Raw genomic sequence first — 211019 nt, 5'->3', positions numbered from 1 at the left:
GATGGTGAATTCCGGCACTTCTTTTCTAGAAAAATAGCACTGATCTTACTTACGTTTTTTGACATCTTTTCACTATTTTAATCTCGCCTTGCAAAACACCGCTCCTTCAATCCTCACAAGATGTACTCACTGTTCACTTAATGTTATGGTAAAAACAGGTTCATCTCTATAAAAGTTCATGCCACAATATATGTGCTAGTCTTTAAGGTACCACGAAATCTAAGAATCTTGGAGAACGGGTGAGTTGTTGCCTAGCTGAGACTCATGATTTCCTCCTCATTTTCCAAATGACCCTATTATGCAAAATTAAAATGCTCGTACATGTATTCTGATTGTAACGTAAAGGTAAAGGTAAAGGGACCCCTGACCATTAGGTCCAGTCGTGACCGACTCTGGGATTGCGGTACTCATATCGCATTATTGGCCGAGGGAGCCGGCATATAGCTTCCAGGTCATGTGGCCAGCACGACAAAGCCGCTTCTGGAAAACCAGAGCAGCACATGGAAACGCCGCTTACCTTCCTGCTGTAGCGGTTCCTATTTATCTACTTGCATTTTGACATGCTTTCGAACTGCTAGGTTGGCAGGAGCTGGGACCAAGCAACGGGAGCTCACCCCGTCACAGGGATTCGAACCGCCGACCTTCTGATCAGCAAGCCCTAGGCTCAGTGGTTTAACCCACAGCGCCACCCACAGGAGCTCACCCCGTCACAGGTATTCGAACCGCCGACCTTCTGATCAGCAAGCCCTAGGCTCAGTGGTTTAACCCTGATTGTAGCATAATTCTAATCTAAAAATTAAAATAAATAAAAGGACCACTGTTTCCAGGGAAGGGAGCTGGACCAACAAGTTCAGAAGCTTAGAGTGCCCTTAGCAACCTTTAAAAAAAAATCCCCACAATAATCCTGTGAGATAGGTTAAGCTAAGACGCAGCGACAGGCCCAAGGTCAACCAGCCAGCATCATGTCTGAGTGGGGATTTGAACCTGGGTCTGACACTCTAACCACCATACAACACTGACTCTCAACAACCTCTCTTAAGAACAAGGAGGAAGGAGGGAGCAATGAGACCTGGGAGCCTAGAGCGGACAAAGAAATGAGAAAGAGGGTTTCAGGGCAAAAATAAAATGTGCACAAGTATGGACCCACTAAACAATGAAAGCTGGGGTTTTGCTAGAAAGTATGGGTTGGCCCTCAAAGAACCCACACCTTTGCATTTGCCCTATATCAGATGTTCAGTTATTTTTTCTTTCTGAATGGAGACAAGTTGTGGTTGTTTTCTTCCTTGTCAAGGTTATGGAAAGAATCAACACTGAAATTCTATTAGTGTCCTTATTGCTCCATGCCTCAGTTATTTAAACCAGGCTGCTTGATACTGCCCCAACTGTTCAACTTTTGCGTCTTCAAAATTACACTCAAAGACAAGTGGGTGGCATTTAATCCAAAGAGACTTCAATCAACTTCTGCTATATTTGAATTTTAAAGGCAATGACAGCCCCTATTAACTATAAATAAAGCTGTTATTGCTATCATAAGTGCTGGAGAATGTATTTGCATTCAGAGTCTATCATCAGTAATACAGAAACTATTTTATACTGACAAATGATCATGGGGAAACATGATACATGAATGGCTGATAGTTTGAATGGATATGATGGTAAAATATTATCAATTTATGGAGTCTTTGGTTTTTGTCTCCAAATAATTGGAGTTATAAAATGACTTCTTTAGATGAACAAATTTATAAATCCATTCACTCAGTTATATTTTATACAAATTTCAGTAATGATCACAATAATTGCTTGCAAAAATAAAACATGATTATCAGTTTACAGACGCAGATCAGATTAAGATATTTTTCAGCAATGATTTTGTCCTAATTGACCTAATAATGTTTTATATCTATGAAGGTAGCTAGTATGTCAGCTGAATAGAATTTATGGCTTAGTAAGTGGAAATGCACGTGATTGATGGGAGAGGAATTCGTTTGATCTGCTTCACACAGCAAACCGATCTGATTTCACACTCCCAAACTTGAATTTGGATTGTAACACAATATCCAGTTGGATGACACACTTCTCCAGAGTTTGCAATGCATTTTTGGTTGTGTAAAAAAGCGCACACAAAAATATACTTTTGTACTTAAAAGATGTGTGCAAAATGCATGTTATAGGTGAACAAATGGGAAAGCACTGGAAACTGCATGCTTTACATTAAAAGTGTGCACAAAATGGCCGGGTCCATTGCTTGGTGCCCAGCAAGATGTGCAGTCAAATTAATTGACCTTTCAACTGATTATGTCCTTTCCCCAAAAGAGGTCATGCTGGAGTCTAGGATTCAAATTGTTTAAATCTTAGGATGGCCTGGATTCTGTTACAAAAAGCAAAAGTCTGATAACATTCTGTGTACCTTCCCTTTTACTCTCTCTGCTACCCAATTCCTACTTCGGATAAACAATAACATGAGAGAGAGAGAGGAACAGCATAAAGTGTGATGGCGTCAAGTACAGTGGAACCTCAGTTTTCGAATGTAATCCATTCCATAAGACCGTTTGACTTCCGGAATGTTCTAAAACCGAGGAGCAATGGGTGGTTGGCAAAATCCATTGAGGAGAAAGAAAAACACGCAGCGGAAGCCGTTCGACTTCTGAGGCACCTTCGAAAACGGAAGCAATTACTTCCGGGTTTTCGGCGTCCGGCTTCCGAAACGTCCGGCTTCCAAGACGCTCAAAAAACAAGGTTCCACTGTACTGTGCTAGACTGAAAAAAGAAGGAAAATGAGCACCAGTGAGTGAAAAAGTAGTTTCATGTCTCTCACGGTAGCTTCTTCTACCCTTACGGTGGAGAGGTTTACAGGAAGACCCATCGTATGCACTATCAAACAGGTTTTTGTAATACCGTTCTTGTTACCATCTTCTTTCTTATCTATATCAGCTGAAACTACTAAGCGCTCTACAAAAAACGTGCTTGAGATTAAGACCTTTTTTTAGAGCTGAAATTGGCTAAAGAATGGCTTCCTTTTGAGAGCATGGATCTTTTGTTTCAGAATATCTGTAATTTAAACATGACCAGTGTCATCATTTCTAGACCTTTTCAGCAGGGGGCTGGTCCACTGTTCCTCAGAACTTGTGGGGGGCCTATTTTTTTGGGGGGGGGGGAATTGAACAAATTCTTATGCCCCACAAATAACCCAGAGATGCATTTTAAATAATTTAAAAGGACACATTCTACTCATGTAAAAACACCCTGATTCCCGGACCGTCTGCAGGCCGGATTTAGAAAGCCATTGGGCCAGATCTGGACCACGGGCCTTAGTTTGCCTACCCATGTTCTAGAGTCTAGACCAGGCATCCCCAAACTTCGGCCCTCCAGATGTTTTGGACTACAATTCCCATCATCCCAGACCACTGGTCCTGTTAGCTAGGGATCATAGGAGTTGTAGGCCAAAACATCTGGAGGGCCGCAGTTTGGGGATGCCTGGTCTAGACCTTTCATTTAGCAACAAGCAGAGGGGCAGGGGGCCCATCCTTGCTATCTGGCACCCCCCTCCTCTGCTTCCTCATCTGACAGAAACCGTCACCTCAGGATTGCAGGGGCACAACATACTGCCCATGTTTTGTTGTATATTGAATCAAATACAGCAGGCATGTTCAACTTGAAGTAGGCTTTGATCTATGATCCAATATAAAAACTGGCAGGGGATCTACCACCCAGGGATGGGTCCAGGGTGGGAGGGTGGGTGCTGCCTGCTTCCCCTGAGGGGGCAGGGATGGGTGCAAGGTGGGTGAGTGCATGCCACCTGCTTCCCCTGATGCCGGCTGCTTCACCGACAGGGCAGGTGTGCGCAGTGGCAAAACGTTCCCTCTTGTGAGAGGAGCTTGCTGACTGCTTCCCCAAGTGGGTAGGTGGGTGCTATAGCTGTCAACTCTCCCGTCTTCCCATTGTCCCCAGCCGAAAAATGGATTTTTTTGTTTTCCCCTGGTTTATTCTGGTGCGGCGGCCATTTTGGAACTGGGCAGCGCATGCTCAGAAGCGACTTTTGATGCTGCTCTGCCCAGTTCCAAAATGGCTGCAGCGCGACTTCTGGTGCGGTGGCCATTTTGGAACTGGGCACAGCAGCATCAAAAGTCACTTCTGAGCATGCTCCGCCCAGTTCCAAAATGGCCGCCGCGCTACTTCCGGTATGCTACTTCCGGTCCGGTCCCTTATTTTTCAGAGAGGAACTTGGCAGGTATGGTGGGTGCACGATGTCAAACCAGTCCCACGGTTGACCAACATTCATCCCGCAGTCTCCTGATCAATCGCATACTTCAAAATGGAACTTTGAATTCAGCTCTCCAGGGCCTTGATAAACTGCATCCAAGGAACTAAAGGAACTTTCAGAGGTTCTAAAACAGAGATTGGTTGATCAACTGTTAGGGATCCTTCAGCTGTGATTCCTGCATTGTAGGGCGTTGGCCTAGATGACTCTCAGGATCCCACCCAACTCTACAATTCTAGGATCCTGCTGTTTTGTTGTTTAGTCGTTTAGTCGCGTCCGACTCTTCGTGACCCCATGGACCAGAGCACGCCAGGCACTCCTGTCTTCCACTGCCTCCCGCAGTTTGGTCAAGCTTATGAGGGTGAAAGAGGAGAGCGCAAAATATGGTCTGAAGGTCAACATAAAAAAAAACTAAGATCATGGCCACTGGTCCCATCACCTCCTGGCAAATGGAAGGGGAAGAAATGGAGGCAGTGAGAGATTTTACTTTCTTGGGCTCCTTGATCACTGCAGATGGTGACAGCAGCCACGAAATTAAAAGACGCCTGCTTCTTGGGAGAAAAGCGATGACAAACCTAGACAGCATCTTAAAAACCAGAGACATCACCTTGCTGACAAAGGTCCGTATAGTTAAAGCTGTGGTTTCCCCATGGATGGAAGTGAGAGCTGGACCATAAAGAAGGCTGATCGCCAAAGAATTGATGCTTTTGGATTATGGTGTTGGAGGAGACTCTTGAGAGTCCCATGGACTGCAAGAAGATCAAACCTATCCATTCTTAAGGAAACCAGCCCTGAGTGCTCACTGGAATTACAGATCCTGAAGCTGGATTGTTTAAATCCTATAGTGATTCCTCATGTGGTGCAGCCAGAAGATCTAGCGGTCTACAGAGATACTATGGAAAATAGCAGGGAGTTGATTTAGCCACACATTTTGTGAGGCATGTTTCTCATTGATCTGGCTCCAATCTACAAAATGTAAATAATATGTCCAATGTTCCTCCTTTATTCAGAAGACTTAATGCATACAGGGTTTCAAAAAGCAGAACTATTTCTTAGTTGGGCTGTTTAGCTATTGCTGTAATATAAATAACAGTTGGAACCATGTCTTTGTATCCAGTATGGCAAATAGCTAAATTTATCATTGATGTAACACATTGGGTTGCAAGAAGACACCCAGGAGACATGGTTGAGCCAAAGGTTCTTGAAAAATGGATTTGAAAATGAATGTACACTTTCCAATTAAGTACAACATCCAAAGATCTTGTCACAAGGTTAGTAGTTACCCATTCATGACTTACTGTTCTTGTGAGCCAAAATGTTGTGGTTATTGACAAGCCTTGGACAGCTCACAGTTAGCAATTTTGAAAAGGCCACAAACCAGTTTGAGCTGGCTCCTGAGTAAAGCTAAGTCCACTCCTCCGAAACTCTCTGAGGAGGAAGCCAGGTGCATTCCTTTCCATAGTTGACAACTCTTGAAGAGCTCAGGAGAGAAGGAAATGAGTCAAGGGCCTATTTATGGCCATAGACTTATGCCAGAAAATACGTTGGTTAAGTAAAATCTCATTTTTGCATTGCCCGCTTTCAATGCTGACATTAAGGTGAATAAAAATCAACATCAATGTACATTAGCTCAGCAATTTCAAAACACCACCTTTACATATTTAGAGTATTGATGACAAAACAGACATATTGGCACCAAAATGCTGAATCCATTTTCTAAGAAGGGTGCCTTGCCCATTTCACAGTGCATCATGGTGATTTCAGTGGTACTTGGGGCCAAACTAAACACTATATGCATTATCTACCATTATCCTCGTGGCCATTTTGTAAACAGAAAATGTTGCTTCTACAGTAGTGTAGTGATCAGAATGAGAAAAGGATGGTACTTAATCATTTCCCCATTTATCTTCTTGCTCCTAATCGTAGGACTGTGCATGGACCTCCTTCCATGTGGCCCCAAGCTGTGGCCCCCAGATCAGGACAATTCACCCTATGCCACTCCCTTTTTATTTTTTTATAATAAATCATCTTTATTAAAGCGTAATGGTTTTGTACAATTATTTCCACACCTTTAGTATCCATGATCATTATACATTATTGATTTGACATTTTCTGTTCACCATGGTTCGTTATTAATTTAACAAAATTACAAAAGAGAAAAGGAAAGAAAAAAGGAAAGAAAAAAAGAAATGCCACTCCCTGTACCTCAGGTGCACCCCCAAAATAATTTGGGGGCAAGGCTAAGAGCAGGCATAGGCAAACTCGGCCCTCCAGATGTTTTGAGGCTACAATTCCCATCATCCCTGACCACTGGTCCTGTTACGTAGCTAGGGATGATGGGAGTTGTAGTCCCAAAACATTTGGAGGGCCGAGTTTGCCTATGCCTGGCTAAGAGGTTGGTACCGCATAGGATCAGATCCTCCTGTTTTAACAGCTGTGCTACTGCTCGAGTGGCTTCCCTGCAGGAAACAAAACCTGCACCCCACATAATCGATGCACTGATTTTGCAGGCAGGGAGGGAGGCTTGGACCTACTCCCCCCCCCCAGCCGCCTGTCTGATAGGTCTCGGCCTTTTGTGTGTGCTGCTGCCTGATGTTTTATTTGATGTTATTACTTGAGGGCAGAAAGTAACCAAATGGAGGAAATAGGAGAAAACAGAGAAGAGGGGGGGTATTAAATGGATCGATCTTCTTACATGCCTATCCAACCTTTCTCCCACCATGAAAAACCCTAAAGTGCCACAAATCCAAACACTGGTCCAAACACTGACCAGACTGAGACCTGCTTAGCTCTAGCAAGGTTCCCGTTTCTTTGGGCATGTATTCCAAAATGGCAAGGAAAAATGTTCCCAAAAAATGCTGGCCATTGTTGGTAACAAAGAGGGTCTTGGGCAGGGGTCAGCAAACTTTTTCAGCAGGGGGCCGGTCCACTGTCCCTCAGACCTTGTGGGGGGGGGGCGGACTATATTTTGGGGAAAAAATGAACAAATTTCTATACCCCACAAATAACCCAGAGATGCATTTTAAATAAAAGCACACATTCTGCTCATGTAAAAACATGCTAATCCCTGGACCGTCCGCGGGCCAGATTTAGAAGGCGATTGGGCCGCGTCCGGCCCCCGGGCCTTAGTTTGGGAACCCCTGGTCTTGGGTCTGTTTTAAGCCCAGTAAAACAGAGTAGCTATTTTTAAACTGTTCCTTTTCAGCAGTCAGCCTAAGAGGGTTCTGCGTAGGACCTAATTAAATGCAGGCTTTCTTATGAAGCAGACATCATGGTATCCAACTGTACATTGTACTTATTATTAACCCTTTCTAAGAACAATAAAATCTAGAAAACGTGCCGTAAGACAAACTCCCTGTTACTAATAACCAGCAAGTCTCTTCTTAGCGTTTCAATGTCTGTTGTATTAGGCTTGGTCAGAAAAGGTAGCTCTGTGGCACATGATACTCTAAAACAAGGATTCACATCTTGACTTTTCCCCACCCCAATTGGTTGCTGTAAGCAATGAACATGGGGGACTTCCGGTTGGTCGCGACGCCATGGCGGTCGGAGGTCCGTTCAGCTGAGCGGACCTCGGCACTTTGGAGCAAGGGAAAACCGCTACAGCGAAAGCGGATTCCCCCCAAATCCCCAAGTCGAGCGTCCTGGGGCCAGATTTGTCTGCCGGTGCGTCCAAAGCGGCTCTCCCCCCCCGGGAAGGCTCGGTTTCTGAGCCCCCGAGAGCGGCGGGATTGGAGCCGCGACGCGGCAGACACTAGATCGCTAACTCCAGGGTGCGACGCTGCAGGACTGCATGGCTACAGCGGCCAATTCTCCCAAAGTTTCAGACAAATGTGAGTTGATCTTATTAAATTTTAATTTGGACGCGAATTTGGACATTTGAGACAGGGGAAGAGACTTAAAAACGGGAGTCGGTCTCTACCCATTGAAGAATCGGGAGGCGGTGTGTGAACCCGAAGCCGGGGAGAAAAAGTTATAGAATATTAACAACCACCAAGAAAAGACTACAACTTCCCCACCGGAGGCAGGGCGAAGGGGGGGAAAGACTTTAATAAAAAAGACCCTGCGAAAGCAAGAGGTTATGTGGGGAAAATTCCTCTGTAAACCGGGATTCGGCACCCCAGGAGAGACGGCGAGGTGCTGAAGTTTGACAGCTGTCAAAAATAAAGTTTAAAGGATTAGGCTGCTAAGAGAAGAGATTGTACTATTAGAACTTTGGGATTTGTTTTTTGGCCATGTTGGATTCTTTTTCTACCCGAAACCTGAGACTCCATTGTTCTTTGTTCTCTTATCTATGCCTCTGAGAGAGAAGAAATGTCAACATCCAGAGCAGCTGTTTTCCAGACAAGAGTATTAAACCTGTTAAAACTGGTGGAGGACCTTGCAAATGGGCAGCAACAGTTCAGCGTACAGCTAAGAGACTATAGACAGCAGTGCCAGGAATCGAACAAAGTTTTGCAAAAAGATTCAGATAATGGGAATCTAATTCCTGAGGACAAACAAGATGGTCAAGAGGAGGAAGAAGAGGATGCCCAACAAGAAGAAATGGAAGATCAGGACTGCTACAACAGTCCTGATTTTGTTGAAATGGAGGAACAAGAATTGAAATTGATGTCATGGGAAACATGGGAAATTGTGAATAGGCAAGGGAGGGAGTTCGGGGAGAGGAAGGGGCAGAAGGAGAAGATAAATTTTGGGGTGGTAAAATGGGACAGAATGGGAGTGGGATGAAGATTGTTAGAAGCACAAGTAAGGTAGAAAAAATGGAAATGGAATATGGATTGTTTTACGGACTCGCTGTACCAAATGGGGGGGAAAGTCTCGGGGGAGGAGGAATTAGAAATTAATCAAGGTTAGAAATTAATATAAAGGAAATAGTTAAGGGTAATTCTATGAAAGTTTTCTTGGGAGGAAGATTAGGCAAGGGTAGAAAAATAAGATATTGGATACATAAAAAATGTTTTAGGAGGGGGAAAATAGTGGTTTTCTAGCTATTATGAAATGATAATTTGTTTAGATAGTTTGGTGGCCCGCAGTCTCTTTCCCCTCTCAGCTCTGGGGCTTCTTGGTGGCAGGGAGGAGTCTTGGAGGGGAGGGGGGAGGCTGTGAAAAAACCAAGCTATAAAATGGAACATCTTCAAATGCCCACCACCCAGGGGGCCCCTTGTGGCAGAAGGGGCTTTGTGGGATAGGGGGGAGGGAGAAGATGTATAAAATGTGAGTTAAAATAAGAGTTAAAGTATAAAGGTAATGATCAGCTGTTGGAATTGAGGTTTAAAAAGTTTGATTTGAAATTTTAATAATGAAACCGCCATTAATAGTGATAAAAAAATTATGAAAATCAAGAGGGAGAGACTTGGGGAAGTCACCAAAACAATGTTAAGTAATTAAGAATTGAATAGATTTTTTTTCCTCTTTCCTTCTTTTTCTATATCTCTTTTTCTTCTTTGTTTTTTTATTTTATTTTATTTTTTCTATTTACTCTTTTATTTTTGTGGTAAGAAGTGTATGGAAGTTAGCTCGGCGGATACCCAGCCCTATCTTCCCCTGTGACTCGGCCCCACTGGTGGCAGGAGTGGGTTCGGGGGGGGGAGGGTGGGGAGGGGAGAAACCCAGCTACAAAATGGTCCGCCTTCGACTATCCGCCCCGCATGGAGTTCTCTTGTGGCAGAGGGGAGCTTGTGGGGGGGGGGGGGATGGAAGAGGGTGGCAAAATATGATTGTGTATCTTGTGTTTATTTTGCAAAATCAATAAAAATTTATTATTAAAAAAAAAGCAATGAACATGGGGAGCAGTTTCACCAAGAGATTTCTGCCAAGGAAAAGAGGTACCGAGGCAGGTGGAGTCCCAGCATGCTGGTGTATTTCTTGTTAACATTAGTGAGAGATGCTAAAGAAGCAAAATATAGCTGGAAAATAGCATCAGTAAAATTTTAGATATGTTCATTATTTAATAAATACTCCTATTCACAGATAGTTTTTTTATTGCTTACAATAAAAATAAATTATGTAGCACAATAGTGATGGGTCATAGACAAAATGCAAAGTCGTTTCCAAGGTCAAAGCTATTTTGTGTAAGATACACCATAATTTTTGCATGACATAAAATTCTGTGGTTTTTTGATGACATGGTGGGTTTATTGAGGTAAAGTCACATTTTGGTCTGATATTTTGATTCAAAATGGCACCTGGTGTCCAAATAGTGATGAAGTCCACCACCCCTACCTCAGGAAGCCTTGTGCTGAGTATGTCAATTATATCTTGAGAAGCGGGCCAACCCTATGCCCCAAAATGGGCAAATTCACATTAAAGTGACATTTCAGTCAGCCATCTTGATTCAAAATGGAGGACAGGGTTGGCAACTGACCAGTAGGATTACTATAATGTGGGTTTATTCCTGGAGATGGTTTAGAAGCTACAGCTAGTGCAGAAAGCAGCACCCAGGATGTCAACTACTATGTTTGAAGAGGACCATGTAGCCTGTCTCTGTTTCTGAGCCCAATGGAAGACCCTAATGCTGACAAATAAAGGCCTAAATGATTTTGGCCCAAAATATCTGCAGGAACTCTATATATGCCCATGTGCTAAGATTGTCAGGAGAAGCCCTTTATGAAGGTATGTGTTGTGGTGGCACAGAATAGAGTCTTCCCATCTCATTCCTCCTCAGGAATGACAAATGCCAACAATGCCCTTCAGCTCTCTATATTGGCCAAACAGGAGAAACCCTACGCCAATGGATAAATGGACATAAATCTGACATCAGGAATTACAAGACAGAGAAACCAATAGGAGAACACTTCAATCTCCCAGGACATTCTATACAAGATCTCAAAGTAGCTGTCTTACTACAAAAGAATTTCGGAAATAGACTGGAAAGAGAAGTTGCTGAATTGCAACTTATCACCAAGTTTAAAACCATGGAAAGACCTGGTTTGAACAGAGACGCTGGATTCTTATCTCATTATACATGATAAAGCGATCTTCAGCCATCTCACCCCTTGCTTTTTCATGCAAGACCATTTGCAGTCGTTTACAGTCATCAACAGCTAGCAGTCAGTCAATCACCCATTTCCATCACCCTTCGGAGTGATACTCCTCCCCACCCTTTCTCTCCATATAAGCATCTGGGGACTTCTGTTTCAGTGTATCTGAAGAAGTGTGCATGCACACGAAAGCTCATACCAAAATAAAAAACTTAGTTGGTCTTTAAGGTGCTGCTGGAAGGAATTTTTTTCATTTTGTTTCGATCTCCTCAGAGGTTCACCTGACACCCCAAAATGATTGCTCGCTTTTGTGGGGCTGGTTCAGGACACATTTCTATGCCTGGGCTTTGAGTGGGGTTTAAGTTAGTGTAGCAGGGTTTGTTGCAACCCACACTGAGATCATCAGATGAAGGGTGAGCTTATTTATTTGTTTCATGAATAAATAAAAGACTGGGCTTTATTCTTTATCTCTATCTATCATCTATCTATCATCTCTATCTATCTATCTATCTATCTATCATCTCTATCTATCATCTATCTATCAATCATCTATCTATCTATCTATCATCTATCTATCTATCTATCTATCTATCATCTATCTATCATCTCTATCTATCATCTATCTATCTATCTATCATCTCTATCTATCATCTATCTATCTATCTATCTATCCATCCATCATTAATCTATTATAATAACAGTAAAATTTGGAGGTGCTCTGCATGCTTCTAGATCCAGCACAGTCACTGGAATCCCCTGGGATGTCACTGGTGAGGAGCACCTGCCACCAGCTATGGTGTACCTGGGCAGACATTGCTTCATCGGAAATCTCAACTCTCACTGCCACCAACTCCAAAGTGGTTTTCTGTGCATTTTTGCATGACTAACTTGGACATTCCTTTATTATGGGGAAGGGGGAGGAAAGGAACATTCCATTGTGATTCATAGGCAACCTGGCTGCAGGTGCAGAGAAATGAACTTCAGAATCTCTAAATGGATAACATTAATAACACGTATGTGCAATTTAAAAAAAAAATGCCAATGAAACAGTTTCCTCTTAAGAAGGAAAGGCTCCTGGGAATATCCCTTCCCATACACTTCTATTTATACAAAATTCCTCATGGGCTCATGACTATTTGTTCCTAAGTTAAGAGCACAAAATATCATTTTTTTGTAATGTTGTTGTTGTTTAGTCGTTTAGTCGTGTCCGACTCTTCGTGACCCCATGGACCAGAGCACGCCAGGCACTCCTGTCTTCCACTGCCTCCCGCAGTTTGGTCAAACTCATGTTCGTAGCTTCGAGAATACTGTCCAACCATCTCGTCCTCTGGCGTCCCCTTATCCTTGTGCCCTCAATCTTTCCCAACATCAGGGTCTTTTCCAGGGAGTCTTCTCTTCTCATGAGGTGGCCAAAGTATTGGAGCCTCAGCTTCACGATCTGTCCTTCCAGTGAGCACTCAGGGCTGATTTCCTTAAGAATGGATAGGTTTGATCTTCTTGCAGTCCATGGGACTCTCAAGAGTCTCCTCCAGCACCATAATTCAAAAGCATCAATTCTTCAGCGATCAGCCTTCTTTATGGTCCAGCTCTCACTTCCATACATCACTACTGGGAAAACCATAGCTTTAACTATACGGACCTTTGTTGGCAAGGGGATGTCTCTGCTTTTTAAGATGCTGTCTAGGTTTGTCATCACTTTTCTCCCAAGAAGCAGTTGTCTTTTAATTTCGTGATTATTTTTATTATTATTAATCACAAAAGTACTACTACTACTTTTTGCCCCAACCCCACCTTGTATAAGATAAACACAGTACCTCTGTGCTTTCTTCGTTAAAGCCTTTTTCAACAGTCAGTATTTGTTGTTCTAGCATATTTGATCCATTTCCTAATACTGAGCTTCTAGAAAGGTGCTGTTTGGGTCCCAGGTGTGTTTGGTTTCTTCAAACATTAACACACTGCTGAGAAATGAACCAGACGTTATCCTTACCATGACTCCAGGGAGCACAATACATAACGTATATGAAGTGAGGCTGTCCATGAAATTGGCATATTCAAAATAGAAAGATGGTGATACTGCCAAAAATAACATCCAACACTTAACACATCTGTGGGCATTAGTCTCTGGGAAGGACACTAATAATCACGTTGCTAATGTAGATACCAAATGATTAAGCCATTAATGATTTGGTGCACAGCTTCCCGATAAATGTATAGAATGTAAAAAGCAAAACATTGGCAGAGGACGGAAGCACTAGGATTCTTCTGGTACATTATGTTCCTTCCCCCTTACCAAGGTATTGGCAAATGAACACCACTGTGCTGGTATCAAGGATCTGAATCTCTCCTCTGATAAATTCTTAAGTCTTTCACATGCAATGCAGTGATCGGTGCTCTGCAGGAGGAGAGCCAATGTGTCACAACTGCTGGTGCTTTTAAGTTGCACAACATCACAAGTTTTCCATGCTGATCATAGGAGCCAACCTCTAGCAGCCGAGGTCCCTTCGACCCTCCCCAAAGTTGATGGCATTGCCATTCAAACAGTTTGGGCACACCACATCATGTGATTATGTTCCCCCAACCCCCAATATTTTATTTAAGTCGGCACCCTTGATGCTGATGTTTCAGCACAGAATGCTTTCAAACCCTTCCAACATCTCTGGATGCTCCAAGACTTTCATGTAATTTGTGTTCACGAGAGATCCTTTCTGTCCCTCTGTCCCTGTTCTGCCGAGAACTGGCTTGGAGATAATGCTTCTGTCATGAAGTTTCCACTTGAACCACTCCTGAAAGGTAAGTGGGGGCACTGAAAGGTCCTCCTAAACCCCATTTATACACTCAACTCCCTCAGCTTAAAGTGGGACAAAAGCTCTCCTTCTGTGGCAGGGAAAGCTATTTATATGTTTCTGAAAGTTTAAACCTGCTCTGAAGTTGGATTAGCAATGGCAGATCCCTCACTAAACTATAGGCATCTAAACTAAGGATAGACAGCTGTTCTTGGCTGGGAATCCAGCTCTGAAATACACTTGATGTACATACATGGCTTCTTGGCTACCTCATGGATGCCCATCTGTTACGCTGGCACTGTGCTTGCTTAGCCGCTGGTCAGTCCTTTGCCCTTGGGTAATGCACAAAGTATTCCCTGATGCCTAAGGCCAAGCAGTGTCACGTGGCAGGAGATGTCTCCTTGAAGAAGTCTTCACGTCTTTTCTTGGTGAATATGGCTGAAGCAATGCCTTCTTGCATTCCAGCCACACCTGTTCACTACGAATCGCCAAAATATAGGAGCAAACAAACAATAGAAGCTGTGGAATCCATGGAAACCCATGGCTGTCAACAATCGGACAGGTTCTGTTACATTGCATTCTCGAAATACATATGATTTACCAATGGCGATATTAACATTAAAGGGCCCGCCCTCGGTCGGGCACCGGGACCAGCAGGACAAATCAAATTTCAAAGGAGCGAATGCAGCTGACACTCAAGATATCACTTGTAGGGGCAGTTCAAGAAGAGAAGGCGGGGGCCCTATACCTAACAGCCCCTTTTGCATAGCAGGAAAAAAATGGCTTTAGATTATTATCTAGGGAGAGATAAAAGAGAGCGAGCCGAATTAGTGCACCTTTAAAGGAAGAGAAGTATTAGAGATGAATCTATTTTCATCATTTAGGAACTGATCCAAAGCCCAACAAAGCTAACATATTTAGCACTAAATGTACTGGGCTTTGAAGAAAATGACAACCTTGTATGCCCTCTTAAAATAGATACAGAGTGCTTAGTGAAGACACTAACAGCAACCTCACGAGCTCTGTAAACAGAGAGATGTAAAACAGGGTAGCTTTGTGTTTGGTGGCATGATGGTGCCCTGTTGCACACCAGCTGGATAGAAATAGTCTTTCCTGCTGCATAGCATGCTATATTTTCTATCTGTTGCATTTAGGGATGGAGGAGGAAGTTGTTAGCATGCTTTCCATAATGGAACAACTGAACCTGGTGCTCCAGAACTTGCTTGCAGGTCAGGACACAATATCCCATCAGACTATGAACTATTATGCATTTTGTTATCATAGAGTCATAGAGTTGGAAGGAATCCTGAGGGTCATCTAGTCCAATGCAGGAATCTCAACTAAAGCATCCATGACAGATGGCTACCCAACCTCTGTTTAAAAACCTGCAAGGAAGGAGAGGCCACCACCTTCCAAGGGAGTCCGTTCCACTGTCGAACTGCTCTTACTGTCAGAAAGTTATTCCTGTTGTTTAGTCAGAATCTCCTTTCTTGAAGCCATTGGTTTGAATCCTACCCTCTAGAGCAGGGGTGTCAAACTCAAATTCATCGGGGGCCGCATCAGCAGTTTGGTCACCCTCAAAGGGCCGGTTGTATCTGTAGGACTATGTGTCCACTCTTTATTATCATAAATTATTGTCACTGCATTCAATTATTACTGTTTTTTGTAATAATGTAAGTAATAACTAGCTCTGAAAGCAGAGACATAGTCAGAATAATGGCAAGTAGATATTCAAATGTACAATTATTGTACAATTTATTGAAAAATGATTTTTGGTAACTGCACTGGGTGGTAGAGGCTCGCTAGGGTTTCATGCAGGAGCTTTGCAGAGCTACTAGTACCTGGAGATGCTGGGGTCCTTCTGCATGCGGGACAGATGTTCTGCCAGTGAGCCACCACCCTTCACCAAAGGGACTGGCTGAGGTTGATACATTGGAGCTGCTCTCCTGGTTCCAGGGTTTAAGGGCCAGAAGTATAAAGCAGCATCCTATGTTTCTGAGGAGAGGGAGGGGAGGGGAGGGAGAAAGGAAGGAAGGAAGGAAGAAAAGAGGGAGTGGGAGGGAGAGAGGAAGGAAGGAAAGAGGGGAGAGAAAGAAGAGTAGGAAATAAGGAAGGGAATAAAGAAGAAAAGAAAAAGAAAGAGGGAGAGAAGATGGAAAGGGAGAAAGAAGGAAGGAAGTAGAGGGAAAGAAAGAATAAGACTGAGGGAGAGGAAGAAAGATGGGAAGGATGGATGGATGGAAGGAAGGAAGGAAGGAAGGAAGGAAGGAAGGAAGGAAGAAAAGAGGGAGCAGGAGGGAGAGAGGAAGGAAAGAGGTGAGAGAAAGAAGAGTAGGAAAGAAGGAATAAAGAAGGAAAGAAAAAGAAAGAGGGAGAGAAGACAGAGATAAAGAAGGAAGGAAGGAGAGGGAAAGAAAGAATAAGAACGAGAGAGAGGAAGAAAGAAAGGGAAGGGGGGGTCGCTGCCTTGATTCAGCGCCAGAAAAGAGCGTGAAGGGACCCAGGGGCAAAAAGCATTTCCCGTGCAGCGTGAGGCAGCGGGTGTCTGTTTTAGGAGAAGTGCGTAAAGCCTCAGAGTTGCACGTTCGTGAGGCTGAGCCGCTGCTGAGCTCACGTTCATGAGGCTGAGCCGCGGCAGGAGGAGGAGGAGGTGAGGCAAGAGGAGGCGGAGGCTTGCCGGGTCGGTGCCCAGCGCTGTGGAGAGTCCCGAGCCTCTGGGATGCAGCAGTGCTCTGTAGCACTTTGAATCCTTCTCCTCCTCCACACAGCGCTCCTGGGTGCTTTGTCTGTGCTTCAGCAGCAGCAGCCGTTTCCAGGCGCCGAGCCGTGGCAGGAGGAGGAGGATTCAAAGAGCTACAGAGCACTGCTGCGTCCCAGAGGCTCGGGACTCTCCGTGCGGCGCTGCCGGGCGCTGACCCGGCAAGCTGCCTCCTCCTTCTCCTGCTGTGGCTCGGGGCGCTCCACGCAGCGCTGCTCTGGCCGCCTTTCTACCCCCCCCTCCGGCCCCAGCTGTTTGTCGGCGCTTTGTGGGCGCGCCGCTTCAGCAGCAATGTCCCGCTGCTGGGTCCTGCTGGCTGGAGCGCTCGGCGGGCCACATGACGAGGTCTGGCGGGCCGGATTTGGCCCCCGGGCCTTGTGTTTGACACCCGTGCTCTAGAGCAGGAAAAAAGATGCTTGCTCCATCTTCCATGTGACAGCCCTTTAGATATTATAAGAGGGCAATAATATCTCTTTTCCAGGCCAAATACCCAGCTCCTTCAACCATACCTCATCAGGCTTGGTTTCCAGACCTTTGATCATCTTGGTCGCCCTCCTCTGCACACATTCCAGCTTGTAAATATCCTTCTTAAATTGTGGCGCCCAGAACTGGACACAATATTCCAGATGTGGTCTGACCAAGTGTGGTGCTCTTACCGGTACTTCCCTTGATCTGGACAATATGCTCTTGGTCAGGTGGCTTCCACCTCTCCTCCTCATCCAGTCAGTCTCTGACATCTGTGAAAGAGCCAAACTGTATGCAAGAAAGCTCTGCACATGCATTTGAGGACCCTTGAATAGGGAGGGAAGCCTCAATGTGAGCATTTGCTCAGACATAGAGACTCCATGCAAGTGGAGTGTTCTGTTTACATATACTGCATTCAGCTCACATGAAGCATGGTCTCAGCAACTCAGTCTCAACAACTAATCCACTGGACAAGAGCTGTGTTGCTCATTAGGGCTGATGCTCCAAGAAGTCTGTGGAGATTGTGTTCTTGCTCATAAAGAGTTTGCCGCCAGCTCGCTCCTGACAACTAGACTGAATTTTGAGCTGAATCATCAGGGTTTTGAAGGCTCCAGTAATGAATAACAAAGTGAAGGTCTCTTGTATCAAGGGGAACACACCTTTGCTACTGCAGCTGTTCCTTAGGGGAGACCGGGGCACATTTCCCATAGGGGCAAGTTTTCCAACTTGCTTTAGTTTTGAAATGAGCCGCTTGATGACGCCAGGGGGTGAACTGGCTGAAGGAGCAACACAACACACATCATCTACGGAAGTTTTAGTTTAGAAGCTGTTGTCTCCTCGTCAAAAGAGCTGTTTTCTTCATTTTTTCAACGGTGAGTAAACTTTCATGTCTTTATTGAAACTTAAAATAAATGTACTAGTACAGTGGAACCTCGGTTTATGAACACCCCGGTTTATGAATTTTCGGTTTAGGAACGCCGCGGACCCATCTGGAACGGATTAATTCACTTTCCATTACTTTCAGTGGGAAAGTTTGCTTCAGTTTATGAACATTTCATTTTATGAACAGACTTCCGGAACCAATTACACCCATGCTTCGGGTTAAGTACGCTTCAGGTTGAATACTCCGCGGACCCATCTGGAACAGATTAATCCACTTTCCATTACTTTCAATGGGAAAGTTCGCTTCAGTTTATGAACGCTTCAGTTTATGAACAGACTTCCGGAACCAATTGTGTTCATAAACCGAGGTACCACTGTATTCAACTTACTGTTTTGACATTGCATGTACTAAAAACGGGTTCCTTTCTTCACATAACTATGCGTTTGTTTTGCAAATAGCTTACACCGCTACGCGTCAAGGTAGTGTCAAAGTTCCAACATGGTGATGGGGCAGGTTTTCCAACAGCATACGGGGCACATATTCCAACACGTGTTTCATTGGAAAACATGCCCCGGCCCAAATCAGCTAGTCTTGTTGTATCAAAAACGTATGCTATTTATCTATATATATATATATAAATGTAAAAAGGGCATGTGGGCTTGTGTCCACTTTTCACCGAAACCAAACCGCTTGACAGATAGCGCTCAAATTTTGACACATCACATGCAAATGTCCAAAGGGTCTTGAAAGTTTGCTAAGACAGATGTCACACCTGCGCCAAGTAAAACCCCCAAAAGCCCCTGTTCCTGAACGCACCACTCACCCTAAAGTGCATGTTGGGAAATAGAAGTCAGAATCAGGAGAGCTTCCGCAACAGCGGCCTATAGCGGTGGCTACACTGTTAATGCAGGTAGGAAAGCTTCCCACTCTACAGCAGCTCGGCTCAGACTAGGCCGAGTAGAGGTTTGCAGACTATGCCGTGTAGAGGTGCCCCCCCCCCCCGGCATACCTGCCTAGTTCCTACCTGAAAAATAAGGGATCGGACTGGAAGTAGCAGACCGGAAGTAGCGCTCCCACCATTTTGGAACTGGGCGGAGCATGCTCAGAAGCGACTTTTGATGCTGCTCTGCCCTGTTCCAAAATGGCTGCCGCATCAGAAGGTCATGGGTCAGGACAGGGTGGGGCCAATCACAGGGATGAGCCGGAGGGCTGGGGGGGGAGGGGCCGGGATGGCTCATGAGTCTGAAGAGGGACTCTGGGGGTCCATTCAGTAGACTAGGCTGAGTAGAGGTTTGCAGACTAGGCCTAGTTAAGGTGGGGGCTCCCCTGGGTGCACGAAATGGAAGAAATGGGCACATGAAGACTGCACCAAAGGGGATGTTACATTTTTTGTTTGTGTTCACTGTGATTCAGACAAGGACGACTTTTGTTGGAAAAAATCTGTCTTTGTTAAATGGTTAAGTGACAGTTTTTGTAAAATCATTAAGTGGCATTTGTTTTCTATATCCAATTACTTTCTCTATTAGTCTATTATCTTATCTATTAGTCTATTATCTTATTATCTTACCTACTATTATTATGCCTTTTTAGTTTACAATAAAAATACATATTAAGTAACAAGCAAGATTTATTACCTGTGTTTTACCATTTAAAGTATAGTTGGAAAAATTGCCCCTGTACATTTTTAGTAGGCTGGAGAACTTGCCCAGCATACGGGGCACATTTTCCAGTTTTACATGATCAGACTTAACCATTTGCTGTCAAAAGCTATATTTACTTTTTTGAAAAATAATTGTGCTAGTTTGTAGATAAAGGTATAGGAAATACAATGATCTCCTGTTTACCTCAAAATAGATAAAAATAAAAAAATACCAAAAATATAATTATAAAAAGTTGGAAAACTTGCCCCGGTCTCCCCTACCTTGGTTTCCTTTTCAGTACAGTCATACCTCGGGTTGAGTATGCTGCGGGTTGCGTACTTTCAGGATGTGTACTCCACAGACCTGGAAGTGTTTACTTCTGGGTTCCGCCGCATGCGCATGCACAGAAGCATGCTGCGCACTTCGTGTATGCGCAGAAGCGTTCTGCGTGCTTCGCGTGTGTGCAGAAGCGCTCTATCGGCGCTTCGTGCATGCGCTAAACCGCCACTTGGGTTAAGTACTTTTCGTGGTGCGAACAGCACCCCAGAACGGATTGGGTACTTAACCCGAGGTACCACTGTATTGATAAAGGAGCTCGATCAATTGTGCCTTGGGAAATTTTGGCCCTTGCTCTAATCCAATAGGAATTCATATATGGACAAGCACTTGTTGTCTGCGTTCCCCTGTGCAGAAAAGCTGAATCCAGTAGCAAGAACTGTATGCACCTAGCTTTCAATACAGGGCCAGCCCACCCATGAGGCAGGCTGAAGCAGCTGCCTTGGGTGGCGGAATGAGAGGGGGCAGAGAAGCAGTAGGGGCTTCTCTGCACGCTGCCTCTGCCACTGGCAGTGGCTTCCAGCAAAATCTCATTAAATCTCAGCAAAATCTCACGAGAGCTCATCAGAACCTGCTATCACCACCACTGCTTTGCAGGCAGTGCCACGTGACCCAGGTAAGGGAGGCTTCCTCGGGAAGCAATGGGACACCCTGCCCCGCCCCCATTTCAACAACAGAGCTCAGCATCTGTTTAGGGAGATGTAGCAGAGCCTCCCCGATTATCAGTGCTGTTGGAGACAATACTTGAAATGGGAAAGCTTAATATTTAAATAGGTATGTTTAAATAAATTATGTCTATGTAAACTTCAATGCAAGCATTTATTCAACAGTTTGAAGCTACTAATAGTGTAGCATAAACACTGACAACTGGGAAACACTGGCCTGCGAGCGCTCCAATTGGAGAACAGCCTTTACCAAAGGCGTCATGGGCTTTGAAGAAACTCGATCTCAGGACGCAAGGGAGAAACGTGCTAAGAGGAAGGCATGATTGGCAAATCCACACTGTGATGAACTCCCGCCTGGAAACCAATATCCCCACTGTGGAAGGATGTGTGGATCCAGAATTGGCCTCCACAGTCACTTACGGAACCATTGTTAAAACTGTGTTTATGGAAGACAACCTGAGCAGCCCAATCCTTTGCATTTTTACTCGAGTTTGCTCAATAAGGCTTGATCTCAAAAACATGGGGGCCAGAACACAGCAGCAGAGGATGCTTCATAGTTAAAAGCATCTCAGGCAGCATGAGAGATCATGGAGTCACTTCTGCAGTAGACCAAGCGGCCTACATCCATCAGTGGTCTGACTTGGTGGTAGGCAGATTCTAATGGACACAAAGCTGGAGGCAGGGAGAGGAGAGCAATTCAATGCTCATAGTGATATTTGCATTAATGCCCACTGCATTCAATCCAGCCCCAGCTTGGAAGGGGTACAACAAAAAGTGGAGAGCAATCCTTTCCCTCTCCACTGGACTTAAAAAGGGAGGGGGAGTTACTTATGCCCTGTCTTGTCCTGGTGTAGATTTCCTGTATTTGTGGGGCCGTTTGAGAAATGGGGGAGTTGGGATTCAATGAAGGCTACACCGTTTCTGAGCACAATTTAACGTGTTGGTGCTGAGCTTCAAAGCCCTAAACAACCCCAGCCCTGTACACGTGAAAGTGTGTCTCCACCCCCATCATTCAGCCTGGATGCCGAGGTCCAGCTCTGAGGGCCTTCTGGCAGTTCCCTCATTTTGAGAAGTGAGGTTACAGGGAACCAGGCAAAGGGTCTTCTCCATAGTGGTACCCACCCTGTAGAATGCCCTCCTGTCAGGCAAAGGGTCTTCTCCATAGTGGTACCCACCCTGTAGAATGCCCTCCAGTCAGATGGCAAGGAAATGAACAACTGACTCTTAGAAGACATCCGAAGGCAGCCCTGTATAGGGAAGTTTTTAATGCTTGATGTTTTACTGTGCTTAATCTGTTGTAAGCTGCCCAGAGTGGTTGGGGAAACCCAGTCAGATGTGTGGCTTCTGATGATGATGTTCCTCCCCCCAGACTACCCATGCCCCTTCCAGAATTCTACCCTCCTGTTTAGGGGTGCAACTGTGGGGAGACCTTTGCTAAAGGAGCATCTTAGCTGACCTTTACACAGAGAATGGAGGCATCTCTGATGTTTTCAGAGATGGTGGATTTGCTTTCTGGTGACATCAGCAGTCTTTCATCTCAACCCAACGCCATCCATCGATTACCTGGTGAGTGTAGAACAGCACCATTAACTATTTATTCAGCAGTTAACTATTCAAATACATGCTCTTCTGAGCAAAAAACCAACGACCGGTGTACAAAATGTGGGCAATGGAATATGATAATCATACCATGCTAAGCAGGCAGTGTTACAAAGGTATTGCTCTTTAGCATGGAAACGAGCCAGCGGCAATAAAACCACCATAAAAACGTCAATATGACATATGGCAAAGCATTGGCTTTTTATGACTACAACTTTTAATGAACTGGAAAACAACCCGAGCTGCCATTTTTACTTACGACTCTTGTTAAGTGGATCTTCAGATTGCTTTAATATGAAAGCGATTGATGGAAATGTGATTAATGTGACAAAAAGCCACATGGGAGGGTATATGCTGGTCTGTAGATCAACCCCCAATTAAAATAAAACTGAACTAAGAAGCGTTGTGATGGCGGAAGAAATGTATGAATTTATCGAAGTGCGTTGTAACATTTCAGCATAGCTTTTGAATTGAATGGCTGGAAGCAAGTGTCACCCAAGTCCTTCCTGAAGTGATATTTAATACTCTCTGGTTCTGAAGTTTAAAGCACCAGAGGAGGGAAAAACCCTTTCAACATCTGTGTTCAAGTGAGCTGAGAGCCTGTACACAAAGTGATTTAAGGTAGCAGTGCGGAAAGGATGATTGCTCTGCTCACCTGGCAACCTTTTCCTTCACACTGCCAGCCCATTCATAAAGGCAGCTCTGGTGTGGCCAGAGTTCCTCCTACAGGGAATTCACCCATTTTGTCAATGGAAAAGCACCAAAGGCCCCTTTTCTCGCCCCTCCTAAACCACCTCGTTCTGAACCCATGGATTCCGATTCTGCATATGGCAGGAAATGTATTGCTTCACGGAATCCACACATTAGTAACAGCACCGGTGTCACAAAGCTTTTCCTGGCCATGATCTCTCTCACTGATTGGCAATTTTCACAAATGGCCTTAATTAGAACCGACAAAGGCTGCATCTCTGACAATCTGTGGCATACTGAATATCCTCTTTGGGTGTAAATATGTTACATTTGATGATGATGATGATGATTAAAGATGAGTTTTTTAAACGGAATCTTCAAGTTTATGCCAAAATCCTCATTTTCCCCATCTTTCATACCACTTCACAACTTGATTACCAATTTCACACTTTGAAAAACTGCAATATTTTGATAAAGTTCTCACCTTGAGAAGGCTGAGAAATACAGGACAGGGGGGCGGGCAGTTTAGAAACACCTTGAACTTTTGGCATTTGAGGCCAAGTTCACAGGTCACATTGACAAGCGATTTTTGTTTCGGCTGAGCATTTTGGCTACACTAATGCCACTTCTGTGACTGTGGTTCGCCATATAGCTGAAGCTCCTATATCCATTAAGAGATTCTGGTAACTTTTAGCAGAACCCTTGGCCTGAACAATACTATTTTTGTTAAAACAAGTGAAGTCACAGTCTGTTGTCCTGCATAATTAGATCAGGAAAATGCAGATCAAAATTTGGTAGAACACAGGCTGCATATACACTACAAATAATCCTGGGAACTGTAATTTATCCAAAGCATAGCTAAATCCCCAGCACTCTTAACAATATTATTTGGGGGGGGGGGGAAGTTATGTGCTTTCAAAGAATGGCGAGTTTGCAGCCACATTCTGCTTTTTAAAATTCAATAGGATTAGTGGATACTGAGGTCATATTCCCTGCTGTCCATAGCCACATAGAGGCAACATACACCTGAAAGTGTGGAGGAGTCAACTATTTGCAGTAATTCTATGTGCAATCCTAACAGTTCAGTGCGATGTACTTGCTAGGAACAGAAACTGTGCTCGAGACTGGCACATAAGCCTCCATCCCACGCAAGTAAAATTCACCTAGATTTCATTAGCACTCGCCTTTGAGAATGGGCGATTGAATGGTGGAACTTATTTGAATAAGCACACACAGAATCAAGGCTGTATTCACTATCCCAGCAGGCACACGGACGAGTTGCTGCTTACAGCTGCTGAAATTATGTCAATGACCAATAAATCAAAATGAATACATACATACATAATTTGCATTGGAAAACACCTGCCTTCAAAAGGCCTCTGCCAGATTATCAGGGGCAGGTGGCACCCGTAAGACTCACCCCGAATTCTTCTTCTCACAAAACCTTTATGGTGTTCATGTTAACACACTGTCACAGGTGCGGTAGCGGCTACTCTAGAGTAACAACTCCTCACAGCGTTGCATTTTCATGCTTTTATTAAGTGCACACTATTTTCAGTGCAGAGTCAGTACTATGTACATGTTGTCAGTCTAGGTCAGAACCTCCGAATGGAGATTCGCGCGTCTTTTTCCAGCAAAGTAGTCTGGGAATACTGAATCTCCGCCCCCGTCGTTTCTTGCGCAATTCTGGAGTCGGCGGCATAGCTGCCAAGTTTCCCCTTTTCTCGCGAGGAAGCCTATTCAGCATAAGGGAAAATCCCTGTAAAAAAGGGATAACTTGGCAGCTATGGTCGGCGGGAGCGGTCTTCTTGCTGCGCTTCCCCTGCTTCCCCTTTCCTTTCCTAGGTGGAGCAGTGGCTCTTCTACTCTGCCTGAGCCATGCCCTCTACTTCCTGATTCCCCGCTGGAGACATCCCCCTCCCCGCTCCCACTGGTGCTGGGAGAAGAGCTTGTGCTTAAGATGGGAGGAGGCTGTCTGTAGCTTCTGTCTCTCTCACACACAACCATCAAAGCAGAAGAGTTTATTGCATTTGTAGTAGAAATGTTTCCAATAACAGCTGTGGCACTTTAGGAATAGAAAACATATGCTCAGTAGATATTTCGCTGTGTCAACCTGAGGTGTGCAGCTACAATATGGGCGACAGACAGACCAAACCTACCTGGCCAAAATTCAATTGTGGCTTCACCTTTGATTCATAGCATGTACCCTTTGCTCGTGTAGAAGCGCAATTGATTTCTGCAAATTGACACCGCCATTTTGTAATCCATAGAACGTCTTCAGTGACAACCCCAAGCCATGATGTAAACAAAAAAAACCTTGGGCACAATTTTGTGTAAGCTCCATTGAAATGAATGAGAGAGACGTCAGTGCATCGGTGTTCTGAAGTGTGCTCCAAGATATAGGTACCCAGATATTGGTACCAGATCTAGTGATCCTGGGTATTCAGGTATCCAGAAAAGCTAAGGAGGAGATTCAGAATTAAATGGGAGCGACCATGTCCGATGTATTTGGCAGTCTCGCCGAGACTGTTGAGCAATCCAGGTAAGCAAAGAATTTGTAAGGTTTGTGGCAAGTAAGTTGGGGCAGCCAGCATCTACGTGGGGATACGCTCCTCTGAATTTAATGGGATTTAAACACATTAAACATGCTTATAATTTATATTTATTTATTTATAAAAATTTATATCCCACTCAAATTTAGACTGTGCCTATTGCAGATAACGTGGAGGTACATGAACATCCCTCGGCAATAATTAAGAAAGGCCTGATTCTTCAAACCATGAGCTAATACACAGGCAAAAAAAATTTACACACCGATAATGGTAAAAAAAGAACAGAGGCCTGGATAATACAGGCTGTGAATGGAAAAGGTTGTCCTTCCATCACGCGTCAGTTTGTGTTCTATCATCCGTCATGCGAGGAGGATGGCAAAGTACTGTGGTTTTTGTTCCATTTTTCGACCCACTTCCCATAGAACACCAATGTTACTGATGGGTTTCTGCACAGGCCCTGAAACTGAGATGAAAAGCGCATGTGCACATCTAGTGTGGTGGCGCTGGTGTAGCTTGGCTGTTGTCCCTCACCATTTTGCATTCGTTTTATCTGAAGCTACAGTATTACCTGCGTGACAGAATCACGCAGCAAGGGAGCACAGAGCTTCTGACGACTGTTTAAAAATAACCCTAAAAGAGGTCACAACATGCTACAGACCTAAGTGAGGGAGTTGTGCCGCTGGTGGCATTGAGGGAGGGGGGCCTGACATTTCACCTGGCACACACAAATGAATCTCACGTGGAGGGAACTGCATTTCCCCAGCAATTAAAAATAAATAAATGTTGCATTGTTTGAATCTTAGAAAAATGCACTGTTTAGACAACCGATTTGCTACTCTGAGAAGGAGACTGGATGGATTCTCTGCATCACGTGAGTAACGACTGCACACTTATTGTGCAAAAAAGGGTCTTCTGGAAATACTATCCATGCAGGGGGCGGGATCTTAAATGTAAGCTCTTCTTCAGAAATAAACTTAACCACTGTTGCCTATTTGATTTTTGGCAGTTTCATTAGTGAACTCAATAAGCATCAGCTGATATATTTCTTCCAGGCTGAATTGCTCAGCCTGGTATTAAATCATAGTGCTATTTGTTTAAGGTCCCTTCTTGTTGGAAAATAATCTGTGATTTCTTTTTGCAAAGAACAAGATTTGCTGAACAATCTTGAGAACAGAAAGAAACACAGGAGAGGATCCTAGAAAAGAAGAGGAGCAGACAGCTATTGTAACAAACCAAACAAATATATGACATTCAAGATCCTAAATAAAGTACTGTTAAAAGCTATCCTCCTTGTATATTTGAGAACCTAGCATCTATAACAACCTGGGGAAAAAAATCTTTATTTTTTTGATCAAAAATATGTATAGAAATGCCTGTTTTTGAGACAAATATCATACTTTTTTTTTCTTTTAAAAATAAATTAAATATACATGTCTTCTGTTAAAACTCTATATAGATTTTAAAAGGTTTAGATCATTGGAAAATATGGTCCAATTTTGCTGTATCCCCACCCCACCCCAAACTGAAATGAATTAAATAACAAAACGACCCCCCATTCCCCCCCCCAATGTCCACAAGTGCATATTCAGCATATTCACAATTCCCTGGAGTTAATTTTTATTCTTCTTTTAAGAACCCTCTTTGACTTGTTTTGTATTATCACTTGTCAGCTCAGAGGCACGCCACTGTGAATCTTGAAAAATCTGACGATCGCAGACGAGGGCAGCGTAATGGGATTGCGTTTCTTCTTTTCTTTTGTGTTCACAAAAACCAGCAGTTCAATCATGATGATCCTTATTATAATTAAATATAAATATAGCGAGTTGTACAACATTGTCCTTTGTTTTTGTGGCAATTGAGGGCGAGGGGAGCCAAGTCCTTTAAAAGGAAGCCCCCCCCCCCCGGCCAAAGAGTGTCACCCATTCACAACTAGCTTGTTTACTGCTAACTACCAGGCAGCATTACACAACTTTAAATAGAAATATCTCCCCCCCCCCCGGAAACTGCCACAGTGGCCTTTTTCGTCTTTTGCACCGTCACTCAAACGCTTCCGTGTCTAAGTTCTGCTTTGCCGTCGGGCCCTCTCTGCGTGTGCCAAAGGAAGGAGCCACGCTGGCCTTGGGTTTCCACGGGTGGCTGAAGGGCAGAAGCAGCGACCGAGGTTGGGGGTGAGCATTCAGGATCAGGCCCAGCTTCCTTTCCCTTCTCCCTCTGGCTTTTGCAACAGGAGTTTCCCGTTTTCCAGGGACACAAGCAACTGCCGTTGACCTTTGGGAATTCCTTCATTATTCCTTTGTCACAGTAACAACAAACGGCAACAGCAGCAGCAGCAACAAAACCCTTTCTCCGCATTTCTCTCCAAAATTGCTTCTTCTTCTTCTTTTTGGAATAAATGGTTTTGTTCAATTTGGTTTCTTTACCCCCACCTTTCCGGTATAAGCGGACTCAAAGAAGTCTGCATAGAGTGTACCGCTGGATAAACTCCGCGTAGCCTTTCAGCATTGGTAATGAATGTGCTGGTGCTGGTGAACTTTGCCTTCAATGTGTGAATGTGTATGAGTGTGGATGTCCGTGTAAATCTTTGGGTACATTTTGGAAGCCATGTTTGGGGCCAGGGCAGACCCTTGGCTCAGCAGCTGCTGCTGCTGAGCCCCTACATATTCCTCGTAGTTTATGGAGGAGATGCAGTCTTTGTCGGGGACCTGCGGCACACAGACCCGGTCCCGGGGGTGCGGCCTGTGCATGGGGGCTGCCGCGGGAGGAGAGCATGGCTTCTTCTTGGTCTGGCAGAGCCACAGGAGGATCGTCCCAAAGATGAAGACAGCTCCAGCTGGGATTCCAATGATCACAGGCCATGGAAGGCTGCTGGCAGAAGGAGCCACCGGTGGGCTGGCGGGCTTAGGATCTGGACGGCCCATTGCATGGGAACAGAGAGAGAGAGCAAGAGAGCAAAAAGGTTAATCAGAAGCAGGCCAGGGAGATTCAGATTGGATGTCAGGCACACAGAGGCTTGCACACACTCTCCTGCATTGTGTTTTACTTGTTCAGAGAGACACATAGAGGTGGTTTCCTAACACCAATGCTTGGTAATAAGGCAGCTCAGAGCAGACAGAGAAATGAAGCGCCTGTCAACAATGCCTTCTTCTCATCAACGAGCCAGGAATCGGGACTTGAGCTATGTGACTTAGTTATGCATTTCTGCCGGGATGCAGCTCAACTGCTGTCAGAGGTTGTTGCAACTACTCTAGAGTAACGACCTTCCACATGCTTGTCTTTTAACAGTCTTTATTGGTGCACTCTATTTACAGTGTAACGAGGTGTTGGAAACAAGTCTGTTTATTCCGAACCAGAATCCGGCACTGCCCCTTTGCGCGATTTTGGCCAACATAATAGCCTTGGGACAGTGAATCTCCTCCCTTTCCTCCTCCTCCGTAATTCCGGTGTCGGGAGAAAGGGTCTACGTTCCGTTCTTTCCCTTTCCCCCCTTTCTCCCTTTCTCTCTTCCCGCCTATGGAGCAGCGGCTCTCCCATGCTGTCAGAGACCTGGCACTCTCTTTCCGTTTCCTGACTAGCCCCTTCAGACCCCGCGCTACCATCGCTGCTCCTGATGAGAGGGGGAGGGTCTCTATACTCTCTCCCCCTTACATCCGTGAAGGCTGGTTTTGTTCATCGCTGAATTCCGCTGCAATGCCGAGTATCTAGGCCTGCAGGACACCAAGCATTTCACCGGGACTAAACCTTCGGTTAACATAGAAGGAGGTTCTCAAAGCTGCTTTTGCCATGTTGCTGATAAACATGGGTCAGGGGGCAGCTGAATAAGGCAGAGTTGCAGCACCCCCCCCCCAGTTCTGCCCCATCCCTCACCTCACCACTCAAGACTCCACCAATCGCAACATTGCCAGAAAGGCCTGCCAGAGGAAGGAGTAATTTTTTAAACCAGTAAGGGGAGGAAGCCAGGAATGATATGAGGAAACAGTCACCCCTGTGTTCCTGATTTAAGGCCTGGTAACTTTTTAATTTTTACTTCCTTTCTCTTTTTTTGTGAGTTTATTGATGAATTTCTAAAATGAAAAGTTTTGGTTCTAAACTCATCTGGCTATATATCACATTGACTGACTCCCCTAAGCCTGGAAGCAGGGCCGTCTCAAGCGTGTTGGGTGCCCTGGCGCTGTGGTGCGGAGATCGCTCTGGCGCCCCCACTCCGCCCCGTTTCTTGCTGCGGATAGTGGGCGGGCGCAGGGTGCAGCACAGCTTCCGCGTGGCTCTGCCGTGCGACACCCTCCCTGCCAGGCCAACGTCCTGGCGCCCCGCGCCACCCAGCCTACCCCTAGAGCCGGCCCTGCCTGGAAGTGACTTCCCATCCCTCCTCTTCTCCATTCCAAATCGCTTTCTCCCGAAGCTCCTTTTAATTTAAAAATAGTGACACTTGGGTATTTGCTACGCGTTTGCACAATCAACAGAATAAAGAATGTCACAAGCAATATCCCATGTCATCATTGTTGTGCCTGTGAGTGCAATTTGAGGACTACGAAGAACAAATTGAGAAGGTGGTAACTGGATTGGGTAAGTCACCCTGAAGACCTTAATAGGCCAGGTGGATTGAATGAAGAGTGAAACTGATCTCCTATACTATAGCTTATAGTGAATTTGTTTGCTATGGGCATAATGATGGGATGTCAGTTATTTTAATAACTGGCTGTTGAGGGCCTTTGAGTTATTGTATACTTTCTATGGCTAGAACGTTAAGCACCTTGGAAGAGGTTCATGTTTACCTCGCAGTTTTAGAGCTGTGGGAGGATTTTCCATTGTGTTCAAAATTAACTATACAGCTGTGTTGCTTTGTGACTGATAACACCGTTAAAAAAGGTGGACTGGGAGGTAGCTCCTCCTCTGACAGTTCTGGGGGTCCTTCGTCAGGCTTAATGATTTTAGATAATGATTCATGGCAATGGCTTCTTAATGGTTTTTGGAATTAATAATAATCTTTACTCAGGTGCCTGTAGTAGAACTAGAGACTAAAGGGGCAAGTAGTTAATGCTGAGCAAGATTTGCTTAGTATAATCTGTTGTAATCTTGGACTACAGTGGTGCCTCGCTTAACGAATGCCCTGCTTAACGAAATTTCCGCTTAACGAAAGGATTTTTCGAGCGGAGGTTGCCTCACTAGACGAATGCGTTTTACGATAAATTCGTCTAGCGAATCGCGGTTTCCCATAGGAATGCATTGAAATTCAATTAATGCGTTCCTATGGGCAAAAATTTTTTTAAAAAAAATTCAATGCATTCCTATGGGATTCACTAGACAAATTCACTAGACCCGTGGAATGAATTAATTTCATCTAGCGAGGCACCACTGTATATTATTTTTATAATTCAAAGAACTTCTTTTTTTATTTCTTGTGCTGGATTTAAATATATTGTATTTGGACTACTATTTATTCCAGTTTTGAAATTTTTATACTGAAGTTATGGGTGAATGGTAAGGTTGTATAACATACTGTTTTTAAAACAATATTTCGTATCCTATCTGAGGCACGGAACAACTATTATTGGTACAGGGTTTTGCGTTAAGATTACAAATGTTTATTCACTGAAGACGCCTTGTTGAAATGCGCCTGACCGGTTCACCTAAGGAGAACTCACTTTCTTGGCATTTGACCTATAAGCAGAATATGAAAGGGCATTCTTGATGCTTGTCTCTAGGGTGTATTTCACGGAATATTAAAAATGATCTTCATGTTTCTGACCTACAGTTGAGTATTTTACCTTAGCTTTGTCTTTTTGAAGCGGTGTTCTGTACAGGAGAGTGGAACTTGCCTTAGAACTCAGCCAGCCCATTTTAATGGCCACAACAATAAACTCCAGGAACGAACGAAGGACTGGCTAGTGCTCAATAAACAAGGGAATAACCTAGCACCTCACCTGGTAGCACCGTGAGAAATGCGCTTCGGAAGCTGTACCCCATGGTGTTTGCCCCTAGGCAGATGTACATTCCAGCATCCTCTTCCTTAGCCCTTGTGATCATGAGCTTGTTCAGGTAGGAGCCATCAGGACGGGACCAGACCTCTCCCGTAGGCAGCACCACAAACTTCTGCCCCCCGACATCGATGGTGGAATTGTATTTGTTCTCAGTGCCATACTCCACTCTCTTCAGCCACTGAATGACAGGCTTGACGTCACTCCTCACCTTACACTGAAATGAGGTTGTCCCCCCATAGTCTACTGTTGTGTTCACAGGATGTGTCCCGGTAAGAATGGGCTTGGATCTTGTTCTCTCTGGAAGTAAGAACAAACCAAACAACATTTTTTAACGCATTCAGAAATCTTCCTTCCGATGGACTGTTAACAAACCTCTGGATTCCCCCTCACCTTTAGGGCAAAGTATGCTTTTGGGCTGCTTCACATATGCACTGAGCATACAGACTGTGGGGCTGCCTTACATGTGAGGGGTTTATCTGACCACCCCCATTCCTTCATTCATTCATTCATTCAGTCATCCCTTCCTTTATAATGCTGTTAAGCCGGCCATACTTGTATATGGTCCATTACCAGCAAACTCCAACACTGTCACATTTCACTTCAAAAGGGGGAACCTCCCCAGAATGTGGGGAATGGTAAAAAGAAGTCGAAAGGTAAAATCACGAGAGTCAAACCTCTACAAAACTCTTGGGAGTTGTTTAAAACCACAATGTTAGAAGCGCAAGGGTCAAGAAAATGCCAGTGTGTTTAATGAGCAGAGTCAAAGTAGCTATTAGAGGCAAGAAGGCTTCTTTTAGAACAGGGGTGGCCAACTTCCAAGAGACAGCGATCTACTCACAGTTAAAAACTGACAGTGATCTACCCCCTTTTTTTGGGATTCAGGTCAAAGTTGTGGAGCTTCTTTAGGGAGTAGGAAAGCGATGCTGAGCTTTTTTTAGGAAGGAAAACCCTGTTTTTGGTGGTTCAGGTCAAAGTTATTGAGCTTTTTTTAGGGAGGAACCCCGCTTTTTAGGGGTGCAGGGCTTCTTGGGGGGGGGAGCCAGTGATCTACCAGTGATCTACCACAGACATCCAGTGATCTACTGGTAGATCATGATCTACCTGTTGGACATGCCTGTTTTAGAAAATGGAAACCTTTTCTGTTTCTGTTTAGATTAATGTATTGTATTATGAAAAGCCTTAATAAAATTTTACTACTACCGTGTTTCCCCTTTTTTAAGACACCGTCTTATAACTTTTTTTCCTCAAAAAAACACACGGTGTCTTATTTTAAGGGGATGTCTAATTTTTTTAATTATGTTTTTATGGTACCTTAAGGCCTCCTTGGCCGGGCTGGGCCAAGGGCTCGGGGTGCTGCTGGGTGCTCTGCATGGTGCTGCTGGGCGCTCTGCACGGCGCTGCAGCAGCAGCAGGTTCCACGCACCGAGGCGACAGGCCGCTGGCTCTTTGCTCTGCCCAGCGCTGCCGGGAGCTCGGCGCTGCAGAGCGCTCCGCTCTGTAGCCGGCGATTCCGGCGGCGGGGCGGCAGGTCTCCTCGGCCAGGCCAGGAAGAGGCCAGGCCGCTGGCTCGGCGCTCCGCCCGCTGCAGGGCGCTCCGAGCACTCGGCGCTGCGGAGCGCTCCGCTCTGCAGCTGCCGATTCCGGCGGCGGGGCGGCAGACCTCCTCGGCTGGGGCAGGAAGAGGCCAGGCTGTTGGCTCGGCGCTCCGCCCGCTGCAGGGCGCTCCGAGCACTCGGCGCTGCGGAGCGCTCTGCCCTGCAGCCGCCGATTCCGGCGGCGGGGCTGCAGGCCTCCTCGGCTGGGCAAAAAAGAAAAAGAAAGCTAAGCCGCTGGCTCGGTGCTCCGCTCTGCAGCCGCGGCAGGCCGATCCTTTGCGGAGCGACCCTTCATCTGCCCGCGCTTCAGCATGCGGGACCCGGGAGACGCTGCAGCGGGGAGAAGAGGCAGCGGTGGCAAAGGGGGAGGAGGCGGTGGAGGGGGAGGTGGCTCCGGCTTTGCCTCCTTTCCTCCCTTGCAAGGCTCCTCGGCAGCCCCAGCGGAAGGCAGAACCTCGGGCTTGGGAGCCGCCAGCCGGCACTCACTGAAGGGAAAGGACCCAGCATGCCGGCGACGTGGCTCGCGTGTCTGTTAGCTGCCCCCACCGCTTGGATTCACACCGCCTCTGCCATTTTCCTGGGGCGCTGCACATGCCCGGCAGCAGCACGGGGGGGCTTCCCTCCGCCTTCGTGTCCTCCCTTCACAGCCCCCTGACAAACCCACTGCCTCCGCCCCTACCACCGTGCTGCGGACCCGGCTCGGAGGTTTCGGTGGTGGTTTCGGAAGAGGGAGTGGGGGGAGGGCCCGCTTCGGCAGAGATAAAAACTCTCTCACGTTCTGCGAATGCAGCAGGCACCCCAAAACTAAACTAACTAAAACAACAACAGGGGGACGAAGAGCGTGCGGGGTGGCGGAGGTGGCGATAGCGAGGCTGGCCACCCTCAGGAGCTCTATCCAGGGCCGTCTTAGGTATGGCTTATTTTCGGGGTGTGGCTTATATTTCTCAAATGCTTGAAAATCCTGCTACGTCTTATATTATGACTACGTCTTAAAAAGGGGGAAACACGGTACTAATAGAAATCTTGTCTGAATGAGAACTAAAAGGGATATAAATGTTGACAAAGGAAATGCAAGCAGACAATAAGGGATGCTTTCAAAAAAAAAAGAGAGAGAATATATTAGTAGCAGGAGACTGGCTAGGGAGGCATGTGGACCTTTGGATGACAAGAGAGTCAAAGATGTGCTAAAGGAAGATAAGGAGATTACAGAGGGGATGAACAAACTCTTTGCATGTCTTCACAGTGGAAGATACAGGTCAGATCCCTGTGGCTGAACTAATTTTCACAATAAGGGAGTCTGAGGAACGCAGACGAATATTGGTGCTGAGACACAAAGTTCTGGCCTTGTTGACAAAAGCAAAACTGACAAATTACCAGGTCCGGATGGCATCCAGCTGACAGTGTTGAAAGAACTCAATTATGAAATTCCTGATCTTCTAACAAAAACACGCAACTTGTCTCTAAGATCAGCCTCCACATCTGAGGACAGGGAAATGGCCAATGTAACACCAATTTCTAAAAAAGGGTATCCAAAGGGGGGGGGAGGCCTGGAAACTGCAGGCCAGTTAGCCTAGGAAATCTGGTGGGAAGTATTGTTAAAGATAAAACAACCAACTATATAGAAGAGCAAGCCTCACAGAAACCACATTGGTTCTGCTTCACACCCTCCCCAAGTGCCTTGCGCTGCGATAATGCTGCTTGCTTGCCTGCCTGAATGGAGGATGGAAAAGAATGCACAGGAACCTGCTTTTTTGCAGGGCTGAAATGTGGCCTACGAAAGTAAGCACTTAATCTGTTGCCCACTTACGTTTGGTCTCTGGTTCTGCCCAACCCTGCCAGGTGGCCCCCAAAAGCTTATCCATGCAGCCCTCAGCCTGTTAAAAGGTCCCCCATCCCTGCCGTAAATTAGTCCAACGCGTTTGTGGCAGACACAAGCTGGAAAGAGTTAAATTCGGATAAGCAGGTGACAAGTGACCAGTAGCTTAGAAAGAAGGGTTAAGTGGGGAAATGGAGTAAATCCTGAACTAGCCCACAGCCTTCTGCCAAAACATTAAGAAACCCTTCAAACCTTTATCTGCCTAAGTCTGGCAACTTTCATTCTTAGCCTGCCAAAGCTCATGAAAACAAAGGATATATACATCTTTGGCTTGATAAAAGCCAAGATAAATGGGGGGGGGGCAGAAGAGAACTTGTTACAAATGCTGCCTGGTTTTGATGAAGTAAAAATGCCGCCCCTGACATTAAGATGAGGCTTGATTCATTTCCATGTCTCTGCTCCCGGTTTTAATGTAAACACGTGTTTTTATTGCCTCCACAGAGCTGCCTTTTTATCATTACCAGATGTCCAGCAGGTTTGTATACTCAACACAAAACAGAATCCTGCCACATGTGCTTTTCATTCACATTTTTACACAGAAAAAAGAGTTATCATTGAGCAGATGATTCCCTTTGGATGTGGGAATTTCCACAGCAGAACTAATTTTATTACGCCAAAAACCAAGGGGTACAAATCAGATCTATTAAATCAATGAGAGTGGTGGTGCTCACATCAGTGGATGTGATTGGACCTACATCTTGTCGAAGCAGACAATTTAATGGGACTGCCATAAGGTCACATTGTGCATAATACTGCAGGTTAGTAACTGTTATGTTCCGTCCTAAGCAACACCTAGGAAAAGCACATAGCAGATACTATGTGGCCCATGAGTTGTTGGACAGAACACCAGAGCTTTCCTCCTGAAGTCTCTCTTTTAGTATAATAATAATAATAGTCTTCTGAGTCAACATAGAGTAATGTTGTAACACCAGATCTTGATTTGGCACAGAAAACAAATTAGATGGAGGAGACAGTTCACAAAATCACAAGGGAAGGCAGTGATAGTGGCGACGTGGGAACGATCTAATCCCCAACAAGCCTTACATTTTCAATAATTCAAGTGATGAGATTCTACCATTTCTCTTCAGTGACGTTTAGCTGCCCCAATCATTAGCATTTCTGTCACTGAGCCCAAGACACAAAGCACTGCCAAATATGAAAAAGGAATGTTTTCCGGTGTTCCTTTACTTGATAAAAATGTCAACGCACAATTACCACCTCTTCAAATACTTATCATTTTGACAAACTGTAGCTTTCTGTTAAGAGTGGATCTCTACCCATCAACTCTCCTGACAGCAGAGTATCCGTTTAGGGTTAGTATATCTGTCCCAAGAGTTCTGCTGCTAAGATTTTGTAATTGTTTTATGGGTCCAAAATCAGGAACAGTTCCAGGCATCCCAGGTCTTCCCTCTTTTTACAGACTTGACCCGGTCAGATAGCTGTGAAGAAGTCCTGATTAGCTTCATTCTACATTTCCGGTCTATAGCTGAGCCAATAAAACTTATCTCTTTGCACACACTACCTCTCTGCATGAGGTTGGGTCCACTACAGTAGTTACATCACAAAGAGGTGCAGAGTTTGGGGACCATCATTGTATGTGTATCATTTCTGAGTCCTAAGCCTGGAAGCAAACCCATCTGATTTAAGCTGGACTTACATCCAGGTCAGGATGCTTCAGTACTTACGTATCACTTCAACTTTGTAGGTAGCATTGATTTCCCCAATTCTGTTGAATACTCGGCAGGTGTACTTCCCGCTGTCCTCTGGCTTCAGGTTCTTCAAATTCAGCGTCCACTTCTTCCTTTTGTTCTCGCCCATCACCTGCGGCATAAGAGGCTTGTTGTCTTTTAGCCAGCTGATGTCAGGTCGAGGATTCCCGCTAGCCATGCATTTCAAGCGGACCGAACTCCCGACGGGTCGGGCAATCACTCTCCTCCTCATTTTGGCCGGCTGAGTGAACCGAGGGCGAGCTGCAAAGGCAAGCAAGGCATCAAGGGGGGGCAGGAAACTGCCAAAACGGTATACAGGGTTATGCCCATGAGCAACGAAAGCCAAATCTATAAGGCACTAAGCTACATAGGTGATGCAGAGTCCTACAGTACAGCATCTACAAACTTTACAGTTCTTTAGTGCTAACATTTGGGAACGTTCCAAAACCATCAACCCAAGGAAGAATCAGAAGCACACAGAACAATAGTATGAAGCAGGTATTATTGTTATACATGTGCACATTGCATTTTACCAAGTTCCTGTTTATCGCAGCTTCTTTCTCCTAATAAGAATTATAGGCCAAGTGCCAGGCTTCCCACCAAGTACCAAGCTTGCTTTGAAAATCACTCCATTTGTCTCAGTTGCCTCATAGAATCCTGTGTGTGTGTGTGTCTGCACACACACACGATTGTATAAAAGCTTTTTCAAAGAAAGCTAAAAAAAACCCCATGGCCTACCTTTGCCCTTCTCAAAAATCTATCTGTGATACTCCAGATCCATTTCAATCCGGGTTTAGGCCTGGTTTTGGTATGGAAAATCCCTTGATCACCCTGTATGATGACCTCTGTTGGGACAGAGACAGGGACCATGTGCCCCTGTTAATTCTTCCGGATATCTAAGCAGCCTTCGATACCATCGACCGTGGCATTCTTCTGAAGTGACTGTCCAAGCTGGGTTGGGTGGCACCAATCCAGTTCTATTTGGGTTATTTTCAGAGGGTGGTGCCATGAGGTTTGTTTTTATCCCCCATGCTTTTTTAACACCTACATGAAACTAATGAGTGGGGGCATCTGGAGTTGGAGAGTAAGTTGTCAACAATACACTGATGATATAGAGCTCTTCTTTGCACCTGCCTTCTTATAACATATAAGTGCTCTTAAAATTAAACACTCTGAATGTACTAATTTTAATTCTTGAGATACATTGATATGTGTGCATTCTATAAAGGTAAAGGTAAAGGACCCCTGCGATTATGAGGTGCAGTGCTCATCTCGCTTCAGGTCCAGGGAGCCGGCGTTTGTCCACAGACAGCTTTCCAGGTCATGTGGCCAGCATGACCAAACCACTTCTGGCACAACAGGACACCGTGACAGAAACCAGAGCGCACGGAAATGCCATTTACCTTCCCGTCACAGCAGTACCTATTTATCTACTTGCATTGGCGTGGTTTTGAACTGCTAGGCTTGCAGGAGCTGGGACTGAGCAACGGGAACTCACCCTGTCATGGGGATTTGAACTGCCGACCTTCTGATCGGCAAGCCCAAGCGGCTCAGTGGTTTAGCCCACAGCGCCACCTGTTTCCCTACACATTGATACCTCACTGGCTCATTTATTTTACAAAGATGGGCTGAAAAAATTAGAATGAATAGATCTTTTTTTCTGATCAATAAAGCAATCTATAGGTGTGTGCTGCAGGGGATAGGTGGACAATGCCAAGTTCATTCCCATAGGGGCTTCTGGCAATTCCAGCATGCAGCTGGGCAAATGTAATCTGCCTACATGCAGGGGACGGATTGGAAACAGATATGCCCTCCTCCCAGCCATTCTTCCTTATCTTCAGGCCAAACAACAAAACAGAGCGTGGCGGCTCCTCTTTCCCAACACCACAACGTGGAAACGGAAAGGATATGCGTAGCTCTCACTATGTGAGCAGGCTTTAAAGTGCAGACTTTCTCTCATAACCTCATCTCCGTCCCCCCTCCTGTTCAGCCTGCCCCATCTATTCTCACACACTGACCTCATATTTCGGATACATCTGATGGGGGAATCCAGCTCAAACATCTCCCTTATGTACATTGTACCTCCAGGAACATTTTTAGCCAGAGCGGCAAGTGCCCCCCCCCTTCTCTACCCCCCCCTGACATTCTGGGTCTCGGCCATGTCAGGATATTTTATTTCAAACTCTCTTTCTTGCGCAGCACAGAAATGCTTTGCTCTCTGCTCATGGGCTTTCATGTGTAACCTAATGAACGGGAGGGACTCCAGCATTCAACGGCCGAGCAGACAGCTGGAGTGATAAGTGTGATATCCTAGCTCATTCTGTAGGGACTGGTGTGTAAATGTGTAGGTATTCCCCAGATCATCTCCCTGAAAGCGGGAGGCTTCCCTTGCAGCGAAAACAATCACGCTCCACGGGGGCTTCAAAAGGCAACCCCGTTTGTCAGCAGAGCTATTAGATGTCTGAGCACCACCACACCAGCCACTTCCACAGCACTGCGGATATAGAAGGCAAAAATCCCAGCCCTGTTAAAGCAACTGTTAAGGAAAAGGTCCTTAAGGAAAAGGAGGTCCGAACTGCTCACTCTCAGTCTAGCGCCATTCCTTTCACTTCTAGTCTATCAATCTACCTTGCCACACACACAGGTGCCATTTTGAGGCATTTGCTCCTGCACTGATTCATTCAGATTTGCCATGCTGCTTTTATTGCAATTGCTACTGTAATCATCTGTGTGCATTGCTGTGGCGCCTGCCCATTCTTTGGGCATACGTTTGTACTGGGCAAGAGAAAGGGTCAATAGGTTGACCAATAAGAAAGCCCGGGGGTGGAGCCTACCTGATTTTGAGGCTCAGCCCAGAAGTTTTGACAGTTAGTTCGGGTTGGTTCTTTTGGGGGGGGGAGAGATAGAGGAGTCAGAGTGAGTTAGAGGCAGAGACAAGATTGAGAAGGAATAGAGTGACAGCGTTTTGAATATATTTTAAAACTTGTTTGTGTTTGAAATAAACTTTAATCTTCGTTGTTAACTCTACCTGACTGAGACTCAATACTTCACCGGGGAACCCTGGTTTTTTTTTCACAAAATTGGTGGCAGCCAAAGAATAAAGTAGTGGTGTACAGGTCAATAGTCCATGAAACGACCAGGGGCTCTGTACAAACACCACAAGTGTGTGTGTGTGTGTGAAGCTTTTGCACGTTCAGGCAATCACTAGAATATGCATTATTTGATATGCAAATGCCTAATTGCAATTGATGTATCTGGGTACACACTGATATTTTTTGCAATCTCAATACCCCCTGTTTACCACCAGGACTGTGGGACAAGGAGGTGGGACTAACTCTTTTCCATGTGTTGCATGTTGCAGTCCCACTGAAAATGGCTCTGTCTGAAGCTGCTATTGCTGTCAAAAGAAGCTCCCCTCCCATGGCAAATAGCACAGAGAAAAGGGTTAGTCCCAGCCCCATATCCCTTGCCCTGATCCCAGTCAGTGCTATTTAACAACAACAAATATGCATTTTGGAGCCAAACTAAGCAATGCATGGAAATATTGTGGTTTGCCTAAAGCCACTCGGCAAGATTCTTTCCTAGACAGAGATTTTAGCGTGGATTTCCAATGCCCAAAACCCAACCATTTAGCCACTGAGTACACTGTCAAGGCGGGACGCAGGTGGCGCTGTGGGTTAAACCACAGAGCCTAGGGCTTGCTGATCAGAAGGTCGGCGGTTCGAATCCCTACGACGGGGTGATTTCCCATTGCTCGGTCCCAGTTCCTGCCAACCTAGCAGTTCGAAAGCACGTCAAAGTGCAAGTAGATAAATAGGTACTGCTCCAAGCGGGAAGGTAAACGGTGTTTCCGTGCGCTGCTCTGGTTTGCCAGAAGCGGCTTTGTCATGCTGGCCACATGACCTGGAAGCTGTACGTTGGCTCCCTTGGCCAATAATGCGAGATGAGCGCCGCAACCCCAGATTCGGTCACGACTGGACCTAATGGTCAGGGGTTCCTTTACCGTTTTACACTGTCAAGGCAGCGTAGAAGCAATACCACTTCCCACCATTTCTGAGATGCTTACTCTACCCTCTAAAACTTTGGGAGAGCATCAGGAAAGATAGATTAGGAAGCATGCTAAGTCAACACGCCTTTCATGTCCTTGAGATCTATCTTGCTGAGTATGACTACAATCCACCAAACAACTCTGGGGTGCCCAATTCAGAAACATTTCTAGGCTTGTCTGATTAAAAAGGCAGTGATAGAGTTTACATACATGACCTGGAAGTCAACTAGAAAGGGAAGAGATGGGAATTACCACATGTCTCACCAATATTTGCAGTCCCTAATATATATATATATATATTTTGGGGGGGGGAGGTTGGGTCTACACTGGTTTATGCTGCATGCTTGTTCCATACGTTACCTTCTTTCCTTCAAAGTAACTCTAAAAATCCAGACTTATGATAAAGCTACAGTACAATGAAATCCCAAGAACAGGTAACTCTGAAATAGCTAACTTTGCTGCCTTACTTAGTGTTGCCCCCAATATGTCATCCATGGTCTGTAGTTTGCCTCCTCCCGTCCTCTCCTCATTTCTGCCCCAGGCATTTAGTTTAGTCAAGTACTCATCTTGCTCACAACAATCAGAAAGGAAAGCAATACTTTTGGAGTGTGCTCTCTCTCTCTCTCTCTCTGAAATAGGTAAAGTGATTGCCTGCCTCACCTAAGCTGCTCTCCATTTCTCTGTATGTTACACTGAAGCCAGATCAAACAGTTGTGAAATTTCTCCCCCAGAAAGAAAGAAAAAAGGAATGCAAATGGGGGGGGGAGAAAGGATGCCAAGTTAACAATGGAGAAAGAAAGAAAGAAAGAAAGAAAGAAAGAAAGAAAGAAAGAAAGAAAGAAAGAAAAGCAGGCAATGAAAGGGGGAGTTATCTTTCTTTTCTGTAAACACCTGCTCCAAAATCTGTATAATTTGCTGAAGCTTTGCTAGCTAGACCAAAAGGGTCAAAGGATTTTTGTACAAAGCACCTCATATTTCATGTTCTTTTTTCAAGGGTTCCACTACACATCCCTGGGAGTTTGCTTTGTAATCCAGAATGCGGCAGCCAGGCTGGTGACTGGGAGTGGCCGCCAGGACCATATAACACTAAAGGATCTTCACTGGCTCCCAGTATGTTTCCGAGCACAATTCAAAATGTTGGTGCTGACCTAAATGGCCTTGGCCCAGTGTAACTGAAGGAGCCCCTTCACCCCCATTGTTCAGCCCAGATCACGTGAAGCCAAATAATTTAAACAACTAAAAGATGCTGTGTGCTAACATGGTAGGACATATGGGTTTCCTGACTAGCTTATACCCCTGTATATAAGCAAAATATGTGACAAAAGCAAAGGATAACATTTAGAAATACAAAGTTGTGATTGTTTTTCTAGTTCAGAGTAGAATTATTGCATTTTATTTCTTTGGTGATTGCTCATGCCATGACTTGACTTCATAAAATCTGTTGTGCTATTTTAAATCAAGTGTTTCTAAGAGAAAACAGACAGCAAACACAGATGTTACGTTGCACAGCGTGCGGTAGTTCTTAGTTATCTGCAAAACCAGCTGGAGGATTTCCACTTTGCAATAGTGTCTCTCATATTTTTGTGTTGTTTTTGTGGAAAACTCAGCTGTCAGTTTGAACTGTACCAGGTATTGATTGCACACCAATTTAAACAATTGCTCAGCTTAGGTAAATACTCTTGATGTATTTGTCCCTCTGTGTTTACCCAATTACTGCACTGCATCATGGGTTAGAAACTTCAAGGTTGTTTAAAGAGCCATTAAACAAGACACAAAGGTGAACTGACGTTACAGGTTAAAGTGTCACAAAAATACAGATAAAAAGAAAGATTGCAACAATGCAGATATTTTGGCAAGAAGAGTTTGAAATATGAGAATGCAGATTCTGGCCAAAAATACAAGGTGCAAGCATGATGCTGTTAAAACGGTCAGACATTGAAATGGCCACTCAAACTTTGGCTGCAATATGTGTTTGTTCCACAGGAATAATATCTTGCCAGTGCAGTCCCTGTTAACTGGAACTGTGTTCTGTCTTCTTATCCTCTAGGCATAACATAGCTAGTGAAATTGAATGTGTCTTTGCTTACCCCAGAGCTTCCCAGAATGGTCTTCAGATTCACTATTGGGAACTTCAGGTGCTAGACTCTCTCTTCCCGAACTTGCATCATCTAGATTCAACGACAGGGAAAGGAGAAACAGTTTAAAACATCATAAAGCAGCATCTGAACTGGAACGCAGCTGTGCTTTTGCAGGAACTGAATTAAATGGCACATTCCAACATGCTGAATATGTTTTTGCTACCTGCTGCCAGTTCAGTTTCTTTCTTGTTTTTTTAGCTTTTCAGCTGGCTACTAACATGATGGGAGATTAATTAATGCTTCCATTAATAGCGAACCAAAGCCCCTTTGTTTATGTTTACAGCCCGGCGTTCCCAAGGAGGAGATGGAACTGTTTTACACTCCTCGCAAATGATGGCATAAATCAAAATTATAGCTGAGGAGGCAACTGAGACTTCTGGGAACCGGCCATATTGGAAGGCAACATTTCACAGAATTCAGAAAAATCCAGGAAGTGAAAAGCTGCTTTCTTTATTTTGAAGCTTGCATGGTACCTCTCTTATTTGGGCCAATGAAACTGTTTGGGAGAGCAGCAGTGTGAAAAGCTGTGGTGAGGGGAAAGCATCAGTGCTGAATGTTACTTTATAAAGGACAAAGCAGGTGGTGTTGTGCTTATGAGTACTGGACACGGTGTGGGGAAGAGCTCACTTTGAATCCTTGCTCAGACATAACACTCTCTCGGTGACCCTTGGCCACTTCACCACCTTTCATACTTCACAGGTGGTTGGGAGGATAACGTGGGGAACCAAGTATGTTACCTTGAGCTCCCCAGAAAAAAGGGAGGATGTGCATGTAATAAATTACTACCCTTATGCGCAAAAGAAAGAAAGCACCACCCCATTGTGGCTGTCCCCCTGCTCCATCTTGGTAAGCGGGATGGCCGCTACTGTTGTGAGGCCATCTCTGTGGCCACCAACACAGAAACGCCGGCTGCTTCTGAGCCTAGTGAGCTGACTTGGTATCTGGTGCCTCAGTCTACCCTTCTGTATGTCCCACGCAAGGGCAGCTCTGACAAGACCTGCAGCTTGTACTTTGTCCTTCTAAAATCTGGCTGTAATGGAGGTTCTGAAAGGAAGAACAAGCAACCAGGTGCATCCCACACCAAAGATACAATGGCCTAGTAGTCTCTGGGAAACACTCCACGCACAAGCTTCCGACACAGAGCAGCAGAGTTCTGCCTACTTCACTTCTCAAAACTGGAAATTGCTTGCAGATTTTACCATTTGCAAGTTTCTGCAAATCGTGAACGAACGCAAAAAGAAATTGGTAAGGAACCATTCAGGGTATATTGGGAGCTATTTGTTACAGGCAGCTAGTAGCAAACAGACATATGGCAATAATATACAGTGGAACCTTGGTTTATGAACACCTTGGTTTACAAATTTTCGGTTTACGAATGCCGCGGACCCATCTGGAACGGATTAGTTCACTTTCCATTACAGTGGTACCTCTACTTACGAATAACTCTACTTACGAATGTTTCTACTTACGAATGGAGCTCCGTCCGCCATCTTGGATGCAGTTTAGATAGGATTTTTTTCTACTTACGAATTTTTAGATAGGGTTGCTTCTACTTACAATTTTTTTCGACTTACGAATGTGCGTTCGGAACGCATTAAATTCGTGAGTAGAGGTACCACTGTACTTTCAAGGGGAAAGTTCGCTTCAGTTTATGAACGCTTCAGTTTATGAACAGACTTCCGGAACCAATTGTGTTCATAAATCGAGGTACCACTGTACTGGAAATGAAGGTTTTGAAAACGCAGTGCCGAGCCCTGAAATTCTACAGGGGAAGACAGTAAAAAGATCCATTAAATGCCCACAGGACTTCCTTGCAGATTTTAAGCAGAGGTTTTGTCAATTAGAACTTAATCCTGAACAGTCCTGTAGAGCAAGGCTGGGCTCCCCTCTTTTGTCTCCAGCCTTATGTTACAGTATGCCCACCAGAGTGCAGACCCCTCCCACCCCCAACTCCACTCATGCACACCAACTAATTGGCATTCTCAGCTGCACTTGACAGGCTGCCAAGCCTTTCATGTGAACCAAATTGCTGTGAATGCGCCAGATCCTTTGAAGATCTCTGCTCGTTATCCAGCCAAATCCTCAAACTGTGGAGCTGCATGCAAGAGTCAGGAAAGCTCTCCCCCCCAAAATAAAAAGTTTGAAGGATGGGCGTGGGTGAATTAAAAATGCAGATAAGGTGAATATATTGAACAGAAGGGTTTCAGAAAACATCATGGCAGGGGAAGGCTAGCATTTGGTGGAGTGGCGGAGGGATTGTGCCAGGGGTGACTGCTGAAATGCAGAGCAGGTGACCACTGTTGCTGTTGCTGAGTGAAAATAAAGAAATCTACAATCTAACTTTTATGCTCATTTGCAGGGTGGATGGATTTAAATCACTGCAAGAAGGGAAGGAAATCAATTTTGATTCTGCAGCACTGTATACGGACAATTACACATATTTATTGGTTACAGTAGCAACTGAAACATAATCAGTTTGCATGCAGTAGACTTTTGCACTGCATAATTGGATCAGCTTAAAGACAAGGGAGCAGTTGTCAAATTCATGGATTTATCTGTGCCTATATGACAAGCAAGATGCCTTCCTTGAAATCGCCAGAACGTTTCAGAAGGTGCTCATAGTTATTGAGAAGTGTGGTGTTTCTCCATGAAAGTAAATTTCCCACACTGCTCTGTTAGTAGAGTTATCGTAACAGATTCCTAGGAAAATGGACTCAATGCAAATCTCAATCAAGTAGTTTGGGGTTTTTAAACTGGAATAAATGATTGTGGAGGTGGGATCAGCTGATTGTTCTGATAAAGTACAACATTGTGTCTCCTGGATCCTACTTGTCAGCCTGGGGAGGAAAACTCTGATCCTAAACCTCTGCTGCCTTGCGGCTATACTCATTCGTGAGGAAGTCTTTGGGAGAAGAAGAGGCTAAGGACTAAGCCCAACACAAATCTGGAGTGGAGTCCCTAAGGCGGTTGGGTGGCTCCTTGTAGGCCTCCTTCTGGTAACTTTTTCAGCCAAGCTGGTGCCAAACGCATTGCTCTGCTTTCCTTGGGACCACATTGGTAAGGCTGAGAAGGGGGTTGTCTTTTCTTCTGGGTAGCCCAGGACCTCCATACATACTGCCCAGATCTGTGCCCCAGGGAGGTGACTTTGGTGCTGCTAACACAGCTGTTTGACTTCATCCCTGGAGGAGCACCCCATGGTCTCTTGGGACAGGCAGATGCCAGCTACAACCACCACCTGTGATGGCTCAGGTCTCATAGGAAACCACAGTAAATACTGTGTGCACTGGGGCTAAATAATGAAGTGAATCATGGCGATTTGGAGTCAGTTTACCCTAATCCATGTTGTGCCATTAAGTCAACAAAGCGTCCCGAGTTAGATCAAAATTCCCACAAAGCTTGGTCCTGCTCTGTTTTCCTGTCCACGATCTCTCTGCTTTTTGTCTCTCTTTGTTTCTTTACTGTAGGTCCATGGGTTTTTTTTCAAGAAAACAAGGTAGACTCGGAAGGCTAGGCCTAGAGAGCACAGCAACTCGTCCAGGTAGATACTGCCCCTACCTTCCCACAGTTGTCTAAGTTTCCTCCTCCCCCGGGTCCTTCCCAAGCAATCTGAGACTGTGCCGCCGTGCCTGTCTTTGCCCCACCCTCTTCATACCTCTGCAAGTTCTGGGAGACATGGGGGGGAGGAGGGGAGCTGGTCACAGAAGGAGAGAGAGACACCCCCCTCCAGCTTCTTCACTAGCCTGATTCATCCCTGCCTCTTGCTCCCCCTGCTTTCCAGCCTCCACTTTTGCCTCTGCTTCTGGACTTCCCTCTGGCACAGACTCCTCCTGCTCACAAAACCTGGTTACTTCTACAGCTTCCGACACCTCCTCCTCCCACTCTTCTCCATCTGACCACTCGTCATCCTCCCACCACCAACCCCCGAGCTCTGAGCCTTCTTCCCTTGAGGGCTCCCCAGCTGGCGTCTCCCACCACTCCTTGGCAGCCAGTAAGTCAATGACATCATGTGGAACGAGAGGCGGAGGACGAATGAGGCAAAGGCTAATATCTCCACATATTTGATACAAAACAACAAAAAGGCCATTCCAAAGGAGCAGCTCTCTGCCATCAAGAGATCCAGTGTTGTTTCAAGTAGTTCCCTAAACATTTTTAGTGGTCTTCCTTTCAAGTGAAAAGTGAGTGAAATTAGGGTGCACCCTCCCTCAATTTTTAAATCTTTTTTAAAGGAAACATACAGTAGTAGGCAATTCCATGTCCATTACACATTGTGTGAAATAATGCCAATCCAACTCACGACAGCATCATTTTATAAAGCTGCCTCATGCTTTCCCCAAACATCATTCTTCCCATCCTCAACCCACAAAGTTAAAGAGCTCTAAAACACATCAAACCTTCTCTATTGGGCAAATAGTATGGCTTATTCTGAGCCACTTGAAACCCTTCACAGTTTAAAGCAACACAGTAAATCAGAAATTATGAGTCTTCATGCATGCATTTTCCAAACCACAGCTACTACCACTTTTTCCCAGGAACTTAAAAAGATGCTGTTGCTAATATGCATCTAATTAAATTTGTGGCCCATCCTTCACTCCCTTGCTTCTTTCAAACTGAATGTTCACTTGGGATGTAAATGCAAATGTGCATTCTAATCCCTATCAAGATAAACACCTGATACCTGGGAATACAAATAACAACTAAAAGTATCGATTTGTACCAAGAAAATTATGAAAAATTATGGAAAGAAATTAAGCAGAAATTGGAAAATTGATCTAAATTAAAAATTTCATTATTAGGCAGAGTATCAGTTATAAAAATGAACGTTTTACCAAGGATGATATAGCTCTTCCAAAATTTACCAATTTTAGGAGGCGCAAGATGTTTTAAAGATTGGAAAAAGGACATATCAAAATTTATATGGAATGGCAAAAAAACAAAAATAAAGTACAAATTATTGATAGAAAAAAAGGAGAGAGGAGGGTTTAGTCTGCCAGATATGGAGTTGTATCATGATACGGTCGGTTTAATGTGGATAAAGGATTGGATAGAATTAAAAAATACCGATGTGTTGGATTTAGAAGGAGTGGGTTTAGGTTTTGGATGGCACACATATTTGCTGGAAGAAAAGATGAAGGTACAAAGTAATTTTATGAACAATATCATAAGAAAATCCTTGTACAAAATATGGAGGAAACATCAAGGCATATTGGAGCCCAAAACACCGTGGTGGGTATCACCTATGGAGGTAGTAGCAGTGAAGAGAGTGAATATGGGAGAAAATTGGCCAACGTATAAATCATTATTAGAGGAGGTTGATGGGAAAGTAAATTAAAAGAATATAATGAAATCAAATCATATTTCAATGTTTGGTTACAATATTTTCAAATCAATCAAAGATTTCAAAATGATAATAAAATTGGCTTTGAAAAAGAAATTTCCAAATTAGATAAAATATTATTAGAGGGGAAAGATAAATATATTAAAAAATTATATGAGAGTGGGAAATTATATTATTATTAAAATTATATTATTAGAGTGGAAAACAAAAGATGAACAAACAAAAGGAAGTTATGATTAGATGGGCACAAAATTTGGGGAAAGTAATCATGTATGAAAAATGGGGAAAATTATGGAAACGGGACTTAAATTTTATCTCAAATTATGAGTTGAAAGAAAACGTGCTCAAAATGCAATATAGGTGGTACCTAACACAGCCAAAGTTGTTCACTTTTGGGGGGGAGGAAAATTGCTCATCTGTAACAACGACGCAGCAGAAATAACAGAGCGATGGAAGAGGGGGGGGAGGGACTTTTGCTCCATTGCTTTTCACTGTCGCCGATCGAGAGGGCCTGGTATACAGTAGGTATACATTTGGCGCCCCCCATAATACATTTGACACCCCCCATAATTTGGTGCCTAGGTGCACCGCACCCTTTGCACCCCCAGGTAAAGATGGCCCTGCACCTGGATGCACACCGCAGTGTTCCATTAAAAGCATAGTATTGCAGATAAGACAGAATCTGTGCTTAAATCTGCATTTAGATGCACATCTGGATAGGCCCACAGAAATCCCAACAATACAGACCAATCTAGTGAGTTATATGCATGCAGAAGAAGGTGGCTGTCCATGTGCAAAGCTCCTTACATGGTTTGGGTGAGAAAGCCCTGGGTGTGGGAACTGGTAAGAGGCATCCGAAAGGGATGGGGGAAAGGGAACATGACATGGTAGGAACAAAATGCACAACAGCAAACATTCACACTTGCATGTTTTCATTAGTCATTTTGGCAGTTGGGATAATGGGATGTGTTTTCAGGGTGGTATCCCAAGAGATTCCATGGATGCCCTGATTGAAACTGATGCAATTGCCACAGTTGTATGTATCCTAGAACTTGAAGAAAAACAAACAGTGCTGCAATAACTTGGTGCTTAACATTTAGAAACCGTGTTTGCAGAACTGGTTGTTCCCCTAATATTAAGTTAATTGAGGTGCTGCATCTTATGTTTGCTTGTTTTTGCACATTTTCCAGTGCACTCTCTGTAGCTGGTTTCTAGTTCTTCTGCCTTTGAGTTTCATCGGTTTATTGCAAAAAAAAAAAAAAAGGAATGGCAGATTTAGCTGCAAATGCAGGCCTTACAGAAAGGCAAACCAGCTGTCCTTTCTGGCTAGCAACGAACTTTCCATAGCTTTAGTTGCAATATAATGGAGGCACCAGCTTGTTTGTTGCTTCTTCTTTCTTTTTTTGCTATAGCTGAGAGATTTTTCTCCCTTGAATTCCAAGTAGTCACAAAGAACCCTGCTAGGAAAAGCAATAAAATTCTGCTAAATAGATAAATTTTGACTTCCACTGAAAATTAACAGGAGGAAAGCATAGACTCCAGAATACCCTGAGGACAAAGCTTGATTTGCCAGAACGCTAGCAAGGTTATGCTTAAAATTCTACAAGGCAGGCTTAGGCAGTATGTGGACCGAGAACTCCCAGAAGTGCAAGCTGGATTTCGAAGGGGCAGAGGAACCAGAGACCAAATTGCAAACATGCGCTGGATTATGGAGAAAGCTAGAGAGTTCCAGAAAAACGTCTACTTCTGCTTCATTGACTATGCAAAAGCCTTTGACTGTGTCGACCACAGCAAACTATGGCAAGTTCTGAAAGAAATGGGAGTGCCTGATCACCTCATCTGTCTCCTGAGAAATCTCTATGTGGGACAAGAAGCTACAGTTAGAACTGGATATGGAACAACTGATTGGTTCAAAATTGGGAAAGGAGTACGACAAGGTTGTATATTGTCTCCCTGCTTATTTAACTTATATGCAGAATTCATCATGCGAAAGGCTGGACTAGATGAATTCCAAGCCGGAATTAAGATTGCCGGAAGAAATATCAACAACCTCAGATATGCAGATGACACAACCTTGATGGCAGAAAGTGAGGAGGAATTAAAGAACCTTTTAATGAGGGTGAAAGAGGAGAGTGCAAAATATGGTCTGAAGCTCAACATCAAAAAACCAAGATCATGGCCACTGGTCCCATCACCTCCTGGCAAATAAAAGGGGAAGAAATGGAGGCAGTGAGAGATTTTACTTTCTTAGGCTCCTTGATCAATGCAGATGGTGACAGAAGTCACGAAATTAAAAGACGCCTGCTTCTTGGGAGAAAAGCAATGACAAATCTTAAAAAGCAGAGACATCACCTTGCCAACAAAGGTCCGTATAGTTAAAGCTATGGTTTTCCCAGTAGTGATGTATGGAAGTGAGAGCTGGACCATGAAGAAGGCTGATCGCCGAATAATTGATGCTTTTGAATTATGGTGCTGGAGGAGACTCTTGAGAGTCCCATGGACTGCAAGAAGATAAAACCTATCCATTCTGAAGGAAATCAGCCCTGAGTGCTCACTGGAAGGACAGATCGTGAAGCTGAGGCTCCAATACTTTGGCCACCTCATGAGAAGAGAAGACTCCCTGGAAAAGACCCTGATGTTGGGAAAGATGGAGGGCACAAGGAGAAGGGGACGGCAGAGGACGAGATGGTTGGACAGTGTTCTCGAAGCTACGAACATGAGTTTGACCAAACTGCGGGAGGCAGTGGAAGACAGGAGTGCCTGGTGTGCTCTGGTCCATGGGGTCACGAAGAGTCGGACACAACTAAACAACAACAACATTACAAAAAATGATATATCTTAGTTGAATCCCATGTGCAAATTAGAAGAGAAATAGGGGTATTTAGAAGACAGTAGAAGTCCCTGTCCTTGTTGAAAGAATGTGACTTGGGGAGGTCATGTTTCCAAAAGTTATTTCACTACATTATGAATCTTTTCTTAAGCAAAAAACGTGAAGCATATAGCTCAAAATGGATATTATTATTATTATTATTATTATTATTATTATTATTATTATTATCCTCTTAATGTATATGTGTCGGGGAGAAAATTACTCATTACCACTGGCCAATGTGGCTTCTTACCAGGGTCATAGGCTATCAAAAAAAGCTTATGGTTTATTCATTCATTCTGGAGGATACAGTGACAAAGGCAGAAATCCCGATGCCACTTCTGGAGGCAAGAAGACTCCCAAGTTTGAGGGCAGGAAAGAAAGAAAGAAAACCCCTATGAAGAACAACAGAGGAGATTCCAAAGGAGTTTCTAACTAATCCTGCTCTGGAGGAGATTGTGCAAAAATGCCCAAGGGAATATCGTTGAGAATAGCTCTGCCTGCACTTTTCCTTGCTGACCAGAAGAGGACCTCATCCTGGAACCATCTGCTGCAGGACCCTCCACACCTGGAAGGGGACAAAGGAGATCAATCCTGCAATGCCTTATGCCAGGCATCCTCAAACTTGGCCCTCCAGCTGTTTTGGGACTACAACTCCCATCATCCCTAGCTAACAGGACCAGTGGTCAGGGATGATGGGAACTGTAGTCCCAAAACAGCTGGAGGGCCAAGTTTGGGGGGGTGCCTGCTTTGTGCAAATGGGCAGAGTGGCCCATGTAGCAGCTTTTGTACAGATAGGGGAGCTCTGGTCTTCAGTACAGCAGCAATGGTGTACTTGAGTGCGAGCCTTTACTTTCTTCTGTATCAGCTAATGGCTGCCGTTCACTCCTATGGGGAAAAGGAATATGTACACGGCACTTAACAGTATTGCGGCTGGAGCAAAACCTACCCCTTACTGGCCCAGGCCCAGGGGTCCTGCAAGGAGATCTCACACAGATCTGAGGGCACCCAGAGACATGCTTCAGCAGGGGTCCCTATAGGCTGTCCCTCCAAGATGCAGAAGACCCTCCAAGTGACCCTATTTTCCGGGGACAGTCCTGGATTTAAAGAAGCCACCCCAGTTTCTGATTTGGACCTGGAATGCCCCGCTTTCCTTTAGGATGTCTCTATTTTCATCAGAGAAATGTTGGCAGGGTATGGCGTTACCTGACCCCAGAGCCATCTGAAGGCAGTCCTGTATAGGGAAAATTTTAAATGTTTATTATTATTATTATTATTATTATTATTATTATTATTATTATTATTTATACCCCACCCATCTGGCCGGGTTTTCCCCACCACTCTGGGCGGCTTCCAACAAATAGCAAAATACATTAAAATATCACAGATTAAAAACTTCCCTAAACAGGGCTGCCTTTAGGTGTTTTCTAAATGTCAGGTAGTTGTTTATCTCCTTGACCTCCGATGGGAGGGCGTTCCACAGGGCAGGCGCCACCACTGAGAAGGCCCTCTGCCTGGTTCCCTGCAACTTGGCTACTCGCAATGAGGGAACCGCCAGAAGGCCCTCAGAGCTGGACCTCAGTGTCCGGGCAGAACGCTGGGGGTGGAGACGCTCCTTCAGGTATGCAGGACCGAGGCCGTTTAGGGCTTTAAAGGTTTAATGTTTTGTTATGCTTTTATATATGCTGGAAGTCACCCAGAATGGCTGGGGCAACACAGTCAGATGGGTGGGGTATAAATAGTAAAATGTTGTTGTTGATGATGGAATGTTACTATTTTCATTGGAGAAATGTTGGGGGGTATGCATCATATTGACAGGTATTTTGCTAGCTGTTTTGAACAGTACAAAACAACAACACATATCTGAGTAAAATGTTTGGTTTTGGATAAGTCTGAACAAAAGGTGTTCATACGCTATTCCGGAGTCTGGAACAGAAAGATTTGTACTTGGCTTTCAGAAGATCTTTGCTTTAGACAGCAGTGAGCAACTTGGTTTAAGCTAGCAACAGATTCTGGTCAGGATCTGTTTATTCAGTTAAAAACACAACCGCAGCATTTCTCTGCAGTCCACATAGTAGTTCAGATTTGTAATGGGACAATGCCAGTCCCTGCGCTGACTGGCTTGTGGCTGGCTTTGGTGCTTTTGATGTCAGGGACCTTGAAAGCCCCATTTCACAGATGAACCAGCTTTGCATAAATAAACAAAGTGACCTTTGAACTAAAGCCGGAGACCTGAGCGCACTTCAAAGACCGTGTGTGTGTGTGTGTGTGTGTGTGTGTGTGTGTGTGTGTGTGTGAATGAAGCAATCAGCAAGCATCATTAATGCAGCTGCTGGCTCAAAGCACAACTCCTTGGAATAGCGCAACTCTTTAAAAAGAACAAGGGGTGTGAGCGAATAAAGAAGAGAACGAAAGGGTGGAGAGGAGAGGGAAAGTGACGTAATCTGGTCAGGCTTGAAAAATCTTAATGAGGATTTCTCTCAGGCACAAATGAAGCATCTAGCACAACGCCACTTAGAAATTTGTACGAAGCCTCAAAGCAAGGCCCAAATAATACTTTGCTTCCTATTGCAATCATAGCAAGACAATCTTGAAATCTCTTTGCTTATGGTCAATTTACATTAGCCAGACATACAAGGCCAAAATCTCTGGATCCCTTGGAGGGCCAATTAAGAATGGGCCTGCACTGAAGAATCTGGGTATCTTGCCAAGTAGTATTTGTTTCATTATGCCCATGTTGCTGCCTACACACCTTGCCTTAATTGTGCTCTCTCTGTGGCTTTACCCTGAACCCATTAATTTTTTGAACAATGGAACCACATCTCTTTTAAGAAAAGGTTGTGCTACAGAAAAGAAACCCCCCCTCAATAGCGTCCAGGTCAAGGGAAGTAACAGTACTACTCTTTTTGGCCTTGGTTTGGTCAGACCACACCTGGAATGCTGCGTCCAGTTCTGGGCACTACAATTTAAGAAGGATGTTGACAAGCTGGAAAGTGTGCAGAGGAGGGCGACCAAGATGATCAAGGGTCTGGAAACCAAGTCTTATTGGGAACAGTTGAGGGAATTGGGTATATTTAGCCTGGAAAAGAGGAGACTGAGAGGAGATATGATAGCCATCTTCAAATATCTGAAAAGCTGTCACATGGAGGAGGGAGCAAACTTGTTTTCTCCTGCACCAGAGGGTAGGACCGGAACCAATGGATTCAAGTTATAAGAAAAGAGATTCTGACTTAACATGAGGATGAACTTTCTGGCTGTTAAGAGCTGTTCAATGGTGGATCGAACTCCAGAAGGTGGTAGACTCTTCTTCCTAGGCATTTTTTTAAGCAGAGGTTGGATGGTCATCTGTTGTGGATGCTTTACTTGAGATTCCTGCATTGTAGGGAGTTGGACCAGATCAGGCATCCCCAAACTTCGGCCCTCCAGATGTTTTGGACTACAGTTCCCACCATCCCTGACCACTAGTCATATTAGCTAGGGATCATGGGAGTTGTAGGCCAAAACATCTGGAGGGCCGCAGTTTCGGGATGCCTGGACTAGATGACCATCAGAGTCCCTTCAAACTCAACTACTGTATTCTATGATTCTATGGCTCATAGGTGTTGTAGCCTTAAAGGGCAATAAAGTATCTATTCTATTCTAAAGGAGTCCCATGGTCCTTCTACAGACACAACATATGTAACAGAAAAGGGAAGCAGTATCCTGTCATAACTTGCCATAGCTACAAGAACACTTTTTTTGGCCTTGAACCCCATCATGGTGCTAATTTGAGCTACTCTTACCATTACAGATAACAATTCCGCAGAGAAAAAGATTTATGCTATACTAAGACAAAAAAAAAAAAAACACAAGCAGGGCCCTTTAAATACTGTGTTATGAATGAAGTGGTATATAGTGAAAGCATTCTGAATAATGCCACCTGTTTTTATTAATAATATTAAATTTCCTGCTTCTGGGATTGCAATCTATTTTAATAAACAATTTTTTTTGCCTACGCTTCTACGAGAAGTTGACTACTATGGTATATTATTACATGCTAACTGCTGAAGTTTAAAATGGATAAGGAATCTGTATCCAAAAACAGCAATTTGTAAGCCATAATCTCATACCAATCTAATTAATGTGATACCTGAGATGTGTTTCTTTTGAGACACGGGAGCCCGAGTGGCTGAAATTGCCAGAAACACTGCAGGGTGAAACTGGGGGCAAAAGGATGTTTACCACCATTTAAAAAAGGCATTGGTGCAAGTCACGAAGACAATCCAATGAACTGGTTTCCACAGTGGTAAATCATAGTTTCAAAGCCAGGTTAAGGTGGGTTGGAGCCACCACTAAAAGTGGGTAAAAACGCCCACTTTTTAAGACCTCGGGGACTGCTAGAGCCTGTTATCCAAGCAACTCACTCAGCAAGTGTTCTGACTTGAAAACTCATTGAAAAACAAAAGCAGCCAGGCTGGTTCATCTCACGAAAATTGCTTAGCACAGGAGTCACCAATCGTGATTTTGGGGGGGTTATATGGCTGGCCTTTCTTTTGCCTGTGTCCTGTCCTGTATGATAATGGGAGAGAGGGTGGGGAGTGAGAGGGAGGTATGTATGTACAGGTGTGTTGTCTGCAAGGAAGAGCTGCAGAATTAACATTGGCACGTGTGCTTTTTAACATGTTCATAAACATTCTAAAGTTAGGACTGAGCAGTGAGGTGGCCAAGTCTGAGGGTGACACTAAATCGTCCAGGGTTGTTAAAACAAAATGGGAATTGCGAAGAGCTCCAGTAAGATTTCTCCAAACTGGACGGGGAAATGGCAAATGCTATCCAATCTGAACAAGTGTAAAGGGATGCATGTGACGGCAAAATTTCTCAGTTTCACATATGTCATAGGGTCTGAACTGGTGGTGACTGACCAGGAACAAGGGTTGTAGTGGAGAGCCTGACGAAGATTTTGACCCAGTGTGTGGCAGCTGTGAAAAATGCAAATTCCGTGTTAGGGATTATAAGGAAAATGAAGGCTGTCCATGTCATAAGGGCATTAGGCAAATCTATGGTGTAACTGAACTTGTTAGCACAAGTTGCTTTATCCCATCCACCCACCCACTCCTCACCCCATGGCAGCAATTTTGTGAGTGGCAACCACAGCATTTTATCAAAATTCAGAATGTGCTCACTGGTCCAAAAATGTGGCCTCTGGCTTTAGAAGGTTGCCTGTACATTTTGCTTCATAACTTTTCTCCTAGGAGGGTTAGAGGCGAGAGAGACAGGCAGAAAGACGGACAGACAGCAAGTGCAATTGCTCCAATTGTACCATTATAATCTGACTGTGCATAGTTTAAAACACACTTTGGTTTAATGAGCATGAACACACACATGGCTGTGCTGTGGAGGGGAAGAAATATGCCAAGAACCAAAATGCCAGTGTTTGGCTTTTTGCTATGTGTAAACCTGGGCTTGTGGTTTGTTTTCACTCATTAGTCTGGAGAGATATGTGAACCCAGGTTCACATACAGTGGCAAGCCAGAGCCTGGTTTGTTTCTAGCTTGTTTCCTGCACCTGGAGCATGGTCCAGAGAGTGTGGAAAGAGCAACGGTAAGTTTATTTTAAGCTGCAATTTAGTATTGCCAGCAAACATGGCAACACTCTTAATTCATAGGATTCTGAAATCCTATGAAACTGACATTAGATTAACAGATGCTAAATTTATTCATTAATCTATTTTTGTGAATCCAGAACCCATATGCATTCTCTGGCTAGCTCGAATGCGAATAATTGAAGGTCAGGCCAATTTTCTGCTCTACGGGTCATATGGCTCATTACTTGAACTTCAGCATTGTTCCTGCTCTGCAAGGGGTGCTTGCAGTGCAATTGTTCTTTTATTTGTTCTTTTATTATGACAGCCATCTGTCAGGAATGCTTTGATGGTGTTTCCTGCTTGGCAGGGGGTTGGACTGGATGGCCCTTGTGGTCTCTTCCAACTCTATGATTCTATGTTTTATGATATGCAGCAACAAGCATATTACACTGTCATTGCAGAAGGTAAAGGCAAAGGGATCCCTGACCGTTAGGTCCAGTCGCGGATGTCTCTGGGGTTGTGATGCTCACCTCGCTTTACTGGCCAAGAGAGCCGCCGTTTGTCCGCAGACAGCTTCTGGGTCATGTGGCCAGCATTACTAAGCCGCTTCTGGCAAACCAGAGCAGTGCACGGAAACTCCATTTACCTTCCTGCCAGAGCGGTACCTATTTATCTACTTGCACTTTGACGTGCTTTCGAACTGCTAGGTTGGCAGGAGCTGGGACCGAGCAACGGGAGCTCACCCCGTTGCGGGGATTCGAACCACCGACGTTCTGACCGGCAAGCTCTGTGGTTTAACCCGCAGCACCACCCACTGCAGAAGGAGAGCATAAATAATTTAAGAGGAGGAAAATATCAGGTTGTTCAACTTTCTGACGGATGCAGAAAATTGCAAGCATGTGGGAAATAGTACTGGGCAAAAAGGGAGCACTAATAATTGCAAGGATACAGCTAATTGGGGTGTGATACAACTGAATTGGTGTGTGGGTGTGGGTGGGTGTGAGTGCCAACGACTGCTGGACAGATCACTGACTAATACGCTCCACGATGGCTATCAAGATTATACCTTAACGCAGGCTTCAAGGAAGGAAACCAAGGTGCAAAATGAACACTCAAGCCCTTCAAGATCCCATTAAGTGGGATTGCTTCCAAACCACTCTTAAGGACCATCTGCTTTCAGAATTCCCTGATAACATCGAGGAACACAGGACCAAGCTAAAAACATCCATTATTGCAGCCTGTGAACAAACTATTGGATACCAAACCAAGAAACACCAGGACTGTTTTGATGAGAATGACAGTGAGATTGAACACATGATTGACAAGAAAAGGAAGGCCATTCAGATCTGGCAAAGTGATAGAAACTGTGCCACTAAGAGAGAAAAAAACCTATGCCAACGCTAAGGCTGAGGTTCAAAGAAGAACCAGAGAACTAAAAAACACCTGGTGGATAAAAAAAGCTCAAGAGATTTTTTTTTAGCTGACACTCATGATGCACAGAGTTTCTTTAAAGCCACAAAGACCATCTATGGGCCAATAAATCATGACATATGCCCCCTATGCTTAGCAGACGGTATCAGATAAAGAAGCTATTGAAGCTCTTTTCACTTCTTAATTACATACAATACAATACAATAAACGTTATTTGCATAGCCAACAGCCATAGCAACAAAATACATGCAATATAGAATTAAAAACAACAAGGATAAAAAGATCATATGACTATGGTGTCGTTTAAAAAGTGGCCCTTAGTCTCATTGCACCCTCGATAAATTTGGCAACTTTTGTTGTTCTCAGGTCATTTTGATCTGATAGAAGAAAGAACAACGTGGCCTCAGTTGGGCGGCCTGGGATAGTTAGAAGTAGGGGTGTAATGAGATCGAGCCGCAAGTCTTTGTAGAGAGGACATGACAGAAGGATGTGAGCCACTGTTTCTGTGTTGCCGATTCCACATTACATAATTTCTGCCCAAATAAATGTATGCATATCACTGACCAAGGGGCTCCATGCATTGCACATCCTCTTATGGGCTGTTCCCCAGTCCTTCTTACCATGCCAGCATTAGAGGGCACTAGGAATGACCAGGTGAGGCCAGACAGGCCACTGAAAGGAGATGCCTAGGTTTTGCCCCTCATGTCTTGAGGCTGCCATGGGAAATACAGGGGGGAAGTGTCTGAAGAAAAGTCTGCAGCTTTGCACAAATTCACAGAAACCACAATGCCTTTCTTGAATTCTTTCTAAGCAGTGTGAGAGGATTTGGCCTAGAGAGGCCATTTGCAACTACACTGGAACATGCTAGAGGTGGGAGGACTGGCTCTTAACAAATGGATCCTATTGAAAAACAAATGGCAGTCTACATGAAAGCTCAGCACTTGGCAAACGTTTTTTACAGGGCGGAATGAAAATAGCTTCCCACACAGTGTAAAATAACAAATTTGAATCTTGAGCTATGAAAATAAGGACACCACATGGCTATAGTTTAAAATAAAACCCGAGCCATAAAAAGCAAAGGGAGACACATGCACAATGTTACACTTAAAAATACTGTGCCCACAGTAGCAAAAATAAGACGGTTGTCTTTTCACGAAACTTTCCTAACCACGACTACATGGAAAATTAAGAGCTTTATAAATGTAAAGACAGTTTGCCTGTTCACATCCAGTCTTCTCAGTACTGACGAATGGAAGAGCAATACGCACAAAAGGATTCCTTAGAATTATATAAAATGGTGCGACACAAAGAACAGAGATTATGCTACAAAAAGATTCCCAAGCATTATTTCTAGTCTTGTCCATATATTGGTAGTCCCTCATTCGCCACTTTACTGTATGCAATATTAAAGCACAGCATTACAGAATACTTTCACTAGCCCTGAGCGAGTCTCTTCATCGGCGTTTCTCAAACTTGAATCCCCAGCTGTTGTTGGACTACAACTCCTATCATCCCTAGCTAGCAGGACCAGCAGTCAGGGATGATGGGAGTTGTAGTCCAGCAAATGCTGAGTGACAGCATCGTGGACACTGCTGCTGGCTGTGGATCGTCCTCATGGCCTGCATGGAATGGGGCATAGGAAGCAGCCCAGAGTTCCTGAACCCAGATGCTGCTGAGGAAGAAAAGTGAGAGCTACCTGAGAGTTTTGCTGGGGCTTCCCTTTACCTGCATCCCTGGGGACTGCGATGAAATTGGGTGTGTACAAGGGCAGGGCACACTGCTCCAGCTGTCCAGGCCATGTTCTTTCAATGCAACGCGCTTCTTGGCAATGGCAATGGTTGGAGGAACACCTGCCTGGGAGGTGTTCAGGGAGCTTTACCTTTGAATGGTGGCTAAGTGCTCACCAAGTGTGGGAGACATTGCTACTGGCTGATGGGAGAACAGAGTATTGCAGCAATATAGCTTCTGCAAGACTCAATATTTGCATCTGATATAACAAAGGGCTGAGGAGGAGACTGGAGACAGTTGTGGCAGCTATACCTTGTGGCATAGTCGCCCCGTCCCCTAGCTCACCCATGCTGGGAGCTCTGTCCTGGTATTCTGAGTCATGGCAGGAGGGAGCAGTGCTTACTTTTCAGCCTTTGCATCTTGAATCCCAAGGCGAAGTATCTGTTAAGAGTTCTAGCCAAAGTCTATGTGCTTCACCTTCCTATGTGTGTTCTGGAGATGGGATGCTTTCTGTGAAGTGCCTCCCCCCTCCCTGTGTGTGTGTGTTTGTGTGTGTGTGTGTGTGTGTGTGTGTGTGTGTGTTGTTGTTGTTGTTGTTGTTGTTGTTGGGGTCAAGTTCAGTGTTTTCATGCGTACAGGATTTGGTGCAACCACACAGGGGCGGCTTGCCCATTGACTCTAGTGGCGCGGGGCGCCAGGTCGGCAGGGGGGCGCTGCGTGACGGAGCTGCGCGGAAACCACGCTGCGCCCGCCCACCAGCCGCGGGAAGAAACGGGGCGGGGGCGCCGGAGCGATCTGCGTGTCACGGCGCCAGGGCACCCACCTGCTTAAGACGGCCCTGCAACCACATCTCCATCCCATTTTGGCTGCTATGCTGCAGAGTTGTGCAAAGGAAATGTGCTGGCCTGGACTGTCGGCAACATATCTTCCCACCAGTGTTCATTTACCTCGCATGGTGGCCGTGTAGGGTAGCTTCAGCCATTTGTTAGAACCCCCCAGTCAGCACAACTGAGGTACAGGGCTGTCCTTTAAACTATCCCCCAAGATCCACCAGTAGATTCCAATCCACCTTCTGCTCATCCTGACTCTACAACAAACACTTCTCATCAAACATTTGGTGCTGCAGACCAAAGCAAAGGATCGCCTGGTGCTAAGTGCCTACTCAGCGCTGAGATTTATGGGTCAGGCAACAGGAGGAAGGACACAGGATTCTCCTTCAGTTCCTTGTACGCATTCTCTTCTACAGCTGCTGGGAGTAACTTTAGCAAACATCAAGGAGAACAGGAGGTTTACTGAATTAAAATATTTAACATACTGGCTAGTCATCATTCCCTTTGAAACCAATATCCATCTGGGATTTGACTGGATGAAGGCTGCAGCAGTCTTGCCATACCGTGTCCCAAAAAAGTTCAGAAGGGAAGCACATTGTTGTATACTACATGCGAATTCCATGAAGGGCCAGAGTGCATATGTATGTAAAAGTCGTTCATCTTTCAGGACCTCACCTCTGACAGCAATCAGATATGTGTTGCTTATTTAAATAACCCTGAATGCTAATAACATTATCACTGTCTGTTTTTATTTAAATCAATCCACTATCTTATTCATATTTGCCAAAGAGCACCCACCACTGGTTCAGATTCAGGATACTGTCAGAAAACAGAAATTAGATCTCAGAACCAGGCATGCATTTTGATTGAGCAGCTGTTGTCAAAATATGATATTACCCAATCATTATCCAATAACTGTAATATTTACATCAGGAATTGGGAACCTATGTTGCTGGACTCCAGTTCCTACCAGGCCTTGTCAGCATGGCAAATGCGCAGGGATAATGGAAGCCTGCAGGTTCTCCATCCCTGACCTAAATAAGGCTATATTAGTTAGGACCACTTTATTTAGCTGCATATAAACACAGTCCCCCTCTCATGTTCATATTCTAAGACACACACACCAGTTTTCTTGTAATTGCCATCCTTTTAAAAAAGATATTTTGGGGGAAAGAGACTCCAGGTACTTGAGAATGGCTGCATGGACTTCTCAGTCCCTCTACAGTGGCAACACACCAAGCGTGAATTTTGTGCTTGTGTATATTAGCACCTGTCCAGGACGATAAAACTGAAGTCTGGAAATGTGCTCAAATGTTTAAAAACAATAAAAATGGCCAACTCGGCCCTTTATTTTCCAGAAATATTAGCCATTTCCCTCTCCGTTCCAGCCATGGTAATTCAGGTAACTGAAGCTTCAAAGTAGGTTTAATAAAGACATGCCTGCCAAAAATGACAAAACCCCTTGGTATTCCTCCCAGCTTCTTATACGCTTGAGCTTTTCATAAATTCAACTTCCTTCCAAGCTGTTAAAAAAAAAATAACAATAACTAGGTGCTTTTTTATTTGAAAAAAATGAAAAAAATGGTTTGCATTGTCCCATGCCAAAAGGTAACTTTATAAAAATCCATTCTCTTATTACAAAACTAAAGATGGAATGGAAGTAGCATGTTCGAAGCAGGACTAGAATCTTCCCTAACCTACCACACATTTTGCAACTACCACATTTTGCAACTAACATGTACAGACACATTCTGTGCTTTACTGTCACAGCTGGGTTTTTCAGCCACAAAAGGAAGAGTAGTATTTCTATTCACAATTTTTATTTGTGGGGGGAAGGAATGAAGTATTGCTGTTACTTGTGCCTCACGTCAAAAGTGACATTCTATGTTGTTTTCAATTTACGTTTGCACTTTGAAAGGTCTCTGGGACAGCAGGAACACACAAAAAAACAGAGACGTACTGTAATGTGGTACAGCAGTTATAGAATGTCAGGCTAGCAGGCCTAAGTTCAAATCCCCACATAACTATGAAATGCTCTGTGTGACTTTAAACCAAAACTCTCTCTCTCTCTCTCTCTCTCTCTCTCTCTCTCTCTCTCTCTCTCTCTCTCTCAACCCAGTCTTCAGCAACAGGTTGCTGTGGAGATATCACTCGGAGTTTCTTAGAGGAAGGATAAAACTGGTGTGTATGAATATCTCAAGAAGAGAATCAGCATCAGGAGCATACCTGCCAAGTTGCTGTCAGAGAAATAAGGGACCGGACTGGAAATAGCAGACCGGAAGTAGCGCTGCCGCCATTTTGGAACTGGGCGGAGCATGCTCAGAAGTGACTTTTGATGCTGCGTTGCCCAGTTCCAAAATGGCCGCCGCGCCAGAAGTCGCACTGCCGCCATTTTGGAACTGGGCAGAGCAGCATCAAAAGTCGCTTCTGAGCATGCTCTGCCCAGTTCCAAAATGGCCGCCGCGCCAGAATAAACTGGGGGGAAACAAAAAAACCCGTTTTTTTTCCAGCTAGGAACAGCTATGATCAGGAGGCATGTCCACTACCCCCCCCCTCGAGCTCTAAAAGCTATCTTGTGATCCACTCTCCAACTGGCACCTGCTGTTTCTGTTGCAGCACCTACCAATTTCCAATGGGAAGCTGCCGCTGCAGCACTTTAAAAGTTACTGTGGGATACAGTCTACGATACGTCCAGGGTGCTAGTGCCTAGATGTGAGAATCAACCAAAGGAAGGGCTTATCCACCTTTTTCAAACACCCGCCCTAGGGACTTCTGGAAGAAGCTCAAGCATAGAGCTTAGTTGTGTAGCCTGCCTGCTTCCATTAAGTCCACATGGCTGCAAACCTATTGCCGCAAACTTCTTGTTTTGAGTTTTGAATTGCTTTCTTGCAAACTGCAAGTTTCAAATGCAGATTGCAATATAGAAAACTGGTTCCAAATGAATTTTGGCCACACTTTAATTTTGATGACCAACAGTATCCCTTGCAGTGCTGTTTCAGTTCCACTGCGGTTCAGCTTCCAACAAAACGACATTACTCACCTAAGGGCCACTAGGGCAGAACTTTACACAGTTAATTAATTATTTCCACGCTAATTTGTTTCAGGCAAAGACCATTCATGTCAATTCAATTCATGTCAACACAATGCAAAAGGGGAAGAAGATCAATTACTTATTATTTGTGTACTGAAAACAGCAATAATGTATACAGATTGTACCCAGTGGGTTGATTTCTGCTCTGGACATGGGACAAATAAGTAAACAGCTGCGATTTCTGCTCCCATTTTCTTCAGAATTCCCTGACATCCTTAGCTGTGCTGTACCTTTGAGTACAGCATAAACGTAATGGTGCACAAGAGCAGAATGTAATTGCACACTGACTTTGCTCCCTGCATTGATTTAAAGGAACACACATAAAAGCTGGCGGTCCACATATTAAGATAAGAATAATAATGAAATGCAGATAGGCATATTAAGCACAAAAGGAAATGCTGTGAGATTGGTGGAAGTCTATTATTTATTACCTATTATTTATGTAAAAAAAGGTGTTAATGGTTTTTCTGAGGTATTTTTTCTTTATCCATTTCCTATTTTCTATTTCTTTTCTAGTTTCTCTCTCTCTACTTTCATTATTTCTTTGTCTTTGCTTTTCATATTCTTACCATACAGCAGGGGTCAGCAAACTTTTTTCAGCAGGGAGCCGCTCCACTGTCCCTCAGACCTTGTGGGGGGGTCGGACTATTTTTGGGGGGGGGGATGAATTCCTACGCCCCACAAATAACCCAGAGATGCATTTTAAATAAAAGCACACATTCTACTCATGTAAAAATGCCAGGCAAGCCCCACAAATAACCCAGAGATGCATTTTAAATAAAAGCACACATTCTACTCATGCAGGGGGGGGGGGAATCCCGGACCATCCGCGGGCCGGATTTAGAAGGCGATTGGGCCGGATCCAGCCCCCGGCCCTTAGTTTGCCTACCCGTGCCATATAGCCTATAGTGGTACTTACGGAAGAATACCTACTGTAGCCAACCATCAGGGCAACTTATTTTGGGCTTCGTTTTATGAGAAGGTCTATACTAAAAGCCTTAAAAGCATGTAGAAAGAATCCCGCGAATAAAAGCAAAAAATAAGTTTTGTAAAATCAAAGCATTCATAATTTTGGGCAGCAGTAGCAGGAACATGAAAGAAAACATGTCCTTTCCTTTCCCTGCTGCGCATGTCTCTTCTCAAGAGGGTTATGCACTCAGGTATGAATACTTTTAATTTATTTTTGTTCAGAAAGTTATCTTAGTTGCATTCCATAATGAACGAGTGTGGAGGACCAGGTGGGAAGAGAAGCCAGACCAGCCCCCCCCTCCCCGAATCAGAAAAGAATCTTGTAATGACATGCTCGTCTTCAGGCAACCATTAAAAAACTAAGGGAGAGAATATGAATGAAGTTCATCTCAGAGGGTATCTCTAGTACCCTTTTCAAGCAGGGTGCTCAGCGCAACTACAACCTGCTACCACTTAATGAACTACAAGTTTTCTTTTATTTGGGACAAAGGCTTCTTTCCTTTCTTGAGCATAATCCCAGCCTCAATATCTGTTAAGATCCCATTCCCTTTTCTGATGCTAAAAAGCAGGAGAAACAGCATGATCAAAAGGAGGCACTCTTGAACCTCAGGAGATAAACTCCCTCCTCAGGCCACATCTCTCTTGTCTTAGTATCATTACCACTTTTATTAGTTTTACAGTATATTTAAAATGCAATTTTGTTTAAATATAAATCCTTATTCCCCCCACCCTTGTTGTATGGATGAAGCACCTACCTTCATTTTGGGTGGTTTATTCTTTATTATTGTTGTTGTTGTTGTTACAGTGGTGCCTCGCTTAACTAATGCCCTGCTTAACGAAATTTCCGCTTAACGAAAGGATTTTTCAAGCGGAGTTGCCTCGCTAGACGAATTCGTTTTATGAAAAATCCGTCTAGCGAATCGCGGTTTCCATAGGAATGCATTGAAATTCAATTAATGCGTTCCTATGGGCAAAAAAAATTCAAAAAAAAATTCAATGCATTCCTATGGGATTCGCTAGATGAATTTTTCGTTATAAGAAAAGACCCGTGGAACGAATTAAATTTGTCTAGCGATGCACCACTGTATTATTATTATTATTATTATTATTATTATTATTATTATTATTTTGTTGACCTACTAGTTTGACTTACTACAAAAAAGTATCTTAAGCAATTTACAAAACATTAAGAGCCAAAATTGGGATAGCATAAAATCAACATGTTATTATGAAAACAGTTACAATAACCCATAAACAGACCCAGCAAAACAGCAAAAACTTCAGCAACAGAAAAAACAATAAACAGCATCAAATGACTGGGAGAAGATATACATTTTTAAGGACACTGACAACTCCACTCCTAGCCTTATTACGGTAGGTTATTTGGGGGGATCTGGGCATCTATATCACGGGTTCCCAACAAAATTTTCTCGAGGACCCCTCATCGAGCCACTATTGTGACAAGGACCCCCATTAATTCCTAATCCTAAAATTAAAAAGTGAGAGCCAAATTAAGAGTCTTTTTATATTTTATATTTATACTTTTTTTACAGTTTTTCCTCTTCATCTATAGGCCTTTGTCGTTTTAACGAATCACTTTTTAACCAACGGTCCATTTTTAACTACGCGAACTGTAGCTTCCGCGAAAAACAACGCTTTGTTTACAAACACTACTGTTTTGCAAAGAGGCAGCGCGCGCCAGGGAGGAGGGAGGGGAATGGAGAACACAGGGTACCTGCGCAGTAGCGCACAAATGAAGCCGACACGCGCAAAGCATCTTGGGGAGGTGAGCGTTAGTAGAATGCGCGCGCTGCCTCTTTGCAAAACAGTAGTGTTTATAAAGCGCCACCTAACGGCATACAGCAGAACTACTGCCTCTATCTAATTCTAGTTTTGCGCTAGACTCTGCTCATGCAGGAAGCGGCCAAAACAAAAAATCTGTTATCATACGAAATATATTTAATATATTTTTTATTCTAATAGCATCTTGCGGACCCCTCTGGCATAGCTCGCGGACCCCTGGGGGTCCCCGGACCACCTGTTGGGAACCACTGATCTATATCATTAGCTACCAGGAAAAAATACCAGGGAAAACCCCCACACAAATGGCATCTAGAATTGTTTTTATTAGTAACTACAAAACCTTTCGTCTGGTTTAATTTGTTTTGGCATTGTGGTAGGTAATAATCTTACTTTTTAGGCTATCTAGACCTACTTTGGAATATATCTAAAAATATTTGTGGAGTACTGAAATATCCTTTATCTATGGTCTAGAATAGAACTCCACATTCTGACCTCTTTGTGACCCATTGTATTTGTTAGTGTGCTTTGAGTATTACAGGCATGCTACTATTTTAACAGCCTCAATTATATTCGTGCTTACTCAAAAGTTAGTCCCACAGCATTCAGTGATGCTTACTCCCAGGTACAAGACTGCAAACTGATTCCCAATAAAATTCCCTCTATGTTTATGTTTATTTGCTTACTTTATTTATTTTACAAATTTAATAAACCACTTCACAAGTCTGAAGCGCTGTTCAGCAAGATAAAATGGGGTGCAATACAAAAATGCTGGTTCTAAAAATCAAACTGACCTGGAATCCAGTAGCACCGCGTGGGATCAGGGGGCTTAACAGTAGAAGGGGCAATGAGGGTAACTGTGTTCTTATAAGGGGAATGTCCTGCATTGTTGGGGGGTTGGACTAGATGACCCTGAAGGTCCCTTCCGATTCTACTCTGCCCACAGTCATGGCAATAGGTGCAGCGACTGCCTTGTGGGCAGCCAATACACCATGAAGCCATATCCTGCTTCTAACAACCAACACACACATGCACACTCCTCCAGGCAATTTAAACCCACTCTCACTCCTCATTCAACCCACTATTGTAGACACATGCCTACCACAGTTATAAGGGTCTGGAATGAGCTTGTCCTTTTTTCTGGTTCACATCAGTGGGTCACGGCATCTGTCTTGCTTGCACTGCATTACGGAACCAGCCCCTCCGCAACCTTCGCTCTTATTTGTGACATGCAATGCGCCGTCTTACTTGCTTTCTGACTCCAGAGATTTGCAAGTGGGCAAAAATCGACAAACTATTTGCAACTGAGTAAAATTCCCAGACTAGTAGTTATTAACCCCCACCCCCAGTTGGGGAACATGTTTCTGCCAAACAGAGTCTTGGTGCCAGCTCAGACTTACCGGCAATTTATGGCATGTTGGAATTAGTAAGACAAAGCTCGTTTCCTTCAGATACAGGAATTTACACCGAGCATCTCATGCACACAATATGACAATCTTTTGGCACAGCTGGCAGGAAAGTTGCAGTGCATGCTTCAAATGAATCTATTTAATTTTTCATTTTACATGCACATTTATGAGATCCAATATCCCATTTAAGGTTGAGGTTTTGCACGGGTCAATCAGCACATTGTAGCACTTTGTTGGACATCAGACCAAGGACATTTCTAATGCCTGATTATATTGCAGCAGCCTTTGGCTATAAGCAATAAACTTGATACCATAATGCCTGATTACTTGCTGATTTAGAAGAGGAGATCTTAACTCTCACAGACATAGAATTCCTTTTTTATTATTTCGAACATTTGTATCCTGCTTTTGAACCAAAGTGGCTTCCTTCAGTCCTGATCAGCTTCCATCCAACTGATTGCTCAGACCAAAGCTGGGAAAATGTATCTCTTGGCTCCTATCTCTATCTTCCATCTTTTGGAGAAGTCTTGTGTGAGTGTTGTTCTTGGGTAATAAGAACAAGCTAGACACACATTAGAACAACACTTGATTGTTTCTCCATGCAAAAGATCTCTCCTCTCTCAAGAGAATGTGCCTTTGCACATGTAACAGGTCCCAGTCAACTACCGTAGTATCTCTGGCAGAGGACATTCAATTTACCTGGAACCCATTCAATATTACTTAGCTCCCTACCCCCAATTTCCCTTGGGATGTAATGTGGGAAAAGCTTCTTATTCAGCACTCCAGCAGCTATAGGTTGTTTCAGAATAGGCTCCCAATCGGCAGAGGTTTACATCAATAGCAATGTTAGGCATATGAGCCTGCTGCTTTTGAGTTTCAAGCAAGAACTGCCACCATATATTTCTGTTTATTCATTTATTTATCAATCTAGGACTTTGATTTTATACTGGACTGTAACATCAGTGGCAGTTTTGATTTCAGGGTGACCAAGCTTCACCCTCCAATACACTTTGATCCCGATATGAATTTTCAAAGCTTTCATTAAATCTCACCAAGAGCAGGAAAATATTGTTACTCTAGCTAAGGTAATCCAAGTGGTCCTTGCTTTCAGCTGGGGGGCCAGCCAACATTTTCTGTATTGTTATTCTGTATTATTGTTTTGAAGAGGAGGATGATAGGGAGAGAACCAGAGCAAGTGGAGGACATAAAATGTTTCCCCCAGCAGAGAAGCAACTGTGACCCCTTCTGAACCAAAGGAGGACACTTTTTGGTTGAGTTAGGGGCTATATTCTACTTCAGTGCTTAAACATCCACAGCACCTTTGCAAGAGAGGTGGATGAGAAGGAGACAAGAGCAGCTCAAGGCAGTCTCAAGCTGAGAACATCAGACTCCAATGGATAATCATGTGAGTATGATACACAAGACTGCAGCCCAATCCCTAACCTTTGCAGAGGGTATTTGCACAGCTAATTGAGCAGCCAGAAAACAAAAGGAAGTCTGGTTGTTTCCTGCCTGAAGATTAAGCAATGAAAGTGACACGTGAGACTTTTGTGTAGTATTTCATGCAATTACTTCATTTTTCCTGGTGTCAGTACTGCAGTATCTGAAACTGAATATCTTTGCCTAGTAATGCACAATCAGGGCAAACGGGGAATGCTTATTCTTCACCTGGAGCCAAAGGCAAAGCAGGGGGGTGGGGAGCAGTGTGCTCTTTGAAAGATATTATATATTATGGGGAAAGCCAGCAGTGTGTTCTTTCAGGCTACCAGAGAGGGCAATCAAGTTCGCTCCATGCTCTTGCCCATTAACTGTCCTGGACTTAGCAGGAAGAGCTGTGGTTTTCAGAGCTCTGTTCTGGAGAAAAATCTAACCTCAAATTGTCCTGATTTTAAAGCAAATCCATTCATTCATATGCGGAAATGAAGAAAACTACCAGCTCCGCCCCCTGAAGGTTCTGCACATGGCACTCTATGGCTCGCAATGTAAGGGATGTCTGCTTACCATGAACTTCTGGTACGTGGAGGACAGTCTTTCATATGGGGCTTCTCCATATACGTTTGCAAAGTTTTTTTAAAAAAAACACACGTCTTAAAATGCCATATAAGTAGTACACCCAAGTGTAGCAGTGTTTAATCTGAGGTGCACATGACCAGTACTGAAATGAGGAAACCGATAAGTGTCATTGTTGGGCCTTGGAACATACATTTTTCACATTGTAAACAATACAACTCATTATTTTCCTTTTAGTGTTCCAAGGCGGAAAATTCAATCTAGTTATGAACTTTCTGTGTGCCTTGATGCAGACCAGGAAATGGTAAACACTTGCAACTTGCCACTGGCTCTGCACCTGTAATCCCAGCAACAAACACTCTCATATTTCAATACCCTAGCGGGGGATGAACAAACTGGAAGTGCAAGCAACGATCTTATTCTTTTGCAGTACAGCTTCTGAGCCCATTGAACAGCATGCTACAGCAGTTAACTTGCAGTTTTTTAAAAAAATTGTACACTTCTTTACAAAGGTAACCTCTCTGAAGCTAAGACGATCCTTTGGAATCTGGATAGTATCAGGTCCTGCTCTGCATATAGGAGTGACTGAGCACATGGACCATCTTTGGCTCTACATAAGGCTGCCCTTGAAGACAGTCTGAATGCTGCAGTTAGTGCAGAAGGCAGCTGCTAGGTTGGGAAATATTATATTAGTGGAATTAGTGGAAGTATTCTATTGAGACCCAGGTGGACATACCACACTATTCCTGTCTGTTAAAAAAAAAGTTTCTGTACAAATTTCCTAAACTATACCTTGTATGTCAGGATCAAGGACCACTCTCCAACTGTAATCCTTTTTACAACAACTTTCAGTCGAATATTAACCAACTATTGCCAGTGACAAAGGTGTTTCTACGTGTTGCAATGAGCATCTGAATGCTTAAACTTTAAGTAAAACTCCCCTGTAGCAGTTGCCTTCAGTAAAAGCTGTGACTGTCTGTGGCTGGAGCTCTCATCGCCCGAGTTCATGCACTTTAAAGTGATAATAAAAACAAACCGGTTGCTGAGTTCTCTGCAGGAGCATCTGCTCTCAGCTGAGGGCTCAACCTCAACCCCTTAATCCAGTGGTTTTCAGTCCACGGTTCCCTTGACCAACTACGTTCTTCCTGCGGCACCCCTGTGGGGCTCAGAAGCACAGTTAGGTCACCCCTTGCCTGCAGAGCTGGCAGCCTCTCACCCTTTTTTGAACACCCTCCCTTGGGGAGTGTTCCCTCAGCCTCCTCTCCTCTCCCCTCTCCTTGGGAGTCCTCTGGGCAGCTGCTGTCACCATCTCTGGTCTCTTAGCTGCCCCCTGGCCAGCCCCAGAGGAACCATTCGCTTGCAGAGCTTGTAGTCAGGGCTGCTGCAACAAACAGCCATGCAAGCCTTTGGGAGGCAGAGACGCAAGATGGCATCAGAGGAGGGAGAGAAGGAAAGAGGGGGACAGAGGCCAATGTTGCCTGCGGCACCCCTGACCATCATTCAAGGCACCCCAGGGTACCACAGTACACTGGTTGAAATGGCAGGATGCTAAGGTGTGTGAAGTCTGACTAAGGGAAGTGGGCCAGAGGCAGGGAAAGCTTCAGAGCGGGAGGGTGGGGCACAGGAGGAAGAGGTAAATCAGGCAAGTGAATGTCCAGGTGCTTCCCCACCCTCTCCTCCACTACTGCCTCTCAGAACCAGGAGGAGACTGAAGCAGGAACAGCAGAGGAAGCTTCCATGCATGTGCAGGCATTGGCTATGTATACACAGCCTGTTGGGGGAAGGTACATAAGCGGTGGGGGGGGGCAGAGTCCCCTGTTGCTGCAACTGCTCAATAGAGCACAGACTGGGGAATAGCTGCCTAGGATGGTGTGCATGACTACTGAGAGCCCTGGAAACTATTCTACTGTAAGTGTCAGCTTTGACGATAAAAGAGTTACCTATCAGCATTCCTTTGGCCCTTGACAATAGACCAGGGTCACCAACCTAAGGACCCATGGGCCGGAAGTGGCCCACATAGGTCGTTTGACCGGCCCATGAGCCGCCCGCAAACTGAGCTGCCCGCACGCATGCTGTGCTAAACCGGCATGGGGACTTGCTTCCACGGTGCTGGAAATCGCGTCTGTGCACACGCAGACGCCAAAAATCGTGGGTGCTCGTGGGCATGATCCAGCGGGTCTCCGTGGGACTGATCCGGCCCAGACAAGATAAACCTTGCCGACCCCTGCATTAGACCCTAACATTTACCAGGTTGGTCCACGATAACTAAAGCTTCCTTTAAAAGCCTGCTGTCTTGCGCAACTTCTTTCTTCTCTAAACAATTGCAAAGAGAACATGACCTTCCCTTGATTTTCCAACCATTATTTTTATTCTAAACAATCTAAGCAGGATCACCTGACCAGGGAACATGCTGACTTTGTTCTGCCTCCTTCTATTGTTTTATTCAACGCGCCAACACTTTCTTCTTTAGCAATTAAACTGAGTACATATAAAGCAATATGTCACACCTTCTTGGAATTTTCATGTCAAGAGTCCTGAACGCCAAAGGAGATGTCTACAATTAAGATTGCCCTGCTGCTGCAGTGTTGGGCTAATAGCACTTTACGTTCATTTGCACAAATGTTCTAACACACTACAATAAGCACACACTAAGATAGCATATTTTCTAAGTCAGTCCGACTACCCCTGTTGGAATTTCTAAAAATTACTGGGTCCTTTCCCCTCTTGCCCACTTTTATCTGCTGTGTGAATTCCAAATGGCTGAAAAGAGCCTGAGGAGATTCAAGCTTCCATAGATCAAGGGAGCCCCATAGGCTGCAGAACTGGCCTAAATGCAGTCATAGAATCATAGATGTGTAGAGATGGAAGGGACCACGAGTGTCATCTAGTCCAACCCCTTGCAATGCAAGAATCTCAACTGAAGCATCCAGGACAGAAGGCCATCCGACCTCTGCTTAAAAACCTCTAAGGTACCTCCCAAGGGAGACCGTTCCACTGTCACACACAGGCTTCCTCAAACTCGGCCCTCCAGATGTTTTTGGCCTACACCTCCTGTGATCCCTAGCTAGCAGGACCAGTGGTCAGGGATGATGGGAATTGTAGTGTCAAAACATCTGGAGGGCCGAGTTTGAGGAAGCCTGGTCAAACAACTCTTACGGTCAGAAAGTTTTTTCCTGTTTAGTCAGAATCTCCTTTCTTGTAACTTGAATCCATTGGTTCAAGTCCTACTCTCTAGCGCAGGAGAAAACAAGCTTGCTCCATCATCCATGTGACAGCCCTTCTTTTGGTTCACTCAACCCTACATCCAGGGCTTATGGATGAAAAAGAATCGGAAGCAAAGTTCTCCCAAGTCTGTGCTGGGCTCATCAAATGATCTATCACATTGAGAGGTATCAACTGCAATATTAGGTAGTGCCAAGGAGAAACATCTTTCGGATTACCTACAGACATATTTGTCTTCGTTATCCATTTGAGAACAGAATTATTTTTGTGATGGCCCTTGTATACATGCCCTTTGCAAACACCACAAATTCCCAGTCAAAGCTGTCTAAGATTTACCCATTATTGTGCTTTTTTCATAAAACTAATCCTCACCCATCTTGGGTATGAAACTCATTCCGCTAGTCCAGAGTGGAAGCTGTTAATCCCAGGTATACAGGACAGTATAAAAAAAACTGGAAATAGCTGGGTACTTTTAAAGACAGCACAATTTATATTTAGAGATACGGGGGGGGGGGAAGAGAACCCTATGTAAATTAAAGTCCCACTTACAATGGGTTTTTAAAACATCAAAGGAGACCTAAGCAAGTGGCTTTATAACATTCACAATAAAGAAAAGCAAATCATTTCTTAGCAAACACAAATTAAATATTTGCCCAAGCAGCTGACAGAAAGGGTGAGGTTTCTCTCACCTGCTATACTGGCAATTTGTGCTTCTTCCTTTCCTTGTGTAATTTTATCCTACTCTCCCAAAGTAATGTGAGTAAATCTTGCTCAACTTGCGAACATATCTTCCGAGAAGGATTTGTCGTCTTTGGATATAATTTCCCTTCAAATGCCTACTTTTATTTTCAAGTGAATACGACAAAAACATAAAGGGTGTTGTTTAATGGAAAAACAATAACCCACAACTGTTAAACCACTACTGTACTGTCATTTTCTTTATCCTAAAGATTTATATATAAGGAATAATTCACCTCTAGGTTAATTTAGACATCTGTTAAATAATGTGCAGGTTTTTGAAATGCAAGTAAGCAGGGTGCAAGGATGGTTTTCGGGATCATAGCAGGCAGGGAGGAAGAATATAACCTTTTCACCTTTGGCTATTTGTCCCAAGCTTAGAACATCAATGATCCCAATAATTACAACTCCCCCAAACCTGATGCTATTTGATACAATTATTTTAGCACTGCCTTTTACTGTGGGCATTTCACATCCGTTACCCAGAGAAGACATGGAGTTCAAGGAACTGGCTTCTCCCCTGCCTGGCACACACACCACTTGGCTTCCGCTGTCCTTTGCCCTTGGGCTGCAGGGCTTCAGGCAAACACACGGCTTCTGTTGACCAGGGGACTTGGGGCTGCAGAGAAGATGCACTGCTGGCCACCCAGGAAGAACATCCCTCCAAGGGGAAGACCAGCCTGACCCCATCCACCAACCCAAATGAGGAGAGCTGCACCTCTCCTCCCGAAAGAGTGCTTTGCTCCAACTGCCAGTTGTCATGAGGCTGCAGAGCTGAGGGGAAGCCCACTTGGCCCCATCAATTAGCCCAGGGATGAAGTGTTTCTGGGCTGAAATTGCAATCTATTGCTAACCACTTGAGGCTCATTAGTTGGGGTATCCATCTTTTGAATATAAATACAATCATACCTTGGTTGTTGAACGCCTTGCGACTTGAAGGTTTTGATCCTCAAACGCTGCAAACCCAGAAGCGTTCCGGTTTGCGAACTTTTTTTGGAAGCTGAACGTCCGATGCGGCTTCCAATTGAGTGCAGGAAGCTCCTGCAGCCAATCAGAAGCCACGCCTTGGTTTTGGAACATTTTCGGAAGTCGAAGGGACTTCCAGAATGGATTCCATTTGACAGCCAAGGTACGACTGTACTACTACTAATTTCATGAGACACATTTAGTATTTGTTTTTTTGTAACTGGAACTTGAGAAAACAAGTTATATATAACTTTACTACAGTTACGTTACAACCGTAGCTAAACACAACCACATTTCAGTATTATTATCTTGGTATTTCACTAGTCAATAACTTTCTCTATGATCTGTCATGACTCAAGCGTAGAAATCAGTCGCAGCCGATTGGCTCCTTCTTCACTTGTTCCAGGAAGCACAAATAGGAAAGACTGAGAAACAAGGGGGAGCAGAGGAAGCTGGGAATCTGCTAAGCTATATCCACCTGCAACTTGAGCTCAGGTTAACCCTTTCATGCACACAAGCGTAAGTCAGTAAGTGTATATTACAACAAAATTGTCCATCCAGTAATTCAAAAAGATACCAGCCACAGCAGTTAGGGCACAGATTTAAGACAGCAGGCAGGGGAAAGGAGAGACCTCAAAGAGGTCACTAACTGTACTATTGTTTAATTTGCCTTGAGAGCACACAGCTCATCTAATGTTTTCTCTCCTAAAATTCCTTTGCATAGAATGAGAGCTATAAATGTATGCTTTAATCAGGAAGCCAATTAGCTAAGATTCCCTTGGAATAAGTAGTTCCTATAACTAGGGTCATTTATTTCCCTTTGCAATTTACAGCCTCGTTACCTGGGAGTTAGCATTAGATCGGACAGCGCTCCAGTGTCATTGGTCATCAGATTGTTTCAACTGCCCCATTAAAGTGGTATAAACAGGATTCTTTTTCGTTGTTGCTAAAGAGAACTTTTTAATTAAAAGCGAGTGCAAATCAGCTATGAGAAGGCAGGGCTCCTTTGATCTGAAGGGTCGGCTAGTTTACACCTGTGGCTGGCGCCATCCCAGGTTCTGACAGCACTCTTGGACAGAGCTGGCAGTGAAGGAAAAGGGGCAGACCAGGAAGAAACTCAGCCGCAATCCAGATGTGAGACAGCAAATTGACAAAAGGCAACCCATCGTAATTTGACTGAGCCCTGTAAAGAGAAGCCTAATCTCTCTCTCTCTCTCCCTCCCTCCCTCCCTCTCTCTCTTTTAAGAAAGAAGCCTAATCTCATATTACAAATCTTCAACTTTTGCTGCTTTGGACAGTAAGCCCTGTGAAATGTTTCAAAGGTGGCTGCAAGAAACATAAACAAGTCCACACTGACGTGGCTGCCATGCTAAAGAGAACAAATCTGAAGGCCACGTGGTGTTTGCAGAAGCGCAACATGGTGTTTTCTAAATGGCCTCTTGGCTGGTTTTGCATAGCCTGGTGGCATCATATGACACACTAGTAACTTATAGCCTTGTAGTAATTACTCTCACAGCACCAATATACCATATTTTTCTGTGTATAACATGCCCCCGTGTATTATATATATTTGGGACTCCAAAATAAAAAAATGGGGGGGGGGCGATTGCCCAGAGCTGTTGAGCTTTTTTGGGGGGGGGAGCTTCCAAAAATCACTCACCCGCCTGACCAAGACTGCCAATCACACGCATCGCTAAAGCCACCAATTGTCTGACTGCTCACACCCAGCAGCCGCCAATCGCCCGCCCAAATGCAGTGGCAGCCAATCAACAGCAGCCCTTGCCGCAGCCACCAATCATACTGACAATCTCCTGCTCATGGCTCGTCCCTCCTCTACACTATCCCCAAGCTCCTGCGCCTCCTTCCCTGGCTCCGCACCACCTTCCAAGTGATGCTGCAAACCGTCAGCACCCTGGAGCTCCTGCAGTTCAAGGAGCCCTGGCACCACCCTTCTGCTGACCCCTGGTGGTCCCCTGAAAACTCCTTAGGTGAAAAGGAAAACTTCCTTCGTTTGACCAATCAAAACAGCCTATAATTTGGAAGTTGTATTTCAAATCAGAGTTTGAACATTCAAATCAGAGTTTGACCAGGATTTAGAAGTGCGAATTCACAGAATTTTGAAAAACAATTATTTTAGCCCTACTAGACGTGAGTATTCCCTCCTGCCACATTCTATTGTGAGTGTTGGCCATGAAAATAATTTAAGTGGCTTTATTTCCCAGAATTTCAAACAGCAACATTCTCTGTCGCTGAATAACTACACTCGATTTCCTCTACCCACTTACTTATTTTTGACTTTTAAAAACAGACCATGCTGTTTACTCTAGGGTTTTATCTTTTGCTGTTGTCTTTCTTATCAAGCAAATCATTGTGTCTGCAACTGAAACGATAAATGGAACTTTTGTGAGGTTTGTAAAAGAAGAATGAGCGATAGATTTACCCTAGAACATTTGTGCTAGCTGCTCTAGGTTTTGTGAAAAATACACTGTAGGTTTTTGTTTTTTAAAACGATGTTATATGAGCAGGGATTTGGTTTCATGTTTCATCCAAAAGACTGATGAATCATAGAAGTAGGATGGAAAAGGCATCTAATCTTATTACCAAGAAGGACAAATCTTATTACCAAGAAGGACAAAGATGCAGATATTTCAAGGGTGCAGAAGTCAAAGAAATGTGTCTATATGGTTGTGTCCTGCTTTGTTCCTTGTAGACTTGTGGTGTGTGTGTTTTTTTTTTGTCCCAGTACATTTCTTAAAAATAAAAGGGGGAATGTAACCTTCGGTGGTGATAGCGTTAGGCAGAAAAGTACTGCTGAGTTCTGGCATAGCCAGCTACTAATTTCAGCCCGAACATATACCATGTTTTGCCGGTCAAGGAAATTTTTATTGGTTTGTGTATTTTGCAAGATAGCAACTGCTCAGTCAGCCATCTGTGTGTTGTGCCAGGAAAATACGACATTGGCTTTTATTGCCCAGATTAAAAAATAAGCCCTGGGGGTAGTTTCCTTTAGTCAACATTTAGGGAAAGAAATATATGCTAAAGAAAGATGCATAAAGTAGTATTGCTGGATTGCTGCCCTCATCGGAATCCTCATGCAAATCCTGAACCAAATATATTAATTCAGGATATAATCTGGTTTCCTTTCGTAAGCTTTCTTAATAAGTAAACTACAGATCACCATCCTCTAGTAATGCATTTTTTCTTTCTGGAAAGGCCTTAGTTCTCCTCATTAAAAACAACTGAATTTGCTGCATATTGATTTTATTGCCTTTTTGGTGACATTTATACATTCTGCACCTCTGATTCCGTGTCACATGAACTGTTCTTTTTTTGAAAAAATAAGATTTTATTGAAACATTTTTATAATACAGTAAGAAAAAAGAAATAAATCTTAATAAAAACAAAAACATGGAGACAAAGAGAAAACATAAACTAACAAACAAAATTAAACAATATTAAACAATAATATTGTTTTCTTTCCATCTTTGCCCATACAGGAGTCTCTCCACTGTGATTATATATTAAAATAAGATTCCATAATTCTTATTATATAGTCATTAATTCACACCTATTTCTGTATTTTCCATTCCCATTTCCTGCTGCATTTGCTGTGATTTTCCATCCTGATTTAAAGAAAATTACCTCTTCCATTTATTCTTCTTCCATTCTTTTTCCAAAGAAAGTCCAATTTGTACACAGAGTGCTTTCTCTCTCAGCTCTAGGATAGCTCAGTCGGTAGAGCATGAGACTCTTAATCTCAGGGTTGTGGGTTTGAGCCCTACCTTGGGCAAAAAAAATCCTGAATTGCAGGGGGTTGGACTAGATGACCCGCATGGTCTCTTCCAACTTTGCAATTATATGATTCTATGAATAAAACTCTGTTTCAGTTATATTTTATTTGCACAATCAAGAGTGAATTTCCGGAACCAAAATGCTTCTTCTGTGCAGCCTGAGCAGGAGCAGTGAACCAAGTTCTAGTTAATTGTTGTAGCTTGTCTTCACTTACCCCACACCACTGCCCTGCTCACAGTTGTGAAGAACATTCTTATGTTATGAATGGACCATTAAGAAAAAGAGGCAAGAATCAGACAGTATAGATATGCACTGCCCCTGGATCAAGTGACTTTTCTTCTGTAAGTTCTCAAAGTCCTTAACCTAGCTCAAGGTGTTTAATGATAACCAATCACAGTCAGTCCATTATTTGAAAAATAAGACTTTAGAGGTTCCATTTTGGTGACTGTGACCTTAGTTTAAGGAGTCATTTGGTGCTTAGCTTATATATCTGAGTTTGTAACTCAGGGAAGTGAGGGGCAGATGGGGCAGATGGGTCTTGTCAACGTGGGAAGGTGACCCATCTAGGAGAAGGAAAACTCTGATCCTAAACCTCCATTGCGTTGCAGGACATCTTCGGGAGAAGAAATAGCTCTGAGTTAGCCCTACACAGTAGTGATGTATGGAAGTAAGAGCTGGACCATAAAGAAGGCTGATCGCTGAAGAATTGATGCTTTTGAATTATGGTGCTGGAGGAGACTCTTGAGAATCCCATGGACTGCAAGAAGATCAAACCTATCCATTCTGAAGGAAATCAGCCCTGAGTGCTCACTGGAAGGACAGATCGTGAAGCTGAGGCTCCAATACTTTGGCCACCTCATGAGAAGAGAAGACTCCCTGGAAAAGACCCTGATGTTGGGAAAGATTGAGGGCACTAGGAGAAGGGGACGACAGAGGACGAGATGGTTGGACAGTGTTCTCGAAGCTACGAACATTGAGTCTGACCAAACTGCGGGAGGCAGTGGAAGACAGGAGTGCCTGGCGTGCTATGGTCCATGGGGTCACGAAGAGTCGGACACGACTAAACAACAACAAGCCCTACACAAATGGAGTCCTTAAGATGGTAGGACAGCATCTTGTACACCTCCTTCTGGCAACTCCTGCAGCCAAGCTGGTGCCAAACTTTTTCCTCTGCTTTCCTTTGGACCACATCAATGAGGCTGAGAGGTGGGTCTTGTCCGTATGGGCAGCCCAGGACCTCCATACACACTGCCCAGGCTTGCATCCCAGAGAGATCACTTTGGTGCTACTAACACAGCAAAAATTCAAGCACAAAAGATTCAAGCACAACCTGAATGCCTAAAGTGAAGGGGAAGAGGGGTTGTTGTTGTTTTTTCTTAATGAGCTGTAAGGAGAATCGGGGTTGGGGGCATGGTGTAAGAGGGAGTTTGGCAAAGTATAAGGGGAGGGGGGTTGGTCAGGCATAAAGGGAAGGGGAGTGTTGCCAATGGGATAGGACGTTTGTTGGGATGGCTGGCAAGTGAAGTGAGCAGGGGCAGCACCTCCTAGTAGTCAGATAAAAAGGTATTGAGAGATCTCATGGATCTCCCAAGTTATGTCCAGTCATAGTACTGCAAAAATGTATCTAAGTCAAGGCTAAAAAAATCTGTAAAATGTGTAACCCCCACATCAATACAAGACCCAGTGATTTATTCACTTGATTCAGATTATAAAATTCAGAACTAGGGAATCAAACTATATGCTAGGAAGAGTAACAAAATCCTGTTTCCCTAAATTTGTTCTGCAACACTTACTATTTTTCATGTTTGAGTTTTGCCAGCCCTTCGGAAGTATTGATGCGGGGCATTGAAACCCAGCCCAAATAACTAGAAATTTTCTCCAAGCAATCCCCCAACTGCCTTGATTTCAGCAGGCATTGCCCAATACTTTCAACCACCAGCCCCCCACAATTCTGTTCACCCCATAATCCACCACTGCAAGTGTTATATTGCTCTCTAGCAACTTTCCAGCCAACCCTGGAGCTGGCGAAAAGGATCATGCCAGCAACCACACTGTGCTTTGGAAGTGTTGGGTTTCCATGGTATTCCGAGCACCTCAAAACTACAGTGCCAAAACTACAAGCCCTGGCCTTCCTCTCCAGCTGCGATTGTCCAACTGGCTTGTCATTTTGGCACAAAACCCTTTGAGTGTCTGGAAAACACAGCCCCAAAACAACCGTCAACTCTCCTTTCCAGCTTGGAACTGGGGGGCAATGGGTGGAGGGGCTGCCCTAGCAATTGTCCACTGAAGCCCAACACAACTGCAGGGGAGATCCTTGCTCCTTCCTCAGGATCAAGCAGAAAAGCAGACAGGGACGTCTTTAGAATATGTGCCGCCGGGATGCAAAGATCCACCCAGCGCCCCCAAATTTAGTTAATTTCATGTGCATGGCGCCATCGAGAATGACAAGCACTGTCGTTGAGTCTGACAAGCGCCGCCATTGTGAATGACAAGCGCCGCCACTGGTAAATAAGCACACAAAGTCGAAAGTCCTTTAGTGAAACAGTAGGTATACATTTTGGTAATACCTAGGTATATGTGTATTTTGTTTTTCTAGCTTGATCAAAATTATTTATTATTTCAGAAGAGGTAGATAGTTAAGAGCTTAGGTGGCTTCACCAGCGGATGCCAGGTGCCCCCCCCCCCAGAATTCAGCGCCCAGGTGCCCCACACCCCTTGCACCCCCCGAGTAAAGATGGCCCTGGTCCTTGACCTTGCATTCACAAAGGTCATGATCCAAAAGAAGTGGAAAGGAGGGGAGGTGTTTTGGTGACCCTCAATTTTGCCTCAGCTACCAAGGCCTGTCAAAATGCATAGGACACTGTTCAAACATTTATTCACGCCAATTAAAGGCTAGAAGTTTGCGTTTTTAAAAAAGTCACTTGAGATTTTAAAGGTAATCAGTTCTGCTTCTAACGCTACATGCCACAGTTCCTTTCCTTGTGCTCCTATGAGACGCATTCCGCCTTAATGCCAGAGTAAAGTTAATGCGCATTGTCTCCAGGTGTTCGTGTAAATGAGCTGCATATCAAAATCAAAGGCTCTGATAGGTGTTTTGGTGTGTGGCATGTGAGGAACCTAGAATCAGAACCCAAATTACAAGCAACTCAAGACTACCTGCTGCCCCTTGCACCTCCTCTCTCTGTGGGAAGGCAGACAGCCAAGACCTCAGATGCTCTAAACATGGCTTTGCTTTGGTTCAGTATTTACACAATGTAAACACAGGGATGTCGATTTGGACCCTCAGACAGAAATCCAAATATACAGACCCAAATCTTGCAATATTAGGTAGTGGCTTCAGAGTCAGTGGTTTATTTTTCAAAATGAAATTTGCTTAAAAGAGGTTCTGAGCAGGTATAAACATGTCACAACAACAATAACACTGCAAATTATTTCAGCACTTCCTTATGTTGCCGTGTCTGCTCTGTTACGCAGTGCAGCTGCGGCAGGGAAAATCTGTTCAGAGTATTCCTACATAATAGCATTTTCCCCTTCACATGTATGTGTGCGCACACACTGAGCAGTCTCTCTTCCTGCAGATCTCTGAAAGGTGCTCACTTCTAGCTTTCTGGAACCAAAGCAGGTCCTATAAGACTTCCCTGGATCCAGATGTGTTAAGTGGCAAAAAATAACAACAACAACAGCACGCCTTTCTGGACAAGGTGCTGCTCCAGGTATGTTTAAAGAAAGCCGATTACTTGGGTCCATGCTCTCAATGTAAATGCTACATATCATTGTCAATGCTATATTATGTATTCCGTTGCTCTTCAACTGGTGGGTCAAGACAAGACCCTCCTCTACCAGGTTGTGGTATGATATTATGGGGCTTTACCATACAAATAAATATTAAAACATTAAGGAATTTGTCCCCAAATGCCTGTTTGGGTTAAAGGTAGGTCCCAGGTGTGAAAAACACTGAAGCATTTTGCAGCAGCATTGCTATAGCTGGTGAAAAAGATACTGTATACTGCTATGTAGTATCATCCCACTTTAAACAGCCATGGCTTCCCCAAAGAACTGTGGGAAGTGTAGACAGTTAAAGATACCAGTTAAAGAGTAGTTAGAAGATTCTTCTCAGATATTCTTCTCAGAGAGCAACAATTCCCAGAGTCCCCTGAGAAGAGGGATTAACGGTTAAAGCGCTATGGGAGTTTCAACCCTCAGTGCCCTTAACAAAACTACAGTTCCCAGAATTCTTTGGGGAATCCATGGCTGATTAAAGTGGGGTGATAGCGCTTTAAACGTATACTGCAGAAAGGGACACAGCCATCCTCTTCCCTTCATGACCAAATCGGTTGCCTTCACTGCAAAGTTTTCCTGACCCAGAATTTAGGTCTCAGAGCTCTTATGAATCACATAGAGGGATCACATCAAGAAACATCCCAGCCTGTTTCATTCCTTCTTTTTGAAAACAGAAGTCCTGGAATATTTCTCGGAGAAAAGCAACTGTATTGACATTCCTACTGGTGAGCACATCGCAAGTATATCAATGGAACATCCACTCATATTCAAGGCAGAATTCTGGCTTCTAGCCCACTGCTGTATCCCCTCAAGACCAGTCTGCCTCTATAGAGGAAATGAGCTTGTCTTCTTTTCTTACTAACTGCTCACTGTTGTTGTAAGCCAGGAGAAAAGGAAGACACTGATTTGTTTCTTAAAGGGGGAAGGAAGGAATTGAACAAGCCCCATCTACTTTGCTAGAAATCTAGACTAAAGTATAAAACAGCATGCTAAAACGAACATGCATCTCTGGACAAAAAGCCTTCAGGTCAACAAAAAAAGGATCAGGATTGCACAGCAGGTTACCAGGGTTTTTTGGGGAGGGGGGCATATTACTTAAATAAAAGCATCTGTGGGGATATGTTTGCTTGTTTGAAGTCAAAGCAAGCTTTCAGGATGCTAGGTTTTATTGACGCAAAAGATGAATTTTAACACAAGTATCTTAGCTACCCGCTCACCTCTCGAAAACTACAGAACTTTCTTTGTCCTTCCCCCTCCACCAGGAAAAGAAATGACATCATTGCCACTTAAGGGGTTCCATGGGCCAATAAAAATAACAGTTACTGACCAAGAGCACTAGGGCGGGAATATTTTTGGAACCATAAGGCTGCATTCCTAAAAGTCCCTTGCTCCCTAGTCCAAACATATCATGGACTAAAAATTCCTCACATTTTCTTAACCAGTGTTTCTTTTGGGTTCGCACAATGGTACAGTTCTTCTCCTGAACTGTGCTTGTGTTTGGAAATGGGAAGAAAGGGAGCCCACATTACTAAATAACCCGCAAGTGAAATGCAGGACCCACACTTTTATTTTTAAAAAGAAGAAAGAAGGCAGCAAAGAAGCAAAGATTTGCCTTATAATAATACAGTTGCCCTGCTGCTCTCTGGAGATATTCTCCCTGCTTCACACATTCAGAGATTTGGGGAGGGGGCAGGGGGGGAGTTGCCAGAGCCTCACTCCTCCTGCTTTCCATATTGTCTGAAACACAACTTCCACTTCTTCACTACTGCTGCTGCTGCTGCTGCTACTACTACTACTACTAATAATAATAATTTTATTTATACCCTGCCCTCCCCAGCCAAGACTGGGCTCAGGGCGGTTAACATCAGGTATAAAAACAATTGATTAAAATACAACTTACAAACAGGATTAAAATACAACTTAAAACGCAGCCTCATTTCAGTGGAAGCCCAGAATCAAAACTGTTTTTTTGGGGGGGGGAGAAAATGTCAAATCTTCACCAAGGCCAACTATCCAGACTGGTCATACGTGGGCCAGAAAAAAGCCAGGGAAGTCCCCAAATAGGGGTTCCATCACAGAAGGAAAAGGAAAGAGGGAGAGGGGATTCCCCCCCGCCCCCCGTTTTTGCTGGAGCTTGCTTGTTTCACTTTGGCAATAGAAGTGCGAGTTGTCTCATGGATGGCACAAAACAGCATGTCAACAGAAAGCACAAGCTGCTTGCATTTCCTGTCACCCAGCCTGCTTCCCAAAACATCAAACTCTAGCCACAAGGAGCCATGGGTCTCAGCTTTAACACCCACTTAGGATGCCCAGTTCTCGGAAACTCCAATGCATGGGGAATAGGGAGCACCCAAGCTCCCCGCCCCCATTTCTCCAAATCCACCAAGGCACCCTAAAAACATAGCCACACAGTATGCACATGCGTATAATTGGCTTTCATAATGATGAAGACTCAGATTCAGAAATCCCAGGAGCCACACAGGAATTTCCTACTGGCCAAAGAACAAATGAGAAATCCCAAGCTAGACATAGCGGGTAAAGTCCACACTCATTAGTGCATGCTTTTTCTTGTCCTTAAAGTATTTCATCTTTACCCTTACAGCTCCAAGCCTACACCTGTCAGCGTCATGTCACTGTGGTTCTAATATCAGCTTGTACTTAATGATGCACTGTAAGACAATAGGATTTTCATGATCTGACTGAAGCTAAACATCCAACTTTGTTCTTGTAAACTTGGAAATGGCAAAGCCTGAATAGCTTTTATGGAAAACTGCAGCCCGTGTTCTGGGTCCCTGTAATGGGAATTGTCAAGTCAAAGAGAAGCTTTGTCCAGAAATTATCTCTGAGCCATCTCTACAAAGAGAACATAGCACAAGATGAAGCGGCCACAGGAAAATGGCGCAGGATTTCCAGTTCACGAGCTTCAGAAATTTTGGGTTACAAAAATCCAAGATGGGGGTCAAGAATTTCCTTTCATTTTTGACTTCTTGAGCCATTTTTTTCAAATGATCTAAGAATTGTGCCACAAACATTGATCTTACAGTTTCTACTCGGTACAGCTACAAAGCGTAGAAGACCAGATGTTGGCTGAAGAATCTGGAGTTTGCATGTTGCTCTGAGCACCCTGACAGGGGCCAGCAGCTTTAGATCTTCACCAAAGCACACTAATGCAAGTATGGCAGGCTAGAAAAGGAAAAAGTTGTAAGTGTGAGAACATTAAGAACTTCTCCTTAATTTTGCATTTCTTTTCCAAGCTGCTCTTTTTAACCACATTGGACACAAACAGAAGGCCAGTCCTGACTTAATAACTTGCAACCACTGGATTTTGGGGGTCATGTTTCTCGTAGACCTATTCTCATGTAAATGGTTCATCAGATCATTGCCATTCACTTCCTCAGAGGCTACTAAGAATTCAGAATCCATTTTATCTCTGATGGGTGACAGTCCTAGGAAGCAATGTATCTGTATGCTTCTATAGGAATTAGTTCAGAAGACATCTCATAGGATCTTGGTCATATGCATATCTTTTCAGCAAAATTAAAGGCCTGAAAATAATTTAGACTAAATTAAGCTGTGCAAAAATGCTCTAATCTGTGACCTTGCATTCCTTCTTTATCCTGTGGTTTTTTGAAGATTTGTTTATATATATATATATAAACAAGGATTTATATATATATATATAAGTTTGAAAGTACATTTCATCATCCTTTGTGTAAAAAGGCATGCCTTGGTCTTCTGAAATCCAGTCTCTTACACTGTCACCTGTAAGAGCAGCTCTAAAAGTTTAGACTGAAACATGGAGGATACCCTGCATTTCTAGAGCCTCTCTCTTAAAACTCACATTTCACCTGTCAAAGTGGGACTACTTTTCAGTAAAGGGCTGGTTCCGTGCTGTTTTTATTGTAATTATCTGCATGTTTTTCCCTGTCCAGGGAAAAGGCAGTGAGTGAGTGAGTGAGTGAGTGAGTGAGTGAGTATTTGGAGAAAAATTAAGAAAAATTATGTTAAGAAATGGAGTGCTTTTGTTGTACGGATATCAACAAAATGCAAGAAAATGCTGGCCCATATATATCAGGCATGTCCAACAGGTAGATCGTGATCTACTGGTAGATCACTGGATGTCTGTGGTAGATCACTGGCAGATCACAGGCTCCCCCCAAAGAAGCTCAACAACTTTGGGTTGCCAAAAAATCTCAACATTTTTGCCCTGAACCCCCCAAAAACCTCCCTAAAAAGCTCAACAACTTCACCCTGAACCCAAAAAACAGGGCTTTCCTTCCCCAAAAAAGCTCAACAGCTTTCACCTGAACCCCTCCCCCCAAAGGGGTAGATCACTGCCAGTATTTAACTCTGCAAGTAGATCACAGTCTCTTGGGAGTTGGCCACCCCTGATATATATTATTTGATACACTGTGAATTAGTTTGTATTTTTTAATAACTATATGGATATATGTCTACATATATCATTTCCCCCTCCTTTTCTTATTATGCTGAAACGGTAGGGATGAAGAATGGGAGGAAATGGTTTAAATGGCTACTACCACTCATTTCTGTTCTTTGAGAGTGCAAGATGAGGCACCATTAAGCCAATTCCTGAACTCTGCCCAGCAACAGATGACTCTTCTCTCAGTCATCATTCAAAAATGCAAAGGGCGATGGGGCCTTTCCATACCAGAAGGGCAGTTTACACAACAATCCCTGTATTACAGAACCAATATGGTCGCTACTTTCCATTGGCTGCATCTCATGTTGTTTCAGTACTGCTTGAAAAATGCTCCGTGGGCCGGGCAGATCATGCAGGAAGGGACTACCCCATTGGTGCATCTGGTGGGGGAGGGTAACGGCACTGCCCACAGAACAGCTCCTGCGATTCTGGTGTTCAGACATAGAAGGGTATGGGACCCAGCCGTGGGGAAGCAGAAGCCACGCCTCTCTGGTTACAGGAATATTCAAGGTAGGAAAACCAATGGCACACGGCAAGACCACAACTGTGTGCGCGTATGTGTGTTGAACCTTACATGACGAAAAAACACCCAACGATACAGGTTGTTAAAGGGAGATGGTGCAAACAGGCCTCCATTACAACTCTTGCATTTGCTCTGCTTTAATCATTAGTCCTATCTGACAGGACAACACTAGTTAAGCTGTGGTAGCAAGAGGAAATCCAGCACCGAGGAAATCAACAGTGCTATAATGTTTACTTAGGATCTGCTCCACCAATGAATTCCAGATGTTGGCTTAATTGTCACATTCTGGTATGTTGGAGCAGAATGAATCTGTAAGAGTGCTTTGTAAATCAATCTGCCAGACTCACATTAAATCTTGCAGTTGGCTGGCTATTGTAAGGGGGGGAAAAAAGATGTTCCGAAAATACTAACCATTCAGTGTCTCTCTCTGTGGTGCTGGAAAGCTACATGCGATTTTAGCTTCCGGCTAAAAGCAAAGCCAAAAATTGTCAACCTCTCTCCTGTGTTTAATCCTACTTTCTCTCAGCATACTGTGGCTAAAGTTAGACATCGCAGAGGCATGACCCAGGCGTGACATTGTGGACAGAGCCAAAGTGCGATAAAATGAAAGTATGGAGGGTCTGCACTTTGGAACTCCCTGCCTATTGAGTTCAAGCAGGCACCTTCATTGTATTCCTTCTGGTGCCTGATAAAAACATTACTGTTTAGACAAGCCTACCCAGATGCTTAGAAAGTTGAGGTCATTTGAATCTGTTTTAGCATTTTAACTTTTTTATGTTTTAAAGTAGGGCAGCAATGCACCCGAGACATCAACAGCCAAGTGGACAAAGGTGAAAGCAGAATGGTACTGTAAAAAGCAGAATGGTACTGTAAAAAGATAAAGGCCATTGTGCACCTGCCCAGGTAGACTGCCGCCGTGCTGCATTTTACCACCCGCTTCCTGTTCCACCTGTTGGGACTGCTAAAGGCTCTGGGAACCTGAGAGGGAAGGTTCCCTGCAGGACTAAGTCCTGGAACCAGATGTCACAGACTAGTTGGATGCAGTGAAATGGTGAGATGAACCAGCTGGGTAACCCCCAAGAGAAGAAGGCTCAGAGCCAGGGGGTTTGGTGGTGGGACGACGAGTAGTCAGAGGGAGAAAAGGGGGAAGACTGGGCGGAGGAGGAGGTATCAGAAGCTTGAAGAGGTAACCGGGGGTTAACCCAACACCACACGAGCAGGTCAAATGCCTGGTGTAGCTTTGCTCATATCTAACCCTGTAAAAGGTAAAGGTAAGGCAAAGGACCCCTGGATGGTTAAGTCCAGAGAAAGGTGGCTATGGGGTTGCAGTACTCATCTTGCTTTCAGGCCGAGGGAGCTGGCATTTGTCCACAGGCAGCTTTCCGGGTCACGTGGCCAGCATGACTAAACCGCTTCTGGAGCAACGGGACCCTGTGATGAGTGCCAGAGTACATGGAGACGCTGTTTACCTCCCCGCCACAGCGGTACCTATTTATCTACTTGCACCGGTGTGCTTTCGAACTGCCGGGTTGGCAGGAGCTGAGACAGAGCAACGGGAGCTCACTCTGCCGCGGGGATTCAAACCACCGACCTTCCGATTGGCAAGCCCAAGAGGCTCAGTGGTTTTAGGCCACAGCGCTAACAAAAGCCCTGTGCCTGCTCTCAATTCAGCAGTCCTATATTATATAGCATACTAAGATTTATGGACACCCGAATATTATGTCTCCTCTACACAAGAGAGGAGTGGTGGGGTTTTTTTACACCAGCAACTATGGCAAGACGTGTGTCCTTAACCAGAATGGGCTGTACATACTGACTTTCCAATTATCATTTTCAGTACTATCAAGTCACCTTGAGAGACACTTGCTCTTTTCCCCAAGGGACATATTCACTGCAAGCGACATGATGAGAAAGGCAGCCATTCTTAGGGAAATCACGTGGAGGGGGGGGTCATGTGGTTCTGTAGCAGAGCAGATGTTCTGCATACTCCAAGTTTCAACCCAGTTATAGGATTAATCCAGTTACAGGATCTCAGGTAGCAAAATTGTACACCTTGTTTCCCAATTGTGAGCATCACTGCCGCTTACCAACTGGGAGGAGAAGGAGAAGAGTGGGGAGCTCAGCGCAGGGACAGATTGGCTCCTACCACCACACCTGGAGAGCAGAGGTCCCAAGGCCTTGCCCCTCACTTTCCCAGTAGGCAGCAACAATGCCCAGCATCAGGAAGCCGGGTGTGCAGTGCTGCAATGGCTGTACTGCACTCTGCCCACTGCTCCCCCGCTCTTTGGAGACTCCACTGCAGCCACTACCAGTCAAACCAACTTCTGGTGTAAAAGCAGGTGTGTGAAGTAGTTCTGAGCAAGAACAAACTAGATGTTGTGATGCTAGCTGCCAAAAATATATATTAAAAAGGCCCTATATCCTCCCCCTCCTTCTTCTTTGGTGATTACTCGTAGCCGAGTAAGACTGTCTTCCATAAACACAGTTTTAACAGTGAGTCCCTAAGTGACTGTGGAGGCCAATTCTGGATCCACACGTCCTTCCACAGTGGGGACACAGGTTTCAATGTGGGAGTTGATCATGGTGAGGGTTTGCCAAGTGTGCCTTCCTCTTAGCTCGTTTTACCCTTTCGTCCTGAGTTTGAGTGTCTTCAAAGCCCATGACACCTTTGGTAAAGGCTGTTCTCCAATTGGAGCGCTCACAGGTCAGCATTTCCCAATTGTCAGTGTTTATACTACATTTTTTTAGATTTGCCTTGAGAGAGTCTTTAAACCTTTTTTGTTCACCACTAGCATTATGCTTTCCACTTTTAAGATCAGAGTAGAGTAGTTGCATGGGAAGACAATAATCAGGCATCCGCGCAACATGACCAGTCCAACAAAGTTGATGTTGAAGAATCATTTTTCGACACTGGTGATCTTTGTTTCTTCCAGTACACTGGCATTAGTTCGCCTGTCTTACCAAGTGATGTATAAAATTTTTCAGAGACATCATTGATGAAATCTTTTGAGGAGCTGGAGATGGTGTTTATAAGTGGTCCATGTTTCACTAGCACGTTTCTCCGTGGGCATATGAGAAGGCAAAACATTTGGGTCAAGACATGGCTGTTACCTCTAGATATACAGTAGTACCTCTACTTACGAATTTAATGCATTCCGAACGCACATTCGTAAGTCGAAAAAATTGTAAGTCGAATCCCATAGGAATGCATTGGGAGAAAAAATTCGTAAGTCGAAGCAACCCTATCTAAAAATTCGTAAGTAGAAAAAGTCCTATCTAAACCGCATCCAAGATGGCGGACGGAGCTCCATTCGTAAGTAGAAACATTCGTAAGTAGAGGTACCACTGTAATGGCAACAGGTCCACACTTTTAAACATGGGTGTCCCCATTCATTTGCTCTGTTCGCATAAGTGAACTGCTTTGGAGTAAAGCACTGGGGGGAGGTGGAGAGAAATCACACGCACACACGCACACACGAGAAAGAGCTTTTCCTTCCTAATGGGAGACAAATATATAAAATAGACTCATTTTCGTTAACAGCTCTCTAACTTACACCAGCCCATTTTAAATGCACAAGGAGCTGCAAATTAAGATCATTGCTCTTTGGGCTCTTTCCTTAAATAATTCTCTACAAAGGTTCTTTTCATACATGAACTACTGCTTGTGTTTGCCTCAATTCAACTACTGTTGAGCTTCCAGAATGGACCGCCTATGCCCCGTTTCGGAAACGAAATTACCCAAGGTAACCCTCCTGACCAGACATGGAAATTTTTACGGGTTCTAATTCATCTCCACTCCCAAAGGACAAGTTCCTCAAGGTGTTATAGGACCATCAGGAAGGATATTTAAAGCATTCACCAAGAAGCCAAACTGCTATTCCATAAAGTGTGTGTGTGTGTGTGTGTGTGTGTGTATGTATATATGTTTTACAATTTGTCTTGCACATGGGGAAAATTACACAAGTGGAGTGAGGTTTTTCCCTTTTGAAAACCTTTTCACACTTTTACTTCTTCTACCCTAAGCTCTACCTAGCATCTTTTCCTCTGAAGGACAACTATCTGAAAATACATATTTTGACATATATTTCAGTGGTATTTTAGTGGGGATTTTAGACTTCCTTTTACTCACCAAGTTTGGAAAACAGCAAGCCTTGTCAAGCAAGCCAGACTCCAAAGGGCCAAAGCAAGTGTTAATCCAATTGTCTGGATAGCAGCCATGGGTTTTTGAAACCAAAATTCTAGTGAGAGGGGGTAACTTTTACTTGGACTGAAATGAACATGGTGTGGAGGTTTAACCCTTCCATCCCCAGAAGCAACCCCAATACAGCTGGAAGTCATCCCTGCCCAACTACAATTGGGATAATGCTTGGGGAGGGGAGGGTTAAACTTCACCTCCCCGTGGGCTGCTTTCCTGGTGGTGGGGAAACGGGAGTTTGGTGTACCTGATCTTTGCTTTAGGTTTTTTTTTCAAAACCCAGACATGGTTGCAATTAGAGGAATATCTAATTTGACACTGAGAAGTCGGTTGTATGCAGAGAGCTGGTGAATAATCAGTCACTCTATGGGACCCTGTAAAACAATTCTACATGGTGTAACTGACAGTAAAATAAAAAAATAAAAAATAAAAAAATCCTTCAGTAGCACCTTAAAGACCAACTAAGTTTTTATTTTGGTATGAGCTTTCGTGTGCATGCACACTTCTTCAGATACTCGAAAGCTGCAGAATCCGGACCGGCAGCTGTGTGATATCGGAAGTTGCGTTGACGTAACTTCCGGTGTCACTTTGCCCTTCTATGGGAACCAAAAATGGCCGCCGCCGGCTTCAAAAGTAGCTTCTACGCATGACCGGAAGTGCGTCAATGCAACTTCCGGTGTCGGGCCGCCCATCCAAGGGCACCAAAATGGCCGCCGCCGACACCGGAAGTCGCGTCTACGCACTTCCGGTCATGCGTAGATGCGACTTTAGGAGCCGGCGGCGGCCATTTTTTGTGCCCATAGAAGGGCAAATCAGAAAGGAAAAAAATGGCCGCCGGCAGGAGAAAATAATGGGGGAAAACGGGAGACGAAGTGATACGGGGGACCACCGGGAAAAGGTAAGTAAAAACGGGGGTTTCCCGCGGAAAACGGGGTACTTGGCAGCTATGCCTCCTTCATTCAGTCCTACTTTATTGAAAACTATAGCCTAGGTTTCTTCCAGGGTCACTTTCCTTGTCAAAGTACTGGCTAAAGAGAAAAGGCAAAAATGGGCTTGCAGCTGGCAGGAGATACTACTGCAGGACAAGGCCCAGCACAGTGAACGGTACAAGGAATTGGTGCAGCGCTCTTACTTGTCTTGGAAAGATTCGTAGGGTCTCTCTGGAGAGAGCAAGATGCAGGTCAGACCATCTCACACTGCAGCGGAAGCGCTCTTGCCCTTCCCTCTCAAGAGAATTGTCTATCCCTTCCCAGCCAATTGTGTGAGCACCTCATGTCATTGTGATATCAGTGACAGGTAGATTGGCAAACCCTACCCTCCTATCAGACTTGGCCCAGTGGAGTGGGGGAGGCTCACTGCTTGTGAAGAAAGGTCCTGAGGTGCTCATCACTTCCCGAAGTCTAGTAGTCTGCCAAGGTATGTCAGGATTAGCCCCCCCCCCCCCGTCCCATGAGATAGGCCTTTAAAAAGCTGAGCTGCTTCTTGCAGCTTGTCCCCCTTCCAACCTGAGGGGGATTCAGTTCCCTTTCTAGCACCAGGATTCCAAGATGGATCTTTCACAAAGCTGACTAACCTTCCTGATTCTTTGCGCATGAGCTTGAAGAACGAGTGCAGTGCGCAAGCTAGGTTTGGAGCCACAGTGCTCGGTTTTTATTTTCTATTATGTTTGGACCTTCTGCCTGCTTTCCACCTACTTTTATTCCTAATAAAGTTCCTTAATATGACAGCTGAGGTGTATGTGGTTGCCAGTCTCAGGGTTTCAGAATCCCCATGTGCCCAGATGTTTGGGCATTCGGGCTCCTGGGAGTTTAGGATTGGCATTGCAAGTCGCCAGCGCATTCTTCTGAGGTCTGGGAGAGACTCAGAGCGCAGGCTGCTGTTACACTCTGAATGAACCAACAAGCTGTAGGTGGAACTGAGGAGTGCTGGGGCACTGGCTCAGAACCTTTTAAAAAAGAAATTGCTTTAGTACATCCCAGGTTCCTTCCCCATCTGAGGCTGCAGGAGTATGTAGGAGGGTGGTGGCAGCAACGACCAGGTGCACTGGCAGCTGTACAAGGCTGTTGTTTTGCATTTGGGCAACAAAGAGGGTGCAAGAGGACTCTCTTAGGCGTCCCCCCCTCCCCCTCTGTATACAACACATGCCTGCATCAGGTAGAAGCACATCCCTCCTTCCCTCCAACCACCATAACATTGTGAATAGCATTGCACCCTTTGCAAATGGTGTGGAAATGTATGAATGTTTGCAAAGCACCCCCCTCCTTACCGGTATTTCGGCAGTGGGCTAATTTAAATCCTTAAAGCTATGAGAATTTTCCATCTTTTCCCCTCGCACAACTTGCTTTGAGCTTCTAATTTTCCATGAAGAGGGAACATGTATTTGAGAAAAAAGCTAAAAGAAAGCAGGGAAGAGACTCTAGTTGTGGGTCTTCTGGGATGGAAAAGCACTGGCTTATCTTACTGGATTTGGTTTTATTAAGGAACTGCCAGCCATTTAGTTAACTGTTCAAAACAATCACATTGTTTTCACTGTTTGTCTTCTTATTGTACAGGAACACTAAATCACAGCAGTGAAACTAGGGGGAAGATGGAGGCTTTCTCACAAAAGAAAATGTTGGCCAATGTAATTTTCTAACAGGATTGATTTCTGTTCTTCCAGCCTACCGACTTAAAAATGCACCCTCTTAAACACTCCAGGCTTATCTTGGAAGATGTAAAATGGTGGGACATTTCTTAGTGCACATCTGCTTACTTTTTTTATTTATTTTGCTTGGTTAGAGGGTTGGGAGCAGCTGCTGCTCTGAGGAATTGAAACAACTGAAGCTGACACCTTATGGGTGGAGGCAGTTTGGCAGATGATGCCCCCATGCTTTTAACATCTTGACATCTCAACCTCCTTGTTGTGTGCAACAAAACCACAGTTGTAGGATACCTTACAAGCAGCGAAGCTGACAACAAACAGAAAGCTGCAATCGCAGCGTCACTGGAGCTGGGCAGATGCTAATGAATGCAGTAAATTCGGGGTGATCACGTCAAAAAATCTGTTGCTGGCAGGTTAAAAAGGTCATCTCTTTCACCCTTGTCTTCCTTTCCACCCCACCCCACCCAAAATGGTACAGTACCGGTAATTTCCTAAGGGTAAGAAGTTTGTTAAAGCACCATGAATACTGATGTTTCTGCATCACTAAAAGCTATCACTTGCTCTCTTTGATAAAAGCTTTTCTGAGAGGGCCCAGAAATCTTCTGAAATTGAAAGCCCATATTGTTGAGGGACAGTGTCTTTTGCATCACAGAAAAGAGATGGACACAACAGAAAAGAGTGTGGCCTAGAAGAGAGTGGGGAACCCGTGGCTTCACTACAAGTGACCATTGGCCATGCTGGCTAGTGATGATGGGAGGGGCCACAGGTTTCCAAACCGTTCCCCCTCCTGCAGTTGATTTGATTCCTCTCACCTAATGAAAGTGAGGAGGAATTAAAGAACCTTTTAATGAGGGTGAAAGAGGAGAGCGCAAAATATGGTCTGAAGCTCAACATCAAAAAAACCAAGATCATGGCCACTGGTCCCATCACCTCCTGGCAAATAGCAGGGGAAGAAATGGAGGCACTGAGAGATTTTACTTTCTTGGGCTCCTTGATCACTGCAGATGGTGACAGCAGTCACGAAATTAAAAGACGCCTGCTTCTTGGGAGAAAAGCAATGACAAACCTAGACAGCATCTTAAAAAGCAGAGACATCACCTTGCCGACAAAGGTCCGTATAGTTAAAGCTATGGTTTTCCCAGTAGTGATGTATGGAAGTGAGAGCTGGACCATAAAGAAGGCTGATCGCCGAAGAATGGATGCTTTTGAATTATGGTGCTGGAGGAGACTCTTGAGAGTCCCATGGACTGCAAGAAGATCAAACCTATCCATTCTGAAGGAAATCAGCCCTGAGTGCTCACTGGAAGGACAGATCCTGAAGCTGAGGCTCCAATACTTTGGCCACCTCATGAGAAGAGAAGAATCCTTGGAAAAGTCCCTGATGTTGGGAAAGATTGAGGGCACTAGGAGAAGGGGACGACAGAGGACGAGATGGTTGGACAGTGTTCTCGAAGCTACGAACATGAGTTTGACCAAACTGCGGGAGGCAGTGGAAGGCAGGAGTGCCTGGCGTGCTATGGTCCATGGGGTCACGAAGAGTCGGACACGACTAAACGACTAAACAACAACAACAACCTAATGAAAAGGAAGGGACGCGGGTGGCACTGTGGTCTAAACCACAGAGCCTAGGGCTTGCCAATCAGAAGGTCGGCGGTTCGAATCCCTGTGATGGGGTGAGTTCCCGTTGCTCAGTCCCTGCTCCTGCCAACTTAGCAGTTCGAAAGCACATCAAAGGTACCACTCCGGCGGGAAGGTAAATGGCATTTCTGTGTGCTGCTCTGGTTTGACAGAGCGGCTTAGTCATGCTGGCCACATGACCCGGAAGCTGAACACCGGCTCCCTCGGCGAGATGAGCGCCACAACCCCAGAGTCGTTCGCAACTGGACCTAACGGCCAAGGGTACCTTTATGTTTAATGAAAAGGAAGCCATTTATGGGCCAGATCAAATGCCAGACCAGTTGACACGTTGCATTGCTTACCTTCAAAATAATACTATTAATAATAAATGTAATTATTAAAATATGCAGGCCTGATAGTTGCATAGATGTAACAGCAGTCGCCACACACACTCCAAATCATCTGCAAAGAATTGTGGGTTAAACATATCCAGATGTCTTCAAGGGTTTTAATTGACACTGGCAGTAATTCTGGTTTGCATTTGTGTACCACAGGATGGAGTACGCTGGTGAAACTGTATATGCATACGTATGTGTATGAATTTCATGCTTATAGCCATGGAAAAAGTATCTTTTCATTTCCTTTAAATTGCAAACAGGTGTTGTCACCTTCTGAACTTAACTCCTATGTTACAACTTCATGGGGCGAGGAGGAGGAGAAGGGAGGAGAAGTCTGCTTCTAAACTGAGGGTCTTTTGTTGGCCAGTACATGGCATGTTGATAAACTCAACGGTTGAACATGGTAGAAAATCAAATGAAACCAAGAAAACTATTTTTCTTTTGGGGGGGGGGGAATCTCGTTAAAGAAAAGAAGGGGAAAGAAGAACATACCGTAACTATTAATTGAACATTGGGACAGGCAGTGAAAGTTGACATCGCCACTGGCCACATTTGATCTCCACTTACACTAAAGGAATCAAGTCCTGCTCCTACGAGTTCCACTTATTCTCTTTTAAATACATCTCTACAAGGTGAGCTGCCTGTAACAGGTAACAGATGCTGGATCCCATGAAGGATGACAAGAATGGGAGAAGACAGGTTTGATCCCACTGGGCATTATCCAAAAGGACACCCTCTGACACAAGTCCCATTTAAATGAATGGGCGGTACACAAGAAAACCACTATACACTAGGGCAGCTCCCATTACAGGCAGTGTCCTGTCAATACGTGTGTTCAACCGCGTTGAACCCAGAAAGTGACCTGGAAACATCACAAGGACGTCGCTGAAACGTCACTAAAAAGGGCAGAATGGGGGCAGAGCGGGGTGCTTGCAGGTTTTTTCAATGGGTTTCCATTATACCCGATTTCACCAATGGATGGAATAAAAACCAAGGGGGCTCCCTATAATTTCCCAGTGTGTTGTGCACCATCTTTATTAATGGGTGGAAAGTCATCATGTGGACATTCCAACCCAGGCAACCATACTACCTTGAGCTAATCTTGAACCTAGTTACTAATATTGGGGGGTATCAGCGAGTGAAGACAGGCAGTAGCAGTCAGTGTGGGCATTGCTGGCCTGACTTCCCAAAGCCACGCATAATTGTCAGTTACAAAGAGCATGCGGGGCAAGGCAGCAGGGATCTCGGTGCTGTGGGGAGGCAGATACGAATACTAATACGAATATCTGTAGTGGATGTGCTAGTTGGCAGTTGCTAGGAATGAGACATACTGTGGTTGCTCGCTAGACAAATTTAATTCGTTCCACGGGTCTTTTCTTATAATGAAAAATTCGTCTAGCGAATCCCATAGGAATGCATTGAATTTTTTTTGGATTTTTGTTTGCCCATAGGAATGCATTAATTGAATTTCAATGCATTCCTATGGGAAACCGCGTTTCACTAGACGAATTTTTCATAAAACGAATTTGTCTAGCGAGGCAACCTCCGCTCGAAAAATCATTTCGTTAGGCGGAAATTTCGTTAAGCAGGGCATTCGTTAAGCGAGGCACCACTGTATTTCCAGTGCTAGCCTAAACACACCAGGGTTTGGAATGGCATGAGAAAGGTAGAGGTAGGAAGATGGATAAAAACATTGTTAAGTACCCGTCCTGAGGAAAGTATAATTGAACAGAATCAGTCTCTTGAGCTTTACCATGAACTATGGGTGCACAACTGCGCCTGAGTCAGGAGTTTCTGGCAGCAACTAAAGAAACAGGTGGTGGGCCCTTTGCAGACAGATGGAGAATACTTTCATGTGCCCTCACCATTTTTCTTTAAGGGTGGAATCTCCACTTCACATTTCCAAAAATAGAAAAAAAGGTTTTTCTTTGGGAACTTTTATCTGCCCTATGTACAGTTCGGCTCGTGCTAGTATACTAAACTCCATAATCCAGCCTATGGCTGACAATCCAGTTGACCTTCAGCTAGCCCTGGTTCTTCAAGATGTGGACCCTTATATTACTCTACAGCAGGGGTCCCCAAACTAAGGCCCGGGGGCCGGATGCGGCCCAATCGCCTTCTAAATCAGGCCCGCAGACGGTCTGGGAATCAGCATGTTTTTACATGAGTAGAATGTGTCCTTTTATTTAAAATGCATCTCTGGGTTATTTGTGGTGCCTGCCTGGTGTTTTTACATGAGTAGAATGTGTGTTTTTATTTAAAATGCATCTCTGGGTTATTTGTGGGGCATAGGAATTCGTTCATTTTTCCCCCCTCCAAAATATAGTCCGGCCCCCCACAAGGTCTGAGGGACAGTGGACCGGCCCCCTGCTGAAAAAGTTTGCTGACCCCTGCTCTACAGGTTGCTAAATTCCTAACAGCCGTCCTCTCGTACAAGAGACGGAATGGAATGTTAGCTGATTATTTATAGTTATAAGAATTTTTTTAAATGACATCAGATATTGATTTTAGTTTAGCGCCTTAATTTTTAATCTTAATCTTAAACCTTCAAGATATGTTTTTTGAATTGTTAATATTTGTCCTTGTGAGCTGTGAATTGTGTTATATTATCTGTGGTTTGTACAAGTCCGCGGTTTTTATTTGATTTGTTTTGTTGTGTTGTGTTTTATGATGGGCGTAAAGCCGAATAAACATCTTTACTTTACTTACTTTACTTTGGGAACACTTCCTGCAAGGGTCTTGTCTTGACTAATCTGAAGTAAAACAACAAACACAGCTGGGAGTCAGGGTGATGGGAAGAAGAGGTATGGGTGAGGGTTCTAGCTGGACTGAAGCAGAAGTCCCCCCCCCTCTGCAGGAATCAGAGCGCGATTGGGCTTGGGAAGGGGAGTTTGGAGGACTGAACAAAGCGGTGACCTAGAAGCTTTCAGTTACAGGAAAGAGAGTCCTGATGGGCATTAGGTCTAACTACTCAACAAGTGAACCCATTGACAGAACTGGATGAGAAAGTGACATAAAATGACATAAAATTTTCCTGCCACAGAAGTGCAGGGAGGTCATGAAAGGGTCTCTGAACAACCAGAACTCATGGCCAGGTGACTGAAGAGTCCGTAGTGGAAAAGGGTGGTGAAATTTCCCAGAATACGGAAATTTTAGAGTTGATTGAATTATGTGTGGAAGATGCTTGCTAGAGGAAGCCCTTTTTGTTTCGTTCCCCAAAGTCAATAGTTCAACAGAGCCATCAGCTTGCCACAGACATGGCAAAAGTCACAGGGACTAATCAAGACAAGATGGTTCATGGCTACTGCTATGGGAGGAAGTTTGGCCTAAACCACTATAGCTTTGCAATGCCACCATGTTCATTTCCTAGACGAAAGCCAAAACAGACACATCGTTTGAGGGCGTATGTAGATTGCCATCTGAAACAAGTGCCTTGGTAACATGAACTACAGTTACCTATTATGTCCGAACTAGGAAACTAGAGTCAATGTCTTCCAAACAAGCTAGGATATGAAGCCATGATTTAAAGTTGGCTTAATATGCTGGCTTGTTCAGAAGCTGTTAACCAAAGATTCTCAGTTCATTCAGACATAACAGGAAATGATAATATTCTGGCTTGAGTGTTGGGAAGAATGAAGGAGCATGAGGTTTGTTCAAACCTTGCTTTATTAAGCTGCAATATAATAGTCTGAATGTGGCCAATGCATTAGAAATGAAGTAGCAGCTCTGCGATTTTTGTTAAAACTGTAGTTTTATTCTTTTTCATGTACACAAAGTCAACTATTTACAACCACCAGGAGGAATTTCAACACAGAACTGCTGCCAAAACATTCAAAGAAAGCAACCCCGATAAGTAGAATTATGTATTTCCATAGCTCCTCAAAAGTAAAAGACTTGTCATCCCAGAATGTCCTTCTACAAAGATCCATATGCACCAGGTATATATGCCATGCTCTGCAACTCTAGCATATTGAACAAGGCTGGCCCATATGTCACAAAAGCTGTCCATCTACCCTCCGTTTACCCATGTATGTTTTGTTAACTGTTCCTTCAGTGCCACTTGCAATAACTGTTGACGCCAATCCTCTTAGAAAGTGTAGACTTAGCTTCGTCCAATGCTGGGTGAAAAAAGATGGTCTGCTACCACAAGAAAAGTCAGCAATTCTTTATAATAGATATATGTTGCTTCCCTCTCAAACAGAGATAATGCTGATCCAAGGCCAAACCAAGAACTTTTCCTGACTAAGATAAAAGCAGCAAATGCTCCCCCCCACCCCCACCCCCAAAATGTACCCAAAGCCAGTCAGGTTATTTTGGAACCTGCAGCAGAAAATCCTACATGCATCTCCCTACCACCCCTGGCAATTAAAATACAAGAACAATAAAATAAATAGCCATCAAAATGTTGCTCTTTCATAGCACCTGAAGCCAGCTGTTTCACTCTACTAAAGGTATATTCATTGATCAGTATCAGAGAGTTTCATTCTTACCTTTTTCTGTTTGCTTTTTAATTTGTTCTGAAGTCTCAAAAATTTTGTTTCATTGGTCCTGGACAAATAGCAAGGGCCAAAACTGAAGCAAATGCATGCAGATAAATGTTTGTTAAGAAGCCAACAGTGTAAAAAGAGATGTCAGATGCCACCTACATTTCTCATTCCATGTGCTTCTTCAGCTTTTTAATGCTAAAAATGATGTTTTGAGATACCAATTAATGAGATCACCAGAGACCTGTCATACAGACCATCTTTTCTGCACAAATAAGACATTTTGGGCTCTATGTCAAGAAACATACTGAATAAACAAAAAATGGCAGCCAAAGTATCTCTCTGTGGGTATATATGTTGAATCTTATGTTTTAAAAATAGACTCTTATTACAAATTTTAATATATATGCCAAAGTATCAAAGATTGTACTTCGTAGAACTTGTAAAATACAATCAAGCAATAACCAGTTCAGCGATCTAGTTACAGGTAGGTAGCCATGTTGCTCTGGCGTAGTCGAAACAAAATAAAAAAAAATCCTTCCAGCAGCACCTTAGAGACCAACTAAGTTTGTCATTGGTATGAGCTTTCGTGTGCATGCACACTTCTTCAGATATGCACACTTCTTCAGTTCAGTGAGAAAAGGCTATTTTGAAGGTGTGAGGGACAGGAACTATAGACTACCCCCTCCCATCGTGACAACGAGTTCCTCTCCAAGCACCAGCGGGAGTGGGGAGGGAGATGATTCCAGCGGAGAAACAGGAAGCAGAGGGCAGGGGTCTGACAGGGTCACAGAGCCCCTGCACCGACCAGGAGAGGAAGGAAGGGAAAGGGAAAGAGGGAGGTCGGAAAGCACGGCTAGGAGACCCATCCCTCCAGTTCCGGAGTTGCGCGTGAAGAAGAGGGGGAGGAGATTGGGGATCCCAAGACTACTTTGTTGGAGGAAAACACGGGAATCCCCATTCCGGGGTACTGACCCAGACTGAGAACATGTATATTGTATAGCTGCCGCACTGTAAATAGTCTGCACATAATAAAAGCATGAAAAGGCAACGTCTTGGCGTCGTTACTCTAGAGTAGCCACCAGAGACCCTGTGACAGAAGGTAATGCTGTGTACAGTAAAAATTGTACTATTGCCTTCAAGAGCTACATTTTTGGTAAAATAAGAGCTCTAATAAACAGCAGTATTTAAACAGGTGCTTTTGTGGATGATATCCTCAACTGCAGTCTGCAGATGAAAGACACATGAATTCACAAACTGTGGCTCTTAAGAATGGCACATGCCCTGTGGATGACTTAGGGTAAGGCAATGCGTGGAGTGAAGGAAGGCACTTTTGCAACCTGCAGACAATAACTTTAAAAAAAACTAAACCCTCAAGCATCACTTAACATATTATTGCAGAAAGAAGCAAAATTCCTTCAGGCTCCTAAAAATGGTTACATTCTCTGTATAGAAACTACTTTTGTAAGATATAACCTGCATGGGACGCGGGTGGCGCTGTGGGTTAAACCCTGATTGCGGTTCGAATCCCCGCGACGGGGTGAGCTCCCATTGCTCTGTCCCAGCTCCTGCCAACCTAGCAGTTCGAAAGCACGACAAAGTGCAAGTAGATAAATAGGTAGCGCTCTGGCGGGAAGGTAAACGGCGTTTCCATGCACTGCTCTGGTTCACCAGAAGCAGCTTAGTCATGCTGGCCACATGACCCGGAAGCTGTCCGCCAGCTCCCTTGGCCAATAAAGCAAGGCGAGTCCTGCAACCCCAGAGTCGTCCGCAACTGGACCTAACAGTCAGTGGTCCCTTTACCTTTTACCTGCATGGGCTCTTCATTTTTAAGTGATTAAAGAGCTACGTATTAGGGCCTCAGCTTACTTTTAATACTTATATTTAGTTGCTGAATGACCAGTGGTAAAAAAATAAGAAGAATAAGAAAAGGGCATTCAGTGGCAGCTGAAGAGAAGGGCTACGTGCAAAGATTTTTATGCAGAAGCTGTACAAAATATACAGCACCATTGTTTTTCAGGACTACAGATGACTCTCTAGCAGTGGTTGCCAATTGGGGGTCCATGGACCCTAAGGAATCCATGTAGGGGGTCCTGGGCACCATTCACATACCAAAAACTACAACAAAGGTATCACAAATTTTCAAAAATAGGGGGCCCATGACTTGGCTTTTTAAAAACAGGGCCCCCGCTGTATATAGCTAATTGGGAACCACTGCTCTAACAGATAAGTAACTCTTGTACTTAATCATTGGAATGTGAATTTGGATTAAAAGCTGTCTCTTTGCTGTAATTAGCATCCAAAACCTTTGTGGTAAGCCACAAAACCTTTTAAGCTCAGCTATGGGAGGAAACTGTACATTCTACTTCAGACTGGTTTTTGGTTTAGCTTGCAGGTTTGCTTGGTTTTGGTTTTTTTTTTGCAGAGGTAAAGAAGAAAAGTATCCTTGGATTGTAAGGCCCTGAGATCAGATGGCAGCAGAAACTAGGTAAAAACAGAAGAATGGAATATAAGCATTACCAGTTCTCATGAAAAGGCTAATTTAGTTAGAAACGTTAGAAATATTCAGGTGTTTTAAAAAGCCTGGAGGAAGTTGGATGAGAGAACTTGTCACAAGTTCCTTCTGCACCTCACTTGGGAGGATGGGTGTTTTGTTGAGAATATAAGAGATGTATCGTATTTTTCGCTCCATAAGACGTACGTTTTCCCTCCCAAAAAGGAAGGGGAAAAGTCTCTGCGTCCAATGGAGCGAATGGCAGAGCCAGAGCCGCGTGCAGCGGGAAACCGGCTCTCGGACTGCTTCCGTGACAGTGAGCGAAGTGAGAGGAGAGACGGAAGGGAGCTCCTTCCGCCCCTCCTCCCAGCTTCCTTCCTTCCTTCCTTCCTTCCTTCCTTCCTTCCTTCCTTCCTTCCTTCTCTCTCTTCCCTCCCTCCCTTTCTCTCTCACCCCTTCCTTCCCTCCCTCCCTCTTCCAATTTGAATAAAATAATGGGGGGCAGGTAAGCCCTACCTCACATACCGTATCAGCCTCTCTCAACCTGTTGGGTCCCCAGATGTTGTTGAACTACAACTCCCATCGCCCCTAGCTAGCAAGGCCAGAGCTCAGGGATGATGGGAGTTGAGGGATGATGGGAGTTGTAGTCCAAAATCATCTGGGGAGCCCACAGGTTGAGAACCTCTGCAACTGATCTCAAGACAAAGTGTATGCACACTACCGGTATATGAATGACAATGCCCATCAACATGGAGAGGGGGAACGACTTCCTCAAATATTTAAGGGGGGGGGCAAAGGCACCTAGGCCTCTAGGAGTTGGCTGCTATGCCTAGGACAATTCAAGAAAGCAAAATATTTTTTCCTTGTTTTTCTCCTCTAAAAAATTAGGTGCGTCCTATGGTCAGGTGCGTCTTATGGAGCGAAAAATATGGCGCTAGAAACATATCTGTATCCTGAGATCCAAAAGAAATGGACTTATTTCCCATCTGTTCTACAGAATCCTTGGGTTTCTGAAATAGGGGTTGGTTCTGGTTCTCACAGCGCATATATATATATATATATATATATATATATATATATATATATATAATATCCCAGAACTTCACACAAAATGAGTAGCTTTCAAAAAAGAGCATTTTCCCTAACACCCAGCCTTTGCCACATGTACTTTAAATGTGGAGTCGAGTGAAACTTTTGAAAGAGCCAGACAGTCACCCCTTGTGCTCGCTTGGAGCCCCTGACAGAAAATATAAACAGAGTTTAAATAGAAACAGCATTAGTGAGCCACAAATATGAGGCACCAGGAGGAATAGTATTTTCAAACAGAAACTATCCAAGTGAGTGGTAGCTATTGTACAAATGAGAAACACGTTCTGGAACACTGAAGAGATGCTATTTTTAGCTCAGGCAGAAGCAAATTACCTTTTAGCAAGTATATCAATACCTAAACCCATCAGTCTCCACTTACATGGTATTAGGTGCCGTTTTCAGATGAATTTTATAAATCATCATAATCTACAAACTGGCATCACTGTGCATGGCATGCTAGGGAGTAAATTAAGCAAGCTTTGATAAGTTTGATTAGCTCTCTCCTTTATTAATTTGGATGACCAAACCTATGCTCTCCCCAAGGAGATGATTTCTGAAACAGAAGTTTAAAAAAATCTGTTTTCCAGAAGAAAGGCAGGTTATAAAGAGAAAAGTTATTTTGCAAAGATGAGGAGAAAAAGAAAATACTACAAAGGAGGCTTTATTTAGCTTGATGAACAGTTCCCCACCCCAATCTGATTCCAGGTAACCTAACCTGGATCTGGTCCCGAATTAATTTGGGGGCAGGGCTAGTCTTTAATTGGGTTTTTTAAAACCTGCCACTCTGTGTTCTCCTTTGTGGCTGTAGACCATTCATTCAGAATATTATGGTGAAATGCACAGGCAGAATAGATTCTCCCCACCCCGTATTTTTAAGCCACCAGTAAAACTTTATATTACTAGTTGTACCCAGCCACGCGTTGCTGTGGCCTAGTCAGGGTCCCCGTTTCCCAGGACAGGCATATGACATAACTGCACCCCTCTCTCTGTTTCCTCAGGCGCGTGAGGTCATCTTCCTTTGACGTCCACTGGAGGGCGCTATGTTTTTTTTAGACAAATTCAGGTTTTTGCCTGTCACGGGTATGACATCTGTCCAATCTAAGTTCATGCAAACACTCGCATATCCCCATGTGACATTGTGGGCAAATTTGAACACAAATGGTCAAGCGGTTTCAGAGAAGATAAGATAAGATAGAAGATAGATATAGCTCAGTTGGTAGAGCATGAGACTCATGGGTTCAAGCCCGACATTGGGCAAAAGATTCCTGCATTTCAGGACCTTGTGGTCCCTTTCCAACTCTACAATTCTACGACTCTATGATTTATGGCACCTGCTGCTATTCTTGATGATAACGGTAGCACACTGCCTTGCTACCCAAGGTGAAACACGGGTGTGAAGAAAGGGTTGTTTTGAGAACAATTATGTTCCAGCAGCAACCACAAAGGCTAGTGTGACCTCCCCTTATCACTCAACCCTTCCTGTGTGGAACTCGCTATGATCAGCTATTATTGCATCACTCCTGTCTGTTTGCAACCTTTGGCACAAGGCTGACTAATCTTATCTTGAAGCTGCTGGCTGCAACACAAGAGACATGCAGCACCGCAAATGCTTGTAAATATTGAGACAGACTAGTTTAACTAGTGGCTGGTAGATTATTTACAGAGCACATCTGCAGCCGTCAAAGGCTCACATCTCCGAAGAGCACTCTTGGTACTCACCAATCACAATCAGGGTGTAGTTCACATTCATGCTACCAAAACCGTTGGTGGCTTTGCAGATGTATGTTCCTGCATCCTCGCTTTCCACTTCTTTGATCTTCAGCCCCTGTTGGAGGACCCTGAACCGCGTCCAACCACTGTGGATGGTTCTTCCATCTTTCATCCACATAGTAAGAGGTGGGGGGTCACCTTCCACGGGGCAAAGGAGCTTGATGGTTCTTCCTAATCTCACAGATTGCCGATGGATCACTTTATCGGAAATTCTGGGTGGGCCTAAGCAAGGGAAGAAAGAAAGAAAAGGTCACATGTTTAATTTTCTTGATGAAAGTTTAAGACACTGTCAAAGAATACAACACTTTATATGGATTGAATAACAGTAGTCTTTTGGGGTGTGTGAAACATGAGGTGCCAGTGGATTGTATAACATGTGAAACATGAGGTTCCAGTACTCACATCTTGATAAATTGTAAAATTCCTCTCCCACCACTCTCTTCTCTCTGTGCCCCCTCCCATTTCTCTGTTGAATTTGTGGTAAACTTTAAATTTTTAGTTACAGGTAGGTAGCCATGTTGGTCTGACGTAGTCGAAGCAAAATAAAAAAATTCCTTCCAGCAGCACCTTAAAGACCAACTAAGTTTTTATCTGAAGAAGTGTGCATGCACAAGAAAGCTCATACCAAAATAAAAACTTAGTTGGTCTTTAAGGTGCTGCTGGAAGGAATTTTTTTATTTAAATTTTTTTTAAAAAAAATGATGATAAAATCAATTTGTAAACATTTTCTAGATGTTTATTTAAAAAACCTGGAAGAAAAGTGGAATACAAATGTAATAATAAAGCAATTTAATTAATAACATGCAGCAAACAGCTGGGCAAAGTTATAAATGACAAATCTGAGAACCAAAATTAGTGACAGAGTTGGCCGTTAAAACGATACATTCTAACCTTGTGCCTAACATACTAGCATTTCTGCATGCAAAGAGATGCTGGTGTGTGAGAACGTTCAAATAAATAATTTTCCCAACTTGCGCCCTAAGGTGATACAGCCCTAGGTGTACTCTCCCACTTGCCTTTTCTGAATAAATGAATTTTCTCTCATTGAAGAGAAGCAAGAATCTAATACTCAACCGGATGGTTATGAAGCAAGTCCATTGTGCTATGTGATGCTAAATATTAGGACACCATGGAACAAGTACAGGGAAAAACTGAGCACAAACCCAATGTTGTATTCCAAAGCTTTTGGAATGCTCAGCTAAACTCTCTCCACCACCCTTGAAAGGATTTGAAGTTCAGTTTTGTAATGCGTTTTTCTTGGCATTTGCAATTTTAACAGCAACATGTTCCCAATAATATGTCCAAACAAAATAAAATGAGATGTCTTCCAGTAATTCATACGTTCTGCACTCTCATACGCAGGTGTCTTCAGACAGCTGATGCTTTCACTCCAGTACCAGTTAGGGTTTCAAACATGTGCCCTTGGTTATGCATTACTGTACATAGAATCATAGAATTGTAGAGTTGGAAGGGACCCTGAGAATCATCTAGTCCAACCCATTGCAATGCAGCTGACCCATATGGGAAATGAACATGCAACCTTCATGTTATCAGCATTACCAACTGAGCTATTCAGGCTGAGTATATGAGCCTTCGGCTTGCCGATCGGAAGGTTGGCGGTTCAAATCCCCGCGACGGGGTGAGCTCCCGTTGCTCGGTCCCAGCTCCTGCCCACCTAGGAGTTTGAAAGCACATCAAAGTGCAAGCAGATAAATAGGTACCGCTCCGGCGGGAAGGTAAACGCCGTTTCCATGCACTGCTCTGGTTTCACCAGAAGCAGCTTAATCATGCTGGCCACATAACCCGAAAAAATATCTGCAGACAAACGTCAGCTCCCTCGGCCAGTAAAGTGAGATGAGCGGCGCAACCCCCAGTGTCGTTTGTGGCTAGACTTAACTGTCAGGGGTCCTTTACCTTTTTATATACACAGTGCATATATAAACAAACATCACCAGTGGATATGTGACTTTCAACACCCCAGGTCCTGAACAGCAACTTACCACAGGGGTGTTGCCCTGCACTCTGATTAGCACTGAAAAAAATATAGCAGTAGATCGATGGAGTCCCAATTTGGGGACAGCAGAATTTTTGTTTACTGCAAAACCCCAAAAAGGGTCACAGGCAGCAAAAGTGCCAAAGTAAAATGCATACATTAATTTCTTATGCATCACCCTTCCCAGACCAAAAAAAAACGTACAGCTGGATAAAGAGATAGGTTTGGCAGGGAATATTTCAGTAGCCATATAAGGAGTGGAGACTGATAAGCTACAATCGAGGCCTAAGCGCAAAGAGGAAAACTCAAATGCAAATGACAGGAGGCAGAAAGGACAGCGAATGCAGGGAAACAGAAGAGAAGTACTGACAGAAGAGTTCGAAATATTACCTATTCTAGGGGGGGGGGGGAACAGGAGCAAATGTCCTGTTGGTTCACACAGACTTGAGAGTCAGTGGTGGATATTACCCGAGAGCAAGCAACCTCCTAGAAAACTCCCACAATGGTGAAAAAGTAGGAAATGATTTGAAGGATATGTGTGTGGAAAGCCCCACACGAAGTTCCTAACTGCACCAAAGGGGTGGGGAGAGATACAGAGGGGCAGCAAGGGGACAGGATGGAGGAGATAGAAATGAGGGATAAGGTGGTACTGCAGTAGATTGTCCTGGAATATCCCCATGGTAGCCAGGCTCACTGAATAACATTGTTCCTTGGAGTGATGGCTTGATAGCAAAGTCTTATAACATATTTTCAGGCATATTAGTCTGGGAGGGGAACCGGGTGGAGCGTGTCTTGTTTGAAAGCCGCTGACCAGCCTTTTCTGTCCACTCAGGGATGTAAGAACGCACAACGTGTGCACTTGAGAGCAAATTTCAAGTTGCACTGCTTTAAAAAAAAAATAGAGAGAAAACGTACAGAACAATAATGAGGAGCCATTTTTAGTACCCAATTGGTGAAAAATATGGCGCCGCAATAAAATATCTCCCTCTGAATCAGTTTTAGCTGAGCTGCAGACAAATTTCAATATCAGAGGTCAAACAAAAAAGTCATCTATTTAGGTGCAAAATGTTATTAAAAATGCAAAAAAAATTGATCATGCCAGATTAAGAAACAAATGATATCCTAAGAATCTGGAATGGTTTGAGTATTTTCAAATGACACTTTCTATTCAGAAATATTGGAACGCAATCAGATTGTTAAGAAGAAACCATATTTAAAAAGGAAAGAGCAGATTATCTAAGAATTTGCCATTTGTTAGTAAAAAGCATACTGACAGACAGCCTATGTTTTTATCATTGATGCTTTGTAACATGTTTATAATGTCGTACACCACCCTGAGATCTTTTGATAAAGGGCGGTATATAAATTTAATTAACAACAACAGCCATGTGAATTCATAAGGGCATTTGTAGTGAATAAATCAGTTATGATAACTTTTATTTGTTTAAGTACCCGTATATTCCGGCGTGCTATGGTCCATGGGGTCACAGAGAGTCGGACACGACTAAACGACTAAACAACAACAACATATTCCGGCGTATAAGACGACCTCCAACTTTTCCAGTTAAAATATAGAGTTTGGGATATACTTGCCATATAAGAAATACGACCCGGCGTATAAGACGACCCCCAACTTTTGAGAAGATTTTCCTGGGTTAAAAAGTAGTCTTATACGCAGGAACATACAGGATACTTCGGATCACACACAGAGAGAGATAAATGTGCTGATGTAATTCCCTTGCCTAGAACTACAAGCAACTGGAATCCCCATTCTGTTTGGATATAAAAAGAGATCGGGGATCGTACACCTGTCTCCCTGAGCAGCTGAGTTATCTTCAGTTTAGATCCCAGCGCAGAGGCTCTTTTATCAGATACCATTGGGGGTGGGGGTGGAATTCTGACTGCTACCCTGTTAAAACCTTAAAAAATATACAGTTGTCTTTCCCCTTCACTCCCTTCCCCCTACATTGCCTCAGCAAGTAGTCTCATTTCTTAGTGACGATATAAATTTAGAAAGCATTTATAACTGTCAGGGAGGGTTGATTTTAATTAAGTCATCTTTTAAATCACCAAGAAAAAAGTCTAATTGGAATGATTGACCTCCTGCCCCTCCCTCTCATATTTTATTTTTGTTTGGTGGGGTGCGGTGCGGTGGGGTGTTACTGTCTGAGAGTACAAATTAACCATTTTTTATTTGTTTTTAAGGAGGATGTAAGTGTGTTGCCTGTTGTTTGCCATCTCCACTTGTTTTTCTTCTGGGAAACTAATGTTTTGTGATACCCACAGCAGTTTCTGAAGATTTAAAAATGTGCCGCAGGCGCAAAAAGATTGAAGGCTTCTGATATAACCATCAAAATACAGTGATTCATGAGCAGATAACACACACACACACCCGCTCTGAGGAGTGTCTTGCACTAACACTGCAGAAACTTCAGGCTCCAGTTAAAAGGCTCTCTCTCTCTCTGCAGTTCTTTGTAATTAAGTTGTTGGGCTGATTAGTGGTACTTTACAGACGGCTGGTTGGTTTTGTTTTATGCAGTTTTAATTATTTGTCTTCTCTGCTTCGTTACTGAAAGCCATGCTGGAGTTGTAAGGTAAAAGCTACAGTACAAGTTTAATTAGTTAGTTAATTAATGTTTTGTCTATTATAATATGCCAACTGTACTCTGGAAGCTAGTGGCAGATAGTAAGCATGTCATCGAAATCATACCAATTTCTACTCCCCAGAAGAATGTTAATGTGTGATTTCTTACGTTCACGTTTGAAACAATATTTTTACAATTTTAGAAGCTAGTACAACGTGTTGCAACGCTTTTATAGAAAATCTGTTATTGCCTCGCAATTTGGGTCTGCGCAGAAAGAAAGCAAACTATTTTTTTTTGTTTCAATCACGAATTATTCTTGCCTCTCTCCATACAGATAAAAGAACTCTGAGAAAGGGCTTTTGTTTGGAGGACAAAGACCAAATGGCTTTGGAAGAAGAGGTTAGCACTTACTCTCTAGAACAAGATTTTGCCCATGAAATGGCAATTCATTCGATATCAAGAATATCTAACTATGAATAGTTTTGAGAACGGAGTATGTTGCAAAACATAAAAATGCAAAGGTACCCCTGACCGTCAGGTCCAGTTGTGGATGACTTTGGGGTTGTGGTGCTCATCTCGCTCTATAGGTCGAGGGAGCTGGCGTTTGTCCGCAGACAGCTTCTGAGTCATGTGGCCAGCATGACTAAGCCGCTTCTGGTGAAACCAGAGCAGCGCATGGAAACGCTGTTTACCTTCCCGCCGCAGCGGTACCTATTGATCTACTTGCACTTTGATGTGCTTTCGAAATGCTAGGTGGGCAGGAGCTGGGACCGAACAACAAGAGCTCACCCCATCGCGGGGATTCAAACCGCCGACCTTCTGATTGGCAAGCTGTAGGCTCTGTGGTTTAGACCACAGCGCCACCCTTCTTAATTTGCAGAGCAGGTTAGAAACAAAAGCAAGAGATTGGCCAGGTGGGCTAAGTGGAGCATGTGCTGAGATATAGGGTGGTCACTGCTCTTCTGCCCATGGAAAAGGCTGCCCTTCTGACTATGGATAAAAGGAGGAAGGGGAGTCACCATCACCACAACGCAGGTGTCTGACGTCACATGCAAACACCTGCACGTCGTGTGTGCAGTGTCACACGCACTGCAAGCAGGCATGAGCGTGTGATGTCGCATGTCCATGTTGCGGCGGTGAGCACCCACAATCCTGAGGGCGAGATAGCGCCTCCAACACATGCTGATTTGGAAAGACGTTTCTGTGAAGCCATATGTCAGGCATGTCCAACTCCCAAGAGACTGCTTCAAGCTGCTTGACAAATTCAGATCTTGCTTTAAATTTGGCTGCTTAAAAACAGAAACTACCGGTAGCTTGGAGTTCAATTAAAAATGCAAGACCTATAATCTCTCCCACTATCTGTCCTCTTCTCAGTCAACAAGAACTCATGGGATCTCAACATATATTTTCTGTACAAGAATTACAGAGGTCATGCTGCCATTCAGTACACAAGCATGTACAAATCAGATTTATGATTCTTCAGGAAAAATCCTCGAATGTATGGTCTTTGGACTGTGACTTGAACAGAATAATATAATGTAGTAACACCGCTAAACCTGAAGGTTAAGTGCTTTCCCACTCCACACATTCCAGAATGTGCACAGACTTTTTATTGCTCAATTGAGGCAGACAGGCAGAAGGAGATTTCACGAACAATTGTTTAGATTCGGCCTTGTTATTTTTGAGCTAAGGAGTAGTTATCTGGCTGGAGATTCACACAGGGCCTTCGCAGAATTGTTGAACCATGTCCTGGGAGACCATTTGGCCACAACAGAGTTCACAGTGATCTTTATTAACACAGTAAGTAAAATTGAAAAAAAAAGGAAATTCCAAAGAGCGTCAACTAGCCTGGACAATTTCCCAAAATGGAAAAGTTATATATATATTGGAGCATAATGTTTATTAAGCAGTTAAATAAGTTTTAGAAGCCCCCCTGGGTCACATTTATTTTATTATTTAATACCAAACATGTTGACTTTCTACAAAGATAAGATTGCTTTTGAACTAACATTTGCATCACAGAAACTCTGCTTCATTCATGAACCATGTGTGCAGACCACATTTTCACATTTTCATGTAGTACAACAAAAGATGCAGAAAGAAAGGTCCCTATACATAAAAATAACCAATAGACCACTGGTGGGGCAGGAGGCTGCTGAATGAACAAGAAATTAAGACACTTCGGTGGACATTTCAATATGTTTTAATTGATCAAAATGGTTAACATTGATGAACCACCTCATGAGAAGAGAAGACTCCCTGGAAAAGACCCTGATGCTGGGAAAGATTAAGGGCACAAGGAGAGGGGGACGACAGAGGACAAGATGCTTGGACAGTGTTCTCAAAGCTACCAACATGAGTCTGACCAAACTGCGGGAGGCAGTGGAAGACTGGAGTGCCTGGCGTGCTTTGGTCCATGGGGTCACGAAGAGTCGGACACGACTAAAAGACTAAACAACAACAACAACAACAACAAATGATGTTCATGTTACTGTCATTTATTGTTTGTAAGCTGCTTTGGGATTCATTTGAATGAAAAGCAGCACAGAAATATAATCCATAAAATTAATCAGTCAACTGGACTTACTACATTTTGAACTCATTCTTATGCACCACCTGGCCCTTTTACTGTCACCTGCTGCTGTTAGCATATGCTAATGTGATTGTTGTAATATAGGAACATCACTATAGCATGGAGGTGAGGCATCTTATTGGTTCAGTTGGCCAGATCTTACCTTTCCCCACCCCACAAGACAACTTTGACAAGTGGAAAAGACCACCCAGTTCTCAATCATCTGTCATCATAACAACATCAGATAATTGACATGTAGCATCACAGAAGCATGCCGGTCAGTAATCACACGGTTCAAAGATGGAGTTAACTCCTTATTAGCAAAACCACAATCTCCACATCCTTGAGTGTCATGCCTAATGAGCAGAGCAGCTCATTCCCAGTGGTCTTCCTCCATGAAATTCAGTTGCCAAAACTGAAATTCCCTGCCTCCTCAGGGCCTTTTCCAAGCAATCAGAGACCATGCCTGAGCGAAGCCAAACTTTCCTCCACCCTTTTCATGCCTCTTCTGGTTCTGGGAGCCGGGGGGGGGAACTTATCACAGCAGGAGGGGGAGACACCCCTGACTCTTCACCAGCCAGACTCATCTCTGCCTCTTGACCTCCCTCCTCCCACTTGCCTGCTTCAGCTGCTGCCTCTGATTCTCGACTGCTCTCTGCCACAGACTCTCCAAGCTCACTAAGCCCTGTTACCTCTTCAGCTTTCAACACCTCCTCTTCCCAGTCTTCTCCCTCTTGTCACTCATTGTTATCCCACCACTACCCCCCAGGCTCTGTGCCTTCTTCCCTTGGTGGTTCCCCAGCTGGTTCCTCCCACCATTCCCCAGCACCCAACCAGCCCATGACATATGGGGAGGGAGATACTGACCAAGCTGGATTGAACCCCTTGCACATTAGCTGATGCACATGGGGTGGTGGATGGGAGTGGATGTCCATTCCTGCTTTCTTCAGGGCTTGGATGAGTGAAATAGTTCCCCATATGGAACTCTCCCCCATACCCAAACAAAGCAGGATTCAATTCTATGTGTAGCAGCTATGTAGTATCAGTTCAGTTCTGATTTCTGCAGGGATTGGCTGCATGAGCAGGCAAACCAGCCACATCTCTACTTGTTCCACACTTTATGTCACACTGAACTACAGGTGTGGGGCAGGTGGGTGTGGTTTGCGGGAAATGGCCTCGAAGGCCAAAGATTCCCTACCCCTGCAATAGTGGCTGCTAACAATGGAAGGCTTCCAGTTCTTGTTGCACTGAGCTGTACTTTCAGTACATGGGGATGACACAAGGGTTTGTCCAGGTAGCTGTTGTGCCTAGCTCTCAGCTGGTACTAGATACGGCATCCACAGAGGATGAACAAGACACTCCACAGGTCAAGGACTTGACCAGCCAACAGGGTCCCCTGGAACCAGTGCTGAGGATATCATTGAAAGGCTCTTTGAGTTGAGATCTGCTGAAGAACACTTGGAGCCACCAGAAGAGCCACAAACTGCAGACCACGAAGCAACATACAGCACCATGCATCTACCGACCCAGAGTTATTGCACAGCCCACGAGTATGGGGCCACCTTGTAAGCTAACAAGGTCTCTCTCACTCGAGCTTTCCAGATGCTGAATATGACATTGAGGTGCTGATCTTGGACTTTTGCCTGATCCTGCTTCTGGGTCACATTTTGGACCTAGCCTGATTCTCTGTGCTTGACTTTGGTAAGTCTGGGCTATCCTGCGGCTGCAAACCTGTCCTTCTTGGTGACTATTTTGGACAGTGGCTTACACCACCTAGAACTGGGACTCAAGCCACCCACAGAAGTGTGACAGCTGCAGTATCTGATCCACCGCAGGTGTAATGTGAACAGAGAATCATCTCATTCTGCTCCACCTGGCACCTATTTTTCAGGTTAATCTTCTGGCTTTGTGCTAATGCTCCAACAAAACCCTGGGGAGAAATGATTATGCTTCATCTAAAAGAGCCCAGTATTTAGTGACACAGCAGCTAAACATCCCATAGGATGTAGTTGCCAGTTTCTTCTGTAAAACATACAGAAAATTACATGGGCAGAGGATGAATATGTAGCCTCTCCCCTGTGCTTTCCCCCCTTTCCCCACCATGGTCAGTCCAAGAACTAAGATTGAGCAAAAGAGACCCTGCTTTCTTGAAATCCAGTTCCTCATCTTGGCTAGCACGACACTAAGGTAAAGGTAAAGGAACCCCTGACCATTAGGTCCAGTCGTGACCGACTCTGGGGTTGCGCGCTCATCTCGCATTATTGGCCGAGGGAGCCGGCGTATAGCTTCCAGGTCATGTGGCCAGCATGACAAAGCCGCTTCTGGCAAACCAGAGCAGCACATGGAAACACCGTTTACCTTCCCGCTGTAGCGGTTCCTATTTATCTACTTGCATTTTGACGTGCTTTCGAACTGCTAGGTTGGCAGGAGCTGGGACCAAGCAACGGGAGCTCACCCCGCCACAGGGATTCGAACCGCTGACCTTCTGATCAGCAAGCCCTAGGCTCAGTGGTTTAACCACAGCGCCACCTGGGTTCCTAGCACGACACTAGAATGTGGACAAAGTTAAAATGCTGGGCACCAACAGATAGACAAGACAACTACTGTATCTTGCATAAAATCTTTCCCTGTTGTGTGCTAGATAAATTCAAGCAAACACTCTTGCTTCTCAGATACAACTGATCCAAGTTACAATTCCATCAAACCAAGTAGAATTTCACCATGTCACTATACTGGCAAGAAATAAAATGGGGCGTGCCTACCTGATGAATACGGAGATATAGGGAAACTGGAATACCATTTAACATAACTCAGTTACCTCACAGTCTAGTAATGCAAAATCCCTGGAGCTCCTTCTCAATGAGGCACAGGAAGTTTGTAGCAAAAAGTCCTGGAAACCTAAGAGCGAGCTCCAAGCCTATCCTGTATGACTAAGTATATGAATATATATACATAATTTCATTTAGGCAAATAAGTTTATAAAAGCAAGTGAGCCTACCTACATCAGCTACAAGAAACCTTTAACCAGATTATTGGGAGGCTGAACAAAGATAAATTCATGTGCATAGCCAGGATTTATGCTGGGGGGGGTACAGGTTTTATGTTGGGGTGGGCAGAACCTCAGTTAAGTATTTTTTTATTGATTTGCTTAATTTGGGTGGCAGCTGCGCTCTGCCTCCCTCCCCAGCTACGCCCATGGCTAAAATCCTAGCTTTGTCTTCATTAATACACAGTTCCTAGCATTGTTTATTTGGTTGTTTCCACATTGGTTTAAACCATCATGACTCAGGATTGAGTTTCTTGGGTCATTCTGGGTGTAAATGGACAGAAACGGTGTTAATTTTGATAACTGCAGCTTTGTTGGGGAGGTGAAGTCCGGACTTTTACTACGCATAAATGCAGCAAAAATTGTCAACCCTGGCAAAATGGATTTCCAGTACTGATAGCCCTGATAATGCTTATAAAAATAAAACACCTTAGCAGTTGTTCATTTCCCTTATATCATTCGTCTGCAATACCAGGACCGTTGTAATTCAATTCATTAAGACAAGGGTGATGGGGGAAATCCACTGAAACTGATGTATAGTGGTACCTCGACTTCCGAATGCCTTGACTTCCAAAGGTTTCGACTTACGAAGTTGGCAAACCTGGAAGTATTTTCGCCGCGCATGCGCAAAATGGACGCTTCAACATCTGAAGGTTTCGACTTACGAAGAGCGCCGCGGAACGGATCGCCTTCGTAAGTCGAGGTACCACTGTACATGCCAAGTTCTGCACATGGTAGCTGCGTGCACTGAACATTCGGAGAAACTGCTGTGTCATTATTCTGGCACACCCAGCAAAACTGGAACTGTGGTCATGTTATGTCCTGATAGACTCTGTGCCAATTTACGGCATGGCATGTGAGACCTTGGGATGAGTTCAAGTACACCTGGAGCATCTCCTTTGGTCTCATGGTACTCTGCAGAGCTACAGCTGGATAGTACCCTACTATGTGGAAGGGTGTGAGGCATCACAATCATCACTAATAATAATAATAATTTATTATTTATACCCTGCCCATCTGGCTGGGTTTCCCCAGCCACTCTGGGCGGCTCCCAACAGAATATTAGTAGTAATAATAATTTCTAAAAAGCAACATCAAACATTAAAAACTTCCCTCAACAGAGCTGCCTTCAGATGTCTTCTAAAAGTCAGATAGTTGTTTATTTCCTTGACATCTGATGGGAGGGCACCACTACTGAGAAGGCCCTCTGCCTGGTTCCTTGTAGCTACACTTCTCGCAGTGAGGGAGCTGCCAGAAGGCCATCGGAGCTGGACCTCAATGTCTAGGCTCAACAATGGGGTGGAGATGCTCCTTCAGGTATACTGGGCCGAGGACACAACATGAAAAAAACATACTGGTCATTTACTGGTAACTGTACCAACATGTCCCAAAAGCTTAATCTTTATTTCAAAACCCAGCTTCGTTTGTAAAACTGCTACAGGATTGTGTGAATCAAGCTGCACATTTTGTGCTGGCTGCTTTCTTTTTTAGAGACAAAACAGCTGTGCACGGCCCCACACCAGACTAGGAAAGCAATGGCACTGAAAATCTCCCCAGCTGTTATTTTAACCCTGAAAGTTCCATTTACAGAAACTTCAGGGGAAATAGTGGTGAGGGGGGGGGGATGGTTTTGGAAATGGAAGGGGAGGGGGCTTAACCTTTCTCCTCACAGTCTGAATCCAGTTGAGCCCCTTCCCCACAGATGCTTTTTCTCAAAAGAAAGAAAATGGTCAATGCTAAACATGATTTTATAAAAAGCAAACACGGGGTAATATATAAAGTTTAACCATCAAACTCGAAATGTTCAGTTTGCTTGTGGCCCTATAGATGCTGGGTGCTTTTCTAAAAGTATATTGCCCTTCACAACAAAAGCAATTTTCTGCCTCTCTTCTCCACTTGATCACAGCAACTGGAACGACATCTCCCAACTACCGGCTATTTGGGAAAAGGCAAGAATAGGAGGCCATTGAGCAGGGAGGCCTGCTGTCAGCTGCAGCAAGAAAGGCTTTAGTGCCAAGGTTGTGACACACACAAAAAGATTTTGCTCACCTCTCTGAAACCAGAAGCCTGCTTACTCAGCAATTTTTCCCTGCTGCTGAACAAGGTGTAGAGCAATCTTTCAAAGATCAAAGCAGCAGCCCCCCCCCTTTAAACATGTCCAAGTACACAATCAGATCATCTGTTTATTTTGGATTCCTACGTACCAAGCACATTGCTTTCTGTCAGCTCTCCCCACCCCAATTCATTCTTCTCTGAGTGTGTAGGGAGAAAGGAGAGTAAACACCGAGGGCTTTTAGTAGGGTCACAGAGAGGTAACCTGTGGCAAAGCGTAGCACAGGGCCCCTTTTCTTGCACCCCTACAAAAGGCTGTCGGTAGGTAACATAGGTGCATTTACGTGCATGGATCACCAACACACAACTGCATTATGTAGTTTTTATTATGCAATATCCCATGATGATAGAAGTCACTAACAGCCATGTACATAAAATCATAGAATTGGAAGGGACCTCTAGGGACATCTAGTCCAACCCCCCGCAGTGCAAGAATCTCAACTAAACCATCCATGGCAGATGGCCAGCCAACCTCTGCTTTAAAATCTCCAAGAAAGTAGAGTCTACCACTTTTGAGAGGGACCATTCCACTGTTGAACAGCTCCTACTGCCAGAAGGTTCTTGTACTTGACCTTGCCAAAAAAAAGTTTAACAACTTTTGTGTCCGGACTTTCACTTTTTGAAATATGGCAACCCTAAGACCTTTGATCATCTTGGTTGCCCTCCTCTGCACATGTTCCAGCTTGTCAATATCCTTCTTAAATTGTGGGGCTCAGAATAGGATGCAGCATACCAGGTGTGGTCTAACCAAGGCAGAATAGGTAAAGGTAAAGGTACCCATGACCGTTAGGCCCAGTTGCAGACGACTCTGGGGTTGAGGCACTCATCTCGCTCTATAGGCTGAGGGAGCGCGGCGTACAGCTTCTGGGTCATGTGGCCAGCAGAAGTCACATGGCCAGCTTCTGGGTCATGTGGCAAAGCAGAATAGAGTGGTACTATTACTACCCTTGACCTGGATGCTATTAAGGGGCGATTCTTGTCTGCAGCACAGCCTTTTCGAAAAAGAGATGTCGTTCCATTGTTCAAAAAATTAATGGGTTCAAGATAAAGCCACAGAGAGAGCACAATAAGGCTCAATAAGGCACAATAGGGCAATATGGGCATAAAAAAACAATACAACTGGAGTACAATCCACCAGGATGTTCTCCTGCACATGGTTCACTGAAATAAATATACTCTTGCCCAGCTGAGCTTTCACAGTGAACTTTCAAGTGGATTGAGCAACCAATAGGCAGCTCTTTCAGCTTAGTCATCTAAATTTCTAGCAGCGGAAGAAACCCTTAAGGCCCTTTTGGGGGAGTTTTATATTCACAAATCCTTTTTCAGCAATCAATGGATTCCCCTCTATGTTTACTTCATTCTCATAAAAGCTTTTAGTCTCTGTATTTTTAGTAGTTCCTTTATAATCTGAAAATGTTTTTTCTCTCTCTCTCTCCTAGAGCTATGAATCAAGTCTGCCAGTTGTTATGTATCTTTCTAGTCCTCCTGCTGTGAAAGAAATCAAACAACCTACAGACAACTAAAGGTTTCCAAGAAGTAGCCCCGGGGCCCAAACAGATGTCATGAGCCGCTTCCTACAAATTAGAAAAGGAAAGTAGACCCTCAGGTTAATTGCTGGGAGAGGCCACACACACAGCAAGCAAAGAGGTGAGCCTGGCACACAGAAACTAAGTGCTTGTTATTTTATTGCAGGAGATGAAGCATGAAGTCTTATCATTACCAATTTATATGATTTCTCTTTTTAGTGAAAACTCAGTTGGACATCCCTTCTCACTTGTGCATTTTGTAATCCTGGAGAGATTGTCACCATTTCACTTTACCCTGCTTGTCCTGATGCTGCGCCACACTGCACCACACATGCCATCCAAACCCAGGCTTGGATGAACAAGAAGCTGTAAACCAGGGGTAGGCAACCTAAGGCCCGGGGGCCGGATGCGGCCCAATTGCCTTCTCAATCCGGCCCATTGACAGTCCGGGAATCAGCATGTTTTTACATGAGTTAAATGTGTCCTTTTATTTAAAATGCATCTTGGGGTTATTTGTGGGGCTTGCCTGGGGTTTAGTAGAATGTGTCCTTTTATTTAAAATGCATCTCGGGGTTATTTGTGGGGCATAAGAATTCATTCATCTCTCCCCCCCCAAAAAAAATATATAGTCCAGCCCACCACATGGTCTGAGGAACGGTGGACCGGCCCACAGCTGAAAAAGGTTGCTGCCCCTGCTGTAAACCATAGAGCAAACCTTTGTTCGTCTGGAAGGAGCCAAACCATCATCAGCTCAGGCTTGGAACAACATGTTAAGCCAAACTATGACTCAGCTCAGTGCATAGATCCAGGGGGGAGCAGTGAAGCCGGCTCTGGCAGACTGAGCACATGCGGAGCAAAGCAGGGGCACCAAAATAAAATTGTTGTTGTTGGTTTTGTTTTGTTTTGTTTAAGGATTTGATATTTTAAAATATATATATCTAAGTAATCATGGGGAAAATCAGAACTTTGTTAGACTTCCTTATACTAGACTCCTCATGCTTTCGTCCTACTAACACAGATCAAAATAACGCATGGAAATCAGAGCCTTCATATGCTTCAATAAATCTATGTTTTATTATTGATATATTCTTCTGAATTATGTGCACTTGATTTGTTTTTTTCTTTCTACACACACACACACACACACACACACACACACACACGTTGTTTGAATTGCATATGGTGGACACCATAATCTTTTCAGTGCTTAAGGTCTCTAAATATCTTAATCCGACCCTGAGCGAAGCAGCCGCAATCTTCTCCCAGAGTTCACATATTGCATTAAGCAATGGTATGGATCAGCCTATAGCCACAACAATTGATTTTAACATGCTAGTAATGATCTTCAGCATGTTATTTCCTCCAGTGTTTTCTCCTGACTTCTCTAGCCTTCCTCAGGCTCCTAAGCTTTAACATCTCTTTTTGGTTAATTTCAAGCGGTTGTGAAACAGCAGTACAACTGGGTGCAGAGAAATGAGGGATCTCCTCTTCTTGCATTTTTGTTTACAAAGGAGGGAGTTGGTTGCCAAGGAATTAACATCTTTTCCAGAATTCAGTACATGGGATGGCAAGCACACCCAAAGAGTTGTAAAACAAAATACGGACTAAGTGTGTAACAGTGTTGTTAAACACATGAATTTCCCCAAGTAAACAGCAACCACCACCAAAATATTCCGCGAGAGATTTAAACCAAGGGTGAAAGGAATTCAGAAACCCTCATTCTCTGCTTTTGAAAAGAGCCAGGGTGATACATCTAGAACAGGTACGTCCAACAGGTAGATCGTGATCTACCGGTAGATCATTGGACGTCTCTGGTAGATCACTGGTAGATCACTGGCTCCCCCCAAATCAGCTGAACAACATTGGATTTTTCCCTGCACCCCAAAGAAACAGGGCTTTCCTCCTCCCCCCAAAATGCTCAACAACTTTGACCTGAACCCCCCAAAAGGGGGTAGATCACCGCCAGTTTTTAACTCTGTGAGTAGATCACAGTCTCTTGGGAGTTGGCCACCCCTGATCTAGAACAAACAACCCAACCCAGCAATTCTTAAGACCAAAATAAAAATAGCTGACAAATAGCCGTACCTTGGTTCTTGAATGGAATCAATTCCGGAAGTCCGTTCAACTTCCAAAACATTCAGAAACCAAGGCACGGCTTCCGATTGGCCGCAGGAAGCTCCTGCAGCCAATCGGAAGCTGTGGAAGCACCATCGGACATTCGGCTTCCAAAAATAGTTTGCAAACCAGAACACTCACTTCCGGGTTTGTGGCATTCGGGAGCCAAAACGTTTGAGAACTAAGCTGTTCAAAAACCAAAGCACGACTGTACATCTTTCCCCATTAGACTCCTAAGTGGTGTCTAGTGCCCATAGCGACTGGCAAGGCAGAAGGCAGAAAAGCCAATAGGAGTTGGAACCAGCCAATGGCAGGCAGAGCCAACAAATTATAGTTTTGCCCCATCCTCTTCCCTGCCGAGTTCTACGAGGGTGAAGCTGAGACTCTAAAGAGGAGAAAGGAGACAGCCAGGGGCCCCCTTGGACTGGCTGTAAGCAAGTACGGCAAGCAGGCAGGTGGGGGGCAGACTGTGGTTGGTGGGACAATTCCCCTTCTGCCCTAGTACACCAGCCTCCACTGACACTTCTATTACAAAAAGTCATACTTTGGCTGGAGGCAGAAATAGAGAGAGATTGCTCAGAGCACTTTACCAATACTCTAAGCCCACTTTTCACTGCACATTTGAATGCTACCCGCAGTCCACCATTCTCCAACCGGCTTTTGAAAAGTCTGCTGGAGTTGTTGACCCTTTTGCAACTTTTGCTCATGAGGAGGTTGTTCCTTGTCCGAGACAGGTCAGACTTTGCTATGTTAATCAACACTTCACTTCCAAGCCTGATTATTGTGATGCTTCAAAATGCTGCCCTTGAGGTTGACTTGGAAGATTCAGCTGGTGCCAACCTTCAGTGTTGAACAGGACAATCGCACTTGCTATTTTCTGCGCTTGCTACAAATAACTACCAATTTGCTTCTGGCCTTGATTCAAGATGCTTGTTTTAATCTTTAAGGCTCTGCATGGCCTGGGGAGCTTCCTTGCTCAGGGACCACCTCTCTCCATGTAAATCCACTCACATGTTGAGGTTCAGTCGGCCAGCTTGATTCTTTGGAATGTGCAAACATCAAGAAGAGCTTAGGGCAGAAGGACTTTTACAGTGCTCATTTGGGCTGAGCTCAGTTTAGTTTGATTGTGGGATTTTGTTGGTGTTTTTGTTCTTGATGTCTTTATTTTATTTGCGCTTTTATATGAACAATTAGAAAGTTATGCTATATAATATTTATTTTAATTAAATAATGCATATAGTTACATGGAGGTGGGTCGTGTACCTATTTTGCCTGTTTATCAAAGAGATTACTTTGGAAGCAAAGCTGCTTCTTACCATAAGGCTGTAGGTCAGGGGTCAGCAACCTTTTCCAGCCGTGGGCCGGTCCACCGTCCCTTAGACCATGTGGTGGGCCAGACTATTTTTTTGGGGGGGGGGGTTGAATGAATTCCTATTCCCCACAAATAACCCAGAGATGCATTTTAAATAAAAGGACACATTCTACCCATGTAAAAACACGCTGATTCCCTGACCGTCCGTGGGCTGGATTGAGAAGGCAATTGGGCCACATCCGGCCCACGGGCCTTAGGTTGCCTACCCATGCTGTAGGGTGTGGTGGTTGTTCAAGGCAGGTTTAAGAAGAGCAATATTATTACATCGTATACTCAAGCAGAAATATCTGACAGTAGAAATAAAGCTTTTTTCCCACTGGGTTTCTATTTTTAAAAATCCTATTTCACACATTATAAGAAGTGGCTCCCATGTTGCTGCAGGTAAAGTATATACCAGACTTTTAGTAATGAATCCGACAAAGCCACTTGATGTAGGTCAGGCACGTCCAACAGGTAGATCGTGATCTACCGGTAGATCACTGGACGTCTGTGGGAGATCACTGGTAGATCACTGGCTCCCCTCAAAGAAGCTCAACAACTTTGTCTCCCAGGACCGGCGCGTCCATTCAGGCACCAGAGAGTGGCCTGAAGCTGCTCTACAGCTGACAGGCACAGTGGAGGTGGCCCCAGGCTCACGCTCCCCGCGCGGAGCTCTAGAGGCGCGCGGAAGCGCGAGCCTGAGGCCACCTCCCCGCGCCTCTCAGATGTTTTTTATTTTATTTTTATTTTTCAACTTTTTTATTTTTTCTATTTTCTATTTCTATTTTTTTATTTATTTATTTATTTATTTATTTATTTATTTATTTATTTATTTATGGGGGGGGGCCGCCAGAAGGTGATCTCACCTAGGGCGCAAAAAACCCTAGCACTGGCCCTGTTGACTCCCCTAAAAAAGCTCAACAACTTTGACCTGAACCCCTAAAAGACGGGCTTTCCTCCCTTAAAAAAAGCTCAACAACCTGAACCCCCCAAAATGGGGTAGATCACTGCCTCTTTTTAACTCTATGAGTAGATCGCAGTCTCTTGGGAGTTGGCCACCCCTGCTGTAGGTAATTATGGCAATGGCTGCCCCTCCTCAGAGGAGTGAATGAGCAGTTATTGTTTGTGTCAATTTAGCTCACATTCAAAAGGTGTGGAGATAAGAGCAACTCAAACCAGTTTCTCTGCTTGGTCAATTGTCTTACCTGCGCTAACCAATTGAAGCAACCCTGACCCAAAACAAGACTGAGTGACTGAAAGGCGCGGGGAGGAGACTTCCTTCCATTTCAGCCTGCCTGCCTTGCAGTTACGCATTACTCACACAAAAAGAGAAAGGGAGCGAATGTGGAGTTACGCTTTGGGCCCCCACCAAAACATGTAGCTTCCCCTCCTCAAGCATCACCCGCACCATCCAGGCATCAGCACAGCTTTCAGGGGCAAGAAACTGCTCAGGGTTTCAGATTATGGGAAGAAGAAAACACATAAAGACTTATTCACTTCAGGCTGTGAAGATTCGCGTGTCACGGGGCAGGACCAAATTTCATACCAATCTGGGCTCAGGCCTAGCCAAGGGACAGACTCTACCTTGGTCAGCCATTGTGAGAAACTGCCTTCGGAAGAGTGTTTCACAGTGTCCTGTTAAGCCAGTTATAGAGGAGTGTCCTCAGTATAAAGACTTTCATGAAAAATATCTGAGTTTAGCTGCAGGGAATTGTTACCCCATGTGAGTTTGTGTACTTCTTGCTGTTGGATAAGGAAAATTACGTTACCTCACGTGTTTCTCTATTCGTGTCGACTGCCAGGAAACTAAAAGTCAAATTTGTGGCTCGACTCTGAATGCCGTTTTTCTTTGCTTTGGGCTTACACCTAAACAAACAAAGTTGTCCTGACTCTGCCTTGGACCTCCTGGTGGGTGACCTTTACAAAAGGCAAGCAAGGCTTTGCTCCTGCTTCTCAATCTTTCTGCAGATTTCAACACCTTTGGCCATAGGGATCCTCCTAGACTGTATTACAGAGGTTCTGGTCCTACTTATGGGGCCAAGTCCGGAAAGTAGCGCTGGGAGACAGCTTTTTAGCCCCTGGTAGTTACACTGTGGGCTGCCACAGGGCCAGATTCTAACCCTAATGTTATTTAATGCTGGGAGAGAGCAGTCATTGGGAGTTGGGGGACAATGAGAATGAGCTCTATTTCGGTACAACATCTGCATTGGCTGTGGAGGCCCTGGACCATGGCCCTAAGTGTATTGGTAGGGCAGGTGAGGGGAAATAAGCTGAGCTTGAATCCTGAAAAGACAGAAGCACTGTGTGTGAGTTGTTCCCGTGTCCAAGAAATTGGTCAACTGCCTGCCCTGGATTGGTGCTGAATTCACCCCCGACAGAGCATTTGTAAATGGGTGTGTCTGAATCCAACTCTGTTGTCAGAGGCCCAGGTAGCCTTGATTGTTAGAAGACCCTTTAGCCAGCTGTGACTTGTGCAATAGCTACAGCTATTCCTGGCCAAGAAAATATTGGCCTCAGTAGCTCAGCCACTGGTGACTTCAAGATTAGATTACAGCAATGCGCTCTGTGTGAGATTTCCTTTGCACTTGATCCAGAGCCTGCAGTTACTGCAAAATGCTGCAGCACAGTTGCTAACAGGATCGAGACCCTGCCTGCACAGAACACCTCTGCTTAGAGATCTGCATTGGTTGCCCTTTTGCTACCATGCCAAGCTCAAGGCGTTACCATTAGTATATAAAGTTCTTAATGGCTTGGGACAAATTTGACTGTGGGATTACTTTACCCCATATATGCTAACAATTTAAGGAGTAACACTTCTTCTTGATTTCCCCCCCCCCAAAAAAAAATTCCACTAGATCATAAAAATATCAAAGGACTTTACAGAATAAAAATGTAAAACCATGCAATAAAAACAATTAAAAAGTTAAAAACAGTTAAAAACAAGACATCAGTAACCATTGTGGGTGATGGGTGGGTGTACTCTTAATTGCCTGCATAGGCCTGGTGGAATTGAAAAGTTTTCAGCAGGCAATTTAAAAGTTGGCACAGAAGGTGCCCAAATGAATCTCTGTTGGCAGGGAGTTCCACAGGACTGGGCTGATGACACTAAAAGCTCAATTTCTTCTTGTTGTCAAACAAGCATCACCAACTCAGGGAATGACCAGCGGCGCTCCTGCAGACCTCCTCGGCGATCAAGCTGAAGTATAAAGGTTCAGGCAATCCCAGAGGTATCAAGTTGTTCAGGGCTTTGTAAGGTAACGCAAGAACCTTGAACCTAGTTTGGTAACAGATGGGCAGCCATGTGGTGTCACGTGACATGACCAGGAGCTCCCAGCAGCAATCTGGCCACATCATTCTGCACCAGCTGGAGCTTCCGAACCAGATCCAAGGGCAGCCTCACATAGAGCGCATTATAGGAATCTATTCTCAAGGTTACCGGTACCAATGCATGAACTACAGTGGTAAGGCTCTCCCTGTCCGGGAATGGCAGTAGTTGGCCAACCAGAAGGAGCTGGTAAAAGGCACTCCTAGCCACAGAAGACACTTGGGTCTCTAGAGACAGAGATGCATCCAGAGTACCCCCAAGCTATGCAGTTGCTCCTTCAGAGGGAGTTCAACCTCAGCCAGAACAGGTAGCTTGCCAATTTCTCAAACATAAGTCCTAACCCATAAGACTCAGGCTTTGTTTATGTATTGATTGGAGAACAGTAAAAGGGCAGAGCTATAAGGAGAAAGGAGAAAGGACATAAGATGAGGGAGAAGTGAACAAATTGAGAAAAATAACAAGGGGGAAAATCAACTAAGGGGTGATATGATAGCCATGTTCAAATATATGAAAGGATGTCATATGGAGGAGGGAGAAAGATTGTTTTCTGCTGCTCCAGAGAAGCGGACACGGAGCAATGGATTCAAACTTCAAGAAAGAAGATTCCACCTAAACATTAGGAAGAACTTCCTGACAGTAAGAGCTGTTCAACAGTGGAATTTTCTGCCAGGGAGTGTGGTGGAGTCTCCTTCTTTGGAGGTCTTTAAGCAGAGGCTTGACAGCCATCTGTCAGGAATGCTTTGATGGTGTTTCCTGGGGTTGGACTGGATGGCCCTTGTGGTCTCTTCCAACTCTATGATTCTATGAGAACCACCTACCCAAAGAGCCTCTGTCTTTCCCAGGATTCAAATACAGTTTATTGGCCCTCTTCCAGCCCACCACTGCATGAATATGGTTTGTATTTCTAATCAAAGCTTAATTTTGCCCAAGAGCGGTTCACAAGTTGAACCTACGCATTCAGAAGCACCACCACCATGAATGAAGCTTACTCCCAGGAAAGTAGACATAGGACTACAGTCATGCCCCAAACAATCTCCCAGTTTTTTAGTAAAAATTCTTAGAAAATTAAAACTGGCATCCTTATTAGCCAAAATCCATATTTCCCCAGGTTTTGAAGTTTGAACTAGAAAATGACAAAAAGTAGATTTTGTTTAATATTTAAAGGAACTATCAAAAGCTGTGGAATGAATCAATGATGATGATGATGATAAAGTAATTTTGTGGGTTCATCAACCTATATAAATCCTGACAGTGCAATCTTATTAGTGCCTACACAGAAGCAAATATTAACTTAAATTGGGCTTTAAAAGGTAAAGGTAAAGGGACCCCTGACCATTAGGTCCAGTCGTGACCGACTCTGGGGTTGCGCGCTCATCTCGCATTATTGGCCGAGGGAGCCGGCGTACAGCTTCCAGGTCATGTGGCCAGCATGAAAAAGCTGCTTCTGGCAAACCAGAGCAGCACAAGGAAACGCCATTTACCTTCCCGCTGTAGCGATTCCTATTTATCTACTTGCATTTTGACATGCTTTCGAACTGCTAGGTTGGCAGGAGCTGGGACCAAACAACGGGAGCTCACCCCGTCACAGGGATTCGAACCGCCGACCTTCTGATCAGCAAGCCCTAAGCTCAGTGGTTTAACCCACAGCGCCACCTACTCCCAGGTAAATGTGTAGAGCAGGGGTGAGGAATCTGTGTCCCTCATAATGTTGTCGAATTCCAATGGACATCAGCTTCAATTGCCATGGCCAACATAGAAGGTGTGGTGTGGAGGAGGAACCCCCAACCCCGAAGGATATGGAGTCATACAATTTCATCAGTGTGTTTTGAGAAGTGCAGATAATACTGTTACACTATTGTGTCAGGACTGAGTTTCACAGGTAGATAGTAGAAACTAATGCTTGACTGCTAAGGCCAGCCAAAAGCTGCAAACCTCCAAATTATCCACAACAAAATGAGGGTGGGAGAGAGAGAGAGATGGAGAACAGAGATGGCACCAATTGTGGTTTATAGGCTGTTTAAACTATAACTGAAACTTACTAGCTTCCAAGCTGCTAATGTTACATTCTAAAAAAAAATAAAAAATCCATAAGTCAGAATTACAAATTGGTAAGTTTCAAATGATTCCACATACAGATTCTGTAGGTTATCAGTTCTTTGCTTTCCTGATTGTAATCAATCCTGGACCCTGATTAGTTTCACGGGATGGACCCAACAGCAGAACAAAAAGACCTTTATTCCTTTTGCTTATTATTATAAAACCTAATTCACTGGGAAGGGCAAGGTGGAGCTGGACGTCAGTCCTATCAAGTAACATTAATGTTCAGCCAAGATATGGACCCTCTGTTTGAACAAGAGAGACAGTCTTTGAAGAACATAATCTGAGCTGCCACAATGGCTAATGGAAAATTAGCTGCTCCAGTTACCTTATGGGATGGGGGTCTGGTAAAGTGTATCTGGGCTCTCTTTTATAAAGATGCTGGATTTTTATTGATTCAAATGGTAATTGCAGAGAATACAAAATGCATCGTCTTCAAAGGGTAGGAAACAAGGAGAGAGGTTAGGTTTCTTCAGTTCACATTAAGGTTGCACATTTCGGTTCATTGCCATGGGTTAAAAAAATCCCAAACCATTTACTGTTTTATTCTCCCTTCCCCTCTCATTTCCTAATTACAGTTTTTAAGGAAGTCCTATTCAGGAGCTCAATCCTCACACGGTTAGATTTGTGGGAGGGGAAGAGCAGAGCTGTGCAGCCTTGTCCCTCCCCTCCATTGTACTCCCCTTCACCTGGCTACCCCAATTCTTGGTACACAGGCAGAAAAGCAGGGTGACGGCTCTAGGCATCTGGGCTCCTCAAGCAGCTCAGAACTCTGGTTGCCCAAGGTTCAAAATTGTGTTGTACTTTGTTGTACAGAGATTCAAAACATGTGTACACAGACCTTCCCACCAACAGGCTGAGGGTGGCAGGACCAGAAAGGATGGATTCCCCCTGTCCAGTTTCTGGCCACCCACTGCAGCATCATATAACACAGCCCACAATGTCCAGCAGGTCTCCCAACTCTCTGGAGGTGCTTTCCAGTGGGTACAAGGAGCAGCAGGAGGAAGGTAAACATCAGTCTGGTCCTTCATCTGTGCAGCCACTGAATACAACTTTATTGTGTGTCATCTCAAGCCCTTCCCCTTGTTATTCTTTGCCTTCCTTGAAGTCACCAGGACCATTTGTTTTAGCCGTGGTTTTCACTAAACAAACACATTAGGTCAGAAACGTCTCATCGTATTTCTCATTTCGACTCGCATCCCCCAATACGAATTGTGAAACCAAGCAGCCTTGAACCTCAGACTTGCACCGTCTCTCCTTATCTAGGTTTGCAAAGGATGGAAGGCTGGTGACATTTCGTAAGCCACATTCAGGCATTAGAAGGGATGACATGAAGGTGAGGGTGCAGTGGGGTCAAGAGCATTAGCTAAGCCCAACCTTCATCACTCGCCTTCCAACTCATGAAAGGCAACCACCTGAAGTTTGAAAATTGGGGTTCTGAACAGGGCTATGGCTTTGCCTGTTGCCCAAACCCAGCAAAACTATATCTTCTATTGTGCATTTCTCCCCATCCTTAGTGTGTGCATGGATTAGTGTGCTAGTCAGGGCAAGTCCTTCTCCCCCATCTCTATTTTCCTGCCCCGCTCCACTTCAATGCATCATTTGTGAACTTCTCTCTTATAGAGGGAAACCAGACTGTAACTGCAGAACAAAGAGAGGACGGAAGGCCACAACAATCACCACCACTGAATTTTCCAAGTACGTTTGTGGGGTGCAAATAACAAAATCCTTTTGAGGCCTGCCCACCTGGCAGGGAGCTGAAGATGGCAACAGAAGGCCGGAAGCGCATTTCATTTAGACAGTGCAGTTACATCAGTGGGTCAGTATTGTGTGGAAGCAGTTTCGACTAGCATGGGTGCATGTGCAAAGGAACCACCATGTCTCATCAAGGAACGGTTTATGGGACCTAAGGTGGCTTCTGTTCCAGACCCTATGCTTAGCTGTGACTTGAAGCACATCTTTCAGATCCTAGGCCAACACTGGTTTTCTAACCACAAGAGAAACATCAAATTATTTTTTACACTGCAGAACTGTTTCAACAATAAAGAACTCTCCAGACTAGCCCCTATCATTTTATAGCAGCTCGGCAGCTCTAGACTATTTCTGAAATAAAGCCTAAGGAGAAACAGAAGACTCAAATAAAAGACAATGTGATTTCCTACATTATATAGGGAGGAAATCTCATCAGTGATCTCTTTCATACAGAAGAATGGTCAGCAGATTTTCCATTTATTTCTATAATACTCTAAAACAGGCTAAGAATGCTAACCAAACAGGAACCTGGAGAACACCAGACTCCACAACTCTAGCTGAAGGGCCACAACTCTAGCTGGTTTTCAGGGAAGAAACCTATTTCATTGGAGGCCACCACTATAGGCAACACCAAAGGGTAACTATTCCTTTGGGCTGACCCTACTTGTAGGATTTCTCCACGTGCCATTTCCAGAAAGCATAATACAGTCGTACCTTGTAAGTCAAATGGAATCCATTCCAGAAGTCCGTTCGACTTCCAAAATGTCCGGAAACCAAAGCACAGCTTCTGATTGGCTGCAGGAAGCTCCTGCAGCTAATTGGAAGCTGCGGACGCCCCATCGGACGTTCAGGTTCCAAAGAACGTTCACAAACACTCACTTCCGGGTTTGCGGCATTCGAGAGCCAAAATGTCCGAGTACCAAGATGTTCAGGATCCAAGGTACAACTGTACTTGGTTGCGAGGCTCAGCATTCTTCCAGCACGGCTTCACACCACACACCTTCAGACATACTTCAGTCAACTATCAGCAAATCAGAAATCTGGCATCTGTTTTTTCGTTGCCTGCTAATTCTATGCTGCTTTATTCCTGGCCAGATCCTTCACTCCTCTTGCACTCCAAAGTGGAGCAAAGTCTTCCAAAGGATTACATCTAAATCCTGGAGCTTTTCCTAAACACTTTTCTAATTTTAATTGCCAGGGGTGGGGCAGGTAACTGATGATTCATCGGCATCCAAGCCATCACATGAGCTGTCAGGTTCTTTAGCATGCTGCCCAAAGAGATGTTTTATTATCTTTCAGAACCAGCTTCGATAGATTTAAATTTCCATTGCTCCTCCGAAAAGACATGCTACGTATCCCTGACATCTAAATTACAACTGATGCTCACTTTAAACTATGGCCTTTATCTTGCTGCATTTCAGCTGATAACTAAACTATGTAAAACAGACTTGCTGGAATCCAAGCAATGACAAAGTTATCAGGCGCAAAAGAGCATGAGGCTTGGGAACTCAGTGGAAACCTTCAGGGGCTGGAAGAGATTAAACAGGGTTTGTTGAGGCTGCAAGAATGCCAGCAATTCAGGCATATATCACACACACACACACACACACACACACACACACACACACACACACACCCTCTTTGCTGCTGCACATTATGGTCACTTTAGTCTGAAAGCTGAAATCACTAAGAGGCATTCTGGTTTTATGAAACTCTCCAAGCTGTAACAAGTTGTCTCCCTTGCCCCTCTATTCCAGCTGAACTATTTAAAATTTTTAAAGATGATGCTGTTAAGGTGCTACACTCAATAGACCAACAAGTTTGGAAAACTCAGCAGTGCCCAGAGGATTGAAGATCAGTCTACATCCCAATCCCAAAGAAGGGCAGTGCCAAAGAATGCTCCAACTACCACACAATTGCGCTCATTTCACACACTAGCAAGGTTATGCTTAAAATTCTACAAGGCAGGCTTAAGCAGTATGTGGACCGAGAACTCCCAGAAGTGCAAGCTGGATTTTGAAGGGCAGAGGAACCAGAGACCAAATTGCAAACATGCACTGGATTATGGAGAAAGCTAGAGAGTTCCAGAAAAACATCTACTATGCAAAAGCATTTGACTGTGTTGACCACAGCAAACTATGGCAAGTTCTTAAAGAAATGGGAGTGCCTGATCACCTCATCTCTCTCCTGAGAAATCTCTATGTGGGACAAGAAGCTACAGTTAGAACTGGATATGGAATAACTGATTGCTTCAAAATTAGTTCAAAACGACTAAGATCATGGCCACTGGTCCCATCACCTCCTGGCAAATAGAAGGGGAAGAAATTGAGACAGTGAGAGATTTTACTTTCTTGGGTTCCATGATCACTGCAGATGGTGACACCAGTCACAAAATTAAAAGACGCCTGCTTCTTGGGAGAAAAGCAATGACAAACCTAGACAGCATCTTAAAAAGCAGAGACATCACCTTGCCAACAAAGGTCCGTATAGTTAAAGCTATGGTTTCCCCAGTTGTGGTATGGAAGTGAGAGCTGGACCATAAAGAAGGCTGATCACTGAAGAATTGATGCTTTTGAATTATGGTGAAAGTCCCACGGACTGCAAGAAGATCAAACCTATCGATTCTTAAGGAAATCAACCCTGAGTGCTCACTGGAAGGACAGATCCTGAAGCTGAAGCTCCAATACTTTGGCCACCTCATGAAGACTCCCTGGAAAAGACCCTGATGCTGGGAAAGATTGAGGGCACAAGGAGAAGGGGACGACAGAGGATGAGATGGTTGAACAGTGTTCTCGAAGCTACCAACATGAGTCTTACCAAACTGCGGGAGGCAGTGGAAGACAGGAGTGCCTGGCGTGCTCTGGTCCATGGGGTCACGAAGAGTCAGACATGACTAAATGACTAAACAACAAGACACAAGGGGCAAGTTCTAAGAATGGCTGACCTTGCTAAACCAAATAATTTACTGGCCGACAGTGGGTTATAGGCACATGTGCATACAAAGACACACACACATACACATGCAAAAAGGCACCCTCCTTTCCTAAAAGTGTCAAGAGAAAACAAAGGAACCAGGAACACATTCACTTGGACAGTACTTCTGGATCATTTAAGTCACAGTGCTTGTAAGGGAGATCAAAGGCCACCGTCCTAGAATCTACCAAACACAGTCCATACTCCTGCTGAAATAAATTAAATTATTCCAGAGTGAGAACCAGTTCGAACATTCAGCAGGAGTGTAGTGTTTCAGCCCAAGTGAGGGGAAGGAAATAGCATGCCTGAATGCTCCCCAGGGGAGAGGGGGGAACCCGACTCCATGGATATAGGAAAATGCTGTCAGAGAGAAGAATTCAACCCAGTTTTATCTGTTGGGTAAACATTCAAGCATGCAATCCTTTAAGTACTCTTTGTGGTTCCTTATCCCTCCTCGTGATTAGCAAAATGAGAAGAAACCATGTAAAGCAAAATTTGGAATTATTTAGGGGAAATGAATTGTGCAAACTATCACAATTTGCATTGTCTGGACTCTGGAGGGTCATTCCATATCAAGTGATCCAACTTTTTCATCCAATTTTCTTAGTATTTTGTACACTTGTTGAATGATCAAAGCTAAGCTTAAATATAAAATTTTAATTTTACTGTTTCTCAGAGACTAATCTACATTCATATTCGGAATGTCATGCATGCAAGTTTTGTGCCTTTCTGCATAATGTATTTGTTTTTTAAAAAATATTTGAATTTTTGTCCAACAAAAAAAATCTCACTTGTGATAATGGGAAGCAAAATAATGTTTTTGCATTTTATCTCATAGGAAGAGGGGAAATAATACCCTTTTGAGCTCATGCTGAAAACTACTTGAAGGTGAGTAACATCAGGTCTGAAATTGGGTGTGAACTTTATTACAGTGGTACCTCTACTTACGAATTTAATGCGTTCCGAAAGCACATTCGTAAGTTGAAAAAAAATGTAAGTCGAATCCCATAGGAATGCATTGGGAGAAAAAATTAGTAAGTCGAAGCAACCCTATCTAAAAATTCGTAAGTAGAAAAAATCCTATCTAAACTGCATCCAAGATGGCGGACGGAGTAGAAACATTCGTAAGTAGAGTTATTCGTAAGTAGAGGTACCACTGTATTCCATCTTCTTATATTCATAAATAAAGATGGGGTCCAGATCCCTTATGAATAGTTTTAGCAGAGTCTGTAAATCTGAAAAGTAAACAGCTTTTCCAAATAATTACTAAGATATGAAGGAATTGAGGCTACTTTATGCTGGGACAAAATATCACCCATGGCTCCCTTTCCTAGTCTTCTACCACTGCGTCTTCCGACAGAGGAAAAGCAAGAAGATAGGGCGTGAACATCTGGCCCTGCCAGCATAGCATGCAGCCCTGCTCCAGGCAGTTAGGGTTCCAAGGATGTAACCAAAGGAAGAAGTAAATGCACCAAGATTTCTTCACCTCAGGTGGCCATGCTAAAATCTAGGTTGCAGAGCAGAGTTGACGTCACAAGGTGCTTGTTATCTCCTGGAAGGCTGGTCCTGACATGCCACCTTTGTCAGCTCAATGTATCAATATACTGATGAAGCTTTTTATATGAAGCTGCAGTTTGCAGGGGCAGCTGGTGCCCATTGGGTTGGTTGGTGGAGCAGAAGGAAGGGACACCAACAGAAAAATGACCATCGGAGTCAACTTTTCCCAGGTTTGTTCCCATCCTGCCTGCTGCCGAGTTCCACAAGGGCATCACTGAGGCGAAGGAGGAGAAAGGAAACAGCCAGCACCACCATTACCACCATTTTCTTACCTTCAAGTAAGAAAGCAATGGGCGGGCAGACGGAGGGCAGGTTTGGTGGGGCAATGCTCCACTTGCCCCAATGGACCAGCCTCCCACCCTCCAGTGGGAGTTCTGTGGAAAGGCACAGACCTTGCATCCATGAGGTCTGGAATATGAATGGAGACCAGTCTCCGAGAAATAAACCTAAGAAGACACAAACACACCCCTGAAACAGTACAGTGCAATTAACAAGAACTACCTAAGGCAGTGATGGGCAACCTTTTGAGCTTGCTGTGTCAAAATTCGCCAAAAAACCGAGCATAACTCGGGTGGTGTGTCAATTCAAGAAGAAAACCATAATTTCGTAATATTTATAGTTTAAATAACAAAAATGTATAATTGTAATATATAACTGTATTTAGTAAACCAAAAACTAATTATTTAACCAAACCAAACCAAAAAAACCCTTATTTATCACAAGGTGCCCAGAGTTGTCGAGCTTTTTGGGGGGAGCTGCTAACCAAAGTTTTGGAGGTTTTTTGGGGGGATGCAAAAGTTGCTTTGCTTTGGGGGGGGAGGAAAGCCCCAAAGCTGCTGCGCTTTTGGGGGGGGAGAGAAGAGAAATAAATGATGAATAATAACTTTGCTGGAACTAACACGCAGCACCAACATACTCTGCCAAAGCACCAGAAAAAACAGCACAGAAAGGGTTAAAAACCAATCTCTGGCTACCAGCAACAGCGGAGACAAGCTCTAGCTGAGACAAATGGGGGGGGGGGGACCCAACAACAACAGCCGAATGGGCTGATGGGGCGCGTGCCAGCAGTGAGGGCTCTGTGTGTCACGTCTGACGCGCGTGTCATAGGTTCGCCATCGCTGGCCTAAAAGGTATACATGCATAGGATTTTACTATGAAGCATCCCTAACGAAGTTTAAGGAAAGTTCCTTAGAAACACCTACCCGCATCATTACAAGGAGAATGTCTGACTCATAGGTGAAAATTCTGCTTTTCTAACTGCGCCACTGTATCCTCCTTTGACACTTTCCTAAACGGTCTGTGTGAAATAGAGATACTATGTGAAAATGGCACTTTGGTAGTGTCAGGGGGACTCCCTACAGGGAGCCTCCCCCCATCATCCTGACCAGCACTTTGCCCAGCGACAGCACTAGCAGCGGGTCAGGGGGAAGCGGGATGGAGGAGGGAAGGCTCAGCGAGGCATCAGAGCCCCTGCCTAGGGGAGGAGGGAGGCTTCGAAGCCCAGGCACTGCCCCAGCCAGCAAGGGGAAGAAGGGGCACCGCTCCTTCCAGCACACAAATTGAGGCGCGTGCCCAAATGTAGGGCTAGGGGGCGGCGTTTCGGGGTCCCCAGGCTATTATGCTAGCCCCGAAGCAGACGGGCACCATTGCCGGATTCTGAGAGTGACTAGGAGGTCATGTTTTCTGCTATCTCTGCACTGTAAATAGTATGCACAATAACACCCTTAAAGACAGAACGGACTGGAGCGTCTTTACTCGGGAGTAGCCGCAACAGCTCCCTGACAGGCAGAATCATAATTTTCATAATAATGATTCCTGTTCACCAAGAAACGCTTGATTTATTCCCCAGCTTGAAGTATGCACAGGGAATGCAATGCTATGCATATCAAACAAGATATAAGTGCCACTAACTTCAGTTGGATTTGCTCCCAGGTAAGTATATATAATATTGAAGCTTCAGATAGGAAAATACTTCAAGAGCAGCTCCTTTCCTGTGTACCAGTCAAGACCTTTGCTGTCTCTCACCTCAGGAGATGTGGTCACCTCACATTTTGATGCAACCATCATTCACAATTGTCAGGAAAGTGTGCTTGTGCTAGACATTTTATGACAAAAAAATTAAATGATCGCTAGTAAAAAGAAACAAATGTGGATCTGAGTAAGAATGTGGCAACAACCCAATCTACTAATAGTTTCACGCAGAATCAATTCAGGCAAAATAAGACAAGTTTATTTAGAATGGAAGCTTTGCTTCCATTTTTTAAACTAACCCAATTTCTCTGTTACATCCAAATTTAGGGAACTCCACTATAATTAGTAAATAAAAATTGGATAATAAAACAAGGGTTGACCCTGGCTTTCTTGAACAAGTCATTGTTTATGCTATTCAAAGTTCCCCAAGTTCATAAATGACAGAGAACTCTGGTTAATTTAGAAGTGGAAGCCTATATTCTCCTCACAACAAAACCACTGAAGGGGAAGTGGGGAGGACAAGAGCCCAAGACTCATATATGGAATGCTAAACCAACCATAGTATATTATTTGAAAAAGCCCTGCACAGGCAGGCAGCAGGGAGGAGAGCAGAGTCGGCGTGCATTTTATGGAGACGTTTCTGAACGTCTGGAGCCAGCTCTGGGAGTGCCTTAAAGTGATGCCATGTTTCTGCTGAGGGCAGGTATCATTTCCCTCCTCTGCAGTTCTCCTCCATGCCTTTCCTGCTAAAGAAATTGCACCGCAATTAATTTCACCCTGACCATTTCAGGCCTTCATCTCTCCAGTCGCCTGTTTTAATATGATGGTGGTTGTGGCGGCAGCAACCGCCCACATGCTTGGATTCTTTTCTCATTAGTCAAGTGACCTTTATGTTGATTCAACTTGCTTTCTTTCTTTTTTTTACAGTCTCCCAAGATTGATCTTTCCAACACAGGCCCCATTCACCTTTAATCTCAGCCTCTGTTTAACTTGTCAAGATTTCTAGCAAATCCACACAGCCCAAGCAGTGTCTTTGCAGCATGTTACTCTTGCTTAAAGTTACTCCTCTTTGGCACTGAACCATGTACTCAAAGCAAACTTCATGAATGCACACAGAGCGCATTCAGACTCCCAACAGCAAAAAAGTCAAGTCCATTTACCTTGCATCTGAAGTTCATTAACATAACATATCTGAGGGCAGATCCATTATCAATAATTCTGGGGCTCTGCTCCTTTGGGCATGTAACTTGCTTGTTGATTGGTTTAAACCAAAACCAGGATTTGCCTCAGTATTTTTGTCAGCCGTATTTATCTCTGGCTGCAAAGCAGCCGCTCCAGCGCCAGACAAATGAGAGGGACAAGCAAAGTTCACTGCGCATCTCTTTAATAAGGAAGAGGGTGGCTCCGGTTACTACAATACATAAGACCATGATGATAACCAACTTGCAGTCCTGCCTCTTCAGTGCAGAGTGCAGTATTGCACATCAACACATGCCCTTTGTACAACCGGCACAATGCAGGACTAACAGCTGCAGCCTCACTCACGTGACCCAACTCAATTCCTCATTCCTAGCTCAGGGGCAATGGGTAGTCTTGGAATATTGTCTGATTGATTTTTCACCTGGACCTCTGCTACCTTGCCATCACTTCCAGCCTCTCAAGAGGTACAAGTAGTAAATGTGAACCAAGTTATCCTTCCAAGCAGTAACCTTAATCAGAGGGTCAGAACAGGGACTTTGCAGTGAGGCAAAACCAAAAGGCCTCTTCTGCCTGAGCTGCCAATCTCTGCTCCCCCACTTATTTCAATTAAGTGTTTATCAGTATGATGGGCGTGTGGAGAGACAGCCACCTCCAAACCCTAAGATCAGGTTGTTCAGAATTATCTGAAGAAAACGGGAGTTGTATTTCTTGAAAGCTCTTCTGTCAAGTGCTACACCGCTACCCTGGCAAATAATACTGCCCCAAACTTGGCCACATTTCTTCATGTCCTCAAACTTGCTTCTCTGCTAACTTTTGAAAAGGACTCGACTTTGAAGGCATTTTCAGTACAACTTTGATTGTGTGCAGATAAATGCTCTGCTTATTTTACCAATTCCAATGTCACAGGCTCCCTTGCCATTCTTTCCGCACACCAATAGCAGAAGGTGGGAGGGTAGACAACACCTTGGTAGAATCCTTGTTTGCAGCTCAGAGCTGTCAAAGACTTGGCTGAAACACAGGAAAGTCTCCATGCCTGCACCACATCCACATGTGATGGGCAGACTTGCAGTGGCTGCATGTGGCGCACTTTCTGGGTAGAATTGCTTTTCGCTGCCATTTGCATGGGGCTGTGACAGAAGCCCTGAGGCTGAACCCTATGGTTGAGATATATGTATATGCTGAACTATGTTGGTCAGCTTGTCAGCAGGGTTCGGAAATTGCCGGGCACATTTTGCACCTAGCTACCACCCAGAGACACAGGTGGCGCTGTGGGTTAAACCACAGAGCCTAGGGCTTGCCGATCAGAAGGTTGGCGGTTCGAATCCCCATGACGGGGTGAGCTCCCGTTGCTCGGTCCCAGCTCCTGCCAACCTAGCAGTTCAAAAGTACGTCAAAGTGCAAGTAGATAAATAGGTACCACTCCAGCGGGAAGGTAAACAGCGTTTCCATGTGCTGCTCTGGTTCGCCAGAAGCGGCTTAGTCATCCTCGCCACATGACCTGGAAGCTGTACGCCAGCTCCCTCGGCCAATAACGCGAGATGAGCGCCACAACCCCAGAGTCGGTCACGACTGGACCTAATGGTCAGGGCTCCCTTTACCAGCCTCTTGCAACCAAGTGAAGATGCCCAGGAGACAGGATGGCGCCTGACATCTCCACTATCTGGATGTGCATGCCTGGGCACCTTTGGATCTCGACTGTTTTCACACACTAGCAACACATCCTGTGGAATTCTATTCATTATATTTTATCTGCACAATCAGAATGCATTTCAGGAACCAGAAAGTAGTACGGTATTGAAAAAATTGGCTTTTGAGTCATCTGGCCCCAAAATGGCAACAAGGCATTCCATTTTGGCAACGCTGGTTTAAGGAGCCATTTTACGCCTAGCTTATATATCTAAGTTTCTAACACAGCTTTGTCAGGGGCTGGAAGGGTCCTGGTTCAGTTCTCATTTCCAAGGTGTCAGTACATACCGTAGCAACTTCAGTTGTAACACCAACAGAACTCAACATGCTGTAACAAGAGAACTCAATATGCCGAAATTTCAACTCACTGTCTTTAACAAACAGTACAAAATCATTCTCCAGAATCCCAGGATTTATTGCTATGGAAAACCTATCTGCTAATGTAATCTAAGAACCTGGTTCCACAATCTACTAATCTAGCATGTTGTGAAGCCATTGATGGACAACAGGAGATTCTTTCTGCAAGCGAATTCAAAGCACTCTGGTGCCCAGGGTTCAAGGCATGAAGGTCCAGGGGCTGATGAGGGCAGTCTAGAACAGAAGCAATTCGCTGTGAAAAGCAGCAGCACAAAATTCATCCAAACTCATCCTTTGCTAGGATCACATTCCACTCTGCATTTATTCTTGCATCCTCCTCATGCTCTATTGGTGCCCGACTGCAGAATTCATTTATATTTTACATGAACTGAGGTAGAAACAGATAATTTTTAAAGCTAATGTTTCTGTCCTGCACACTGTGTAATTATGGAAAGTAGTTTGTAAGGTCTAACATTAGAGAAGGACCGCAAAATTACAGAGGGTTTGTGGGGAACCAAAGATGAGCCCACCAAAGCAGAAACCAACGTGGTTCTGAACAACAGAAGAAAATTCTCAGTGAACCTCAAAGCCTATCAGAAAAGCAACGTGTGTGTGCTTTAGACAGTCAACTAGAGCAGACATTTTGCACTGCTTCATCCCTAAGAACAAAGAATCTTAGAGCTGGAGCTCAAGTCTGTGTGAGTGGTTTCCAAAAATTCCAATGTCAGAGGATAATCTGGCTGTTCTGAGTTAAGGGTGCCGGGGTTTCTTTTTTTGAAAATTTGGAACTGTATAGGAAGCCCTAAGCTGTTTGCCCACACTTCACAACCAATTTTGTCAGCTTTAACTCTAAGCATATTCACCACGAAGCAAGTGCCACTGATTTCAACTGAACTTTCTTCCAAATAGTGAGTTTAGGATTGCGCTTTTCATGTACCTCATTGTTTCCTTTTCTTGAGTCTCACTGCATCACCAGCAGAGGAGTGAAAAGGGAATCTTAATTTCAGTGATTCCCACAAGAGGAGAAATAGTGTGCCAGCTAGATTTTCTCAAAGAACTGTTTTTAGCCTTTGTGGAGTACCACTTAAAAGATGTAAATTTATTATTATTATTAAACACTCTTCATTCAAAGGTCACAGGGAAGTTCACAACATAAAAACACAAAATACATAATAAAACCATTAATAAAAGCAAGACAAACCAATCTGAAGAAGTGTGCATGCACACGAAAGCTCATACCAAGAACAAACTTGTTGTTGTTTAGTCGTTTAGTCGTGTCCGACTCTTCGTGACCCCATGGACCATAGCACGCCAGGCACTCCTGTCTCGCACTGCCTCCCGCAGTTTGGTCAAACTCATGTTCGTAGCTTCGAGAACACTGTCCAACCATCTTGTCCTCTGTCGTCCCCTTCTCCTAGTGCCCTCAATCTTTCCCAACATCAGGGTCTTTTCCAAGGATTCTTCTCTTCTCATGAGGTGGCCAAAGTATTGGAGCCTCAGCTTCACGATCTGTCCTTCCAGGGAGCACTCAGGGCTGATTTCCTTAAAATGGATAGGTTTGATCTTCTTGCAGTCCATGGGACTCTCAAGAGTCTCCTCCAGCACCATAATTCAAAAGCATCAATTCTTCGGCGATCAGCCTTCTTTATGGTCCAACTCTCACTTCCATACATCACTACTGGGAAAACCATAGCTTTAACTATACGGACCTTTGTCGGCAAGGTGATGTCTCTGCTTTTTAAGATGCTGTCTAGGTTTGTCATTGCTTTTCTCCCAAGAAGCAGGCGTCTTTTAATTTCGTGACTGCTGTCACCATCTGCAGTGATCAAGGAGCCCAAGAAAGTAAAATCTCTCACTGCCTCCATTTCTTCCCCTTCTATTTGCCAGGAGGTGATGGGACCAGTGGCCATGATCTTGGTTTTTTTGATGTTGAGCTTCAGACCATATTTTGCGCTCTCCTCTTTCACCCTCATTAAAAGGTTATTTAATTCCTCCTCGCTTTCTGCCATCAAGGTTGTGTCATCTGCATATCTGAGGTTGTTGATATTTCTTCCAGCAATCTTAATTCCGGCTTGGGATTCATCTAGTCCAGCCTTTCGCATGATGAATTCTGCATATAAGTTAAATAAGCAGGGAGACAATATACAACCTTGTCGTACTCCTTTCCCAATTTTGAACCAATCAGTTGTTCCATATCCAGTTCTAACTGTAGCTTCTTGTCCCACATAGAGATTTCTCAGGAGACAGATGAGGTGATCAGGCACTCCCATTTCTTTAAGAACTTGCCATAGTTTGCTGTGGTCGACACAGTCAAAGGCTTTTGCATAGTCAATGAAGCAGAAGTAGACGTTTTTCTGGAACTCTCTAGCTTTCTCCATAATCCAGCGCATGTTTGCTATTTGGTCTCTGGTTCCTCTGCCCCTTCGAAATCCAGCTTGCACTTCTGGGAGTTCTCGGTCCACATACTGCCTAAGCCTGCCTTGTAGAATTTTAAGCATAACCTTGCTAGCGTGTGAAATGAGCGCAATTGTGCGGTAGTTGGAGCATTCTTTGGCACTGCCCTTCTTTGGAATCGGGATGTAGAACAAACTTAGTTGGTCTCTAAGGTGCTACTAGACATTTTTTATTATTATAATATGTGTGTGTATATATGTATGTGTGTGTGTATATATATATACACACACACACACACACATATATATATATACATGTGTGTGTGTGTGTGTGTGTGTGTGTGTGTGTGTGTATAGATTACCTGTACAAACAAATTATTTGTATGTTGTTGGTGCACATTTTAAAACACTAAAGGGATATAACACAAGCTAAATATTTGCCTGAGAGGAGAACGCTGTTTTGTTTGCTTAAATAACGTGTGACTGTTATTCATGAGCAAATTTAATCAAGTACAGTGGTACCTCTGGTTATGAACTTAATTCATTCCAGAGGTCCGTTCTTAAGCTGAAACCATTCTTACCCTGAGGCGCGCTTTCACAGAAGCGTTCAGTACCACTGTATCGGCGCTTCTGCGCAAAGTTGAAAATGCAAAGAGCAATTTAAAAGACTGCTTGTGAAAATGCCCTTTCTCTCTATAGAGTAACAAGTTCCAAAGCCAACTAAAAGAACAAATAATACCTGTAACTGCACAGCAAGAGAAAATGCCAGCTGGAGTGATCAGTAATGAATTCCCTGAGAGCCAGAGTGAATGCGGCAATTTAAGTACCAATTCTGTTTCATCACTCTCTCTTTCACAGAACAAAACAGCGCAAGTATACAAGTGGGTGGGCTCACTCCCACAGCAGTTAAGTCCCACAGGGCCTTCTGAAAGCAACACCAGCCCAGTTGGTGGCAGGTCCATCATGTGTCTTGATGGCATCACCAACAACCACACGGCTCTAGTGAACTGGAAGGGCCAGCTATAGAGGAAATTGCAGAATATGTCCCTTTGTCTGCCCAGTCTGCGGATAAAAGCTCTGCCACCCTTGGTAGCTGGTGGAAGGAAGAGAGCTAGCATCTAGGATGGAGAGGCCCAGGACCTGCCACCCAAAGATCCTACAGGAAAGTGTTAACAAGAGAACTTTAACTATCTTACTTTCATTTCCACAGCTTCTGAAGCTCAGCACGATGCCAGAAGCCTCAGCACACACCTGGCATGTAAGAGACATACACTTCCCCACATTGCTATTTTAAATCTCTTAAGCAGAGAAGCCCATTCAAATATGCCTTTGACCAGGGCAAAAGCACCACACATGTGTCTACCAGCAGTCATTAAACAGTGAAATCCTAATGGCATTTAACGTTCAGAATTAAAACGCATGTGCCTGGAGCTCATTCTGTGCACCTGGGATCTCAGAGGGAAAAAATAAAGGTGCCTTTGGGGGAGGACACAGCAAGGAGCTGAGAATTAAATAATTTCAGATAATAATTAAATAACTAAATAATTCCCTGCCTGCTCCAATACCAGAGATCCAGTAGCTGTTGGGGTCTGAACTAAGGGCCTTCTTTTATGCAGTGCTTCCATTCCACCACTGTTGAAAATACCTGAACATTGTCAGACTTTTGATAGAGGGTGGAAATTCAACCTATCAGTTTATTTAAGCTTGCCTGCCTGAACATAAAGACGCTAAGAATGCAACAGTGAGGACGTAGCAGACACAAGAAAGCAGGCTACAATGTAGCATTTTTGGCTGATTGGGGGGGGGGCGACAATAATAGTACCAAGGAAAGGGAAACTTAAATGAATTGATTTTTTAAAAATAAATAAATGGAGAAATAACCACTTAACAGAGCTGCAAGGATTAGACAATCAAACTACATTTTCAGTTAAACACATGCAAATTTCAAGTAGACGAAGTCTGTACGCTAAAAACCAGAGAAAATCACACACATAAAACTGCATATAGAATTACACACAGCACCAAGCAAGCCAAACAAACCCTTCAGAAACTAGGTGGCTTAGAAGCTGAGTTCCCTCTTTCTTTTATTTTTGTGGGCACCCAACCTTGACGGGGGAAGTAGCCACACTCATTCATTCAACAAAAGGGTACCCACCATTAAATGTGGAGGTGCACGAACTGTTTTAATCTTCCTTTAAACCCACTTACTGTCACCTGGAAGGGGAACAGGTGTCCACTTCTCTATGACAATCCTTAGCTCTTGAGTAAAGTGTCAAGGGCCAAAAGGAGGATGAACACGAATAAGGCTGCTTGCCTTTGTTCATTAAGAAAACCCAAAAGATTGTGTGAAGGCGCATAGGAGGTTCATGCAAAACAATGAAAACCTGCATACAGGGCTAGGATCTCATAGTTTGAGGTGCAAGAGGAGATTGCCCTTGTGCAGACCACCTGGATAAATAGAGGGACCTCTATTCCCACCTTGCTTTTCCTGTAATTCACATCAAATTATTAACAAAGACTACAGCCGCTTCCAAAGTGCCACTTAATACTGTCGTACAAGCTGCTAGCATGAGTCACTATGGGTTACAAACTACAACTGCTAGACATAGCATTGAAGTTTCACCCCTGGCCTGCCTGGCTCCAGAAGGCTTTCCTCAAGGACACTGATCGAATCCCCCTCCCCTGGGGCCTGAATGCCGCCAGGCCTGGCTAGGAGACTAACCCAGTTCCTGTGGCTGTACCCACCTCCCCTGGATTGCAAGCTTGGTCTGAGACCCACGCTAACAAGGCATATCTGGTTTCCCCCCTATGTGCTGATTGAAACGACATGGTGCTTTGCACGGCCTTTCACAGACTCCTTATCTTTGCAAAGGGAGGGAGTTAAAACACAAGGACAACCCAGAGTGCAAGCAGGACTGTCTGCTTCTTTGGCTGCCTCTTGGAGATTTTTTCCCTTAGACATGAAGTGTGAATGCAGGCAAGCCAACACAACTGTGGCGGGAACACAGGGAAACTGTGGCAGAGTTCAGCAAGACAGAGGCTTGCTACAGGCAGGCCACTCCAGACACATGGGGAACTGCAAAGGTTTGTTGCTTTAAAGTTTAAAAAATGATGTGTTTGAAATAAAAAAGGCTCCTTTGAGGGGGCTGGGTAGCAAGATGCTCTTAGCGTATGGCTCTGAATAAAATCTGCTTCAGAATCTTAAAGCGTTTTTAAATAGCAGGAAAACTCAAGAGCATGTACCGTAGATAAGGCAAAACACACAAGCTACTTCCTAGGTGCTTAGCACCAACCCCAAAAAGGTGTGAGCAACTACAGCAAACCACGGATCTATGCCCCATTTAGTACCATGCAAGTCAGACACTGTGCACAGGGAAATGGCTACAACCTCCACACCTAAACCAGAACAGAGAACCTTGATTGCTTGGACCATACTTTTAACATCCTGATGGAGCAAGATCCTAGGGGGAAGGCATGGGTCGGCTTAGGACTTCCTGGGTTCTAGAACGACCTTAAATGGATCTGTTGTAGCCAGTGCTTTTCACACACCCTTTTCTTTTAGAAATAAATGGTGTCAGTACTCACCATGAACTAAGTGCCATACTTTTAACATTTTGGCGGCGGGTGTGCCAGTACTGCGTACCCTTGAGTACCCCCCCCCAGAAAAAAAACCCAACAACACTGATAGTAGCTTGCCCTCACACAGAGCATCCGATACAGCCTCCTTTATAAACTTAAACTGAGGCAAGGGAGCAGCAGAAAGGCATTGCATCTCATTACATTCCCACATGTATTCTCTCGGGAGCACAAGAGGAACAAATAGCTCAGTTGAGTTAGAGCAGGCATCCCCAAACTGCGGCCCTCCAGATGTTTTGGCCTACAATTCCCATGATCCCTAGCTAACAGGACCAGTGGTCGGGGAAGATGGGAATTGTAGTCCAAAACATCTGGAGGGCCGAAGTTTGGGGATGCCTGAGTTAGAGCATGGTACTGATAATACAAAGGTTACAAGTTCAATCCCCATATGGGGCAGCTACATATTCCTGCATTGCAGGGTGTTGGACTAGATTATTCTTGGGGTCCCTTCAAACTCTACAATTGTGAGAGGACTGCTGGTGTAGATAGCAATATTGAAATCTAATAATATTCAAACCCAAGTATCAATACAGACTTGGGAGCTACGTACCTGAAGGTGTGCCTTTATCATCTTTTAGCTGCTGATGTGTTAAGAACTTGGTTTATGCCCTTCTCTACCAAGTGACTTTTTATATGCCTGTTGTCTTTGTCCATGGAGTTTTCTTGGCAGGGATACTGGAGTGGCTCGCCAGTTCCTGCTCCACGTGGATCACGTTTAGTCAAAACTCTCCACTATGACCTGTCTATCTTGGGTGGCCCTGCACGGCATAGCTCATAGCTTCTCTGAGTTATTCAAGCCCCTTTGCCATGACAAGGCAGTGATCCATGAAGGAGATCGCTGGAAGTGAGAGCTGGACCATAAAGAAGGCTGATCACCAAAGAATTGATGCTTTTGAATTATGGTTCTGGAGGAGACTCTTGAAAGTCCCATGGACTGCAAGAAGATCAAACCTATCCATTCTGAAGGAAATCAGCCCTGAGTGCTCACTGGAAGGACAGCTCCTGAAGCTGAGGCTCCAATATTTTTGGCCACCTCATGAGAAGAGAAGACTCCCTGGAAAAGACCCTGATGTTGGGAAAGATGGAGGGCACTAGGAGAAGGGGACGACAGAGGACGAGATGGTTGGACAGTGTTCTCGAAGCCACCAACATGAGTCTGACCAAACTGCGGGAGGCAGTGGAGGACAGGAGTGCCTGGCGTGCTCTGGTCCATGGGGTCACGAAGAGTCGGACATGACTAAACGACTAAACAACTACAACCACCAAGTGACTTTAGACACTAGCAATCCAGTAGCACCACTGAAGCTAGTAATGAAAGTAAAAGCTTTACCAGGAAGAGAAGAGTCATGTCATTCTCAAAATACCTACAGGAGCAATGTTTAATGAGTTTAACTACCTGGTTGGATCCAATCATCGTTTGCAAAACCGAGATTGCAAACTGGAATCAAACTGCAATATGCAATCCTGCTTTGGGGGACTTGCTGGTTGGAATGATCAAACCAGGAAGTTATTTGTTAAGCCAAGCATAGGAGCAGCAAAAGGGAGGGGAGAGTTCTGTTTGAACTATCCCAAGAACTCAGCCTGGAAAGGGTGCCTCCCCCATGCACAGACAAACCAAACAGAAGTTCCTATTCCTCCTCTCCACTCACACATAAATTCCACCTACAGCAAGCTTTTGAATGCTAGAACTAAGAAATGGGTATATAGTGGTACCTCGGGTTAAGAACTTAATTCGTTCTGGAGGTCCATTCTTAACCTGAAAGTGTTCTTAACCTGAGGTACCACTTTAGCTAATGGGGGCCTCCTGCTGCTGCCGTGCCGCCGCCGCTCGATTTTTGTTCTCATCCTGAAGCAAAGTTCTTAACCCGAGGTACTATTTCTGGTTTGGCGGGGTCTGTAACCTGAAGCGTCTGTAACCTGAAGCGTCTGTAACCCGAGGTACCACTGTACCAACAGTTCATATTTTAAGACTGTTTGTTGACTTTACCACTTCAGGTGGCAGGTGGGAAGGATTACATAGCTGGGTGCTCCCCCGTGGGAGGGGGGGGACCATTGGAGCATGCTATGAGGCACTGCTAACCAAATTAACTGTTGTTTTCACTTTCACACACACACACACACGGGGCTAATGGGCTGTATTCTAAGCCCCAGGCCAGCTTCACAGGAGCAGCAAAGTTGCAATTGTATGTTTCTCATGGAAGAGAGAAGTCAAAATGTGCTATTCCCACAGGAAGATCTGAACCCTAAGGCTGCTAGCCTAACAATATGGTAGGCTCACATTTTCAATGGACAGAATTTTGTACACTGAACACCCTTGGAAAAGTTACACTCTTCTGGCCTTGAGATAAAATCGTTCCGTTCAGATAAACAGCCTTGCATCACTCTGTTGATTAAAAAGGCTAAGGCTGTGGAACAGCATAATAATAAAGAATCTGAGGGGGTTTGGCACGGATCCCCATGTTTTCTCCAAGGACTTCAGGTGTTTATAGTTATTATTTCCTTTTTTACTTCCCAACAGCCATGGTTGAAGCAGCGGTCTGAACCGAGGGTATCCTTGGTCCACATCAGACATTCTGTTTATTACACAACACCGTATTATCTTCCAATATAATAAAAATGTAATGCTGTCAGGGTGCAGTCCCCACTGTAGGATATGTGGTGACACATCCAATCCTGGATTTGCATAAAGTCAGGCAGAGGTGGGGAGCAAAAGAAGGAGATAAAAAGCAATGGCCATGACATACACGGGAGAGAGAAGTGATGAAGAGAAGAGAGGAGTGGGAAAGTGGTTTGAAACAACAGCAGAGGTTTGAGTAAAGTGCTATGGAATATTTGAGGGCTCTGTACCCTTTATCTCTCACATGTGAGGTAGTTGAGGAATGCAAGAGGGAGAAATTTGAGTACAGTGGTACCTTGGTTCTCAACAACCCCTAAAACAGCAATTTAACGTGAATTTTACTATCTAACGAGACCATTGATCCATAAAATGAAAGCAATGATCAATGTACTGTACTATAAAATAAATACGACAGTATTGTAGATGATTTTAAAAAAAATCTTACCTGCACTGATAATAGTCATTGTTTGGATGGGGGCTTTAATCCATTTCCACAGTCACTCACTCACTCACTCACTCAATCAGTAACTGAACTGGATTCCACAAAGTCACAAAAACAAATTAACTGAAAAAGCCTCAAAAACAAAAATGCAAAATAAATAGCAAAAACAAAAGTGCCAAACTTAATCCGTTCCGGAAGTCTGTTTTACTTCCGAAATGTTCAAAAACCAAGGCGAAGCTTCTGATTGGTGCAGGTGCCCCGGAAACAACAGCCGACAGCCGCATCGGAAGTTCGGCATCTGAATTTTTTTTAAAAACTGGAACACTTACTTCTGGGTTTTTGGCGTTTGAGAACCAAGGCGTTTGAGAACCAAGGTACCACTGTACAGAGACAAGGGAGAGACAACGAAAGGAAGGAAAGTGGCTGTTTTAAAGAACAGCATATGTTTGAATAAACCAGGGATGGAGACAAACAGAGGGGAAAGGTGGCAATTTCAAACCATGGCAAAGGCTTGAATACAGTAAGCAGACAGTGATACCGTGTTTCTCCTAAAATAAGACACGTCTTATATTAATTTTTCCTCCAAAAAAACACACCACGGCTTATTTTCAGGGGATGTCTTATTTTTTAATTAAGTAGGGTACAGCAATCCACATTTATTCCATTATAATTAAGTTGCCCTTGCCGTTTGCTGGCTCTTGCTGGGCTGGGGCTCACAGCAGCGTGCGCTGCTGGCTTAGCCGGCTCCCGTTCAGTCGGAGCGCGGCGCGGCGCGGCGCTGGGCTGGGGATCGGCGCGGGGATCTGGGGCTCCCGCTGGGCTGAGGATCGGCGCGGCGCGCGCTGCTGCGTTCGCCGGCTCCCGCTGGGTCGGGGCTCGGCAAAGCGCGCGCTGCTTGCCCTTGCCGTTTGCTGGCTCTTGCTGGGCTGGGGCTGCTGGCTTAGCCGGCTCCCGTTCAGTCGGAGCTCGGCGCGGCGCTGGGCTGTGGCTCCTGCTGGGCTGGGGATCGGCGCGGGGATCTGGGGCTCCCGCTGGGCTGGGGATTGGCGCGGCGCGTGCTGCTGCGTTCGCCGGCTCCCGCTGGGTCGGGGCTCGGCAAAGCGCGCGCTGCTTGCCCTTGCCGTTTGCTGGCCCCGCGCGGGGATCTGGGGCTCCCGCTGGGTCAGGGCTCTGCGTGGTGCGAGCTGCAGGTCGCGCAGGGTCCTGCTACTGTAGTCCGAGGCTCTGCGCAGCACGTGCTGCAGCTTCTCCCAGCTCCCAGTCCTTCTGCACTCCACGTGGGCATCCGCTTCCGGCAAGGACAGGAATCTTCCTTTTCCTGTTCCTTACGGAAGCGCCATTCAGTTCCTTACGGAAGCGCCATTCAGCACGGTACGGTACGTACCGGTACCCCTAAGACGTCTTATTTTCAGGGGATGTCTTATATTTTTTTGCCTGTAAAAGATCGTGCCATGGCTTATTTTAGAGGCACGTCTTATTTTAGGAGAAACACGGTATTTGGGCGGAGTGGAAGAGGGGCAATTTAAAACAAGATTTTTGAGCACAGTGAGAAGGGAGTTGGGAAAGGTTCTGTTGTGTCATCTTTTTGGTGTGGGCTTATGTCCTGTATGCCCCCCCCCCGCCATTTCTCCTCGTTAAAACTGGTTGGATGGTTTAGAAAAAGCAAACAAACTTTGGTGACCCTCCATCCCTGCTTTTCTTAAACCTCTGCCTTTGTTTAAAATCACAATTTTCATCTCAGTGTCTATCCACGTACACTGTACTCAAACTTCTGTCAATGTCTGTATACAACAAGAAGGGAAGAGACATTGAAAGGTGGGGGGGGGGTTGCTGTTTTAAACTTCTGCCACTACCATTCCTCAGCTGCTTCATGTGTGAGAGATAAGGGATTCCTCAAATTTTCCACAGTACAGTACCTTCCCACAATGTATTTCCCTTCTACTACCATGTGTTGTCTTGTCTGTAGCATGAACTTCCAGAATCAACATAGTAATATAGAAGAGATATTTTATTAACACCCATATATATACAACATCAGGAAACTGAACTACTGGTGAGCTTTCTCTAACCTAACAAAGCTGACAGCCTTGTTCTTAAAATTCTAGTCATCTTTAAAGTACAGTAATGTATTTCAGCATTGGGGGGTGGGGGAAGGCAGCTGAAATATAGGAGAGAGGTGGAGGCATGGAAATGGGGATGGTCTGTATGCAAAGGAGTTGGAAAAAGGAAGAGAATGTAAAAATAAGAAGGGGCAAAAGGGTTTGAAAAAGGATCTGGAGGAGCCAGCAGCTTTATAATTGGGCAATAGGAAGAACTGCAGCAATAAAAATGAATGTGCTGCCGAAAATGCCCTTTCTGTTTCAGACAGTCCCAGTAATGGTTACAGGTAGGTAGCCGTGTTGGTCTGATGAAACAAAACAAAGAAATTCCTTCCAGCAGCACCTTAGAGACCAACTAAGTTTGTCATTGGTATGAGCTTTCTTGTGTATGCACACTTCTTCAGATATTCTGAAGATATCTGAAGAAGTGTGCATGCACACGAAAGCTCATACCAATGACAAACTTAGTTGGTCTCCAAGGTGCTGCTGGAAGGAATTTTTTTATTTAGTCCCAGTAATGGTTAAGGATGATTGCCTCAAAAGATGGCAAAATGATATTTCCAAATTGTCTGGGGGGCAAAAGGCCAAGGATTAAACATAAGATACTTACAGATACAAAAGAAAGAGGAGGCTTCGCCCTCCCAGACCTTAAATTATATTACGAGGCTGCATGTTTGGTTTGAATTAGAGACTGGATAAAACTGTAAAAGGAAGACGCATTAGATTTAGAACGACATGACAATAGATATGGATGGCATGCATACTTATGGTATGGGAAAGGGAAAGTACATAAATGATTTTATAACCATATGATTAGGAAATCATTAATGAGAGTATGGGAAAGATATAAGGATTTAATCAAACAAAAAACACCTTGGTGGCTATCACCAATAGAAGCTTCATTACTCAAACCGCTTGGCAAAAAGGGAAAGTGGCCTACATATTGAGATGTATTGGAAGATCAAGAAGGAAAATGGGCATTAAAAGATTATGAAGAAATTAAAGATCATTTTCAGAGTTGGTTGCATTACAGACAAGTAAATGAGAAAAAAAGGGTTCAGCTATACAATTTCTAGATTTCAAAAGGAGGTTATAGAAGAAGACATGAAACTACTGAAGAAAGCACACAGCATTCTGCTAGAATGGGAAACGAAAGACAAGGACGTCAAATTGGTTATGATTAAATGGGCGCAAGATATAGGACAGAATAGACAATTTGAGGATTGGGAAAAATTCTGGAAGGTAGATTTGAAATTTACAGATTGTTCTCTTTTGAAATAGAATTATATGAAAATGAAATACAGATGGTATATTACACCAGTAAAAATGGCAAAAATGTATAAAACCGGTACAAACATATGCTGGAAATGTAAAGAAAAAGAAGGTACTTTATATCAAATGTGGTGGGAATGTAGAAAAGTTTTTTTAAAAATTGGGAGGTGATATTTAATGAATTGACAAAGATGTTTAAAATGGCATTTGTTAAAAAAAAACCCAGAAGCATTTTTGTTAGGGATTCTAGGACAAGACCTGCCAAGTAAAATAAAGAACTTATTTCTGTATGCTACAACAGCGGCAAGAGTCTTGTTAGCACAAAGATGGAAGAATGAGAAAATCCCAACGAAAAAACAATGGCAAGAAAAATTGATAAGCTATGCGGAGTTGGCAAAGTTGACATATAAACTACATGAGAAGGACAACCGTGACTTCAAAGAAGAATGGAAACTTTTTACAAACTATTTTAAAAGACAACAAAAGGATTGAGACTCCTTGGCAGGTTTTGAATAAACATCCACAATTTATTAGTAGAACATATGATAGGTAAGGCAATGATAGGTACAATTTTATAACACGCAGAAAACAATATATACAAACCAACCAGATATATATATATATATAATTGGGCAGAAGATGACATGGGTGCTTAGTAAATGAAATGTATGGAAGGAAAAAGCTGCAGGAGATCACCATGGATTGTGGATTGTGTGCAAAGATGGGCACTGGGCAATATCTGGTATTCAACTTGTTATCATCAGCTAAATATTGTGATATACTACTATATCATGATGTCTGTAGAGGCACTGGCTGGTTTCATGGTTTTTCCCACATCATGATTTTTGCATAGTGCCCCCCCCCCCACACACACACACGAACACCATGATTCACACTACATTGCAGGTCAAAAATTATGAAACTGATGCCATGATATGGACTTCAAACCGGTCTTGGACAGTATATTCGATCTATCGCCCAGCTCTATCATGGACATGGGGTAGAGGTGAAAATGGGTACAAAGGAAGGCCTGCAGAATAGAAGAGAGAAGTGGCTTCAGAAATGAGTCTGGAAAGGTGAACAGGGAGGGGGGTTAGTAGTTGCACAGGTGTGAAGGGGAAGCTCTAAAGGGTTAATGTGGGGGTGGCAAGGGTGGGCAGAGTAAGCCCCCCGGTCATTTATAAATATGCAAGGTGGGTGTTGGGCATAAACCTGGTCAGCAACACCCTGCAAAAAAAAAAATTGGCCTAGAGCCCAAATTAAGATCAATTCACTTAGTAGATTCAAATTCCCTCTTTTCCCATCAGATGTCAAAGAGAAAAACAACTACCAGACTTTTAGAAGACATCTGAAGGCAGCCCTGTTTAGGGAGGCTTTTAATGTTTAATAGATCACTGTGTTTTATTTTTCTGTTGGAAGCCGCCCAGAGTGGCTGGGGAAACCCAGCCAGATGGGCGGGGCATAAATAATAATAATAATAGTAGTAGTAGTAGTAGTAGTAGTAGTAGTAATTATATTTTCCTCCCGACTCAGCTCCCAATCTGGCAGGTAGGTGTCACCTACATTCCTGGCTCTAGGAACATCAGCTAGCCATTGATGCCTATTACACAAGCACTCTTAGCTGCCAAGCTGTGTGAAAGCTAGGGAGAAGGTTGCTTGCCCAGCCCAAGAAAAGCACGCAAAAGTCACTTTCAAGTAACAACAGCAGCCTGGTAGCTCTGCAGTAGTGCTCTTCAACAGTAGCCCTAGACACCAGAGGCATGAATCATGTCAGCAGCAGTATGCTGGGCCAGGATTGGAGCCTGTGGCTGCACCAAATATGGAAGCCAAGCAAGCAGTCCAGGGGACTGGAGGCTTTTATACATGGGCTGGAAAAGGAGTGGATAATGAGTCACAGAGCAGACCTGAGCACAGCTGTAGTAGTCTCACTATGACAGGCCAGGAGGCAAGGACTGAGGAGGAGACAACAGCTGGACAGGAAGCATGCCAAATAATCAGAGTATTAGAAGAACAGAAGCAATGTGACTATTTTTACATACATAGCATTTTCCTGAAGATTAAGCACAATGAAGAGACATTACATGCTCAACTTGTTGATTTCATGGTCGCACTCCGTAAAACGACATTGCCCTGCTCCAATCGTGTTCAAGGGAAGCAAGCAAACAAGGTGCCACCAGGTACATTGGTCTTCACAAATTTAGATGTTGAAAATTTCTGGACTGGATAGGAATGGCAGCTTCAATCCATTCCGAAAGAAACTTGCTTGAATCTAGTTTTTCAAAGTGTGAATTGTGTCTCCCAGGGGAAATAAAAGGCATCAACTAAGGAGAAGGGAGAAGAGGCGAGAAATAAAGCAATGTTACTTTAACACTGCCTGTTCGTGTACACCTCAGTGTGGATTGTGTGCACCTCATAGGATTGTGGAGTTGGAAGGGACCCTCAGGGTCATCTAATCCAACCCCCTGCAATGCAGTAATCTCAACTAAAGCAACCATGGCAAATGGCCATCCAACCTCTGCTTAAAAACCTCCATGGAAGGAGAGTCCACCACTTTCCAATGCAGTCTGTTCCACTGTCAAACAGCTCTTACTGTCAGAAAGTTTTTTTCTGATGTTTAGTCGGAATCTCCTTTCTTACAACTTGAGAATCCATTGGTTCAAGTCCTATCCTCCAGAACCTCATGCCCATAAACAAAACAAAAACTCAGGTACAGTACTGTTTGTTTACAGAGGAACTACACATCTTATTTAAGAAAGGGGTGTGTTTGTTTCATAATGCATTTAGAAACCGCACCATTTAGCACTCTGCACGGGTTCAGAAAATTAGCAATCTTCACACACAGGAACATCACTCTCCACGTAATGACCTTTGAAAGCAGAGAGCCTCTTCTATCCCTGTAGGCCAGGCATCCCCAAACTTCGGCCCTCCAGATGTTTTGGACTACAATTCCCAACATCCCTGACCACTAGTCCTGTTAGCTAGGGATCATGGGAGTTGTAGGCCAAAACATCTGGAGGGCCGCAGTTTGGGGATGCCTACTGTAGGCTTCCCTGAATGGTTTTAGAAACCCTGGAAATTTAGGGTTCTTGCTTGGGAAATGGGTTCAACCCATTTTCCAAATGCCTGAAGAGGATTTACCAAAACACTCATATTAAGCCAATACTAAAATATAAAAACAGCTGAACATTATGGGGGGAAATGAGGCAATTATTCAAAGCCACAGAAACCTAGAGGCAGTAAAGTATAAACAAACAAACGCTAAATAGCCCATTGTTTCTTATGAGCCCCACAGTGCGGTTAGGATCAGGCTTGAGTTGGCAGGCACTGACCTCTGTCAGGAAGAAACAGGGTTGGGGCACTGAATGGTGTGAACCTGAGATGGAGGAGGGGAGATCTCCCCTTACCACCCTGGCTTCAAGTCACCTGGGAAGAGTGAGTGGGAATTCCAGGTCTCCACCTATCCGCCACCTTTCCGCAGGGCAGAGAGCCTCAGTAGGGGCTTGTGTGGGCTTGGAGAACCCAAGGGAGAAGGTAGAACCAGAGGCAGCAACCATTCTTAAAGGGAGTGTTTCAAAAACCAGCAGCCCTTCCCTTATTAACAGCTAAAACATCACACGAAAAGTTGCAGTTTTATTAATCAATCATGGCTATAAAATTCTAATGCTTTTGTTGCAAAGAATACTGGCCCCCTGTGTTAAAAGATACTGACATGGCACAAACACATAGCGGTCCTTGCTACCTATAACTGCTAATAGCGAGATAATGGAGGCTTCTTTCAAACGAGGCATCTAAATGGGTGCACAGTGTTTTCTTCAAGTGCAGCCAGGCATTACTGCTGCCCCAGACATTTTCAGTCAAGCTTTTACTGTGAAACAAAACAATGGAGGAAGTTAAGTCCATGGAAGACTTCCAATGCATACTTAAAACTCCTTTCTGGAGGTAGAGAGGGAGGGGGGCAGAAGAGAGGACCTCTGAAATTTCTTACCAGCCTTTCATCAGCTTGTCCCTGGTACTACATAGAGGGGGGGGGACCCCCTCTTGCACTGCAAATTGAATACGTAAACACCAAGTTTCTTCGGGAGACAAATAATGTGTGTTACTCATATCTTGTCACCTAAAGTGCTAAGACACATGCAGTTTATAGGCAAACATCTTCTTGTGCATTTGAATTCAGTTTGCATGAAAGCAAGTCTAACATAGGCCTCTCTGTGAATAAGACTTTTCAAAATCTGTACATGCCAACTATAATGAATGTTGTGTTTCTATGATGTAACTGCATGACTGGATGTTAGAGGGGGAGAGGTTTTAATACTACATAAATATGGCACCACCTCCTAAGACTATTTACATAGAGCACTGCTGGATGGGAGTCATTTTAATTATGCACTTTAAATTATATCACCATGAGTCTCTCAAAGGCTTGCACTGTATGAATTAAGAACATAAAATTCTGCATTTAGCATCACACATCTGACAGGTGGGAACTGTCATCTTGTTGATTTACTGGTAAAAGTTTGTTAGCAGAGAGAGATACAAAAGGAGTGATAACTACACTTAATCTCTTAGCTCTCATTCCCAAATGTAGCCAATTTTTAAGTTTGTGCACACAGAAATGCCCACATTCAGCCCTTCATACTTTTGACTCTTTTCTTGTTTTTGCCATTGTCCAGTTTAGAGTGCAAACACAAAGATGCTCACAAAACTCTCTAAAGACATCATCACACTAATGATGGTGTGTGTGTGTGTGTGTGTGTGTGTGTGTGTGTGTGTGTGTGTGTGTGTACAGTGCTTAAAGTACTCTGTATAAAAAGCACTGCAAACAAGCAATCCCTTTTTCATGTCAAAATGCACAGAGATGGAGGTTCAAGACTTAGCATTTAAAACATAATTTTCATTAAATACAAGCAGCATGTCTCTAAGTGACAGAAACTACCAGGAAGCTATTGAGGTAAGTGAATTTACTTAGGATTGCAAGCAAGCGAGTTTACTTTTCAGTAAGTATGCCTCAAGTAATTGATTAATGCCCTGGTCTTACTTAAGCATCCGCCTACCCCAAAACCAAGTTCTTCTGAAAGCCTCTAAGTACATGAATTACCTTACCCCTACCAAAACACTGCCTTTTCTAATCTGCAAAATGAAACAAAAAAAATCCCACAGCTAACCTCTCTCATCATAACAACTTGAAGACAGATGTGTTTATTTCTTTGCCTGAACCACAATATGTGTTCCTCTGCCTCTCATTAAGATTAGAAAAATGGTGAGGCTGGTTCTGCTCTCAAGAACCCCTGCATTAACCAAGAATCCTTCTACTACTAAAGGCAGAGGTCGGCAACCTCCGGCCCATGGGCCGGATCCGGCCCATGGAGGCTGTTTATCCGGCCCACGAGCCACCCGGTCACCGAGCTGCCCGCTCAGCAAGTCCCCCGCGCGCTGCGCTAAACCGGCGCAGCACGGTGCGGGGACTCGCCGAGTGGTGCCGGAAATGGCACCTGCACATGCCCAGACACCGAAAATCGCTTCTGCGCAGGCACAATTTTAATGTCAGATAGTTGTTTATTTTTTTGACATCTGATGAGAGGGTGTTCCACAGGGTGGGTGCCACTACCCTAGAACTGAATTAGATCCTAGAACTGAACTCACTGCAACATGGTTGCTATTTCTTCACCAAAAAGCTAACATCAAGCCAAGAAAACAGTTTCACGTTGGTCAGCATAATCTTCCTCAGATAATGACACCACAATGTTTATTCAAGGCTCCTAAATTTATTATACAGAGAATACCTCGACACTGTTTGCACTAATGTTTAAAGTTGTGAGGTAGAGAGGTTCAAAGCAAGCTTTTATTACATGGTATGTAATAGACCAGGGACTGATCAGAAGGTCGGCGGTTCAAATCCTCGTGACGGGGTGAGTGCCCATTGTTTGGTCCCAGCTCCTGCCAACCTAGCAGTTCGAAAGCACCTCAAAGTGCAAGTAGATAAATAGGTACCGCTCTGGCGGGAAGATAAACGGTGTTTCCGTGCGCTGCTCTGGTTCTCCAGAAGCAGCTTAGTCATGCTGGCCACATGACCTGGAAGCTGTACACTGGCTCCCTCGGCCAATAAAGCAAGATGAGCGTCACAACCCCAGAGTTGGTCACGACTGGACCTAATGGTCAGGGGTCCCTTCACCCTTTACAGTTCCTTTATGTAATAGACCAGGAATAGGCAAACTCATCCCTCCAAATGTTTTGGGACTACAACTCCCATCATCCCCAGCTAACAGGACCAGTGGTCAGGGATGATGTGAATTGTAGTCCCAAAACATCTGGAGGGCCAAGTTTGCCTATGTCTGTAATAGACCAATATCTCTGCTTGGTCAGCAGCAATCAATGATATATTAGCAGGCTGTTGAAAAATCTTCCTTAAAAGCAAAATGAAGTACTCAATATAAGTTATTTCCCCGTTGTTTCGAATCATGCTGTATGAATGGGGCCAGCACAATCCAATACAAAATAACATACGGATTTTCTCACTTGAAGAAATATCGTTTGCCTCAGGATGGAACTCCATAGTTGCTATGATATCTGTTGCCAAACCCTTCCCCAATGAGGGCATTCCTCCCCCCCACAAATTTAATGGGGCCTTGGAAGATTTTTTGAGCCACAAATATAAACCTCAAGGGAACAAAAGTACTATATTCCTCCTTCCAGTAGTTATCATTAACAACACTAGAAACACACATTCAAATCACTTCAAATCAAATCACTTCATTATTGCTCTACCTTCATTATCATTTATCTCTCAAAGCTTACAAGATGTAAGCAAAGAGTCATTTCACATGGTCTGCATTTATATGGTTTGCAGATAATGTTTCAGGTCACGAATGAGCTGGTTCTCTTGGCCCTTTATCAACTGTTACTGAAAAGCAGCACAATATGAATAGTCCTTTCATGGGCAGGCCTTTACACTGAAACAATAACTCACGGTTTTCACTACTTCACACACAGCAGAGGCAAACCAGGTTTTCCTCCTAGCGTACTCAGCAGGGAACTAGTATCTTGATTGTATTTCACATTTCCACACTTTTACCCCTTCCAGAGTAACTTAAAACATAGCAGGGATGGCACCAAAAATGTAATGTGGAAAAACCACGTGCCCTCTTACATTTAATTTATCTTCCAGTGGTCTCCTATGCATCTTGAAAACCTTACTGGGTATTCCTGCCTATCTCTTAAAGGTAAAGGTACCCCTGACCATTAGGTCCAGTCGTGACTGACTCTAGGGTTGCAGCGCTCATCTCGCATTATTGGCCGAGGGAGCCGGCGTACAGCTTCCAGGTCATGTGGCCAGCATGACAAAGCTGCTTCTGGTGAACCAGAGCAGTGCATGGAAACGCCGTTTACCTTCCCGCTTGGAGTGGTACCTATTTATCTACTTGCACTTTGACATGCTTTCGAACTGCTAGGTTGGCAGGAGCAGGGACCGAGCAATGGGAGCTCACCCCATCGCGGGGATTCAAACCGCCGACCTTCTGTTCAGCAAGCCCAAGAGGCTCAGTGGTTTAACCCACAGCGCCACCCGCGTCCCATCTCCTACGTTAGATGCTGCTAAACACTCCTGGATACAGTAGCTTCCACCTTCCCAGGGTTCAAGCTCAGTTGATCAACTCTCATTCATTTCGCAACTCCATCCCTGACAATGTTCCAGACCTATTTTGCCCCCCACCCCCAAAAAAAGCCTAATGACTGCTACCAATGGCTTCCTGTAGATGTTAAACAGCACCGAGGACAGGATCATGCCTTGCAGCACACCAAAGCACAAGAACTGTGGAGTTCAGACGCAACCCCTGATACTGTGGTTTCTCCTGTGGAGGATAGGAGGAAACGGTCTTTGGGGTAACTTGGTGCTAAGCCGGTTACTGTAAGAGCATTTCACTAAAGGCAGGGATCATTGAAACAGTCCGGAAATGATATCAGGATCCTCAAAGATCTGGACCATCCTGTCTCTAGGACCCAGATATGCTTTACAAGACTCAACATTATGAGGCCGGCTTTTATGACTCTGCAGCATGCCTACATTGTACAGTGGTACCTCGGTTTTTGAACACAATTGGTTCCGGAAGTCTGTTCATAAACTGAAGCGTTCATAAACTGAAGCGAACTTTCCCATTGAAAGTAATGGAAAGTGGATTAATCTGTTCCAGATGGTCTGTGGAGTACTTAAACTGAAGTGTTCATAAACTGAAGCAAACTTTCCCATTGAAAGTACAGTGGTGCCTCGCTAGACGAATTTAATTCGTTCCACGGGTCTTTTCTTATAACGAAAAATTCGTCTAGCGAATCCCATTGAGGTTTTTTTGAATTTTTTTTGCCCATAGGAACGCATTAATTGAATTTCAATGCATTCCTATTGGAAACCGCGATTCGCTAGACGAATTTTTCATAAAACGAATTCGTCTAGCGAGGCAACCTCCGCTCGAAAAATCCTTTCGTTAAGCAGAAATTTCGTTAAGCAGGGCATTCGTTAAGCGAGGCACCACTGTAATGGAAATCCGTTCCAGACGGGTCCGTGGAGTACTCAACCTGAAGCGTACATAACCCGAAGCATGGGTGTAATTGGTTCCGGAAGTCTGTTCATAAACTGAAGCGTTCATAAACTGAAGCGAACTTTCCCATTGAAAGTAATGGAAAGTGAATTAATCCGTTCCAGATGGGTCCACGGCGTTCGTAAACCGAAAATTCATAAACCGAGGTGTTCATAAACCGAGGTTCCACTGTAATGCAGTGGCTGGCCACAAAATGTCAAACCCAACTAACGCCAGATTTCTTTATGTATTATTGTTCCACTTTAAGCTGACCCAAATCACATGTAAAAACCAGATGAACATTCTCTGGCCCCCCACCTGGGCCCACAAGCACTCTTCCTAGGAAATAAAAGGAGGTGAGTGGGGAGCCTGAAGGCCGGCACTTTTTCTTGCAGCCTTCTGCTGTCTAGTAACTATGAGGAAGAGGGGAATGACCAGGAGGGCCAGTTTGTGGGTGTGGATGCGCACACATGCATGCTGCCTCTGTGTGTGTGTGTGTGTGTGTGTGTGTGTGTGTGTGTCCAACCTCTGCTTAAAAACCTCCAAGGAAGGAGAGTCCACAAACTCCCAAGGGAGTCTTTCCCACTGTCGAACGCCTCTTACTGTCAGAAAGTGCTTCCCAATGTTGACTCGGAATCTCATTTCTTGTAACTTGAATCCAGTGGTGTGGGTCCTCTGGAGCGGGAGAAAATAAGTTCTCTCCATCTTCCATGTGACAACTCTTTAGATATTTAAAGATGGCTATCATAGCTCCTCTCAGGCTCCTCTATTCCAGGCTAACCATACCCAGATACGTCAACTGTTCCTCATAGGGCTTGGTTTCCACACCCTTGGTCATCTTAGTCGCCCTCCTTTGCACCCGGTTCCAGCTTCACTCCTTCTTAAATGGTGGCGCCCAGAATTTGTCTATTGTAATAGGTTACAAAGGCAGGAACCTTATGACTCGAGTACTTCCTACCTACACCTTTCTCTCAACTTGCCTTTTCCAGACTGCAATTCCCTTTCTCTGAGATCATTTCCTTGGAAGGTACCGTAGCAAGTGGGTTATCAGCATACCCATCCACAATCAGTAGCCTTGGATGGGAAGGGCTTGGCAAGGCTTATGGGGCATGGGCCCGATCACTCCCGTAGAGATCCTCCGTGGGCCGGGCTGGTGCAGTGTGATGCCAGAAATTGCGTCTGCGCATGTCCGCGGCACTAGAAAGCGCTTCTGCGCATGCCCAGACGCCGAAAATCGTGCCTGCGCAGAAGCGATTTCCGGCATCTGCGCATGCGCAGAAGTGATTTCCGGAGCCGCGGAAGAGAGTCCTCATGCTGCACTGGTCTAGCGCAGCGCACAGGGACTCATCGAGCAGGCGGCTCGGTTCCGGGGCGGCTCATGGAAAATGACTCCTCCTATTTCTTCCTCCTCTGGGGGGTGGCAGGCATCCACCTGTGCACTGTGCCTTCTACAGCCACCCCGGAGGTAGATACTCCTATGGTCACCTTACCTGAGGTTCCCCATTCCTGAATACAGGGAGGGATGCTGCTCTTTACACTACCTTTACATAGAAAACAGCATTCCTCTTCTTGATATACAAAAGCTGAGCATATGGGATATACAATCCCGGTGAGAAATGGCTAGCTGCAAAAACCACAGTGCATTCTGGTCCGTGCCTCAAATCCTTCCTTTTTGTTTGAAGCCTCAGTAGAAACCTTCCTGCTAATCTTTTTCCATTTCATTAAAATAACACAGACTGTCTGTCTCCAGAGAAAGACTGACACAGGATGTAGAAAGAAATCTATCATTAGTAATACATGGAAGCATAATTTATATATGTGTCAAAGCCATTTTCTGAAGGAAAAAAATTATAGACCAACCCCCGACCCTTTAGGCTACCATACTGTAGTATGCAGTCAGACATAACCCAATTAACTTGATTTGGAGATCTCGGAGATTAGCAAGTGGGCTCCGACGGAAAACCTCAAAGAACAACTTTGTTTATTTATATTTTGGCCAGTCTAGTCATCTGTTACCAGAAAACTCAGTGGCATCAACATTAATTCCTCCATGAAACACGTAAAAACAATGCCCATGTTTGCATCCTTTCGCTAAGAATCTTAGATGATATAACAGTGCTTACTGAACTTTGTCTAATGTTCCCAGGCGGAGGAGAAGTGGCACCCCTCTTTTCCAAGCGGGGAAAAAATGAGTTACAAACGGATTAAAGGATTACATACACAGTCAAACAAACTATCCTTATCTCAGCATCTCTGTGGAGTGCTTCCACTCAACAAGTTACTTGGATTTAACTCTCTTCCTTCATGAAGAATTCCCTGTTTTAACTCCTAAGACAGGAAGTTGAATAAAAGAGTTCCTTCAAAAAGGAGGAAGGGACGTAGAGAGGCCAAAGGTTTGTGTTGCCCAAATGTTTCAGGTTTGGGCTTTGTTTTAAGGAGTGAAGACAGTATTTATACGTTGTTTCAGTCCTTCTGGTCTAAGATCCACAAAGATGTAAAAACAACAATTACTTCAGCAAGAAATGTAAGATTTTGTGGGAGTCATAACCCTCTGGATAACACAAGGTTGGTGCTGCTCATTTCCAATGTCAACTATTTCCATCCCTTGAAACAGAGAATATTTTAGCTCTACGAGTGGTAGAAGGTCAAAGTGACGTCAATGGTGGGGAAATTAGTACGTTCTGCTAGCTTACAAAATACCAATACATTTTGTGAACTGCAATGAAAACAGATAAATTACTGCATTTCTACAAACATCTACACGGCATATAGAATTTTTTGGCCACAACACCACAGTGGTCACTTTCCTACGAATACTGTACAGACATCCAGAACTCACTTTTCTGTTCCTCGCTCCCATTGCTGAACACAGTGGTCAAGAGATGTGTATTTGAAGTTTATTTCAAATACTGAAAGCTGAATAACTGTCAGAACAAAACATTTTACTTACTGGAAATTGGAGAACCAAGAAAGGAAACTCAGTTAAAACAAAGTCTGAAGACCATCGATGCAGAATTAATCCATAGGTCCCATTGCTGCTGTATTTGCCAATTAGTGTTCTCAAAAGAGGGTTTTTTTCTAACAGATGACAAGGCAGGCTCATCAATTTTATTATAAAGCACATAAAAAATTATACACCCTGCAGAGGGATTAAACAATAAGACAGCCCCCTCCCCTTTGAATTTTACAGACGCAATACTAATGGGGGGAAAGGGTAGGAAGAAAAAAAAGCAAGCTACTTTTCCTAGAGGAAAGGAGGAGCTTGTGCTACTTTTATACAATACAGGGGCCAAGCCCACCCTTATCAGCAAATAGCACTCTACCAAGCAGCCAGGCAAGATTCAACACTCCACACACAGCCCTAACCCGCTTTAAAAAATGTTTCTGACACAGGGGCGCTTGAGGGCATTACAGGAAATTCAAATGTAACCCTCCCCCCCTACGTGTTTCAGATTGATATTACTGCTGCTGTTGTCACCTCCTCCTTCCGGGGGCCCCGGATATAGGAGGGGGCATTAGTCTGAGGGCCATTTCAAATCTGACAACATCCAAAATGTGATTCTCCCTGCTGACAGGCTAAAGTGGAAGAGTTTGGCAAGAACTCTACCGTAATACTGTACGTTATACATCTCTCTCCTGCATTAAGGGGAAATGTGGCCCCTATGAGGCCACGGCTGAGGTTCAAACTGGGAACTGGCAGTTCATCACTCATATTCATAACCCAATATGTCGCAGCTTCAACAAGTACTGCAGCCCCAGCCAGTTAAATAGGTCTATTATATCAAAAGCCTTGGAAGAACGGGCCTAACAGCACAATCCTAACCATTTCTACACAGAAATAGATCTCACTTGAATTGCAACCTAATTCATTATTTTTGAGCAGCATCTCTGTCCAGCAACATGCTTGTGAATACTCCATTCACAAGATAACATCTTTTGCATGCCTGTACAGCCGAACCTTCAAAATCCTGCTATATGAAAGGTTCTGGGTAGCACTGGGATGCCACAGTTGCCGCGGCAAGCTAAATACGTAAATGTTAATGCATTTTACAACCTTCCTTTTAATACACAGAATTTGAGAATCCCTTAAAACATTAAGAGATTGATGTAAGGACCATCCTCCCTTTGTTGATGGCGGCCATGTCCACTCAAGAGTGTTTTATTGCGTAAATACAGCTAAGAGATTCCAGTATTGAGGATTGATTTATCACAATAAAACAAGGAGGGAGGTATCAGAGCTACACTATTGTGGCATAAACAAAACAGGCATTTGAGGTCTATAGCCGCCTTCATCAGGTGTGTACAGCTGTCTGACAAAGTGGGCTTAAAAGCGTTAAAGTCTTTAAAATGCCGTAATATTCCTTTGGGAGAAAGGGTGGCATACAAACCAATAGACTAGACTAGAATATAGCTATCTCTCTGGAGTTTCTTGATCATGCCAAGTCCATCTGGAAGAAAGAAAAACTGTAGAACAGAAATTGGTTTTAAAAAACCCAGTATCATTGGCAAGTGGATATCTCTCAGAATGCCCATTCTAAATTCAAGCTTTTCAGTTTATCAGCTGTGAACGAAAGGTAAGTAACATGTTCTGGGTATAGAATTGCGATCTTTTTCCCGGTGAGCACCTATGGCTGCAGCATATGCACATCAGACAGAAATTAAACAGGTGATGTTTATTTTGATTTCTGCCTGTCATCAAGCTGTCAAAGCTACATAAACCCTGTCAATAGAAAGTTGTAATTCTGGGTGGGAGCTTGTTTGTCAAATAAGAACAAAGACAGAACAAATAAAGTTCCTATCATACATTTAACGTATGTTTAATGGTTTTCTAAATGCAATTTCAAAGCCTTGATTCAATTCATTCATGTTTTCTGCCTCTTGGGAACCTGTGAGTGACAGGCATAAGCAACTGGCAAAAATGGATGATAGGCAGAGATTTTTAAAAGGTGGGAGTCACTTTTTTTTACTATTCCAATGTATACCATACTTTCAGTTGTTTCAATTTATAAGAATGAATACAGACATCGAGATTCTTAGTTGTTCTAAACTGCTATGTTTAGAAGCTCACAAAAGTTTACACTATTTGAAAACACTTAAGAAGAGTCTTGCTTGCTTAGCTCAAATGCCCATGTAGGGGGACCGTGTTCTGTTTCTCAATGGAGCCAGCCAGGTACTTTCAGGAAGTGCATAAGCATAGAATGAAGACAAAAGCTCTCTCCTGTTTGCTCCACCCAACCAGTGGTATTCACAGGTACAATTGCTCTGAGCAAGAATATTCCCATTTAACTACTGTTGATAGAATAAATTTGTCTTCTCCTTTTAAAGCCCCCTAAACCATTTTGCAGCAATGAATTCCGCCATTCAATTATGTGCTTACATTTATTTCCAGACAATTCCAATGGGTGGCTGCAACTTACCTTGTCATGAAAGAGGAAAGGAAACTTCCCAGAAACTGCTTGTATTTGCATCATGTGCTATTTTATAAATCTTGATCACGCCCAATCAATTAGTCCTTCAGTGGGGCTAATTCACAAGACAAAATACACCTGATAAAATGTTTTCTTCTGCACAACTTTCAAAGTTGCGGGAGCCTTGCACTCTAGCCAGCCTAAGTAGGATGTATAGCATCACAGCCATGCAGGGTAATCCTTTGTATTCATTGGTGCTTATTGTTGGGTAAGTGTACACGGGGGTTCATCATTCATCATTTAAAAATAATAATGAATGAAGCTCCAAATGCTATAGCATTTTCTCCCATGCAAGTAGCTCAGATTGTTCAATCATTTTGATTGCCCGCTTCTATACTCTGAATTGTTGGGAAAGATTGAGGGCACTAGGAGAAGGGGACGACAGAGGACAAGATGGTTGGACAGTGTTCTCGAAGCTACGAACATGAGTTTGACCAAACTGCGGGAGGCAGTGCGAGACAGGAGTGCCTGGCGTGCTATGGTCCATGGGGTCACGAAGAGTCGGACACGACTAAACGACTAAACAACAACATACTCTGAATTGCCCGAAGTATTTGAAATGCAGGCACCAAGAGAGTTACATTATTTGCAGTACATTATCCATGCTGGTTTATTACACTGTGTTATATTTTCAATCCGTACACAAATTATCCCTAGAAAAAGTGCTTTTGGGGGGGGGTAGCTACTGCACATTGAGTTGGTCTTTTCTTTGGTCGCAAGATCTCTTTCCTACTTAGTCATCACCACTAATTGAGACCCTATCAGCGTATATGCAAAGTAAGGATTTTTTTTTGCCCCAGTGCACCTCACTTTACACATTACCTCAAATAACATGTAAAGTGAGGTGTTATTTGGGCCATTATTTTGGCCGTTTTAATGCTAATTCACCCAGTTTGGATCCTTTTGCAGATCTTCAGTCTGTTTCAGGCTTTGCCATCCTGAAATTTGGTGCAATAAGCAAACTTACGTTTACCTCACTTTTCACTCTTGGTTTCAGCTCATTTACGAATAAATGAAATAGCACCAAATACAGATATTTGGGGAACTTCAAAACTTTCTTCTCTCCATTGCAAGAAGTGTTGTTGGGTTTTTTTTAAAAAAAAAATATTGTTCTACGTACTACTTACTGACCCACAGGGACTCTGGTCCTGTTCTGCCATGACTGCTACATTTACTTTTGGGGAATCCAAGAGACAAAAAGAGAACAGCTTTTATTAGTTACTCCCCACACAAACAACTTTCCGGTTTCTTTCTCCACAACTCCTGCTCAACTTACTGCACACCATATAAGCTTAACTTTTCCTGCTCTAAGGAAAGATATAAAATAGTTATAAAACAGCACTGTTTGGCAGCAGCTGACAAGCAGAATGAAATGGAAAGAGAAAAGCTATCTGCAGCCCAAGAGTTGCCTTTCAACATCTCATTTGTAATGTGACAGAAGGAACAGCTGGGGGCAGGCAATCTTCTTTTTGTCAATGGGGAAGTGACAGGAGGACAGAAGGAACCCTCACTAGGAATCTGCCCTGTTATTTCAAAAGACTCCAGTAAAGGTTGACTGGGCTTCTACCTCTGACCTGACCTCCACCCTTAAGAAGCCTCGCAATCTTCCTCAGCAACTGTACATCACCTCACCACTTCTGGGCCTCAAGCACACCGCAGTCCATTTCTCTCGCATTGAGGAATGTGCACAAACAGTTCCAAGAAGCTATAAGCAAAATGCAAGCAAGGGGAGCTGGCTTTGTTCCTTTGCATGCAGCAAAGCCACCTCAGCAATTACTGGCCATGATTTGAGAAATCTACAATGAATGGACACATGTCGGGATAGGATACAGGGCAAGGAGACAGGCGGCTGGATACTGGGGGTTGCTGAAAGAGAGCTACAACCAGTTTAAGTGGCACAACAGTGGGGGATGTCATAGGCAACTGGGCAGCTGTGACAACAAAAACCTTTGAGGTTCTCATCAGGTGCCTAAGAGGCATTAAAAAAAATGCTTTCATGCTAACCCTTTTGGAGACCACTGTTTGAAATTTGCCAGGTGTCAGGTGCATTTTGCACCTGGCTATCGGCCACTTGTGATTAAGTGAAGATGTTCAGGTGTCTAGATGGCACCTGATATCTCCGCTATCTGGAGGTGCATGCCTGAGGACCCTTGGGTCTTGCCTATTTTCACACACTAACACCACATTCTGGAGAATTCTATCTGATATTTTATCTGCACACCTGAACACATTTCAGGAACCAAGAAGTTGTCTTGAAAAATGTGACTTTCGAGCTGTCTGGCCCCCAAATGGCAACTAGACATTCCGTTCTGGCAACTGTAACCCTGGTTTAAAGAGCAGTTTGGCGCTTAGCTTATATATCTGAGTTTCTATCCCTTTTGGAGACAATTATATGCAGTGGAACCTCTTGTTACATACTGTCCTCCTTGTGAACGCTTCGAGTTACAAGCTCCGCTAACCTCGGAAGTAGATGCTCCCGGTTGCTAACTTTGCCCTGGGATGCGAGCGGAAGTCGCGCAGCCGGTGACGCGGCGGCAGCAGGAGGCGCCATTAGCGGAGGCGCACCTCATGTTAAGAATCGTTTCCAGTTATGAACGGACCTCCGGAACAAATTAAGTTCGTAACTGGAGGTACCACTGTATTGGAATGATTAGGCCTAGCCATGTACCACAAGACACTTCTTGTGCTTCTGAGCATTGTTCTGAGCATTGGCCTTTCCTCCGCTGCTCCCCCTACACATGGAGCAATCTCCTACACAATCTTTGAATATTTGCCATGCTCAGTTTAGGGACTTGTGGGCTTTTGCAGGGCCCATGGACCGGGAAGCACAGAAAAGAGAGCTGGAAAATGGCGGCGTGGCAAGTTGGGCGAAGCTGCAATGCTCTCAAAGGTCCCTGAACTGTGCTGCAACCTCCCGGCCAGCCACAAGCTGGCCATTGCTGCTTCAAAGAACTAAACAGGACTCTTCCTAAGTCCCTACAATCATCTGATTATGGGAGCTTCAAAGCACTGGGTCACCTGACGAGTGTTTCCAGGTGATTGACTGGTCCCGTCCACTGCCAAATTCATTGTGTGCTGTCAGCCACCACTGCCTAGCATTGTCTGAGGCAAATTCATTGTCGCTTCTCCCATTCTGCCGCTTCCACTCTGCAATTTAGCAGCCATTGCTTGCACTTTACAATTCGTCTAGAAATCTTGACAAAGCTTTGCCTAACTTGGCACGATTTGTGCTCAAGCCACCCTCTCTCTCCCCACCTACCGTCCCTCCCCAAAACCAACTTCCACCAAGAACAATGACTTCTAGTTTAGTGTCAACAACAGTTGGGGTTTTTACAGCTCATGCTACATGTACCTCGCAAAAGGGCAGTAGCTACTTTTAAAACCATAATCAGGGTATTGTTCTCTCTAAATGGACCCAGACTCCGCAAACATGCGTCTCAGCACAGTGCCAGAGAAGGGTGTGTGTGTCTTGTTTTTAAAACAGTAAATTATGTTAATTCATTTCCTCTGGCCAAACAGCGGTAATAAACTTGAGGGAGGGAGAACAGGAAAAGTAAACAGGAGTCGATTACAAGGAGGAGGAGGAGGGGTGATAACACGACCAAACGCCTCTTTAGAAAAGGACATTATTTCATGGTGCAGAACTATTCCTTGTAGTCTACCATTGCTTCAACTAAATGCATAAAAGTAACTTTCCCTGCTTATTTTTCAGCTTGATAGACAGCTGGTAAATTCACAAGATCCAGGAAATCAGCCGGTATTATCTACAAGCCGCCTTCTTCATCCCAGCAACTATCTCCCACATGCTATTTGAGTCTCGAGGGCTACCGCAGCCAACATGTGGACTTGGAGCCAGTTTGTTGTTTTCTATCAGCAAAATAATTTCCCTAGTGAGCTACCTGGGTTGGACTCCCAGCAGCTTGATCAGCACAGTTTGGGGAAAGGGCAGATGCACAGTCATGGGAATTAGCTTGCCCAGCCCCCCACTTTCTAATACATATACAGCATGGTTAAAAATTCTTGGAAGACTGCACTGGAAGAATTTAGTGGCTTTAGACGGATAAAGCAAAAATAAGCCTCAGATTCCACTTACTGAGGCCTTATTCTTCAAAGCAACAAAAAGCTCTCCTGGCTTTATCTAGGGTGAGAAGACAGCAGAAGCTGGTGTTCCATAGTGACCCCCTACAAATGAATTAAATTAGTGTGTTTGCTTGTGATGAAACATGGGACAAATCCCCAGCACACTATGCAAGGAGCAGAGCTGTGCACTTGTGGTTGTATTAAAACTGGGTGTAATTACACCATGTGCTTAAACCCAAAGCCAAGTACAATCGTAGAATCATAGAGCTGGAAAGTACCCCAAGGGTCAACTAGTCACTCCCCCTGCAATGTTACCATAACATATTGTTATGAACTCTGATTAAGAAAAATTAAGCTTGGGAAATCAGTGATTGTCCACAAATGTTTACTTGGCATTAGGTAACGGTAAAGGGACCCCTGACCGTTAGATCCAGTTGCAAACGACTCTGGGGTTGCGGCGCTCATCTCGCTTTGCTGGCCAAGGGAGCCGACATACAGCTTCCGGGTCATGTGGCCAGCATGACTAAGCTGCTTCTGGCTAACCAGAGCAGCACACAGAAACGCTGTTTACTTTCCCGCCGGCGTGGTACCTATTTATCTACTTGCACTTTGACGTGCTTTCGAACTGCTAGGTTGGCAAGAGCAGGGAGCGAGCAATAGGAGCTCACCCTGTCGTGGGGATTCAAACCACCGACCTTCTGATCGGCATTACATCTATATATATAAAAATGTAAAAATCGTGAAACTGTGTTCTACACTTTTCTCCGTAACCGCTTGACCGATCGTCCTGAAATTTTGACACAACGATCCAGGCCACTCCCCGAGCGTTGTTGGGGGCAAAAATCCCTCAAATCACACACCTGGGCAGGTGTAGACCTGGTTTTCCACCAAGTCAAACAGTGCCCTCAAGTGGCGTAGTACCCTCCTCCACCCCCTCCCATCCTGTGAAATCTAAGCCACACCCACAAAGCAAATGACATCATCAACCAAGCAACTGAAAGCACCAAGGCGGCCATTATCAGACAGACTAGGCCGCTTTCCAGACTAGGCCAAGTGGAGGGGGGGCGAATAGTAATGGGTCAGAACAGGGGGGGCACAGGGATGAAACCTGCCCTCTCCACAACATCTCACCTCGGCTTTGCAGACTAGGCCGCTTTCCAGACTAGGCCAAGTGGAGGTGGGGGGGGGCAATAGAGGGCAGGGATACGTAATGGGTCAGAACGGGGGGGGGAGACACAGGGATGAAACCTGCCCTCTCCACAGTATCTCGCCTCAACTCAGGGGGACTCTGAGGCTCAGGGGTATCTGAAGGGGGGCTATTACCCTCCATTTCACAGACTAACGCACAGCAACGCGTGCAGGGCCAGCTAGTGTGTTATAAATCGGTTGCCAAAATCGTGTACTCAGAGCCAACCCTACCTTTAGGAATGGTGGGCCTCTGGTTTCAGATAGCAGATGGTGCAGCAGAATGAGTGTGTGCCCCCCAAGCCCCCACTGCACCAGCAAATGAATGCATGCAGACCCCACCAGCTACTGCCATGCCACTGAGCCTCTAACCAAAGCTCCATGGTCAAGCAAACTCCCAGCTGGGCTGAATAACACTGCCCCCCCCCCGTCACTTGAGCTTCTACCAAGCTGCTTCAGTCCCCACTTCTGCCAGGTCACCTTCTTGCTCTTTTCGACCTGCATCAGCAGCTGCACTTCAAATAAAAGAGAAAGCTAGCAATGGCAACTACCTGGCTGGACACACAATGGCCCCTTGGTCTATACCTACAGCAGTCAAGAGCTGGAGCACTAGACTGGGTAGCACCCACGCACATGCAGAGGCACCTAATACAGGCCTCCCACAAGTCTTGCCTGGCCAGTTCTCCCAATCTGGGGTGGCTTCTCTGGGGTGGTGCAGCATCCAGGGTAAGTGGTGACTGACTGTGAGGAGGGAAGTGGGTTCTGCCTCAGGCAACAAAATGGCTTGGGGGCTTGCCCTGTGTGCGTTTTCATCCATCGGAGTAAAAAACCTGACCAACTGTGTAACTCAACTGAGTGAATAGTAGAAGGACCTGGAGAACAAAAACTCCATTTTCTGTGATTTTGGGCAAAACTAAAAAAAAGCGAAACAACTTCTGTGTCCGGATTTTAACTTTTTGAAATATGTCAACCCTAGCTTTTCCTGCCAATCTGGACTGGAAATAAAACCATTTGTTGTTAATTGCAAAAAGTGCATGTGAGTGCAGGTCCATGTTTAGCACTGTAATGTGAGAAAAGAAGCAGGCCTTGGGCCAGTCATTTTAAAATTGCAATCTGAGGAAACCTGAGATTCCGTTAAAGTTTATTATGGGGAGCTCAATGAAAGCTAGGAAGTTTGAAAAACCACTATTAAAAAGTAACTCCTCAGACCAAATCACAGCAACTTCTAAGTGTGAGCTTAGGGTCCAGAAATGGCATGTTTGTTTGCATCCTTTGGTGACAAGGACTGCGTGAATGGCAAATGTCTAACACAGGAAGAACCAGAGTAAAAACACTCTCATATGAGACATCTGATTAAATTCTCCTAAGCCAATTTCACACATTGAGGGGGGGGGCAAACATTTTTCTGTGTCTTACTAAGCAGGAAACCCCAATCCCATTAATCCTTGATGAAATTAGTCTGGACAATGCAGCGCTTCCGATTGACTCAACAAGTTCTATTGACATGCATAGCCAGCCAACAAGTGGAGCTTGGTGCAGGTCTATATTGTTAGTACCCACAGGGCCTAGTCTATTTCTCTGTAACCAAGTAACAGGGAGCTGAGAACGAAACCATATTTGGCAGTTGCTTTTCAGCACAGTTCAGAAGGAAAGCGTTACAGAAAGTCACAACTCCTAAACAAACCTTCACATGTGCATCAAACAATGACTTAAAATATTTATTTGGAAGGGAATGTGCACTAATTATTATTGTGTAACCTGCGCCGCGTATGCTCACGGTCTGAAAAGATCTCTCTGTTTCCAGGTCGCTGAGGGTCCCAACTTTCCAGGCTTACGTTAATTTGCCTTTGACACCTTCCTAATATTAGTTTTTTCCAATCCAGCTTCAGTTGCAGTGGGAAAGAAAATGTGTTTATTATTATTTAACAGGTGGTCCAAATAAATGAGCTACAAGGGCACGTGATCCACCAGGCAGCCGAGTAACAGCATCATTCATTCATTCATTCATTCATTCAATTTATATACTGCCCTATACCCGGAGGTCTCAGGCCAGTTCACAGAATAAAAATCAAAATATAAAACCACAAAATGCACAATCAAAACAAAAACAACAACCCAAAAAAACTCACGTCATTTTAAAAGGGCATCGGATGTCAACCAATCAAAGGCCTGGTTAAAGAGGAACGTTTTTGCCTGGCGCCTAAAGGTGTTTAATGAAGGCACCAGGCGAACTTCCCTGGGTAGAGCATTCCACAGATGAGGAGCCACTGCAGAGAAGGCCTGTTCTCGTGTCGCCACCCTCCAGACCTCTCGAAAAAGAGGCAGACAAAGAAGGGCCTCAGAAGATGATCTCAGGGTCTGGGTAGGTTCATATGGAAAGTTTAGCAGTAGAGGACAGGTTTTACAATGAAAAAGGTCCCTGGTTCAATCCCAGGTATCTCCAGTCAAGGACTCTATGGTAGAAGGGCTGGGAATAATTTCTGAGGCCTTGTGAGAGCAGCAGCCAGGAAGATAAGAGGATAGGAATCTAGATGAATTCATCTGTTGTAAGGCTGCACTTGCTGCCCATGAGATGAAGGATGGTGACGTCAGCTATGCAAGCTGTATGAAGCAGTTCCCCAAAGGGGCCTTGGGCACACAGCCAATCAATCTAGCCATATCTCTACCTGCCTCATGCCTGACATCACATATGTGGGGCAAGTGGGTACTGTTTGGGGAAAATGGCCTCGGAGACCCAATTGGTGGGCCTAATCTGGACCACAGGTTAGAGATTTCCCCTCCCCTGCTGCAACCCATCATACCTAGTCTGATCTGATTATTTTCCCTCCCGACCCTACAGAAACTTTCATCTGGTACTGCTCCTATGGATCACCCCCATCTCTCATTCTTCGTAATTTGGCCTTAATGCATCAACATTTTCCAGGGCCAGGACAGAAGTTTGTATCTTAGATTCAGGTAGGTACAAGGAACCACCATCACAACCTGGTTTTGTCAGCTACTTTTCAGAACAATTAAACTGCACTCTACATGAATGGATGTGTAATGGAAGGAATGTGTTCTAAGCAACACAACATACTACTTTTCTGGACCTTCCACTGCTTGCACGAAATACCATTAAACTAGGCAAGTACAATTTGACAACCAATTTTGAAACTGCCCTGATAGGTGTGGGGGACAGCTACGTCATCCCCCCCCCCACCAAAAGTTAAAAACAACCACTGCCCAAGTTTTTCGATTTTTTCTTCTTTCCGGAATTATCAGCTCTCCAGTTCTTCATGTACAAATACTGACAGTTCCAAAAATACCCATTAAAAAGCAACACAACCTGAGAGCCATGTAGCTTGTGACACATCTTCCATTACTCCTTCCACAGTCACTTGACAGGATACCTAAGATTGTGTAAATCTTTCATGAAATAAATTTAACAGGCATGAAAAGAAATCACTTTGTTTCCTGCCAAGAGTGAAACTTTTCTTCAGCAATTATGAGAGGGGAGGGGGGCTGGAGACTCAAAAAAGGACAAAAATCAAGACAAATCTAAAGTTTTCTCCAAGAGGTCTCTGTTCCCAATTTACATTTTTCTTCCTTTACTGACGTTCAAAATTAAGTTTGAGCACTTAATATAAGAAGTAGCCTAGAGTTATTGGCTGGATTTCTTCCTGAAAATTGGACGGGTCCTGATGAAATAAAACTTAGGTTATTCAGAGCGCTGCTGGATACCATGTTTCTACAAAAACACAATGGGGAGACTGTATAATCAGGGCAACTAACCAAAATGCAAGGCAGCGATGTTTATCTGACTTGTGAAGGGAGTGGGAATCGGAGAGGGGCTTGGATTTTGAGGGTAGGCAGTTTGCATTAACTCATAAAATGCAAGCTTTGAACACAGACACTACACTCACTTTAGAAAGCAGCAACAATTTGCATGGTTCAGCTACAAAAAATCCCTGCAAAAGACTCGGGTCTGGATTTCCAAGGTTCTCCTGGGACTGTGTCCTAGCCCCTGTTTCCCACCCTTATTCTTTTGTCCGTGTCCAATTAATGACAAATTCTAAGACCTTTCGATGTGTTCACCTATTTTCCAAATTGTGAAGTCTGAAGGTGGCGAAGCTGGGGTTTGGGAATAAAGGCACACTCATCAGAGAGCCAGGGGTGACTGCAGCTTTCTGCTCAGTGAACATTCAGTGAAAAATGCAGGTCGGTTGCCATGTAATGTATAAAACAGCTCTTAGGCTTGCAATGCCGCGTCACAAAGTGACACTAAAAAATTGGGGGGGGGGAGGCATTTACTTTGTCTCAACTGCAGGCAAATTTACTAGGCACAGACCAAGCTACTGGCAACAGGCAATAGGCCAGAGAAAAGCTGGTGGGGATTGAGGGCAGGGAACAAAGACTGCGCAAGTTCCAGAATATGGAAAAAGTTACTATATCTTCATAAAACTAGCTTTCTTTTGTGCCTTGCTCCACCCCCCCCCCCCCGCAGGACCAATTGCAGTCATCAGCAGTCATTAACAGCCATCAACAGGTTCACCACTCCTATCAGCCCATCACCCATTCCCACCACCACCACCCTCTGAATATAAATAAGGGTCTGGTTGATTCTGTTTCAGTGTATCTGACGAAGTGTGCATGCACACGAAAGCTCATACCAAAATAAAAACTTAGTTGGTCTTTAAGGTGCTACTGAAGGAATTTTTTTATTTTGCTTCAACTCAGACCAACACGGCTACCTACCTGTAACTAGATCTACCAACAGAGTTCATAGTAGCATATAGGTCATCCCATTTTACTCTCACAACAAACCTGTAAAGTAGCTTAGATTAAGAGACATGGCCAAGTTCACCTGCAAGCTCCATTGCTGAGCAGGTATCAAAACCTAGGTTCTGTAGTCTTCCTGTTCCTTGCGCAAAAGGATTTCATTTTGCCACCAGGAAACAGAGATCTTTTGGGCTTGCTACATCTCCGTCCTTCATCTTCCTTGCTCAAGGGCTGACACTGGTTTATTTCCCCCAACATGTTTTAAGTCAATGCGATATATTCAACTGCAAGTATTTCCACTTGTGCCTTTCCAGGGCAGTAGATAGGGGGTGGTGAGGTGAGACCCCACCAGGGGCGCAGGTGATGGAGGGGATGCAAAATATGTCCATACAGTGGTACCTCGACTTACGAACGACTCGACAACCGAATTTTTCGACTTACAAGTGGGGGTAATGGCCGCACGCTTACGAATGTCTCGACATCCAAAATAAAACTGCGGCGGTTTTAGATAGGGTTGCTTCGACTTACGAATTTTTCGACATACGAAGGTGCCTTCGGAACGGATTAAATTCGTAAATCGAGGCACTACTGTAAATATAAATATTGATTATTGCCTCATAAGAATTAGAGGGTGAATTGAATGGGTGAAAGGGGGGGTTGGAGGAGAGGTGGAAAGAAGAGCTAATTTGTCTGTGGCTAGGTGTTGCAATCTGGACGGTTCTGCCAGGGGTGTAAGATCACCTAGCTACGGCTCTGTGCCCTTCTCCCCCCATCACTGCTCCACGCTCTCCCCAAATCTTCTCCAAAGAGTTGGGGAAATCCCTAGACCAGATTTAGGGGGTACACAAGGGGAGGAGAATGTTCCATTGTGGAAGCAGGAGGTATTGCACTAATGGAACATTCACCTTGCGCCATGTTGGGATTATACCCATTACCTTGTCTTCAGGGGCACCATTTTATTTTGTTTGTTCGTTTTAAACAATTTGTATACCACTTAATCACGGTTGTCTCTAAGCAGTGTACAAAACCCAATACAATAAGACAAAAAACATGAAATAAAGCTATAAAATCAGAGTTCGGTTACAAAATCTTGCTGGAATAATAAAGTTTTCGGTGAATGCTGGTAGTTCAACAGAGAAGGGGGCCTGTCTCGCTTCAACTAGAAGGGACTTCCACAAAATTGGGCCCACTCATCGCACGACTCCTTGCGGATCCAAGCCACAGGGAACCACTAACAGTGGCTCCCGCGAAGACCTCAGTGGCTGGGTTGGAATATAAGTTGTGCCACAAGTATCCAGTTGGTAAGGGCCTTGTAAATTAATACAAGACCCCTGCACCTGGTCTGGTAGCATATGGACAGGCAATGCAAGCTTTTGAGCCCAGGACCTATGTCCCCATCAACAGTCAAGCCAGCTGGAGCCTTCGGACCAGGCCAAAGTGTAGCCCCACACAGACTGCACTGCAATAATTGACTCTTAAGGCTACTAATGAATCACTGTCTGCTATACTGTGGCAGAGCAATTTTCTTGCTGTTTCTGCACTGGTGCCCTCCCTCCTTCCCAGGACTAAAAGCAACAGTGAACTTTGCCTGACGAACCATCTATTTTCTTTTAGTTACACTTCAAAAGGATTTTACTTGCCGTGCCAAAAATTGCGAATCGCTGCAATACAGATTAAGAATGAAGGCCTGAGTCCTTTCTTAATTCCAGTGACCCCTCTCACATAAGCACAGGACACAATTGCAGTTTTTCGCTGCAGCAGTCCAACATTTTCACCTTTCGACTACATTTAAATGATGAGATTCCTCATGAAAGGAAATCAGTCAGAAGGCTTTGAATGAATCCCAAAACATGGCAGGAAAAGTACTGTGATAGGAAAACCCAATCCAGGTCAACTATTTGGGTATATTGGGTGGTATCCAATGTAGCACTCATTTGAAGTCTCTCAGTGGTATATTTGTTAAAATTGATTTTAATAATTGTGTGAGATTAACCATTAAGTGACCTGGAAGAGCTTAGCTTCTCATTCCCTAACCACTGGACATGCTGGCTTGGTCCAAGAATATTTGGAGAGCACTACATTGGCTCTTCCTGCTATAGACCATGAGAGGAACAAGAGACTGCCCTGTATTTTCACATTGCAGGGAGAATCCAAGAACTCCTGACTAAAGAGCAATCTGCACAAAGAACTATTCCAGCTGAAACTAAACACATGCTCCTTGATGTAAAAGTGAAACAGAAGGCAAACATTTTGACGTGAAATAAAACAATCGTTTTTTTCATATAACCAAAGGAAAAGAGTTTCCACTAAGTACTACAACACTGGGATTAATCTGAAAGCAGACCATTTGAAGAGGAAGGAACCATGATTTTACAAGTCAATGCAGACTTGGGTCTGCATTGACAAATTTACGGAGAAGGAGAAAGCTGCATTGATAACTCTCAGACTCAATAAGTAAAAGGCGGCATTCAGAGTATTCCCCCAACCCAAGGCAAACTAAAAGGTCTTTGTGTGACTCTATCATGGAGTTTACATACAATGTAAAAAACCTTAAAGCAGTCAAATATCAGATTCACTCGATTCATTTTTCTGGAAGTACCATAGACAACGCTGATTTAGGCAGCAATAATATACACGCTTACCTAGGACTAAGCACAAAGTCAATAGGGTGTGCACCTGAGAAGACAACCTAGATTGTACTGCACAAACACACACACACACACAAATATGCTACAGTGATTGTTAATACACACAAAATATTTGTTAATCTTATTTGCTGCCATAGTGTTCTGTCTAGTCACGTTGTATGGGATCAATTTCAACTTGTTACCTCTGAGGATGTGGACAGGCTGCATGGACAAGTAAAACCAAACCACCTGTCTTCATAACACTTGCCCATCCTGGCTCACAGAAGGGAGCCAGATAGGGCTGGGCAATGGGCTTCATGGGCTGGTAAATGCTTCCCTCTTGAAGGGAACCTTCCCAGAACCCGTTAAAGAGGCAGTTATCAAGCTGCTTCTTTAAAAAACATCTTTGGACCCCACCACTATGGCCAATTATCGCTCAGTCTCAAATATTCCTGGGCAAGGTGATTGAGTGGGTGGTTGTGGAACAACTCCAGGCAAATCTGGAGGATGCAGGCTATTTGGATCCCTTCCAATCGTGTTTCAGGCCCCATCATGGGACTGAAACCACCCCGATCGCTCACTTGTGGGGTGCCTGAGGGCTCCATCCTCTCTGTCCACCAATATGCAGGTGATGCCCAGCTCTACATCTTGTTTAAATTGGGCCCAGTGAAAGTGGCAAACGTCCTATGTGTCTGAAGGCGACTGGAGGATGGATCGCAGTTAACAGATTGAGGTTGAATCCCAACAAGACGGAAGTACTGTTTTGGGGGGACAGGTGGCAAGCAGGTGTGAGGGACTCCATGGTCCTGAACGGGGTAAGTGTACCACTAAAGGACCAAATGCACAGCCTTGGGGTCATTTTGGACTCACAGTTGTCCATGGAGAAGGAGGTTAATTTTGTGTCCAGAGTGGCTGTTTAGCAGCTCCATCTAGTACTCCACCTGAGACCTTACCTGCCTGCATATTGTCTCGCCAGAGTGGTCCATCCTCTGGTTATCTCCTGCTTGGAATACTGCAATGCACTCTACTGCAATGCACTTTGAAGGTGACCCGGAAACTACAACTAATCCAGAATGCAGCTGCCAGACTGGTGACTGGGACTAGTCCTGAGTGCCATTCACAAAGACAGAGGCCCAGTTTAATCTAGGCACATGCACCATGTCATCACCTGACGATGGAAACTCCACAGGATTGTTATCCCAGAATGACTCCTTGTGATGTCAGTCCTCTGGGACATTTGAAGGCTCAGAGATGAAACCAATTCTTGGAGTCTCTTGCAGCACCTGTCCTATTATACTTCCAAATTTTCCAGCCCAACATAATCTGGTGTATCATCCAGTAGCCTGAAACTGATGCAAAAGCTTGCCCAGGGAACCTGGAATGCTTGTGTAATCCTTTCAGATTAGAGGGAAATAATGTACGTGATGTGAGAAGTACAGGACCCAGGAATTTTAGAGCACATCCAAATACACATGGAAAAGAATATCACACTCTCCTCATGCCATCATCTGGCAATACTCTTAATTTTACTTGAATCGACATTTCTGAGTTTAATTCTGTTTCATACAGAGAAATCCCATTTTGTTTTTGAATCTGTATTTTGCAGCTCAGTGTAAATGTTCCGACCCACAAAGCCCAAAAGTACTGCCAGGCTGCGCAAATCAAGTGCTGAGAGTCTAGTTCCACATCGTTCTTCTTCCCAAAGCTTCATATCTGAACATTCCAGAATCCTGGATTTATTATTTATATGTCAATGCATCTCTATGCTGAGGCCACAAGGTATGTTACAGAGAACGCTCAAAAACTACAGTACATAGAATTATAGAATTGTAAAGAACCACAAGGGTCATCTAGTCCAATCCCCTGCAATGCAGGATATCTCATTTACTCAGCTGTGTCTCCCATAATGCAACCATCTCCTCCAGAACAAGCCCGAGAGCTGCCACTCTCCACCCTCACTCTCAAATTAGTTTTGCCTCCATCCCTCCTTTCGTCTCCATCCTTCCTACCCCTAATAGACAATTCCTGTTTATTAAGCCCACCACAGACACCACTGCAGTAAGTGGGAATGCAGTTTGCCACTCAAACCAACCTATTAATGTATGGTCAAGTTGCATAATAAAGTTGACATTATCTAGTAAGAGCTTCATAATGACCGCTCCACACATCAAATGGGGGGCGCCTTTTGCGTGGTCGCACGCAGCCCCCCGGATCCCAATGCGACTCCTGGTAGTTCGGGCTGGCCTCATCCCCCCCCCCCGCTGGATACCTGGAGGTTTCTGCCTATCTCAGCCAATTGTCCAATCCTGCCTGGGGAGGCGATGCCAGGGGATCAGCCAGGTAAGGCAAGGGACCGCCCTGCCCACACAACAGAAGGTGAATCTTACCTGCGAAGCGTCAGTTGGCCCCAGAGCTTCTCCCACCCTGCCCTCCCTCAGTTAAGTCTTCTTTTGCAGGTTAACCTCTTCTCCACAGGTAAGCAGGTGCTGCTACGTCAAGTTCGCTGTTGAAGGGCCAGAAAGGAATTTTCCTGCATTGGCAGGTTTTGCCCTTCCCATAGCAAAACGTCACAACTTTGGCGGTTTCAGGCCTTGGGCGGAATCCTTTAGTGAATCTATCTTCCTGAATGGGGGGGGGGCGTGAAGTGGTGACCCACGCCCCCCTTGCGGTGGTGATACCAGGCTTCCCTATTAAAAGGGTCTTGAGGGGAGGCATTGGCCATACGCCGAGAGGTTGTCATTGCACTCCCCTGCGATGACAGCAAAACGGGGGGCTGGGTCTCTGCTTGAACATATGTTCTCCAGAGCCAGCCCAATCCCCACACATTCTGGATAACCCTGAAGTCTCCCAGATCCCCAGCTGGAGAGTGGGAAGGATAAACGCCCAATGCCTGAGCCAAGGTCTCCCTACATCTGAAACTTAATAAAGTTGTGGTGAATTGTAATCCCATAGCAAGTTGTCTTGAGTCATTATTCCGCTTGGGGGTTGCCTGGGGTTGGGGGGGGGGGACTCCGCCTGTCCATGCAATTATGACACATACAGACAATACGGCCTCTTAATGTCTTACCAATTGGGGAGCAAGAAATCTCATTTTCCTTACGTCTGGAAGTAGAGCAAACCGTTTACCACTCCCTTATTTAAATCCGGCAAGGCCACAAATAACCAAATATAAGAGGCAGCTCTACCCTGCAAGCTGCCAGTTAGATGTTCCTGTTCTAACCCACCCAGTTATTCTACCTTAACACAAATAACCATGTGACTTCACCCCGTACTGCACCCAAAACCTGAGTGGCTGAAATAGGAAATTCTTATATAATTGCAGTGAACATCGACCTGAACCTATGGGGGAAGGAACAACATCACAGGCACACTTTAGAAACTGTGGCACTTTCTAGCATAAAATGATTCTCCATTCATTTTGAAATATACTAAAGCTTTTTTTCAGACTGCAACAAAGCGGTGATCTTTAAACCTGCCACTTTATCACATTGCAATACCGTGTTCCATCAACGCTGCATCATGGAGCTGTAATTATAGCTTTTTGTTTTAAAAAATCACAAACCTATTCTTAGCAATCAAAAGTTCACAAATGTTCATCATTTGTCTCGGGTATCACATTTCCTCTGTAGACAAAGTCCAAAAGAAAAGCCATTATGCTCTTAGTTTAATAAAATATCATTACTCGGGAGACTTGAATGCAAGTGCCACATTGCATTTTGAACATTCAGTTAAACAACTGACAAAAAGTATTTCAAATCAGTTTCACATTCAAAGTGAACACAACAACCTTATTGCCTGCAAGTCATTCTGGATCCTTCCTTAAGTTCTGAATGATATATTAATCTAAATGTATGACATCGTCTCAGTTCATTCCGTACTGTGACTTCATTTGGACCTTCAGGTCTTTCTAAGTCATATACTATACTATTTTCTTTTCATAAGGCATCCAGCAGAAATGAGATAGATGCTAGGGAATGAGCACAACAGAGGAAACACGCATTAACTAAGTGTATACAGTGGAACCTCGGTTTATGAACACCTCAGTTTACGAATTTTCAGTTTATGAATGCCACGGACCCATCTGGAATGGATTCATTCACTTTCCATTACTTTCAATGGGAAAGTTCGCTTCAGTTTATGAACGCTTCAGTTTATGAACAGACTTCCGGAACCAATTGTGTTCATAAACTGAGGTACCACTGTACTTATTCTTGGAGTAAGGCTTTGACTTGCTTCATCCTCAAGTCATATCTGGTTCATCTACTTCCAAATTTACTGGCAGTGGTTCTCCAAAGTTTAAACAGTTTCCCCCATCCCTACCTTCGAGATGCTTCCATTAAGCTATGACTCTTCCCTATTTCCGCAGCTCATGGGTGCAGTCCAGAACTATCAACATCTATCAGAGTTCTGGCACCTACCTTAAAATAGTATGAACCAGTGCTTGTACCCATCGTCAAAAGTACACTAAGTAAAATACCTAGTTACGGTGGCTTTAATTGAACAGTGCTCTCAACAGGGCATTTTATGTGTCAAATGAGAAAAACATTTTTGGGTTACCGATATTTCTTAGCGTCAACATGACTGCTCTAGCCCTCTAATAAGGAAGAGACAGCAACAGCTCCCCTAAATGTTCCTCTGTTAAGTTCTATTCTTTATAAGGAATTATACACTCTACTTCCTTGGTTATTGTTTTTCCTCAGCCTCCCTCTGGTAATGCAACCTGTTTAAGGGAATCTGATCACACACTGAAACCCCAGTGCTAAAATATGTGCTAGCTGTTGAGAACTGTCATTTGCCTGTCACTTGGGGGAACTTAATGGATTTGTTTGTTTAGTTTAGCGCTATTGGGAATACACAGAGCCCGGCTGGGAGAGATTACAGAAGGGGAGAGGCTCCCCTGATCCACCGAGGAATGCAATTGTTTTCCTTTTACTCCAGACTGAAAACTGGAAGCCAACTGCGTATTTTCACACCTAGGAAATAACAGCAACTGGAAAGCCCCCCCAGAGCACACCTGCCTGGCAGGAAAGAAGAACCAAGAGAGAGTATAATAGTCCTGTGAGATAGAATGCCCCATTTGCAAAGAACAAGCAAGCTTTCTATGCAACAAGGAGCATTATATTATTAGAGGGTCTCTGGAAGGAATTCAAATGCACACAGAGTGAAGTATTCCAATGGGGCAAAAATACAGAGCATAAAACCATTTGCAGGCAGCCTGAGGCCCTCCTCTACTTACCTCTCACAGAATCAGCAAACACAAGAACGCCCACAAAAAGCAGCACAAACTGAATTTCCATTTCAAAAGCTGGATTGTCTCTAGTTTCCAATTCCTTCTTCTTTCCCACCTGGAAATAGGAGAGCAGGGAAAGGGGGGGGAGAAGCTGTAAATATCAAATACCGAACTCTAAACTTTATATCAGAATTTAAAAAGAACGAAAGTGGTCAGCAGTAAAGAAATTTTAGAAGCACACAATCAAATAAACTATGTATTTTCCCCCAAAAAATAGTTACAATAATAATTAGTGCAGCCCTTAAAAAGATCCCTTGCACTTATTAAAAGAGAAGAGGGGTACAGTATCTGTAATAGAGAAAAGCTGTTTTTCTACATAACTGCTAACAATGCAGCTTTGCATCAGATGGTCTTCAGCAGTGAGTAACACGCGGATTCTCTGAAGCTCAAAGCGCTCCGATTTAAATCGTTTCGTTTCTTAAGTACTTCTCCAGAAGTACTCTTGTTTTCAAAGACCAACGCGCACCCCATCCACGGCCGCGAATCCCGTCCGCTTCGCCTGCTCCCGCTCCCGCAACACGCGCCGAATTCCTCCCTCTTGTAAACTCCCCGATTTAAACGTTCTCTGCCCTCGGGACACACAACAACACTCCGTGTCGAGCCTCCGACAAAGCAAATAATTACACGCTGCCATTACCTTACAAATTTGTAACGCCGGCGGTGCTGCGGGGCGTGCGGGGAGGGGGGAGGATGCCGGGGGGCAAAGATACACGTGCGAACGCCGCCAGAGCCTCCCGCACACCGCTCGCCGTAAGGGGCGCGCAGCAACATCCCCACGACAGTAAGCACGCGTGTCTTGGGCGAAGGCCGAGGGGCTCCCCAATTCCAGGCTGGCTCGATCGAATTAAAGCCTGCTCCGAATATGCTTCCACTCGACCAGCCTCGCCGCTTCCCGGCATCTACATGGCGGGGGGGCGACCAAGCGAGCACAACCTCGCCGCTCAGATGCCCGGCGGAGTTCGGGCACTGCCCCGATCCGCAACCAGCATCGCCGCGGACGGGCTGCCCCGCGATCGTCGAGAAGGGCGACGCCTCCTGCCTCCCCATCCCGCCCGGCAGCGGGCAGTTCCGACGGCGCCGCTCACCCAGCCGAGGAAGCCCCGTCGCCGCCCTCCCGGGAGGGATCCTACTTTCCCCGCAGGCAGCGAGGGGACTCCACTTCCCTTCAGAAGGAGGCTGCCGCCGCCGCGAACTTTCCCGACGGGAGCCTCCCGGGCGACGGGACCCCGGGGCTGGGCAGCCGCGAGCCGGCGGACACCTGGGACCTGCAGGCAACGGCCGCCTGCCTGCCTGCCTCCCTCCCCTGGCGGCGCTGCAGCCCAACCCTCCTGCCGGCGCCGCCGCCGCAGGCTCCGGGCTCGTACCTGGCGATGGTCGGGTCTCCTCACGCCTCGGGGCGCCTCGGCTGCCGCCCCGCTGGGCCGCCGGCGCGCGCTCCGCCTCCTGCTCGCCCCATGTGCCGGCGAAGCCGAGCCGCGACGCCGCGAACCAGGCACCCGAGCGTCCCCTTAGCGCACTTGTCGGAGGCGCCGCGACTGCTCTCCTCACAAAGGAACCGGGCGGCCGGAGGCACCGGCTCAGGGCGCTCGGAGGGGACGGCAGCGGCTTCCGCGGCGGCGGCGGCGGCGGGGCTGGCTCTGGCTGCCGGTCCCTGTGAGCGAGCGAGCTAGCGAGCGTGCGAGGGTCGGAGGGAGCGATGCCGCCGCCGCCTGGGCTGCGTCCGCCTCAGGGTCCCGTCGCTGGGGGCGGGGGGGGGGCCGAGGGCGGGGCTTGGCTTCCCCTCCAGGCTGCGCGATTCTGGGCAGCGGCGGCGGCGGCGGCCCCGCCCACCCCCAAACTTCGCACCAATCGCGCCGCCGCCCCGCCCCGCGCTTAACCCTTCGCGTGCCGCGCCTAGAGGACCCCCTCGCCGGCCCCGCCCGCCCGCCTGCCTGCCTTCGCGGTCAGGAAGATGCCGCGTCTTTTCCTCGCGGCCCCTCGGAAAAGCGCGGCCCGGGAAGGAGCCTCTCCTCTGCCCGGCCTGCTGCGGAGCTAGTGCTGCTGCGAAGAGGCGATGCCCCCCGGGAACCACCACCTCCCCCCCGAGGGCTGGCGACCCACCTGCTTCAAAGCCTCCCCCGGGGAGCCCCCTGGGCACCGCATTGGCGATCAAGAACTTTCTCTTGGTCCAGGCTTCCTCCATCACTTCCAGTTCCGCGCCGTCTAGGCTTCTCCGTTGTCAGCTCCGCTTTGAATACGGGGGCGGCGGGGGAGGTTGTATTTATTTAGCTTTGGTTTTCTGATCCGTTCCGGTACATTTGCATTGTTGTGCGCCCCCCCCCCCAATATAATAACTCTGCGTCTGCTGCAATGCAATCCTGGACGCCCTAGGACCTCCCCCATCCATTTCCAGTCGGGGAGGAAGGCAACTGCGTGCCCCTCTGAGACCCTCAGCCTCACCCCCCGGGACTGCGAGCCGCCCTTCGTTTCGAATGGCAACACAAGAAAAACAAATGATTTGGAGGGAAATTCGGTTTCTCAGCTCCCGCAACTAAAATAGTGGCCTTACCTTTGCAAAAGAAGCAGCAGCTTCGTTGCTCTTCCTGGGGCACAATCACATGCGCAGTGAAATAACACCGTGGGTTGTGCCGAAGGCATTCTTGGTATCAGTTTTAATCTGCGTTCAAACTCTTAATAAGGCTAAGTAATTTGTGCTGGCAAATCACGAGCATCAACAGCAGAGCGGTAACTTGGGCCGAGCATGTTTTTTTTCTCAAACCATTTATCCTTTTCTCTGTGACACTTCTCACTCTTTGTATTTTCCTGAATGGCTTTGGATAGGAAAGTGGATCGCTATTGTCTGCTGCTTTTTCCCATGATCTTCAGGAATTCAGAGAAGATGTTATCATGCCCATTTAGTCTCTTTTCAGGAGTTGATCACCCTTTTTCTATTACATCCTCATAGAATGACTAACCATTTACCTTGGCTTCTGGCATGCAGACCATTCATTTATTAAGTTCCTTCACCTGGTTCTAAAGTTTTTAGCCCTCTATTATCTGCCATTGCAACTTATCTCAAGGAGGAGGAGAATTGCTTGGGCAATGCTAAAATACGAAATACTTCTTGTGGTAAAGGAACGGATACAGGTTGCCTTTCTCTTCAAAAGGAATTTGAAATGGATGACTGTCGCTAGTGTGTGTCAGATCAAGTTATAAAGTAATCTCTACGTGTGGTACCATATTCCTGATGGTTCCATGCACTGTTTGAAGAGACTCTTTGATGAATTGAACCATTCTCTGTGCTGTGTTCCAAGCATCTTTTGGCCATGCTGTTTTCTGTGCAATGGAAAAATTCTAACCGTGACTGTGGGACTTGGTTATGGAAACTCTCCTGTGGGAATTAGCAATGCTAGAGGCATATCGCTAATGATAGGGACACATGTTCCATAATAATCCATTCCCATTTGGGCTGACATTTCATCTCTGGTGTTCTGCGCATTCGGCATCAAGCTGGTCAACAAAGACTACAATTCTCCCTGATATGAAGAATCATATGATCAAGAATCAGAAGAATCAAACCAATATGAAGAAAAGTAATGTACTGTATATTCCTGCATATAAGACTACTTTTTAACCCAGGAAAATCTTCTCAAAAGTCAGGGGTTGTCTTATACGCCGGGTCATATTTCTTATATGGCGATATATCCCAAACTCTATATTTTAACTTATATGCCCAGTCGTCTTATACGCCGGAATATATGGCAGTAACATGGAGGGCAACGTAACGGAAACGTTGTACAGTATTTGGCTATAAAACTTCGGATTCTAGCTATTCCTTTGAAGAACTCACTTGTTACCTTATGGCTGCCCCAATGTGCCCCAAAATAGGCACATAAAGCATGGCGCATGCTTAACTAACACATCCATTCAGAGCCTCAATGGGTCATATAGTCAAATCAACTGCTTTTCTAGAAGCCTTGGTTCACTCGGCTGAAAATCTGACTCCACCAAGGGCAACCCAGGAACCTGTTTCACTGCTAGGGAATATATGAAACACTGAGTATGTACAGTGGCTTTTTCTGTCCAATTGTACAGCACAGACACACTTAGTCTCAGTCACCTCTACTGCTCCAAACTATTGACAATTCCAGTTGCCAGAGTTCCTTGCCTCAGAGGATAGGCACACCACAGAAGGCTTCCAATATATGTTCAAGCACATATGGCGACAGGTGGTTCTTCAGGTGCCCTGGTCCTAAGCCTTTAAAGGTCACAACCAGCACTTTGAATTGGGCTCAGAAATAGACAGAGAGCAACTGGTTTAGGGGTGGCATGCTGTCCAGTCCCAGTAAGGGGTTTAGCAGCATGCATTCTGAGCTAGTTGCAGTTTCCAAAGAGACTTCAAAGGCAGCACATCTAAAGAATCATTGAAAGGTCCAACCTCCTGCTGGTGTAGGGAATCCACTACCGCAGCATTTCTGATAGGTGGTCATCCGGCCTCTGTTTAAAAAAATATCTGACAAATGTCAGTGCCTCACCTTCCATGGCAGCCTGTTCCACTGTCAAACAACTTGTGCTAGGAAATTTTTCCATCTGAGCCCATTGGTTCTGTTCCTCCAGATTGAGATGGTTGGTGTCAGTTGTATTCAACCAACTTTTACTCAAAAGAAGACCAGTTGAAACGACCAGCCGTGGTCATTAATGTTAGCGGCTCAACTCTGAGTAATCTTTCATTGAATACATCCCAACCTTTTTCAACTGCTCTGGACACAGCGGTTTAGGTGAGGCCTGAGCAACTTGTGATCTAGACACTTGAGGTTTTTTTAAATGGAATTTTTAAATTTAAGTTCCCCAAAATATCAACAAAACATAGAGTTTCTCCCCTCTTCCCTCGCCCCAAGAAAAGAAGATTAGTTTATCAAAATTTGCCATGAGCTTATTTGCAAGTTTGGTGGGTGCCTGTCATCGGAATCTTCATTTGAGTATCAGCAAAATTGTCCGCATCAGTTGCACTGCTCAAAGCATGCACACTTTTTGTTATTTTTTCAGATAAGGCAATTGTCCATGCATTCTGTCGCCATCATGTGTATAGGTGCTTAAGTCCATCCTAGTTCTGTGCAATGAGAATTCGTGCAGTTTGACCTGATCTCCTTTATATCTTATGAACAAATCCAGAATATTCTCCTGTATACATGTCAATTTGCAATATTGCTTATTTCCTCAAATGCTCTTTCCCAGAATGACTGTGCAAGTTCACATAAGCACCACATGCAAAATGTTGTACCAACTTATCCAGCACATTGATGAGGATGCTTTGCCTATCTTAAAGGTGTCAAAGGCTGTCTATAAATTAACTTAAAATGGGTTTTTTCCCCTAATACGGGTTGACACTGAACTTAAAGGATTTTTTTTTTGCCCATAAAATGTTCCAGGCAGCCTCTTCAATTTCAGTACCTAAGTCTGTTTCCTGTAATTGTTTGATGAGAACTGTCAAATAGCTCATTGAGTATTTTGTACAATGTTGACAAAAAAATTGTTGAATCCTCAGTTGTGTTCAAAATTGAATTTTCAAAAGATGTCAATAGCAGGAGGGCTTGTGACTTAACTGTGGAGTTTGAAATGAAGTGTATTACTTCATGAATAATTAACCCATCTGGACACCCTTTCTTAATATAGCCTAGAACTGCATAACTTGTTTTTTAAAATCCCTCCACATCACATTGCTGACTCATGTTTCATTGATGCTGTCACCAGTATATGCAAATGTCTGGCTCATCTAAGACTTTATTGAACCTTTATTCTCATTAACGATGGAACTCACAGCTGGGTAATATTTTTATATTTCTTTCTTGTTTGTAAAGGGAATCTTTGTATGAGTTAATACTGTATTACAGGCAAACTCCAGCCCTCCAGATGTTTTGAGACTACAATTCCCATCGTCCCTGATCACTGGTCCTGTTAGCTAGAGATGATGAGAATTGTAGTTCCAAAACATCTGGAGGGCCGGAGTTTGCCTATGGCTGCTGTATTATCTGAACCCAAAGAATACTCATTGATGATTCCTCATAATCCTGGAAAAAAAGAAACAAGTGGGAAACTGTAGCTTTCTGTCCTGAGCCCGTTGTTCAATGTGTTTATAAATGACTTGGATAAAGGAACTGAGAGGATGCTCATCAAATCACCAATATCTGGCAATCTGGGCAGCTTAGTCATATTGTGTAGCAGACAGCTGTTCAGATCATTGATAGAGAGACATTATGGTGTAGTGTGGTGTAGTGGTTAAGAGCGGTAGACTCGTAATCTGGGGAACCGGGTTCACGTCTCCGTTCCTCCACATGCAGCTGCTGGGTGACCTTGGGCTAGTCACACTTCTCTGAAGTCTCTCAGCCTCACTCACCTCACAGAGTGTTTGTTGTGGGGGAGGAAGGGAAAGGAGATGGTTAGCCGCTTTGAGACTCCTTAGGGTAGTGATAAAGCGGGATATCAAATCCAAAACTATCTATTTTCTAAATATGATGAGTCAGCTGTAAACCTATCTGAAGTAAGAGGGAAATATCCTTGTAATATTGTAAGAAAGTCTTACAATGAAGCATAATGAAATATTTCATTTTAATTTAGTGTTGTGTACTACTAGGCTGAAATGTTCCATCTGATCAAAAACGATGCAAACCAATCTGAAAACACTCATAAAATAGACTAAATACAAGAAAAGGGTCCCTGCCTAAGCATCTGCTACTAATAACAGTATTTCTTATTTTGTTTTTTGGCTGATACGGAACACGCACAGCTAATTTAACACCACCACCACCCGAAATCATATTGCTGTGGCAATTGCTCTGAACAGGAAATCTCACTCACACGTTCTTTATTCATCTCAGCTCATAAGTTTTCCGCTGTTTCTATATACAAAATTCATTTGAGAAGCATCCAAGAAGCAGACTAAACAAGAAACAGGAAACCAAAAATAAAATTGTTGACGTTTTCTATAAACAGATGCTATAATATTATTACAACAATTTCAATGGCACATTACACCAAATTCATATTGCAATAAGGTTAGCGCCATGCCCTAGCAGGGCCAACCCACCCATGAGGCAGGGTGAGTCCACCGTCCCAGGCGGCAGGATCCACAGGGCCAGCAGATCCCAATGTAGATCTTCATAGAATTGTAGAGTTGAAGTATTTCTCCCTTGTTCCTGGTGTAGATCTTTACTCACCCCTTCTTCCCTGTTGGGAGGAGGGCACTGCCGTTCTGCGGTTCACCTCAGGCGGCAAAATGTCTTGGGCCAGCCTTCTCCCTAGTGTGGATTAGAGCCTTGCAGCAACTACCTCCCTCTACAAAGACCATGGACCTGTTTAAATTATTTCCTCTCTCCTCTGGCTGGTGGATCCAGGTCATGTGAGGAACTCGGCGTAATGCTAAGGAAGATGGTTCTGTCAGGGCACAAATTTAAGTTGACCAGATGGAAGCATCTCCTCTCTCCTCCTTGCACAATTTTGTTGCGGAGGTTCTCCTGACTATCACCACCCAAGCCAAGTTTGTGGGGATGGGGCAGGAAAAGGGATGCATGGGGGAAGAGAGGGTCAAAACGCCCCCTTGCGCTAGTGGAAGGCTTGGTTCTGACTTCTGCTAGTAGTTAAATCCAGCCCGAGGGGTTTTCAGTTGACACAAATGGTGCTTCTGTCAAAGACCCAATCCTTCAGTGGGATATGGCGGTAACTTGGGCAGCTGGTATGGTCTCTCCTAATCACCTTCTCCCACTGAACAGGAGTTCAGCCAAGTCCTTGGCTGACCAGAAAGCGGAAGAAGAAGAATAAAGCTCAAATGCAGGTGAGGAAACTACGTCTGCAGCAAAGAAGTTACCCTTCCCTTTCGTCATTGCCTTGTACAGTCCTGTCCTTCAGAGCTTTTCTGAGTGGTCGGCAGCATTCTCCAGTTTGGCGCACAAAGCAGTGACTTATTTGATAAACACCTCAAGGATTAATTCACCATGGGTCTAAATGTATAGCCTATTTCTTATTGTCGGTTTAAGTTTTAAGTTCCCTTAGAGGTTTGATGTTTTAATTTTTGTATGGATAAATGTTTATTTCTGACTGACGGTTGAATAAAGTCTGATTGAATTGAATTAATTCACACTCGCCTCAACCTAATTGTCAGGAGTTCTACACTTCAGCCATTGCACGCTGCGTGTGTGAAAGAGAGGCAGGCAATATCTACTAGGCCTGTACACAGCCAAACCCAAGACAGACACAGTGGTACCATACTGTATATCTCTGAACTACAGTATTCGCAGGCACGCCCAACAGGTAGATTGTGATCTACCAGTAGATCACTGGACATCTGTGGTAGATCACTGGTAGATCACTGGCTCCCGCCAAAGCAGCTCAACAACTTTAGCTTCCCTAAAAAAAAACAACATTGCGCCCCCCAAAAATGTGGCTTTCTTTCACCCTAAAAGAAGGTCAACAACTTTGACTTGAACCCAAAAAACCAGGGCTTTCCTCCTCCCTAGAAAGCTCAACAACTTCGACCTGAACCCCCCAAAACAGGGCTTTCCTTCATAGAAAAAGTTCAACAACCTTGACCTGAAGCCCCCAAAAGGGGGTAGATCACTGCCAGTTTTTACCTCTGTGAGTAGATCGCAGTCTCTTGGGAGTTGGCCACCCCTGTATTACTGTATTTCTATACTGTAGTCATAGTTTGTGTAGGATTTTGAATGCTACATGTTTGTTGCCACCTAGTGACCAGAAGGAGCAAAACTGCTAAAGATGCTTCTCAAAGTTGGGGCTTGCCAAAGATGGCTAGCCTGAAGTTTCTGATAACACATCATTTAAAAAAAAATGCCTGGCATTTCTGTTGCAGCTTCTATATATTTATTTTGCATGTCTTCCAGGAAGCAGTAAATTAAAAAATAGTGGGCTAGCCTCCTATGTTAAGGTTTATAGAATGCATACGGAGATCATTGGACTGTTTTGTTGTGTTTGTGTGTCCTCAAAAAGTATAGAAAGAGGTTCTGAGATTACATCTGCAGGCTCTTTTAGCGCAGCTTTAGTCCCTTGGGTACAGCACATCAGGCCCTGAGGATTTGAATTCATTTAAAGTAGCTAAGTGATCCTTTACTTAGCACCTCTTTTCCTCTCTTGAGTTACAGCTCTCCACTCCTTGCATTGTTCATTTTGTTATTACCAGGCTGGGCACTGCTTTCCTTTCAGGTGAAGACAGAGGCAAACTACCGTAGGTGTTGAGCAGGCCTGCCTTCTCTCTGCCCGTGGGATTTTACCCAGTACAGTCGTACCTTGGCAGTCAAACGGAATCCGTTCCGGAAGTCCGTTCGACTTCCAAAACGTTCAGAAACCAAAGCACATATTCTGATTGGCTGCAGGAAGCTCCTGCAGCCAATCAGAAGCCGCAGAAGTCCCGTCGGACGTTCAGCTTCCAAAAATAGTTTGCACACCGGAACGATCACTTCCGGGGTTGTGGTGTTCGGGAGCCAAAACGTCTGAGCTCCAGGGCGTTCAGGATCCAAGGTACGACTATATTTCCTTAAGCTTTTTTGAAATTTACTGACAGGATTGCAGGTTTACCTGAGTGGCGGATAGATGATAGATTAGATAGATAGATAGATAGATAGATAGATAGATAGATAGATAGATAGATGATTGATAGATAGATAGATAGATAGATAGATAGATAGATAGATAGATAGTAAAGGGTGGGGAGAGAAAGATTGGCCCTGGATTGGAAGAAGGTACTGTCTGTCAAAGTGGAGTCCAGCTTCCCTTCCCCCACTCCCCACTCTGGTGTTTTCCATACATGGTGACTATTTCTTCTTGTTTCAGTTCTGGAGACACTCAGTCTGGCTTCTTATTATTTTTCTCATGATTGCCCAAAAGGGTTGTGCAGCCCATCATGATCCATGGGTATCCCCCAGGGCTGGCGCAATATATTTTGGCACCTGAGGCAGACCCAAAAATGGCACTTCCCCCCCACACACAGACCAGGGAAGAAGGGGTATGGGAAGATCTGCATCAGGAACAAGGGGTGGAGAGAGAAAGGTCGACACTGGGATCTGCCGCCTGAGGCAGTGGCCTCACCTTGCCTCATGGGTGGGCCAGCCCTGGATACCATCCTGTGCACAGTGCAACTCATCCTGATTCAGTTCATATGTCTGACTTTGGCCATGTTGGTTGCATGTCTAGTAAGAAGTATTTAACCCTCGCCATTTCACACTAGAGGACCATGCTGGGAAAGGGCTTTGTGTGTATCAAGCATGTTTTTCTGACTCAACTCCCACTGCTCATTTCCATCTTCAGGGGGATCAATAACTCCCCCCCCCCCGTAGGCTTTAGTAATTCTTTTGAAAAACAACTGTACTTGTCACCTTGCCTGAGAACCAATGTGTATTCTGGCCAGCATTTAAAATGTTAAAAGAAGCAGAGAAACAACATTTGGAACATAGGAGGTGCCAGGGTTTGAGAGGGGAAAATTTGGCTGCTTTTTATGTAACCAAAGAAGTGAATTTCAAAAGCTATATATGTGTTTCCTGCTTTATATTTCAGTGGCCAGTTTTTCAGCATATCTTGGCATGCTGAGAAAATGCGAACAGAGAGCTTTTAAACGCACAACCTGCAGCGTCAGCGCTGAAATAGCTGCTCTTAATAAACAACACGGCCACATTCTCTCCTTCTCTCCTTTATCTTTCACACAGACAGACCCCAGGCATTTAACACATAAGGTATGGGCTTATAACCATGTGGTGACAGAAAATTGATTTTAATTTTGTGGTGGATCAACCAAGAAGCTGCCTTATAACTGAGTCAGACCACTGGTCCATTTAGCTCTGCATTGCCAGAGTTGAGCAGCAGGATTTCACAACTCAATCTGGGGATGCTATGGCTTGAACCTGGGACATGCAAAGATCATGTGCTCTATCATTGAGCTTTGTTTATTTCAATTCTTGGGAAGACAGGCGAACTAAGACCAGTGTATTGGAAGAAGCAAAGCTCGCCAGTGTTGAAGCAATGATTCTTCAACATCAACTTCGTTGGACTGGTCATGTTGTGCCGATGATGCTTGATTATCATCTTCCAAAGCAACCACTCTGTTCCAAACTTTAAAATGGAAAGCATAATGCTGGTGGTCAACAAAAGAGGTTTAAAGACTGTCCCAAGGCAAATCTGAAAAAAATGTAGTATAAACTCTGACAACTGGGAAACACTGGCCTGCGAGTGCTCCAGTTGGAGAACAGCCTTTACCAAAGGTGTCATGGGCTTTGAAGACACTCGAACTCAGGACACAAGGGAGAAACTTGCTAAGAGGAAGGCACGCTTGGCAAATCCACACTATGATCAACTTCTGCCTGCAAACCTATGTCCCCACTGTGGAAGGACGTGTGGATCCAGAATTGGCCTCCACAGTCACTTACGGACTCATTGTTAAAACTGTGTTTGTGAAATGCATGGAGTGCCCTTTTAAGTTGGTGGTCTTGCACCATGAGCCAAAATACAAAGGTAACTCAAGAAATAGCAGTAGGTATTTTTGCTCCACAAATGAATACAAAAGCCAGCCAATGAGGGGTTGACTGATCTGCAACTAATGGTGATGAAGGTAGCAAAGGATGCGAAGTAGGAACATTTATTCTTTAATGAAAAAGCAAGTTCCAGTCCTAGCTGAAGCCAAGTTGTAGCTTAAAGCCAAAAATAAATAAAAAATAGTCTAAGATGAAAACAAAACAGCTGCCCACTCAGCTTGGATCTGCCTTTGAAGTGCAGGGAAGAATTCTGAGCAGATGAATCTGGGTGGTATTTATTGGGACACAGTTTTCCTACCAAGGACATAGCAAAGCCCCAGCACAAAAATAAAAAATTAAAAAAATAAAATAAAGCACTACTTGGGTTAAATGTCTGTCATTCTTCTGTGCTGGTTCAAATGTCAGTCACAAGCGCAGGATCCTTATTTATAGCCAGCAATTCCATAGATGAAAGTTGAAATGTGGCACAGCCAGGATCAAAATGAGCTGCACACATGGTGTGAAGTGCTTCTTAACAATGCAAAGGAATGACGATGCCATCCATAACACTGGCAGATTCTGCCCCAGGGATGCATAAATCTTGTAAGGTTCAGCTAAGCCCCATAAGTTTCATATCAGCAGTGGCCCACCACCATCGCATAGAGTTTGGCCCTAGATCTGAACTCATCCAAAGCTAAGAGATCAAGGGAGGCTATAGTGATCTTCAGATACGGTACATGCGAAGCCAACATTTATTGGTGCTGAAATTCTTGATCCTCATTCAGAGTATCCATCTTTAGTTTAGATACTTATCCTAATCCTTTGAAGTCTACCCCATGCAGCAAGCAAACATCTCATTTCCACTCTAACCATGTCAGCTACATTGCATGCAGTCTTAAAGGACAGAGACAGTGGCCGCGTAGTGGCTAAAATAAAGGCTTTGGCTATGTGAAATGTGGGTCACTTGAACTTCTCCAGCTTAGCAGAGTTGCCTTGCAGCAGCTCCGTTGTGAAGACAAAACGCTGCTATGGCATTGTAGTGGTGTGTGGCAATCGGAACCTTTTCTATGGTTTATTTCTATAAATCATGGCATCAGCAAGATTGGCATAATTTGTGCTATGGACAGACCTTGTGCTATGGACTAATCTAGTGGAAAAGACTCGAGTGCTAAAATCCACGGGTTAGGGGGCGCAAATTACTTGCCTTGCCCCGGGTGCTGACAACCCACGCTACGCCACTGCCTTGGACCACCTCTCTGGACACTCTGCATCCAATCAGGGCCGGGTAGAGTGTCATCCATTCAGGAGAGAGAGGAGAGGAGAAAGAGAGAACCTGACTATGTAACTTTTAGATCGGGGTTGGATTTGGTTTGGAAAGGGCTTGGCCAAGGAATTCGCTGGATGGTTAGATCTTGCTAGGCTGGGAAACCAGATTGCTTCCCTCAAAGGAAAATATCCTAGAAAGGGGCTGGAAGTGTTCTACTGAATCTGAAGCTATTCTAGAAGGAATCCGTTTACTTAGGAAAAGTCATAAAGTACAGTCATACCTCATGTTGCGTCCGCTTCATGTTGCGTCCTTTCACGTTACGTCCTGCGGCAACCCGGAAGTATCGGAACGGGTTACTTCTGGGTTTCGCCGCTCACGCATGCGCAGAAGCGCTAAATCGCACTTCACGCCTGCGCAGAAGCGCCACCACACACCTGTACAGATGTAGCGCTTCGAGTTGCAGGCATTTCACATTACGGACGGGCCCACGGAACGGATCCCTGTAATCAGAATAATCATTACATTTTAATCCTCATTGAGTGTGTAAAATACAATTCCAGTTTTGTTTACCATGTGCCTCATCCTGCTCTCCAATGGTCACAGGTTTTCCTTGCTGCTGGATATCAACCTATCAAGTGTTACTGACAAGGAGTTTCTAAGTTTTGAAGTTACCTCACTCCCATGTTTATTGAGGGAGCTTGTCAGAACTCAATATAAAATATACCTCATTGTGACCTAGGGGTGTATGGGGTGTTAGGAGAGGGGCGGTACGTGTCAATAACACTTGATAGGTTGATAGGAGGGGACCTAGTATGAGTGTTGCTGGCACTGGGCAATTGGGACAGATTGGGGATTCTGCTGGTTTACTGCCCACCTCGATGCCCAGAGGTCTCCCTGCCTGAGCTGCCCAAGCTGGTCTCTGAGGCTGCTGGTTCTGTGAGACTCCAACATCCACACTGAGGCAACTGGCCCTGGGGTGGCTCAGGATTTCATGGCTGCCATGACAACCATGGGGCTGTCTCAACATGTCACTGGCCCAATGCACGTGGCAGGACACACCCTGGACCTTGTTTTCTCAACCGGACAAGAAGAGGGTGGTTTGAAAGTGGGGGATATTGACATCACTCCCTTGTTGTGGTCAGATCACTTCCTGTTGAGATTGAGTGTGGTGGAGTCTCCTTCTTTGGAGGTCTTTAAGCAGAGGCTTGACAGGCATATGCCAAGAATGCTTTGATGGTGTTTCCTGCTTGGCAGGGGGTTGGACTGGATGGCCCTTGTGGTCTCTTCCAACTCTATGATTCTAGGCTTTCAGCACCTTTTCTCTGCTGCAGAGGTGGGGGACCTATTAAGATGGAATTCCTTTGGAGGTTGATAGATCCAGTGGGTTTCCAGACAGCTCTGGGGGATTTTCCAGCTGATATGACTGGCTCCTGTTAAATGTTTGGTGGGGGAGAAGTATTGGCTTATTTGCCCAGGTATGTCACAACCCAAAGGCTGGTTCCCCCCTTGCCTGCATTATAGGAGATGGCTCTCTTTGGAAGAGGATTTACCTTCAGAGGTGTTTGACTGGTTAACCCCTTCATTCCACCCATTCTGTCAATTTTTGCACCACTGCGACATACTCTGGAACTCACTGGTTTCCTAGTCCAGTGTCTGGAGACTGAGAAAGGGCATGTTTGCAAGCATAAAGTTGGGGGGAAATATCCAATCTTCCTATCAAGCTTAATCCAACAGCTGGAAGATGCCGTTCAAAGCCCATAAATCGAACTCCGTATACTCCTTTGTATCTGGCAACAACACACCTGTAGAACAGATATCACTTTATACTGATTCACAAATAAGATCTAATTAAATAACTTACCACAAAACAGCATGTGGATCATCTTGGAGATCCTGAAATCCTAAATAATAATATTTAATTTCTCCAACGGTGAATAGAAATACTTTTGAATGTTTTTTCAGAGTCCGTGAAGAAGAAGGGTGGTTCAGTTTTATAACAACTTTAATTGATTAAACTCTGCACTCTTCTTGTATCATCTAATATTAAATGGTCCATAATAAAAACTGGACTGGGTAGATATATATAGATATTTCTATTTAATCTCCATGTGGCATGACATTTACGATCTTGATTTAACAAGGATAGTGATCTGTAAGAATATTTTCTTTTCTTATACAGTGGTACCTCAGTTTACGAACTTAATCCGCTCCGGAAGTCTATTCTTAAACCGAGGCGCATTTTCCCTAATGAGGCCTCCTGCTGCCGGTTCTCTTCCACTGTTCGGATTCAGTTCTTAGACCGAGGTCGCAAACCAGGGCACTACTGGTTTTGCGGAGTTCATAAACCAAATCGTTCGTAAACAGGACTGTTCTTAAACTAAGGTACCACTGTAAATTAGTGTTATTTTGCACTTTTCCAAGAATCTGAACAAGATTTTCCAAGAATCTACATTATCTAAATGTAGATTTTCCAAGAATCTACATTATCTAAATAAGCTGTTTAATGACCCCATCAATGTATCTTAGAAAGCTTTATAAAAATAAATAAATTCTGCAGCTAATCCATTGTGTCACATATTTCTTTAGTGCTGAAGTCTAGTCTGCCATCTTCCTCCCCCAGAAGTCCTAGATCAGGCATGTCAAACCTGCGGCCCTCCAGATGTTTTGGACTACAATTCCCATCTTCCCCAACCACTGGTCCTGCTAGCTAGGGATCATGGGAGTTGTAGGTCAAAACATCTGGAGGGCCGCATGTTTGACATGCCTGTCCTAGATCATCGAGTTCTTACAGATGTAGGACAAGTATGAAGAGGCACATATAGCAGTGCTGATTCTACCAACCGAAGCAGCCAAGTGGGCACATGTGTACATCATTCAGGGAATACCTATAAAGTTTAACCACAGCAACAGGACGCAGCCACAGATTTTACTCTAATTCATGCTGTCTGGAGCTACCTGTGAATGAAAATTGATGCAAAGCAACGGAATGCAAGGAGGACAACGTGATTTTTCTTCAGCTGAAAACATTTTGAATAAAGGTGCCGTTTATAGCGTTGGAGTATCGCAAGGGATTGGACAAGTCTATGATTCCTGGTTCTATGAATATGACTACTTTTAGTGAGCTCAGCTATCCCTGACTCTATGATGATTAACGCCTCTAACCATCAATTGCTATGTAGCTTAATGATTTCAGATGAGTAAACTGTGGCTCCATGTTAAGATAAGAGCTCAAAGCCAACTGGCTACCCTTCTGGGTTTGCAGGCTTTTGTGGAGGTGATGCACTTGTGTTTTTCCTTTTCTTTTTAGTGCTGTTCATTCAAGTTAACTTTATGACAAAGTGACCCTTAACCCAGAAGGCTTCAACAGGTGTTCAGCATGGAATGCGAAAGCTGAACAAGCTCCCATCTGTTGCACACTGAAGTTCAAGGAAATTGATTCCAAATGTGCTTCGGCGGTCCAAGCTTTTGTATGCATCCATCTCGCATGTATTGTTTCTGTGCTGTGCAACTCTGCATCAGGAAAATGCAATTTGCTGTCTCCACAAAGTTATCATCTGGGGAGAAAAGCCAGCCTAAGAAAATGATCTCATTTTTTTCTGAACTATCAGGTCTATCTAAGCTATCTGGTCGCCACACCTCAAAAAGGATACTGTATAGTGTTGGAAAAGGGCAAGCTGAATGATCAAGGGGATGGAACTATGAAACTAGGCTGCAGCATTTGGGACAGTTTACTTTAGAGAAAAGACAACTAAGAGGTGGCATGATAGAAGTATATAAAATTATGTATGAAAGGGAAAAGGGGGATAGAGAAAGGTGTTTTTCCCCCTCTGCCTCAAAACACCAGAACTCATGGACATCCAAAGAAACTCATTGTTGATCTTCATGCAGCACATAGTTAAACTATAAAATATAAACAGTCCATAAACAAGCACCTGTGCTGGGAAAAGGGCCTGGATGTAAACAATCCTGTTTCTTTCCTAAAAGGAAAATGCACTCAGTGTGCACCTAACTTCCCCCCTACTACTTGTGCCTGAACAACCTCTCTTCTGTTAAGGCATTTTTGCCCCCCAAAAAATCCTGGCTGTACAGGCAATCTTCTTAGAACAAATGTAAAGGCCTGCAGAGGTATACAATAGCTTTTTAATGAAAATCTAAAACTGTTCCTTGACTCGTTTCAGAAGCCTAGTTCAGTGGAACAGCACAATGGAGAGCAAATGAAGTTACAGTTTTAGACAATGGAATTTATGCGAGGGAACATGCATGCTGCAGGGCCGGGTTGCAAGTGATCTAGATTCCTTAAACGCAACAGCAATAGAATTGGGGCCAGGTTGCAACCAGCATCAGGCATGAAGCTGCATTGTGCAAGTATTCATTCAGCAGAGTGTTCTAAATGTACAAATGGTTCTAATTAGAGCTGATAATGAGCCTGTATAAAACAATGGGGATAACATTTGAAAATGTTCTTGTTGAGAGTGAGCAAGAGAAGGGTGCCCCTAGACAGTAGACTGCGGCAAATGTTTAATTAAATCAGACATTATTTCTCTCCCAGAACCCAATAGTGGGAGGCTGATGGGCACTCCTTTTTCTGTCCTATTTTTTAATCACATTGCCATAGAACATGCCTGATCCTGGTGCACCCTTTTTTAAGAGAGCCATTGAGCATACAAGGACCAGGTTTGGCAGGAATGGGGGTTATTTCTCATGTAAACTATTTAAAGTGTCTCAAATGTGTCTTCATTTATATAATAGATGAAGATAAACAACTCACTCTACAGAGAAATCCACATATGTATTTCTAAAACTGTGTGGATAGTGTCATTATATAATTTAGTCACTAGATGGCACTAGACTGTCGCTGTTCTGTTCTTCTTTAAGCAGAACAACTATAAAACTTGTCTAGCTTCTTGCTGATGTGCTCTCTAAGCCTTCCACTCAAAAAGTCTATAACCTATTCTTATTAAAGCTCAATGCAGAATAAATAACCCTGAATTTAAAAAATGCTGTGACAAATATAATACCAATAATTCAAGGCTCCATAATCCCAGCATCTTAAATTCAGTTTATGGTTTGTTATAACAACTTTTGCACATGCACACAAACCAACTTTAAAAAATAACAAGGCAACTCCAGTGTGTAGTTATTTCTGTGGTCCCTGTAACTGTGGCTCTATTAAAACGTTAAGAACTATGATAGCTCAATTGGCAGAGCATGCAGCTCTTAATCTCCGGGTTATAGGTTCGAGCCCCACATTGGGCAAAAAGATTCCTGCATTGCAGACGTTGAACTACTGTATATTCCTGCATATAAGACTACTTTTTAACCCAGGAAAATCTTCTCAAAAGTCAGGGGTCGTCTTATACGCTGGGTCATATTTCTTATACGGCGAGTATATCCCAAACTCTATTTTAACTGGAAAAGTTGGGTGTCGTCTTATACGCCCAGTCGTCTTATACACCGGAATATACGGGTAGATGACACTTGGGGTCCCTTCCAACTCTCCAGTTCTATGGTTCTGTGTCCATCACTGCTACAGAAAATCATCAAGACTCAGCAGCAATGGGGATGGAAGGGACCTTGAAGCTCTTTCACATCTGCGTGTGAAGACCTTTAAACCTCCCCCTTAAATAAATTCAGACAAGACTCAAATTTTGGTTTGGTTTTTGGCAGAATTTAGGCCACAACTTTATTGATTACAGCAAGTGAGTGGTTGCATAGACTCTGGTTCAACTAGCTCCCTGCACCATTGCAGGTAGCGCTGACCCAGGGCACTACCATAGGTCAGCCTAGGGTGAACACCTGGAATGGCAGAAAGCTGGGGACATGCTATGTCCACCACCCAGATGTCCCCCTGGACTCAGGCACGGGCACAACCCCTCTCAGCGTTGACCAAACCATTGAGTCCCTGGATTCCTTTAACGGAATACCCCTTTGCATAGGGATGGCGAGAGCGTTCCCCCATCCCTATCACCTGAACTAGAGCCTGTCCGCAACCTTACAAGTTGTGACGATTTGCTGCGCAGCAGGCAAAACCCAAGTGGCACCAGCCAATCAGCCAAGTGGGGAAAATTCCTGCCGTGCCCCTGTCCCAATGACGGATGACACACGACGGCATAGCAAGGTCACACGTGCAAGCCCTAAATATAGGGAGAGGTGGATGGGTGTTCCGATGCACTGACCAAAAGAGGAAGCTCTGGGTCATGTGCATTGGCATATATAGGTCCCTTGATCCATTTTGGCTAGCATCCCCATTAGTCAGAATGAACCCAGAATCAAGGGACCTACCAATAGGGTGTTGTGGCTGACCAATCGTACCCACCCACAAGACAAGGGTTTGGTTGCCAGGTTTCATCACAACATGTGCCCTCTTTAAGGGAGGACCCGATTAATATATTGGACCTAGTGCTTGAAGAATGAGGGGGTAGGAATTGTGATGGTTTTAGGTATATCTGAAAGGAATTAGGATAGCCTCCCCCTTACGCACCTCTCTTGCAGTACTGTGTGGGACTCGACTTTCGGGAAAAGGAAACAGTCGGTGCTACCATTGCAGTGTTTTGGACTGGCTCATAGTTCCCCTGGCATCATCATCAGCTGAATAATGGGATTTTTAGCGAGCAAAAAATTTTCGAGCATGAAGATGGAATGGGAAAATGTGCACCAGCTAAATATCTAAAAATATTCCTTCAGTAGCACCTTAAAGACCAACTAAGTTTTTATTTTGGTATGAGCTTTCGTGTGCATGCACACTTCTTCAGATACCAAGAAGTGTGCACCAGCTAAATATCTGTGTGCAAATCCACCAAGAGAAGGGAGTTGTTGTTGTTGTTAGGGTTGCCAGACTCAATAGAGGACAGGACTTCTGTGCCTTTAATTGCCCTGCTCTCTTTTGAGTGAAGAGAAACCAGCAGACCCTTTGCTTGGAAATTAAACAAAGGGTCTGCTGGTTTCTCTTTAATGTTTCCAGACTCAAAAGAGAGCAGGGCAATTAAAGGCACAGAAGTCCTGTCCTCTATTGAGTCTGGCAACCCTTGTTGTTGTTGTTGTTGTTGCTGCTGCTGCTGCTGCTGCTACTGCTGTTGTTTAAAAAAGGTTCCACTGCAGCTGTTTATCCTTTGTTTCAAAAATAACAGAATATGTGAAATAATCTTTTGGGTTTTCAGTTGGATGTGCCTTAATAACGCTGATATCTAGCTAGACATCTGCTTCTTAATTAACCAAATGGAAATGCAGCAAACATTCATATAAACAATGAAAAGAAGGAACTGACTTCCCCCTAGTACATTACACCAGCAACAGGCTCGAAATCTAGCTAAATATTGCCACCTGCAGGAGGATTAGTGGCAGAGGGCATTTTCACATCGTGGGGGCTTAATTTAAGTAATGTTTCATTGCCAGTTGCTTGTTGAACACACAGAAGCCTTGTCTGAGATGAATTAGGATTGCAACCTGCCTATATAAATGTAACCTACAGCAAAAGGAAGCAAATGGTGTTTTAGAGTTGTGTGCAAGTGGGAATTCATATTATATTGGATCCCTTCCAGTCGGGATTCAGGCTTCATCATGGGACTGAAACTGCCTTGGTCGCACTGGTTGATGATCTCCGGCGGGCTAGGGACAAAGGTGAGAGCTCTTTCCTAGTTCTGCTGGATCTCTCAGCGGCTTTTGACACCATTGACCATAACATCCTTCTGGACCGTCTAGAGGGGTTGGGAGCTGGGGGCACTGTCATACAGTGGTTCCGCTCCTTCCTCCTGGGCCGTGTTCAGAAAGTGGTGGGGGGGGATGAGTGCTCAGACCCCTGGGCTCTCACTTGTGGGGTGCCTCAGGGTTCTGTCCTCTCCCCCATGCTTTTTAACATCTACATGCAGCCGCTGGGAGAGATCATCAGGGGGTTTGGGCTGGGTGCAGATGATACCCAGCTCTACCTCTCTTTCAAATCAGAACCAGTGAAGGCGGTGAAGGTCCTGTGTGAGTGCCTGGAGGCGGTTGGAGGATGGATGGTGGCTAACAGATTGAGGTTGAATCCTGACAAAGAAGTACAGTTTGTGGGGGACAGGAGGCGGGGCAGGTGTGGAGGACTCCCTGGTCCTGAATGGGGCAACTGTGCCCCTGAAGGACCAGGTGCGTAGCCTGGGAGTCATTTTGGACTCACAGCTGTCCATGGAGGCGCAGGTCAATTCTGTATCCAGGGCAGCTGTTTACCAGCTTCACCTGGTACGCAGGCTGAGACCCTACCTGCCCATGGACTGTCATGCCAGAATGGTGCATGCTCTATTTATCTCTCACTTGGACTACTGCAATGTGTTCTATGTGGGGCTACCTTTGAAGGTGACCCGGAAACTACAACTAATCCACAATGTGGCAGCTAGACTGGTGACAATGCGGCCGCCGAGACCACATAACACCGGTCTTGAAAGACCTACATTGGCTCCCAGTATGTTTCTGAGCACAATTCAAAGTATTGGTGCTGACCTTTAAAGCCCTAAACGGCCTTGGTCCAGTATACCTGAAGGAGTGTCTCCACCCTGAGGTCCAGCGCCTAGGGAGAAACCAAGTTGCAGGGATCCAGGCAGAGGGCCTTATCGGTAGTGGCACCCGCCCTGTGGAACGCCCTCCCATCAGATGTCAAAGGGAAAAACAACTACCAGACTTTTTGAAGGCAGCCCTGTTTAGGGAAACTTTTAATGTTTATTAGATTACTGTATTTTAATATTCGGTTGTAAGCCACCCAGAGTGGCTGGGGAAACCCAGCCAGATGGGCGGGGTATAAAAAATATATTATTATTATTATTATTAATCCCAACTGATATAATCCGTATTTGGCATAGCTTAGCAGGGCAGAGCAATCCTATGCTCCAAGTATGCTGGGGAGATAAATATACCACTACAATCTCTATCATATCCTATTCCCACCTAACACAGGTATTGCCTTCCCACCCTTCGCTTAAAAAATGGGGGGGGGCTTGTTTTCGCCTTAATTTTCTCTTTGCTTCCTCCAGCATTCAATATAATTGAGCTGCTGCTATTTTTATTGCTTTAAATTAGGGATTCACAGATGGCAGCCTGAAGATGTTGCTAAACTACGTTGCCATTGGCTTCCACCAGAATGGTGGCTGATAGCCAGGGATGAAAGATGTTGCCGTTCAAATTATTTGAAAAGTACCAGGTTGGGAAATTGTTTCACTGGATTGACTACCCAAACCTGTTTGTAGACATTTGTGAAAATAAACGCAAGCAGAAATTTAGTTTATTTTTAAAAATCTCTCTTGTTTAGTAATAAATTCCCCTAGTTCAGAAAATGGTTCAAAAAGCTTTACTTACAGAATTTGGCTTCAAAAGCAATGAAAATACCATATTCCGGCATATAAGACGACTGGGCGTATAAGACGACACCCAACTTTTCCAGTTAAAATATAGTTTGAGATATACTCACCGTATAAGAAATATGACCCGGCGTATAAGACAACCCCTGACTTTTGAGAAGATTTTCCTGGGTTAAAATGTAGTCTTATATGCAGAAATATACAGTATGTTGTTTCATATATAAACATATGCTTTTCCCAGTATAGGGTTTATAGTCTTAGCAAAAATCTAACATTTGAATTTGAAAATCATTGCTCTCTCTTTCTTCCACATTTCCAGACTATCTGGCTCAAGTTGTATTTTCAGAGAGAAAGAGCATCTCTTCTCAGCAGTTGAGAAAAAGGTAATGTAGGCTTAACATGGAGGATTCTACTCAGTTAACATCTTGCACCCTAATCTCAGCCTCATAACTAAGTTGTAAAAGCTAGAGTACCACACCTTTGCAATAGAAATGTACAGCTTGCCACCATCTCAAAGCCCCATGGAAAATCCCTAGCTTCCCTTCCTAGCTTACTTCAATACTAATGATTGTTGTTCAACATCTTTATGTAACATTAAATAACTTAGCACTGCTGTGGGCCCCTCAAGGACTGTAGTCAAGAATGGGCAGGAAGTACTGGAAGTTTTGACAAGAAGGGTAAGAGAAGATAGAGAAGTGTCAGGAGTAAAAGTAAAGAAAAATGAGCATAAGCTGAAAGCATCTGCAGATAATTTGGTGATAACCGTGGAAGATCCAAAAAATTATCTCCCAAAAGTAGTGAATATAAAACAAGAGTTTGGTCAAGTGGCAGGATTTAAATTAAATAAAAGTAAAAGTAAATTGTTATTTTAAAAAATCTTAAAGAATCCGAAAGGAAAGAAATAATAGAAATGACAGGGATAGAAGTATATAAAAAAGCAAAGTATTTGGGTGTATGGATAACAGTAAAAAATTATAAATATTTTTAAAGATAATTATGAAAAAAATTGGCATGAAATCAAAAGAAATATGGAAATATGGAATAGGATGAATCTTTATTTACTGGGAAGAATTGCAACTATAAAAATGAATGTACTTCCAAGGATGTTATTTCTCTTCCAAACTATTCCAGTAATAACAGGGAAGGCGTGCTTCAAAGAATGGCAAAGAGAGATCTCAAGATTTGTCTTGAATGGGAAAAAGCCAAGGATAAAAAAATAAGATATTAACAGATGTGAAAGAAAGAGGCGGATTCTCTCTTCCAGACTTAAAACTATACTACGAAGCAGCATCCCTAATATGGATCTGTGATTGGATCAAGTTAGATAGGGAGGAAATAACAGAACTGGAAGGACATGACAATAGGTTTGGATGGCATGCTTATCTATGGTATGGAAAGGCAAAAATACATAAATCATATAATCATATAATAAGGAGATCATTATTTAAAGTGTGGGGAAAATATAAAGACTTATTAGAACCTAAGACACCTTGGTGGTTATCACCTATTGAAGCATTGTCACTTAAAACATTGGGGAAAAAGGGAGAATGACCAACATACAGAGATTTATTGGTAGGAGGGAAAATTAAAATTGAAAGAATATGAAGAAATAAAAGAACATCTTCAAAGTTGGTTGCACCATAGACAGCTAAAGGATATTTTCAAAGAGGGCAATAAGAAAGGTTTTTCATATTCGGTTTCCAAATTCCAAAAGGAAGTGATAGAAGAAAACTCAAAATTATTTTTAACAAAGGCATATAATATCCTTTTAGAGTGGGAAACTAAAGATGAAGAAGTAAAATCGGTAATGATTAAATGGGCACAAGATATAGGTCACAATATACAATTTGAAGACTGGATAAAATTGTGGAAAGTAAATTTGAAATGTATGGATTGTATATTGTTGAGAGAGAATTACATGAAGATGATATATAGATGGTACATATCACTGGTCAAATTGGCAAAAAGGTATAAAAATGAAAAGAAATAGTGTTGGAGGTGTGAGGCCAAAGGTACTTTTTATCATATGTGGTGGGATTGTAAAAATGTAAAATTGTATTGGGAAATGATATACTGTATAATGAATTGAAGAAAATGTTGAAAATAACATTTGTTAAACAACCAGAAGCCTTCCTGTTAGGTATTTTAGGTCAAGATCTGCCGAAAGAGAAGAGGACATTATTTATGTATGCTACTATGGCGGCGAGAATTCTGATAGCACAAAAGTGGATGACTGGAGAAATTCCAACTAAAGAACAATGGCAAGAGAAATTGATGAATTATGCCAAACTGGCAAAATTGACGGACAGGCTTCGAGAAAAAGACAACAGTGACTTTGAGAAAGAGTGGGAACCATTTATAATATACTTGCAGAAACAAAATAAGACTATTGACTTGATGGCAGGATTTAAATCAGGGGTCCCCAGACTTACCGGCGTTTGGGCTGGTTCCCACCGCGCCGATCGCGCGGCGGGCCAGAGGACGGGGGAGCGCGCGCCTGTGCGGGCCGGCGGGCGAGGGAGCTTACTGGCGCGGCGGCGCACTTCCAGGGTGGAAAAAGCGCCGAAAATCCGTTGTTTGCATGCGTATGGGCCTCCCCCGACCCAGAAGTGCACCAGAAATGACCTCTTCCAGGTCGGGAGAGGCCCATACGCATGCACACAAAGGATTTTCAGCGCTTTTTCCCCGACCCAGAAGAGTGCTGCCGCGCTGCGCGCCATAAGAGCGGGCGGTGGGGGTCGTCGCGGGCCGGATTGGCAGGCCAATTGGGCCGCATCCGGCCCCTGGGCCGTAGTCTGGGGACCCCTGATTTAAATAAACACTCACATCTTTAGTAACAAAGAACATTTAAAATGACAGAGAAATGGTATTGTGGATTTTTAAGAAACAGCAGTATGTAATAAGGGAAAACAAACCAGAAGTGGAAGTTGGGGGGAGCCCAGGAGGGGAGGGAAGAGGTGAATTAATATAAGTGTTATTGATATGGGATGTATGTAATGATAGAAAAAGAAAAGTGAATAAAAATTTAATAATAATAAAAGAATGGGCATGTTTGAAGTGTGCTTGAGGGAGGAGTATCTCCCAGAACAAAAGGGGTATCCAGGCAGATCACAGAATTGTAGAGTTCAAAGAGACCCTGGGGTTCATCTTGTTCAATCTCTGCAATGCAGGAATATGCAGCTGCCTCATATGGGGATCAAACATGCAAACTTGACATTTATCAGCACCACACTCTAACCGACTGAGCTATTCAGGCTGTTGAACTTTTGCCCGCACAGCTTTTGCCTTCTAATCCCTGGATCCAGCAAGTGTTAAAATATTAGCCAAGCTAGCTTCCTGGGTCGAGGTGATAGCCTGGGTGATGGGCCATTAAGGGAAACAATGGGAAAGGGCTAAAGTCTTTTAAATGATTAAGGCTTCATTTCTGCTCATGAAATTTCGCTTTGGGGGACAGGACATAGTGACTGTCCTCAGTCGTTTGTGCACGGTGGGACACAAGATACAGGAAGAAAACTAACCCAGCTCCCAGTTAGAAGATGCTATAAAAACTTGATGAAAACACCCAGCAAATTCTGTGTGTTTAAGCATAAAGTTTTCTTTTGTATGGGCACAAAGTAAACACTGCTTGTATTTTTAAACTAGTTTATATTCCAGTTAAACTGGCTGTGCACTATATTGATTGGCACCTTGAGATCACAATGCCTCATCTCTCTGGAACAGTTATCCTACATGAGTCTTAGTGTAACTTTTTATAAAACAACTAACAGTAGCTTTTAAAACAGTACAAAAAACAACTAAAGATAGGTTTTTATTCTGTATTGCTTTTAAACCCAAGGCAGAGACCTTTATATCCAGCTGGAAAAGCTGATCAAAACAAAACTGTCTTCAATTATTTTCAGAAAGAAAATATAGTGAAATAGCTTGTAGCAAGCAAGACCAGGAGCGTCCTAGCTTGGTGAGTTCACGTGGTGAAAAAGAATAAACAGAGGAGAAAAGTTAACTTATTTCCTTCATTCCATGTGAGGGGCGTGACGTAGCTGATTCTAGGAATACAGTCTTGTAGTCTTAACCCCTTCATGCATTAACTAGCCCTAAGATTGTTGTTGTTGTTTAGTTGTTTGGTCGTGTCCGACTCTTCGTGACCCCATGGACC

At 44.3% G+C, this 211019-nt stretch overlaps 1 protein-coding gene across 5 annotated transcripts; it reads right to left on the bottom strand.

Moving 5' to 3' along the window:
• Nucleotides 1-26932: 26932 nt before the first annotated feature.
• On the bottom strand, nt 26933-187430 carry FGFRL1 (fibroblast growth factor receptor like 1). 5 transcript variants are annotated; one of them, XM_035138360.3, is made up of 7 exons: nt 187342-187430; nt 184740-184848; nt 106094-106366; nt 42906-42986; nt 36747-37031; nt 31534-31887; nt 26933-28517 (listed from the first exon to the last, which is right to left on the bottom strand). In XM_035138360.3, the coding sequence occupies exons 2-7, from the start codon at nt 184798-184800 to the stop codon at nt 28108-28110; spliced, it is 1464 nt and encodes a 487-aa protein (XP_034994251.3). In that variant the 5' UTR covers nt 184801-184848; nt 187342-187430; the 3' UTR covers nt 26933-28107. The 5 variants fall into 5 exon arrangements, with proteins under 5 accessions (XP_034994251.3, XP_088526122.1, XP_034994248.3 ...); XM_088669996.1 differs by lacking the exon at nt 187342-187430 and adding an exon at nt 186894-186985; XM_035138357.3 differs by lacking the exon at nt 187342-187430 and adding an exon at nt 186158-186534.
• Nucleotides 187431-211019: the final 23589 nt, after the last annotated feature.

Source organism: Zootoca vivipara, chromosome 5, assembly GCF_965207765.1.
Source record: "Zootoca vivipara chromosome 5, rZooViv2.hap1.1, whole genome shotgun sequence".
Lineage (NCBI taxonomy): Eukaryota > Metazoa > Chordata > Lepidosauria > Squamata > Lacertidae > Zootoca > Zootoca vivipara.
Note: the sequence above shows the minus strand (reverse complement) of the source record. Positions and strands in the feature narration are given on the sequence as shown.

Excerpts from the sequence above, each read along its gene's own strand:
- FGFRL1 (XM_088669996.1), bottom strand. The coding sequence starts at position 186,935 with ATGCGGTGCCCAGGGGGCTCCCCGGGGGAGGCTTTGAAGCAG. Across the intron at positions 37,032-42,905 it reads CCATTCTGGGAAGCTCTGGG|CTCGCCCTCGGTTCACTCAG; the intron begins GTAAGCAAAGAC and ends TTGCCTTTGCAG. Across the intron at positions 31,888-36,746 it reads CTACAAAGTTGAAGTGATAC|AGAGAACAAGATCCAAGCCC; the intron begins GTAAGTACTGAA and ends TCTTACTTCCAG.